The sequence below is a fragment of the Lissotriton vulgaris genome, chromosome 1_1, assembly GCF_964263255.1.
Source record: "Lissotriton vulgaris chromosome 1_1, aLisVul1.2, whole genome shotgun sequence".
NCBI classification, from domain to species: domain Eukaryota; kingdom Metazoa; phylum Chordata; class Amphibia; order Caudata; family Salamandridae; genus Lissotriton; species Lissotriton vulgaris.
Window position 1 is genome coordinate 1,194,940,223 of NC_141685.1, and position 288,358 is coordinate 1,195,228,580.

A 288,358-nucleotide genomic window follows, 5' to 3' on the forward strand; every position below is an offset into this window, starting at 1 on the left:
TGCTGAGTGGTGCTGTGGTGGTGGTGCTGAGTGATAATGTGGTGGTGCTGAGTGATAATGTGGTGGTGCTGAGTGATGCTGGGGTAGCGCTGAGTGATGATGTGGTGATACAGAAGGCAGAAAGGCACAAAAAACGAGTCTAACAGGGGGCAGAAAGGCACACACAACGAGTCTAACAGAGGGCAGAAAGGCACAAAAACCGAGTCTAACAGAGGGCAGAAAGGCACAAAAACCGAGTCTAACATGGGGCACAAAGGCACAAAAAACGAGTCTAACAGAGGGCATAAGAGCAGAAAAACATGGGAAACCCGAGTCTAACAGAGGGTAGAAAGGCACAAAAAAACGAGTCTAACAGAGGGCAGAAAGGCACAAACAAGCATTAGTGAAGCAAAGAGGTCTTGTCTTGCAGGCTGCTGCAGTAGATAAATGTAAAAAAAATTCATTGCAAGCCGATGCAACAAAAGTAAAGACCTAGCTGCTTATCCTTGCAATTAAATACATTTAAAAAATGAACCTTCACATAGAATTTTAACTGAACAGTAGGAGTGCTTATTAGCAGGAACGTGTACAAAGAACAGGTATAGAAACTTTTTAATTTTAATGCACATAGCAGGAGAGTACGATTCATATTACCACAACAAAGGTACTAATAGCTTTGTATTTCTGTAAAGTGAAGACGTATCATAAGCACACAAAAAAAATACAAGCAGCAATCTCGAGAGGTTGTGGGGCAGGGTGAAGGGTTAAGGGGTAGGAAGAGATGGCACAGGCTGGGCAGGCTGCGATCTGGGTGGGGGCTGTGGGGAAGGGGTGAAAGAAGAGACGGCACAGGGTGAGCAGGCTGCCTCAAGCAGGAAACAGGACGCTTTGATGTGGTGTGCGAGGCGGATGGGGGTGGGAGGCAGGGGAGCAAGCGATTGGGAGGGAACCTGCGACAGACTTCAGAACAGCCGCCTTTTCATCTCTAATTAACGCCAAGGAGCCAGAAGAACAGTGTAAGGCTGCGCTTAAGGACAGCTCGCCGTTCACAACGCAACCCAATATATTGCACACATTTAGCTAATCGCAAAGAAGCGAAGTTGCTTCCATTTGTTTGCAGATGGACAATCAATGTAGTCAACAGAAAGCCGTGTGCCGCACTGACCCATTTCAAAGTACGCCTGAGGAGGAGCACTTACGCATAGTCGATTGTACATTTAAACAAGAAATGGGAAATGAAAGGCAAGAAAGGGTGGGAGGGCGGGAAATGAATGGCAAGCAAGGGTGGGAGGGCGGGAAATTAAACAAGCTAAAAAAATAAAAGTACACTGGGAGGGGGGGAGGAGAAACGCGAGAGACGGCCTGGCGGCCGTCAAAGTGAAGCTACGGCCGGCCGGCCGTGGGCAGTGAATAAATTAGGGGAGGAGAAATGCCTGAGGCAGAGCGCACGCTGGGGGATGCCTGTGGGAGGGAGGCTGGTGGCTTTGATGTGCACGCGTTTTTTAGGTCAATGCGCTTGCGCATTGAGCTTGCTTTTCACGGGCACAGCATCAAATCGCCCGATGGTTAAGCTCTGGTTAAGCCCCAAAATCTCTCGCAAGCTCAATGCGCAAGCGCATTGACAGGCTCGACCTAAAAAAAATCAGAGTCCTCCAAGTGACACCTAGGACGGCAAGGGTCTAGCCTGTCCATAAAGCTGGGTGTAATGTAGGTGCATCAAAATAAATAAAAAATTTATCAATTTATGTCTGTGATTAGGGGATATTAATGTGTTTGCTGACAACAGAAATACCAAACATTGTCTGGAAGAGTGCGGCCTAAGTCTGCGGCCCAAACCTCTTGCAAGCGGCCGTCAGACAGGGGCTGTGTGGTGTTGGGTTCCCAAGGCCTACATACTCCGCAGAATCCCCATTACACTGAAAGAACTGTTGGCACGGAAACTGAAAAGTACAAAAGACAAGTTTATTAAGACCCCATGGGGTGGTGGTACATTCCTACAGCACCCTTCGGTAATGCAAGAAGTATCACACCGAACGTCGGTGCGAGTCCTTTTATACAGATTTACAGTAATAAAAAGGTAGGCGGTACATGGTTACAAAGTTTTCGGTACATATATGGTCATTTTTGGAACACAGCCAACTCATGGGAGGGGTTACAACACCACTGGTCAGTTTGGCGGAACATTCCTAAGGGGTGACTGGTCAGTCAGAACTGCGCATGTACAGGCTTGACCGTTAATAAAAATAGCCTGTTGCTGGGCAAACTCGAGTGGTCAGTAGCACGGACAAAGGACTAAAGGGCATGCTGACCACGAGGCAGCTCATTCTCTAAAATGGCCGCCGTAACATTCAAAATGGCGTTTTCAAATAAGGCCAAGTTAAGGGAAATAACGTGTAGCAAAGCTTAACGCTAACCCAGTCATTGTCAAATTACGACAAACGACCCTTTTAGCGTTTAGCTGAAGCTACCTCATAGTGAACATAGTCGGGATACTCATCTTCTATATCAATCGACATAATTTGAGCCACTTCTTTATGTAGCATCAATTCATTCTGGGTGAGAGCTCGTCTAGATGGAATACAAGCTTCTAGACACATAGAACATAATGCAGGGCCACATTGTATACATAAACACAAGAATAATATCCCAACTATGATACATAAGATTGTCAATAGCTTCCAGCCCCATGTACTAAGCATTGACCAGAACCACCCCGAAAAGGTCGATGTACCATTGTCCGGATGTATTTCAGCAGCAATTTTGTGTAATTTAGATATGGCATCATATACAGATGGTGAATTGTCTGGAACGTAAACACAACAGCTACTTCCGATAATTCTACATGCCCCCCCTCGATCGGCTAGAACTACATCTAGAACCATCCAGTTCTGGAGCGTGACAATTCTAGATATTTGAAGCTCTTCAGTTATATTCCCCAATGCAAAAGCAGTATCATTGGCTACAGCCTCAACAACACGGGTCAGTCGTCGTATTTTTCGACTGTTCAGAGTATCCCCCACAAAGGAAAACAAACCCAAATTAAAATCCACATATTGTTGCAGAGCAGTATCAGTCTGATCGATATCTTCAAGAACTACAGCACGTTTGACTCTAGCACAAAATCGTGATATAAAATATAGTCATTATGGTACATTGGTGGGGCAATGAATACAGGGGGCAATACAAAAGAGATATAACACGTACCTAACCATCCTAACGGGAGACGATGATAACCTTTATTGCCACAGATGAAGTATGTATTTCGGGATGCCACAAATGATATGCCATTCGGACTGTCAAATGTAAGTGTGGTGTTACATTCACTTTTTCCAACCGGGATTGTACCTTTATTTCGTATACAGAGATCAGCCTTAGTATCTATAACATTAATAACATGAGAGCTGGACATATTGATGTTTCGTTGATTACTGTAAATTCGGGGTGCAGACACGTTGTTGGGGCGGTACTCTTCCCATTCGAATCGAGTACCCTCGGCTTGTGGATAGCCGTCCCGATCATGATAACATATTTTGTTTAAACGGAAAAGCACCCCCCCTTTTGTTGGCCATCGCAGAGTGAATAGAAGAGTATACCAGGCATTGCAGGAACCATTGTGGGAAAACGGGAGTGGGATAAGCGGTGTGCCTCCTTTCTTCTGATGCCCAGGCAACATCCCACATACCCAACAGTTAGAAGTGTTCGTCATATTGTGAGTATGATGCAAGATTTGAATGAAGCTATTGTTCAAATAAGTCTGTCGGTGCCGTTCTTCATGATAGGGTAAGGTGAAATGAAAATGTTCAGATGGAGCCGGGGTAGTCGGCAACAAATGTTCTCGTACGGGCACCCCAAGTTCTCCTACCCAGGCTATCACTGCTATTACCACAACTGCCAATACAAACAATATAGCACCAAGGATTCTTTTGTCTGTGCTGCAGAAGACGCCATAGTTCAAAAAGAGTTCACAATGCCCCAAATATACAACTAAAACATAAAAATGTGAGTGTTGAGCTCCGAGGTAGCCGTTGTTTTCTTCTCCGGGGTCAAGACGGGTGTCGCTACTCTTGGCAGAACTGATCCCCCCCCCCCCCCCCCCTTGAGATTCCCGGCTTCCGTTTCACAAACCCCAGAGCGGTAACTCAACCAGTCTCGCACCAAAAAAAAAATCTTCTTTCTATCGTGGCCGCAGATTGTAACGCTGTTGTCCAGAAACGGTGTGGTCCGGGAAGGCTCCCTCAGATTCGGCCGACGTCACAGCTGGGCTTTTCTCCTCGTCCAAGATGTCTCTGTAATCAGACAGCACGGTGGGATTCACCAGATCCGGAGAGACGCGACGGCAGTGAGTTGAATGCACCCACCGCTTCCTGTTGGTCACTCGCACAGCCGTTCGAGTTGCAAGCAGGACTTGCTCGGGGCCACGCCACCTCGGTTCCAAGCTGTTCGCTCTCTCAAACGATTTTACCATAACAAAATCGCCAGGACGAAGATTGTGAGCCTCTCCAATAGAACTGTCGGGGAGCGCTTCTCGAACCTGTTGGTGAATAGAAAGTAAATCATTTGTTAATCGTGCCAAATAATCGTTCATCATTATACAAGGCACATCATGTAACAATCGCGGCTTAGGAATTCCCCATATATTCATTGGCCTTCCAAACACCACTTCATAAGGTGTGAGGCCAGTTCGAGAGTGGGGCACTGATCTAATAGAGAGTAATGCTAACGGTAAGGCATCCGGCCACTTCAAAGACGTGGATGCCACGATCTTAGCCAGCTTTAGTTTCAAAGTGGCATTGTACCGTTCGACAAGACCTGCGGATTGAGGATGAAACACAGCATGAAACTTTTGCTGAATCCCCAATCCCTTCAGCACATATTCCACAATTTTCCCAACAAAATGAGGACCATTATCGCTCCACAAAAACTTGCAAACTCCATATCGAGGGAAGTACTCTTTGAGCAAAACCTTAGCCGTTGTCAAAGCCGTATTATCTTTCGTGGGGAAGGCCTCAACCCATTTGCTAAAAGCACATACCACCACTAAGACATACTTAAGGTTATTGCAACGCTCAAGCTGGATATAATCCATCTGAAGTACCTCGAATGGTGCAGAAGGTGGAACGAACCCTCCTTTCGGAGTATGCGTCCCTTTTGCAGGATTGTGCTGTAAACATATCAAACAAGTCTGCACTACTCTCTTGGCAGTGTTGGCAATCTCAGGATGCTCCCAAACTCGTGTTAACAATCGAGTGATCGCAAGAGCTCCAAACATGTGCCAACCCATGTGTCATCTGGACCATCGCTTGCAAGTAAGCTGCAGGCAATTTCCACCGTTCCATATCCTTGCTCCTCCAACAACTCTCATCATCCAGCACCCCCTCTGCTGCCCATGTTACAAGTTCCGCTTCAGTCGCTGATTTCTGGATGTCTAATATCTCTGCTCTAGCATCATGCCATCGCTCGGCCTGCGACTTCACTACATACATGGAGGAGACGTTTCGTGACATAGCTGTTTGTCTTGCTATACTGTCTGCAAAAGCATTGCCTTGTCCCACTTCGTCAGTGACCTTTTTATGTGCACTGCATTTGATTATCGCCACTTTCTTTGGACAAAGTAACGCGTTTAGGAGATCACGCACTAATTCTCCGTGCATAATGTGTACTCCATGCGAAGTCAAAAACCCACGCTCTCTCCAGAGTAGGCCGAAGTCATGCGCTACTCCGAAGGCGTACCGGCTATCTGTGTAGATGTTCACACATAAGCCAGCACTCAGTTCGCAGGCTCTTGTCAAAGCTATCAGCTCCGCTGCTTGAGCTGATTTCTGGGGTATTCGTGCTGTTTCTACCACCGTCTTAAGTGTCGTGATCGCATATGCTGCAGAAGTTGTGCCATCTGGCAGCCTCAAACACGATCCATCAACCCACAGTTCCCCATCCACATCTGTAAGTGGCATATCCTGTAAGTCGACACAACCCTTTGTTTGTTCCTCGGTCAGGAAAACACAATCATAGTGCTTTTCCTCCTGGCCCTCTTCAACCGGATATGGCAATAAAGTGGCAGGGTTCAGGGTAGCGCATCTTTTCAGTGTGATATGTGGCGCCAGAAGTGTGAGCTCATATCCTGTTAAAAATGCGCTCGTGAGATACTGTGTTTTCGTTTGATTTAACAGGGCATCTACTGCATGGGGGAACTAGTACCAACAATTTGTGCGACAAAACTATTCCCTCACTCTGCCGTATAGCTACTGCTGTTGCTGCAACTGCTCGGAAACACCCAGGTAACCCTCGCGCTACAGGATCAAGGATGGCTGAGAAATACGCACATGGCCTCTGCTTATCCCCGTGTGCCTGCACTAACACTGATAACGCGCACCCATCTTTCTCGTGCACGTACAACGTGAAAATCTTTGTGTAATCTGGTGTACCTAACACGGGTGCAGAGCAAAGGGCCTGTCTCAATTGTTCAAAAGCATTTTGACATTCATCTGTCCATTCAAGGGGCATTGGTGTAGTTTTGGACAATAACGCTAACAAAGGTTTGATAATGTGCGAAAACCCCATGATCCACTGTCTACAAAAGGACGTTAGTCCTATGAAGGCGCGTACATCTCTCTGAGTACGGGGGATTGGTGTATCTAAAATTGCTTGAATTCGATCAGATGTTAATGCACGCCCCTCCTTAGACAAAAGATGACCGAGGTAGGTCACCTTGGGTCTACAGTATTGTAGCTTTTTCTTAGAGACTTTATGATGATTCTGAGCCAAAAAGGAAAGCAAAGCAAGTGTACTCTCCTCACATTGTGCATAGGTGTCTGCAGCCAACAGGAGATCATCAACATACTGTATAAGGGCTACTCCAGATTGCAATTCAAAAGAGTCAAGCTGTCTTTTTAAAGCCTGGCTATAGATGCTTGGACTCTCTGTGTAACCTTGGGGAACTCGACAAAATCTATACGATTTATTATTTAACGTGAAGCCAAATAGGTATCTGCTGTCAGGATGAATGGGAATGGAAAAGAACGCGTTCTTAAGGTCAATAACAGAAAAGGTCGTCGCAGTTGGGGGGACCAAGGTAAGCAATGTCGTGATATCAGACACCACCGGGTATTGGGGAATGACAATTTAGTTAATTTCTCTCAAATCAATAATAAATCGATAGACTTTGTCGTCAGTGTCTTTCTTAAGGATCGGAAGAATAGGGCTGTTACAGACATTGTAAGGAACTTCCTCCACTACTTTTGCAATAATCAAATCCTGAACGATGTGCGTCAGGGCAATTTCACCTTCCCTAGAAATCTTGTACTGCGGTACACGTGGCAAAAGTACTCCCTCCTTGACAGTAATTCGAATAGGCGGAATGAGCATCTGTCCCACATCCGTGTCCGGGGTCGCCCATAACGTGTGTGGGAGAGAGGCTAATGCTTCAATTTCCTTCATTGTACAAAATCTGTCTGAATCTGGGTAATTGTCGTTTAAAATAACCCGCACTCCTTCAGGAGCGCAGCGTATCGTTGCTCGAAAATATTTGAGCAAATCAATACCCATAATGTTATCTGGAGTATGGGGCGACAACAAAAATGGGCAAAAGCTAAAAAATGTGTCAATACAAAGTGCAAGAGGTTGTGAAAATGGGCCAGGAGAGGGTGTGCCATCAAACCCTATACATGTTATCGTTTCGCCAGACAGGGGAGCCCTTGGAACCAAGTTTTTAGACAAAGCACTACGAGTAGCTCCTGTGTCAACTAAAAACTGATCAGTAGAACCCAAAATGCCCGCTGATACATATGGACCTCTTTGATCTACTGGCACTTCAACTGATTCCACACCCCATCCTACGCAATCCTATGCATGCACATAATCTTGATGCTCCACATTCTCATTCTCCGATATCTGATACTGATTCCGTCTATCAAAGGTGTTTCGTTCATCCTGACCACGACCCCTCGCTTCAAACCTACCACGATCACTTCTGCCACCTCTCGCTCCCGAATAACTATTCCTCGACCTTCCACCTCCTCGATCACGCTGACTGCGTTGCTCACGAAGCACCGGACAGTCTTCAGCCCAATGCCCAAACTCTTTACAATATGCGCATTGGTCCTCAGCAATATCGGTACGATCGTACTACGCATTACCCCTTCCTCGCCTGCCTCTATCATTCCCTCTAGATTGCGCGCCGCAAACCTGTGCCAACATCACCTTCGTTTTCAATTCCTTCGCTTTCTTATCAACACTTTCTTTAGCCTCTATTTCCTGCCGCTCGTAATACTGAGCCATATTTAACAAAGACGCAGGGGTCGCTGTGGTCCAGGAACTTTCACTTGCTTTCAATCTTTTTGCAATCTCCGGTAGGAGATTAGCCACATACTTATCTACAAACAAATGCCTACCCGTATCATCTGTTAATGATTGACCACTGTAATCATGAAACGCTTCTTCAAAACGTGTGAAGAAGTCAGAAACCGATTCATCTTGCTTCTGTTTGCACGAAGCTAGCATAGTCCAATCGATCTTTTTAGGGGGAACAAGCGTTTTCAATTTGTTCAAAATAGCCGTTGGAAGTTCTAAAATTAGCTGACATGGTTTGCATGCAGGTTCCCTGTCTAAGTCAGCCTGGCCTATCTCCTTCCAGGTTGCCCCAAACATCGCTTGATCATCAAACTTACGAATCGCTCTCCACATATCAGGGGGGAGAATTAATCCAAAGAAGAGATCTATATCAACAAGAGTCATAACACAAGAGGAAATGGCCCCCTCCACCCCTTCATAAAAAGCTGCCCGATTCTTACGGGGATCAGGTAAAGCGTTTTTCAATTGCATAACATCTGCTCTGTTCCAAGGCGTATATACCCAATTACATATAAAATACCCCTTTGCATCCGCTGACATTTTATCCTCATCTGTACCTTGCCCTTTAGGAGGAACATACAAAGGTGCAGCTTCACGCATAGGCATAACATGCACTTTAGAACTCTTATCTGTTCCCAGGATAGAACACTGTTTAGACTGCTCCGTCGACTCCGACCCAGGCTGCTCTGATGTCTTTCGTGCTTCCCGCAATTTGGACGCCTCATCCCGTAGCTGGAGCAATCGTAAGAAAAAATCATCCGCATCTGCAAGAACAAATAAACCTTTACGCATATTCTCATGATGGACTGACATCTCTTTGGGTTCTAAATCCGTTGAATTCTTACGGAATCGGTCAATAACTTCATCTGCAAAAGTATTTAAAAAACACATCAATTCTCGTTCCGACCACTTATCCTTTTCAGCTGCCACCTCTGACATAGTTATTCTATTCAAATTCAATTTCCTGGCTAAACCACGCAATTCCGCTCCTCTCTCAGCTGTTAACCGTGTGCTTGTCTTATCCTGACCTTCATCACCGGAATCCTCAGACGGTGCCGTAGGTTGAACATACGGAGGCGGAGATCGATCTAATAACGAAAAATCATCAATTTCATTATTAAGGACAGGATAAAGCGGACGTCGAATAGGAAATTGACCGGTCGTCTGCAAATTACGTTCCCGTGCCTCCCTCTCCTTCTCCCGCGCTTCCTTTTCCTCCAGCTGTAAAGCTTTATCTCGAGCAGCCTTACGCTGCTCTTTGTCCGCCAAGGCAACCTCACGCTTCATACGTTCACGCACTGCTTTCTCCCACATTCGCACACAATCAAACATGTCCTGTCTAGACCTGCGCTGAAACAAACATTGCTCTACAAACTGAACCTTTCGCAAATCAAACGACCCATGCAGTGGCCATTGCAACTCGGGATCTGTTCTAGTATATTTATGCCATAATTTACTGTACAGTATAGGGGGAAGGCCAAATTTAACATACATATCACGATTAGGTGTTCCCTCTGGGGGAGCCGGCTGAGATTCAGTTAACCTATATGTGGTACCATTTCCAAGACAGCACATCCCTCGGAGTGTGCTCAAAACAGGCATGTTCAAAAAGTACCACGAAAGCGTGATACCGTAAAAATGGCACTTACAATACTTCACACAAATGTGCCGCTCAAAGTACGAACAAAGTTAGAGAAACATCTCTACATGCCTGCCTATGTGAAGTGCACTACACATATGTATTCAAATTCACAAAATCAAAATGTTAGCTAACTCAAATCATAATCACAATCATAGAACTTCAGTAAGCATCCGCAGACTACCTTACCGATCACAAATCTTACCCAAATCTCAAATATCCAGATTCCAACTGCCAAGGTCTTTGATCGAATCAGCCAAACGGGCACTGTACAGCAACACAGACGAGCAGGATCTCAGTCGGAGACCGGCGCCACCTGGAAGGTCAGATCAGAAGGAAGGGAAGAAAACACCGTGGGTGCCAAGACTCGGGTCACTCAGTGGCAGCGTACGCGTCCATGGCGAGTTTCCAATCCTTCGTCACGACCTCTCCTTCGGGCATCCGAGTCGCCGATGAGTCCCTTCGTGGTCGCCAATTTGTGGTATTGGGTTCCCAAGGCCTACATACTCCGCAGAATCCCCATTACACTGAAAGAACTGTTGGCACGGAAACTGAAAAGTACAAAAGACAAGTTTATTAAGACCCCATGGGGTGGTGGTACATTCCTACAGCACCCTTCGGTAATGCAAGAAGTATCACACCGAACGTCGGTGCGAGTCCTTCTTTTATACAGATTTACAGTAATAAAAAGGTAGGCGGTACATGGTTACAAAGTTTTCGGTACATATATGGTCATTTTTGGAACACAGCCAACTCATGGGAGGGGTTACAACACCACTGGTCAGTTTGGCGGAACATTCCTAAGGGGTGACTGGTCAGTCAGAACTGCGCATGTATAGGCTTGACCGTTACTAAAAATAGCCTGTTGCTGGGCAAACTCGAGTGGTCAATAGCACGGACAAAGGACTAAAGGGCACGCTGACCACGAGGCAGCTCATTCTCTAAAATGGCCGCCGTAACATTCAAAATGGCGTTTTCAAACAAGGCCAAGTTAAGGGAAATAACGTGTAGCAAAGCTTAACGCTAACCCAGTCATTGTCAAATTACGACAGCTGGAGCACTAAACACATCTAAAACAGCTTAGAGACCAGGTGGCCCACCCCCTGTGCCTCCTATGAGATGTGTGAGTGGGGAGGAATCCACTGGGGCGATAGCATAGGATAGGATGGGATGGAACCCGGGCACTCATTGCACTTTGTATGCGATGGAGAATAAACCTATCCCTTTGGGTAGTGTCAGTAAAGCATGTCATCTGCCCAGGAGATAGCGTGGGCGTCCCGAAATAAGTCTCCAGCAGTATGCAGTTCATAGCATATCAGTGTGTTTTGAACTATGACTTCCATGGGAGGAGGGGGCAATGATTGTTGGCAAGTGGCAGGCAAATAGAGTTGTCCAAACCCCAGCAGCCTCCGGAGTCTGTGCAAAGCCCAGCAGGTGGTGGAAAGTGGCGGGATATAAGTATGGTCCAAAGGTATCCCTACTGCCAGTATGGCATTGAGTGGCGTCTCGCCAGCATGGTTTCTCTCCACGCACTGGAGGAAGTCGGGCATCGCTGTTGTGACAGTAATACGTATACTGGTATTGCGCAACTAAGTAGTAAAGAAGCAGGTGCGGCCCCCTAAAACTCCCCTTTCATACGGGAGGACCAGCAGGCGTCAACCCACCCTGGGTCTGTGACCCACACAGACAAGAGGTAAAAGGAGGCCCTTCAGTTTGTCGAAGAAGGCATTTGGGAGGTGAATAGGTATATTTTGGAATAGGTAAAGAAATCGGGGCAAACCACTATTTTGATTATGGCGATAAACCAGCTTTGGAAAGTAGTAGTTTTATCCATCTCTCTATCTGTGACGTCAACCTAGCGATCGCTGGGCCGTAATTAAGTTGGAGGACTTGGTTCATATCCAGATGGATATGTATCCCGCAATATTTCAGTGTCCTCATGCCACAGCAGGGGGTACATGCAACAAAATTGTGCTGTTGCCAGGGTCAGACTTCTCCCAGTTAATGCACAATCAGGAACATTGCCCAAATCCCTGAATCTCTCAAATAATGGGGTCAACATTCGTGGCAGGGTGTCTTAAGAAAAACTAAAATGTCTGAGGTGGCATTCTAATAACAATGTTTTTACTTTTCAGGTTTGGGGGACCGGCTGTTGCAGACCTGCTCTTGGGTTGGGGAGTTTGTAGTTGGGGTTTTGTTTGCTTGTCTCAGGGGTTGCAATGTCTGTTGCTTTTGAGGGAGCGTGCAATGAAAGGTAATTGAGGATGGTCACAGGAGACACAAGCACTGTATAACTAAATGGCAGATCATTACATTGCCTTAATCTTTATGTCCTTGATACAGATACCTGAAGAGGCAAGGAATTAAAGTGGCTACGTTACAAAAGACTCACCTCACAGGGGAGGAGGGGGGGGGGAGTAGGGGTAGGGGTTGGCCACTTATTGTGTAGGTGACAGGGGCAATTATTTGCTACCTCATACTCTACCTATGCCAAGGGTGTGTAGGATACACTTCCTCCTCAGGGTCGGATTGATGCTCAAATATGTCCACCTCTTGATAGCATCAAGTCTGAAATGCTATAAGAGCAAAGAACACTGAAGTGATCAAGCGAGGGAAGGAAAGGATGGGGACTGCAGGGAGGGAGACCTAGACAAGACAAAAGAAAGACATGCCATAAGTATTCTATTGTAACCTTTCTAGTCTCTCTCTTATAAATAGTAATTTACATATATACACACAGACACACATATATATGTATAACTTTCTTCAGTTTTGTAGATGAAAGGTACCAAGAACGGACACGACCCAAGGTAAATGCAAAGAATATTTTACTCCGTGGTCATCACATAAATATATTACCTGTAAAGGAAAATAATGTTACATCAGTGCACACCATGAACACACACACATATGACTGATAGTAGAGACCTCATGGACCAACACGGTTGTATACTGTATTACTTCTATGCAATGGGTAGTGGGGGACGAGGGCCTGGGCCACTGATACAACATTCCAGACCAATTCGGAAAGTAACTGAAGTTCATGGATGAATACTCTTTAATGAATGTAATTTGTAACCCAGAAGTACCTTATTGGAAAATCGGTTAAAATTCAATAAAGTCGGTCTGGGGAGGAAAAATGGACACATACTTTGGAATAGCGAGGTGCTCTGCATTGGTTATCTGATGCCACTTATGTAACTTATATGCTGTAATGACAACAATATGTAAAGAACAGTTATTACTAACATAAGATTCCTGTTCACTGAATAACATTACTTTAAACAGCTCACAACATAGCAAATAAATGTGCTGGACCACTACCTACCCAGGAAGGCCTGAACTACGCTTCACAGGGACTGCTAGAGGTAATAATGCTCAGCTCTACCACAGTTCCCAGTTAATAAAGTGATATAGAGCAAAATAAACCAAGTTAATCAAAAGCCACAAAATAAGTATGTGTTATTGCTTCATAACACAACCTTCGTCTTTAGACACTGATTCAGCAATGATTCCCAGGACGATGAGTCCAGAAATAAAGATATCAAAGGTAAACACGATTTACCTTTTCCTGCATGAGTAAAAGGATACTCGCCAACGGGACAGGGATTACACACACAATAAGTATTTGACCACACAGCTGTGCATTGAGCCCCTACAACCTGCAACAGACAACAAACGTGTGTCTCTCCAACAGGGAGGGACTCGGTCACCAAGTATGTCCCAAGTACCAGTAGATAATCAGTTATAACTCTCCGGCTGGACGGAAAGCGAAATAGACCGAACACAGTCCACTAAAGTGAATACAACACCTCAGGATAGATCTGTTTGTCGTGGTTGAAAAGAATACGGATGGTGCAACCGGATCCTTACCAGTCCTTTTATGACAACGGAACAATAAAAGGCCTCCAAGCTCACGAACATCCAATTTCCTGAATAATCGGCAACGCGGAGGGAAACTGAAGCCTTCTTGTGCCTCCTACCCTTCTCCCATGACGTCAACGTAATCGGCTGTATGACGTTACAACGCATTCCATTGTAACGCATGCCTTTACCATGCTTAGCTTACAACGCGAATGCCATTCCCTTGCATAACCTTTACCACGAAAATGCCTTTACCACCCATAGCTTTACAACGGTTTTCGTTGTAAAACCATGCTCAGTTATGGCATATTCATGGTAAATGCTATCTTAGATCCCTGCCCCAATTCCTATAACTGTTCCCTTCCTCCCTCCCCCTCCTGCTCTCTGATTATTTATTTAAAATACCCCTCCCCTGTACCCCTGCGCAACCCCCCGACCCCAATCCTTCTAAGAAATTGTTGCATGACGTTACAACTGCCAGTCAGGCGTTCGGCTTTCTGCTCTCTAATCTCAGCAGTCCGACTGTAAAACGAAATTGAAATAGTCTCGAGGTTTCAAGTTTATTTTATTTGCATAGTTCGTTAAAACCACTGCAATACAAAAATATTTCATTTCAAGATAATTTTTATGTATAAAACCATACTTCTAAAAACATTAAAATTCTCCTAAAAGACTGTGCTATGATTGTGCAATTATTACAAATCTAGTGTCTAGTTTCTAGGCACATTATATTTGGCTGTGCACATCTTGTTTATTCTCCTGGCTATTCGATTTAAGTCTGTATATTCCTTTGTGTGTTAAAAGTTAATACATACAAAATGAGTTGTTAGTAGCTCAGGAATAGAGTTCATTAGTGCTAGACATCGAGCTCCTCCTGTTCCTGCAATTTTTCCATGTGACTGGGTTAGTTATTTGTCAATTACTCGGTTTCCGACATTTTCCTTTCGCATATCCTCAAGAATTTTACCAAGGAACAGTTCAGTTGAGGGTCGCTCGGTGCGAAACATGCCAAGACAGCCTGCCTCCTAGTTCGAACCTCTCGCTGGTTGAATTTAACTTTCAGCAGTTGTTTCCGTTCTTGTGAAAGTTCTTTGCAGCAGCATAGTAGGTGCAGCAGATCTTCCGATGCTGAACCACATAAGCGGCACCTAGGGTCCGCCTTCTCCTTTAGCCAGGGAAGGTGTCAGACAAGGCTGCTTCCTTGCACCAACCTTGTTCCCTGACCACCTGGGCAGGGAAGGGTGTGATTCGCCAGAAGAGGGGGACGTAGGGTGCCTGTCCTACAATTGTCATAAGACACGCTCCTGATATCGAAATCCCCCTGGGGACAGCAGCAGTTCTAAAATTATTTTACTGCATTTTGCGAGAGTGGGGACTTGAGCAAAATAGCACAAAAAACGAAATTCATGGTTTTTAGCCCAACACAGAAAAATAAACTGGGAAAATTGTAGATACATGTTGGTACTAGTCAAATTGAGCAATTGTCCAGTTTTGATTATCTGGGTACAAGGTTATTGTCTAACCTCGATTAGGACCTACATCTCCAAAAAACATATGTATCTCTATCATACCAAGCTAATATTGTGAAACTTCAAAAGACCACCTTAACGAAGAGGGTTGCTCCGGCCCTAGAGGATTCTAATGGAAAGATATTAGGAGCGATTATTTATGGTTCGGCAATCTGGGATGTGTGAATACCAAACTATTGGAAATAGCTGAACACAAGCTCTTTAGATCTTTATTGGGCTTCCAATGATTAGCCCACTGGTCCCAGTTTACCTTGATCTGGCACAAAAGAATTTAAGAGAAAAGGTAGAGTGTCTTGAGGTATTGGCATAATCTTTGGTCTTCCCCAGCCCTTGAATCCTATTGGGAAGGCCTAAGAGAGCTACTGCTGCCAGGAAAGGCAACTAAGATCCCATGGCTGAAATTTGTGAAAAAACTTTTGGGTAGACTTGGCTTGGAAAGGTTGTAGGTAAACTCCGATGATTTGATTTCAGTCTCCAAAGCCAGTCTAAAAAGCACTTACAGGGACGTCACAGCAGTCTAAAGGGCAACTGGAAATACACGTAGCCTAGCAGGGGAATTTTTGAATTATAAACCTCTCCCACACTACGAGTCTAGGTTAGATGTAATCGGGAGGATGAACGGAACGTAAACTGGATATACAATTCAGTTATGTCGCTGTTGACAAAGGTTTTTTGTAGCAAGTGGACAGATGTAGCAGTTAAAGATTATCTATGCACAGCATGTAGGGGAGCCCAGGAGATGCCAACTGACATACTATTATTTTGTACAGTTTATGCCACCCAAAGAAGCAAATGAATAATGCCTGTCTGTAGGTCTCTGGGACCTAGAAAGTACCTGGAGGCCTTCAGAATGCTTAGCACAGACACAAAGCGAGTTATAGTGTGTGCTATTACCAAACTTTTAATGTCTGTTTGGATGTGGTGCACTAAGTGCATACACGTTCAAGTGTTCCCTTCATATGTAAGAGGTGTGACATTTCGTTCTCCTTTTTTTCTAAATTCCAGTTGAAAACTCTCTTGTAGATTTTCTCCTAAAAACTTAATTTGACTTCTTTTATAGAACCTCATCAAGATCATTTGTTTTTCCCCAACATGGTAAGGTCATTTTCTTCTCACAATGTCTTCACATTTTGTGAAGTGTCCTTACAGTGAAAGGAAGAAGGCTGCCACTGATCCCCACTCTGTCTGTGTAGTGTCTTTCACCTACCTACACATACAGTGAAGACATGTATGTTCTGCCAGAAAATGCTCAAGAGAACCCTGAATGAAGGGAAAGGCATCTGCCTGAAGGGGTAGTTAGAGGATCTAAATGCGGAGTAGGCAACAAGGAGAGAAGACACCAAAGGCAAGTCAGAGAGGGTAAGACCTCTATTGAACCTATGCATTCACCAAGTAGAGATGGCTAAAAGGTGATAGGTATCATTGCTGTCATCCAGCACACCCCTGGAGGTCACATTAGCACCAGACACATTTCAGAGTGAGAAAAACGAATCAAAAGACTTCTATTTCAAATTTATGGAGGTGACATATAAATGACTTACTTTGAAATGTCTTCATTCAATGAAGATTTTTTTTGTTACTATTCTTTGTGAAAACACTGTTATTGGGGGCCAAATACATTAGTGGAAATATTCTACATTTATGACTTATCAGTGACGATTCTACGATGCAGAACAGTAGTAGAAGAGATGAATGAGAAATACATGCACAGAAAGAAGTAATTGTGTATGGAATTAGGAAACTTGAGAGCTTCCAAATTTTAAGTTAATCAGTGAGGTTATGTTTTTTTTGCTCTCGTCCACCATTCTTGAGAGTGGATCAATCTCCTTCTGCTCGGGTGGTGTAATATCTGTAATGATTAGATCTTGTAAAGTACTGGTACGAACAGACCTAGAAGCTGTTAATTTCGGCATTGCGCATATGAATCCAACGAGTGATAGTCCCTCTTTCAATCTACCCAAGTTTAGATTTGTAGGTGTGTCTTTCCACTTGAATTGCATGAGAGCCCAGGAATGTAGTTTGAATCTAGTTATGCTAGTCCCAGTACTTTACAGGCAGGAGGGAATCTAGGAATTGTGCACTCTTCACATCTCTATAGAAACAAGTAAGGAATGCTCTTCTGCCCCCCTCCCAATACAGGGAACATTGGGGCATACAGCATTAATCAAAGGAATCCAATAAGGCATGCACACAAGTGCATTTTTCCATCTTAAATATCTAAAGTTTCAAAATCCCTTAACCTTGCATAAACCTTATATTATATACACACTTGCCTAGTTACAATAAAGCTCCTGATTACAATTCATGCATTAAGCTGTGCAATAATTACGGTGCTCTGGCAGTATTCTCTGACGTATTTTGCCAGAACGTATAAGTATTGGGAATGTATGGAAAAGACAAAACATACAGATTTGGGCTTGATAAATACCATATCTGCATATTATGCCTCATTCCCATGGCATACACTGTTAATAGGAAGGATTTGCTGCACCTGGTACATACCAGATACTGTGGGAATAGTATTTTTCTGGTGCATAATGTCACCTCAGTTGTGCACAACTCTGGATCGGGGGGGGGGGGCATATTTCTGAAAATAGCCCAGCAATTAGAGTGCTAGCCTCTGTTTTTCGGTGCATTGTTATAACTAGGGACTCTTGGTTTATCAAATGCCTGTGGTTTAAGAATGTGGAATTCCTATCATTCGACACCTAGGACATATTTTTCAGACTAAGGACAACAAGCCCCTGCAGCACAAATTTGATTTCCAGTTTAGAGTACCATTGTATGGTTGTAGGAAAGACGACTGTCTGCTGCAAAGGCAAGATATGTACCAATACGATATACGGTTTCATAGCGCAAAGACTTTACAATAAGGGCAGGGATGCTGAGGAAGTACATTTAGCTGAAAGACAAGCTTGTGTTGCGGACAATGGTTTTAAATAAAAAAAGTATATTCATTAGTAAAATTCAACAGCATGTACCCATTTATAATGCTCCCAGAACGCACCTTAATTCTGTGAAAAATACACAGATGAAGTTGTAGACTGTTCACAAAATAAAATGTGTACACATTTGGAATTTGAAAAACAGTTGAAAGCTGCAGACAATTTTGCTAGCCTATTGTGCAACTTTATAAATATCTATCTATGGCATAACTTAATAGAAAGAGTTCTATACTTAACAGTCTTAAAAACAAATAAAAAATTGAGAAACAGTGTGAAACCATTAAGAGAAACCTTAGAGATTTTACTGGTTACATATCGTGTACAGGACATCTCATGAATGGAATGATTTTATTGAGACATCCAGTAACCCCTCTTTTTTCCTTGTGCCCAAAGTATACAAGAAACTCAATGGAAGTCTAACCCATTTGGTACGGACGGCCCCTGGGGGGAAGGGGGCCAGAAAGCCTACTAGAAACCGGGGATTTATTTTACTATGTAAATTAGGGGTGGGGGCTTCCCAATATGGGCATGCCGAGCCCCCCCCCTCCCCCCACAATTAGAGTCTTTCTGCACCCCACTGGGAGGGCAGAAAGCCCACTAGATGCTAGTTATTTTTAACGTTTAATGTAGGGGTGGAGGCTGCCCAAGATGGGCATGCCAATGCCCCCACAAAATTTCTGTCTTTCTGCCCCCCTGAGGGCAGTAGCCCTCAATCTGCCCCCCCCCCCCCCCCGGTGGCAGAAAGCCCACTAGAAACCAGGGATTTATTTTACTATGTAAATTAGGGGTGTGGGGCTGCCCAATATGGGCATGCTAAAGCCCCCCCGCACAATTCCAGTCTATCTGCGCCCCCCCCCCCCGAGGGCAGAAAGCACACTAAACGCCAGTTTTTTTTTAAAAAAGTACCCTAGACACTAGGGTAACTTTTGTTTATAGGCCCAGGGATGGCCAGAATGGGGATGCAAATGCCCCCACCCTACCCTCCCAAAGAAAACAAAAGACTTTCTGCCCCTCCAGGAGGAAGATGTGGGCAGTAGCCCCTGATCTGGCCCCGGGGTGGGGGAACCTAAAACCCACAAAGGATTTTTTCCCCCCAAAGTTCGGAATGGGAGCTTGCCAGAAGGGGCATGCCAATGCCCCCACCCTCAAACAAGATGCCACAGCCTATCTGCACCCCGAGGAGGAAGATGGGAGCAGTAGCCCCATATCTGACCCCTGGGGGGGGGGGGGGCAGAAATTCCACTAGGCACCAGAGATTGTGCTGGCTCATTTATACATAGGGGTGAGGGCTGAACAGAAGGGGCATCCTGATGCCCCCCCCCCCCAAAAGAATAGCCACAGTCTTTCTGCCCCCCTTGGGGGCATATCAGGGCAATAGCCCCCGATTTCCCCCCTGCCCAGGGCGGCAAAAAGCCCAGTAGGCACAGACTTATTTTCAGGATGTGCCTACCTGTGGATTTTGGGTCCTAGCGCAGCCGTTACCTAGGGAAATATAGCAAACCTGTATATTTTTGAAAACTAGACACCCAGGGGAATCCAGGATGGGGTGACATGTCTGGCTCTCACCAGGCTCTGTTACCCAGAATCCCTTGCAAACCTCAAACTTTGTAAACAAAACAAAAACATAAATGTTCCTCACATGTATGTGATAGAAAGTTCTGGAATCTGTGTGGATCCACAAGTTTCTTATCACCCAGTATTCCTCCAGGTCTCCAGATGAAAATGGTACCTCACTCGCGTGGGTGGGTCAAGTACCCTAGACAGGCAAGGGCCCAAAACGTATTGAGGAGACATCAAAATCACCTATCACAAAACAAACTGGTTTTGAAAGGGCGGTCACCTGGGTTTTTGGCCCTGGGCTTGGCGGCCATCTTGTGAAACCTACTAAATCCACACATTTCTGAAAACTAGACTCCCGGGGGAGTCCAGTGAGGTATGGCTTAAGCGGATTCTCCAATGTTTTCCTACCCAGAGTCCCCTGCAAACCTCACATTTAGCTGAAAAACAAAATCACATTTTTCTCAAAATTCGGTTTGGGACAGTTCCTGAATCTGCATGGATCCACAAATTTTATTTTTTCAACTAAATTTGAGGTTTGCGGGGATTCTGGGTAGGAAAACGTTGGGAGAGGTCTACGCCAACGGCAAATTGCATGCACCACAATGCTCAGGGGCGAACCTGCTAGGAGGTGAAGCAGTTAGATCCCACATTGGTTTCCTGTTTAAAAGGCTGCCTTGAGCCATTTGAGCTGACAAGCTCTTGGAGAGGCACCTGCACGCCTTGAGAGGTGCTGTGACCCAAGAATACTTTGGCAGCCTGCTCAGCAACCCCAAATATCTACTGACGACGGATAATAATCCAGAAACACATGTATAGAGATGGCCAGTACTTATCTACACCAACCTGGTGAAATACTCGAAAGACTTTTGCAAGTAAACACGTGTGGCAAACTGCATGCACCGTAATACTCAGGGGCGAACCTGCTGGGAGGTGAAGCAGTGTGATCCAACATTGGTTTCCTACCATTTTTTTCTGAAGACTTAGGGTAACACAGAATTGTAAAGCAACTGTTATAACCTATTGACTTTCAAAGAATGTCTGCCTTCCAAATGAAAGACAATGTATAAAACAGAAGTCACTTTGAAAAATGTCCCATAACTCATGCTAGTATGGGTACTCACATTTTCGGAAATGTGCAAATAGCTACTGTTTGTAAACTCTATATTTTGCTCCATTTTCAGAAATACATAGGTGTCTTGCATCCCGATTTTTCACTATAAATATTTTCCCAAATTAATTGCTATATGCCCGGTACATAATAAAAACCCCATTGGAAGACGATGCTCAGTTATTGGCTCTGAGTTAATCGGATTCTTGGTGAACCTACAAGTCCTTTATATCTCCACAACTAGAAAGGTCCAGGGGATGTAACGATATATTGATTTCAAACATCTGTCATAATTAGAAGTTACAGTGAAAACGTAGCCACAAATGGCTGTTTTTTTCAATCCTTTTTTAAATGTTCCTATTTTCAACTTTTAGTTTCTAAAAAGAAACCTTGAAAGATCTACACAAATGACCCCTTGATGAATTCAGAATTTTGTCTACTTCTAAAATGTATAGCTTTCCAGGATCCATTATTGCTTTCATACCCATTTCTACCATTAACTGGAAGAAGGTTGAAAGCGCAAAAAATAGCAAAATGGGTTAAATCATATGCTCTGGAGTGAAGATTAACATTTAGTCACTTTGGATACGACTTTCTTGTATACAACACAGTGAGTCTTGGCACTGGATTTCTTTTTCACAGGACAGATCTGCAAAGGATTTTCATAATCAAGTTGAACATTAGCTACATAATTGTTAATGAGAAACGCTAACAATTTATGGGCTGGCTCTGTGGTATTGTATTGCATCCACGGATACTAATATGACGGAATTTTGGGAGAGGACTTTGGTATGGTCCAGTGAAAAAGAAACTGCAGAAACCTGCAATTATGCTCTTGACGTGTATCAATAGGATCATATGGGATGGGGGAATTTAGGACCTCAGAGTACATAAAACGCACTTCATGAGAAGGCATATGTCTTTAAACTCACCTATGCATATACTTATGATACAATGGATGATTTGTTGTTATACTTGCAGGATAATGAAGTAAATATCAGAATGTTTTGTAAATCTACCTCCGGTAATATTATTTTATATACTCTGGATTGCCCCCATCCCCACAAGGCTCATGTCAACCATTCGAGAAGGGTTAATGTAGAGTGTGCCACAGCTGTTCTAATAAGCAACATTTTTAAATGAAGGCAAAGAAATGGGAGATTGACTTGAAGAAATTGTTTTTTTCCAACAGAAACTTGTGCTATTGGGATCAAAAGTGAGGATTCGTAATCATGATCTTTTTATTTCAAAGGACCGAATTAAGGGAGGCACCACGAAGTTTTGCTTTTTTACCAAATTCAATTCGGACAGAAAGAAAATGTATTACATGAACACTGGAATATATTGAAGCTGCACCCAGACTTGATGAGCCATGTGGAAATTGTTTCTGCTATGGAGAAACTTCTTTGCCTACAAATATTTTATTTTGAAGGTGGGAAAAATAGGACTTAAATCTGCCCTTGTCAGGAGTACATTTTCGACCTTTCCCAGCAGGAGCCAGCGAATACCTGTAAGCATGTGATTTTGTGAGTGTGCACAAACTCGCAGAGGATTCGAGTCCTGGAACTACAGCTTTGCGCAAACTTCCCAACCTGTGAATAGATTTGCTCACACTAAAATTTTCATGCGAGTGTTCTCACACTAAAGTTCTCTTTGGAATAACTCTTGTACAAGTGCAAAAGCACCTTTTGTACATGTAACGCAAACCTTTATGTGTAAGTAGACTTGTGAATCAGACTCATAACATTTAGACTCTGCCAAGATGTTGCAAAGTTCGTCTAGCCGTAAAATGTTAAACCAGACATTTATCTAGCTCTTTGATTATGCTCACAATTTATGGGATACAAGGCACATTGAGAAACCGTGATCTGACCAAGAATGCAAATGCTACTTACCAGTATGCATCTGTTCTTGGCATGTAGGGCTGCTGACATTCATATCTGTGCATAGATCGCCGCCTAGTGTTGGGTCCGGATGATTGCACATTGTTGTCCTGGAAGAGTCTTCGAAGTATCACGAGATAGGTGGCTCCTCCCCTGGACTACAGTGCGCATGGTCATCGCCTCCATCCCCAGATTGTTTTTAGCCATTGGCAGAGATGGAGTGAAGTATGTGAGTGATGACCATGCTATGAGCATATAAATATATGAATACTGCAGCTGCTACAGGCGCCGGGGAGGAGGGTGGGCGATATGAATGTCAGCAGCCCTACATGCCAAGAACAGATGCATACTGGTAAGTAGCATTTGCAGTTCGAGGCATGTGGGCTGCTGAATTCATATCTGTGCATAGAATACATAGCAGTCCCTCCATTAGCGGCGGCCGCCCGTGCCAGCTGCAGCAGTCTGAAAAAGTGTTTTGAGAACAGCCTGACCAACAGCTGCCTGCTGTTTGGAATGCACGTCTACACAGTAGTGTTTAGTGAAAGTATGTGTGGTAGACCATGTGGCTGCTCTACAGATATCTTCTAAGGGAATATTACCTAGGAAAGCCATAGAGGCCCCCAACTTCCTGGTGGAGTGGGCCCTTGGAGGGATAGTGAGAGTGCGCTTAGCTTTAGCGTAACAGATCTGAATGCATTTCACTATCCACCTAGCGATCCCAGCTTTGGAGATAGCGTTTCCCTTGTGGTGTGTGGCAAAAGCAACGAAAAGTTGCTTGGTTTTGCGAAAATCTTTCGTCCTGTCTACATAGTACATCAAGGCTCTCTTAACATCAAGGGTGTGGAGCATACGCTCCGCCAGCGTCTCTGGGTTTTGGAAAAACACCGGCAACTCAATTGTCTGGTTTATATGGAATTGAGATACAACCTTGGGTAAGAACTTAGGGTTCGTACGGAGCACAACCCTGTTAGCATGTACCTGGAAGAAAGGTTCCTGGATGGTGAGCGCCTGCAACTCGCTAACCCTCCGTAGCGATGTAATTGCTACTAAGAACGCAACCTTCCAAGTCAGAAACTGAAGCTCACAAGAGTGCAGTGGCTCGAAGGGAGGACCCATCAGCCTTGTAAGAACCACATTGAGGTTCCATTCTGGAGCTGGTGGGGTCCTTGGTGGAATGACTCTTTTGAGTCCTTCCAGAAAGGCCTTGATAGCAGGGACCTTGAAGAGTGACAGGTGTTGCCTATTCTGGAGGTATGCTGCCATAGCAGACAGGTGAATGCGGATGGAAGAGTACGCCAGATTGCATTGATACAGGTGGAACAGGTAACAAATGATGTTTTGAATGGAAGCATCTAGCGGGTCAATATCGTGGTTAACACAGTAGATGACAAACCTCTTCCATTTAGCCGCATAACAAGCTCTAGTAGTGGGCTTCCTTGCCTCCCGAATGATGTCCATGCAATCGGGGGGAAGATTGAGGTAGCCAAACTCTAGGACTTCAGGAGCCAGATCGCTAGGTTGAGCTGTTGTGGATCTGGGTGCTGAATGTCGCCATGGCTCTGCGTCAGAAGGCTGGGAGTGAGATGAAGCCTTTGATGCGGTACCACGGAGAGTTCCAGAAACGTGGTGTACCATGGTTGGCGAGCCCACGTTGGAGCAACCAGGATGAGCGTCATCGAGTGCTGCCTGAGCTTGCGTGCCACCAGCGGTATCAGAGGTGCTGGGGGAAAAGCGTACGCAAATCTGCCTGACCAGTTCATCCACATCGCATTGCCCTGTGATTGCGGGTGTGGGAACCTGGCGGCGAAGCTTTGGCATTTTGCGTTCTCCTTTGTGGCGAACAGGTCTATCTCTGGATGACCCCACTTTAGGAAGTACGGTTGGAGTACCGATGGATGGATCTCCCACTCGTGCGTTTGATGGCTGTGCCTGCTGAGCAGATCCGCCATCTGATTGTCCTTGCCCGGGAGATGCTCTGCCATGAGGAAGATGTTCCTCTGAATGGCCCACTTCCACATGCTCTGAGCCAGATGAGACAGCTGCGGAGAGTGTGTGCCTCCCTGCTTCTGAATGTAGTACATGGCCGTCATGTTGTCCGTCCGGATCAACACGACTTTGTTGCACAGATGTACTTTGAACGCCTTTAAGGCCATGAAGATTGCCATCAGTTCCAACACGTTGATGTGCATCTTCCTTTGCTGTAGTGTCCAGAGTCCCTGCACTGTGTACTGGAGTACATGCGCTCCCCATCCCTGGAGAGAGGCGTCCGTTGTCAGGATAATCTGTGGCACAGGCTCTTGGAATGGTCGGCCCTTGCAAAGGTTTTGTGGATTCCACCAATGCAGAGAGTTGTATGCCCGACCGCTCACCAACACTAGGTCTGTCAGTTGCCCATGAGCCAGAGTCCACTGACGTGCAAGGCACTCCTGAAGCGGACGCATATGTAGTCTCGCGTGCGGGACAATGGAGATGCAGGAGGCCATCATGCCTATCAACTGCATGAACACCCTCGCTGGAAGCGAGTGCTGAGGTCTGAATCGTTGGATCAGCGCCTGGATACTGGCGATTCTCACTGAATTTGGCTGCGCAGTGGCTGCCAGAGTGTTGATAGTCGCGCCCAGATACTGTCGCACGTGGGCGGGCTGGAGATGGGACTTTGGGTAGTTCAGAGAGAATCCCAGATCGTGCAGGAGATGAATGGTGCGTGACACATGGTCGACGCACTGTCGTTCTGTTTTTGCTTGAATGAGCCAGTCGTCCAGGTAGGGGTAGACGTGGACGTTCTGGCGACGGAGATGCGCCGCCACAGTCGCTAGGCACTTTGTAAATACCCTTGGCGCCGTGGTGACCCCGAACGGCAGAACCCTGAACTGGTAATGCTGGTCCTGAATCGTGAATCTGAGATACTTCCTGTGGGAAGGATGCAGGGGGATATGAAAATATGCATCTTTCAGATCCAGCGTAGCCAGGAAGTCCCCCTGCTGAAGTAGGGGTAGCACTTGCTGTAACGTGAGCATATGGAAGTGCTCCGAGAGAATGTACCAGTTTAGGGGCCTGAGGTCCAGGATGGGCCTGAGGGATCCGTCCTTTTTGGGGATCAGAAAATACAGGGAGTAAACCCCTGTTCCCCGCTCTTGCAATGGAACGAGCTCTATCGCCCCTTTTTGCAGCATGACTAGAACTTCTTGCTGCAACAAGGTCAAGTGCTCGCCGGACATAGGACGGCTCCTTGGGGGTATGTTTGGTGGAATGGATGTAAGTTCCAGACAGTAACCGTACTGGATAAGAGACTTGACCCACCTGTCCGTGGTGATGGATTTCCACGCTGGCAGGAACTGCTGGAGTCTTCCCCCGACCGGTGTTGTATGGTCGGGGGGCAGTGACAAGACGTCACTGCTTGTTGGCGGTGGTGGACCTGGAGCTGTTATTTCCACGTCCCCTGCCCTTGACGTTATTGCCTCTATAGCCACCTCTACCCTTGTTGTTGTACGAGGTTTGGGTGTTAGTCTTGTAATACTGTGTGGACTGCGATGCCTGACCCCTTGAGGTGCCTCTGGAATTGGAGCGGCGAAAGGAACCAACCCGAAACTGCTGACTTTGGAGGGCCCACATAGACTTGGCAGTTTCCCTGTCTTTTTTCATCTTTTCCAGGGTCGCATCCACCTCAGGGCCAAACAGGTGGTCAGGATTAACTGTTTGATTCAGTATTGTAGTTTGAATATCGGGTTTGAACCCTGAGATTCTAAGCCAGGCGTGCCGTCTAAGCAACACACTGGTATTGATCGCCCTGGAGGCTGTATCTGCCACATCCAGTGCACATTTTATGGATGCATTTGTAATGAGCTTTCCTTCCTGAATCAGCATTTCTCCTGCCTCCTTGTACTGGTCAGGCAAGTGTTGCAGTAGTGATTCCAAGGTGTCATAATGAGCCCTATCATAGCGTGCAAGTAGGGCCTGTGTGTTAGATATTCTCCAGATGTTAGCTGCCTGTGCAGCAATTCTTTTGCCTGAGGCCTCAAAGATCTTGGACTCTTTGTCTGGGGGAGGAGCGTCACCAGTGGTCTGCGAGTTCGCCCTCTTTCGAGCGTTGGAAACAACCAACGAGTCCAATGGCAAGTGTCCCTTGATGTATGTTGGATCCGAGGGCGCTGCCTTATATTTCCTGTCAATGCGAGGGTTGACGACACGCGCCCGGGTGGGCTCCTTGAAGACCTCCGTTGCGTGTTTAAGCACACCTTTAAGCATTGGCAGCGTTTTGACCGACTTCTCAGCCACTGAAAAAGTGTCAAATAAGAAGTCCACATCCACGGGGTCCGAGTGTAGCTCGACGTCGTGGTTAGCCGCAGCTCTTTCGATCAGAGCGTTGAAAGCCGCCGAGTCCTCCGTCGGTGACGTTTTGGCAGCAAAAAGTTGCGCGTCCTGGCCCGACTGCGGGTCCTCTGGGTCGCCTCCGGCCGACCAAGGTTCGTGCTCCTCCTCCGGATCCAAGTACGCCGGATAGTTGTACTCGGCGTCTTCCTCGTCCGCATCGCCTGGGCGGAATGCGTTGGCGAGTGTCCCAGGGCTTGTGGAGACACAGGTTCAACCAGAGCCAGAGATTCCGCAGAGTTCCTCTTATTTTTGAGAGGGATCCGAAAATGTTCCAACACCGGCTCCGTGGTGATTTTCCTCTTGAGGAGAGACAGATTCCCGGTGTTGGCGTCAATGATTACCTCACGACGTTCCTCTTCAGCAAGCGGCTGGAGCCGAAGCTTCGACACCACCAAGGCAGCCTTCGGCGTCAATACCTCCTTCGAGGGCCCGCCCTGCTTCGGCGCGAAGGCCTTCGGCGCCGACTTGGGTGGCAGGGTAAAACGGATAGGCGCCTGTGCCTTCGCAGACTTCGGCGCGAGCTGAGGCGCCACAGCGTCCCGATCGGGAACCATGCTGTCCTTCCGTATCCGCTGCAGGGATTCCGCCACCTTCTTCTTCAAGGTTGGAGAGGGCTTGACCGGCTCGAGCGATCTTCCCGCGTCGAGAGTCGGATCGACGGCAGGCACCTTCTTCGGGGCCGACGCCCCACGCGCCTTGTCCCCAATGGCCTTGTGCGCGTCGTCGCCCTGACGCTTCTTCGGAGCCGTCTTCGGGTCCCCGACCCCTTTCGGCGCCGACGCAGCCGCGTCGGTCGACTTCGCCTTCGGCGCCGACCCCGAGGGCCTCGGGTCGGCCATCTTGGCGTGGCTCTTCAAGTCGGCCATCTTGAATTTTTTGGAAGTTGACGCCTCCAGAACTTTCTGACCCAGCGCCCCTTTCACTTTCGGTTTCGCATCCGAGGGTGCGTGACCAGACGGCTTCACTTTCGTTTTCTTCAACGGGAGTGGCGTCTCATAAATGTCCGTGACCGGGCCCGGAGGCGGGGACGTAGGACTTATAAGTAGATCTTGGGTAAGGCCCGAAGGCGATCCCTCGACCTGGGCCGTATGAAGGTGATTGACCCCTTAGTCTCCGAGCTATCCCCGACAGTGGCAAAAGCCCGATCGTCGTCCCCTACCTCGTCGGCGACTTCGTCAAAGTCCTCATCACCCGCGTCGTAGGTCTCCCCTTCGGACGCGGGACTAGATTCCGAACCTTGTACGTCGTCTTCGCCTTCCACAGATTCTTGGAATATGTCGTCTGGCGGGGGCGCCGCTGTAGCCGAGAACTTAGCCTGGAGCCTATTGGCCCTACGAATCTTCAGAGTCTTCTTGCACCGGAATTTCGAACACGCCATGCAGCTGTCCTCGTCATGATCCGGTGACAAGCATGTATTGCACACGGGGTGCACGTCGAGGTGTGAATATTTGGAGTTACACACCGGGCATTTCTTAAACGGTGTCCGCTCCATAGCAGAAGTGTAGTGTAGGCCCGTCCGCGCCGAAAGCACGCGGAAGGGTAGCAAGAGTTCGGAGCTGAGAGTCAGACAAGAAACCCGAACGCAACTATACCGACGCTCAGCCTAAAGACCTTTTGGTCTCGAGTAGAAAGTCGAACAACTATCGGTTCCGACAGAGGGAACCGAAACACATCCGAACCCAATGGCGGAAAAAAACAATCTGGGGATGGAGGCGATGCCCATGCGCACTGTAGTCCAGGGGAGGAGCCACCTATCTCGTGATACTTCGAAGACTCTTCCAGGACAACAATGTGCAATCATCCGGACCCAACACTAGGCGGCGATCTATGCACAGATATGAATTCAGCAGCCCACATGCCTCGAACTTACACAATATGGTGAACTGGAGAAGGTGCAACTAAGCGGTTTTGATAACCCTCAATTAGCAACCTAGAAGCTCGGTTTCTTTACAGTAATACTTTGTGAAGTCAACCAATTATCAAAAAGCTAGCCTAACAGAATCCATTCCTAAACGGACCCTGTATATTCACATTCAAAGAGTCAACATGTATAGAAATCTAGTGAATTCAGAGTCTGGCATTATCAGAAATGAGGCATAAATGGAGGCTTTCAACAATCCAAACCCTGATATAATAGGAGTATTGGCATAATTAGATCGAGTTCAGAAATAAGGAGACAGCTGCCATATTCTGTCACCTCACTGCATGGCACCAAATGGGACAAGTGGATTTTTATACAGGTCAAATGGATAGCATGTAAGATTTCACACGGCTGCAGAGGTAATATGCAAGCCTTTTGGTGTCTGCAATGAAAGGTGATATAGACATCAATCGAAGGGAGAAAAAGTACACGTTTGACTTGGTATTGTGTTCTTCGTTTATACCTTAACCTAAAATGAGAAGGCACCTCCACATCTAAGAAGAGGTCATAATGTTTGGGCCTGATATAATATTTGGCGGCAGCCTCTCAGAAAGTTGACAAATCCTATCCTTTTCGTTGCAATGAGAGGAAGGACGTGAGCAACGGAGCCAGGCTACTGATTTTCCGTTGAAGATGGAGTATTCAACTGGACCTATACCAATACTACTTATTTATTTAGAGGTTGTGTACACTCATCATCGTCGCCTCTCTTCAGAATACTGAAAGTGTCTATTGAAACAGTCCGCTTTAGCCAGCACGTGACAGAGTCTGATATGAAAGGTGAGGGGCCTTGTCAAACGGTCTCGATTCACAACACATAATTACATAAGGATTTCAATTGTAAGCAAGACTGAAGACATCCGTGTTCAGAGGTTTCCTGAAAGCATTGACTTTGACCGTTTTCTACGCTGTTTGTCTTACACATGGGAAACAAATGTCATCATTAACTTAAAGCACAACTCAATATTTATTTTGGAGCTGTGCAGCACGCATCACTGTACTCAATTTGCATGCATGTTCCCTTGGTCTCTGGAGTCGTCTCTGTTTCAAAGTCAAGAAAAAGGCCACTGCTGAAGCCAAAAGCAAACAAAAACTCGTGGCAGCAGAGATGCTTGAAAACTCGTAGCATTTAATTTAACAACATTTTATCTTGCAAAAAATGAAAACAATGCTTAAAATGAAATTCTAAAAGTGAACACATGATAGGAACAACCATGGAATTTGTAAACCAGATCGTGGAATCTACGAATGGCTCTTAAATTCTCAACTTAGGAAAATAAACTGGATGAATGTAAATATAAACATTTTAATTATTACTTCACTTGACTGGCGTTTCAAACTGGATACCAGAACTGCTTTCTCCAAATTTAGCTCTTCCGAAACTCACTAAAAGGTTTTGTATATGTGATTCAAGGTGTAGCCAAGAGTTTCTTGTACAGACATCTACCTCTTATTCACAACAAAGCTTCCTTCGTCCATTAATGTTTAGACGTCTACGTGATAATGAAGATACTGTTGGTGTAGTTCTTGAATACACCTTTATTAAAAAAACAAAGTTTTCCTGCAGCATCTTTAAACGAACGTCTTGGTTCAAACTCCGAGGTCAAAGTCATCCCTCTGAAAAAACATAATAAAAGAATGGTCAGTGTAAAACAAAGGTATCATGAGAAAAAAGTCACAGTACCAGCTAAGGCAGCAGTGCCACAATAATCAATTGATACTAATAATAATTGGGGTTTTGGATTCTTACGAAAGAACTTAAAATGTTTAGGTTCGGCATGAACCAGAAACTACATTTTGCTGTTCAAGCTTCTACTCCATGATAGGCAACAGCCAGAGCCACCTGGAAGTGGATACTAAAACTGCGGTACTGCCCTACAGTTCTCCAGGGTGTCAGGAGCTGGCAAACAGTCTGTGCACAACTTACCATTGCCGAGCTAAAATACAGCACTTAGAAGTTGGGGAAGTCTGCAACAAGGCTGAATATTGAGGTCGGTCCAACCCATCCTGTACTTGAGAAGCGACCCATACCAGAAAGTACTTAGAGACAGGAGGACCACAAGGCTAACTAAAGAGACCAGTGTGTGGAGGGGTAGAACTGCTGTAGAATGGCTACAAGAATGGCCTACATGTGAAGTGGAATGGATGGACCTCAAGACAGAGGCACCGAGAGGAGAGCAGGTCCTGCGCTATCTCCTGCCTGAACCCCAAAGAGGAAAAGGACAACAGACTGCAAGCAACAGGTGAGCAGGTGGTACTGCCTGAAAGAAGGGCAGGGGAGTCAGGCAAGACCAAAGGAAGATTGGCAAAGACTGTGTAGTGTCTGCCGGACCACAGAGGCATAAAGTACAGCACAAGGCATTTCTGTCTTCGAGATGCCCAACCTTCTTATTAGGAGGGTCCGATCTTGGGCTGCTGTATATCCAGGACAAGCAGAAACCGGGCCTTTCATCTGGTCTAGCGCTTTCATGCTCCTTTTTAGCCCTCTCCTGTTTCTTTCCTGCCTTCGCCTCTCCATGATCAAAGGCCAAATCGGAGCTTTTTTGACAGAACCTATTCACTGAAATTGACCAGTTGGTGTTGGTAAACTGCCGTGGTTCCCTCCAATGAAAAGAACTTCAAGGAAGGGAGCCATGGTGGCAGTCTCCGCAGGGAGGTTAAAAAAGCCAGTGCATGGCTTGGAGTCTAATTTTAGAGGGTGCTGGATTATCTGGTAGAATAGCATGGGAGAAGCTTGCCCTCCAGTGTACCGAGGAGGTTAGCGTGCACTGCTGCCTATGTCTCTTGCTTGCCCTGCTGCTACCTGTGCTGCGCATAGTGGGTGTGAGGAAAGCTTGCTCTCCTACCCGTTGTGGCATTGGGTTAAGGAGTTTTATATAGCACTGAATTTTGCTCTCTGGCTACTTCAAAACTGAGCCGAAAATACAAATCCTGGCAGATAAAAATTGAAAAAGTTTAAAGGCTATATCCATCCAGGGTAGGAGCAAGGAAAGTTTCTGCCTCGGTCATTTGTCAGTTGCAGCCTATGGCAGGATTTCAGTTTGAGGGTTTTTTTTTATAACAGGTGGTTAGGTTTTGCCCGCGAGGCTGGATTCAGGAAATTCCACAGATTAGGACCGTATACCCCATGTGACTGACGAGTGTTTTAGCCAACGGAACTAGTGCTACTAGACATGGTTTAATGAACAAATTACTTCCCTTCGGTAATACTCTTTCAGGAAGAGACTATCGAACCACATATTCCTCACCTTTTGGATAATACCCAGGAGACCTACTCAATCTGAACATTTTGCAGTACTCCTGCATGCAGTCAGGTGGCACCAGAGACTCTACACTTACATCGTTCCCAGAGGATGCGACATGTGCAGGCCTATTTTGCACCATCCATGTGCACCGACCTCAATTGCTTTCCGACTCATTCGCGCCTGTGGATGTGGATCTAAATCCAATAAATCTTGACCAGTTTGCAGATTTCTAAGATGGAGCTTTATTCTACAAAGAGCCCGGTTCACTGAATGAGGAGGCAGGGGAGTCATTGAGGAATCTGCTGTTAGAATCTCTGCCAGAAAGCTTGTTACTGAAGGCAAGTAAATTGTTCTTCTAATAGAGACTTGTAACCGTAGATTGCATGCTTATCATTTGATTAGATACCTGTAACAAACTTGGCTGCTTGCAGATACCCCCCAAACTTTTTTTCCCATGTGAACAGCTAGATGGGGTGGACATTGATCACTTGATTGAGAGTGTACTGGGTCCTTAACCAGGCCCAGCACTAGTGGGCCTGGTTAGCAGTGGGTTTGCAGGTGGATGCATGGGTCTATAACTGGGTCTATAAGTGTGTATACGAGTGCCTGCATAGGTTTTCGACTGAGTGCGAGTACTCGCATAGATCTGTGAGTACTTTTGTGGGTGAGTTGGTCTGTCAGTGCCTGCATAGATTTCTAAGTGGGAGTGTGCTTCTGTCAGTGGGTAGCAGGGTACATGTGAGTATCAGTGATGGTTGTGTGGGTCTGTAAGTGGCAGTGTGAGTGCCTAAGTGGGTGGCTCTCCGAGTGCCTGTATGGTCTGTAAATAGATGTAAGAGTACCTACATGGGTCTGTGACTGGGCCTGTGAGTGCCTGTGTTGGTCTGTGAATGGGTCTGGTCTGTCAGTGCCTGCATGGGTCTGTGAGTGGCTGTGTGGGTATGTGAGTGGCTGTGAAACTGCCTGTGTGGATCTGCGATTGACAGTGTGGGTCTGTGAGTGGGTGTGAGTGCTTGTGTGGATCTGTGAGTGGGTGTGTGGGTCTGTCACTGGTTGTATGAATGCCTGAGTGGGTCAGTGAATTGGTATGGCTGCATGAGTCTGAGTGGGTGATCGAGTGTCTGTGTGGGTGTGAGAGTGTCTGTGTAGTTGATGATGTGAGTGCCTATGCAGATCTGAGTGGGTGTGTGGGTCTCTGTGAGTGGGTATGTAAGTAGGTATGTGAGTTCATATGTGGGTCGCTCATTAGGCCTGTGAATGCCTGCGTAGGTCTGTGAGTGAGTACGTGACTGCCTGGGTTGGTCTATAAATGGGTGTGAATACCTGTGTCCTGTGTGGGTGTCTGACTAGGTCTGAAAGTATTTTTTCCCTTTCCAAAGTGAGTCAATATTTACGGATCCATCGCAGATGAACACGGGGGCTGCGCTGAGCCTCACAGGGGATTTGTGAAGTGGGAAAAGACTCAATTTTGTACCCAACATAGGTCCCTCTCACCCTCCTAACACACCACTGGGGTCAGGATACCTGCACCCTAAACCCTTTAATAATTTTTCCGATAAGTTTTAAGACCCAGGGACCCTTTCCTGATACTCAAAATGGCAGGCACAACCTCCGGGTCAGGTTGTGGTCATGCAATCACAGCATCTCTGGTGACATGTGATTTTCCGGATCCTCTATGGGGGATCCGTGGAGGGCCTGCGTCCTTCGATATACAAATTATATACTTGAAACTATGCAGCAACTGAATGTATTTACACCAAATCACAACAAGCATTGCCATAGCCAATAGGTCTCGCATTTGGGACCTTAGAAGTGTTCAGCCAAGCAACAATTGGTGTTGTTGCACCAAGGATATTCTGCTGCATTGATGCATAAATACTTAAAGGGTCCAAACAGCGAGACCTATTGGCAATGCCAATGCTTGTTTGTTTTTTGTTGCTGTTTTGTTTAAGTTGCCAGATCTACAATAGCATGACATGGTTTTTGTTAACAGTTATTTGCATCAAATGCACTTGTTTTCATTGCTCGGAATGTTGTTTCCATTCTGGTAGTAGGAAGCAGACATTCCAGGGGGTGTGGGGGCTGCCTAGCTGTGGGAATGCGCCGAACTTTGCAAATGAGAAAAAGCCTGGTGCAGGCGCAATTTACAAGTGTGGAGTGAGTGAGACCAAGGCAGCATGACACACTCACACAGAGTTCATGCACTGCACCTGCATACTCAGGATGGTTTAAGGAAACTCGACCCACTCCCTCCCAGGCATCGAAGAAATATTTACCAAGAAACTCTGAGAAGAGCCTGCCTGCTGCACTGACGGCTGGTTGTGTGTGTGCCTGGTGAAAGAGTGTACTGACGGCTGGTGGTGTGTGTACCCGGTGGAAGTGTGCACTGACGGCTGGTGGTGTGTGTGTGTGCCCGGTGGAAGCATGCACTGACGGCAGGTGGTGTGTGTGCCCGGTGGAAGCGTGCACTGACGGCTGGTGGTGTGTGTGCCCGGTGAAAGCATGCACTGACAGCTGGTGGTGTGTGTGCCCCGTGAAAGCATGCACTGACAGCTGGTGGTGTGTGTGCCCCGTGAAAGCATGCACTGACAGCTGGTGGTGCGTGTGTGCCCGGTGGAAGCGTGCACGGACGGCTGGTGGTGTGTCTGCCTCGTGGAAGCGTGCACTGACGGCTGGTGGTGTGTGTGCCCGGTGGAAGCGTGCACTGACGGCTGGTGGTGTGTGTGCCCAGTGGAAGCGTGCACTGATGGATGGTGGTGTGTGTGCCTGGTGGAAGCGTGTACTGACGGATGGTGGTGTGTGTGCCTGGTGGAAGCGTGTACTGACGGATGGTGTTGTGTGTGCCTGGTGAAAGCGTGCACTGATGGCTGGTGGTGTGTGTGTGTGCCTGGTGGAAGTTTGCACTGACGGCTGGTTGTGTGTATGCCCGGTGGAAGCATGTACTGATGGCTGGTGGTGTGTGTGTGCCTGGTGGAAGCGCGCACCGACGGCTGGTAGTGTGCGACAGCTGGTAGTGTGTGTGCCTGGTAAAAGTGTGCACTGACGTCTGGTGGTGTGTGTGCCTGGTGGAAGCGTGCACAGACGGCTGGTGATGTGTATGCCTAGTGGAAGCGTGCACTGACGACTGATGGTGTGTGTGCCTGGTGGAAGCAGGAGCATTCACAGTGATAGAAGACACAAATGAAACTGACGAAGAGGAGGGGGAGTGCAAGCAGAGGAGCATGATGCACAGCTAGAAGACACAAATGAAGCTGTCCAGGGGGGAGGGGGAAAAGGGAGGGGGGTAGTGCAAGCAGAAGAGCCTGATTACAGCAATAAAAACACAGATGGCAGCTGTGCACGAGCTCGTGAACGCAAGCTGTAGGCCAGCAAAAGCCTCTGGTGGCACTTTTAAAATCCACTTACTAAATGTCTTGAAGAGACAGAGCATGCGCGGTCTCAGGTGAGACCTAAAAAGGGCTCTTTTCGGACCAACAGGTACTTCTCTGCCAAATTTATTGTAATTCTGTCCAGTAGAACGGGCTTTAGTTGTGTTCAAAGTCCTTATGGGAAATTGAATGGCAAACCTACATTTTTTGACCCCCCTTTTTTTCTGGCCCCCGCTTGGCAAATCACTTCGAACCTTTCTATGCAGAACTAGACAAAGCTAGCCACTTTCTTTGTAAAATGCCGTGAAGATTGGTCAAACGTCAAAGTTATATGCAAGGTTAAACGTCTAAGTTATATGCAAGTCAAAAAATGCTTTTCCAATGGAATATATATATATATTTTTTTTCTCTACAGGGGTTGCAAGTATGTATAGCTAGTACATAGTATCCATAGGAAGAGCATTTTTTGTTTTGCCAAGAACTTTGGGGCCGTTTGACGAATCCTCGAGAAAGTTTAAAAACTAGTAAGGCGCTCACTTCAGCCGCTCACTTGAAAGTTTTGGGGTGATCCTTCAAGCAGGTGGCTGATAAAAGGAGGGGGTGGGGGGTTAATTCACGGGGGCGCTTAGACTGTATATGACTAGTGGGGGGAAGGGAATATACCTGTAGTACAATTACAATCTGCCTACTGGGGCACAATATCAGCTGATATATTGAGAATGGAGCGCTAGAATGTAAGGAAAATGCTACTTAGCACAGTATGAATCTGTTCTTGGCATGTAGAGCTGTTGAATTTCATGGTATGCATAGATCGCCATTGTAGGAAGGTGGATACCGGACTATGGTTACCCCAGATTTTTTGCCTTGTGTTTAGCTGGTTTTCGACTTAGTTGGCCTGGTTCCCTGCTAATCAGGGCCCCAGGCTATCTGCTCTCTCTGTAAAATGGATTCCATGTACCCTAGGTGCATAACTAAATTGGCTTGGGTCACCTTATCAGCCCCTGTACAGAGCACTATAGGTGCCCAGGGCCTAGGTGCATCCAAGGCCTACCAGGGGCTGCAGCACATCTTTTGCCACCCCTGGCTGGCTATCCAAAATTGACACAACTGGCTGATCACTCAGCTGGGGCAAGTTGGTGTAATCACCTCTTGCTTAGATATAGTATGCCTATATCTAAACCTATCTGGACACATATATACCTATAAGTCACTCCTAGGGCAGGCCTTAACAATCCTGGAGGCAGAGTGCTTGGTTTTATGTGAGAAGGTGCTCTAGCATGAGCTGAGCCTGTCTGCAACTGTCGGGACCAATTCCCTAAGCTGTTCCGGGATAATGCCATACCATATACTATTATGTGCATTATAATCCATCGCGGTTATATGTTAACTTTGGTTTGGCTTTATCAAAACATGTCGTGCAAGGTGTCATACGATTTGGAATACTATCCCCTCGACAGTCCTGTCGACGGGGATAGCATTCCACCCCTCTAGAGGGAGAAGACATGTTACTTTGCTAAAACGCGGTTGATTTTAAAAGAGCCTCAGCATCACAAAATGGACGCTTCTGCCACAGACACAAGTCTGACCTCCTGCTGCTGACCGAAACTCAGCCGAGGTGGCCTGGACAAAGGCTTTCCTGTCACGGGAGGTGTCACACCACCCCAGACAGGAGATAGTGGATTGTAGCAGGGAGGTTTGAAAGCAACCAGACAGTGCCTGGGGAGCACAAGGCTTCCCTTTGCATAATCCGGTCAAACCGGTTCTGGGGCACACCAGCCCCAGTCCCAGCGCGACCCTGGATAAAGGGAAAGGGGTGTAACCACCCCCTTCCTGGGTCCCACCCATAGGAGGGACGTAGCAGGTAATCCAGCCCCCTAGATTGGTACAAGAATGGGAGCAGTGCCAACGCACTCAGATTATCCTGACTGAAACTTATGAAACGAAACTCTGGACCCTTCGACATCCTACTAGACGTAGAAGACTGAAGAATTTCCCTTTTGGTCAAGGAATGACCACCCTGTGCAAACAGGCACCATCCAGCACCTCGACGTTTGCTTTGGTGCAGTTCCCGCGGGAACTCGAGCGACAGAGTTCGACAAGACCAAGCGTGCCTGCCTTCCAACTGCCCGATCCACACTCCCTGCAAAGCTGAGACCCGTGGAGGCGACCGGAAGCGTGGGGCCCGCCATCTTGGAAAGACCACAAGACGCTGACCGTGCAGCCCACGAGTGACCCTTGAAGCTGTGCATTGGGGTTTGAGAAGCCCCCACCCTGAGCCTCTCTTGCAACGAAGCTCACCCCTCTACACTCATCGAGTGCTGCGAGGGGCCCTTCTGCATCTTTTGGCTCAACGCGTTGGCCCGGTCACATGCCCGTTGGCTTGTGGCCGCTGTGCCGACGAACCCTGAAATCTAACTTGTGAATCTGGTTGCTCCAGACTTGCACTCTCTCCTCTGAAAAGGAGCACCCGCTCTGACCCTCCTGGTCCGAGTATTAAGCTATCTTCGAGTCCGGCGTGGGTTGCGCTTGCCAAGGGTTGTTTGCTCCAATCCGGAAGCCGACACCGCCAACAGCGAGAGCCTTCGTGGGACAGCTCGTGATCCACTCCTGGACATCCTTGGTGCCCCAGAGTCCACGTGGCAGCAGAGAGAAGCTTCCCGTCAGCGACCTGAAAGCGCCCGACATTGCCTGGTTCCTTCTGGTTCCACCCTGGTCACTGCTGAGTGACCCAGACTCTGTCCCCACTGCTTTCAGATCATCTTTATCTTCGATCCACCCTTGGATCACACCGGACACTTCTCGTCTCGACGCCTGCAGCATCTTCAGCTCCAAGCACCATTAACCAGCGTGACAAAACCCGACAACTACTTCGCACCTGTGCACCCGCTTCCTGTGGGTGAGGTAACTCAGCAACGCTGGTGTTCCTACACTGGTACACACCTCTAGTGTATGTGTCTAAAGTTTCATCTTGCTAGGTTAAGCGGAAGTTTCCTTTAACTATAACTTTATAACTTTTACGCACCATTGACTTTACATTGGTGCATGCCTGTGCTTTAAGCTCTGCACCCGAATCCCGCGGGCTTTTCCTGACTTCAGCATTGCTTGTCCTGACTGCTCCCAGCGATTCCCTAGGCCCTAGGCCTAACCACTGTTCGATTGGTATCTCTTATACCACTTTTTTAATATATGGTTTGCGTGGCCCCCCGGCCTCATCCATAATTGTGCAAATTTCATATGTTTAACTGTGCTTTTGTTTAAACGCTTGTGCCTCTGCACTCTAAAGAGTACAGAGGATTATTCTAGTAATAAATACATATATTTTTATAATATATACTTGTGTGGTGTCCTTTCATTTGATATTACAGGATTGTGATTGGTAAAACAGCTTGCTTAACACGACCTCTAGAGTTAAGCCTTTAAGGCTGCTTAGTCCATGCTACCATTAGGATAGCTTGTCTATAAGGTTGACTTACAACCAGACACCATAAGGGATTGTTTGGACTGATACAAGGTGATTCCAGAATTGGAAACATCATATATCAGGCCAACTTCTCACAGCCATCTAGTGTTGGGTCTGGATGTTTGCACTTTGTTTTTTTTAGAAGAAGTCTTTCCAGTCACGAGGTAGATTTACTCCTCCTTTCGGTGATAGTGCCCATGGACATCGACTCCATCCTTAGATTGTTTTGCCGCAGAGGGTGATGATGGAGTTAGTAAGAGTAGTAAAAGATGTCCATGTATATTGTATCCAAGTAAGATAGTACTGCAACAGGTGTAGGTTTCCTGGAGAGGCGGGCGGGCTATTGAGATACTACAGCTCTACATGCCAAGAACAGATGCATACTGTGGTAAGTAGCATTTTCCGTTTGAGGCATGTGAGCTGTAGATCACATTCTATGCATAGACTATATAGCACTTATCTCTCAAAGCGGTGGCTAACCTGTAGCTGTTGCTGTGGTCTCAAATAGTGTATGTAAAACTGCTTGGCCCACACTAGCTTGTTGTCTTGCTAACACATCTACACAATAGTGTTTTGTGAATGCATGTGGTGTAGACCATGTAGCAGCTTTGCAAATGTCATCTATGGGTAGATTTTTTAAAGATGCCATAGATGATCCTAGTTTGAGAGTAGAATGCGTTTTAGGGAGAATTGTTAAAGTGTGTTCAGCTTTAATGTAGCATATTCGAATGCACTAAACTATCCACCTTGCAATATCTGATTTTGATATTTGCTTGCTTTTATGAAGTGGAGGAAAAGAAAAAAAAAGTTGATTGGTTTTGCTGAACGGTTTTGTTCTTTCTGTGTGGAATACAAATTCTCTTTTGACATGTAAGATGTGAAGAGCACGTTCTGCCACTGAATCTGGTTGAGAGAAGAACACAAGCAGCTCAACAGATTGGTTGATTTGAGAGGCAGAAATGACTTTAAGTAAGAATTTGGGGTTAGCCCTTAGAACCATTTTGTTCTTTTGCATTTTTTAAAATGTCTCTTCTATGGTTAGTACCTGAAGCTCACTCACTGTTCTCAAAGAGGTGATGGCTATGAGGAAGGCTACCTTCCAAGTGAGAAACTGCAGTTCACATTTGTGCAATGGCTCAAAAGGTGATGTGTACTCGAAGTTGGAACGCTGTAGATGTAATAGATAGCAAATTATGTTTTGGATTGAAGCTTCTAGCAGATTGATTTGATTGTTATTACAGTAAATGACAAACCGCTTTCACTAAAGAACCCTCCCAGCAGACCCGGCAGCAAGAAAACCCCCTGGTTCACCGACGAACTCAAGGAATCCAAGAAGAAGTGCTGCACCCTCGAGAAAGCCTGGCGGCTCGACCAGACCACAGACAACAGGACCGCCCTCAAGCACGCCACCCGCAAACACCATCAGCTGATCCGCGCCACTAAGAAGTCGGCACTCAAAGAACGACTGGACAACAACGCCCGCGACAGCAAGGAACTCTTCAGCATCGTCAAAGAGTTCTCCAACCCCAGCGCCGGAAACAACAACATCATTCCCTCGCAAGACCTCTGCAACTCACTCGCCTCGTTCTTCCACCGCAAGATCGCCGACATACACAACAGCTTCGACGCACAGACCACGCACCCTACCACCGAACCAACGCCCGCCACCACCACCGTCTGCAACTGGACCCCGATCAGCACCGAAGACACCACCCGCACGATGAACTCCATCCACTCCAGATCACCAACCGACCCCTGCCCACACCACGTCTTCAACAAAGCCGACGCCATCATCGCACCCCATCTCCGGGACATCATCAACTCCTCCTTCCACACCGCCACCTTCCCGGAGAGCTGGAAGCACGCTGAGCTGACCGCCCTCCTGAAGAAACCAACGGCGGACTCCACCGACCTCAAGAACTACCGTCCCATCTCGCTCCTTCCTTTCCCGGCCAAAGTCATCGAGAAGACCGTCAACAGACAGCCTGCCGCCTTCCTCGAGACGAACGGATCCCTCGACCCCTCGCAGTCCAGGTTTCGGGCCAACCACAGCACCGAGACCGCCCTTATCGCAGCCACTGACGACATCAGAACCCTGATCGACAACGGAGAAACAGCGGCCCTCATCCTCCTGGACCTCTCTGCGGCATTCAACACTGTCTGCCACCGCACCCTAGTGAAGCGCCTCAGCAACATCGGAATCCGAGAGAAAGCACTGGAGTGGATCATCTCGTTCCTCGCCGGAAGAACCCAGAGAGTCCGCCTCCACCCGTTCAGATCTGAGGCCACTGAAGTCATCTGCGGAGTACCAAAAGGATCCTCACTAAGTCCAACCCTCTTCAACGTCTACATGAGCCTCCTCGCAGCCATCGAACGACAACACAACCTCAACATCATCTCCTACGCCGACGACACCCAGCTGATCCTCTCCCTCACCAACGACCCCACCACCGCCAGAGCCAACCTACACGAAGGGATGAAAGACGTCACCGTCTGGATGAGGAACAGCCGCTTTAAACTGAACTCAGACAAGACGGAAGTCCTCATCCTGGGATCATCACCCTCCGCCTGGGACGACTCCTGGTGGCCCCTGGCCCTGGGCACCGCTCCCAAGCCAACGGACCACGCACGCAACCTGGGCTTCATCCTGGACTCCTCCCTGTCGATGACCAGACAAGTCAACGCCGTCTCATCTTCGTGCTTTAACACCCTGCGCATGCTCCGCAAGATCTTCAGATGGATCCCCACTGAAACGAGGAAGACCGTCACCCAGGCACTCGTCACCAGCCGACTGGACTACGGGAACACCCTCTATGCCGGAACCACAGCCAAACTTGAAAAAAAGACTCCAACGCATCCAGAACGCCTCCGCACGACTCATCCTGGACATCCCCCGACACAGCCACAGCACCGGACACCAGAGAGACCTGCACTGGCTCCCCGTCAGCAAGAGAATCACGTTCAGACTCCTCACCCACGCACACAAGGCTCTCCACGACCTGGGCCCCAAGTACCTCAACGACCGCATGACCGTCTACACGCCCACCCGCCAGCTACGATCGACCAGCCACCGTACCACGCATCCGCAGAGCCACCGCCGGAGGAAGATCCTTCTCCTACCTGGCAGCCAAGACTTGGAACTCCCTCCCCACCCACCTTCGGCGAACCCAAGACCATCTCTCCTTCAGGAAGCAGCTCAAGACCTAGCTGTTTGATCAGTAACATACCCCTCTCCCCCAGCGCCTTGAGACCCTCCCGGGTGAGTAGCACGCTTTACAAATGCCGTGATTGATGGATTGATTGACTTTGCTGCATAGCATTCTCTTGCGGTAGGGCGCCTAGCCTCTTTGATTATACTCGTGGTGGAAAATTAAGATGGCCAAACTCAAGGATTTCAAAGTGCCAGATCGCAGAGTTGAGATGATTGGGTTCTGGATGCCTTATGTCTCCATGGTTTTGAGTGAGAAGATTGGGCGTAAGATGCAGTTTTTGGTGAGGAACTACTGATCGTTCCAACAGGGTTGTGAACCTAGGTGATGGTCCCATGTAGGAGCAACTAGGATTAGCGTCAAGGACTGCTATCGGAGTTTCCGAACCACTAATTAAATGAGTGGGAGAGACGGAAAAGCATAAGCAAATATCCCTGACAAATTAATCCATAGTGCATTGCCTTTGGACAATGGGTGTGGATACCTGGATGCGAAGTTTGGGCCAGACAGGTAGAATTTGTGAGAGACTTCCCCCCGAAAGGGGTGAAGTGGTCGGGGGATAACGAAGTCACTGTTTGTTTGCAGGGTAAGGGCATGTGGAGTTACCTCTGCTTCTTCCGTTACCATTGTTTCCTCTAAAATCTCTTCTGAAATAACCTTGAAGAGGGGGATTGGTTGTTGCCTTTGTCAGAGGAGAAGGGATTTTTGGTGGACACATTTTTTGAACCACCCCTATAAAAGGAGAGGCGAAAGGAGTCCCTATTGGTAGGTGACTGCAAAGCCCCCATGGACTTTAAGACCTCAGTGTCCTTTTTCTTCTTTTCCAGCGTGGTATCAACAGCTGAGCAAAAGAGATGTTCTTTGTTAAATGGCTGGTTAATCATGGAGGTTCGCACCTCTGGCTTGAAGCTGGATATCCATAGCCAAGCATGCCTGTGTAAGAGTAAGCTGAACATCCGGTGATTATGGGCAAATCACTTAATCTCCCCGTGCCTAGCAAAAATGTATGTTTCCTCATGTAACGCAACTGGTGCTATGTAGAGCGCTCTGATACCCGGGGGGTAAGATGGCGGCCGTATAGCTGGTCGACTGCTGAGCTAGTGGGCAGTGGTGACAGGTTCGAGCTGATGACCCTGCAATAACCATTTCACCCGATGGAGAAACCGATTTAGCAGATTCTACCCACCCCTCCCCATATTCACCACTCTGACCCCTGCTCCAGGTGCTTCTGAGGCTGTATCGAAGCGATATCTCGAGGGCCCTTTCCTTAGCCGTAGCTTCACGCTCTCTCAACCTGCGGAAGCTCCTTGTCCAGCTGATCGAGGCAAGCAGCGGCGGAGGAGTATCGGAGATGGCTCCGAAAGTTATGTCAGCGGCGGCGTCTAGGGCGGCTGCAGCGGCGGCTGCCCGTAAGGCGCATGTAGAGGGTGCAGCGGAGGCAGCGGCGATTAGCCGGAGTCCCTCGCCACAATCGGGCAAACTTCTTCTCTCCCCGGACCCGGACCAGCCGACACGGATGCGCAGAAGGGGAAGAGGCGGAGCCTCGACAAAAGGTCGGCCGGCGGGTCCCTTCTGCAGAGGGCAAATGACTCGAAGGACTCTGCGAAGGACTTGGTGGGACCAGGGCTGGATAGCAACGCTGTAAATAATGGGAGCAGTTTCCAGTATGATGAGATGAGCCAAGCAGTTATGCAGGAGATCCCTCTACAAAGCGGTCCCAAGAGCGACAGTGGGGAAAAGAATAGAGCGTCGGACATTAATTTGTTCCTTATGCCCCTTCTCCCTCCTCCAGTGATTACCCTCTGTGAAACAACTGCAGGAACAAGCGGTTTGTCCACTATAGATGTACCTGTAGTACAACTGGGGTACACAGATGAAGGCAGTGGGAACAAGAGTGGGGGGGGGGGGGGGGGGGGGGGGGAGTGCTGGGGACTCTGTAGGCGCTGATTGGAGGTGCAGAATGTCAGATGCTCCCAGGCCCAAGAGTCTGGAAACCAGCCCTTAGCCGGTTCTATAGAGAATATATCATTCGAGATGGCAGGGGAAAAGGACAAAGAGGAGGAGGAAAAAAGAGCCTAGTGATTGCTTTTTTTCGCTATCTGAACGAGCAGAATGGTCCGACGACATAATAAGCACCTTGCAAGGGGGAAGTAGCCTAGAGTCAGATGGGGAGTCAGATGGGGAAGATAGTGAGGCGGAGCTCCCTCTAACAGCTGTAAAATCTGTACAGCAGAGAGGTATTCTGAATATGGGGGCTCAGAGCAAGGGAAGAAGTGAGCCGACCTGGGACCATTCATCAGTTACCCCTCTCACAGATCAAAGGAAGGCACCTGTGGTAGAGGAAGGTGCCCCCCGACGCTAGACATAATACATCAGGCCATACTGGATCACAGAGAAAAAACTAGGCAAGATAGTCAGAAAGCCCAAGCAGGGATGAGGAAGATGCAGGGCGTTGTGAGTAAGCGGTCAAAGGCATTTTCAAATTTGGGCGATAGAGTGTCAAACTTGGAGGAAAGGATTGTCGAGACAGAAGCAGATGCATCTAAGGCCGCATCTATGGTGGAGGCTCAGGGTGCGCAGATTAAAGACATTCAGTGGAAACTCGAAGAGTCCGAGAATAGAAAGAGACAAAACAATTTGAGTGCTGGGTGTGCAGGAGGGTCTCGAAGGGTCCGATGCCAGACGATATGTAATCGACCTTTTTAAAGTGGCTACCCAGAATTGTCAGAATGGAACTGGGCGGCAGAGATCCAAAGGGCGCATCGCATTCCGCTGAAACTCTGTGCACCAGCAAAAGTTGGGGATAGACCCCGGGCTCTACTCGTTTTCTTTGGAAATTTCTATTGCGACAAGCGATCTACGATAAAGCAAGGCCAGATGCCAAAAGATCAAGTGGTGGGGGCTCTTTCTTCGTTCGCCCCGACTTATGCCATGTAACAGTGGAGAGGCGTTCGAGGCTGAGACAGCTTTTTAAACCGTTTCAATATAAGATAATTCATGTGTATTTGGTCAACCCAGCGCAATTGAAAGTGATAAGTAATGGTACTATCCTTTACTTTGCGTCAGAGATTAAGGCCAAAGAATATCTGGACTCCTTGGACAAATAAAAAAGTTATACTGTCTTCTCAAGGAATAAGATATAGAGTATTTGGATTTCCTGGGCAACTAGAGCTGCTCTATGGTTTATGTTTTGGGCGGGATGAGGGGGGTGGGGGGGGGGGGGGGGAGTGAGGGGGAGGAGATATTGGGTGGACTGGGAGATAGGACACCGCAATTAGTAGTTATTTGTGAGGGTTTTCTCTTTTGAATTAGGTATGATAACGTCTTTTTGATGATTTAAGGGTTTTGATAGGGTTAGATATTCACGCCGAGGTAGCCACTGCCCACTTTCACAGCATACATCACATGCACAAACTAACGTTTGAGCGTCCCTGTAGGGGTGGAGGGGCGTAATAAGCTAGGAGGGTGTGGGGGGACAGGGGCGGTGGGAGGGTTGGAGGGTAGTTGGGGTGCACTCTTAAGGGGAGAAAAAAGTTTACCCGGTACTATGTTTTATATTTCTTGACCACTATGCTATATGTATCAGTATCATATTGCTTGGGAAGGAGACAGTTGTTAGGTAGCTTTGTACCAAGAAGAAATGGGGAGGCTTAAGATAGGTTCTATCAATGTAGGCGGTTTGAATGATTCGTCCAAGAGGCAAAGATTGGGGTATTTTCCAAGAGCAAATCAGTTAGATGTAATTTGTCTAAAGGAGACCCACATACCTTGGGCAAAAAAACATATATTAAATATCAAAGGTTTTGATTTGTTGGCATGCTCTTCCCAGACATCTACCATAAGAGGGGTGGCAATCCTGGGTAAACCATGTCTGGGATAAATTGGCCATTGCTTAGCAGATCCTTGGAGTCGATAGGTAATCGTTGAACTTAAGATGGGGCTTCCGCTGTGTGTAATCTATGTATCCAATCAGGACGACCCGGAGCGGTTTGACAATTTAGAAATAGAATTAGCGAATTGGGCATCTCCCCTTATATGCTGCGGGGATTTTAATATCTCTGCAGATCTCATGGATAGTGATGGGACGTATTTATAAAGGAAGTAAGCCCAGGGTTTATAAAGCTTTGTGTTCTCTGATTGGGTCGTATAGTTTAATAGATGTTTGGGGGAATAAAGAGCAACACGATCCAGGGTTTACATATTTCTCACACTTGCATAAGAAATATACTAAACTAGATTATTTTCTTATTTCATCTTCAGAACTGTCGAGGGTGGAGATTAAAAAACTTCCGAAACTTATATCGGATCATAATCCTTTGGTCTCAATATACGAAGTGGATAAAACCCGAAGGTCAGTTCAAGATGGACATTTGAGAGGAGACTTTTGGCTAATCCTAAATTTATAGAGCATCTAAAAAATGGGTTGGAGAATTTTTTGATGCAAATAGGTTCAGTGCCTCCCGCAATTGTGTTTGGGATGCTTTTAAGTTGGGACTAAGGGGGAGACGTATAGCTTCTCAGCCATGCAGAGCAAAGTAGACCGGAAAGAACATGAGGAATTGGCAGGGCAGCTTATGAAGGCAGAGGAGTTACATCTAAGGGATATTATAGGGGGAAAGACCGATCAAAGCCTTCAAAAAATGTTGTCTATTAAGGCTGACCTAAATAGATGGATAGCACAGAAAAATGCAGATGAATATCAGGTGCACAGGGGTGAAATGTATGAAACGGGGGAGCAGGCCGGGAAGCTTCTGGCATTGAAAATCAGGCAGGGATGCAGTAGGAACGTTATTTCAAAAATCCATGAAGGGGATCACGAGTTTGTAGAGCCAGCTGATATCCGTAGGGTGTTTAAAGACTTCTTTCAACATCTGTATAGCGAGGAGGATAGGGCAGCATCGGCAGGTTTGGAGCAGGGCGATATTGGCCATAAGCTATCAGATCAGGATAAATTAACCCTCGAGGGCGACATGACTAAGTGAAGTGGAAGAAGCTTTGCAAGATCTGGCGGCCGGGAAGGCTACAGGGCCTGATAACATTCAGATTGATGTATACAAGTGCCTGCAGGATGTGTTCCCTCCGCTTATGCTGGATTTATTTAATGTTGTAATGTGCTCTGGAGTTGTTCCGGATTCCTGGAAAAGCACCAATATTGTTGTCTTTCATAAGAAGGGCAAGGATAAGGAAGAACCAGGCTCTTCTCGCCCAATATCCCTCATAAATGGGAACCCAAAATGTATGCAAAGGTCTTGGCCAAGAGGCTGGGAGGGATCATTGGCGGTCTAGTCTCCCCATGGCAGCACAGGTTTGTACCAGGTCGTGACACCACGGATCACATCAGGCAGGCGATCACGCTAATGGATGCCCAGGCTGCTGAGGGGTGTCGGATCGCCATGATCCTTCTGGACGTGGAAAAGGCTTTCGATTGTGTCACTTGGAGCTATTTATGGGGGATATTGGAGAAGAGGGGCTTTGGCCCTAATGTTTTGAGGGCTATGAAAGCCATGTATGTTGAGCCAGTAGCAAAACTCCAACTAATGGGTGGTAGCTCTGAGGAAATCAACATATCTCGAGGGACCCGGCAGGGGGGCCCCTGCTCGCCAATTTTATTCGCTCTGTACATCGATCCTCTGATTAGAAAGATCTTAGTCTGTGAGAGTATTAATCCAGTGTTGTGCAATGGGGTTGAAACCAAATTATTGGCGTATGCAGATGATCTGGCCATAACAGCGCCAGACCCTGAGCAGGCTATGGCTTCCCTCATAAGGATTACTTCGGAATTTGGCCAATATTCAGGATACCAGCTCAATGAATCAAAAACCCATATAATTTGTTAAAATAATATTCCGAAGAGGGATGGTAGATATCTGGAGTCAGCAGTATATTTGGGGGTTAGGATCAAATCCAAGGTAGATTCAATTGTCAAGGAAAATTTCTTGCCAGTACTTATGTTAATTACGGCAGAGTTAAAAAGAATCGATTGTATACACCTGTCTATATTAGGCAGAGTTAATGTCATTAAGATGACCATGTTCCCTAAGATACTGTACCTTTTTTGTACTATCCCATTGGTGGTTGGGTAGGAAGTGCTTAAATCTATAGAGGCAGCCTTTGCGAATTTCATCTGTCAATTTGGGAAAATTAGACGGTCTATGAAGTATCTCTCGCTCCCATCCGATAAGGGGGGGGTTAGCGGCTCCTAATATTAGATTTTATATGTTGATATGTTTTATATGTCAACATATCAAGAGTCAGACGCGCGTAATATGTTAGACGGTATATCAAGTGTGTCTGACTCTTCTTTAGGGTTAAGATACCCCCCTTCCATGTTTGAGCTGCTGCTAGGCAAAGAAGCTACAGGTGTGTTGTTGCGTACAACGGACAAACGTTATTTTAATAAAAACCGATACAAGATATTGGAAAGCGCTTGGAGGGTCTGGAAATGTATCCAGAAGCATCAGGGAATCCCGAAAATTAACTATTATACCCCACTCTGGAACTCTAGTTTGTTTCCATATTTTAGTATGGATAGACTTTGGAGACTGTGGGAGGGACAAGGAATTAGAAGATTGGGACATCCGTTTGGTGGAAGTACAATGCTGAGTTTTAATGATTCAGAGAAAATATGGAATCTCAGCTTTGCAAGGTTTTAAATTCCTGCAGATACACCAAACGCTAATAAGAATCAGACCACCCATCACTCCAGGGGGTAAAAACAATGTGGTGGAGTATGTATTGGGTGGGGGTGTTAAAATTAACCCGATCTATAAAGCCCTAATTTCAACTCTCCAAGATGATGTGGATAAAATCGTAACAGCCTGGATGGTGAAAATAGGGGACCCAGATGTTGATCTAGACAAGGCTATCCAATTAGCTGGGAAATAGTTCCGCTCTACGAATTTGAGAGCCCAGCATTATAAGACGGTATTCAACCTATATTTTAGCCCGGCTAAGCTATTCAGCTGGGGCAAGAGGGAAGACGACAAATGTCCTAGATGCTCTGAGGGGCCAGCTGATCTTGCCCACATGTTTTAATATTGCCAAAAGCTATCAGAGATTCTTATTAATATCCAGCAATTTTGGGAGGGGCTGCTAGGTATTAAGATTATCCTATCCCCGTGGGGGGTTTGGCCACACTTTAAGCGAGCTCCGCCGGTCGGAACGAAATCCTACCAAAATCCTGCATGGGGAGTGCCCTCGCGAGCCCTAAAATACGTGTGGCAGTGGCAGGACGGGTCGAGCCTGCCGTGGTGTATTCCCAAGTCCCGGGGTGAAGCAGATCCGGAACCGGAGACAGCCAACTGCGGAGCCGAGCTGCTGTAAGGTGAGAGCGGAGCTCCCTGCCCGGCTGCCCAGTCAACTCGAGGCCGCGGCTCAAAGGGCCTAATTGCAATGACGGACCGCGGCAGGAACCAGACCCCGCGGCTTCTGGACCGGACCCCGCTGAAGTAACACTGAGGCTGCCAAGCAGGAAGGATTGTCGGCCCTGGGCACGGGAGGAGTGCGAGCTGCGTCGGGGGCCAGGGAACAGCATCGGGTGCATCCGTTTTGCGGGGATGGAAGACCGCGCCGAGGGGCAAGCAAACTATCCGACGCCCTCTCCTGTGGCTCCTCGCTAGCGCCCTATGGCTCAGGAGACACTCTAGGTGTAGTGAGGTAACACTACCACATAAATCCACAGTGAGCCACAAGAGCTGCCATTTTGTGGCGCCCTATCCTGCGCCCGACGCAGTGGAATTACCGACAGATAACTAGAACATACGGGGTGCCCGGACGGTGCTGTGGAGAGGCGCAACCATCGAGCGTGCCCTGGGGGGTGGCACCACGGGCTAATCACGCTCCAGAACTGGCGGAGACGTATACAATCTGCTAAATCCCGCTGGCCTTTAGCTGCTAAGGTACGGGAGCCATTTTGCTTTCTGAGAGTTGAGTGCGCCGCAAGTTGTCCCCCTTGGTGCATGGGTCACGCTCTGCAGACGCGCCTAGTACACATAGCAGTCCACACCCAGCAAACAGACTGCGTACGCCTAGGGGAGGTCTGTCTAGGACATCCTGCCATCGGGAGCCACATGAAACAGCGATACACGGGATATATCTCTCCGAGGCCCGCATCCCGCGGATTGAGGCTGCTGAGACAGTCGCCTACCCGTGGAACTGCTCACTACAGGGGTAGTTGTACGCCCTCCATCGTGCTGTGATACACTAGGCAGCCCCTTGGTCTGGAACCCAGTGGAGCGAACAGCATGGGGCGAAACGACGCCCAGCAACCGAAAATTAAATTTGAAAACAAGAACGCCATTAAGCCAGGCAACGCCGAGTCGGGGACACAGAAGGATGGCGCTGACAACCAGGAGACGGAGGACCAGAACCCGGACCTCCGTACACTCATGCTAGATATGCGCTCCAGCTTGCGCAATATAGATGCCAAACTTGACCGTCTGACGTCGCAATTGGACACGGTGAAGACGCAAGTATCAACACACGAGACCCGGTTAGACGCACTTGAGAATCGCCACGAATTTCAAGTCGAGACCAAGGAGCAACTGCTTCAAATGGATAGACTCCTCGGCATTATACGCGCCAAGAATGAGGATTTAGAAGCTAGGTCGAGAGGCAACAATCTACGCGTCACGGGAATACCAGAAACGACTGCTATTGACAAGATGGAGAAGTACATCACGGACCTCCTCCACGAGTTGTTTGACCCACACCTTTCCGATGTGTTTGTGGTTGAGAGAGCGCACAGGTCACTGGGCCCGAGACCTCCTGTGGGAACTGCTCCGAGGCCCATTATTGCCAAGATATAAAATTATCAAGATCGAGACATTATACTGCGTCTGGCAGGCGAAAAGGGCAAGATCACGCATAAAGGTAACAACTTGTCTTTTTATCCTGATTTCACTCCGGCGGTACAGGCGGCGCGGAGAGAATTCCTCCCTGCGAAGCGTATTCTGCTACAGGCACACATCCCGTACTCTCCACTGTACCCCGCAAAGCTGAAGGTTTTGGTAGACGGAAACCCGCACTTCTTCACGGATGCAAAGTCGGCCCTCAAATTCGCAAAACACTTGGGGGGAAAACAATCCAAGAAGAGACAGCTGGGAGCGGATGTGGACAGAGATGCTTTAAGCGACAATGACTGAATTGGTATCATATTATCTCTGTGTGACATGCTCTGTTTTTCTTTTCCCTTTTCACCCTGAGGACATTGCAAATGTGTTTGATATCTATTGACTGATCCGAAGTCAATGACACATGGTAAATTTGGTTATTGTTTTGTGTTGCCCTTACGCGGGGAATGCTGAGGTCTCCCCTATATTTCCGACCACCTTGCAAGATGCAAGGTAGTTAGCCGGCACTGCCACGCCTTCAAGGGAATGTTCCCATTTTTGATGTTCTTTGTGTTATGGGTTGCATTGTGAAATGTGGGGTGGGTTAGTCTACAACCTGAGTGGGGGGTTGGTGTGGGTGGTGGGTGGCGGGTGAGGGTTGTTTGGTTATGCATAGCCAGTCAATTCATGCTAAAGTGCAGGTTTGTTACATCTATGCCTCAAGTTGTGTCGGTCATTAGGACTGCAGGTGGAGGTTCTGTCGCACTGATCTATGGCTGCCTCTAATAAAATAAATTGCCTAACCTGGAATGTCCGCGGCCTCAGTGATCGTAGAAAGGCCCGGCTCGTACATGCATCTCTCACTCGGCACAATATAGATTTATGTATATTGCAGGAAACACATCTAAATAGTATGCCAGTGCGTAGGCTCGACCACGGCAGGTGGGGAAATGTGTACTCTGCGATTTACTCCAATTATGCTAGGGGGGTGGCGGTGCTGCTGCGCCATGAACTGGTGAAGGGGCTCCTTTGGGGCACGCCAGTTCTTATTGTGAATGTATATGGCCCAAATACTGACTCCCCCGAGTTCTTGCTTTCACTTTGGTCAAAAATAAAAATCATTGGCTGTGACACTGTAATATGGGGTGGAGACTTCAATACAATACTTGATGACCAGCTGGACAGACAAGGCACAGCCCGACCCCTGTACCCACTGGCCAGCGAGGCTCTGCTGGAAATGATGGCAGAAGGTGACCAAGTGGACATTTGGAGACATATACAAATGCCCTCACGCAACCCGGTGTGTCTAACAGATCATAACGCCTGGTCCAGGATTGATTTCTGGCTTTTGTCCAGAGATGTGGCGGCCTGCACAGTAGATGTTAGGCACCTGCCCCGCTCCCTGTCTGACCACGCCCTGTGATTGCTACAGCTGGCACTGCCCAAGATGCATAGCCGTGCATTCACCTGGAAACTACCGCCACATGAGGCCTTCAAAGCGGAGATTGGTAATGACATAGACGATTATTTTCAGAATAATGTTGGATCAGTTGATACAGAAAGCGGGCTGTGGGAGGCTTTCAAGGTGGTCATTCGGGGTCAGTGCATGGCCAGGCAGGCGGGGGTACTTAAAGCAATCAGGAGCTCACTGGCTTTCCTGGAGGCCGACATAAAGGCGCTGGAGTCACAATATTATGACAGTGGGAATCATGCCACATCAGGGCAGCTGAAAGCCAAACTACTGGACTATGCTGAGGAAGCACAGCGCAAAGTCAAATTCCTGGGGAAATACGCCGAGGCAAGGAGATATGGTGAGGAGGACAGACCAGGGCGCACGCAGGCAAACATGGTCAGGCCTTCTAGATCAGCAACTCACATACATGAGGTAAAAGATATGGCTGGGAATGGCACGATGAGATTTTACGAACGTTCTCTGACTTCTACACTACTTTGTATTCAGCCACCACATCCGACTGCTCGGAGGGGCTGGGTTCCTTTTTGGAATCCATTGAACTGGCTTGGTTTAATGACACATATCGGAAATACATGGACCTCCCGATCACTACGGAAGACATAGCACCTGTAATAAAAGGCATGCCCGCACACAAAGCGCCAGGTCCTGATGGGCTGACGACCGCTTTTTTTAAAACCTACGTTGAAGCGCTTGCTCCCAGGTTACTGGCGGTGTACGAAGAGGAATTGGAGGTGGGCAAACTGCCAGACTCAATGAGAGAGGCCTTGATTGTCACGTTACTCAAACCGGGCAAAGCTGAAAATGAGCTTGACTCTTATAGACCTCTTTCATTGATAAACGTCGATGCCAACATTTTTGCCAAATTATTAGCTGATCGCTTGCGGCCCTTGTTGCCCCTCATAGCCCATCCCTATCAATCAGGGTTTATCCCTGTCCGGGCCACGTCTCATAACTTGCGTACTATTTTCTCCACGCTCCACTACCTACACCCAAGTGTGCATGCAGCGGGGGTGTTCCTGGACGCCACGAAAGCGTTCGACACCCTGGAAAGGCCATATTTGTTCACGATCCTGGCTACCATGGGATTCAGCACACTATTTATTAGCAAGATTTGTCTGCTGTACACCGCCCCTTGTGCCAGGATTCAGATAGACGGGATGATATCTGATCCCTTCCCAATATCGCGGGGCACGAGGCAGGGTTGTCCCCTATCCCCACTGTTATTCGCTATAGCAATGGAGCCTCTAGCGGCTCGTGTAAGACAACATCACACAGCCCGTGGGATTGGCTTTACCTCCCGTAGCCTGTTGATCTCACTATATGCGGATGACGTGATGCTGTATCTGGTGGACCCTGAGGTAAATTTGGAGCTGACTTTGGTGGATTAGCGGGTGTCTGCATGAATTGGTCGAAGTTGGTTGAATATGTGTTGTAATCCTCACAAGTTCAGTGTCCTGTAGCCTATCCTCATCTTCATCCCCATCCCCTTCATCCTGTGGGTCTGGTGAAAGTGGTGGTGGTGTATTTGATGGTGTAGTGAGCAAGTTGGGATCAGTTGGAGAGGGAGGTGGAATATAGGGGGGAGAAGGGTTAGTACTCACTTTTTTAGGGGAATATGGTAGTCCTCTGATAGGTCAATCTTCAGTTGTTTTTTTTAAGAGTAGCATGAATATGTCCTGTTTCAGGGTGGATCACCAGTTTTTCTGTTACGGATCTGAAGGCGGGTCATTGGGCCGAGGCTCTTTAGAGGGAGTGTCTTTCTCTTTATGTGCTGGTTTCGGCGACAAAGGTTTCAGCTCAGAGCCTTTGGGCATGGAAAGTTTTGGCTCCAAACCTTTCGGTATCGAAGGTGGAATCTTGGTCAACGGTGGTATTGTGACCAACACATGCTTGGATTTGTGTTTCGGAGCTGAAGGAATTGGTTCGGTGCCAGAGTGGGGCCGGCCCGAGCCGGAAGGCTTCTCTTTGTGTTTCGGAGCCGGACGCGAGGGCGGAGCATCAGAAACTCTTTTGTAGGTGCCGACCTTGGCCCCTAGGGCAGAGGAGGGACCGGAGCCTTTGTTTTAGGTTCAGTGGGCAAAGGGGTATCTTTACTCACAGTACGCTGACCCAGAGTAACCTGTTCCTCTTCTTCCATGTCGGAGTCGACCTCGGACAAAGAGATCAGTTCTTCTTCTTCAGCTCCTTGAGCTTGATGTTCAGTGTCAGAATCTTCGCCGAAGATGTCGGTGAGGAGTCGCTGTGGTGTTGCATCTCATGGCGTCGAACCAGACGGTCAAGAAGTGTATTTTTTGATCGAAACGATCGACATGGTTTACAGTTGTTCTCGCTGTGTTCTGGGAACAAGCAGAGGTTGCACAGTCCATGCAAGTCAGTGCGAAACTTATCACAACACCTGGGACAGAACTTGAAGGGAGTCAGTTCCATTGACTGCTAACCCGGGCAGCGTGGGTAGGCCCTACGGCCTGCCACGAGTTTCCAAGGTGAGACGATGTGCGTCGAATGAGGAACTGCAATCAATAACAATACCGTCAAGGGTAGTGAATTGCACGTCGAAGAGAGAAGTCACCTACCTCGTGACTGGAAAGACTTCTTCGAACAAAAACAAAGTGCAAACATCAGGACCCAACACTAGATGGCGATCTATGCATAGCATGTGATCTACAGATCACATGCCTTTAACCCCTTCCATGCTGCCGTCGGCCATTGGCCGACGCCAGCACTACCTCCCCAGTGCTGCCGTCGGCCAATGGCCGACGCGGCCCTGCCCGTTTTGCGGAAGTGCCGCACTGCCGCGAAATCGCTGCAGCATGGAAGGGGTTAACATATATATTTTAAACAAATGGAAGTTGTGATGGTTACATAAATTAAAGGAAATTGAATGTTATTTGACATAAATAAATGATGCAATGTATGTACTTTCTAATAGCAGAAATTAGCAAGAAGCACATATTTGTCCTATGCCTAGCACGGCCAAATGATTTTAAGATTATATTGTGGAATTGCAGGATGTTTTGATTAATTAATTCATTTTCGTTGTATCGCTACAAACGATTTTATATTTTTACATTTCTCACATGCTCTTTTTAATCATGATGATTTATTTCAAGTATTTTTTCGTTGTGGAATATGACAACCTCGTTATTGTTTAAATAGCACTCCCAAAATGGCACTTGATATGGATCACGGTGGTTGGACTGGTCGAAAAGAGGTGTGAAGACTTTACCCAATAAATGAAATTACACACAGCCCAAGTTGCGTCGAGGCCTTGTTTGGAGTGGTGTGTGACAAAAAAAATAAAAAAGAACACATACAAATAAATACCGAATCAGTGAGAGGCCTGGCTTCCCACTGAACAGACTTTTTTTTTTTTTAAATACTTTGTAACGTTTTATACAGATCTATTGAACTCCACCAAAGAAAAGTTCATCCGATTTGGGTTTGGCATGACAAGATTTGTGCATATCCATCAAGAGATGGGGAATTAAAGGGAGAAAGATGGTTTAGGAGGAATAAACAGGGTAAATAAAGGGATGTGTTAAAAAAAAGTGAAATCTCCCATTTTAACTTTCAGAGAAATATTTGCTCCCAACTACAGAAAAAAATAACAGTGGCTGAATAGAATTGCCTTTGCTTGATTTCGTTTAATTGAGTTGAATAGTTTTGAAGAAACTAGGATAACAAAAATGTCTCAGATGGGCTCCATAGATTAAAAAAAGAATTGAGATATCTGGGTCATTGGTCCACAAACTTCCTCAACACCAGTTTTTCCCCATTGTCGATTTCAGGTTTATGGACCCAATGGTACTGAATGGCTGGCAACAAGAGAACATTTTCTTATGAATCCACCATTATTGTCCCAGGGGCACGGTCCTCAGACTTCAGATCCTTTAACTTATGGACCCACTTGAGTCCCACTAAGTGAATGGCCTGGGTACATTACACAAGCACACAAGAAAGAAACTAAAAGTATCTTGAGAAAAGAAAAACACTCCATAAGCTCTTGCATGCAAGATTGCACGTGTCCGTTGGGGATAAACAGTAAATAGGAGTGGTGGCATAGCATTTACAGTATGTGGGATTTGAGAATATATTTGTCTGTTTAGTGGCATCAGGAAATAAGCAGCCAAAGAGCAAAAAAACACTCAAGTGAAAAATGAGTTTGGCGATAGGAACACTATGCAGAAAAATATGTTAGAAATGTAAGTAGGGGTGCTTCTCCACCCACAAACTGTGCATATGTTTCCCTAAAGTTTGGAAAGGTTGAGAAATTTAAATTGCGAAGGGGAAAAAAAAAACTGTATTGGGGATAGAATTCTTTAGCAACATCTCATCTTGCAGTAATTTTTGCATGTAGGAACGTTTTACAAAATGTCACAACTTTCACAAAGTGTGAAGTTTATAAACTTAGTTGGCAACATTTTAACTTCTACAATTTTTAATTCTAAGGCAAAACTGGTAAAGACCACCATTAACTCGGAGTATAGTGTACCTGAATTATGAAGAACACTCATAGAATAGCCACCACCATTCACATTCTGACAATAATAAACAACATTAACTTTAACTTGGTTATGAGATATATTTATTTTAGGGATTCCAACATTTTGTTTATGGATAAAGGAAAATGTTACCTATCCAGTAAGCATCTGTTCTTGGCATGTAGAGCTGTAGATTCACATGCTTTGTATACTCCTGCCATCTAGTGTTGTGTCCGGATGTTTTCAAGTGGTTTTTCTTCGAAGAAGTCTTTCCAGTCATGAGGAAAGGGGACTCCTTCTTTCGGTGATAGTGCGCATGGGCATAAACTCCACTGTTGGATTTTTTCCCCCGCAGAGGGTATGAATGGAGTTAGTAGGTGTAGAATCCAGATGTCAATGCGTATGTAGGTAAAAGTAAGAAACTGCAGCAACTATAGGTACTCGGGGAGGTGGTTGGGGGCCTGTGAATCTACAGCTCTACATGCCAGGAACAGATGCTTACTGGGCGAGTAACATCCGTTCGAGGCATGTGAGCTGTAGATCATATACTCTGCATGGACTATATAGCAGTATACTTCCAAAGTGGTGGCTAACCTGTAGCTATTGCAGTTGTTTGAAAAACTGTTTTAAGTACTGTGTGGGCTACATTAGCTTGTTGCCTTGCTAACACATCTACACAATAGTGCTTGGTAAATGTGTGCGGTGTAGACCTCATTGCTGCCTTACAGATGTCAGCTAGGGGAATATTCCTCAAGAAGACCATAGTAGCCCATATTTTGCGAGTGAAATGTGCTCTAGTGGGTATTATCAAGGTTCTTTTTGATTTCACATAACATGTCTGGATACATTACACGGTCAATCTTGCAATGCTGGATTTAGATATGGGATTGCCTATGTGTGGTGGCGAAAAAAAGTGACAAAAAGCGGTTTTGTTTTGCAAAATTCTTTTGTGCTTTCCACATAATATAGTAGAGCTCTTCTGACATTCAGTGTGTGTAGAGCTCGTTCTGCTACAGAATCAGGTTGAGGAAAGAACACAGGTAACTCAACTGATTGACTGATATAAAACTAATCAAGGAAGAAATTTAGGATTGGTTCGAAGAACCACTCTGTCTTTGTGAAGCTGAAACAAAGGCTCTTGTATAGTTAATGCCTGATGTTCACCAACTCTCCTTCGTGAAGTAATTGCAATGAGAAAAGCAACCTTCCATGAGAGGAATTGTAATTGACACCTGTGCATTGGCTCAAAAGTTGGACCCATTAGCCTTGTAAGGTTAAGGACTATGTTCAAGTTCGATACTGGTGCAGAAGGGACTCTTGGTGGTATCACCCTTTTTAATCATTCCATAAAGGCTTTAATCACTGGTACTCTGAATAGAGATAAGTGTTGGTCTGTTTTGTAAGTATGCAGCTATTGCTGCTAGATGTAAGCGAATGGATGTAAAGGCTAGTCCAGATTGTTGTAAATGTAACAGATTATGTTTTTCTCAGAATAATCGAGAGTATAGATATTGTTATTGTTGCAATAGATAACAAACCGTTTCCATTTTGCTTCATAACATGCCCTAGTAGGTTTTCTAGCCTCTTAGGATATTCATACAGTCTGGTGGTAGTTGCAAATAACCAAATTCCATGACTTCAGGAGCCAAATCGCCAGGTAGAGTTCTTTGGGATTTGGATGTCTGATTTCCCCATGGCTCTGAGTAAGGAGACTGAAGTTGAGATGCTGCTTTTGGTGTGGAACTACTGAGAGCTCCAGCAGGGTGGTGAACCAAGGCTGACGTGCCCATGTGGGAGTTATGATAATCAGTTTGAGGGATGTTTTTTTGAGTTTCTGAACTACCAACGTAATGAGTGGGAGAGGCGGGAAAGCATAGGCAAATATCCCTGACCTGGAGGCGAAGCTTGGGCACTTTGCGTTTAGAGCTATGGCGAACAGGTTTATGTGAGGAAATCCATATCCCTGAAAATAAGGGAGGAGAATTTGGGGAGGAAGTTCCCACTCGTGGATTCGCTTTCTCTGTCTGTTAAGAAGATATGTAATCTTATAGTTTACTCTTGGAAGAAGTTCTGCCAGGAGATACATCTTGTGGTGTATAGCCCATTTCTAAATGGCTTGTGCTAGGCGTGACAGTTGGAGACAGTGAGTCCCCCCGTTTCTGTAATTAATACATAGCTGTCATGTTGTCTGTGCGGACTAGAACAGCTTTGCCTATGAGGTGAATTTGAAAAGCTCCGAGCGCTAAAAACACTGTAGGAGCCCTAGGTGATTTATTTTGAGACTTTGGCTTCTAGCGTGCAGGTTTCAACTCAGTGCCTGACTTTGGCCGACTCTATCCCGAAGGCTTAGCAATAGGTTTTGTGCGTCAGAAACATCTTCTCAGTGCCGACCGTGGCTCGAAGGTGGGGGTGGAACGAAATCTTTTGCTAGGTCTAAGTTGATTTTTGGGGCAAGGGGTTTTCAGTACTCATAGGACATTGAGCGTGCAGTAGGTTGTCTTCCATCTCGGAGTTAGATTCTGGAATAGATACAAGTTCTTCCTCTTTTTCTTCGGCCCCTTGTGCATCAAACTCCTCTTGCTTGGATCCTTCATTGAAGATGTACGGCGTGAATTAGATATTTTGAGCCCAACGATTGCTGAGCGTTTTCTTTGATCGAAACGATCTGCACGTGTTGCAGTCCTATTTGTTGCGCTCCGGAGATAGGCACAGGTTGCACACTTTGTGTGAGTCTGCGCGTGTATACTTTGCGTGGCACAGAGGAGAGAATTTGAATGGAGTCCGTTCCATCGACTGCGGGGTGGACCGATGCGGTTAGGTTCAATGGCCTTCCAGAGATGTTGCTCGACCGAACCAATACACGGAGCAGTGGGCTACGCATTCGAAACAATAACGACGCAGGTATAATGGATTGCACACAGAGGGCAACCCGAAGAACGGTTTCGAACCATTCTTCGGGTTCCTCAGCAATACACTTCCGAACCAGATGGCGGAAAAAAACAATCTAACAATGGAGTCGATGCCCAGAAAGGAGGAATCACCTTACTGAGTAACTGGAAAGACTTCTTCGAAGAAAAACAACTTGCAAACATCCTGACCCAACACTAGATGGCAGGAGTATAAAAAGCATGAGATCTTCAGCTCACAAGCCTCGAAAATTAGGTTTCCAGTGCAAGTCATCACAGGCGACGGCAACTAATATGCTGACATTCGATATTAACCAGAGATTAATGTCAACACGAAGGTTAAGGACTAGTTTTTACTGATGTATTTGTACCATACACAATGTTAAATATGTAAATTACATGTGTATTTATAGTGTTTTGCAACACACTAACATATCACATTTGAAGAATATTCTTCAGAAGCAATGACTTAATCAACTAAAAACAGTTTAAAGTGACAAATGAAGACCTATTGAATCCCTAGAGGCACCACCTAAAAAGTAAATACTGAATTCGGCATGAAACTCATTTGGTCTTTACCTCCTCGTTGTACTCCATTACATGCTTCTTAATTTTCGATGAATCTACCCATGTTACAAAGTCTTCCATGTTTCTAAGGATAACAGAGAAAGAGTTTAGCTACACAGTGCTTAATTGTTCAATTTGTTTAGAGCAAAGTATTTCTAATCACATAACAACTAGGCACTGAGAAAAAGTACATGGGCATTTGTTTGTGGTTAACAAGTACAATAAATTACATTTCAGCAGATCTGTTATTATCAATCATCCAATTATTTTTAAAAGAAGACAAAATTGTCATTTGTGTAGGGCACAACAGTCATTGGTCTGCCCTCACAGCACTGCTACCTTGTTCAAAGAATTGTATGCTATACTTTCCATTTTTGCTTAGAAATGCATGATGTCAATAGTCCTAATTGGAAGAGTTGGTGTCTGACATGATTGCTAGAGGTGCTCTCTAGATACTTGATTCACCTTTTATGTGAGGAGAGTTATAGAAAAGCGTGTTAGATTGAAGAGGCAATATATTTTTCATATATTGTGATAACCCAGCGACTGCAGGCAAGAGCTTGCATGGGTGGCATGTGTCCTAAATGGAAGTGTTGTGTGTAGCATGTAAGGGACAGACATTATGGTCTAATCGTTATACAGTAAACTCCGTGTTTGCTGAATTGGAGAGGTGATTTTACATGTGTTACCATGTCAGAGAGATTGCTTAACGTGAAAGAGTTGGGTGTAGTTTCAAGAATCAATAAGCTTGAAATTCAACCCAGAAAGCCTGCCTCAGAGTCAAGTATGCCTCGTTAGGGGTTCATTCAAAGTGAAACTGACTATTTCTTTTTTGTATTTCGCAATTAAAAGAGGAAGGACTACCGCAGCTAAAGATAATCTCTCTATGCATTTCAACTTATATTCTATTGAGTCCTTAACTTAGCAAATATTAAGTCAAAAGGGCATTGAGATCATCGAAGAAAATAAGGGATGAGAATAGAATTAACTGGTTTATATTTATAAAAAACATCAAAATAATATGTTTTTGTTTTGCAATAAATGCAACATCACTTTGCATGTTCAGATGGAAGATGTTTGACATTCAAATTGATACTAGAGGTGGGAAAATGTTTATTTCCCCTCCAAGGTTTTGTGTAGTTTACACACTTCACTAAGTTTGCCAAGTTTCATAAGCTGATCTGCTACAATTCCATTTTTGCTGAGAATTTTTTTCTGCAAAACAGAATTTTGCAGAATGTTTCCCTAATAAATTTGGCTTCACAGCTGCTGCGAAGGTGGGAATGGTTTGAAAAAGAAATCAGCAACCGTTATCAGAAATCAAGACCAGGATGAATAATCGCGGACAAAACTGAATGAATTGTGAAAAAAAGTGCATTTCATAAGTTGGATTAAAACTGGATCCCTGACATTCAATTTTACATTCAATCACAGTTTTCTAAATATTGAACATTCCTTGGAAGAAACAAAACGCTAGTGCTAATAAACTCTGTACTCATGGTCATAAATACCCTACTATTTCTTTGTTATAGAACATCTCTGCAACACATTGCCAGAAGCTAAATGGATACTTACCAGTAGCAGTAGTTTTGCAGCTTGAAGAGTTTTCTGGTTTCACATGCTGTGCACTATTCCCCCATTTAGTGTTTGGGTCCAGAATGGTCTTCCTTTTTTTTTTGGGTCGCTGTTGACCGCCATTTGGTCAGACGGCATCCTGGAGGTCGACGTGCGTGGTAGCCATCTTCAGATTTTTTTTCTGTTTTGTAGTCTTCAAGATGGTTGTTAAATCACTTGTTTAATTATTTGCTTTCCCCACCTATTCATTTTCATTGTAGGGGAGGCCGAGTGGGTCACATGTTTATCCAGAAAACTCTTCAAGCTGCAAAACTACTCCTATTTCTATTTATTTAACTTATAGAGCGCCCGAATCACCCCATTTGGGTATCTCTGCGGTAGGACCGCTATAATAACCCAAGGAGGGACAATCAGAACAGCTTTCTGAATGCCAGATAGTCCGTGCATTGACGCAGGTGCATGGGGAGTTAATTCCAGTAGAGTGGGGCCAGATGGTAGGAGGCTTTGGCACCTAGGCAGGTTTTTTTTAAAGCGCAGGACTTGGAGCAATGCTTTTGGCTCCAGAGCGAAGGGGTCTGAAAGGAACATAGCTAACAAATTTGTTGTTTAGGTAGCTGGGGCCTAGGTTGTTTAATGCTTTATTTGCAATACAACAGATCTTAAATGTGATCCTCTTCCGTACTGGCAACCAGTGTAGTTTTTAAAGAAGAGGGAGTGATGCGGTTCTGGGGGGAGGGAAGGGGGGGCGGGGCGTTGGTCACTAGGCGGGCCACGGTGTTCTGGACCACCTGGAGTTTTTTTATGGAGTTTTCATTTGGTGAGATCAGCAGAGCATTACATTAGTCCAGACTGCTTAGGACTAATGCCTGAATCAATGTTTTCCGTGTCGATAGTGGCAGAAAAGGGAATACTCTTCTGAGTAAGCTAAGGCTATGGAAACATGCTCCCGCAATGGAGGTGGTATGGTCTCCCAATGTGAGTTTGTGGTCTAACCGAACTCCTATGTTTTTTACCACCTGTTACTGGTAAGTAACCATTTTGTTTTGCAGCAAGAATCCTTTTCTTGATTCATATGCTGTGCATTAGATTATGAAGCGGTTTCTCCCGTGTTTGGGAGGCTGTGATGAAAAGAGGACTTTGCAAACAGGTTTTGAAGCACCCTTTGTCAAATTGAGCTTCCTTACTCATCTGAATGTCCACACAGTAATGCTTTGTAAACCTGTGTGCAGATGCCCTTGTTGCTGCTGCACAAATAGAGTCAAGGGGTACATTTGCCACGAAAGCCAAGGTTACTCCTTTCTTTCTTGTGGAGTGAGCTGTTGGCTGAATTGTTAGTTCTATTTTGGCATGATTAGATGGTATGTTGTACTATCCATCTTGCACTGGTTGCCTTTGTGACTGGTGATCCTGTGTTGGTATGTGAGTAGGCGACAAACAATTGTTTGGCTGTCCTGATTTGTTCATTTTTTGCAAATAAACAGTAACGCTCGCCTTACCTCCATGGCATGGAGGCTTCTTTCTCCTTTAGTTTTTGGGTATTCGAAGAAAACTGGTAGGATGATATTTTGATCTAAATGATATTTAGATACCACCTTTGGTAGGAAGTGTGGGTATGTCTTTAGGATTACTTTAGCCTTGTAATTCTTGTGTATTTGTAAATAAGGTTCCTGCATGGTTAGAGCTTGCAGTTTATCCTCTTGTGTATACTACTATTGCTGCCAGGTGTACTTTTATGCTTGAGTAGTTGATGTTACTATCTAGGAGGTAAGTCCGGTATGTAATTACTGTTTCTTGAGAGTCTTTTGAACCGATCTTATTGCAACTGGTGGTATATCGCTTCCATTTCGCTGTATAGCATTTTCTTATGTACTGGTTTCTTGCCTCTTTAAGAATTTCCATTGTTCGTAAAGGCAGGTGAAGTGGCCAAATTCTATGTATTAAGGTGCCAGGCTGCCGGATGCAGCGTTGCTGGCTCCGGGTGAAAGATAAGTTCTTGTTGCATTGTTAGCAGGTCTTTGTCTGCTTTGATCTTGAACCTCTCTGCTGTGGATAGTTCTAGGAGGGTTGAGTACCATGTTTGTCTTGGCCATTGAGGGGCAATGAGGATCCTGTCTGTTCCTGCATTTTTTGCTTTTTCTAACATTGTTTGCATCAGGGGTACTGTTGGAAAGGCATAAGCAAATGTCCGTGACCAGTTGAGTGAAAGTGCATTTCCTTCTGACTGGTGGTGTGGAAACCTCAAGGCAAAGTACTGGCATTTCTTGTAGCGCATAGTTGCAAACAGATCGATCACTGGTGTCCCCCAGATCTTTAAACTGTATTGTACTGTTGGTTGTTTCAACTCCCATTCGTGTGGGCAATTTTTCTGTCTGCTCAGCTGATCCGCTGTTATGATGTCTACTCCTGGTAGATGTACTGTTTGTAGATTGATGTTGTGGACTATTGCCCACTGCCAGATTTTCTGCGCTAGTTTGATGAGGAGAAAGGACTTTGTACCTCCTTGTTTGTTCAGATAGAACTTTTTTGTTGCATTGTCGGTTTGTATCAGGATAGGCTTCCTCTGAATGTGCCTTTGGAATGATTTCAATGCCAAGAAGACTGTTTTTATCTCTAAGAAGTAGATGTGTTTTATGGAATCCGGTTTGTTCCATTGTCACCGTACTTTCAGCTGGTTTCAGGGTGCTCCCCAACCATTGAGGGATGAGTCTGTGGTATTAGTCACAGATGGAGTCGAGTTCCTGAAAGTCTCCCCTGTGCTATGTTGTTGGATGCCCACCATTGTATCTCTGATTGCACTTTTTGTGTTACAACCACTAGATGTTCCCAATCTCCTGTGGCTTGGGACCAGCTGTTGGTTAGCCATTCTCGGATTGGGCACATGTGCAAGCGTGCATGGGGGATAAGTGGGATGCGCGATTCCATCATGCCCATTAGTTTCATGACCTTCCTGACTGACAGAGATTGACCCTTCTGGTAGAGTGTTGTCTCCTGATGGATAGCTTGTATCCTGCTTTGTGTGGGATATGCTTTTGCCTCTGTTGAGTATTGCTCTCAGGAATTTCTTTTCATTTTCTGGTTTTGTTGATCTTATTTTTTGGCTTATTGAAAACCCCAGTTTTTGTAGCATTTGGATCGCTGATTGAACATGTTTGTAGCATATTTGTTTTGAATGTGCTCTCATGAGCCAGTCGTCCAGATAAGGGTAGGCATGGATTTCCCTTTCTTCTGAGGTATGTTGCTACTGCGGCTAGGCATTTTGTGAATACTCGTGGAGCTGATTTCATTCCGAAAGGTAGGACCTTGAATTGGTAATGTGTTCCATTGTGCAGGAATCTCAAGTACTTTTTGTATCTTTTGTACATAGGGATATATAAGTAGGCATCGTTGAGATCTATTGTTTCCATATAGCCTCCTTTTTGGATTTGTGGTATTATTTCCTGAAGAGTACACATTTTGAAGCGTTGCATCAGACCTTAAGTCCATGATTGGCCTTAAGAGTGAAGTCTTGTTTGGGTATTAGGAAATACGGGGAGTTGTTCCCTTTGAACCATTCTTGTTTCAGTACCAATTCTATTGCTTGTTTTTGGTACAGACTTTGATTTCTGCCTCTATCAGTATGCGCTCTGATTTCAGGAATCTTCTTGTTTTGGGTGGGTTTTCTTGTCAGCTCTATGCAATACCCATATTTGACCAAATTGAACTTCCAATTGTCTGTCTGATATTTTCCCATTGTTTGAGGAATAAGGATATTCTTCCTCCCGTTGGTGTTGTGTGAATTTTGAACATGTTTTGAAACGGACTTCCAAGGGCCCGGGACTAGATTGACACCACTTGGCAGGGTAAGACTGACAGATGGCAGAGTACAGGTGCTGTTGTAGGGTTGTTGGAAGTCGTTGATGTCCCTGAGACTACAAAACAGGAGGCAAACAGACAAGCCCTTGGAGTCACTCTGGGTTCAAGTGGTGTAGGTCCAATCCTTCCCACCCAGGCAAAGAGGGCTGTAGGAAGGTCACCACAGCAGAAAGTTAGTTCTTCCAGAGCAGCAGTCCAGCAGTGGCAGTCCTTCAGCCGCACAGCAGTCCTTCTTCCTGCCAGAGTATCCACAGGTACAGAAGTGCACTGAGCTGGTGAGGTCTGAAGTTCAGTTATCATATCAAGTGGTGCCTTTGAAGTGGGGGTGAATGCAAAGAGCAGCTTGAAAGTGAACCTATGTCTTCCCTTTCAGCCCTGGCTCAAGACACCCTCTAGGGGGTAAATAGTCATTTGTGTGGAAGCTAGGCACAGCCCATTCAGGTGTAAGTGCCAGCTTCTCCCTCCCATCCTCCCATGATGACCCATCAGGATGTGAATGGCCCAACAGACACACCCAAGCTTCCTTTGTGGGTGGCTGTCTAGAGGGATTGGACAAGATCTAGCTTGCACCCTCCCTAGGTCTGTATTGGAGACTAGCAAAAGGCATACGGGCCTTAAAAGCAGACAAATTTCAACTTTCTGAAATTGAATTTTTATGTTGTAATAATACATCCACCTTTTCCTTTAAAGAGGTACATTATTCCAAGTCAATATGTATCAAACATGACTGTTCTACTCCATCTCAATCAGGAATTACACATATTAATGTAATAAGAATACTCAATGTTAATCTATGAGAGGGGTAGGCATGTTATTGTGACGATGTTGTACTGGCTTAAGGAATCTCAATAACACCCTTCCCCTCCTCAAGTTGCTAAAAGAGGATCCCTAGGAGAGCCATTGGTATATCCCATGACACATTGAACATATTGACCCCTACACTATGACCCGCACATGCACCTTGGTCACATGGAACATTCAGGGTATGTATATCTCTTTCAAGTGTTACAACAGGTTTCACATCGCTTACCTTCAGGAAGTCCATGTGGAGGATGTCCATCTACCAAAACGTTGGTGCAGTCATATTTTCTGCAGAACTTAATTTACATATGTCCAGGGAGTTACATTTATCAGAGCTGGGGTCCTCTACATGGCTTACGACTCGATCACAGACCCAGAGGGTAGATTTCTGCTCCTTATGGGGAGACTAGGCACTGGCATCTTACGAGGCGAATTGGCAACACGACTGGTCGATTACTCAGAGTCCAACGAGGGCTCAGACTCTTCACGGGCTGCAGAGTGGGGAGGCTATGAAAGTGGTTGCTTGTGGCCATTGTATTTGGACTGCAGATGGCATCTGCCGCTCCCTAGAGTCTGATCTATCCAACATAAAGGCAGACTATATCACAGTTGATCATCAAGTGGTAACTGGGCACCCCTCCCCTCACCCCACCCAGCTGGCGACCTTGACTGCCCTCAATGAAGAGGAGGCTCGAGAAACTCCGATGCTTTGACTGGTCTGCATATACAGCATGCATGCACACAGAAGACGATAAATCAGGCCGGCTACTCACAAGAATTCTCTCCGTTGTATCTAGCTCCCAACAATCCCAACTCTCTGTGATCACTCGGGTACACTGGTCTACTCATAACAGAAACTCTTTCCCATCTTCTTCCAGTTCTACAAACGCCTCTACACTGCCAGCCCCATTTACTAGCACACATTCTAGGACTTTCTGGGGGACGTACCCTTTCTTAGAATTGACCAGACCAATCGTACTGAACTAGATGATACTGTTACCCTCCAGGAGGTCCCTCAGCTCCACCCTAACTTGAGCGCTCTACTTCCAGACCTCGAAAAGTTCTTCAATATACTCAACTGGACCTACCTGTTCGAAGCCCTCCATCCATATGGATTTGGCCCCAAATTCCTACATTTATTAAGACTCCTATATAAAAACCTTGTTCCCAGGTTAAATCAGGGACCTACATATTGGGAACCTTCATGGTTGGAAGGAACATTCGATAGGGCTTCCCGCTATGACCGCTCCTCTTTGCGCTAGCAATGTTGTCCCTGGCGATCGACTTGTGCAGGGCGGGACAGATATGGGGATTTCACTCCCTGACGGCATTCATGTGTCTCATTATATGCAGTCGATGTTCTCCTCTATCTGAAGGATACCCTTTCAGGTTTAAATGATATAGCTCCCATACTTGACAATTTTGACACAGCCTCTAAACTCCTGGTGAACAGGGGAAAATCTTACTTTTTTCCCTCAGTGCAGGGATGCGTCCCCCCCCATCCCCCCCCCCCCCCCCCCCCTCCCCACCTTGGTGTAGAACCACTGCAATGGGAGGGCATCACAGTCATTTATCTGGGTATCCACATTTTTACAGGAGTGGAACCTGAGAAGGAGCATCTCTTCTCTTATAGGCCAGATCACGTTCCGGCTATCAATCCCCGGAAGGGGGTGGGGGTGGGTGGGTCGTGTCATCATCACTAAAACTGCTTCTTCTCCCCAAGCCTCTTTATTACTTTGTTAATCTCCTCCATCTTTCTTACTCACTCTGTATCTCAGACACTAGACACACTTCTAGGAGAATTGATATGGCCAGCATCTGGCACGGAGTGGCACTTACCTCTCTCTGACTTTGAACTGACATTGGGAGCCTGGGAGCCCCCAGCCTTCAAGCTTATTATCGGGCAAGCCAACTTCAGAGGTTGGCCAGATGATCTCGGGGGGGGGGGGGGGGGGGGGCTGCTCCGGGGGGAGACTCGAGTAGATTGAAGGAAATCGCACGCTGCTGCATCACACAGAAATAATGGGAGTGGTCCTCCCTAATTCGGGAAACAATTTGAACTCCCTGAAATTGCCACAATTAGCATTGCAATGCTTGGTCAAACTTCGGTAGATCACCAAAACCCCATCACGTTAGGCCATTGACACGCATCTTCGAGGCCTTTCCTTGGATGGTATCACTCTCAACCGACCACAGCCTACTCACTGGGAGGCAGCAGGCCTCAAAGCACTTGGTGATTTATTCCAAAAAAGGCTACTTTCTCTCCTTCAAACCCTACGAGACCAATTTACATTACACAATAAACAATTCCTAATTTATGGTCTGTTAACGCGCATTCTATGATGGGGCATAACTGAAACTGAAACCCTGGTACACCATTCGACAACCTCTTAATATTATGGTTACAGCCAAACACATCATCACCTGGCTCTACAAGTCACAAATACGCACACTTCCTCCTCGAATTCAAGGATTACGGTATACCTAGCAGAGAGAATTTGGGAAAGTTATACATGATAAAGAATGAGTGGGAGTACTGGCTCTCCCCCACAAGGTCTCTCATAATGTGCGATTTGAACTTATTACAATTTTTTTCTACACAAAGCATTCCTTCCCTCAACCAGACTCCCCAGAAAATTTCCGGGAGTTGCCCGGCTGTCCCTCTGACAAAACAGACCCACAAATCACGCTTTGGACTTGCCCTTCCCGCTCAACATACTGGACCCACACTTTCCAGGTGCACAGGAGTATGCCTCCAACAGACTTGGGAAGTGGGAGCCGTTCCCCCCTTCAAAATGTCATAGGAAATCCAATCCACTCTATTCATAGATCTCAGCCTCTTACTGGCAAAACAGACAATAAAACTTAATTGAAAATCCCCAACCCCCCGCAACACTTTTACGGTGGGCCCAAGCAGAGAGCAAGGCCTTGATTAGGGAGGAAAAAAGGGCTACAAGCTCATCCAATGGCAGACTCCTGGGATCGCCTGTGGGCTGACTGAGGTGAGGTCCGGGGGTGATACCCTTCATACATAACCCCCAACATACCCACTCAATGCAAGCCACCTGATTTTCTGTGCTCTAATCCCCAGCCTAAGCAGAAACCTAGGTGGTTTTCTCTTGCTTCAATTTTCTAGGCCAGAGATACCCTTTAGCACAATACCCCCCTCCTTCATGTGCACTTCCCGGCTCCCCCTCCCAGTTAGGTCATTGAGAGATACATTCTGGTTCCCCCGGCCCAGGCCTCCGATAGTTCACAAGTTCTTGTTATTTGTTCATTGGATTGAAAAACAAACAATAAGACACACCCATTTTCTCTACACACTTCAATCATTGCTCATATCCTTAGTACGCCCTGCACCCCCAGTTCTTCGCCCCCTGGTGTCTATCCAACCTTCTTCTGTTCCCTCTAGTGGTAACACAATTATAATCTGACACGATTCAAGTCCAAAAGGTTTCGTCACAGCCCCCACAAATGATTAACCCACAGTTATGTCCATGTTTAAATGAGTCATGTAAGGTCAGTAGATCATTAAGCAACGCTTGGCCTACTGTTAAAAGTATCAAAATATTTTTTTTAAACAAATTCAGCTTGTGCATTACAAAGGGTTCTGCAGGAAAGCATTTTGTGCTACGTGGATAGCAAATACAAATAACGATTGCGCCACATTATCAGGATTGCATTACACTATTACAAATGATTTCCCAGTGCAGGAAGCATCCTTTACCACACAGTCCTTTGCATGTATGCCTTTACCATGCCTGGTAAGTATAAACAAGGTAAGTTTGTACACATTACCTACTGGCGGTGGTCAGTAGGTAGTTTTAGGTAGGACCTAGTTTCCATATGAAAAGCGTTTGTTTCGCCAGTAACATTGGCATAGCCTGACAAATCTTTGTGAAAATTTTAAAAACTAGTTTGCGACTCGCTTCAGCTTCTGTCTTGAACGTTTCGGGGGTGGTCTGTAAAATGGGGGCTGCAAAAAAGTGTGTGGGGGTTCCCAAAAGCAGTTTTTTCCAACCAATTTCCCATAGGGATTTTTTACACTACTACATCCCCAACAGCTGGACGGATTCATACCAAATTTGGCAAAAAGGTACCTCTTGGTCCAGAAAGAGTCCTTTTTCTGATTTGGTGTAAATCAGTTCAGTAGTTTTTGAGATATTAAGTGAAAAACAAATGTGTATATCTAGGGATGTGGATTCTCTGCGAATCAGACAGTCCCCTTGCTGAAATCTGATTGGCTGCCAAAACTTCAACCAGAAGTGTTGGCAGCCATCTTAGTGCTCTGACTCAGACAAGTCCAAAATATAAATGTTAAAAATAAAAAACAAAACAAGGAAAAGGGCCAGGGTATGAATACCCTGACCCCCTAGGTCTGGCAGTGGGGCGCCATAGAGACCCCACTGAGGGCCAAAAACTTTTGTTTCTCATTTTCGCTGATCTATGCAAAAACTGAAGAAACAAGCACAAACTCCTGTGCTCGTTTTGTATATGCCTTTTCTCTTGGAATTCGGGACTCTTTGGAGATTTGCCAAAACAGTTTGAGTGCAGGATTACACCGATCACAATTAATGCGAGGGTGGTGGTAGCACCAGAAATAACCTAAGCGGGTTTTCAGAGGAGCTAAATAGGCCAAGGATAAAGGGGCTGTTATACCACCTACTTAATAGTATTTTGCTAAGGGCAGCTATTTAGTGGCAGAAGAGCAGTAAGGGAGAGGGATCTGCCATTGACCCAATGCCGGTTTGTGATCCACCACTGCAATGGTCTTGCAGTGCCCCCAGAGACCTGGACGGACTCCGACAGCTTTCCCTGCTGCTGCGCCCTATAGGAGAGACTAATTACGAAATCTTGAAAAAGATGGCAGTATATCACTAAATAGCCATCGAAACGCGTCGACGTAGGATAATACACCATCGAGAGAACCTATCTGACCTGGAAGTCTACAAGATATTGGGCCTAGGTTTAGATTCTAAACAAGCAGGTTCTCAGAGGTGTAACTTTGATGACTAAAAGCTGATGTCTTTTGTTTGTCTCTCCCCCAATGTGATTTTTTTACTCTGTCTATAATTGAATGGAATCTAGTGTAAAAAGTTTACAATTGTTTTTTTAAGTTCTTTTTATTGTATTAAATTGTGCCAATGAATTGTTTTTAAAACTGTACTTTAACCATGTGTAATAATCCCTTCCCTACTCCAATATTGTAGAATTAGCGGGAGACATAGATCAGTTAATTTTGTTTCTTATTATTCTTCTACTGATGTTAGTTCTATGTAGAATGTGGATAATAGACTGGAGTCAAGGGTGAAATGTAATAACCGACTTTTTCTGGCCCTTTTTAGAGGGAGGATGATGGAGAATGACTCCAGTCTATCACCCGTATAGTATAGGGATTAGGACTATAAGTGGGACCTATCCATGAGGCACAGTAGTGCATTTTCGTACCCTTTTCCTTAGATCAGGGCTTATGAACTTAAGCTAGGGGACAGATATATAAGTATTAGTGATGATCCATCCTTTTATACAAGTGTTAGTATATCTTCTGTGGAGTTATGCGTATTTTGGGCCTTGTAGGCCCTGAACGGGACAGACTCCATCTTGCCTTCTGCCCGGTAGCTGGAGAGGCTTTCTAGGTCAAGTGTAATGTTTTAGTTTCAAGGTGTTGTTCGCTTGGAGAGAACCGGTTCAGGCTGGCCCTTATCGAAAGACTGTATTTTTCTCCACTCCGAAGACACAACTTCAGGCCGGCCGGCTGGGAACGTGTCCTTGGTTCGGGGAGGTACAAGAATTTGGTGGGCGGCAGGTTACTGGCCGTAACTTTCCATGAAGGGACAGGCTTTGATATTAGCGAAAGTGTTAGGCAATGAGTCAGTTAGTTCGTAGGCGGCAGCTAGCCGTTAGCATCTATGCTATTAATTATTTCCGAGGCGGACAGTCGCCATTTTGAAGTCCGAGAAATATTCTAAGACCGAGACTCTCTGAGAAAGACTGAAGGAGAAATAGCGCGGAGCGCACAGAGCCAGAGAGAAAGAGAGACAGTAGCTAATAGCGAGCAAGGTTCCAGTGACTTGGAGGGAAGCAGAGGAGGTTGAGCCTAGCGGTGCAGACGTGTACTTGTGACGGCTGAGGTGTGACCCCGAGACGAGCCAAGACACAGAGACGAGAAGGGAACCTAGATGACTACCGAGCCCCGACTTCATATTAACCAGGTGACCTCCGCCCTTTCCCATATTGAGCGCGCATTCTAACCTTTTGCCTTTTTCTTTGCAGAATATATATATATTGCATAGTATTGTGTTTATGTTAACTGCTAATAAAATACCCCAGTTCTTAGTGAACTGACATGTGCCTTGTATTCTTGTTCAATCGAGGTAACCGCACTTTCTAGTCAGACATTGTTTGCATGAACGGATGTGATTCCCGATCAGGTAAGGAATGAATGAACAATGAGGGAAGGAGGGTACGTTTGATGCCAAGAGCAGAAGGTACATATATATATATATCAATTCGAAAAGTCGTACTGATTTCGATTATTGTAGTTTTATCCCGAGTAGACAAGCGAGAGATTTCCTTCTTAAGTATTCATAGGAAAGTGATCGTCGTTAGTATACGGCTTTAATGAGAGCACCGGGGGGATACGGTGTGTAGGTTCGCCGGATTGTGAACCGTGTGTAAGTGAGAGCACCGGGGGGATACGGTGTGTAGGTTCGCCAGATTGTGAACCGTGTGTAAATGAGAGCACTGGGGCTGCAGACCCATGTGTGTAGACACGCCAGATTGTGTGTCGAGTGAGCACTGATAATCATCAGTGTGTAGGAGTATATATTCAGACCTGCCCCAGGGTAGATTAGTCTGGGCCTAAGTGGCCGCGAGACTAGTTGGTATAAATAGGCTATCGTAGAAAACCTATGCATGTTGTATTGCTATTTCCCCATCCTTAGGTACGAAATGTACATACATATATATCCATATCCATTGTAAATACGTCCTGAGGTGGGAGGTGATTACGTTCCCCTAGGGGCTGATTCCATCTAAGCGGAAAATCCGGTCCTTACATCTGGCGTCACGAACTGTTTACGTAGCCTGTGTGCGCTGTATTGTTTTCATCTTGTTGGCTTGCGCTCGGCTCGTACGTGTTTTTCTTTGTTAATAATTGTGTATATAATTTGTGTGTGTCACAATGTTTTCGAAAAAATCAGGCTGTTTTCAAATTGCCTATTCAGATTCCCGGCTGGGAGTCTACGCCTTACGAGGCTTTGGCCCGTGAGTGGGCCGATTCTACAGGTTTGAGCGAGAATTGGACTTCTTGTTTGGAGCAGGCGGAGCCTGCTGATGTGGTTTCTTGCTTGCAAAAGGCTCCGGTGGTGAAGGGTGATGAGCTTCCTATTTTGGGTCGCAGAGGTTGGATTGTGCTACATGCTTACCGGATTCTTCATGAGAAGTTTGTTCAGTTGCGAAAGCACTGCAAGGATATGGAAGGACAGGTTGTTGAATTGCAGAATGCGCATACTTTGTTGCGGTGTCAAAATAAATTGCTTGCCGACAAACTTGAGACTTATCAGACTATAGCCGAAAGGGCTGCAGTTCGCATTGCGAGGTATAAATACAAGCACCGCCGTGGTCGTGTGTCTACACGGAAAGTGCGTCTGGTCGTGGCGAAAGCCGGGCTGGAGTGGAACCCTGACGAGTGGGATGGTAATATCTGGGATTCTAATACTTCTGACTCCTCGGCTGAGGAGGGTGACAAGCGCGAGTCTTCTCGCTCCGGACGTGACTGTAAATCTGCTTCTTGTGACAAGGATGTCGTATCTAGCGACCGTGCTTGTTCTTCCCGTTCCGATGATATGTCTTATCCTGACTGTTCTTCTAAATCTAAGGACGGGGCTTCTTCGGGAGCTCTGCCGGAGGTTTCTGCTCATCCTGTGTTTCGCCGCAAGTTACAACAAGCTCCTGGTAATCCGGGTGGTGTTACCCTGGATAGTATTGAAGATTTTACTCAACAGGAGGTTAGTGATATTTTACAACGATTTCGTCAACGGCCCGGTGAGACTTTGCTTACGTGGATGGTGCGCCTTTATGAACTGGGCGCTGCCGGTATCATGTTCGATGCTGTTGATTGTTTACGGTTTTGCTCTTTGAGTTCTGATTCTACCATTCAGGATCATTTTCGAAACTATAATGGTGCTGGTCAAATTACTTTGCTCCAGCTTGCGTCTGATGGCTGTAACCATAAATATCCTACTGAATCTGATTGGCCTGTCAATGACAAGCCGTGGTATACTTTGCGTGATGCGTCGCAACGTTTGAAGGAGGAAGTGATGAAGACCGCGATTTTTCTCAGTACTTCTGATCGGTTGTTGGACGGTCTTTTAACATCTTCTGTACGCAATCGCATTATCCGTTCTTCCCCTGTTGCTTACAAGCAGGTTATGATGACTTTATTGATTAATCAGACTGGCAATCCTTTGTCTGCGGTGCTTGAATCGGTTCGTCAGCTGGGTGAATTGGGTGAATGGTTTAAACCTGAGAGACAATCTCGTCCTGAGGGTCGTGCTGCTGGGGATTACAAGTTCTCTAGACGTGATATGTTTTTGGCTCTTCTGGCTGATGGTGTGAAGAGGGAGGATATTGACGGCGAGCCTAATAATCGCTTGTGGGACATATTCCGTAAGCGTGGTTTGGATCGAAAGGAGGGTGCCCGTCGTGTGCGGAAGAATGATTGTGGTCGTGGTTCTGATGACAGTGGTGAGGAGAGACGTTGTGTGGATTCTGATCGCCGTGGTGACCGGCGTTTTGATCGTGATGAGTCCCCTCGTCGGGACAGAGAGAGGGAGAGAGAGGGGAAAAAAGAAAGGGGGAGAGATGATCGTGTTTCCAACCGGTATAGAGAGGAGAGAGATTATTCCCCTGAACTGAGGAGAAGGGAGGATCGTCCCAGGCTTGCTGATCGTAATTCACAGTACGAGGTAAATGACAAAAATCCATTTTGTAATGGAGATGGATATGAACAGGAAATTTTGATACCCAAGAAACATGAGAGCATTTATCCCGATTTGTCCTGGCTAGCGGAACGCAGTAAAAATGACTAGGAAATAGGTCAAGCTCCAGTACGAAGGTGGGCTCACAGAGATAACAGACCCTATGTAGATATTGAGATTTTTTGGAAACATCGTAATATCCAAAGGGCCCGAGCATTAGTGGATACAGGAGCGGAGGCCACTTTAATTCATGGCAAAGCAAAGAAATTTAAAGGACAATTCTTCACAATTACTGGTTTAGGTGGAAAAGAGACCCCTGCAGTGCAAACTACACTTGAGATGAAAATTGGTAGGATTCCCCGTAAAGAATATTCTGTGTTAGTCGTACCACTTTTGGAGTATATAATTGGAATTGATATTTTGAAAGGAATGACTTTACATTTGGATGATGGTTGTTATCAATTTGGAACCAAGCATTACATTTCGTCCAGACCTGTACGGGTTGGCCGTTTACGAATGCCCCCCATTACAATTCCTCAAGCCACGAAAGTAGTTTCTCAGAAACAATATCGTATCCCAGGTGGCCACGAAGAGATCAGTGCCACAATTCAGGATTTGGTTGACGCAGGAGTTATAACTCCGGTTACTTCTGCTTGGAATAATCCCGTTTGGCCCGTGCGCAAAAGTGATAATTCTTGGCGCATGACTGTTGACTATCGAGAACTGAACAAACATACACCTCGTTTGGCTGTTGCTGTACCAGACATTGTTACTTTGATTCAGAGAATTCAGAAGCATCCAGGTACATGGTATGCGTCTATTGATATTGCTAATGCTTTCTTTTCGATTCCAATTGCCCCTGAGTGTCAGGAACAATTCAGTTTTACCTGGAATGGACGTCAAATGACGTTTAGGAGTCTTCCTCAAGGTTATGTACATAGTCCTACGATCTGTCACCGGCTGGTGGCGGAACATTTGTCCGAGGTGCCCGTACATCCACAAATACAGGTGTGTCATTATATTGATGACATTTTGATCCAAGGTGAGACACAAGATCAGGTCCAATCTCATTTAGATCAGATTCTTGACCGTTTACGAGCAAAAGGTTGGGAAATCAATCCTGATAAATTACAAGGTCCATCCCAAAATGTTAAATTTTTAGGCATTAATTGGCATGAAGGTCACAGAGAGGTGATCCCGCAGGTGAAGCGGAAAATTTTAGATTTTGCGGTTCCAAGGAATAGAAAAGAGGCTCAGAGTTTCATTGGTTTGTTTGGTTTTTGGCGTCAGCATATTCCCCATTTGAGTCAGATCTTGGCTCCCTTATATCGAGTTACTCGTAAGAAGAATGCGTTTGAATGGGGTGAACTACAACAGAATGCATTTAATTTGGCGAAAGAAGCCATTCAGTACGCCTTGGATTTGTGGCCTGTGGGCGAGGGTGATGTGGATCTGAATGTGTCTGTGGAAGGTCCGTATGCCAATTGGAGTCTATGGCAAAAGCAGGGCGGACAAAAAGTGCCATTAGGTTTTTGGACTAAAAAGTTACCTGAAGCTGGTGAGCGTTATACACCTTTTGAAAAACAGTTGCTTGCATGTTACTGGGCTCTGGTGGATACCGAGCAATTGACTCTAGGTCATGCTGTGATGTTGAGACCTGAAATTCCTATCATGCAGTGGGTTTTGAGTTCGCCGAAATCCCATCGAATTGGACACGCTCAAGAGGCGAGTGTGATTAAATGGAAATGGTACATTCAGGACAGGGCACGTGTGGGTCCGAAAGGTGTGGCAGTGTTGCATGAGCGAGTGGCGCAGGCGCCATCGAATGAAACTGGAAGTGATTGTTCTGTACCTGTAGTACAGGAATCTCCTGTCAAGTGGGGTAAGTCATTTGATGATCTGTCCGTGGAGGATAGAAAACACGTGTGGTTTACGGATGGTTCAGCGAGGTTCATTGGTGAGAAACGACATTGGAAAGCAGTGTCCTATAATCCGATTACACAGAAATTATTGAGTACAACTGGTGATGGAAAAAGTAGTCAATATGTTATGTTATGTTATGTTATGCTAATTGGGTTCTTCTATAGCGCAACGGCTACTCCAGTCGGAGTGTCCCGGCGCTTTGGCGAAGAAGTCCTTTAATGGAAAGGAAACATAACTGCAAAAAAGGAACAGCAAAATTAACTGGTAAAAAGCCAAGTTTTTAATGCCTTTCTAAAAGACATCAGACTAAGGGCCTGTCTAAGAACAATAGGAAGTTCATTCCAAGCACGCGGGGCCAGGTAGTGGAAAGAACGCCCCCCTTGTCTGGTTCGCTTGATGGATGGAACGACCATTTTAGACAAGGAGGCAGATCGCAAAGTTCTGCTCGGATTGTAAAGAGCAAGGCGCTTTCTAATATACCTAGGGCCTGAATCATGAAGGGCCTTGTAGGTTAGCGTCAGGATTTTAAAGAGAACCCTCTTGGCTATAGGGAGCCAGTGCAGTTCTTTCAACAAGTTAGAAGCGCTAGCTCGTCTAGGGAGTCCGTAAATAGCCCTGGCGGCTGAATTATATGCGGTTTACCAAGTTTTGAAACAGGAACTACCTGGCACATGTCATATTTTCACTGATTCCTGGTCCACTGCTAATGGACTGGCGGTATGGTTACCAACATGGCATTCTCATAATTGGGAATTGCATTCAAAAGAACTGTGGGGAAAAGAACTATGGCAAGAAATTTGGGAATTGCTCCCACAGAGTACTGTGACAATCTTTCACGTAGATGCTCACACCCCGATAGATTCCCTTGACAAATTCTTTCATAATATTGCAGATGAAAAGTCTAAAATTTCTGAGGCAGTGGTGGACATGCAAGATTCTGATTTGGCGGGATTGGCGAAATGGGCCCACCAGAAAGCGGGACATTTTGGAGAGAGAGCCACTAGCAGGTGGGCTACTGACCGAGGGATTCATATTCCTTTAAATTTGATTAAAGATGTCATTCTGCATTGTCCCATTTGCCAGCATTCTAGAAAGAGAGAAGTGCCTCACATTGTTCAGGGCCATTTACATCGAGGAAAATTGCCCGCTCAAATTTGGCAGATTGATTATATCGGCCCGCTCCCTATGAGCAGAAATTGTCAGTATATTTGTACCGCTGTTGACACCTATAGTGGCCTTCTGGTCGCTTTCCCTTGTAAACATGCTACCCAAATCAATACCATTAAAACATTGGAACTACTCATTTTATATTATGGTGCCCCATTTCAAATTCAATCTGATAACGCATCCCACTTCCGTGGAAGATTGGTGCAGGAATTCTGTGTGGAAAATAACATTGAATGGGTATTTCACATTCCATATTATCCACAGGCTTCGGGATTGATTGAGAGAATGAATGGTTTGCTGAAGGAACAATTACGAAAGTTAACGGATGAACATTATAAACACTGGAGGGACTTTTTAATTCAGGCATTATTGATTTTGAACAATCGTCCCTTGTTGCAAGCTGAATATCCTTTAATGCGTTTGTTTCCTCCAACTGTTGATGCAAGCCGAACACCCTTATTAATACTGTTATGTATTGGGAAATTACCCCCGGAGCTTTGGCTCCATGCAGAGCAACCCCAGGTTCTGCAGGCTTGGACCTGCATGCTATGAATGACATTGTCATAAAAGGTAGAGACCGAATCATTGTTGAAACTGGTATTGGTGTCTGTATACCAGCCGGTAGCTTTGGATTGATTGCCCCTAGATCGGGCCTTGCCTTAAAAGGTATTCAAGTTCTTGGAGGAGTGATTGACAGTGATTATCAGGCAGAGATTAAGGTCCTCCTGCTTAATAGCAGTGAGGTTGATTTATCATTCAAAAAGTCTGACCGCGTTGCTCAATTGTTGATTATGCCTGTCTTCAGTGGTGAGATTAAGAAAGGCTCTGCCCCGACTTTGCTAACGACACGTGTCCAAAAGGGCTTCGGCTCCTCCGATAATCCCGGAGCTAAGATATGGGTGCAATCGCCTAAACATCCCCCTGAACAGGCTGAAGTTATTGCGACCGGTCATGACAACACCATTTTGGTGATGAAGCCAGGGAAAGATAGCTGGGAAGCTGTCCCAGCTGACAAATGTTATTTACGAGAATGATTAAGGCCTGTGTTTGTATTCTTTCAGATCATTCTCTGGACTGCTGCTGCAGGATGTGCCGGCGTTGGACTCCTTTTGGTCTGCTACGCCGGGAGAGGAGAGAACCCACCGATTTCGGTTGATTGGAGAACCAGAATTCCTCGTTCCTTCGCTGCGTGGGACTCATCGTCCAACTTTTGGATTACTCTTGCGAAAAGAGTTACTAACTCTTGCCTCACTCCCATGAGGTCTGTGACTGACATTCTGGCGACCTGTTTGGTTGCCGTCCCTGCTTCTACTGAGACTTTGCGACATATTTTCAATATTTCCAGTGCCCGATCAAATATTATTCTGGGCAATTTTTTGACTCATGAATTTTGTCCTTCGTGTATGGTCTTGTCTGAATCGATTTCCCCAATCCATTCCCAAATTACAACGTATAATATTTCACAGAGTGATTTAGGTTTCATTCTAACATGTGATCCAAAGGCCATCACAGAATGTCTTAAATTAAAGCTGCAGGCTGCTACTTCTTTTTCAGCTCATCAACGATTGCTGTGTTTACAGAGACTTCCAAGTTCATGCACTTCTGTCAAGAACAATATGACATGTAAACGTTTATTAGTTGATCCTAGTTATTATCGTGCAATGTTATTACCTGCTGGATGGCTATTCTCTTGTGGGAATACCTCCTGGCCCTATATTCCCGCTAATATTTCTGGAGGTCCATGTGCTATCACTAGATTAAGCTTATTAATGTTTTCATCACACCCTGGTTCTCATTCCCGTGTAGTACGTGACTCTATGATGTTACATGAAGATTGTGATTCATCCGTACACCTCTATTCCAAATCAGAATATCTTAGTCTAGCTATTTCTATCATTGGTGTCCCGGCGTTAGCTGTTTATAACGCCAAAACAATTGGCAAGATGGCCTGCTGGATGGTTAAATCAATTAATCAAACGTCTACTGTATTATCTGACCTATTAGATGCCTAGGGTGAATGCCGAGCCATTTTGCAGAATCGCGCTGCAATTGATTATCTTTTGTTAAAACATGGACATGACTGTTCTGATTTTGAAGGCCTCTACTGTTTTAATTTGTCTGACCATTCTAAATCGATCCAAGCCCATATTGACAAACTCCACGATTTGACTGCAGAGGTTAGACAACATATTGATCAGGGCTGGTTTGACTGGCTCTTTAATTGGTTTCCTGACTTGCATTCTTTACGACAGATTTTAGGGGGTATTATAATTTCTGTTTGTGTTTTAGTGGCTATTTGCTGCTTTATTCAATGCATCCCTTCCCTACTCCAATATTGTAGAATTAGCGGGAGACATAGATCAGTTAATTTTGTTTCTTATTATTCTTCTACTGATGTTAGTTCTATGTAGAATGTGGATAATAGACTGGAGTCAAGGGTGAAATGTAATAACCGACTTTTTCTGGCCCTTTTTAGAGGGAGGATGATGGAGAATGACTCCAGTCTATCACCCGTATAGTATAGGGATTAGGACTATAAGTGGGACCTATCCATGAGGCACAGTAGTGCATTTTCGTACCCTTTTCCTTAGATCAGGGCTTATGAACTTAAGCTAGGGGACAGATATATAAGTATTAGTGATGATCCATCCTTTTATACAAGTGTTTGTATATCTTCTGTGGAGTTATGCATATTTTGGGCCTTGTAGGCCCTGAACGGGACAGACTCCATCTTGCCTTCTGCCCGGTAGCTGGAGAGGCTTTCTAGGTCAAGTGTAATGTTTTAGTTTCAAGGTGTTGTTCGCTTGGAGAGAACCGGTTCAGGCTGGCCCTTATCGAAAGACTGTATTTTTCTCCACTCCGAAGACACAACTTCAGGCCGGCCGGCTGGGAACGTGTCCTTGGTACGGGGAGGTACAAGAATTTGGTGGGCGGCAGGTTACTGGCCGTAACTTTCCATGAAGGGACAGGCTTTGATATTAGCGAAAGTGTTAGGCAATGAGTCAGTTAGTTCGTAGGCGGCAGCTAGCCGTTAGCATCTATGCTATTAATTATTTCCGAGGCGGACAGTCGCCATTTTGAAGTCCGAGAAATATTCTAAGACCGAGACTCTCTGAGAAAGACTGAAGGAGAAATAGCGCGGAGCGCACAGAGCCAGAGAGAAAGTGAGACGGTAGCTAATAGCGAGCAAGGTTCCAGTGACTTGGAGGGAAGCAGAGGAGGTTGAGCCTAGCGGTGCAGACGTGTACTTGTGACGGCTGAGGTGTGACCCCGAGACGAGCTAAGACAAGGAGACGAGAAGGGAACCTAGATGACTACCGAGCCCCGACTTCATATTAACCAGGTGACCTCCGCCCTTTCCCATATTGAGCGCGCATTCTAACCTTTTGCCTTTTTCTTTGCAGAATATATATATATTGCATAGTATTGTGTTTATGTTAACTGCTAATAAAATACCCCAGTTCTTAGTGAACTGACATGTGCCTTGTATTCTTGTTCAATCGAGGTAACCGCACTTTCTAGTCAGACATTGTTTGCATGAACGGATGTGATTCCCGATCAGGTAAGGAATGAATGAACAATGAGGGAAGGAGGGTACTTTTGATGCCAAGAGCAGAAGGTACATATATATATATATCAATTCGAAAAGTCGTACTGATTTCGATTATTGTAGTTTTATCCCGAGTAGACAAGCGAGAGATTTCCTTCTTAAGTATTCATAGGAAAGTGATCGTCGTTAGTATACGGCGTTAATGAGAGCACCGGGGGGATACGGTGTGTAGGTTCGCCGGATTGTGAACCGTGTGTAAATGAGAGCACTGGGGCTGCAGACCCATGTGTGTAGACACGCCAGATTGTGTGTCGAGTGAGCACTGATAATCATCAGTGTGTAGGAGTATATATTCAGACCTGCCCCAGGGTAGATTAGTCTGGGCCTAAGTGGCCGCGAGACTAGTTGGTATAAATAGGATATCGTAGAAAACCTATGCATGTTGTATTGTTATTTCCCCATCCTTAGGTACGAGATGTACATACATATATATCCATATCCATTGTAAATACGTCCTGAGGTGGGAGGTGATTACGTTCCGGCTGGGTTAGAGGGGCCCCTAGGGGCTGATTCCATCTAAGCGGAAAATCCGGTCGTTACACCATGTTATCCATGTGAATGTGCTTTGTGACCATGATTTACTAGCTTCATATGTTTTAATCAAATGTGTATCTGTGCATAAACACTTGCTCCCCATTTTTTTTTTAAATACAAAAAAAATTGTAATCTTTCAATAGAAGTGTGGATAGTTTTGGAACCCATACAGTTCACTGTTTATATAAGAACGTATGTGCATGAGTATGAGAATACTAGTACGCTAGCCAAGGGACAATCTCAGTTATGCTGCGCCCATTAGAACTTCAGGTCCCACTGAAGAGGCTGCATATGTCATCTGGCATGATCGACCAGCAGGAGGCCATGAGGCCCATCAGCCTCAGGGTCAGACTGACTGAAACCCAGGATCGAGGCCGAAAGATCTGAATCAGAGACTGAATATCCTGGACTGGCCGTTCGGGAGGATAGACCCGAAAGAGCGTTGTATCCAGAACTGCTCCGATGAAAAGGAGCTTCTGAGAGGGAATCAGGTGCGACTTCGGCACATTGATGGAGAACCCCAGCAAATGCAGGAGGTCAGCCGTAGTTTAGAGGTGGGAGACGACTGCCTGGGGCGATCCCGCCTTCAACAGCCAGTCGTCGAGATAGGGGAAGACTGGAACCCCTGATCTGCGCAGATGAGCTGCGACCACCACCGTCACTTTCGTGAACACCCGAGGGGCACTGGTAAGGCCAAAGGGGAGCACGTTAAACAAAGTGCTCGTGGCTTATCGTAAACCGCAGGTAACGCAGATGGGCCGGCAGGACAGAAATATGCAAATATGCATCCTGCAAGTCCAACGCTACCATCCAGTCTCCGGGTAGAGAGCAGACAAGACCTGAGCCAGAGTTAGCATCTTGAACTTCTCCTTCCGGAGGAAGCCATTGACGTTCCGGAGGTCTAAGATAGGACACAGGCCATTGTCCTTCTTGGGCACCAGAAAGTAGTGGGAATAACAACCACAACCTACTTCTGGCGCAGGAACACCCTCTATGGCCCCCTTGGCCAAGAGGGCCACAACTTCCTGTTGAAGAAGTGCCAAGTGATTCCCAGTCATGCGGTGGTACTGGGGTGGCATGGCTGGAGGGTTAGTCTTGAAGGGGAGGGAGTAGCCCCTTCGGACTATTTGTAAAACCCATCTGTCCGTAGTGATGGTGCGCCAGTGAGGGAGGTGATGGCGAATCCTGCCACCTACTGGCGTTTGATGGGCCTGAAAAACCGGACTAGGAACGTTTGGAGGCAGTGGTGGCCGGGGTGGAGGTGGACTGACCCACCCGCTGGCCCTCTGACCAGCTTCTGCGGGTCCCACATCCGCGGCGAGACTGTTGCTGCTGCGGCCTGTGGCTCTGAGGCGAACGTGTCGGGGTGCCCCTTCCATGGCCACTAAAGGAGCGAAAAGCAGAAGCCAGAGAAGGAGAGTAAACGAAAGTCCCAAGGACTTGGCCGTAGCCCGCGAGTCCTTAAAACGCTCCAACGCACTGTTGTGTGTCAATTTAGATTCCGTATATAGATTTCTCGATTTATGCCCTTATATAGGTACAATTCACATTGCCCTTATTTAGGCATAGAAATCCAGCCCTTATTTAGGTATTCTACAAGCTAATCAAATACAGGCATGACCACCTACATCCGTTCATCTACATCACAACGAGTTCTTGGAAAACTAGACTCTTAAGCCTCTAGGACATCCCCTTGCTTGGATATTGATTTCTCCAAGAACTCATTTAATATGCATGAACATCTATTCCTTAGGGGTTCATTCATGACGTTCTTATGCCTGCCTTTTACGTCAATACTGGCATGCCTAAACACCTTCAAGGTATAAATATACCTTCACTTGCCATGGCGAATCACGGTCCACAGTTCGGCTGCCTACTTGCACGACGTGGCTCACCACGGCAAGTTCGGAAGGAAGTCAAGTCCCCAACTGACGCACTGACCAGACGCTGCCATCCTCCTCACAGAGAATCTAGCTCCAGTGTTTCTGACTCCTTGCGGGGTGTTAGAGATCAAGACCCGGAAAGAGATTCCAACCTCACTCATTCTAAGGTATGGAGCAGACTAGAACCTAGAGGGACTTTTGGCAAATCTTGGCAACACCAATCTAAACTATAGCTAAACTAGACTATAGCTAAACAGCACCTACTAATTCCCTCGTACTACACTTAAGTTAGGTACACTGGGGTAGGATTATTTTAAAAGCACTAGATGAGTATTTTAGCCTGTGTTATTTATGTGTGTATTTTTAAGAATATATGTCATAGCTACAAGCCATGCTATTGCAGTATTATTTCATCTTACTAATGACGCTGTACATATTATACTTTGCATTCTGTCTTAGAATTGCAGAAGTTTATATCTCTTGCATGAGAAATGAGTGTTCAATAACCCCTTTTTTTTTTAAACACAGTCTACATATTTCTGTGTAAACTCTGTAGAAACGAAGCATGCACGATTGACTGAGTGAAACGGTTATCTATTGTTTCCACGATTCTCAGACTGTTCCGATTCTAAGGGAAACAAAGTTGTCATGTTTATGCGGTTGTCAGAAACTAATCCCTTCTTGTTCATTTGAGAAGTTTCTAGTGACCTCTGAGTTAGTTGGCACACACAAGTAATTAAGTTTAATGTACTCGATAGAGACATACTGACCTCAGTCCTATGGAAAATCTATAGTGTATATTATTTCAATGCGCAGAGAGGGATATAGGAACTACACTACAGCACTATCTGCCTTGTTGCCAAAAAGGCAAATGCCATCGAAGGGCATGTCCATCAGGGTATTCTGGACATACCCCGAGAAGCCAGTAGTCGTCAGCCAGGCGTGGCGGTGGAGCGCCACTGTTGTGGAAATCGCTCTGCTCAGCGAGTTGGAGGTGTCAAGGCCACATCGTATTGTGAACTTTGCCGCATCTCTCCCTTCAGCAATCGCTTTGGAGAGCACTGTCCGGCCTCCTCCGGACACAGAGGCAGCACCTGCGCCACTGTATCCCACACAGAGTGGGAATAACGGCCAAGAGGCATGCCGTGTTCACAGACCGCAGCCCTGAACTGGCAGAAGAGAAGATCTTTTTCCCAAACTGTTCCAGTCTCTTGGATTCCCTATCCGGAGGTGCAGTAGGGAAGGCGCTTTGGGACGTAGAGGCTTGGACAACCAAGCTCCCAGGGGTGGGGTGTTGGGAAAGAAAGAGGGGGTCACCCGGGGCCGGGCGATGGGCCACGATCCTATCCACATAGCCCTTGTGTTGGGCCTGGACCAGTTGCCCAAAAGAACATCTGAAAGTGCATCATTAAAGGGCAGCAGTGGCTCCGCAGAGGTAGCCGCCGGCTGAAGCAATTCTGTCAGGAGGTTAGTCCTGACAGCCACTGTAGGGAGTTTAAGGTGGAGAGCCTCGGATGCCCTGTGCAACACCACTGCATAACTTGCACCCTCCTCCGTAGCCACAGTAGGAGGATTTAGAATGCCAAGGTCAGGAGAGGTGTCAAGTCAGCTGGCATCCTCCAAATCGTCAACCCAGTCTAGGTCAAACTCACTGTGCTGGGAGAGAGTCCACAGACCCCTCCCAGTCCACCCCTTCCTCCGAAGGCTGTGAAACAGACCGAAAATACAGAGGCTGGTCGACATAGGGGTAGAAAGGCCCCATTGGCGTCGGAATCAGCATCGAGCGACGCTGCTCTGCCGGCGTGTCCACCTCATGGCTGAAACCGGGGAGGACATCGTCCAGGGGCACGGGCGACGGATCCAGGCCTGGATCCTTGGGGACCCTGCGGCGCTGAAGCCGACAGCGATGCCCGAGCCACCTTTAGTTCAGGGCGAGGACCCCCAGTCAGGTCTGTGTGGCTCGGAGGCACGCCGATGGTGCCCGACGGCCCAAAGATGCGGGCCATGGCTGCCAGAAAGTCCTGCAGCTGGGCCGGAGTCGCCGACAGACCCAGGAAGGGGGGTGGGCAGAGGACGACACCGTTGGCTCTGCCAGAGCTGCGGGGAAGGCACCACCTTCACCCTCAGCAGCGTCGGGCTTCAGGCAAGGGGAAATCTGAGCGATGGCGCTTCTTCAACTTCTTGTGATGCTTCCCCTTAACTGACCCCGAGTGCCAAGACTTTATCCCGAAGAACAATGGTGATTGCTCCACGACGGATCCCTCGACTTCCCACGGGACCGGGACCTTGAGCGGCACAGAGCCGACTGCTGGACTTCAAGCAACTTTTGGGACCGCTCCCGCAAAGTCTTCGGCGCCATGGCCCGGCAATCGGGGCACGACTTGGGGTTGTGGTCACGCTCCAGGCAGTAGAGACACATGCGGTGCGGGTCCGTCACCGACCTTATTCAATGACAATCCCTGCAGGACTTGAAACCAGGCATCCCTACGGCACCAGGAGTTGATCGACTCGAAAAGAAGAGATAAAAAGGCCTCGAAAAACTCAGTCTATAAGCAAAACTCAAAATACAGCAGCCATATGCAAGATGATATGCAGATGACATGCTACCTAAGGGTGCAAGCAAGTGTCTCAACATATCCTACACACCCTCATAGGTGATCAGCACGCTATACAAAGAGACAGAACACATAACATAAAGGTGCTTTAGAGCATCACCCCACTCTTTATGTGAGAACTAAACTTGGGGTGGGATCAATAGGTAAGATTTTAACCTCTTGCTGTAATGTACAACTTGAAAAGTACTAGAAGGTGGGTTCACCCATTCCAAAGGTTCAGATTTGTATGGAATTTTTTGAGGTGGTACAGAGTTAAGCAACTACGACAGAGCTCACACACACTCCCAGACCCAGACGACCATTCACTGACCCCCGGACCCCTCACAGACCCAATCACACACCCATACAGCCACTCACAGACCCATACCACCACACCCACTCAAATACCCAAACAGCTACTCACACACCCACTCAGACACCCTCAAACCTACTCTCACAGCCACTCATACAGCCATAGAGACACTCACACCCCTAACCTTCTGGTACAGTAACTGCTTGGCATAGTGTGTAGTGCCAGTAGAGGATCTTAAATACGGATGCAGTTTTTTTGTAAAAAATATTTTGCATAGCTACACTTCCTGCAAAATTCTCCATGAATAATAATGGTAAAGGTTGCAAGCTCACTTCCATAAAGATTTGCGCCAAGTCGCAGTTGTGCTCTCCATTCAGAAACGTAAGAACACAAACACTGCACCAAGAATGGTAAGAGAGAGCACTGTAACTAAGGCATAATCACCTTCATCCACTTACATACCAGGTGGAATATACTGCAAACTCCTATGAAGGCAGAATTACACAACACACCTTCAGCTCCGCTGAATGCAGGTCCCCTAACCCTCACTGTGCCACTCAACCCCAGAAATTATGCCATACTGAGAAACTCCTGTGTAAGCCCCAGGGTACCCTGATCCTGATTGTCACCTCTTTCCTCTGTTTTTTTATAGTGGAAGAAGGCAAGAGGAGAACTTAAGACATGTGGTTATATGTGAAGTGACACTAGAGAGCTGCAGGCTTGTCCGTGTGGCCAAGGTTCAGTCGCTGTACTAACGAATCGGGCGTAAATTCTTCTTTGAAAAACATGATAATGTTTTTAGAAAAGCATCTTACCTCGTGACTAAAAATGCTGAATCGGTAACAACTTCAGGTCCTACTCGGATATCTGCAGGTCTTGGTTAAGAAGCTTAGGCATAAAGTCAAACATAATCAATAAAGGAAACCGACAAAATAAATAAATCCGGTATTTCTAAAGCGCGAACTACTCATCCTTACGGGTCTCTAGGCGCTGGGGGCCGTCGTGGAAATTAAGAGAGCTATTGCCCAGAGTCACATGGTGCTGGGCTGATCTGCTGCCGGGGATCGAACCGTGAGCCCTGTGCTCCAAGTCAGCTGCCCTGGCCTGTTCCGTTCGTTACATCTGATGTCTTGATGCTTCTCTGTTACAGACTTTGAAAGTGTGATTTGGCAAAATAATAGCCTTATCAGTTTGATGAGACTCAATACAGGAAGGTATTGCAGAGTCCCAGGGCACACACTAGTGGCATTAAACCCTCTCATCGAGGAAAAAAATGCTGAATGCTGTAGGGCATTTATCCTATTTGTGAAGGGGAGGATCACTATTATTTACTCAAACAACTTGGATTTCACTTAAACACAAAAAATGCTTAACTCTAGAATTTCATAAAGAGCACAACGAAATACATACTTCATCCCTTTTTATTGAAAACAAAAGGATCTTTGGACAATCCCCCCCCCCCCAAATACTTTACGTAAGGCAGCCATTTTGAACACTATATTTAAACGAACCATTGCTTAATTTGAAAACTGCAATTCTGCATTTAGACATGTAGACATTGGAAACAGACTAGCGTGTTGTATTCAGAAAGGCTGGATGGAACACAATATATTTTAATAAAAACAAACCAGACCAATCCACATGTTGTTTCATTAGCAATTTTCGTCTAAATGGAATTACCAGAGTAAGATGGAGAGGTAGGCTTAGGGCAACAATGACCCATTTGGGTTCAGTTTTTCGTTTTATTTATTAAATATTACCTGTAAATAACATCTCCATGAAATATACATTAGAGAAAAGTTATACATCAGTATCTGCCAGAAGTATGTATTCATGTACACTGGTGCGGAGTGAAGACACTTCCAACGTTTTAAAAAGGATACGTCCCTGTTCAATAAAGGTGATCGCGCTTTTCAGGTTCTGTGCCATTCGGAGTTTTACCACTATTGTAGGAAGGCGTCTTCTGTACCAAAATAAAAGCACAGGGAAATAATTAACAGACATCACGCCAAACCTAAGCAAACAGCTTTTTAATCGACCGGTTTAAAACTATTCATTAAGCGCACTGGGCCATTTCTCTAGACACTCATCCCAGGACCTTAATGTGGCAGCAACCCGGTTTTTCGGTTTCGCCTGGCGAACAGATGCGCAGCAGCGTTTCCCGCAGGCGAAATCTTATGTTAACAGTATGTGTGTGTTGTCCTGCCTCTCTGTTCCATTGGCTAGCTCCATAAATGGAGGCTAGCCATTGGAACAGAGATGCGTCCCTCATTCTCCAAGCAAATTCGTGGGCGTTCCGGCGATTTTTACTCATCCCGCCCATTTTCGTGCGTCATGCGGCGGTGGCCGGTTGTTTTTTGGTTTTTTTCGTATCGGCATGTTGGTTTCGTTTCCAACGTACGCCATTTCACTTTCCAAGAGTTGCTAGCAGGTAAGCGGCATATTTTACTCCCGTTCCCGCCCCCCTCCCGCTGTCCGTGTGCCCGTCCCCCCTCCCGCTGTCCGCGTGCCCGCCCTCCCTCCCGCTGTCCGTGTGCCCGTCCCCTCTCCGACTGTCCATGTGCCCATCCCCCTCCCACTGTCCGTGAGCCCGTCCCCCCTCCCGCTGAGAATGGATAACCTCACGGTCTCAAGAGTACGATTCTTACAATGTGACCCAGTCACCCAGAAACTCTTCTGAGGACATCCCCAACCAGTTTGTGCAGCCGGGCTGGCAGATCGCGCTCTGGGCAGTGGCGTACTCCATCATCGTCGTGTTTTCCGTGGTGGGCAACATCATTGTCATGTGGATCATTTTGGCCCACAATAGGATGAGGACAGTGACCAACTACTTCCTGCTGAACCTGGCCTTCACCGAGGCCTCCATGGCCGCCTTCAACACTGTCATCAACTTCACCTATGGCATCCACAACGATTGGTACTACGGCCTCTTCTGCTGCAAGTTCCACAACTTTTTCCCCATTTCGGCTGTCTTTGCCAGCATCTATTCCATGACCGCCATAGCCCTGGACAGGTGAGTGAGCAGCTGTTTTTTTGCACTTCACATTGCAGACTGAACTTCAGGTCTTGGTTCTTTCTATTGTGGTCAGATACAGGAATTTTGGTCCTGAGATATTGCGAGGCTTGCCTCAGATCACACGTTTGGTAAAGCGTGGATGCCGAGATTTTAAGCTCATGTCTCCTGGTTCTATAGTCTACACATTAACCCCTATATTTTGAGCAGGACCAATGGAATTGTTTAACGGGGAAAGAACAGTGTGCGGTGGGCTGCCTGAATTAAGTGGCACGAAATGAACAGTATTACTTTGCCATTTAGTCATGTTAGCACTCGTCCATACTGTCTGGACAAAAGTTTTACCTCATTCAGCCACTGAATTGTGAACAGTGCCCGTCCCCCTCCCGCTGTCCGTGAGCCCGTCCCCCCTCCCGCTGTCCGTGTGCCCGCCCCCCCTCCCGCTGCCCGTGTGCCCGTCCCCCCTCCCGCTGCCCGTGAGCCCGTCGCCCCTCCCGCTGGCCGTGAGCCCGTCCCCCCTTCCAGTTTCGAAATATATATGTTTGTGTCTTTCCTCTAACGACATCTCACAACTTCCACCCCATGTGCCAGTGCGCCTTATTTAAGTTATGGGATGTAAATGGCTTGGTTACAGAGGTGGGCCTGGTTCTTGTGATATAAAACCAAATGTAAATCAGAAAAGAGCCCCTTTGGTCGCTCCCATGAGCTGCACTTGCTTTCCTTTGCTGCTCCGAGTGCACTTGGTCGGTCCCTCCACCAGCAGGGAGTGCACTGGAGTCACTGCACGTGCAGCTCTCCCTCGTGTTTGAGGATGCCGAGTCAATGTAAAGTCATCAATTACGTTGCCAGGGAATAAATGCAAGATATTGAAACAACATTAAGCAGCCGGGAAGTGTGAGTCACGAGGCCTCAGTTTGCCTCATAAGTTTTCACCAAAATTTGTCGTCTCATTAGAAGCACTGGCGTTAAAGGTGTCTCTATAACGGCTCCGGGTGCAGGGGGTGCTGTGCCCATGTGTGGGTGAACTGGAAATACAAAGGTAGCATCATGGCATCACGAGTGAAGGTACCTGACCTGATAAGTGATGCTCGGTCCTGTGCCGGAGGTCACTCACCTCTAGCACTATACTGTCTGACGTTTACCAGATGTTGCGATGTGCGTAGGGATCTGTAGCCGCATACTGCAGTCACAAGTCAACGACTCACTATTCCCAGAGCCAAAGTGCGATTGTATAAAAGGTCCAAACTGGCTCAAGGTGTCACACCACTAGTGAGACCACTTGGTCACTGTTACTTTATCAAGTCAGTTAGGCTAGTGCCGGTTCCTGAATACCAATGCTCATAGAAGGTATTCTGGGAGTTGTTTTCGTTTGAGTGGCAGGCCGGATACCAATGGTTTGTTCAGAATAGCCAAGCACTGGAAACATGGCTGTGCTTGCTTCCCTGCCCCCTGGCTGTGCTTGCTTCCCTGCCCCCTGGCTGTGCTTGCTTCCCTGCCCCCTGGCTGTGCTTGCTTCCCTGCCCGTGCTTGCTTCCCTGCCCCCTGGCTGTGCTTGCTCCCCCGCCCCCTGGTTCCCCTTCCCCTGGCTGTGCTTGCTCCCCTGCCACCTGGCTGTGCTTGCTTCCCTGCCACCTGGTTGTGCTTGCTTCCCTGCCACCTGGCTGTGCTTGCTTCCCTGCCACCTGGCTGTGCTTGCTTCCCTGCCTCCTCGCTGTGCTTGCTTCCCTGCCCCCCTCGCTGTGCTTGCTTCCCTGCCCCCCTCGCTGTGCTTGCTTCCCTGCCCCCCTCGCTGTGCTTGCTTCCCTGCCCCCCTCGCTGTGCTTGCTTCCCTGCCCCCTCGCTGTGTTTGCTTCCCTGCCCCCTCGCTGTGCTTGCTTCCCTGCCCCCTCGCTGTGCTAGCTCTCATGAGTGTGTGTGTGGCTTTGGGTGGGTGTGTGTGGCTCTGGGTGGGTGTGTGTGGCTCTGGGTGGGTGTGTGTGGCTCTGGGTGGGTGTGTGTGGCTCTGGGTGTGTGGGTGTGTGTGGCTCTGGGTGTGTGTGTGTGTGTGGCTCTGGGTGGGTGTGTGGCTCTGGGTGGGTGTGTGGCTCTGGGTGGGTGTGTGTGGCTCTGGGTGTGTGTGTGTGGCTCTGGGCGTGTGTGTGTGTGGCTCTGGGTCTGTGTGTGGCTCTGGGTGTGTGTGTGGCTCTGGGTGTGTGTGTGGCTCTGGGTGTGTGTGTGTGTGGCTCTGGGTGTGTGTGTGTGTGGCTCTGGGTGTGTGTGTGTGTGGCTCTGGGTGTGTGTGTGTGTGTGGCTCTGGGTGTGTGTGTGTGTGGCTCTGGGTGGGTGTGGGGCTCTGTGTGCGGCTCTGTGTGTGTGTGTGGCTCTGTGTGTTTTTGTGTTGCATTTACCAGATATTAAACTATTGGTATTGTAAATGACAATGCCATTTATTTATCTGTTTTCAAAACCAACACATAAATACAAATTTTGTCATTTACAATGCCAATAGCTCAAACTTTTCAAAAGGTGAAACCATTACATTGTAAATGCTGGTTAGTGATTGCCTGAAACAGTGATTGTGATTGGCGGAATTCTAATAGGAGGGAGTTCATTATTTTGGCTACTTCACATCCTGCAACTTTTCCACCCCTTGTACTATTGTGAAAATTTGGGAACTTCCATTTTGGCACTCATTACTACGGCTGAGTTTTGGTATTAAACATGTTAGCAGTTGTTCTTAACCTGTGGTCCAAGGGCTCCGTGAGGCCTACTCAAGGCATCTACGACTGATACAAAATTAAATAATATTAAAATTAATACATTAAAATAATAAAGTCTGTACAAATAACGAAGCACCAAATAAAATAAAAACTTTCGATATTGGATAGTGCATTAAACTAAATATTTCAACAATAAGGCATTTGTTTGCAGTACACTTATTTTTGAATATGGTTTTGAAGTTCACATCCTAAAAATTGCTTAGGCCGGGATCCCCAGCTTCCAATAACGACTCAGTGTGGTACCAGGATTCCAGTAATGATTATGTGAGGGTCCATGGAAGTGAAAATGTTAATAGTCTCGGAGTTTAAGCATTATTGGTTATGTCAAAGTTTATTGGGCTAATGCACAACATTAAAACAAATTATGTTGCATACTACGAGCAGTTTAAGGCTTACATGCCACTGGGATATACTCATTTTCGAAAATCTCAAATCGCTCACTCTACCACATTTAGGACTCTGAAGTCGATCAAGGGGACAGCTGTGAGTGTGTGTAGAAAAGGATACCGCAGTCTGTTGTGAACAGGGCATTTCTTTCTAAACGATGTATCATAAATACATCAAACACATACATCTAGAATAAATAGCAAATAAAAATGGCTAAAGAGGAGTTCTTTCATCTGAAGAATGATTTTACGCATCTTTAATTTCCTGAATTTATGGCTCAAGTTTCAGTTGTCAATGTTCTTGATTTCAGCTACACAGGTCTACAGAAAAGGTGGCCATCTGGTAATGCGGGATTATCCAAATAGTATCAGGTCTGGTTCCCGAAATGATACAGTGGATAACAGTAGAAGAGGCATCGCTCTATAGAAAGGAGAAGCGAGTCCTTGAAAGCAGGGCAATGGGAAAAAATAGCTCAAATACAAACATGTGCCACAACTCGACATATAGACACAAGGATAACAACAAGCAACAGCATAGAGAGGTAAAGGCTTCACAACGAAAACTCCAATGCACAAACAATAACCCCTGAACCAGGCCTCACTCCAAACTCACACATATATTCAATAACGTTAGCCAACAAGCGTTGTGTTCTGTTACTTTGCAGTCGATGTTGGCCGAAGTTTATTTGCATACCTTGTATGAAATACTCCTTACAATACATTGCCCAGGTGATACTCGCTATGACTGGCCATAAATCAACATCACAGGCTGTTATAAATCATGGTCATAAATCATTCTGCTCATCTTACTAACTCATATATCATCAGCCTGACAGTTCGTGATTATTCCCTTTTTGGAAGTCATAAATCATTTCGCCATCCTCATAAATCACGTGACATGTCATGCTCACATGGCTGACTGGTCATAAATCATACATGCCGTTTTTATGGGGTCAAAGTTCTCTGTTGGTTTTCACGCCGCTTGCGTGGGGGTGACAGCTTCTCCCTGGAGTTAGGTCCCACCTCGTTACCTTGTTTGCCATTTTGTGCCCTACCATTCGGTGGGTCTGGGCTGCGAGTGCGGTCTCAGTTTGCTCCCCCTTTTGGCCTACTCACCCTGCCGTAAGGCATCCCCAGGTTAGTGGCCTTCCTTCTGCACAATGCCCCGCCGGTGTGCCTCCATACCAACAAATGTACCCCTCCTTACCCTCCTCTTTCTCTGTTCAGCACTGCAACAATGCTGTGATTAGGTGTGGGTAGGTCTTGAAATCCCTCAGCGCATAGCCCGGAGTTCCAAAACGCAACCTGTGCTGGGGGAATGGTGAGCTTATAACCCCGGCTATTGTTAGTTTAGGCCAGAGGCGGTGTCCCCCCGCTAGGACGCTCATGGGTGGTGCTCATGTTCTTGACTGGGAAAAGGGTGTGCGGGGAAGGCCTCCCTTTGTCTTTGGGCGTGCTGTGGCAGCCCAAACGGTTTTTGTGTGTGTGGAATAATTTTTTTTTTTTTATTTCAGCTTCTACATTTGGTGGAGAATGCAGTTTCCAGACCACTGACGATTTCACGTACTGGCTGCTAGACTCTGGCTTCCATCTGAGCGTGGGGACCTTAGGTTTGATAACTTTTATGTTAATCTTTCTCTCTCCTCTGCCTCCCTTGGATGCTGGGGGACTGTCTGCCCATAAGTTGACTTCGCCTTGTCTCTGGCTCCTGATTTTCTCTCTCTCTCAGCACATTTGTATGACCCTCAGTTTACAGCTCTCCATTGCGCTTCACTCTCCCTCTCCATCTGTCTTTCCTCTTCTCATGCCTGGGTTTGTTTGCCTGTGCCCTTGCGACGTATATATCTTATGTTTCCACAGCTTGTGGGAAATACCAATGGCTATAATTGCGGCAGTACTTATCCCTTTTTTTCTGTGCCCTCTTCGTGGCTCTCATAATTTATTTCTTAGTCTGTCATCATTCGGCTGAAGACTGTACTCCTGTCTAACGTCAGCACTCGCTAACGAGTGCCGACAGGCTTTCTCCTCTTTTTCCGTGCGTGCCTCTTGATCTCGGACATTGCTGCCGATCTCTACCAGAAATCTTTACATATGCAATTTTGCTCTACCATTTAGTTCCTGGTCCGGATACCCTCCCCACCTGGCCGGTGACACCGTCTTTCTGCAAGTTCTCTGCACGCAGTGACTCCCTGGTGTCAGGCAGCATCTAGCTGACAGCGTACCAAGGAGGGCGGCCTACTGCATCCCCGTCTTGCTAGCAGAGAGTCCTCGGCCAATGGGGGTGAAGGACCTTCACAGCTACTTCCCATTGACTGGAACAGAGGTCGGTACGCTTTGCCAGACGTAAGTCTTGAGTGGGGGTTTTAAATACTCCAGGTTGGGTTGTAGCAGGTAGCCCCTCGTTTAGAGCGGTGGCAGTTTTGCTACCCAGGTTCAGGTGGTGGCGGTAATTGCACCCCTGTCATTGCACATCCTACTTGTGCTATAACAATATCGTGGAGGCTGTGGCCAGTACGGATGCACCTCTTGTGGTTGCAACAGTTTCTCAGAGCGCCAGTTCTTAGGGTCCATGAACTCAGGTCTGAGTCCAGCTAACTCACCTCAGCGCCACTGGACCCTGGTACCCAGTGGGACGCTGCCTCCTACTGGACGCCAGAGGTGGTCTCCAGCTGTGCCTAGGGAGTTTCCTCGGCACAGAGAGGAGGGAGGATCAGTTGTCCTGTTGTCTGTTATTGTTGGGTTCCTTGAATTTTTCTATTGTTGTATTGTTATATGCCTCTCATATATTGTGGCAAAGTATAGTTAGGGTTGTAGAGTATTGTTACTATCTGTCAGAGATAATTTCTTCTTTGGGTATTGTGACGCTACATGATTGACATTTGACGCAGCTGTCTGACAATATAACAAGCTCCCTTCCAATATTTACTGCCACCATATCAAACGTCCTTTTATATCACCGTCCATTTATTATGGACTGACTTCTTAAGATTTGTCTGTATTGCACAATACCTCCCCCTTTGCATCCTGTTCTTGATGTCCGTTGACATAACAATAATATTGTTCCTATTTCCCGTTACTCTTCTGGGATTAGTGTAATAACACTGCACATAGTTACAGTACACAGACTCTCTAACAGCGATGCACGCAGGGTTGCCAGAATCTGTTTTATGTGTTTGTCTGCACTGGACGTAGAGTTCACCATCCTGCACTGTTTACTTGATTGCCTGAGTGCCTTCAATTCTGCCTAGCCGCCCCTTCCGCCCGATTATGGGATAACAGAAGATTGCAAGGAGACGGAATTACTAATCTTTCTTCTAAAATACTTTCCTGTCACCTTTCCTTCTGTTTATGGGATGCCAGTAATAAGCACCCAGAAATCTCTCTCATTCCCACTTATGAATGCTTGGGTGAACTTGAATTAATTGACCTGCCTGTTTGCCCGACAAATGGCTCCCTCTGCTATCACAACAGCTGGAGAGTGGCTGAGAAGCATATGATAGCGTTTGTTTACCCACTGTGTTCTTTGTTCATAGTATAGCGCGAGACCCCACCCATCTGTCTGGTGTGTCTGAACTGTCCCTGTACTACAAACCAGGTTAGTGTTTGTGCTTCACACACTCTACACTCATCTCTCTCAACGGGAAACACACTCTGCAAAAATAATTTAGACAGCAGTTAGCCGGCCCCCCCTAAAGACTCTCTGGCATACAATGTTGCCCTAAGCAAAGAGCTTCACTCCATACCGTTTATACATAAATGGCATGACCTTACAGCTTGGAGACCGGACTTGCAGTTCCCGCGCCAGGGAACGTACGACATCAAAAAGTTGTCATATGTGAGACAAATGTTGAAATTAAAAGGCAAAAAGTTAAGACCAACTGAATGGGAATCATTTTTTCAATGGGATTTGGTTCTGTGTGACAAATGCGCAACTAATGATGTAAAATCGAAAGTCCACAGATAATTTTTAGAGGTCAAGAATAGGGTGCTAAATGAGAAAAGTAAGCAGAAAATAAATGAGGATTTTAGAAAAATGCAAATGGATATTGTAGGAGTATACCCATGCATACCTGTAGAGAAAGAAAATAAGGGAAAAAAGGGAGATAAGGGGGACGTGACGCAGTACTAGAAGACCTGCTAATGGGGCGGATAAGATCCACTACAGGCTCACACCCCGCTCCCACAGAAAAACCCTCTGAGTTAACTCAGCAGCAGAAGACAGACGCTGTAGCCTTAGCACGCAAACCTATCAATGAAGAAGCTACCAAAATAGGCTTGGACGCCGTCCAAGACATTGCCGTGCTGCAGCTAATGAGGATAGAGGCAGTCCACGCAGCCAGAAAATATAGTGATAAGAAAAGACAGCTGCAAGCCCAATGTACACAAAGAGACATAACGCAACCGAGACTAATAGATCGCAAATGGCTACAACAATTCGATGACACATCAGTAGATGACACTATGTCATTAACACAGTGGCAGTGCTTGGTTTGGGAAGTTTGTACATACGTATTGCAAACAGTCCATGACATCGAATTGCTAAAACAGGCAGTAGCAGGCTCTCAACAGCCTTCACCACAGGCTAGGCAAACCAAATAATGCTATTTCATCTCCACACAGCTCACCCTCAATACAAAAGAGGATACTGAAACCAGACACAGCCAAATGCCAGGATTTACTTCATCAGATGGTGGGAGGAACACTAACTGTAGATGCCCTCAAACAACAGAACAGACTGTACCTAGAAAAAGTCCTGTCCCTAGCACGCACACAGTTAATGGACAAAGGCGCCCAAGCCCACAATGCTTAGGTCCAAAGAGCAAAGATCACAGGCCCAGATACTACAGGTGTAGTTCCACCACTACCTGCACAGTATGAATGGGAGATAGCGAGGTTCAGTTTCACAACTCAGACTTGCAAACATACGAAGAGGAAGACATGAAAGATAGACTACAATATGCGGTAGACAAACTGCATCAGTGAAAGCAGCTGGTGCACACATTTGCAGTGTTGGAAGTAGTTCAGACCCTCACCCCTCACGCAGGAACCCCAGCACTATCCCCAGCTTCCCCATCAACAAATACCACCTCCACCAGGTAGTAAGGATAACGGATTAGCATATGTCCATGTCCCTTGGTCCAGAAAAGACATAATCTGCTTTACAAAGGACTTTCCCAAGCTCAGAGAAGAGCCAAGGAAATGGTACGCTGAGCTAGAGAGGATGGCAGTTTTGGAAGGACTACTATGGAGAGATTTTGACACCTTATTCAATATAATAGTCCCAAAGGATCTGTGGAAAGACTGTAAAAGGAACGTGGAGTGGCCAAAGGAGGAGCCAAAGAGGGGCAAGGGAGGAGCACCAGGAGATGAAGTAGATGAGAAGTACAAAGAAGTAGTGAAATACTTAAAAGCCAAAATACCAGAAGACAAGGTACATTGAAACAAGATCACACATACTAAATAAGAAAAGGATGAGTGTGAACTCTTATTTCGACCACCTTCTGCAAGTCTATCAGCAGAACAGTGGGCATGGGAGAAGCCATGCCAGCCTTTGTCACCACTTTTGTCCAAGGCCTGAGACCGTCTATTAAAACATACCTCCAAACCACTTTTGTTTGTTGGCAGCAAGAGCCCATAGAAAAGATGCTGGCAGCAGCAAGGTACTGCTCTGATTATCAGTCCAATCTACAGACAATGGAACCAGAGAAAATAAAAAAGGAAAAGGTCAGACTAATGGTAGCGCAAGAAAGGTTCTACACAAGCCAGCAAGGAAGAGGAAGGGGACAAGGAAGGGGGAAGGGTACAGGAAGACCAGACAATAACAGGTCAGCTTCCCTACCGTCACCAGGGACAGCATTCTTCTACTGTAAGGACCCGGGTCACTGGAAAGCAGACTGTCTCATATTAAAAAAGAAAAATGCGAAAGGCAGGCCCACACACAATACGGGACAGGACCAACAACAATACCAGTATAATACCCAGCGCACAGAGTATAGAAATAATGAACAGCAGGTACATGTCCAACGACATGTCTCCAACACAGCAGGACTAGGCAGGGAGGGACAGGTGGGGACAGCAGGACAATAGCTTCCCACCACCACAGCCTGATTACAGCAATAAAAAACACAGATGGCAGCTGTGCACATGCACAAGCCCGTGAACGCAAGCTGTAGGCCAGCAAAAGCCTCTAGTTGCACTTTTAAAAGCCATTTACTAACGGTCTCGAAGAGACAGCACATGCGCTGTCTCAGGCGAGACCTAAAAATGGTTACAAGCTAAATACATAACTGTGCATATGATGAGACTGATAGCTGTGAATCAATGATGAGTTACCTGCAAAAAGATGAGGCTGAAACATTTTCACACAGCTGGAGGCCCTGTTTCGTATTTATGAGTCCCATGGCATATCTAATGATAAAGAAAGAAAAAAAAATGTAACACCCATTTTAGAAAAGTTGCTTTTTAGCCTTCAACCAACAAGTTTAAAATACATCCTAATTGTCAAATGTACTTCAAATCATTAAAACGGTACACCACTAAAAAGCTCAGCTTTGACGGCGATGAGAAGTGAAAGAACAGCTTCCTATTGCAGTTGGTGCAAAGTACATCTCTGCATCAGACTCCACAACCAGTATTGCAAAGAGAATGGTGAGCCAGGACAAAGAAAAAGGCAAGCTACTCACTCATTACTACAAATTCCCCCACAACACCGGAACACAATACCTTAATGATAGAGTCTCCTTCCACGTACCCAAGAGAGACCTCTGCTCCGCCGACCTGGCCGAAACTGTGCGCATCCACAGAGCCAGAGCAGGTGGAAGAGCGAACTCCTACATTGTGGCAAAGACCTGGAACGAGCTCCCGCTAAACATCACACTTTCCCCCACTCTGCACACCTACAGGAAGAGCCTTAAGACCTGGCTCTTCGGCTGATTTGGAGCTGCAGCCCCCCATCCCCACGCGCCTTGAGACCCTCACGGGTGCATAGCGCATATCATAAATCCCCGATTGATAGACATCATTAAAAAAATCTTATCTCCAGTTCCCTAGATTGGATTTCTTTCGGTTTGGTGTCATTTTAAAGAGAAAAATATTTTCTAGTTTTATAAATTGGTATTGGATTTTATTGTGCGTTGTGCCTTAATTATTCACTGAATTGTAGTTTTAATTTTTTTTACATACCTGTCTGCCTTGCTGCTCGCAGCTAAGCTACCAAGAGTTGAGCATGGGAATAATTTATGGGGACCTATTCTGAGCCCTAGACTGTGTTAGTGGCCTCATTACCAGTGTTAGATGCACATTTGCCTCAACTAATGACCTACTTTCCAACATATGATGTTCAGCAGTGTGGATGAGGACTCATGTTTAAAAGTACATCTTTCAGTGAACTGAATTAAGATTGTAAAAATCCTCTAAACGGTCTTAGAACAAATCCTTTGAGTTCTGAAGGTTGGGAATTTGAACTAAACTGATTCTTTATCCATTGTTTTGATTTTTCCAAAATTGTTCCAAGTCCGATTGCTAGTTATGTTAATGAATTTCTAAAGCGCACAAATACCCGTAGGTGTCTTAACGGAATAGTTACCAGAAAAGAAGAAAAAGAAGACTAGATGTTAAAAGGCCATGTTTTTAGCAGCTTCCTGCAAGTCAGCAAGGTGACTCAAAACTAGGGATATCATAGAGCTAGACCTAGATAAACTGACTAAACTCAAGATGGCTGAGCTTAGTGTACAGTGTAGGCTTAGGGGGCTGCCTGCATCCAACACAATTAGAAAGGCAGGGTTGATTAAGTCACTGAGGGCCTGGGCTGGGGCTGCTGAAGAGTTTCAAGGGGGTGGGGGTGAACCCTCAAATGTCAACCAGGTGGAGGGTGAGGATGATACCCCCCTACACTGTTTCCAGTGTTTCACTGTGTAATTCTGGTGGGAGGCGGCAGGGTCCCCTATGCAGGAACCACAGCTGTCCCTTGCAGAGAGGCAGCTTGAGGCCCAGCTAGCTTCCATTATCTTAGAGAAGGAGAAACCGGAATTAGCTAAGAAGTCGGAGATGGAGTAGGCAAAAATAAATGGTGGCAGTGTAAATGATGAAGAAATTGAGATGTCCAGGGGCAGTGGGTTGACCACAAGCTTGCCAAGGGTATAGTACCCAGGTACACAGAGGGGGATGACATTGATAAGTGGAACCCTTCACTTGGAGAACTTGCTGTGCAACGTATTGCTTTGCAGCTAAGCTCCTCGGACTGTTCACCTGCCGCCTCGCTGCTGCCACAGGGGTCATCCCGCCTCCCGCCGCACGCCTCCCTGGTCATCTGGAGTGCTGCCATAGTGTGGAGGGCGGGTCAGGGGAACCACAAGCACCAGCAGGCACAGCGCCTGCCGAGCACCACCTTCAAGCGCCAGGAGGCGCATATAATTGGCGTACTACCTGCAGAGCGGGGGAACCCTTCACTTGGAGAACTTGCCGTGCCACGTATTGCTTTGCAGCTAAGCTGCTCGGACTGTTCACCTGCCGCCTTGCTGCTGCCACAGGGGTCATCCCGCCTCCCGCTGCACGCCTCCCTGGTCATCTGGAGTGCTGCCGTAGTGTGGAGGGCGGGTCAGGGGAACCACAAGCACCAGCAGGCACAGCGCCTACCGAGCACCACCTTCAAGCGCCAGGAGGCGCATGTAATTGGCATACTACCTGCAGAGCGGGGGAACCCTTCACTTGGAGAACTTGCCGTGCCACGTATTGCTTTGCAGCTAAGCTGCTCGGACTGTTCACCTGCCGCCTCGCTGCTGCCACAGGGGTCATCCCGCCTCCCGCCGCACGCCTCCCTGGTCATCTGGAGTGCTGCCGTAGTGTGGAGGGCGGGTCAGGGGAACCACAAGCACCAGCAGGCACAGCGCCTGCCGAGCACCACCTTCAAGCGCCAGGAGGCGCATATAATTGGCGTACTACCTCCCTCGCGGGACGCCGGGCTAAGCCCGGGCAAAGGGCAGCCGTCTGTGGCCGTCCGGGGACGGAGGAGGACGGGACGGGCCACCCCTCTTTCGCCTTCATAAACCCCCAGGCTGCTGACAAGGTAGGACATAGATATCATGACTACATCAGGTGACAAATCGTTGTCTGTAGGGGGCAGTAAAGGTACTTTAGAGAACTACTTTACAAGGGCTGCCACAGAGTTGGACAAGGAATTTGTGATGGCAGAGAGCAGGACAGAACGACGTCGCTCTATTGAAGCCATGAAAAACAGACCCTTGATGGATTTGATGGGTGTATCCGTATTGTCGGACACTGCTTCTGTCCCCTCTAGTGAGGACCCACTGTCCTTGGACAATTTTCCTGTACTTCTTAGAGGCACTTCGCCACAACATGCTGATGGAAATACTGTCGCTTTACCCACTGAGGCGACCTCAAGTTTTCAGAGTACAGGTTCTGATGTGATTATTGTGCCTTCTTTTCCAGCCAGGAAGTTACTTAAAAATAACGGCAAGCTGCCCCATATTTCGAAAGCTCAAGGTCCGCCCCCAGCCAAACGGAGAAGGGGGGTTGCCCAGAGGAGTAAGCTCAGTCACTCTGAGTTTGGTAAATCATTAAAACCTATCGTATTGGCTGTGCCGAAGGTTAAGGCCCCAGAAATCTCAGTTGTAGTGCCATCGGCTTCTGAGGTTGTAGTCACAGCGGAAATAATGCCTGCTACCAACCCATTATGTGAAACGAGGCCAGCCCCTTCCCCCTTGGAGAAAGTCTTATTGCCGGACTCCTCCTGCGCTCCTATTGAGCATTTACTTAGGTCCTTTATGCAACCAATATTAGATATTTTGAAGAGGGTGGAACAAGGGCTGGGGAACCTTGAGTCATTATTCGTCGATAATGTTGGGGCAGGGCCTTCCTTGTCTACTGAAAGGCCAGCTCTCCCACCGATGGTCACAGTCCAGGCTCAAATTGCTCCTGTTCCTTCTCCGGCCTCGGTTAAGGGTCCTATTAAGGGCAATCCTATTGTTAACAAACCCCCTGTCAATCCCCAATCGGGAGTAGTAACATCCCAGCAATCTGCTCAACAGGCCCCATTGGTGTCAGCAGCCAATTCAGCAGCATTGGTTGCTAGAGAATCCCAGAAGGGTGGGGAAAATCCAACTACCCCAAATAAGCGAGTGGGAAGTGGAAGGTTGAGTCGTCCCACTAATGATAAACGGCGGGGCCTTAAAGTTGAATTGCCGCCCGACGCTGTGCCTTTTGTGGTCGTGCTCACAGGAGTCCCAACCTTAGAGACAGGTAAAAGGGAGGGGTAATCCCAGTTAAGAAACAAAACACTGCATTGGCTTGGACTTAATAGACTGCTCCCTTATTATGTTAATGGAGAGATTGTTCATGTCAGGCGTCTCTCTTGGTTGGGTAGTAGGGAGAAAAATCTGAAGGGAGATCTTATTGTAATCAACTTTAGAGACCCAGAGGCAGTCAGACTTATATTGAACAGGTTCACGGGGAATCTGAGTAGCTCCATAGTCCCATATGACCTAACATTTTTTTTAACCCCGATCCCTTGTGACCCCTCCATCCCATTCGGGTGGATTAGCTGACATACAACCTGACAGGTATTTGCAACCCATTAATAGTTATACGGGGCAACCTCTTAGACCCCTGCCCACGAGGAATGATCTTGGGTGGAGTACGGTGCCTGCTAGAGGTTATAGCTTGCCTCTAGGGAGACTGGACCACCTACATGGGAACAGGAGAATGGATCATTTGATTCCTTTTACTCCGTTGGAAACATCTAACAGATTTAATATCTTCTCCTGTTTCGATGGGTGTGATTGACAGTCGGTTTACTCCGCCGATAGTCCACCGGGTACAGTGACTTTAACACCTAACTCTTTATTACATCCAGCATATGAGAGTCCTTTGCCTGTACAAACTATAGAGCTTAAAACTGTACTCCCTTCTGCTGACCTTTGTTCTTTCACTGTGGGATCCGAAAAGGGGTTATCTGGTTTAAATGTTGTTAAACCTACCCTAGGTGAATCATTATTACCTGTTCTGCCTGTAAGCCGCCTACCCTCTTGCACTTATGTTAGCCCAACTCTTTGTCCGCCCTGTCCAGTCTTATCTAGTCTTGCAGTAGTAGGGAAGGGGGCAACTGATCCGTGCTTACCGATGTTACGCATATGCTCATGGAATATTGCCGGCCTTGAATCAAAGCTTGATTTACCTGACTGGGGGTCCTTAATAGACCATTCTGATATCTGGTCTTTCCAGGAAACCTGGGCTACACGGCCTATTTTCCGTGCGGGGTATCTGAATTTTTTTAGACCAGCTGTGAAGGGTGCAAGGGGTAGACCAGTGGGTGGTCTAGCAATATGGGTACGCCAACATGTGGGAGTATCAGTGGAGGAGCTCCCACTGGATAACCCCGATATGTTGGCCATACAGGTAAAATCGTCTACGGGATTGTCTTTGGTGATTGTAAATATTTATATGCGGGGTATCCAAGGGGGAAAATGTTCTCCTGTTGCCTTGGTGTTGGAGGGTTTCTTAAGCTCTCTTCCGGTGAATACCAATAGGGTGGTGCTGGGGGACTTCAACACCTGTTTTGAACCTGTGGGGTCGGACGATGGCACGCTCACAGAAGATGAGGATTCTTTATGGGGCATTCCGGGGTTGGAGTTACAACCTATTAAGAAATGGTACCAATCAGCCATATTTTTAAAGGGTCTATGCTTGAATCAGGGAATGCGTGCAGTTAATGGGCGTTTGAAGTCTGATAGGATGGGGGCAGTGACCTTCGACAACGGCAGATCTGGTTCCCGTATTGATTACATCCTGGTGAATGTGGAAATGTGGCCCAGTCTGCTGGATATGGTGGTAGCAAACAGACCTGAGAGTGACCACAATCCCCTGGTCTTATCGTTCAAAGAAGGTTTCTTTCTAGAGCCCTTGGTGGTAGAGGCGTCCCCGCCGCAGGTCTTATCTAATAATGAAAGAAGGGTCAGCTGGCCTAAAATTGCCCTGGATGAGGAGGTTCTGTCAAAGATTAGATCCATGTTGAGGGATACAATGACTCAAATTAGTGGGTCTAGCCAAGAGTCGGCCTTTCTACATAAAATTACTACACTACACAGGGATCTATTTCTAAAACTGAAAACTCTTTTTATTAAACCTACTGGCCCTAGAAGAAATAAGCTGAAGCCCCTAACCTGGTTTAATAGTGCTTGCAGGGAGTCACAAAAGGCGCTGCATGCGGCTTTAAAGTCAAGATATAAGAGCCTAATCCGTAGTTGCAGGGCCACCTACAAAACTGTGCAGGCCACTGCTAAGAAGAACTGGGACGAGACTCGTTGGAAGGAACTGTTGGAGGCCTGCCAGACTAATAACATGATTAATTTCTGGCGGCAGCTTAAATGGGGCAATCGCCCACAGGATAGATACCCTTCAAACTTTGTTGAGCTAGGGGAATGGGTTGAATACTACGGGAACCAATTCAAAGCGAATATCACTAGTTCAGAAATTTTGCTGCCCATTACTTTTAACGAACCCTTGGTTTTTTCGCCAGCAGAAGTGAGGGCAGTGTTAAGGGTTATCCCGGGGGGTAAAGCACCAGGTCCTGACTGCATTCCAGCTGATATGTTTAAGAAGGATCAGGACCTCTGGGTCCCATATATTGTTCTTTTAGCCAATGCTTTGGCAAGGGGTGCGAAAGTTCCTGACTCATGGTCAGGGGCGGAGATCCTCCCCATCCACAAGAAGGGTGACCGCTCAGTAACGGCTAATTATCGTCCTATTAGCCTGATTGATGCTATACAAAAGATTGTGGCTCGCCTTCTTTTGGGTAGGATTCAGACTTGGATCTCTGATCACGATGTTCTAAGTCCTCTTCATGCGGGTTTTCGGCAACATATGGGGACTTTAGAGCAAGTTTTTAGATTCATGCTACTCTATTGGAAAGTGGTCTATCTTGGTGGAGGTTTGTTGTTTGCGGCATTTGTGGATCTTAGGTCTGCGTTTGACCTAGTGCCCAGGACCAAGCTTTGGGAAGTCCTGCTGGACTTGGGCATGCCCAAAGAGTTGGTGGCGCTATTGATTAATCTGCACTTAAATACTTATGCCAAAGTAAGATGGGGTGGTCCAGGAGAGGTTACTGGCAGTTTTAAAGTTGCCAAGGGGGTTAGACAAGGGTGTGTGTTGGCCCCCACCCTTTTTTCCTTGTTTATCAATGGGGTGACTAAATACTTTTCTAATTATCCAACGGACGCGCCCTCTCTTGCTGGAAGGAAAATTCCCCTTCTTATGTTTGCGGACGACACTCTAATTATATCAAAAACGAGGCAGGGTCTTCAGTCCGCACTGGCCCGTTTTGAGTGTTTTTGCAGTGACCATGAGTTAGAAGTGAATGTCAATAAGACCAAATTTATGGTCCTGCGAGGTCCTAAGACTGTGAAGGCCAAGGTGTCAATGAGTGGAGCAATTTTGGAACAAACGGAGGTTTTTACATACCTAGGTGTTACACTAACTGAGAACTTGAGCTGGAAACCCCAGTTGGACCTTATGACTCTGAAACATGCACAACTTGGGGGTGCCCTACTGAAGGAGCTCGCAAAATCTCTCACTAAACCCTTGGCACCGTTGGTAAAAATATATGGCTCCAAGATAATTCCTGCAATTATTTATGGCGCAGAATTGTGGGGGTATAGTGATCTAACCACTCTGAGGGTGGCTCAGAATAGGTTCCTTAGAATGGCAACTGGTCTCCCACAATCTACACCTTCCTTACCCTTGCAGCTTGATTTAGGTGTTAAATCCATCGAGGATGCAGTAAGGTATAGACAATTGGCGTTCTGGCGTCGTCTGTGGACTACACCTGAATTAACCCTGTTTGCTGAGGCCATTACTGAGGTGAGGGGGCTTGAAGGGTCCCATCGGGTTCCCTGGTTCTCGCATCTCAGGATGCTTTTAAAAAATTTGAGCCTGGAGGCATTGTGAGTTGATCCTGCACGCGCGACCTTTCCATCAAAAAAGGCACTTAAAGATATTTATTGGCACTGGATCGCTGAGAGGAGATCCGCTATGGTTGTTGGTCCTACCATGACACTTGAATTTCTGGTTATAAAGGATGTCCCTAAATATGAAGCCTACTGGGACGTAATTACAAAGCCAAACGATCGCAAACTGTATCACCAATTACGAGTAGGCTCGTTACCCGTGAGAGAGCTTACGCACTCCTGGTCAACTGGTGGTAGCGACAAGTGTCCCTTCTGTGTAACAGCAGTAGAAAATATTGAACATCTTTTTTTCTGTTGCCCTAAGTACTTGTTACCCAGGAAAGTTTGGCTTTTGCCAGTCTGTCGCCTATTAGGTACCAGATCGGCAGTGGCAGCGACTAGGATTCTTAAAACAGATACTTCAACCCCTATTGCCATTGGTGTAGCAAAATTTGTGAGCTGGGCATGGTCAATTCGTTCTCGCAACCTTGGCAAATGAAGTTCCCACAGTACATGTTTTTATATCTTTTAGCTCAAATGTAGTATTGTTTATGTAGTAAGGGGTCTTTTTGTTTTTGTACATCATTGTCTAAAAATGTAATACTTTTCTTAACCTGTTTTTAAAAATTTATATATTTATTATCTTATATGTAAGAGTATGAACTGCTTTTTAACATGTATTTGTCTTTTATGATGCAAATCGAATAAAGACCTCTTGAAAGATAAGTGGCTAGCAGCCTTTGAGATGGCCCTTAGGATGAGTAGGGTCCACTCTAAGTTACAGCCGGGATGAAAGGTCCAGGAGTCCGAGGTCTATATCTTACGTCCTAGAAGGTTCAATCAGCGAGGGAACCCTGCTCAAAGCTCTGGAACATAGAAGCTTCAAAAAAGGAGTGGAGGTTAGATGTGAGCATACGTTCCTTTACTTTTTGAGTAACTGGTGTCTTAGTATAGCACGGGTTAAATGCTTTTTATCTTTTGTATGTTAATGGCAAACTCAGTTGTTACATGTTACGTTCATTCATATTCTTTAAGAATTTATTCTGGTTATAGATTTTCATAACTTTATTGAACAGAGAAAAGAGGACAGCCGACACGTGTTTCACCCTGTGTGGCGAGTTGCGCCAGAGCTTTCTCAAGGCTAAGCAGGTATGTATAAAAATCAGGCAACGAGTGCGACGGCCCTGCCGGCAGACATCAGCTCTCGCCCCAGCTGGGTGGGTGCATACAAGGATTCAGGCAGCCTTGTATGCACCTACCCAGCTAGGGCGAGAGCTGAAGTCCGCCGGCAGGGCAGTCCCACTCGTTGCCCGATTTTTATGCATATTTACTATACTGTGATTTTGAATGTTGGAACAACCAGAAAAATTGGTAACATACCTGCTTAGCCTTGAGAAAGCCCTGGCGCAACTTGCCACACAGGGTGAAACACGTTTCGGCTGTCCTCTTTTCTCTGTTCAATAAAGTTATGAAAATCTATAACGAGAATGGATTCTTTAAGAAGATGAATAAACTTAACATGTAATAACTGAGTTTGCCATTAACATACAAAAGATAAAAAGGATTTAACCCGTGCTATACTAAGACACCAGTTACTCTAAAAACAAAGGAACGTATGCTCACATCTAACCTCAGGGTCCACTCTAAGTATTGGGCTGCACTCCTATTGGAATAGGATCCGGACCCGATGAACGGATGATGCAGCATCCTACCAGCAGATAAGGGCATGCTTAGTCAAGGGATTTGGTCTGACTCCAGAGCAGTACAGGGTGAAGTTCGGAGACACACAGAAAGTGAGTGTAAAGTCTTGGGTGACTTCATGGACTGCTCAGTTAAGGCACTAGAAGGCTGGGTTGTTGGAGAACAAAATTGACCCATGAGGGCATAATATGTTGTTAAAAGAACAGATTTTGACTCATTGTACTGATGGGAAGTTATGCCACTACCTAGTGGGCTCTATGTTGACAGGCCACGGAGAGCTGGGGGAAGCAGCTGATGAGTTGGTTAGAACCAGAGTCACTTATCAGCATTAGGGGGTGGCCAGAAGAAAGGATGACAGGTTCCTCCCCAGGGGAAAGAAGGTCAACATCAGGAGTCCTCCAAAGACCCACAAAAACCTGAACAAGGAGGGGGAGCTCCCCAAGCCAGCCCAGATTCAAAGGGAGGTGTAATCAGGGATGGAAAGGTAGGTATTTGATGCCTCAAAGGTGGGTAAGTGTTTGGACTGTAATCAGCCAGGGCAAAAGAAGGGAGATGAGGTCGGCGCACAAGGAAGCCCCCCACTACTGGGCCATCTCCAGGGATTGCAAGTGTAAGTGTGGGGGTGGAATGTGCCCCAGAGAGGGGTAGGGAAGTAGCCGAGGCAACCTTAGTATCCCTGGGTGGGGTGAATATTGCAACACTGGCTGCCTTACCTCCAAACATGGATAAGTATAGGTAGAGACCTCAAGCGAAAGGGATGGAGGTTAAGGCTCCAAGAGACACATGGGCTAGTTTGATTATGGTCCTAGATACCCTGATGCCTCAAGAGAGATTGCTACCTGGTGAGTTTCATCAGGTCACCTATATAAACAGAAGTACTAAACTCCATCCTATGGCTATGGTGGTTTTGGAATTAGGAAGTGAGACGGGCCCTATGAAAGTAGCTGTGTCTCGTCTACTCCCAGTCCTGTGTTTACTAGGCAATGAGCTCAACGCATCTGACTGGCCAGAGGTGAAGAGAGGGCTCAATAGGGGAATATTGGAGCTGCTAGAATAGGTATGTGTTGAGACCAGGTTACAGACAATCTGGGAGGGGAAGGTGGGGTGCTTGGACTCTGAAACAAGGGGCAAAGCATCCCAGGACAAGGGTACATAGTCTGGTGAGCCAGCCCAGGGAACTCTAGAGGTCCAGGAGGAATCTGACTCTGATGGAGAGGATCTGGCCTCTGAGGAAAGGACTCCATCCTTGGCAGTGCAGGCAGATGTGGCAGAACTGACTGGAGCAGGTGGACCCTCAAGAGAGTTCAGTAGGGAACAGAAAGACTGTCCCATCCTGGAGAGCTTGAGGCAGATGGCCTATAAGCAAGAGGAGGGGGATGACAGTGGAAATCACAGAATCTACTAGGAAAATGGACTGCTTAACACTAAGGCCAGAAGTCTCAAGGAAGGGGCCACCAGGAGTTTGGTGGTGCCCCAAAAGTACAGAGTGCATGTTGGGTCAGGATATTCACTTGGCAGAAAATTTGGGACAGATTAAGACTTGGAACCAGTTGGTGAACCATTTCTACTGCCCCCTATGTCTGAGAAGATAAAGGAGTTTTGCAGCTTCTGTGTTAACTGCCAGGCCAGTGGCAAGTCAAAGGCTCCCTTGATACACCTGCCAGTGGTTGGGACTCCCTTTGAAAGGGTGGAGATGGACATGGTTGGTCCCCTGGACCCACCTACTGCATCAGGGAATAGATATGTCTTGGTGGCAGTGGACCATGCCACAAGGTACCCTGAGGAAATACCGCTCAGGACAATAGCTGCTCCTGCACTTGCTCGTGCACTGCTTGGTGTGCTCATGAGAGTGGGTTTTACAAAAGAGGTTGTTTCAGATAGGGGCACAAACTCCCTGTCCAGCTATCCGAGAACAGTGTGGGATGAATGTGGTATTAACTACAAGTTCACCACCCCATATCACCCCCAGACTAATGGTTTGATTGAGAGGTTCAATACGACCCTGAAGAGCTTGATCAATGGTTCGTCTGGCGCTCTTGATTGGTTTGAAGTAGAGGTTCCTAACCTCTCTTAGGAGTTTAAGTTGGTCTGAGGAGGCATTTGCTCTCCAGGATTGTTCAACTGCCCTAAGGTTGCGACGTTCCGTGTTTAAATTTTTATTATACCAAGGTTTGCATATTTTTGTTGAAGCATTTTTGTGTTGGATTGGAGCAATGTCGTCCATGATGTTGGAGATGGTTGAATAGTAGGAGTCAGTGAGTAGCTGCACCTCAGTTAAGTCAGCTTGGGAGGAGAGGGCAGATGTACAATGGGTAGCTATCTCTTTTTTTTTTAACTTTTTTTTTTATTAAACAAGCCGTAGGAAAAACATTGGTACATTAATTTCTTCATAATTAGACAAAAATTTACAATACACAAGAGAAAACCCTAGACAATAGAATACCACCGCGAAAATACAAAAACTGCAATAGCGTACGACTGACCATATCGGTATTAAAATGCTAGTAGAAAAGAAACAACTGATATTATACATCGAAATTTCTACCATAATTTATATAAACCTACCGATTTAATGCAATGAGAATATACAAAGATATTATTATCATTCTTAAAATATTAGTACAAAAATGTACTAAATTAGCTAATATATAAACAACTGATAAAAAGCAGCATCAAGATTACTATACGGTTCATAAAGTGCTAGCGCAATAAGGTGTGAGAACCGGCGATTTAAAGCAGCAAAAATATTATTGTAATTCGTGCTAGTGTGGTTGCATGCAAAATTGGCTTATATAAAGTGACTAGTGCAATAAAGTGCAGAAACCGCCGATGTATAGCAGCACAAATATTAATACATTTCTTAAAGTGCAAATGCAATATCGTGCAAAATTTGGCTAATATATATGATAAAGTGCACAAACTGCTGATATAACACAGCAAATATGTACTTGCAGTTCTTAAAATTCAAATGCAATAACATCTAAAAATTGACTAAAATAGAACAATCACCTTCCTTTTATCAATTCAAGCTTCTCAAAATGTTTCCAATTCCTTTCAAATCTTGCAATCGCACCCACTCTACCTGCGTAAGCTCTCTCAAAATTATATGTTCTTCTCATTTTATTAACCCATTTTACTTGACATGGAATCACCGTAGATTTCCAATTTTGTAGAATCAGGGACCGTGCTACGACAGTAGAGATAAAAATAAACACTTCTTCTGATTTATTGAACCTGTTCCTTTCTTTACAGATACCAAAAAGGGCCACCTCCGCCTCTGGTAGTAGAATTGTCCCAGTTGCCATCTCCAAGTCTGCGAAAATCCCCTTCCAGAAGGATTCGAACTTTGGGCATGAGAAGAAAATATGATACCAACCACCCTGACCCCTGGTTTTGCATCTAAAACATTTATTCTCACATTCAGGGAATATTCTCTGCAAGGCCTCCGGGGTATAGTACGCCAGCCAGCGAGAAAAAAAGGACATTCGCTTATAGTTAGCTGCTCTGAGTGCTTTGTTTCCTAAATGACATATTACTTCCCAGTCTTTATCTGATAATACACACTGTAATGTGAGACTTATTTTTTTCCAAATGACTAACTATTATAGGAGATGATCCAGAAGGGAGTAACTTTTTATACCAAAATCCAATACCCTTATGTTTCTCCCCATATAGAGCTGTTAACAAGACATTGGGTGTTGTATCTAAACCTCCTACTTCTTTTCTTATAAAATAAATCAATTGCAGGTATTCAAAAAACATGAGCCGCCTAGGATGCGTTCTATCTATAACCATTTGCCAGCTAATTAGCGTATTTTGAATAAGTAGGTGCCTTATTTCGCAAAATCCGGCAGATTCCCATTCCATCAGGTGATTCGAAGATATCTTGAGACCCATTTTAGCACATTCTGACAATTTCAAATAAATGGATCCATCTGAACCGTGTTTTTTAAATAAAAGCCGTAATCTTGACGAGTACCCTATCAGTGTCTTGTATCTTGTTTTCTTAGGAAGCTTTGCAGTTTTTAAAAAGAAAATAATTTGAGAGCCTGATTCCTCAAGCATTCTGTCCAAAAAAAAGTTGTCTCTTGTTTGTCTGGCCTTTAGTAATCCTGCCATTATATCGAAAAAAGCTGCTTCGTAATATGTATTTAAATGGGGAAGAGCGAGCCCACCTTGGTTTACAGGAAGTTTTATCACCGCGAGTTTGACTCTGTTGGCCTTTCTATTCCAAATAAATCTTCTTATCATGGATTCGAGTTCGTTAAAAAAGGCCATATTGATTTTAATTGGAATATTGCTTAAAAAAAAATAAAAGCAGAGGCAGTACGTTCATCTTTATCAATGCCACTCTGCCAATCAATGACAAGGGCAATAGGTCCCATTGTTCAAAAAGGCTCTTGATTTTATTCTTCGTTTTTATATAATTCAGTCGAAAAAGTTCTTGATACTCTCTGGTCACATAAATCCCTAGATATCTTATTGTGTCCCTTTTTTCTGCTTGAGGCTGAAGATCTAACGGAAGAAAGTCTAAATTTGAATTTAAAATGAGAACTTCAGTTTTTTTCTCGTTGATCATATAACCCCCGATCTTCTCATATTCCTGGAGCTCTTTCATAAGATGTAAAATATTTTCTTTATCAGGAGCCAAATACAGGATAATGTAATCGGCAAACAATTTTAACTTCGACATTCCACCAATTGGGGGAAATATTGCATCGTTATTCCTTATTTTTATTACCAGAGGTTCGATAAAAAAGGTGAAAAGCAGGGGAGATAAAGGGCAACCTTGCCTAGTGCCCCGGTTTATTTTAATCTTCCCTGCTTGCCTAGCATTGATTATCACCTGGGCTGATGCCCCTTCATAAATATTCTGTAACATACTAATAATTGGGGCAGGGAATCCAAGGAAAAAAATAATGCTGAGCAGTTGACTAAATCAAATGCTTTTTCTGCATCAATCATAAAAATGCTTGCAGAAATTGAATTAACATTAAAATAATCTAACGCCTGTATTAAATATTCTGTGTTAGCTGCCATATATCGACCGGCTATAAAACCCGTTTGGTCATGATGTATTACCTCCTGGGCTGCAAACACAAATCTTTGAGCCCAAATTTTCATGAGAACCTTATAGTCAGAGTTCAATAGACTAATTGGTCTATAGGAATTTACATCCTCCAGATTCTTACCTTTCTTAACAAAACTAATAATTGTGGACTCTTAAACTCGGAGGGAACCTTACCGCCTACTCTAATGTAATTAAATACATTTTTCAAGGGATCTTCTAATTCCTTCAAGAAAACCTTATAAAACTCGATCGGGAACCCATCCATCCCTGAAGCTTTTGCTCCCGCTGTAGCTTTTATACTATTTTGAATTTCCAGCGAACTTATTTCGCAGCCTATTTGATTATATCTGGAATTGGAGATTTTGGGAATATCCAAATTATCAAAATATTCCCTGATCAATATTCCCTCCACTTGAATATCTGTAGAGTAAATTCTCTCGTAATGATCAAGGAATATTTTCGCAATTCCCTCACTTCGAGTATCTATTCCACCTAAAGGGTTTTGAATTTTCAAAATGATGAAAGACTCTTGTTTTTTTCTAATCGAATTAGCCAGAAGCTTCCCCATGAGTTGACTATCTTCATACAGCTTTTGCTGAAAGGCTTTTGAACTATTTATCTCTTCCAGAGACAAGAAGTCCCTAAGCAATACTTTGGCTTGTTCCCAATTATTAGGCTTTTGATTCAGTTTCAATGCGTACTCCTTCTCAGCAGCACACTGAAGGGCAGATATTTTTCTCTTTCGGACGTTTGCCTTATTGCTGGAAAATGCTATAATCTGCCCCCGGGCTGCTGCTTTAAATGCACCCCATACTGCAAAAGGCTCTGCTGAGTCCTTTTTTACTAAAAAAAATTCTTTTATCCAATCTTTGAAGCCCTCTACCCATATCATATTCTGTAAAAGGGTGCGATCCATCTGCCACCTAGAGCGCTCCCCTTCCATACCCTCTAGTATCAGTTCAACCTCAATCCTCCCATGATCTGAAAAGGGATTACAACCTATCAATGCGTTGGAAATTTGAAGTGATCTAGAGGATAAAAAGAAGTCTATTCTAGAGGCTGTATGAAACCTATTAGAATAACATGTGTAGGACTCTATATTGGGATTCAGGTAGCTATCACAGAGTTTATTGATCTGAGGTCCCTTTTCCATATCTTTGATTTAGTTGGTTGAACCTTCCTCAACAGTACCTCCTTGTTGATATAAAAAAGGATGCAGTGGTGGTCTGAGCAGTCACATGGGGTAATGGAGACCAGGGTGATGGTCTGCCCTTTCGAGATGATGAGGTTTAGGGTTTCTCCTTTATTATGAGTTGGTTGGTCAAAGTGCTGAGTCAGATCATGATCATTTAGAAAAGCTTTAAGGCTTGATACCGCGAGGTGTTTGGGGTTTGCCCAGTGAAGATTAAGTTAACAAGGAAGATTTGAGACACAGCTGAGTCAACATTGCTGGAAATGATTAATTGCTCAATGAAGGGGAGTTTGTCTCCCGGGGGTGGTAGAAGGTGTGAAGTTTGCAAACCAGCAGGTTCTTACTTGAGATGTTGAGACAAAAATATTCACAAGAGGAAGGGGCATAGGACTCAGCGTGTGAAATCGAAAGTGTTTTCCTGTGAATACAAGCATCTCGGGGTACAGCAGCTGCGGCGATGCCGCGGGGTCCGAGTAGTATCTGTTGTTGCTCATGGCGACGGGCGAGGGGATCGGGCCTCTTTATCGGGGATCGCAGAGGAAGGGCTTCAATTTAGCACGGTGTGAGCGGGGCCAGTCCCTGCGGCTGGGCTGAGCTCAGGGCACCGAGGTCCAGGCTGCGAGAGGTCCCTCCTTTCCTCTGCCCTTCTCTTTCCAAAACAAGCAGTGAACCTGTCGTGCCCCCTCCTAATGGTCGCAAAATACAGCATCGGGACAACGGAGGGTCTGTTGTGTCTGGCGGTCGGGCAGAAATGGCGGCCTCAAGCTTCCGAAAATTTTCGGATTGGGGGCGTGTTCGGTGTTCTCAGAATGGGCGTGGCCTAAAAGTGGAAAGAAGAACACCGAACACACCTCCAAATCCAAAAAGGACGGAGCCTATTCGGAGGGACAGCTCTCTCTTCCAATGGCTGGCCTCCGTTTAGGAAGCCAGCCAATGGGAGAGAGGCAAAAACAGAGGCGGGACAAATCGTCCATACTAAGAATCATTAAATCTCGGTACTTCCGGTTCTGCCTATTACCTCGACCTAAATAGGAGTGGTAATCAATGCCTGTGATCTCTGGTTACCGGATGTTGAAGGGTCTACATTTTCTAATCTTGAATTTCCTGTGTTTGTTGGTGGTCTTTTTTTGTACTGCGAATCAACCGAAGGATGTATCTTCAGAAGATCTGTCAGGTGTAGACTTTTGTTGCCGGTGCCGGGCATATATGTCAGCCCAGGGATAGACCTCCCCATGTCTGTAATCCGTCGTATCCCTTTAAAATTTCCTTATTTTCCGATCATTAATTTCTTTAGTGTAACTTTCCAATTGTTGATTTATATCCTTTAACACTTCGTCCCATTCTTCCTTACTTAAATTTTTACTTAATTCTTCTATTGTAATGTGGTTTCCTTGTTCAATTCTTCAATTAATTTGGCCAATTCTTCGATGATCAGTAATATCAGATCTAGGGCACATTTATTCAATATTGCAAACCACTTTTCAGTGAAACGTGCATTGTTTTTATAGAGGGTTGATTTAAGGGATATCTTTAGTCCACGAGGAATTCCCAGCGATTTATATTTAATAAGCCTTCTGGCGTGTAAACGTTGGTTCACAATACGTTTAGACATGTACATGAGTTGTTTAATGTTTGCTTGAGTTCATCCAGTGCTTGTACCTATGCTTTCAGTATCCTCAATTAGTGAATAAATACGACTCGTTTCAGCACATTGATCGGTGGTGTGTTATTTCCTCAAATCGCATGGCTGTTGCGTGGGTGCGCAATCCACAGATGTTCAGAAAAAATTAATTATAATCCAATTGGAATGTGGTTAGTGGCACTCCCTTTTCATCTTGGTGTTGTAAACTTAGGAAGTTAAGTGGGTGCCGTGATGGTAAACCCTCCTTGGCACGAGGGTGATACACTATATGAAACACACGTAATTTCCCTTAGGAGTAACGTCTCCAGTTTGGCACTCCTTTTGGTCATTGGCCTTTACTTTGTGGACATACCAACATTTAAACTCACGTATGTGTTCACTCACTGTCGAACAAAAGCACCGGTCGGGCACATTATTACACATCACACAGACGATTCTTAAAGTATGAGCAGTGTTGATTGTGTTTAGACAAGGACTAGTGCACTATATATATATATATATATATATTCTCACAAAGACGATCCTTCCATGCACGAGAGCGCTCAACAGTGTGTGCTCGGCCCAAGGGCTGGATCATAGCCCAATTATTAATTTTGAACACAAGGAGGGCGGCACAACTGGATACTTATTTAGAAGCTTTTATTACACAAACACTCCACCGACGCGTTTCAGCCTCACGGCTTTTCTCACGGTCAGCAAGTCCCTTTTTGCTTTTCACTTTTATACTGCCCCATTTTAGCCATAAGGTGGCATTATGGGATACGTAGTTTATGAAGCAAAATATTTCAAAACAACACATTAATAACAGAAAAAGGACTGGTGTGCTCCGATTATGCAAGTATAGTACTTAGCGTCCTTAGTTGGTTTCACTTAGGGCTTTTTTATGTGAGTTCATAGTCTCTGTACTTAAGTACTGGGTATAGTACCCTATTATAGTCAATAAAGTTTAAGCTGAGTTCAAATTCACTCGAGATGTATGTGGAGATCCTCTCCAAAGTTCATGCCTCTGGGGTGTTTTGTTCGGAATTGGACTATGAAACGTGATTCCATCTGTCGTAGAAGACGGACAGTGTCTCCTCCTCTGTCTCGTTTGGTCAACATCTTCAATCCATAGAAATTCATGGCTCGCCAATCCCCACTTTGACAGATGTTAAGATGTTTCGCTGTGGCATATAACATGTTCGAGTTCTTTACAGCCCGGTTGTGCTCCAGTATTCTTTTCTTTAACATGCACGTAGTGGACCCTATATATTTCATTCCACATTTGCATTCTATCACATACACTACGTTTTTGGATGTGCATGTGATGTACTGTTTGATCGGCATGTATTTTCCATCTGATTCCATTACATTCTTCATTTTTTTGCCTATCTTACATGCTTTGCATGTAGTACATGGTTTGAAGCCCACATTTTGTTCCGTCCACCATTTGGGTTGTTGATTGATCTGAAAGTGGCTTTTGACTAATAGGTCTTGAAGAGATGTGTTTTTTTTGTATGTGATGGAAGGATATTTGCCGGCCAATGGCCCGATATCTGGATCGCTAGTTATTAAATGCCAATCTTTTTTCATTTTTTTTGCAATTAATCCACTTTCTTTGTTGTACGTGGTTATGAATCTTGGGGGATCCTTGTCTTGTGGGGGTTTCTTCTTTTCGATTAGAGTCTCTGCTCTGCTGATTTTGTCAACCTTCTTTTTACAGTCTTTCAACACATAGTCCTTATATCCTCTTGATTGGAATCTTGCTTTGCTTTCAAGTATCATCTTTTCAGCATCTTCCGGTTTTGAACAGTTTCTCTTTAATCGTACGTATTCTCCATATGGAATGCTTTTGAGTAGCGATTTCGGGTGAAAACTGGTGCCATGGAGTACACTGTAGGTAGCAGTCTTTTTTCGGAACAGTGTGGTTTCCAATTTGCCCTCTGAGATATAGACCTTAGTGTCTAAAAAGTCTATCTCTTTCTTGTTGGTTGAACATGTGAATTGGAGTCCAATTTCATTCTGATTGAGTGTGTTAAAGAATTTCTGAAATTGATCATTAGTCCCATTCCAAATATATATAACCTACTGGCGGTCACCAGTAGGTAGTGATAGTTAGGATTTTTTTCAATGTTAAATCTCAAAATTCTATTTGGAATTACTTTGGCGCCGGTTGACGAATCTGCCTGAAAATTTCCTCAAAATGGCCTCTTCGAGCTCCGGGCCTTCTCTGAAAGTTTGGGGGGGGGGGATTCGTCAAGCGGGGGCCGAGATAAAAAGGGGGTCCCAAAACGCGTTTTCCCCATGTTAATTTTCATAGGGCGGTCGACCTCACTTTTAGCCCGAACAGCTGAATGGATTTCCACCAAACTTGGCAAAATTGTAGGGACTGGTAGCCCGATGTGCCTTTGCTATGTCTCAAGATATGTGCTCCAGTGGATTTTGAGTAATTTAGGTTCAAAAAAATATACATATCTATAGGCGCGCCCCGGCACGCGCACCGGGCTCGCCACGCGACTTGCGCACAGAAAGCTGATTGGCTCACGGGTGTCTGTAAACATTCAAAACAGTCCGGAGCTGCCACCATCTTGTGTCTCGGTAGGATAGAGACACAAGTGGTGACATAAAAAAAAGGGAGAAATGACTATAAGGGGGCAGGGTAGACCCCCTCCTGACCCCCTAGGTTTGATGTGGGGGCTAAAATAGGGTCCCGCGGGTCATTTAAAAAAAAAAATAAATCGATTTGCGCGGGGACAGCGCCCGGTACGCGCACCGGGAAGCGCACCGTGGAGTGAAGCATGAGGAAAATCCAGGGCCTTATTTATGAAGGCCTTGCGACAGTTTTGCGCCGCCTGTGCGTCACTTTTTGTAACGCACCAGCGGTGTAAAAAATGCGCCTCGTTGCGCTATATTTAAAAAGTGATGCATCTAGGAAGATGGGTCACTTTTTAAAACCCTGCGCCACATTATACCTGCGTCAGGTATAATGTATGCAGAGGGGGCGTTCCCCCGCAAAAAGCCTCGTAATAGTGACGCAGTGAAATCTATGAGACGAACGTAGGCGCTTCTGGGGTGCATACGTGGCGCGAACGTAGGCGCTTCCTGGGCGCATACGCGGCGTGAACGTAGGCGCTTCCGGGGGCGCTTACATTGCGCGCCGAAGTGACGTCTTTATAGTTTTACGGAAATGCAAAATCATTTTCATTTCCTTATAAAAAAAACTGCTTTTATTTGTATGGTACGAAATGTTTTGCGTTAATATTAACTTTTCATTCATATTTTTTTCACGAACGAAAGTAGCGCTCTGGGTGCGCTTTCCAGAGATCTTACCGGAGCGCGCACCCAGAGCGCCCCAGGAAAAAATGATGAAACAAAAAAAAAAAATTTTAAATTAATACTTACACAAAACAGCAAATTGTAAAAAAAAAACCATAGGTTAGAAACTCGATATAGAAAGGAATTAGCATTTAAAAAACCTATGACATTCACTGAAAAAACCATAGGTTTCACACCAGTTATAGTTAGGAATTAGCATTTAAAAAACCTATTAAATTCACTGAAAAAACCATAGGTTTCACACCAGTTATAGTTAGCTGGAAATTTTACTGACATAAAACCATTGAAATTCCCACGTTATAGTTAGTTGGGCTCACTATAGCTTGCGCGCCTGCAATGCACTGCTGATGACGTCACATATTACATCACTCATGACATGGTCAGTGACATCACTCATGACATCACTGATGACACCATCCTTGTGACAGAGTGAGAGACCTCCTTTCAGTGTAATGTAAGCCTTGAAACACATATTCAAAAATAGTATTTAACATTTTCAAAAAAATTGAGATACCCATACCAGTTACAACAAACAATTCAGTAATTCCACCATCTATATACACATCCACTCATTCACCAACAGTTCTATATAGTCACTCATACATATACTCACTCATTATATGTAGTGATACACCTATACATCCTGTTACACTTCGACAGTCATCCAAAAGTTACACACACATATTCACACATGCAAAAAAACTATTGAACATCCATTTATTTGCATATACAGCAATACACACACTACCACTTTACTTCTAAGAAAACTTACACATACTTACTCTCTTAAACAATCACTTATAGAAACACATACTTATTTAAACAGGAACTCTTACAATCTCTCACTCTCACATATAATCACTTATATAAATCAATACTCACATAAACTAGATTAAAACATATGTCGTTACTGAAAAAGACAAAAGTAAGACAGTCGTTTACTCACTAACATACACATATACACACTCATCCATCCATACAGTTTTGTACATATGCTGTCTTCAATACACATACAAACAGTGAGTCAGTCACCAACCCATACAGCCACTTATACACAAAGTGAAACACTGATACATACATTGCAATATTTAAAATGTACTTGCTAATATATGTATTCACTAAGATACACTTAATAAGGCAGTTAACCAGTATATTCTTATATTAACAAACATCCATTTACACACTTATTTAACCATCTATTCTTCCATCGTCCTTTACAAATACATATATAAAACATATATGTTTTTCAGAAAAACACACATTCACTGGATGGTGTCATCAGTGATGTCATGAGTGATGTCACTGACCAGGTCATGAGTGATGTAATATGTGACGTCATCAGCAGTGCATTGGAGGCGCGCAAGTTATAGTGAGTCCAACTAACTATAACGTGAGAATTTCAATGGTTTAAGTCAGTAACATTTCCAGCTAACTATAACTGGTGTGAAACCTATGGTTTTTTCAGTGAATATATATATATATATATATATATATATATATATATATATATTAAAATATATATAAATTACTAAATATGATAAAATGGCATGCATTAGGTTGTGCAAGACAGATAATGTTGGACATGTATGTGTTAAGTAGTGCTTAAAGAAGTTACATCTTATATGCTTTCAGAAATCAAGTCTCCTGAAGAAGGGCTCCAGCCCGAAATACATTGGTCGGAAATCAATTGAAATTGTATTGTTAAACGACATAACATGGATTAAATAGTATTAACATGACAAAGAAATAAGAGAGAATTTTTATTGAAAATATATGAAATTATAAAAAGGAGTGCCAAACTGGATTCGTTACTCCTAAGGGAAAAATAGTTGCCAAACATCACTCAGAGATAGTGGCTTATGCAGCTGCACTCGCGCTCATGGACGAGTGACAAGGCACCTGCAACCACGACTATGTGCCACATTGTACGTGTCCCCCCGTATCATTGCACGTTCTACATCTGGTCACATGTTCTAAGACGACAGTGGACGTGGCTGCATTGGCGTCGACTCATGTCAGAGGCGCAACAACCAACGCTGCTTGACATCGACGTGTGTTGGTGATGGACTACCCCGAGGTGAACATGGACGTTTTCCTATGTTCCTTATTCAGGCATGCTGCTGGATTTGTCTGCATATCGTGGAACTACTCTTGGCCGTACTGACACATACTTTTTTTCATACAGTTTCCACATTTTCATTTGTCTCCAAATGTGCTGTGTCTTCATTTCTATGCCAATGTGTGGGTCACAGACTCTCTGGCTGACTGCCATAGTTGAACTGTTCCCCATCCGGACTGTGGGTTTGTACTTCTGTGTTCTCATGTGCCTGTTTCGTACTGACGCTTCTGGACGTTTATCTGCCACAGGCGAGTACATTTGTGTCCTCTGTTCGAATGTGCAACTGTTTGTGTTTGGACACCATTGTGTTGGATGTTGGTGTACTCTGCTTCCTATGTGTGTGTGCTGCATTCTGTGTGAGATGTCCCTTCATGTGAGCTTTTGTTCACCCTTCTCCCTTTCAAGCAGTGTGGTTTTCACTTCTTTGTTTGTTCAGTGGTGTGATATTGAAGGGTTGTGTGACTTGTGCTCCTTGTTGGTGTGTTTCATTTTGGCCATGGTTTGTCTGTAGTTGTGCTGTACTTAATTGTGCATGTGTGCCATTGTGCCCATCTGCCCCCGCCCCCCCCCCCACACCCCTTCCTCTTCCTGGTGCTGTTGTGTCTGTAATTTTTTTGCTCCACACATAAATACATGTAAAGAACTAATTAGAATAGTACCTTGATTCTTTTAGATTGCAAAATGTCTCTATTGTTTTTTTTTAATTTTTTTCCTTATAAACAGTTTTTTTTATTATTCAAGGACACATAGAAGTCAGAAGTGCAACATAGTCTATCAACACACTTTCTAGAAGATTCTACAACCTGGGCAGGTTAAAAGTTAATATTTTTTTTAAAAACCTAACAATATTTTTTTGCAACATTTTCTCGAACATTTAACGGCACGTGCAGGTTAAGAGTTCACGATTGTTTTAAGTTCGAACAGTGCCTTCCAAATGCAAGTAGCAGGTGTGGTTGAGTTGGGCAAATTTTATCCTAGGATATGTACTCCACGTTTAAACTCCTTTTTCTTAACCAATCACAAAGATGCTTTTCCACAAACCGAATGTGCACCCTACTTTTAAAAAAACAAAGCTTTTCATCTCCCCAGTTATCGTTTTGTATGGGAAAAAAAGTAGTCCCCCATCTTTAAACAGATCGCTTATTCTACAAACAGACTGCATGAGCTAGACATTTATCCATACCTCCCAGCCATACCTTCAAAATGCTAGTGTGGATCGTAGGACATAGCTATGTTTTCTGGTGCAAAATGTATCCAGAGACGCATTTACTTAGACCTAGGTTTACAAAATGTAGATATTAAATGGTTTGGACGGAGAGGGTTGAAGTGGCACCAATTGTTGCCTTAGGTTAAAACCTGTTTGCATCTCCAACACTCTGACCTCATGATTGCACTGTGGTGGAAACGACCTAGGCACATTGACTGGGGTAGGTTTGCAAATGCCAATTAAGAACACCTTAAGACAATTTATGTTGCTTTTGCCTCAAACTGTCTTTGTATATTCCAATATATGGCAAAGACAGAAGTGGAAATTGTCAAACCAATTCTGTCCTCAGATGGAAAAATCGAGGAAGAATGTCAATAAAGCTGTATCTGCATCCCGCAGAGACCATAGAATGGGGTTGATCTACAACAACATACGTTGTGATATGGCTGATATCTACAGAAGTGATGGAGTACACTTCACAGATCAGGGAAATTGAGTTTTTCTGAATAACCTGAAGCTGTGCATCCGCACTTATATGTAGCTCCAACTAATAAACACAAGGGCTCTTTTTAGACCCGCCTTATATTCCCAATATTGGTTTGCAGAGTGACAGCTGCGATCCGGCTAGCACAGGAAGACCTGCAGGCAGTCGAGCAGGCTCGCAAGGGAGAGCTGCAGCCCGTCGGCTCGGCTCGCGCAGTGGGAGCTACCGGCTGTCGGCTCGCAAATGCACACCAGCCTGATGGCTCACAGAGGGAGAGCTCGGGTCCAACTCACAAAAAGGGACACCAACGAGCCAACAGCCCTGCTAGCAGAGACACACCTATCACCTAACGGACTGACTCACAAATGTACAGCTAGGGACACAACGGCTTGCCGACGGACTGGTACTGTTTTATGCTTTAGGTTAGTACAGTAGTGTTTGTGTACTGTAGGGGCTTTGTGCTGGACGTTGGTTTTAGGGTTCAAGGTAATGCAGTGGTGTTTGGGTACTGTAAGAATCATGCTGGAGGTAGTGTTTTAGAATTTACAACAATGCATTATTGTTTTGGTAGTGTGAGGAGTCATGCTGGAAGTACTGTTTTGGGGTTTAAGGTAGTGCAGTGGTGTTTGGGTAGTGTAGGGGGTCATGCTGAGAGTAGTGTTTTAGGGTTTACAGTAGTGCAAGGTGTTTGTGTAGTGTAAAGGGGCATGCTGGGAGTAGTGGTTTAGGGTAGTGCAGTGGTGTTTGAATAGTGTACAGGGTCATCCTCTGAGTAGTGTTTTAGTGTTTAGGGTACTGCAGTAGTGTTTGGGTAGTGTAGGGGATCGTGCTGAAAGTAGGGTTTCAGGGTTTAGGTCAGTGCAGTAGTGTGTGTGTAGTGTACGGGGTGGTGCTGGTTAGAGTGTTTTAAAGTTTAGGGTAGTGCAGTGGTGTTTCGGTACTGCATGGGTCGTGCTAGGGATAGTGTTTTAGGATTTAGAGCACTGCAATTGTGTTTGCGTAGTGTAGGGGGTCCTGCTAGGGGTAGTGTTTTAGGGTTTACGACAATGCAGTGGTGTTTGGGTAGTGTAGGGGGTTGTGCTGGTGGTAGTATTTTTAGGTTTAGGGTAGTGCTGTGGTGTTTGTGTAGTGTAGGGGGTCCTGTTGAGGATAGTGTTTTACAGTTTACGACAATGCAGTGGTGTTTGGGTAGTCTTTGGGTACTGGAAGGGATCGTACCGACAGACTGACTCACAGAGCTCCGAGTCGACGGACGGGCTTCTAAAGGCATACCCGCGACCTGGTGATATGAGGAGAGTCATCGTGAAAGGCAGATCTCACATAGACACAGATGCCAGTGTTGCCTCGCACAGGTAAAACAGCACAACTGCAATGGCTTCTGCAAGGAGAGATGCGAGCTGATGGAATAAATCTCAAAATGGCTGACAACACTTTCTGGTTTCAACCGTTAACAGCCAATACGCCGCAAGCTGGGGCTTGTAACCCCTCAGCCAATCGCATGTCCGAATTCTCAAATATCGATATCTGTAAAATTTGATATTTCTCAAAAACTACTGAACAGATTTAAAACATTTAAACAAAAGCATGATTTCTGGACCATCCCTTTTCTCCCTGCCAAATTTGGCATAATTCTGTTCAGCAGTTTCAACTGTAGTCTTCTGTAAAGTTTCGTATGGAAATTGCACGGAGAAAACACGTTTTAGGGCCCTTTTTTTTCTTCAGCACCTCCTACACCATTCACCCCCAAACTTTCAATATAGGAGCTTATTGAAAAAAAGAGAAACTTTTTGGATAATTTCATAAAGATTCGTTAAATGACGCCAAAGTTACAAGCACATAAAAGACTCCAGGAGGGGGGGCCGCGCAACCCCCCTCCTAACAGGAGTGAAACCCCTGGGCTGCGCGGACCCCGGCAACACCGGCTATTATTTTTTAAGAAATACCCCCGGAACCTACCCTACCCAAGGGCCTCATTAAAATAAAATCCGAGAACCCGTGACCCCAGCGCGAAATTTTTGCTGATTTTATATTTATTTTTTAAATTATTTTTTGGGCCTGGTGGTCCTTCAGGGACCCCCTGAGTAGACCTAGTGGGTCAGGGTTTTTCTACCCTGCCCCCTTTTCTTCTTTTATACCTTTGTTTCTCTGTTTTCGGGTGACTTGCTTCTACCGAGCCACAAGATGGCTGCCAACACTTCCTGGTTTGGAGTGCTAGCAGCCAATCACAGTGAAGCTTGCGCACTGGACTTAGGCTCCGCCCAGATAACAAAACTTTTATTTTTCTAATTTCTCAGCAACTACTGAACGGATTTACACCATTTTTAAAAAGGTCGCTTTCTGAACTAAGCTCTACCTTTCTGCCAAATTTGGGGTAATTCCATTCAGCAGTTTGGGCTGTAGCTCGTCGCAAAATTTCCTACGGAAATGAACATGGAGAAAACGAGTTTTGGGACCCCCTTTTTTCTCAGCCCCCGCTTGACGAATCACCCCCAAACTTTCAGGATAGGAGCTGACCTGGATAGACTTTTTTGGGAGAATTTCAGAGATTCATATATATATTTTTTATATCAAGCAATTGTGAGTTACTGGCCACTTAATGATATTCACTGTACGCTTCAAACCTGACTGACAACAAGAACTTCTCTATCATTTTGGTTTCCTTAAAACACAATGCATATATTGATCCAGATAAATTACATTGGCAAAATAAGATTAATGTCCCTTGTGAGTGTGGTATGCAAAATCTACATCATTACTTACAATTTCTCTAGAAGGCGTGCAGTGCTCTGCACCCGAAATGTGTCCTTCTCCTCCAGGTCTCTGATCTTTTGGGCCAATTCTCGGACATTCCGGCTAAGCTTGTTGTACCTGGAAACAAGAGCATCATAAGGATCAGTGGAGCTTATGTTTTAAAAGAGGAGTGTCAAGTAGAATTTGAACCAACAAATTAGATAAGTCTGTCAGGTAAGACATTAATCCCTTGGGAACGGAGGATGTGCTGAACACGTCCTCAGCACCAGCGCTCATGTGCTGAGGATGTCTAGTATGTCCTTGCACCCCACCCACCTGCCGCTACCCCAGTGGACCCCGTACTACATACTCACACCAGGGATGGCAGAGGAAGGGCTTACGGGGCCAACCATGACCGCTCCCCTGACTATCTGATAACATCAGTGTGCGCACACATCATACAAAAAAGCTGGGAACGCGCTGGAAGCTATTTGCTTCTAGCAAGTCCAGGAAAACAAGCTAGGTTTTCCCTCCTGGGATTTTCAGGAGCGCAGAGACACTGAGGGAAAGGGGAGAGTTTTTCCTTTTACCTGGTGTCACTCTGCAGTTCATTCCTGCTGCAGGAATGTGCAGCAGAAATGCATCCACTAGACACCAGGGACACCAGGGATTTTCCTTTTTATTGCGGGGAGCGGCCGCTTGAGCAAGGGTCGCTCCCCATTATGGGAGAAATATCTTGGCCATTTTCTGGTCCCCCTTTCCCCCTGAAGGCAGATTGGCCATACTTTTAAGCCTAGCCACCCCCAAGGGAAGTAAGAAAATCATCACAGATTATTTTATTTACATGTTAGGGAACGCTCTGGAAGCTATTTGCTTCTAGCAAGTCCAGGAAAACAAGCTAGGTTTTCCCTCCTGGGATTATCGGGAGCGCAGAGACACTGAGGGAAAGGAGAGAGTTTTTCCTTTTACTTGGTGTCACGCCAAGGACGTCTCCTGTTAGTAGGCGAGTAGGGGTCTTTGGGTACACAAGAAAAAACTACTCAGGCGATCTATTTAATAAAACCCAACCTTCCAACGACCAACACTTGACTCACAGACCTCATGTACTGTCATAAGCAATTACTGCGTTCTGGGAACTAATGCAGCTGAAAACCAGGCCTGCAACATCAGTGATCCTTTCACTTTATTGATCCTCTGCAGAAATTCGACCCCTGCCACCATACCAGGACACTCCTTGTCTACCGAGGGAACCACGGGGGACCCACAAAATGCTACTCACTAGACAAAGACATGGTAGAAAGCCTGCCACTTTGTCGCCAATGCTTAAAACAAACACAGTTAAAATTTACACATGTCCATTTTCAAAACAAAGTATGTTCCATAAATGTGATTGCTATGGCCCACTGTCTTGTTCTGTGCAACTGTGTAACTTTGTTCACTCTGCAGGTCTCCTGCAGTTTGGAATGATGTTGATTCTTCATCTGTTGCCAACTGCTACTAAATAAATATTAAATAAAACCCAACCGAAAACGTTGTTGGGGTTGTGTCGTACGGCTTGTACTTTTTCAAGTAAAACGGTGCGTTTGCTGGACAACATACAGGTTGGACTGGTGTGAGATTGATTGTGAACATCCATCAGGATATGCTGGCCTATAGCCCTGCTAGCTCACAGTGCACCATCAGTACCCCTAACCATATACAGTAACAAATGGATGTGCAATCTCAGAACATGACAATTCTGATCCTCCACGGAAATACTGGAAACAGATCTAGAACCCTTTCGTTTCAGCCACTTATGCATACCCAAAGAGATACATAAGAAATACACAGTGAAGAGTTTCATTACTCATTAAAGCATTGTGATTCTTGAGTAAAACAGTGCACTGCAATGGCTAATAGAAAGGAAACAGAATAATGTGATTAGCACTACGGGAATGTGAAGAATATGAACAATTCAATAATTTTGCAGACTAAAGAAAACTATATGCTTGCATACAGGTACAGTAATACAGTGTACTCCTACCTAGCACATTCTACCTTATGTCTAAGGTGAGTGGATTTCCCAAATTCCTGTCAGGTGGTCTAACTCCCCATTACCTGTGGGTAAGTGTCACAAAGCTGCCAGTCTTGTTGTAGAGTTGGACAGCATCCCTCACATGAGGTGACAGGACTCAGCTAAGCTGGAATTCCAGCATGGACTGTCTTCGCAGAGCCAGCGAAATGCTTCTCTCCATAAGCAAAGGCTTGATGTCATATATATATGTAACAACCAGATGTGGAATTCCTACAGCCCCACGCCCAGGACATATTGTTTGGGTTCAAGGGCAACAAGTTTCCATGTGTATTCTGTCCTTTGTCCTTGGACAAGTAGGACCAATCTACTACAGCATAAACCCTTTGGCTGCCAGTTTACAGTACCACATTATGGATCAGGGAAGGGCATTAGCTGCAGTTAATGTAATATTTGTGCCCATATGGTAATGCTGTCCAAACCTGCATTTCTGGTCATTAATGTAAAGCTATTATTATTAGGGTGAGCACTAAGTAAATGTTGTAAGCTTGAACTGCACTACTGACAGTGGTTCCAGGATAAAAATGTGTAAACACGTTTTCAAAGTTTAGCAATATGAAGAATTTACATAAGTAGGCAAAGAAGCACTACTACTAGACAATATTTGTGAACTGCATTTTATCATGAGCAAATATGTATGTGTAGATTTGCTCGTGCAACATTAAGAGTGTTTGTAAGTTCATTTTCCCTCCAACAACTTGTTTTCCAACACTGTAAGAAGTTTGACATCTGCCATTGTCATGAGTAAGTTTCCAACCTTTCTCAGAATGGGAAAAGATTAGGGAAGAGTAGGTAAAAACCCTTTAAACCTGCAAGTTAGTAGGTATGCACAGACTCAAAAGGGGATTCCAGCTTACCCTAACCGTCAGCTCCAGTATGTATATACAGATTCGTTTTTTGGGGGTGGGGTGTATTTAGGGCTCAGTGGCAGAAGGAGTGGGTGGTAAACTCAGCCACGGATATATGTTTACCATGCAAGCCTTTACCACGAAAAATTGTGGTAAAGGAATGCGTGGTAAAGCTAGTTGCGGTTAAGACGCAGTGGTAGTAGAGACTGCGTTGTTCAGGTACGCGTTGTAAAGGCACTAGTTGTTCCGACATACAACCGTTCTGTTATAGGGTCTATGGAGTGGTATTGTAAGCTAGCAGAGTTTCAGGAATGTTATCCTATGTGCAAGCAAAAGAATGGGTGTCAAATGTCGTCGTGTTTAAGGGGAGAGAAGGCAACTTCAGAACGTGAGCATGTAAAGATGACATGTCTTAACAGGGCCAAATACCTCCATGGGGAGTAGAGTGGAGCGGCATATGAGTGGAGGGGCACAGAATGGAGTAGAGTGGTGACAAAAGAGTGGAACAACTCAGAGTGAAACAAGCAAAGTAGAGGGTTGTATAGTGGAGTGGCATACAGTGGTGTGGAGTAAAGAGGAGTGCAGTGGCATGGCACAGAGTGGCTTGAAGCAGAGAGGAGTAGAGTGGTGCAGAGTGTCATAGAGTAGAGTGCTGTAAAGTCTTTCAGAGGAAAGTGGAATGCTACAGAGCAGTGTTGAGTGAAGTGTCACAGAATGGAGTAGTGTCGCAGTGGTGTTGAGTGGAGTGACAGAGTGGAATAGAGTGTTGCATATGAAAGGAGCAGCATTAGAGTAGAGGGGCAATAGAGTAAGTAGAGGGGCAAAAGACTAAGTAGAGGGGCAAAAGACTAAGTAGAGGGGCAAAAGACTAAGTAGAGGGACAAAAGACTAAGTAGAGTGTAATGGAGTGAAGTGTCAGGGTGACAAGTCAGAATGGAGTATAGCAGAGTGGAGTGTCGCAGAATGTCCCAGAGTGGAGTGCTGTAGAGTGGCCTAAGAGTGGGACAGAATAAGATCAGAGGGGAGGGAAGCGGAGTGGCGCACAGTGGAATAGTGTGTCATGGAGTAGAATGGAGCGGCATAAGAGTAGAGTAGAGTGGAATGCCAGAGTGGTGCTGCCTTAAGTGGAGTAGAACAGAGTGTTGTGGAATGGCGTGGAGTGGCATAGAGTGTCATGGAACAGAGTGGAGTGTTGTAGAGTGCAGGGCTCTACAGTGTTGTAGAGCACAGTGGAGTGCAATAGAGTGCAGTAGAGTACAGTGTTGTAGAGTAGTTGAGTAGTTGCAGAGTGGAGTCAGGGTGCTGCAAAGTGGAGTCAGGGTGCTGAAGAGTTTGATGAGAGTGTTGAAGAGTGGATGATAGTGGTGCAGAGTGGAGTGATGTAGCTAGGAGCCAAATTCCACAGCCACCTTCATTGCAAACAAGCATTGGAAATGCAATAGATCTCATATTTGCTTGAGTTAGAGCTTTTGGTGGTGTAAGTGACAATGTCTTTTATGCATGTGTTATGGATTTTATGTATGTGGTGTGTAGTGGATTTATGTGGGTTGGGTTAGAATTCTTAATTGTGGATTTGTGAAGAGGGGAATTGTGTGTTGTGGAGTGGAATTATGTGGCATGGTGTGCAGTGGAAATATATGGATAGTAATTATGTGGTATTGAGTGCGCTGAAATTATGAGGAGTGGGATTGTGTGTTATGAAGTGTAATTATGTGGAATTATATTTTGTGTTGTGGACCGATATGAATTGGGGTTTAATTATGTGGTGTGCTGTAGCATTTTGTGGCATGATGTGGATTGAATGTATGCAGTGCGTTGTGCAAAGGTGTTGTGGGGTTGAATTATGTCGTTTAGTGTCGAAGTTCGTGGTGTGGATTGGAAATGCCCACCACTGCAGATAAACTCAGTTAGCCCACTTTCGCGGCTGGCTGTTTTGCCTTGGATAGAATTTCCTGGTAACAAGTGCACATGCACCTCTGAAGTACAGCATGTCAGTACCAAGGCTACTAGGCCAATATTTAATTATTTTTTTTTACTTCTATAGCATAGGCATAAAAAAAAACAAAAAAAATGCCCAATTGGCAATGCCCATCCTTCGGGTTTTGTCAATGTTTGCTAAAAAAACAACGCTGAAACGAAAGCCATGGAGGGAAATCTCCTCGGTCACAAACCCATAGACGTTCACAGAAACAGATGAGTCTGAAGACACACACACACACCAGACAGGCACCGAGCACACACACGTCAGACAGGCACCGAGCACACACACGTCAGACAGGCACAGAGCACACACTCCGCAGACAGGCACAGAGCACACACTCCGCAGACAGGCACAGAGCACACACTCCGCAGACAGGCACAGAGCACACCCTCCGCAGACAGGCACAGAGCACACCCTCCGCAGACAGGCACAGAGCACACCCTCCGCAGACAGGGACAGAGCACACACTCCGCAGAAAGGCGAATGCACACATGGTGCTTGAAAATCGTTTAAGTCATTGCTATTTTAACAGTGAAATCCTATTCCACAAGTAACTTTCAAAAATAGAGTTAACTTATTTTGCACTATGTTTCCTCTTTATGTAATACAATAAGTATTTAGCTTCAAAAACCTATGTTTTGCATTTCAGACGTGGAGAAGGTATATTATTTACACTTATAAATATGTAAACAACAAAAATGGTATGACGGAAATTTGCTCCACAGTACAAATTCCTTAAAACACAAGCAACAGAAATCATACCAATGCCGTATCCTGTTTTTGTAGGAGAGCAAAGTTTCTTTAAAATGATCCCAGAGATAAAACATATGCCTTTCTAGTTCTTCTTCCAAGGCTGATCACGGCCAAAAACCTTATATTCGCGACGTGAGGCACAAAGTAATGGAATTGTAAAATTCTTCTGCGTCATGTTTGCTGAGCGCTGGTACAAAGCCGGAGACTTATTTGTGTGTGGCTGCACTAGCTGCAGCAGGTGGTCGCTCTCTGCCCTCAAGCGGTTTATACCCATGTCACAGAGATAGAAGTTAATGTTCTGTTGGCGGGGTCTGCTTTCTGTCTCTTTAAAACATCCATGATGTCCGTTCACGAAGCCCTGACTAGGATTGGCTGCAGAGCTTCATATAAATACAAAACAAGCATTGGATGAGCAGGACACAAAGAACTGCAAATGCATGTGTGCGTTAGTTCGAAAGCGAAAAGTCAACAAGGTATCGTAAATAAAATGAAGAGTAAGAGCAGAAGTAACAGGGGCAGATCTGAAGGGAGGTTACAAAAGTCTAAAAGGAGAGACTACTATGTGTATTCCCCAATCAAAAGTTGGCTTGTACAAAGAACATTAAGAGGAATCAATGAAAAAGATGGATGGTTCTTGTAGCCCATATTCTAGATGCAACATGTCACGAAGAGACAGTGCAGGCGAGACCTAAAATGGGTCTGTTTTTGGGTGGAAAAATGTAATGTGCCCATGTTGCGTTTCAGGTCCTCTCCTACAGCGAGTACGGGGCACACTCACACAAATGCTGTGCCATTTTTATTGGAAGACTTGTGGAACAGCTAGGTGGTTGGCAAATTGTGGCATCCTGCAGATTCCATAATGTTTCGCTCAAAAAAAAAAAAAAAGTGAGGAAAACGTGTGTCTTTATCGAAAGTTTCAGGTTTGCAAGGCATTGTGGGTTAGAAAATGCTGTTGGAGCCAGGCAAGGCACACAACCCGGGCCTACCCTCCGATGTCTAGTTTTCAGAAATGTGCGAGTTTGGTAGGTTCTTTAGCTCACTTTGCCACCCCAGTTCAGACACAGCTGTATGCAAATCAGTCTTGACCCTGTGCCTCATGGGAACAGTCCAGCCTGAACTGCCAAGCCAGGTCTCCCCTCTACCGGAATCAAGCATCCTGGGACTGGTTTCAGGGTATCACCCCTCATCAACCAGGCTAGCTTTGAATCCAGTGGCAAAGAGAGCAAGGGACCCGCGCCTGAGCATACCCAGTGAGCTAAAGAATGATGAAGGATTCAACCCAGATCTGTGACTGGGGGTGAGTGTCTGAAAAGTTTCAGCGTTCCGTCCATCATCTCAATGTGTTTGCTTTGTTCGCCCCAAGTTGGCAGAGTATGCCCAGACATAGGTCCCTTGCTCGTTTTGCCACTGGATTTTAGCTAGCATGGCTGATGAAGGGTTTTACCCAGAAACTGGTCCCAGGATGCTTGTTTATAGTTCAGGGAAGACCTGGCTTGGCAGTCCGGGCTGGACTGTTCCCATGAGGCACAGGGTCAAGACTAATTTGCATGTAGCTGGGTCTGAACTGAGGTGGCAAAGTGAGCTAAAGAATGATGATGGATTCAACCCAGATCTGTGACTGAGGGTGAGTGTCTGAAAAGTTTCAGCGCTCCGTCCATCATCTCCCTGTGTTTGCTTTATATCTTCACTGCAAGTCATTTCCGTTCATCATAAATGTATGTTAGTGAACAGACTGACACTCCACAATAATGCACTATCATCAATGGGGGTTTAGCCTCTGCAACTAGAAGTTCCTGCTAACAAACATGGCTTGGGGTTCATTCGCCAGCAAAGCTTTCTTTTTAGGGCTCGGGCCTAGCGTACACTGCGCATGCAGTGTCGCGCAGTGAGAGTCCTTTTCCCGGCGTTTTGAAAATGGACCTGGAAATTCCACGCAGATCGTGCATGTTATTTCCAAGGTCCATTTTCATTGGCCTTCGCGTGCGTGCTGTTTTTTAACAGAACACGCAATAGACCATGATCGGTCGCATAGCTTCGCCCATGGCCTACTGGTGTCTGTTACGCGCACCATAGACCATTTATCTTCAATTATCACGGCCGTCAGGGCCACGGTAATGGAAGACATATGCTCGCAGTGGCGCGCGCACACCACACGCTGGCTTTTTTTTTTTCCGTACAATTGGATCGCTTTCGCGATCCATTGAAGTGCAGCTTGTTTCTCTTGGCATCGTGTGACTCACAATCAATTTAGGCTAATCTAACATTTAAGTATTGCCTTTTTCCAAAGGAAGAATTATCTGTACAGTAAATATGCAACTGAAGGACTCCACACTAGAGAAAGAGAGAGGGTTGTTACTGTCAAATGCATTTTTCAGTGTCAGATATACCCTAAATTGGCACACAAACGTGTTACGTGTTTAGAGCTTTCGGATACTTTAAGGCAAACATATAACTTCGACAGTGCAGAGGAAAGGAGAACATTGTGTTACAATATTTATATGTATGTAACAATATTCGCACTATCGTGTTACATTTTTTCCAAAACACACAGAACCATACTTCGAAACGGTCTTGGAAATGGTGACCTACCACACTAGATGCTTCCGCTTGCAAATGTCTAATGATGCAGTGGACTGGACTGTAAGAAAAATGAATAGCAGGAAACTCATAGAGTATCAATGCTAATACCCTTTTAAGAAGCAACACGTTGCACAAGTTTCGCCTGTTCAACCTCCTTGAATGAACGACGATAGCAAGGAGCACACATGGAAGTACTGCCAACACTCGGCGTGAAAACTCCTGCACCGAAGAAATTAAAAATCGATAATACCAACTACAAGGAAGACCTACCTGCTGCAAAAGGCTCCAAAAAAAAAATTATCCAGCGCCTTTAGCAGAAACAACAGCCACCCAATATAGCCACACCAACCACACCAGGAGGTATGGCGGCCATATTAGGTGTGGGTAAGATCATCAGTGGACATGGGGAAATTACCCGCCCCTCCTCCATTTCACATTGTTGTCCTCCCCAGTGTTCCCCAATAATCTTGTTCCTTCGGCAAGCCACCCATCACGTCAACATGCCCGCTCTTTTCTGTTCACTTTCATTACCTCCTGTCCCTCATCAGTACGATACACTACAAACTATTCGGGTAAGAGTTCGTAAAAATCATAATTGTTACTAGGTCATACTAATAAAAAAGTGCTGCTCTTATAAAATAAATTAGCTTTCAGTATTCCAGAGTAGATTTAATTGCTAATTAACTCAACAATGTCCCGTTGCAAGATGGGCACAGCATTTGTGCTCAAAAAGCAGGTCCAACAGTATGGCGTGAATTCAGTTTCACGCCTGCTATTGGGCACGCTCCTAGCCTCCAAGAGTGAGAGCGACAGCAGAGTGAGAGTGACAGCAGAGTGAGAGAGACAGCTGTGCTACTGAAAATTCTGGACCCTGCTATAATGTGGTACCAAAGCCCAACACTCGTGTCAGAAAATATCATCGTATCATGACGAATTTTGTATCGGCAGACCGGTAATGATTGAGACATTATACCTGTGCATTTGCGTCACGATTGAGTGAAGAAAACACCCTTAAATCATACTTTCTGTCTTGAACCCTCGGGTTCCATTTTGTGAGCGGCATCCATCTTGTGGTTGCTCTTACATAGTCAATTGACCAAGGCCGAATTCGATCTGAAAGGACACGTCCACCTTTCCTGACTCCTCTGTGACCTGGGCGAGCTGACTCCACTGCCTCCAGCCAAACCTGTTCGGGCAGTCCCCAACCCAATGGCCGAGCGAGATTAGCATCAAGGCACAACATGTCATAAACCATTTCCTGCATACAAACCACGCTTCATCATACACACACCTGCCCCTGTCTTTTCTTTATGGCTAGTTTTACAAGGAGGAGGTCCCCGATTTTATTGGGGTTTCATCGATATCTGATGGAAGTTCTGGGCCTGGCTGGGTAATCTATCACGAACTGGACATACAAAAATGTGGGCTTGCCATCATGACTTTGCTTTTTCTTTGTTGTGAAAATATGTATATGGTTGTACCGTAAAACAAAGAATTCTTGCCTGAAGCTGATATTTTTGTACAAAAGGAGAAGGCTGGTTCTGTAAAAACGAACAGTCTCCTGAGAATATACACACCGTGCTGTTGTATTCTAGGACGCTTGATACTTGGTTGCAGCCAATAAACTCGATCCTTGACCTCACCTAGAAGACTCTGTGTTTCTGTGGTCCAAAACAGGAAGAACTCAAGAGGTCTCTGGGTGTTCCCCTTGGCACCGCCGTGTCCCTAAAAACCCGGTACCTCAGTTGGCGCCCAACTCGGGGCGGTATCAAGCGGTGTCGGTCCAAGCCAGATGTTCGTGAGGAGCTTCGTGTGAAAATTCCAGAGGACGGCCAGCCACTTCAGCGACCCCTGTATGTCGACGTGGTTCCGAAGGTCTTTGCTGCGAGGTTCCCCGCGTCCCGACGGCTACGAAGGACTGCTGTCCTGACTATCGCCCTGTTTTGGACCCATTGATGCTTGGTAGAGCGAAACGATAGACGAGTCTTCTAGTGACGTCATCGATCTTCAATACTTCAGTTAAGTATAAGTGGAGCGTCTCCCAGTCCTTAGTTTGATTTTTAGTTTTGGTATCCTTGAAATACGCTTTGATTTGGAACTTGCAAGCGCCAAAGCCGAGGGACTCGTGTATTCACAAGACTATCGTATTCGATAATCCTTTGAAGTTTGAAGCTAGACTAGTGAGCGAAGATGCCTGGTTTTAGCAGACTTGGAAACTTGTTTTGTCTTGGTTGTAGTAGGGACTCCCGATTAGAGGATTCGTGTCCGGTTCCTCCGATTGGAACTCCAACATATGAGCTCTATGTGAAGCACGGCGTAGGCCCTATTGCACATAATGAAGTATGGATCAGATACACCAGAAATGATGGTGTCTTAAAATGGCCACAATATGGTAGCTTTGATACAGAGATTTTAGATAATCTAGAGGTGAAACTTTTCAAGAAGAAAGCCCGGTCGGCGATGTTTGACTTCTTTCGCTTATGGCGCAAAAAAGCCAAACAGAAAGAAATGAAATTAGCAAAGAAAAATAAAAGAGGTATGTCAATGGTACAAGCTGCCGTTGCATTTAGGGATAATGAGGAAGAGCAAGAGAACGAACAAATGCTTAGAAGTAGGAAGTTAGCGGTAGACAAATGCTATCCAGTTCTGCCACGTACAGGACGAGAATCAAAAGACGAGCATGATAAGGATCCTTTAATGTCCCACTTACTGAGTTCACCACCCCCCTATGCACAAAATGCTACTGCAACCCCGCAACGCTTTGTTATACTGCGCCCCGCCGCACAAGCACCAGTTCTTCCACAAGCACCAGCTCCTCTTCAGCTGGTTTCTACTCCTCCGGCGCAGCTCTCTCAAGGGCCGCCGCCTTTTCTACATACTTCATCTACCTTTTCTACGACTTCGCCTATTGCTCCAACTGCTTATCCTAATACTCTCTCTGCTACTGCCTCGACTTCTACTTTACATCAGCCTGTCTTTTCTGGCGTTTCTGCCTTTCCACCAGCTTCTCCTTCTGTTCGACAGAGAGTGGCAAATACTGTCACTGGTCTTTTCTCACCTTTCTTTGGGTCGCCTAATATGACCCCTAGGACAGAACGTAGACAGTTGCGAAGTCGACTGCCTGATTATCAGGAAAGAGAAGTGCTGAATGAGTTAGCGCGTAAATGGGTTACTGATACTGTAAAATAGGATGTTCGGTCCGTTATGGAAGTCTTCCGTCAGTGGGAAGCATCCACACAGAGATATGTATTTGAACAGATGTGTGTATATCTCCGCGAAGATTTGAAGGGAAATGATCCAGAGTACGATATGCAAGAATTATTCCTTGTGCGATTCAAGTTCGCAGAAGGCATGATTGTGGGTGCCGATGTTGAACAAGCAATTGAAATGTTGTTGTCGTATAGGAGTAAAGGAAGCAATTCTAGATCACTGTCCGAGCATGACATGCCAGGTAGGAAAAAGGCGCACCAGAATCCCATGAGAGAGGTTCCTCCAGTTTGGAGGGAAGGTGATGCAAATGCGAATCCAGCCATTCCGCCACATTTCCAGCGTGTATGGGTACATGTTCCCTGGAAAAGATCAGAGGTTTTAGCGCTCAAGCAGACATTGCCTGATCCCCGCAAAAATCCTGCAGGGTATTATAAGGAGTTATCACAGACATCCAGCTCCTGTATCATGAATTTAGCAGATGTAGACATGTAGTTTGGAAATGTTGTTCCACAGCCTTTATGGGGGAAGATTCGTCATGCAGATCATGATCAAGAGTTAGGTGATACATGGGTTAATATTGCTGCTGCTGATGCTAGACAAGTTGGTGGCTCTAAGCCCGAGCCTTTTGTAGCAGAACTTCCTGGTAGAATTATAACTTATATGAAGACTTTAATGCCCGAATTGCGTGTGAATTGGGACAAGTTGTCTGCATGCATGCAGAAGAAAGATGAGAATGTGTCTGACTTTTTCACGCGGTTTGAAGAGACTTTCGTCGATCATAGTGGTCAGGATATGGCTACCGAGGGTGGCCAAAGATTGTTTGTAGACAAGTTTGTACATAATTTGCTTCCTGAACTGTGTAAGTAGTTGAAGGATTCAGGGAGTGCATGGGCTGTTTCCACGTCAGCGCAGATTTTAGCCACAGCCCAGTACTACGAAAATAGACGCAAAGATGAGCTAGAGAAAGCAGACAAAAAGACTAAAGAATTGAAAACTAAAGTCCTTCTCCAGCAAGCTTATCCACCTCGTACTGCTAGTCAACACGATTATCAGCAACCACAGCAGTGTTCGAGGGACTCGCAAAGAAACGAGTCTTCTCAACGGCGTTTACCGTATGGTCCGAATCAGTGTGCTTATTGCAAGGAAGAGGGTCATTTCAAGAATAGTTGTCCGGCTCTGTTACGGCGTTTGAATGGTGTTTCTGGTGCAAGAGGTAGAGGTGTTCAGCAGGCCCCCAGAGGTAGGGGTCGTGGAAACTTCCCCCAGAATGCTCCTTCTTTTCCGCCTCAGAATTCTATGAATAGCTTTGACCAACAGAATAATGCGTCTTCCAGGACAGCTCAGTACTAAGCTGATGACTACTATGCAGAAAACGAGAATGAGGGTAATGATTGCTAGGACAGCCATGGACAAAGAGAGGGAGTAGTTTCAGTTCCAGTAGATCAGAATGGACCTTATTTTGAGGTGATTACATCAGGTGTGTCAGAGCCTTTTCGGCTGGATACTGGTGCTACAAAGAGTTCTATTATGCACTCAAAACTTCCTGGCGCACCTTTGTCTGGCGAAATGAATGTTTCAGTAGGTTTTTCTGGCGCCCCGGTTAGGAACCCGATTTCTAGTCCTATGTCCCTTTCTGTTGGACCATGTGAATTAGAAGCACCCCTCATTCTTACGACAGGTTGTGGTGAAAACTTGTTGGGATTGGATCTGTTAAAGAGACTATATGCAACTTTGTACTGTTCTCCTTCGGGAGTACAACTTACCTTAGGTAAGAAAGTGGTTTCTCCAATGTATTTGTCAAGGGAAAATATTCCAACAGAATTGTCTTTTCTTCCGGATATACTTTGGGCTACTGGTTCTAATGATGTGGGTCTTTTGGAAATAGCGCCATATGTTATAACATTGAAAGCCAATGTTAGGTTGCTACGTATTCCCCAATACAAGATCTCTAGCGAAGGTGAAAAGGTGTTGTTAGCGATCATTTATGATCTGATTGAGAAAGATGTCATTGAAGAGACAACGGGCAACATTTGTAACAGCCCTGTTTTGCCGGTTCTAAAGCGTACTGACCCTTCCCAACCACCCGTCTATAGATTTGTGATTGATCTTAGAGAAGTAAACAAGATTGTTGTGCCACAGTTTCCAGTTGTTCCTGATATTACTGCCCTATTGACTATGGTTCCAGCATCAGTCACTTGGTTCTCGGTGATTGACTTGAAGAACGCTTTCTTCAGCATCCCGATTGCCGAGGAGAGCAGAGATATTTTTGGCTTCAATTTAGGAGGCCGAAGCTTCCGCTTCAAACGCGCTCCTCAGGGCTACTGTGAAAGTCCATCTATATTCAGGCAGGCTCTGAAATCACAGCTTGACACGATTGTTCTACCTGATGGTGCGACTCTTATTCAGTACGTCGATGATTTACTGGTAGCTGCAGATACTGAGGAGATTTGCAAGCAAGCCACATTGTTGTTGTTGCGTCATTTATGTGATATGAAGCACAAAGTCTCTCTTTCGAAATTGCAATTTGATCGAAAAGAAGTGACCTATTTAGGTCACATCTTATCGAAGGAGGGAAGGAAGCTGACCCCAGAGAGAATACAGGCAATAGCAAAATTGAGTGTCCCAAGGACACAGAGAGAAGTGCGTGCTTTCTTGGGCATTACATCATATTGCAGACAATGGATACCGAATTTCTCCTTGTTGGCCAAACCTTTGGTGGCGTTAACTTGCAAGGATACACCAAAACCCATTCCGTGGTCTGAAGATTGCCAGAAAAGCTTTCACGAATTGCGTGAAGCATGGTGTTCGGCTCCTGTGTTGGGTACTCCCGACTACAGTAAGCCTTTTACATTGTATGTCCACGAGAAGGAAGGTTGTGCATTATCAGTCCTGACACAGTATTTTGGGGGCAAACAGCGTCCATGCGCATACTTTTCAGCGACTTTAGATCCCGTAGCTAAGGCATTGCCAAGTTGCTTGAGGGCCACTGCGGCAGCAGCTGTCTGTATTCGACAGTCTGCTGGGTTAGTGATGAATAATACACAAATAGTTATGGTCCCACATGCAGTAGACATTTTGTTAAACAGAACGAAGACACAGCACTTAACTAGTGCTCGACTGTCAAGTTATGAGCTGACACTATTAGCAAGCCATGTCCACATAAAGAGGTGTGACACACTAAACCCCGCCACGTTACTGCCCATTCCAGTAGAGACAGATGAGGTTGAACAACATGATTGCTGCTTTAGGACAGAAGAAGAGACAAAAGGGAGAGTAGACTTGCAGGACACTCCTCTTTCTGAATGTAATGATACCTTATGGGTTGATGGTTCATGTTTCAAGTTGCCAAATGGTGATACGACTGCAGCGTACGCTGTGACGACTTTGCATACGATTGTTGAAGCTGCACGTATCCCACACAATTCTGCGCAAGCAGCAGAGTTGATTGCACTTACAAGAGCGTGTGTGTTGGCAAAAGGAAAAGGAGTGAATGTGTGCACAGACAGCCAATACGCCTTTGGCGTGGTTCACAGTTTTGGACGATTGTGGCATGAACGTGGGTTCCTGACTTCGCATGGTACGAAGATACAACATGGTTAGCTAGTAAATGAGCTTCTCGAGTCACTACAAGTTGCGATTGTGAAATGCAGTGCACACAAAAAGATTCAAGATGATGTTGGTCGTGGTAATGCGTTTGCAGATGAAGTTGCGAAAGACACTGTAAGGAATGTAATGAGTCGAATGTATGTTGCATGTCCTGCGAGATGGATTGGTGATATTGGTATGTGTGAAGACACGATTGAGAGTGTGAAGTCTATCCAATCCGAAGCCACAGAGAAAGAGGTGAATGAATGGAGAGAAAGTAAGGGTAGATTGGATGCGAAGGGTTGTTGGGTCGAACTGTCAGAGCATCAGAGATGGCTGCTACCCGATGCGTATGTGCTTGCAGTGGTGACAATGGCTCATGGAATGGCTCACATCAGTGTGAAAGGGATCTGTAAGTTGTTGGCTCCAGTATGGCAGAATAGTGGAATCCCTAAATGTGCAGAGAATGTGGTCAAGAACTGTATGGTGTGTCTGAAGTACAATCCTGGTAGGGGAACCCCAACTCCAGCTGGTCATTTTGCGCCTCCAACGTATCTGTTCAAGGTTTTGCAGCTAGATTTCATCCACATGGAGAGGTGCAACAATCTGAAATACGTACTCGTTGTTGTTTGTGCCTTTTCCAGGTGGGTGGAGGCGTATCCCCTTAAGGACAATACTGCCTTGTCCACAGCCAAAGCCCTTGTCAAAGAATTCTTCCCTAGGTTTGGAATGCCTAGAATGGTCTGGAGTGATAAGGGGAGTGAATTCGTGGGACGAGTAATGAAGAGAGTGTGTGAAGGGCTAGGCATACATCAGAAGTTCCACGCTGCAAATCACCCCAATCAGCTGGATTAGTAGAGTGCTATAACGGCACTCTAAAATTGAAACTGGCCAAGATTCAAGCAAGCACAGGTCTTAAATGGCCTGACGCCCTGCCTTTGGCACTCCTATCGACAAGAATGACTGTACATTCTAGACTGGGGCTTAGTCCTCATGAGATTGTGTTCGGCCGCCCGGCCAACATATGGGGAGTGCCAAGGCCCACAAGGTTCAGTGAGATAGAGCATCCTGTACTGCTTGACTATTTGCACGAATTGACAACTAAATTGCGTGTTTTACACCAACAGGTCCACAGTTCTTCCCCGCCAGCATCTGATGATCCAGGCCACAAAATTGAACCTGGCACCTGGGTCCTGGTGCGAAACTTCCAGCGAACCAAGAACGAGCAGCCTCGCTGGTCCGGACCATTCCAAGTTTTGCTGGCCACCAGCTCTGCAGTACGTGTCCACGGCAAGAAGAACTGGGTGCACGGTGCCCATTGTAAACGGGTCCCACTGCCCCTTCCATATGACCGGTGGGTCCAGGAGGGAATTGCTGACTCTGAGACCGAGACTGTGCCTCACTTCTTACCCTTCAGTGATGCACGTTTGAAAGGAACTACTTCAGAAAAGGAGAGCGATAACATTCTGCGAGGATCTGTGCCACCGTCAATGCAATTGGACACTACTGAACCTGAACTCCTGTTTTTAGACCACACAGCACCTGGTCGAAACCGTTATAACTTGAGGCCAAGACCTATGACTATGGACAAATAAACAAGTTTTTTCTTTTTGATTGTGCAGCTCTCTCATCCAGGAAACTTGCTCGTTTTTGATTTTCGAACCGCCATCCGGTTCTGCTGCTAGGGTCGCGGTTGCCACAGTCTTTGGAGTGCAGCTGGAGATGGTTAGGTCGACAGTTCTGGTTGATCTAAGGGAGTTACCCTGGACTGAACAGAAGCACTCCTTAGCAGAATCAATCTCCCACCGCGGGCAGCAAATTAGAGGATGGAGTTTACCAAGATGGAGAGACCTGCCAGATCTACGAACTTTGAAAAGAAAATATGCACTGTGATGGCAAGAATACAATTTTTAATAGTCTTCATTTTAATGTTTTGCAGTATAATGATGTTTTTGGTGGGCTATGCTTTATTCACCTTTCGAGTTTCATTTGCGTACACTACACAGCCCACACCTCCTCCTACTGTTTCCCCGCACTCTTTTCACCCTCTGCCTGAACAAGAGTCTGCCAGAAGATTAGAATTCATAAATAACTCATTCGTCCAGCTCCTACACCAGCACCAGTCTGTAATGAACACAACAAATTGTTGGGTATGTGGACTTATGCCACACACAACAGATAAGGGTATCCCATACTTTGTCCTGCCATTTAGCTACTATGGTTCTCTGTGGGCATTTCAAACCATGTTCCTGTTTGCCATAGAACCGTATCCCTCGCGTCCCACAGGAAGAAACTCGAGCAACAAGGCGCTAGTGGCAGGAATCAGAAATATGAGCAGGGATATCGACACATATCGTACGATCCCCAAAGATGAGTTTAAGGTGTACAGTAGATGGAATATAACTAGGGCTCCTGGTTTTCCGTTTAAACGGATTTTTACATATAAATACAGACGGAAAACTTTTTTCCCTTTGTCTGTATTTATATGTAAAAACGGCAAAATACTAGTAAAACCGTGAATGGATGAGGCTGCCTTCTGGCATGTGCTAATCAGCGAGGAAGCACACCTCGTGCACGTTAAGGATATTTCCTTCTTTATTATATTTTAGTCTCGATTTGCAAACAGATCTATAAATAGAGCTCCTTCTGCAGGGGAATCGCATCACTGAGTTGGCTTGAAAGCGTTTTGAAAACCTTAAGGATAAAGAAATAAAGATTAGACTTTTGAGGGCATCTGAGCTGCGGATCTGCAGAGCAGAAGCCGCCGTCGCTGCTTGCAGTCCGAGTTAAATTGTTTAAGGGAGTAGGTGGGGGAGCCTTGTTAAAGCATACTAATGCACCTCCATTGACTTGTTTCCAGTTTTCAGCAACATCATTCCTTTCACGATGTCTTTTGCCTATAATTCTGAGCTTCTGGGCATTTTAGCAAACTGTGCTTTTCCAATGCGATAAGCCGAGGAGTTAAAAAGTTCTAGGGGCCAGCTTGCACTTCGCACTTTGTTTTGGAACTCCACGGGATGCTACAGCACCTCCCCTCCCTCGCACAGGCAGTGGACAGCCCATTGTCATTCTGAATTCAGATGATGATTATCACATTTAGAATGACAATGGGCCGTCTGCCTTTAACATGACATATGCACTGCAAGGGAGTGGCTGAGGCGAGTGACTCACATAGCGACAGTAGATTGTAGCAGAAGAGCTTTCCCCAGTCAGCCAGTTTCGGCGTCCAGCAATTAACAAGCTTTGGCAAAGCCAATAGGCCTTGCTTTAAAGGGCAGTGCTATTGGAATTTCTCATGTGTTTGGAGAGAGCTTGAGAGAGAGCAGTGAAAATAACAGGGTGGGAGAGTAAAGAAACACATGTGCACTTAGACTGCTGGTTACTAAAAAAAAAGTCTGTGAGGTATACAGTGGAAGGATACAACTCACCCAATCAGAACACAGTCAACCCTTAATGCTAGCAGGCAGACAGAAGAATAGGGATAAATACGAAATCAAGACAGCGCAACATGAGATAGACCACACAAGCTTCCAATTACAAGCAAAGGTTTGACCCAAGTCCCAATCCAAGTACATGTTATTCACTTAATACAATAGATCTGCCTGCTCACACTCACAGCTGTCCTGACCCAAGACCTTAAAAGGGGAGCAATAATAGGGTGGACAACATGGTGGGTATAGTAGGGGGAGCAGAGAGTGTGGTTAAGAGCGTGCATAGTGTGGGAGAGCAGGGAGAGAATCGGTACGAAAGGGGAAGCAGGTAGACGGGGTGTAAGAAAAGGGGGACAGAGTGAGACTGCGGGTCAGATCGTATGTAAAGAAAGAAAGGGGGAGTCGGAAGACAGTGGCGGATACTGAAAGGTGAAACAAAGAGACTGTGATGAAAGTGGCCACAGAAAACGAATCAGGGAGAGAGCAGGAAAACAAGGAGAGACCAGGGGGAGCTAGTAAGAGAGAAAGCCTACTCCGTGGTGTAGCCTCTAAGCTAAGAGTCTTTTGCTTGCCAAGAACAGAGGGTTTTTAACCATGGCAGAGTAAAGAGCACACAACACTTTCTCATTATAGGTTGCACTTTTATCCCTGAAATGAGGAACTGGGACAGATCTGTATTATTTCCATACAAGTATTGATGTGTGGACACAGGACTGTGCACTTCACGGGTCATATCTCACCTTTACTTCGACAGTGAAACGTATGGCTTGAGGTGAAAGTAAAGAGCAGATGTGTGGCAATGAATTGACTAATAACAAAATGTGAATCTTCATAATTATGTGGAAGACGGGAATGGAGAAAGGAATGTGCTTTCAGTGGTACAAATGTGTACTACTAGGTAGGCTGTGGTGTCACAGGAATGTGTCCATGGTCACAAGGCCACCACTGCGAGGTTTATAGAACAGAGGGTGTGATAGCAAAGTCAAGAGAACCCCTTTTTGAACCTGATCTTGAATGGCACTGAGTGAGCGGCTGTTGGGAGTAACCTCCCAATCATTTGATTGCTTCCCCGAGGGAATTCTGAAAAGAGTGTGGGCAAATCCATCCATCTATCCATCCACCCACCTATCCACTAAGGATGGGCTTCATGGTGCTCATCATCAAGGTTGACTTGCAGAATAAAGTCAACAGTGTGAGAACAACCAGTTGCTGGGTTTGCAAGATGAACCTTCCGGTCGTTGCCAGGGTTTCAATATATTTAAAAGAGAACAGGGGCCCTGAATGAACTATGGCTATGAAAGCACCGGTAAGGAAAAAAAATATATACTATGAAAAATGCAGACGTTTTTACTGTGAGAATTGCAGCTAATGTATGTAGCATGTCACTCGAAAGATGGATCAATTAATACTGTGATACTAACAAATGCAATGCATTTCTTGTATATTATAGAAATAGCGCAGCACTAAGTTTACTCAATACCTTCAACTTCAAGTGAAGAAAGGCATTTTATTTTCGCTGTGTTTTCAGTTTAAACAAATGTGGAAAAATACTAGCTGTAGCATCGTCTTTTGCTTGTGGAAAAAATAAATGTGGATAAATACAGAAAAAATGGCCAAAAAATAAATATGGATAAATACAGACGGAAATGGCAAAAAAATAAATACCATAAAACCGGGAGACCTAAATATAACTAAGTATGGAATTTCCTTGAGCGAGAGCCAGCGAGCAAAGAAATCCTCCCCAATCTGGATAGTACCCCATCAAGGTCACCTATGTCTGCAGGGAAATGGCAAAAACCCTAGAGCTCAGTTAGAGAAGAGTGTCTGTACTGAGACTTACGTTTTCCCGTCTCAGACCTCCCCTTCATTCCTAGCAGCTAAGGGTACCTACTTTGTCTGCCATGATAGAGCATATACATGGTTGCCCCCTGACTTTTCGGGCACATGTTTTATCTTGTTCCTGTTGCCACACACCTACACGGCCGAGGCAGATTACCATCGGACAAGGACAGTTAGGGGTGTTGTGAGTAAAGACGACACCGCGGAACAGGAGTTTGGAGATTTCGCAAAAGGTTTTCTGCCGTTTAGGGGGCCTATGGTGAACAGCAGGAACATTCGCCAATTGCCGAGGGTAGTTGAATCTGCTGTGATCGAAACGGCTGGTGCCCTTAGTAACTTGACTGCGGAGCTCCAGTCGGACCGCCTTATGACTCTTCAGAACAGGGTTGCCCTAGATGTCATACTTGCAGACCGTGGTGGGGTATGTAAAGTGATCCAATCCAGTTGCTGCATTTTTATCCCAGATAATGCTCCGACAGTATACCATGCCATCTCCAAACTGCACAAGATCTCTTAATCCATTCATGTGGACAAAGGAGACTGGTACTTGCTGGGGTGGTTCTGGGAACTGATATCTGCCTGGGGATGGAAAACTCTGATATTCATTGGAATGATCTTAGCCATTCTGTTCATGTTTTGCCTGTGTGTACAGTGCGCTCCTGCAATATGTGGCCTCTGTGCTACATCATGTGTAAGGAAGCCTGTGTCAAGGGACGAACTAAGTAACAGGATGATGCTACAGCAGCATCTCCATGACTTCATGAATACAGATTTGGACTCAGATTAGCATGAGTTATTGCCTATATAAGGGCAAAAGGAGGGTCTGTGGTACTGAAAATTCTGGACCCTGCTATAATGTGGTACCAAAGCCCAACACTTGTGTCAGAAAATATCATCGTATCATGACGAATTTGGTATCGGCAGACCGGTAATGATTGAGACATTATACCTGTGCATTTGTGTCACGATTGAGTGACGAAAACACCCTTAAATCATACTTTCTGTCTTGAACCTCGGGTTCCATTTTGTGAGCGGCATCCATCTTGTGGTTGCCCTTACATAGTCAATTGACCAAGGCCGAATTCGATCTGAAAGGACACGTCCACCTTTCCTGACTCCTCTGTGACCTGGGCGAGCTGACTCCACTGCCTCCAGCCAAACCTGTTCGGGCAGTCCCCAACCCAAAGGCCGAGCGAGATTAGCATCAAGGCACAACATGTCATAAACCATTTCCCGCATACAAACCACGCTTCATCATACACACACCTGTCCCTGTCTTTTCTTTATGGCTAGTTTTACAAGGAGGAGGTGCCCGATTTTATTGGGGTTTCATCGATATCTGATGGAAGTTCTGGGCCTGGCTGGGTAATCTATCACGAACTGGACATACGAAAATGTGGGCTTGCCATCATGACTTTGCTTTTTCTTTGTTGTGAAAATATGTATATGGTTGTACTGTAAAACAAAGAATTATTGCCTGAAGCTGATATTTTTGTATAAAAGGAGAAGGCTGGTTCTGTAAAAACGAACAGTCTCCTGAGAATATACACACCGTGCTGTTGTACTTCTAGGATGCTTGTTACTTGGTTGCAGCCAATAAACTCGATCCTTGACATCACCTAGAAGACTCTGTGTTTCTGTGGTCCAAAACAGGAAGAACTCAAGAGGTCTCTGGGTGTTCCCCCTGGCACCGCCGGGTCCCTAAAAACCCGGTACCTCACAGCAGAGTGAGAGAGACAGCAGAGTGAAAGTGACAGCAGAGTGAGAGAGACGGCAGAGTGAGAGAGACGGCAGAGTGACAGCAGAGTGAGAGTGACAGCAGAGTGAGAGTGACAGCAGAGTGAGAGTGACAGCATAGTGAGAGTGACGGCATGAGTGAGAGAGACGGCATGAGTGACAGAGACGGCATGAGTGACAGAGACGGCATGAGTGACAGAGACGGCATGAGTGACAGAGACGGCATGAGTGACAGAGACGGCATGAGTGACAGAGACAGCATGAGTGACAGAGACAGCATGAGTGACAGAGACAGCATGAGAGACAGTGACTATATTGGACAACAATTGGTTCATCGGGGAACACAAAATTACTTTTACTGTCTCATAGACTATGTAGACATTTGAAACACAAAGCAGAATCCAGAAACCATCTAAGTATTTATGTACTATTTTATAGATTTTAGTCATTCATAAATACTAGTTTCATACGTAAATTGCAAACGAGGCTGTACAAAACAGTGAATAGTGCAAAAAGTGATTTAAAGTGCTCAGTGCTTACGGCGCAACAAGTGAAAGAGGGGGTTGTACAATTATTATATACAAAGGGGGAAAAAAATGTGGTCTATGCGTATTATACAATTATCAAAAAATACACCGTATTAGTCAATATTTAGTACATGCAGAGTGAAAGTGACAGCAGAGTGAAAGTGACATTGTGTGTGTGTGTAGGGTGAACAGTGTGTGAGTGTGCAGGGTGAGCAGTGTGTGAGTGTGCAGGGTGAGCAGTGTGTGAGTGTGCAGGGTGAGCAGTGTGTGAGTGTGCAGGGTGAGCAGTGTGTGAGTGTGCAGGGTGAACATTGTGTGAGTGTGTAGGGTGAGCAGTGTGTGAGTGTGTAGGGGCAGTGTGTGAGTGTGCAGGGTACGAAAACTCGAACTAAGTCCACCACACACACACATAAGACCACACACATAAGACCACACATACAAGACCGCACACATAAGACCGCACATATAAGACCGCACACATAAGACCACACACACCACCAGCGCACAATTTCTACAGGCACACACACCACCAGCCATTAGTGCACACATCAATTGTCAACACATCCACAATTAACTATTGTAGCAATCTCAGTATGGTGCACTTTACTTTTAAACATATTCATCTAAAGTGCAGCATGCCACCATTGCTACAATTCCAATCCAACCCACATAATTCCACTACACACCATATGCATACACTCCATAACACATGGCTAAAAGACATTGCCATTAGCTCTAACTCAAATAAATCCGAGACCTATTGCATTTCCAATGCTTGTTTAATGTATTATTAATCATTTTAAGTGATACATTAATGTGCTGTGTCAAAAATATTCTTAGATATTACAGGACAGGGGAGACTATGAAATAATTAAAAAGACTTTGAAGCATGGAAAATTAGCATTTAGGAATTCATTGAACGTTTTCTAAATAATGAGGATGTGGTGTGTTTATTTTCTGACATTATGTTTCTTCTAGTACCCTAATTATTCCAGTGAAAAAAAGAGAAGTGAGAAGAACAATTCCAACTCGAGGAGAGACCATTAACTAGTATTGAAAATGGTAGAGGCTCCTGTGTGAGACAAGAAAAAAAAACACTGACAAAAGTAGAAGGGAGATAGAGTTTATGGCACTGGGAGAGGGGCACATGGTAATGAGGAGCCAGGTGACAATTCCTGCATAGAGGGAGGGTGCAGTGAGAGAGCAGCCAAATAAATGGAACGTCAGAGAAGGAAAGTAGGAACTACTGATAGGGAATAAATGGAGCATAAACGTATGGTGAGGATACTGCAGACCAAAAATCCTTAGGGGGAGAAGGGAAGCTGAGGGAGTTTGGTGTGGGTGGAGGGAGGAGGCTTAGTACTAAGGAGGAACAAAGAACAAAGCTGTGACTCTTCATAGGCTCCCGAGAGAATGAGACTGAGTGCACATGGTGGGTGAGCACTCGAGCTCTTAAACCTAACAAACAGTAAACTATTTTTGGAGGGTAAGGGATGTTTTCAGGGCAGGTGGACACAGCGAAGTCTAAGGGGAGGCACTTGGTTTGCTTAATCACACCTGAAGGAGAATGTAATGCAGTAACAAACGCTTCAGGGTGTCTCAAGCACACAATGAAAGGGTCCTGTGGTATCTAGATCATTTGCTGTGTAACCTACTAAAATCCTTCAAGATCACCATCTCCTTGTGACTTCTCTGACCCCCCTTCTCCGGTTATTACACTGGCGACTGAGGAACAGAGCGGAATTTGACCTCAACACGCTAAGGTCATCGATCCAGTTATAACGTGATGCGTCAGTGGTGTGAGTAATTTATTGTGAGCCCCTGCCGAGTCAGATACTATCTGTGGGTGGTCGTACTGGATGTGTGACACCTCTCAGGATTGTGGAAAGCTGGCTGTAGACTGTGGAAACCGGAGTATTCGCCCAAAAGTCTGGTGCTCTTCCATGGATGTTTGAGGGCTGCAGAGCAGTGGATAAATACTGAAATGACATTCGCAATGCGAGACTGGATGTGTCCTTTGTATCAATAACGAGTATTTTGTAGAACTGTCACCGGGGTTGTAACTGAGAGAACAACCTGTGTGATATATTGACACTGTATAGTTGACATATGACATTGTATGGTCACTGGCAAATCGTCTGATAAACACCACTCTCCTTTTCCCTGCTACGCATTTTATGCTCGTAACATCAGGTACCCTCTGCACCATTCTCAGAGTGCTGTTTTGAAGCCCAGTGATAATACGAAGTGGTAGATGGAGAGAGTATTCGGAGGAGAAAAGTGTGTGGAACCTGGGGATTTCACTACCGCTTGTCGCGGGTGCCTGATATGCCCGATTTTTTTTTTGGGGGGGGGGGGGGGGGGGGGGAATAATAACGCCACTTAACGTTAAAAAGTGGCTGGTGAACCTGGCAAGATTCTGTTTAGCTCACTTGTGCTTATTAGCAGGTGTGTGGTGAAAGCGTTTGCCGGTCACGCTGACTGGCACAGCATTTAAAAATTTGCAAACATTCGTGACAAGAATTTTCAATTCTATTAAGGACTAGGAGGCGAGGATTATGCTTAGTCTCATTTCTTTACTGACACATAGCAGCCAATCACATTACAGTAAAGAAAAAACAGAAACAGGGCAACCATAGAGTACCCCACAGTATATAAACAGTCTCAGAGGTAACCACTTCCTCTTTCTTTGTCCAAAATCCAGTATGAAGAACCGATTAACATCGGAAAAACCAAGGAGAACATCATCCAATAGGGCCAAAATCCGAACGAGGCGGTGGAGGAACTTCCAGAAGCCACAGAAACAGAAGCAGGCCAACGAGGAGTAGAAACTCGCAGCATAACGTCCACAAGGGCGGAGACGGAGGAGCCTCACTTGGGGTCAGAGCCTGAAAAGAGACACAAAGCCGTAATACACATCCTGTGTAATCATGAGCAAATAAGGGTGGGTAGAGAAAAAATCATTGCATTCATCACATATCAGTAGGCAATAACTATGAAGCAGTGCATAGTAACAATACAATCTATATATGCATAGAAAACGGGTGGGATAATCCTCGCCTCCTAGTCCTTAATAGAATTGAAAATTCTTGTCACGAATGTTTGCAAATTTTTAATTCTATGTCAGGACAGGAGGCTCCGATTATGCTTGTTCAAAGCTGAGCCACCACTACAGAAGCAACACTATCGATGGGTTTAAAATAAAAAGTCTTAAACACAGAAGCAGATGACCAATCTGCAGCCTTCATGATATCAAACAGAGTAACACCCATGGAATAGGCTTTAGACGCCATCGCTCCCCTTGCAGAGTGTGCGCCAAACACAGAAACATCAATTCCAGCTTCAGACATAAGCCCCCGCACCCAGCGCGCCAAGGTAGCTGGAGAAACAGGGCGAAAAGGCTTTTGCAATGCAATAAAGAGCGGACCTTGCATGTCTGAGCGCAAAGAAGCGGTACTCACCTCATAATCTTTCAGGCACTGAACCACACAAAGATTGGGGTGAGAAGGAAAAGAAGGATAAGAAATAGAAGGCGTATTAGATTTGGTACGTCTGGAGAGACGAAAGGAAACTCCTTCAGGAGTAAAACTGCGACCCGCCAGGTCCAAAGCGTGTACGTCCGACACGCGCTTACAGGAGACCAAACATAACAACATGGTTAACTTTGCAGATAGTTGCTTGCGAGATAAGGAGGCATTGGGAGGCCAAGCCTCCAAAAATCTGAGAACAACCGAAACATCCCACAAGGTAACATACTTAGGAGTGGGAGGTTTTGCGAAACGCACACCTTTAAGCAACCGGGAAATAAAAGGGTGTTCACCCGCTGGTTTCCCATCTATGTGGGCATGACCCGCCGAAATCGCCGACCGAAAACCGTTGATAGTCGAATAAGCCATACCAGAGGTGGCTAAGGAGGCCAAAAAATTAACGATCATGCTGATATCTGCTGAAACGGGATCAACTTGGAGTTGTGAACACCAATCACACCAACGCTTCCAAGACCCCTTATACCGTTTGTGAGTATTGGGAGCCCATGCTTCACTAAGGAGTTTGGAAGCGTCGCTTGAAAGGCCTGGGAGCGACCAGCGATCCCCGAGATCCTCCACGCGAGAAGCGGGAGGGAGCCTGAGAGGATCAGGGGATGAGGATCCCCGAGAGGGTCCAACAGGAGATTCCACAAAGGGGGAAGGAGAAATGGTGGAGCCGAACACATTTCTAGAAGGACCGGAAACCACGCTTGAGCCCTCCAGAGAGGGGCAATCAGAATCAGATCCGTCTGAAATCGTTTGGAGTAGGCCAATACCCTGGGAATCATCAGAAATGGAGGGAAGGCATAACAGAGGGTCGATGGCCACTGCTGGAGAAAGGCATCCGTGGCCAGAGCCTGAGGGTCCGGCCTCCAACTGTAAAAATGCGGAAGTTGCGCATTGAGGCGTGAGGCAAAGAGATCTAGTTGGCAAGGACCCCACCGCCGATGGAGAGCACGGAAGACCCGAGGATGCAGCCTCCAATCGCTGTAATCCCGGAGATGTCTGGAGTGCCAGTCCGCTATCTGATTGTGGCATCCCGGAAGGTACTCCGCAATAACAGTGATCTTCCTCTGCAGACAGAAGTGCCAAAAATCTTTGGCAATCTCCGCCAGGATTCTGGACCTGGTCCCGCCTAGTTTGTTGACATAGCGGACTGCTGATACATTGTCCATCCGGAGAAGGACACAACAACTGGTTTGCAGAGGGGAAAAACATTTGATCGCAAAGGAACCCGCTAGAAGTTCCAGACAGTTGATATGCAGTGTCAATTCCTGAGGGGACCAACGACCCCCCGTCGAGACCGAGCCGCAACGGGCTCCCCAGCCCCACCGACTGGCATCGGACTCTATCACTAGATCCGGAGACACACCGAAGAGGGCTCGGCCGTTCCAGGCCTCCATGTGGTCCAACCACCACTGCATCTCCCACCGGACCTCCTCCGTAAGAGGAATCTGATCTGAATATCCGAGGCCTTTCCGGAGATGAAGAATTTTCAGGCGCTGCATTGCCTTGTAATGCAGGGGACCCGGAAAAATCGCCTGGATGGAAGATGCCAGCAGACCGACTACACGTGCCAACGACCTCAACGACACAGTCGGTCTGGAAATAACAGAAGTCAACTCTCTCTTGATATAACGCATCTTTTGGTTGGGCAAGAGAAGCTGACAAGTTACCGAGTCGATCTGAAAACCCAGGAAATCTATCCGCTGGGAAGGAACCAAAACCGATTTCTGAACATTGATCAGAAACCCCAGAGATTGTAAAAGAGTGATGGACAATTCCAGATGTTGAATAAGTTTGAGCGGACACTCCGCCAGAAGGAGAATATCGTCCAGGTAAATAATCAACCGGACACCCAGAGACCGAAGATGTTCCACAACTGGTCGCAACAGTTTCGTGAAGCACCATGGCGCCGACGAAAGACCGAACGGGAGAACCTGATACTCGTACCAGACTCCCTGCCAGAGAAACTGGAGAAAACGGCGATGTGGTTTGTAAATCGGAACCGAGAGATATGCATCTTTGAGGTCCAGCCGGACCATCCAATCCTTCTCTCGAAGGAGATCTCTCAAGAGATGGATTCCCTCCATCTTGAAATGTCGGTATACGACTCCCCCGTTGAACTCTTTCAGGTTGAGAACAAGGCGGGCACCGCCCCCCTTTTTCCCGACCAGAAAGACAGAGCTGGCAAACCCCTTTGGATGACGGGTGGTCGGAATCACCGCCCCTTTCTTGAGAAGAGAGTCTATCTCCTCTGAAAGACAAACCTGATCCTGAAGAGAAAAATGCAGACAAGGAGGGGGACAAGTCTGATGCATTGGGTGATAGAATTCTATTCTGAACCCTTGAACAGTTTGTAGCACCCAAGCATCGGCGGAGAGCATGCGCCAATTCTGCAGAAAAAACTGAATGCGACCCCCCAACATCACATCGCATGCAGGAATCAGTCTCACCTGTAGAGTGGGAATCCTGGTATTGTCCCTGATGACCACCGGAACGTCCTTTGCCGTACTGGCCTTTTCCTTTTCTGGAAGGATAAAAGTTGGCTCTCGAAGAATAGCCTGCGTCGTAGGAGCCTCTGTGTTGAGAGGAATTGCCTCTCTGGGACTGACTGGCAGAACCACGGCCGAACGAGCGTCCCCTACCTCGTCCGGCCTTTCCAAAAACCGGACGCATGGCTCGCCGCAAGGAGGCCTGCGCCTTGTCGATGCCACTGAAGGTTGACACAAAGCGCGTGAGCTCCTTAAGAAAAGGCTGGCCAAACAGGAGGCCGTCCGCCTCAGGGCCCGACTCAGAAGAGGCCAGTTCAGATAGTCTAGGGTCAAGCTTTAATAAGATGGACCTGCGACGTTCCGCAGATATCGCACAATTTGCATTACCCAGCTGGCAAATCGCCCGTTGCGCCCATTCAATCATTTCCTTAGGGTTCACAAGGGCAGAAGCTTCCTGGGCCCTGTAACCGAGGTCCAAAATTTTAGTGAGAGGCCCAAGGACGTCCAACATCTTATCCTGACATGACCGCCAAGATCTATCCAGGCCCTTCTTTGGGTCCTTGGCATACTTTTTCAAATAGGTGACCATCCTGGGGTCAACTTCAGGGGTCTCAGATAAATGGGCAGACAAATCTGGCCTCGGGCATTCCGAGCGCAGCCTGGCACGAACCGAAGCCTCAAAAGGCTGACGGATATGTGCCTCAATGTAGGCAGCTACAGCCGGAGAAGGCCCCCATGAAGAAGAGTTGGGGTGAACAATGTCGGCGGGCTCGAAATTGAGCACCGGAGGACGCTCAGGAGCGTCCACAAAATGCTCCTTACAGACCCGTTTTTTAGGTGGAGGAGAAACATGGTCTGAAGATGCGGAGGACAACACATTGTCTGAATCAGCCTCATGAAGACCGGCAGTTGAGGGAGGCGCAGCCGCCAAAGTTTTTGCCAGACGCTGAAAGTCAGCCTTATGAGGGTTAACCGGCGACTTCGCCGTCTTCTTGGAAGCAGGCAGCCAGCCCTGCTGTTGAGCATAGAGACTCAGGTGACGTTTCAAAGGGTTAATAGCACGTACTAGTGCTTTGTTAACGGACTGTTGAACACCCTTATCTAATTGTTCAACTAAGTCCTGTTCCAAGGAGCCTTCCTCCTCATCAGCATAGTAGTAGTCGTCTTCCACGTCATCAAAATATTCAGCCATTCTACACCAAGGTAGAGGTAAAAGCCCACAAGACGACTAGAAATATGGAGTGTTGGAAACACCAGTCAAGGGGGAGTGTAGAACCCCAAAGCAGGCTTAATTACGCAGGAAAAAACCTGCCTCGGAAGCAATAGAAAGTGGAGGGAGCCAAAGCCTGCACTAAACAACACTCTAGGCAGAGCCTATGCCAATAATAACACTACCAAAGTCCTAAAAGACCTCAGCGTCGGACGGGGTTAATTGCACTGACAGGCCGTGGGCAAAACGTCAACAAACGCCGTCGTTAAACCAGCTGAAGAGAAAACAGCCGGAAATGGGACAGCGCGCATGCGCGACTGTCGCCTGCCAGTGAAAACCGTCGAAGAGCGCTCGCGCTCACAAAACAAACGGAACCCCTGCTCCCGCTCCACAAGCAGCGCGCGAGCAGCTAGGAAGCGCTCGGCGACTAAACGGAGGTGAGACACACGCTCCGGTAAACAATAAAGTGCACGCTGAAAGCGGCGAAAAGACGCGACTAAACAACAACGGAGCCAAGCCCCAGACGCGCGATACACAGCGCAATGTCAAAGCACAAAGCGGCAATAATCCACAAGGCACAATAAGTAATGAAATATCAAGTAAGTAAGAAAATGCACTTAACTGGCTGCGGAGCAGCAAAGAAAGAGGAAGTGGTTACCTCTGAGACTGTTTATATACTGTGGGGTACTCTATGGTTGCCCTGTTTCTGTTTTTTCTTTACTGTAATGTGATTGGCTGCTATGTGTCAGTAAAGAAATGAGACTAAGCATAATCGGAGCCTCCTGTCCTGACATAGAATTTATTTTCATCATTTGGTGAGGCGTTCCTCACTCTATTGACAGCTGGGAGTGTTAGTTGCACTGTCTGGCACCGCTGCGCATCGGACTGGTTCGGAGGGTTAATTGTTTTATTCCAGCGGGGAAGGATTTGCAAGTCACGTTCTGGGACAGCGAATTCATCTGGAATTAGAGAGCAGATTTAAACATGGGAGTGTTGAACTTGTCTCTTAGGGACACGCATTTTCAATCTGTATTTTCTTTTGGCGCACTCGTTCTACGCCGAGTGTAAATGCAAATTACAGTGCTCAGGTACTTCCAACCCTTCATGTCAGCCAACGTGTCTGTCTGTGAACAAGACAAAGTTTCCAGGTTGTAGCATGTGAAAGAGCAGGCTATCATTTTCAAAAGGCACTATATGAACTAACGACGCCATCTAGTGGTAAGTTTTTGGTTCTCTCTCTGTTTCATTGCTAAAGCATATTTAAAATTTCATTATCAAAACTTCTGACTCAGTTTTTACTGGTTGGTGGGGGAATTTGTAACATGGTGGGTGGTGTTTAGAACTCAGAGACCACATAGGAAGGGAGTTTTTATAATAATTTTTTCTGATACAAGTGTTCTAGCCAATATACATAAAATGCAGAATGTTACACCGCCACCATTCTTTTTGGTCACACCAGGGGAGCCTACTCTGAAGTGGATCAAATGGAAAAAGGTTTTTCAAAACTATGCAGTGGTATGTGGTCCTAATCTAGGCTTGGAAAGGAAAGTAGCAATGTTATTACACTACCTGGGGACTGAGGGTCAAGAAATTCTAGAACATCTCCCTGACCTGAACGCTAACGATGCCAGAGGTCTAAACGAATATGAAATAAGCTTAAAAAAACTAGACATACATTTCTTGCCTAAAATCAGCACCATCATGGAACGGTACCAATTTGGGAAAAGAGGACAGAAAGAGGGCGAGACAGTAGAAGAATATGTGTCTGAGTCAAGGAAACTGGCAGCAACTTGCAAATTTGGGGGGGTCATACGAAGAAAGAATAAGAGATCAGTTTCTATTATCGTGTAAGATGGAAAGAATACGCGAAGAACTTTGGCTGAAAGATGACCCACCTCTGGGTGAGGTGTTAGTTGTTGCTAAGCAAGTGGAGCACATGATGAAGTGTGTCAGTGAGATTAAACAGGATTGCGAAGGGAAGACAAAGATAAATGAAATAACAAGTGAGAGTGAAAGTGTAAGAGTGGTGAAAGGTGCTAAAAGTGATCAGAAGGAAAACAAGGGTGGTTGGAATACAAAACGCAAGTGTTACAGGTGTGGTAAAGTAGGCCATTGGGCAAATAGCATGGAGTGCCCTGCCCTTAAGGCAACCTGCAATAAGTGTGGTAGGAGAGGACATTTGAGTGAAGTGTACTAGTGGTGAAAGGTGCTAAAAGTGATCAGAAGGAAAACAAGGGTGGTTGGAATACAAAACGCAAGTGTTACAGGTGTGGTAAAGTAGGCCATTGGGCAAATAAGGCAACCTGCAATAAGGGTGGTAGGAGAGGACATTTTAGAACCTGCTACAGGAGCAATATTAACTATTAACTACAAAAGAAGCAGTAGAGATGACAATACGAGTCTGTGATGAAATTGTGTTACAAGTTGAGGGTGGGGCTGCGAGTAGAAAAAAACACAGTTGATGGACAGAATGTAGAACAATGTCATACATTCACCCCAGTACAAGGATCTGGGCCTAAATCCATCGTTTTTTTGCACTCCACATCACCCTGGGTTAGACACTGCTATATGCAAATCAGCTCTGACCCTGTGCCTCATGGGAACAGTCCAGTCCGAACTACCAAGCCATGTCTTTCCCAGACCGGAATCAAGCATCCAAGGACCGGTTTCTGGCTATCAGCCTTCATCAGCCTGGATAGCTTGACTCCAGTGGTGTGGAGAGCCTGGGACTCCCGTGCGAGTAACCCGAAAGACTACATAGCTGTTGAAGAAACAGAGATTGAAGCCATGTTTGACTCTTGCTCCAAATTGACTATTATCTCTGCAGAGGAATTTGAGAAGGTGTCAAGAGGCAAGTTGAAACGCCAAAGAATGGATGTCAGGACAGGGGGGCTATGGCGGTCAACCCATCCTCATGAAAGGTTTCTTTTGGGACACGGTTGGCTCTAAAGATAGAGTTTTCTTTGATGTAGGGATGCACACCTCTTATTCATCTATTAGTATTCCTCATTTTTATGTCCCGCTTACATCTGATTGCGTGAAGATCGGTATAGGCATGCCCAACTGCCATAAGTTAAGCAAAAAACTATATGTGAGAAGGGACTAGATAGCCCCAAACAACCTCTCGCACAGCTTCATGCCGTCGCTGACGTGCATGTTTTTTACGATCATTTTTATCCATTCTTTTCATTTTTCTTTCTTTTAACCATATTTTAAATTCTTCTTTTCACCATCTTTTATCATTTTACTCCAAGGACCCCAACCAGTATATCAATCCATTTTTCAAATTTCTGCGATTCAAATTGAGCCAAACCAGGCCTCTTTCAAAGAATAGGAATGATGCAGAAGTTCATCACAAGCGGTCTTTATTTTGCGTAAAAGACCCAATGCATTTCGGGCTACTGAGGCCCTTCTTCGGGGGTCGCTTCAATTAAAATTAATACAAACAGTTAATACCAGTAATCTTAAGTAAATGTGTCATTGCAACATGATATATACATACATTCCTTATTTAGTGTGTACATATTAACGAACTCATTTCAATAAATGCATAACTTAATCCTGTGTTTCACCTAATATTGTACCCCAATCCCTCCTTTCCAAAACTTCATGAGCACACACCCTCATTCCCAGTCAATCAACAACTCCTCCCTGGTGATCTCCATGTATCTCGCACCATCCTCGTGCTAAAACCCTCCAGTCTGCGCTACTGGCACCCCATTTAAACATCATCCCTACTCTAAGCTTGCTTGTCCATAAACCCACTTTACGTGCTTCAAAAGCGCAAATACTGCTGCTCTAGACTCACAATGCTATGATAGCAACTCTACCTTCAATTCTCACGAATCCCCCAGTGCTTAAATAGACCCAATAACTTTTGATACAAGAGGTGGGCAAAGCATGTGTAGGAATTGAAGACGAGTTCAAAGAGGTGTTCTCTGAATGGTTGGGTTGTCTTAGAAACTATGCGCACAAAATCAGAATCAAAGAGAACAGTAAACTGGTGTCAACCAAGGTCAGGAGTCTGCCGATTTCCATGCAGGAAAAAGTGAGAGAGGAATTGGAGAAACTGTGTTGCTTGAGAGTGATCGAACCGGTGGAAGCCACAGAGTGGTTGGCACCCATAGTAGCAGCCAAGAAGGGAGATGGAGCAGTGCGTTTGTGCATAGACCTTAGGGCGCTTAACAGAGAGGTGATTGTAGACAAGTTTCCCATCCCCAACATCTCTCAAATGATGAGCAGACTTGCTGGTGCCAAGGTATTTTCCACACTGGACCTAACATCAACCTATTATCAAGTTAGGCTCCATCCAGAGTCACAAGACCTCACAGTGTTTGTCACACCTATGGGGGCCTACAAGTTCAAACGTATGCCTTTTGAACTTGTCTCAGCCGCAGCCGTCTTACAAAGGATAATGAGCAACCTCCTTAAAGGGATTCCGGGGATTCGATGCTACCAGGATGATGTTCTGGTCTTTGGAGATGACAACATACAGCATGAACGTAGACTCAGACAAGTCCTAGGCAGATTCTTAGAGCAAAGCCTTACGGTGAAGAGGGAGAAATGCAAGATTGAGTGCTCAGAAATAGAATTTCTGGGACATAAGGTAACTAAGGAAGGGATACTTCCCAAGACAGAGTTGCAAAACACCATCCTTAACTTAACCCCTCCCAGAAGCAAAGAGGAGATCAAATCCTTAATGGGCATGTTTGAATTTTACAGTAAGTTTGTTAAGAATTTTGCTAAACTTACATATCAGATTCGTAATCTCCTTAGGAAGGGGGTAATGTTTGACTGGAGTGAGGCATGCCAAAGGGAGTTCGATGACACTTAGAAAGCACTGGCCGAGGCACCTAATCTCAAAGCTTTTGTTCCCGGGAGGAGGACCTTTTTAACTACGGACGCTAGCTCCAAAGGGCTGGGTGCGGTGCTGACCCAAGAAGGTGAGAGGGGGGGGGGGGGGGAGAAACCATAGCATTCGCCTCTCGTTCCTTACGCCAAGCAGAGTACAACTACTCGGTTATCGAGAAAGAGATCGAGAAAGAGGCTCTTGCGGTACATTGGGCCACTAACAAATTCAGAGATTTTGTATGGGGTATTAGGTTTGATGTAAGGACTGACCATAAACCCCTTGCCGAAGTCTTTACCAAGAAAGGGTTGGATGCCATCTCGAGCAGGATCAGGAGGTGGGTAGTAAACCTACCAGAATATACCTTTGGGGTAGAGTATGTACCGGACGTGAGGAATATAGCCACTGACTGTCTCTCTCTGCTTGTTGAGGAAACTCCAGAAGGGTTCAAGGAGGGAAAAAAGGCAAGGTGAGGAAGACTACGAGATGGAGGGTGAAAAAGTGTGTGTCATCACTCAAGGGGTGGTGGATGAAGAACGATGAAAGGAGGAGTGGAGCGCAGATGCGCTTCTCCAAAGAGTATGTGAGAAGACCAACGGGGGCTGGTCTGATCTATACAAGAGGGAAGAGTCTCTCAGGCCGTACTGGAAGGTCAGAGATGAGCTTTTTGTCATGGACAATTGTCTCTTTGGTGGTACAAAATTAGTTCCTCCAGGGAATTTGAGAGAGGCTCTGGTTAACTTGGCTCACGAGGGCCACCTGGCATCACCAAAACTAAGCAGAGGTTGCGCCTGGACTACTGGTGGCCAAATATGGATTTGGAGATTGAGAGGAAAATAAGAGAGTGTGTACCATGCTCCGCCAGTGATAAGGTACTTAAACAACATACACCTCCCATGCACTGCAGGTCACTGGCAGAAGGTCCGTGGGCTGATGTGGCTTTAGATATAATAGGACCCTTAACAGGAGAAAACCGCACTCCTGTGGAATTTGACTAAAAAACTCCCTTTTCCGCCTGGTGTCCCATCATGCACCCTATCCACCCTAACATCGACCAGGCACGCCGATTCTCCTACTTCAAGTGCAAATCCTGTTATACCCCCCTCTTGCCTGCTCTTTTTCCTATAATACTAGCACATGCAAAGAATAATGATCAGCTACCATGTATCCTACGGGTTTCCGTCCCGTTCGATATTTTCCTTTAGACCAGAACGGAGTCAGTCAGATGGTTGACTCGAAAACCCCCCCTCCCTAACTCTGTCACCAAACGAGCAGCTCTCGCCCGTCAATGATCTCCCAGTTTGCGAGGACAGCCATGGGTTGGGTTAACAACCAAGGGAAAACCTAATCAAGCACACGAGACAGCCATGAAGAAGAATAGTTTACTACAGCCCATTCTCCTTCTTCCCAGCTGCACACACATACCATTGTGAGACATCACCGCCCTTGTATAAGAAGTAAAGAACGCACAATGCCTCGTCCTCTTTACCTTTCCGACAGAAATGACCCTGTAACAATGCCTCGATTCTCTGTCCTCAGATACTAACAACTCTAACTTGTCACCACAATCACCCCGATGCAATATGTTTGTCTATGTGTAAATGCTATTCAGGTTATTCTTTAAACGAGAACAAGCATGCTATGTCTTCCGTATGATTACATCATGAATGATGTAATCAAGTCTAAGGGAACTCCTTCTTTTTGATTGTACTCGTACTGTATATAAGTGCTGTTATGTTCCAAGTAAAGCAGACTACTCCTGAACCCGCTTGGCGAAGGAGCTCTCCCTTAACTCGAGTTCTGGAATAAAACCCTTTCAACTCGAAGACCACCGACTCTGCTCCTCATTTTATACATTACCATTTTCTTGGGTAATTATAGAAATTCCGAATGGCGTAAATAATTAGTTTTTTATTTACCACATTAATTGGCGCCTGAACAGGCACGCTCCCTCTTCCTACGCGCCGGCGATTTAAGTCGGGTCCTTGTCCCTTCCATACTGTCGACGGACTTCAAGTGCATGACAGCGGGGTGTTCCCGCGAACTCCCTCGAGACGAGGAGGAGGCAGACTACGACTGATCATCCACGCGAGGCGGTGAAGAAGATAGCGGGGCGTCCCAACCCAGAGCCCGACCAGTGGGAGCGCCGAGTCCGAGGTCTTTGGAGCCCCGAATTCCTGCGCAAGCGTCAAGAGTCCGATGACCAGGTCTTCAAGTTTTGCTTCTTGGTGAGTACCACTGGTATGGTATAAAGACGGGTTCCATTTTTGGAAAACGGTAAAGACGAGTCTCATTCGTGAGACCCGGCAAGGTTGCCCTATACTCTAGCGTATAAAGTGTTTATTTGTTTTTGTATATTCCAAGTCTTTTAAAACCGTAATTTGTTGAGTTTAAGAATGCCTCTGTTTTCCAAATTACGTACAATTTGCACCAAGAAAAATCTATTAGAGAAACCAGTTAAAATCCCGCCTAGAGATCCGCCTGGACACTTCATGTATAACAAACATGGATTGAGTGCCATATTATTTTTAGACCTTTGGGTAGACTATACCGAGAAATTAGAAATGGCGTATAGGTGGCCTGCCACAGGTACATGGGATATAGAATGCATTATGAGAGTGGAGGAAGAGTTATGGAAAAGAAAGGCGGGGCCCTCACAGACAGAAGCCATTGAGTTATGGCGTAAGGAAGCGCATAGGAGGGCCCAGAAAGAACTAGGGAAAGTCGAGAAAAGTAAGAGAATGTCGGAGCAGGCTAAAGAAAAGCAATTACAGGAAGAAGGTGAGAAAGTCCTAGCTGAACAGGTAGAGAGAGAGAGAGGCGCCCTTGTTACTGGCATTTATCCCGTTTTGTCGGAAGGAAATGTAGAAGAACACGCCAAGTCCCCAGTGAAAGTAATTCCCACTGCTCCCGACAATTTCCTCCCTGCCTATCTGTCCGAACCACCCCCCGCTTATGTAAACATGCCTAGAACACGCCCGTCCATACGTACTCCTGAACTAGTAGCCGGTGGTTCTACCTCTGATTTAGGAGTGTCCGGGAACGGGGCTGAGGATAAAGACGATGTCCCGCCTCTTGAGTGTCCTTACGACCCCGAACCCGGTAGTGGCCCAATGACCACGATATCAGAGAGATTAAGACAAGCCCTGGGTCAACTCCAAAAGGTCCCTGATATAACGAAGCATTTGGATAGAGTTTACGAATTCATACGGACAGGTGAAGGTCCGTATACTCTGGTCCAGGTCATGAAAAACAGAAAAGTTCCCACCAGAGGACTGCTCCTGCAGTTCATCATAAATTGCCTGATCCGGGAACTAGACCCGGGTAATGGAAGCGTAGACTCTGAGTCAATAGACCTTAGTGATCAGATACACAGAGGAGCACACTATCTGGGACATCAGATCGACAAAATAACTAAAAGACTGGTTAAGAAAATTGTCACTATTCACTCTGAGAAAGTCACACAGGAGGACGACTCAGAGGAAGATGAGGGTCTGACACTAGATAGAATGAACTTCCTGGGTGTAGCGCGACATTGTCCTGGCCCCAAGTGGCGAACCCCGCAAATGTCGAAAAAAATTTAAAGATTAGATCCTTCTTCGGAAGATCTTTTTCAGTCCACGGAAAGAGCCCTAGATGAATGGATGGACAATGAGCCTCCCCTTACCAAACAAGAAAAAGAATTGGCCCGGTCTGCCACCCATTGGATATTACAGCACCGGGTATATGGCCCAGACATAGTAGCGCAAATGTTTCTGGCTCTTCCCCGAGCAGAACAACGGCTAGCAGGTATTTATATGGTCCAACACCTGGCTACCTTGTACGAGAATAACTCCCACCGACCAGACAAGCTATACAAATTGTTACAGGAAATAGTAACAGATAGATGGAGGTCCCGGGGACCGGAATTGATCAACACCATTCTGGACCTGCGCCTCCGTTTCCTCCAACTTACCTTAGCCTCATCAGATCATGAACCTTACAGTATAGGCCAATATCCTTTACGAGAAGTCCACCCCATACCCCAGCCAGATGGTACACTGCAACGAATACATGTGTATACTCCCCTAACCAAGTTAGAGATATTGGAAATGAAAAAGATGGTGCCCTCCCACGAAAAAGATCCCGGAGGATTTCATAGGGAGTTGAAAGATATCCTCCAAACGGGTAGTTTTACATATCCAGATATAATAATACTCCTCAAGGTAATTCTACCTACCGGCATATTTGACAAATTGAAGGAAAAGGACTGGGAGGTGGGTGGTAAAAAGATTACGTGGGCTGCCCTAGAACAAGAAGAGACAGACAAAAAACCAGGTGAAGGTCTAGGTGAATGCGTAAAAGAGCTGCCCAGTCTCCTCATACAGGTCTTGCCTCTGTTATCGACAACGAAAAAGGAAGATTGGTATGCCATTTCTGCCTGTAAACAAAAGCCAGACGAGGACACAGGTGATTACTACACCAGATTAGAGAAATGTTTCTCTATAAATAGTGGACTCGCACATAGTAGCGAGGCATATCCTCATCTTTTTGTGTCCAAATTGGTGGACAACGCCTTACCCCCCATCAGAAATAGAGTGTTGAAAATTGAGAGTACCTGGCAAGCAAATAGTCCTTCAAAAATGTTGCAGATGTTACAGTACCACCACAACAGAATAAGGGAAGAACAGGAACAGGAAAAGAAAAGAGTAAAAGACACAAAAATGAAGGTACTGGTTGCACAGACGGCACCAGTAAATACGGGCCCCAAAGGTAATGTGGGGGCCAATAAAGGTACTTGCAACTACTGCAAGCAGCAGGGTCATTTTGTGAGGGAATGTCCAGTTCTGAAACATAACATAGTGACAGGAAAGACGAAAGAACGCCCTCACACTCCTAGACCAGGTAACACTCAGCACCCTCAAACCATTACGCCGCCACAGGTTCAGACGCCTGTAGAAAAAGGGTTAGGGCTGATGACCCTCTTTCGAAGTTGCCCGGCGTTAACCGCCTCTATACCCACTCAAGTTACCAAACAAAGAGGCAGGCGCTGGAGACTGAAGGCAGGAAACAGAAGTTTTATTCCGACGGAGCAGAACACATCAAATCAGACAACAGGGTATCTTCTCGAGGTGCTCTAACCGCATCTCTGAGGCCTGGCCTCTTATACACAAGTTTATTGCTTTATTGCGTTGAACACATCTCTGTCATTACTTTGATGTAAGGAAAGACATCCTCGGAATCCCCGCTTCAGGCCCGTTCCCACACACATTTACAGTTGAAGTCCCCACCCTGGAGACTGAAGGCAGGAAACAGAAGTTTTATTCCGACGGAGCAGAACACATCAAATCAGACAACAGGGTATCTTCTCGAGGTGCTCTAACCGCATCTCTGAGGCCTGGCCTCTTATACACAAGTTTATTGCTTTATTGCGTTGAACACATCTCTGTCATTACTTTGATGTAAGGAAAGACATCCTCGGAATCCCCGCTTCAGGCCCGTTCCCACACACATTTACAGTTGAAGTCCCCACCCCGGTCACAACAGGTGATGATTATCGCGCAGCTGGACATTCCGCCGATTCACGGAATGTGTGAGGTCGATCGGATCTCATGGGGTGGGGGCTTTGATCAACTCATGGATCCTTTGATGGGGGAAGCTTCCTACTGTACGGGGGGGGGGGCAATGACAGTATCCGCAAGGCCAGGTGGCGGCCTGGGAACGAGGAAGACAAACGGGCACAGAGGAAAGGGGGTTTTTATCAAAGGACCCGGGATCATGAAAGGAATGGAGGGAGGTGTTGAGCTGGGAACAGGATGGGGTTCCGAGGCAGAGCTGTGCTGAAGAGGGGTTTATGACCCAAGGCATGTGAGAGCGGGGGCTGTCAGCGTGCGGGGGATGCTTGCGAGGTCAGGAGAGAGAGAGACGCGCTGGCTATCGGCGATGGGCAGACAGGCCATGGTATCTAAATGGCTGCCGCTTACGCGCACGAATGGGCTCGAAAAGGGGGCAATATGGCGCCGATAATGTTGACGCTGCAGCCTAGGTTTAACACGCCCGCTACTGCTGCCACAAAGATGTGCCAGTACGCACAGTCAGATTACCCAGAGTTTGAACCATGTGCATGAGACAGCCTTGAGAGAGAGAGTGACTTGCCACTTATCCCAGTTCCAGTGGATCAGAAAGGTCCATATGTACAAGCTCACTTACTGGGACAAGACAGAAAATTCCTCATAGACACGGGGGCGAGTAGGACTACCATAAATCATAAGGAAGTCCCAGAGGTTCCTCTCTCTGGCTCACGTAATACATCTCTGGGCTTTTCAGGAAAACCAATCATAAACAAAGTATCTGAACAAGTCTCTTTAGGAGTAGGCCCTCTGACACGTACTACTGATTTGGTCCTTACAGAAACGTGCCCAGAGAATTTACTAGGAATCAAGACACTCAAAGAACTAGGAGCAGTAATATGCTGTTCACCGGAAGGAGTAAAATTGTTCCTACGAGATTTCAAAGGACATTTCACAGTCAAAGAATTCGACCCCAGACTAGATGACATCCCACAACATTTGTGGGCAAAAAGCTCGCCTGATGTCGGATACATGGACATCACCCCACATCAAGTCACGCTCAAGGAGGGTGTAGTCCTACCTCGTATACGACAATATGAGATTCCACCCGAGGCTGAACAAGCCTTACTAAAAATAATCCAAGAACTCATAGAACATGGAGTGGTGATAGAGACGGATTCAAATGTTTGCAATTCTCCAGTTCTTCCAGTCCTCAAAAGGACTGACCCTCAGGCACCCCCGGTCTACCGACTGGTGGTAGATCTCCGAGAACTGAACAAATGTGTGATCCCACAATATCCAGGGTCCCAGATATTTCCTCACTATTGACTGCCATAGATCCCGAAGCTGCATTTTTCACAGTCATCGACTTGAAGAATGCGTTTTTCAGCATTCCTATACACCCAGACAGTCAATATCTTTTTGGATTCAGTTTAAAGGGACGAAGTTTCAGGTTCACTAGAGCTCCCCAAGGCTATACAGAAAGTCCAAGCATCTACAGCCAAGCACTAAAAAGACAACTTGACAGTATCAATATGCCTACCAGCACAGCATTGATACAGTATGTAGATGACATCCTCATCACAGCAAGGACAGAACCGGACTGTGAAAAAGCATCTCTCACAGTTCTACATTTCCTGACAGACAAAGGTCACAAGGTGTCTCCCTCAAAATTACAGTTCTGCGCACAGCAAGTGGCTTACTTAGGACATTTGCTGTCCAAAGAGGGTAGGCAACTGACACAAGAACGAATCCAACTGATTTCGACAATTTCTCAGCCAAAGTCACAGAAAGAAGTCTGTGCATTCATTGGTCTCACTTCATATTGTAGACAATGGATCCCTCAGTATGCCCACACAGTCAAGCCACTCATAAAGTTAACCACAGTGGAAGCAGCCACTCATACAACTCTCCTTTGGACATCAGAACACTCCCAAGCATTTGAAGCCCTGAAACTAGCTCTGTGTCAAGCACCAGTTTTGGCCACCCCGAACTACAGCAAGCATTTTACCCTGTTCGTAACAGAACGTGACGGAACAGCACTATCCGTCCTCACTCAAGACCAAGCAGGAAGAAATAGACCCTGTGCTTATTTTTCTAGCACATTGGACCCCGTAGCACAAGCTTTGCCTGCATGCCTGAAATCTGTTGCGGCTACAGCCCTGGCCATAAGACAAAGTGACTCAATAGTGTTAGGACATCCCCTGATAGTACAAGTACCACATGCTGTGGAAGTCCTTCTGAACAGAACACAGACACAACACCTGACTGTAGCAAGACTGACAGGATACGAACTAACGCTCTTTCAGCCACACATAGAGATCAGACGATGCAACGTATTGAATCCCGCTACCCTTTTGCCCTCAAGCTCAGATGACACGACACAACATGACTGTGTGGAGATGATCGATGTAGTGACAAAACCAAGACAGGACCTAACAGATGTTGCACTCCCAGATCCTGATGTAACACTTTATGTGGATGGGTCGTGCATGAGGACAAGTGCTGGAGAGTTAGTGGCAGCCTATGCAGTAACAACGGACTGTAAAGTTATAGAGACCCAAAGAATTGACATCCTGTCAGCCCAAGCAGCAGAGTTCATTGCTCTGACACAGGCCTGCATATGGGCAAAACAATTGAAAGTGAACATCTATACCGATTCCCAATACGCATTCGGTGTAGTTCACAATTTTGGAGTGTTATGGCGAGAAAGAGGTTTCCTTACCTCACATGGGGCCAAAATACAGCATGGTCCCCTGATTCAAGCCCTACTAGATGCCATACACCTACCTACAGCCATAGCTATTCTGAAGTGCAAAGCACATACCAAAGCCACAGACACCATATCTAAAGGAAATGACTTAGCAGACCAGACTGCTAAACTGACAGCTCAGAATCCAGTGAATACATCAGACTCTCAGTTACTCACACAGACTGCCACTATGATAGTGAGGGACCCCTTGAAAGATGTGCTAGACATACAAACACATGCCACCACAGATGAAATAAAGAAATGGACTGAACAAGGAGGGGTCCAGACTGATCAGGGTTGGATGACCAAAGACCGAACAGTATGGTTTCTCCCTGATTCCATGGTGCAAGTCATAATTGACACGGTCCATAGCCCTGCTCACCTAGGCGAGAAAGGTATGCTGGATAGTTTACGGAATATCTGGTTTAACAAACATCTAAGAGCTGCAGCCAAACAAAAAGTAAAAACTTGCATGATATGTTGCCAATTTAATCCTGGTAAAGGAGTACCAGTAGAACAGGGTGGATTCCAGCCTCCTGATCATCCTTTCGAAGTCCTCCAAATGGATTATATCTAGATGGACAGATGCAGAGGGTACAAATATGTACTAGTGGTAGTGTGTACACTGACACGATGGACTGAAGCATACCCCGTCCCAGACTATGGTGCCCAGACAACCGCTAAACAACTAGTGAGAGAATTCTTCCCCAGGTATGGGTTACCGAGGGTCGTCTATTCAGACAATGGACAGCCCTTCTCCTCCAAACTAATGGAGGCTGTTTCTCTACTATTGGGATATTCCTGAAAATTTCATTGTGTCCGACACCCTCAAGCAGCCGGCCTAGTCGAGCGGCACAACCAGACTTTGAAAACAAAACTAGCCAAAGTATGTGCAGAAAAAGGGATAGACTGGGTCACTGCCCTCCCGGTCGCTCTCTTTTACATGCGGATGGTGGCACATTCCCGGACGGGACTGTCCCCTTTCGAAATAACATTCGGGAGACCTCCTAACATCTGGGGTGTCCCTTCTCCTAGAAAACTGACTGACATTAATTCTAATATGTTGACAGATTACCTGGCTTCCTTGATGTCTGCACTCCAATCTTGTCGTTCACAGGTTACAGCAGCATTTCCAGACCACACCACGCCTGGAGAACATACCATCAGGCCCGGCGACTGGATCCTAGCGCGGAACTTCGATCGTACCAGCCCCCTGGAGAAGAGGTGGACAGCTCCCAGACTAGTCCTCCTGACCACAAGGACGGCCGTCAAAGTAGAAGGACGCAAAGGGTGGCTCCACGCTAGCCACTGTCGGAAATTTTTTGGACCTACAGACACTGTGCCCTGTTCAACAGCCATAAACGCCCCGGATATACTTTCACCACTTCCAGAACTCACTCCTCAACAGGAATACCGATCGCAGCTGCGATCTCACCAAAAACAGACTAAAGACATTACACCTGATCGTAACGCACCGGTGGCTAATTAAGCCCAGGAACAAGCTCTTGGTGAAGCGGCTGCTGGGAGACGTTTTGATCTCGTGTCTAGAGACATTTTGATATTAAATCCATAAACATTATGAGGAGAAATGACGCGGTGCGCCAGTGGAAAAAGACTAATTATATAAATTCACTGCATAGCAGGTTCTCGATCTTTCTATTTACAATGTTACTTATTTGCTGTGTAGCAGCCTGTCTGGGATGGATCTTATGTACAGTTTTCCCTCCGCATTCTTCCACACTTGTAAAGAATACCACTATGCATTCCCATGTTGATCTTCCCCCACACCTCGAGGACAGAAGAAAGGAATTTATAAATAATACATTCATTTCCACCCTCCATAAACACCAACTCATAGTCAACAAGACAAACTGTTGGGTTTGTGGCTTGATGCCACATTCCGTACATAAGGGAATGCCCTTTTTCTCCCTCCCGTTTGGTTATTCAGGGTCCGCCTATGCTTTAGCCATGATATTCTCTGCCTCAGTCAGAAACATTCCCCCAACCAAATTGAAAAACGAGAGTAATTGGAACGAAGTAAAGACTAAAATAGTAAGGGCTGTTTCCAAAATGGTGGATCTCACTGTGACCTGGGGGAGGGCTGAAGACCACGAAAACACTAGTTACTCTCAGTTCCATGACATTACTTCCTTCAGGGAAATGTTTTCCGTCGATCAAAGACGGACAGATCAAGGAGGTTGGGTAGTACCGCAAAACGGCTGGTTTTGCATAAGGGGGAAAGGAAAAGGGGAAGTAATGGGGAACAGCGAGTGTGATAGGACATACACACTGCCCGCTCCCGATTTTCCGGCCATAGTAACTGCCCCAAACACCTATTTCATTTGTGGACCCCATGCGCGCACTTGGTTGCCTCAAGGCTGGTCTGGAAAATGCTACATCGCATTCCTTTTACCACCGACTTACACAGCCCCTGCCAATTACCACCTAATTGACCCTCTGACCCAAGTTAGAGGACAACGAAGGGGGGTCATAGATGCGGAAGATACTGCAGGACAAGAAGCTGGAGACTTCTTTAAAGGTTTTCTCCCTTTCTGGGGACCTATGGCAAATAGTCGCCACATCCGGCAACTAACTCGTGTAGTTCAGGCCGCCATAGATGAAACAGTTGGCGCCTCAAATAACATTACAGCTGAAGTAGCTGCAGATAGACTCATGACACTGCAGCACCGTATAGTTTTGGATGTCCTGTTAGCCGACCGTGGTGGTGTGTGTAAGGTAATAGGGTCCAGTTGTTGTGTATTTATTCCAGACAACGCCCCATCAGTTTATTCTGCTACATCCCGCCCCCATGTACTATCCGATAAATTGGATATGGACACTGGCACATGGTCCCTGACCGGCTGGTTGTGGGACCTCCTGTCCACCTGGGGGTGGAAGGCACTAACAGTCCTGGGCCTCGTTTTGGCCACTATCTTCACCTGTTGCCTCCGTGTCCAGTGTGGCCCCGCCCTTTGTGGACTGTGTGCCACTTCCTGTACTCCTCGTCCACGAAACAGAGGAAAGAGAAATGAAATGATCATGTTACAGGAACAAGTATACGACCTGATGAATATAGAAATTGATTAAGAATTTCTGTAATAGGGTTTCTATGGGACAAGGAGGGAATGTGGAATTTGACTAAAAAACTCCCTTTTCCGCCTGGTGTCCCATCATGCACCCTATCCACCCTAACATCGACCAGGCAAGCCGATTCTCCTACTTCAAGTGCAAATCCTGTTATACCCCCCTCTTGCCTGCTCTTTTTCCTATAATACTCGCACATGCAAAGAATAATGATCAGCTACCATGTATCCTACGGGTTTCCGTCCCGTTCGATATTTTCCTTTAGACCAGAACGGAGTCAGTCAGATGGTTGACTCGAAAACCCCCCTCCCTAACTCTGTCACCAAACGAGCAGCTCTCGCCCGTCAATGATCTCCCAGTTTGCGAGGACAGCCATGGGTTGGGTTAACAACCAAGGGAAAACCTAATCAAGCACACGAGACAGCCATGAAGAAGAATAGTTTACTACAGCCCATTCTCCTTCTTCCCAGCTGCACACACATACCATTGTGAGACATCACCGCCCTTGTGTAAGAAGTAAAGAACGCACAATGCCTCGTCCTCTTTACCTTTCCGACAGAAATGACCCTGTAACAATGCCTCGATTCTCTGTCCTCAGATACTAACAACTCTGTAACTTGTCACCACAATCACCCCGATGCAATATGTTTGTCTATGTGTAAATGCTATTCAGGTTATTCTTTAAACGAGAACAAGCATGCTATGTCTTCCGTATGATTACATCATGAATGATTGAATCAAGTCTAAGGGAACGCCTTCTTTTTGATTGTACTCGTACTGTATATAAGTGCTGTTATGTTCCAAGTAAAGCAGACTACTCCTGAACCCACTTGGTGAAGGAGCTCTCCCTTAACTCGAGTTCTGGAATAAAACCCTTTCAACTCGAAGACCACGGACTGTGCTCCTCATTTTATGCATTACCATTTTCTTGGGTAATTATAGAAATTCCGAACGGCGTAAATAATTAGTTTTTATTTACCACACTCCATACATACTGGTACTCATGAATTCATACTCCAAGTGGCCCGAGGTAAAGTTTGTGTCAGAAATCACAACTAAGTCAGTCATTGAGTTTCTGCTGGAGGTGTTCCTTCGGGAGGGCTTACCCAGCAGCATTCTTACGGATAATGGGGTACAGCTCTGTTCCAAGGAAATGAAGGAATTCCTAGAGTGCAATGGGATCAAACACAAGTTGTGTGCTCTCTACCATCCTGAAGGTAACTGGATGGTTGAAAGATTTAACAAGACCATCGAAGAAAGCATCCAGTTAACTAAGAACAGTGGGTTGAGCTGGAAAGATGAGGTTGTCAAACGCCTAGAGGCTTACAGGCCAACTCCTCATCAAACCACAGGCATGACGTAGTTCGAGCTTTTGAGAGCTAGAAAACCTAACTCTAGATTGGTACCATGGTGGATGAAATGGTACAAGGGGTGGACCACTCTAGCTAAAGAGACACTGTGGAGAGACAGAGAGAGGGAGGCCATGGCAGATAGGAAGAGGAGGTTTGACAGGACTCGCGCAGTGAAAGAGATTCGATTCAAAGTAGGTGACCTAGTAAAGATCAGAGTTCCGACAGGGAGACAGTGCTGGTCAGAGTTCACAGAACCCACAAGAATTGTCAAGCTGTTCAGGAATGCTGTCAAGACTCAGGATGGGCGAATCTGGAATCAGGGCAGAGTGGTAAGATGTACTGTTCCCACAGCACTTGAGGACACCTGGGACACGTGTAAAGGTGCGCAGTCGGGCAAGCCAGGTTCTGATATGTCTAGTGGGTCAACAGTCGCTGAGAGGTCCAACACTCACCGTAAGTTGAGCAGCAGAGTTGTCGGTCGTCCTAAATATTTGGAACAGTATGTCGATAAGTAATCTAGACATCAGAAAAGGTTTTGGAGTCCCTATCTTAAAAGTAGCAGATTGGAATTGCTAAAGTGATGTTTATAGACGTGGTCTAGCTATAGTAGGATAATTCTCTCTATCACAGTATAATTTAAAATAAAAATTGAAAAACACATAAGGCAGAGTGAACAACTGACCCAAACAGTTTTTTAAAAATTAAATTAGAACCACCAATGAATATACCAGGCAAAAAGTTTTTGTCATATTAAAATTGATCATGAAATTTATTCTTACCTCCCAAATGGGTTACAATCTAAAACATAGTCAACAACAAGTTAATTAAAAACCACTAAACGTGGTGAAGCAATGGGTATTTCAAACAGTAAAAGGTAAAACAGTCGACGCAGCGTTTCGGTGCTTTTTCACTCTTGACACCTTCTTCAGGACATTTAGAACATTTGACTCCATATCTATAAAATTAAATAAGAGTATTTTAGTGTTTGATGTTTATTATATTAGTTCATCACACTCGCCTTGTTTTTTCTCTAAACCACTTGATGTCTAGACATGTTTAGACATGCTAGACCACCTACTATTAAATTACCATCTCTAGAAGAGCTTATTTTAAAGATCACAGATGAGGTTCTCATTACATCTGAGAAATATTCCTCAAGTCTTTATTCATTCACTATCTACATAAGTGCAACTCTTTTGAAATTTAGATGCAACTTATAACGCATACCTGTATTTTAAACTTGATGTGTTTCAAATACTTTCCAATATACTACGAGCGTCTCAGGTATTTCATGTTTCCTTGAGCTATATAAATAATAAACACAAGAAAGCTCAATGTAGTAATTTATCTGCATTAGATCTAAGCCCTTAAGTTTATGAGCCCGTTCAATTTACCTCAAATAACAGAACTAAGGTCTTCTGTACGCACGGAGGAGCCACCGTTGATAAGGAGGAGTAGCTTCTTTGGATCTTTAGACCTGGGTATATAAAGATCATATCTGTCTAAGCTGTCTTTACATATACAATGTTTTTCTGGAAAAAAAGTAATGTTTGTAACCATGGTGCCCAGAACATGGTATACTAACCTGTTTTAATTTCAGGCGAGTCTATTAATGAATGGAGTTCATGATAGTTATGTGAATTCTTGATATTTATCCAATTCTTCTATTTATGGCAACACGCATTGTTTATTTTGGAATGCGCAGAAATTATTTTAAAAAATAATATTTTTTTATTTAAGAATAATTTTTTTAAACAGATAAAAGGGACCAGCATGGGGGCCACCTGTGCCCAGAGTCTAGCTTGCTTAAACGTAGCAGCTTTCGAGGAAAAGCACATTTTTAATAATATAGCTCCATTTAGTGAAAATATCACATGTTGGTCGAGATATATCGACGATATTTTCTTTATCTGGACTGGTACCCTGGAGTTGCTTAATGAATTTATTCTTTGGCTAAATCTAGGCGACAAAAACCTGATATTTACCTCCAATTTTAACAAGGAAACAATAGAATTTCTGGATATTAGAATTAGAGTAGACAGCCTTAGGTGTTGATCTTTATACCAAACATACTGACCGAAATACCTTGTTACATTACAAGAGTAATCACCCCAACAGCCAAAAGAACAATATACCATTTGGACAATACTTGCGTATTAGACGTAATTGTACAAATATGCAAGATTATAACAAACATGCAGATGCCCTATCAGCCAAACTCAGAAATAGAGGATACCCTAAAAATTTAATTAAACGTGCGTACAAACGTGCAAAATATTACAACAGAGAGGCACTTTTTGAGAAAAACAATGATACAAGAAATAATGATAAGACAAAAGACAGACTAATTTTTGTAACCAACTTCAGTGCAGCAAGTAACAAAATCAAAAACATCATAAATCGAAATTGGTCTTTACTCAATGATAGGCCAGGAGAAAATATTCCTAAACCTATGTTCAGCTTTCGTAGAAATAGAACAATCAAAAATTGCCTGGTCCATACTTTAAAAGAAAAGACCCGTAACAACCAAAGCACCATCAATAACACACCCCTCCCAGTTGGGAATTTTACTTGTAACATGTGTCTTAACTGCACATCATTGATCAAAGGCAACTCAGTATCATATAATGGAGTTGAACACAAGATAAAAAACTTTGTGAATTGTAAAACTAAGAATCTGATCTATATGATTAAATGCCCCTGCAACAAAGCCTACATTGGAGAAACAGCTAGGGAAATAATAACAGAACATAAATCTGCCATTAGAACGCAAAAGAAATCCGCTCCATTAGTGGAACATTGGTTAACAAACAACCATAAAATAGAAGATCTCAAATGGTGTGTGATTGAGGTGATTTCCCACAGCACTAGAGGTGGCAATGTAGATAACAAGAGAAAGAAAAGAGAACAATTTTATATGTCTCTATTTAATACCTTCCGCACTGGGTAAACAATAGAGAAGAATGGGAGAGATTAATTTTATAAAATAACAAAGAGTAGAGGGGAATGACCAATCTTATGTAACCTACTGTAAAACTCTTAACCTTTTAAGCCCCCGTGTCTAGATCCAGGGCAATAACCCTACTTCAACCATGTAACATTGAATATTCAGTCCTTTTGTATAGGATACATATAGACATCTACATAACGAGCACTATATGTGTTTCCAGAAATATCATATAATACCGTGGATATGCCTAAGGTTATTGTTGTTTGCAAACTCCCCCGACTTTTTCTGTATACACGTAATGCAGTCCCCTTGTAGGGATACAGTAAAATCAGAGAAAGCATTTAAGGATCAGTAACTAAATATCATAGAATATAAAGAAAGACAAACAACACTATGTAATGTGAAAGTATATGTAAATTGATGTTATAGCCATATGTTTATTGTTTACTTGTTATTTTGTATTTTCCATGCCGTATTCATTCAATGTATCATTTGTGAATAACTTGGGCATACAGCTCAAATTATAAGACTGTTATAAATTTCTAGTAACGTTCGGATTGGTAGGATCAGTAGTGTTTATTGACATAATAAGTACTAATTTGTGTTTTTAAGTTAATTTGAGTGATGTATATCACATTTTCCCACAGCAACTCATTCCAATCTACCCGTTCCAATATGGCTGCCACGAAAAAAAAAATCCGGCACAATCGGACAGAGTGGGCTTATACAAAGGAATCTTTTAAATATGAGCTAAAATCTATTTGTAAAACATATAATAATATATATTATATATATTAGGCTGCCTATTGTCGCAAATTATAAAGAGCAACATTGCTGAGGTCTATTTTGCCGACGTTGCACTTCCGGGTTAACGTGCCCGTTTTTTCGATACAAAATTAAAATGTGTGATATTTAATGTACCTACATCAATTAATGATATATAAATAAATACGATATAAATATCCAACTTAGGAGCTTTAGTTATTTGACTGCGTAATAATCAGCAATCCACTACTTCCGGGTTATCTCGGGAAGCGTCAGCATATAAACGCCGGTCGCTAACATTTAGATCACTCTTCGAATTTCCATGAAGACGATAAGCACGGAGGAGCAGGGAGGCCGTATTTTTATCACAAGGTGAGCTTTGGTCCCAGGGTCTGAGGGTAGATAGCAGATAGAACTATTTGAAACAAACCCTCTTAATGCCCATCCTACTTGTGTTGTGTGCTTTGCCCATAATCTATTGACAATCTATACCAATACACAAGGAGATTTAGATATTAACGATCAATATAATCTCTGTGACCCCTTGGAATTTTTTTACATAATCCCTGCGATCCCTTGAAATCTTTGCATTCCCATATGGAAATATACGTTTGGGTTTTAAGGTCAAGTTTCTATAACTAAAACACACTGTATATAGATAGACTTACTGAAAATTTTATTGAAACTGAGCTTATTGTTTGAGTCATTTGATAAGCCCCTTTCGCAATTTTTGTCGTATTTCTATAGATTTCTGTCTCCACCCATAAATAGAAGAATTGGATAAATATCAAGAATTCACATAACTATCATGAACTCCATTCATTAATAGACTCGCCTGAAATTAAAACAGGTTAGTATACCATGTTCTGGGCACCATGGTTACAAACATTACTTTTTTTTCCAGAAAAACATTGTATATGTAAAGACAGCTTAGACAGATATGATCTTTATATACCCAGGTCTAAAGATCCAAAGAAGCTACTCCTCCTTATCAACGGTGGCTCCTCCGTGCGTACAGAAGACCTTAGTTCTGTTATTTGAGGTAAATTGAACGGGCTCATAAACTTAAGGGCTTAGATCTAATGCAGATAAATTACTACATTGAGCTTTCTTGTGTTTATTATTTATATAGCTCAAGGAAACATGAAATACCTGAGACGCTCTTAGTATATTGGAAAGTATTTGAAACACATCAAGTTTAAAATACAGGTATGCGTTATAAGTTGCATCTAAATTTCAAAAGAGTTGCACTTATGTAGATAGTGAATGAATAAAGACTTGAGGAATATTTCTCAGATGTAATGAGAACCTCATCTGTGATCTTTAAAATAAGCTCTTCTAGAGATGGTGATTTAATAGTAGGTGGTCTAGCATGTCTAAACATGTCTAGACATCAAGTGGTTTAGAGAAAAAAACAAGGCGAGTGTGATGAACTAATATAATAAACATCAAACACTAAAATACTCTTATTTAATTTTATAGATACGGAGTCAAATGTTCTAAATGTCTTGAAGAAGGTGTCAAGAGTGAAAAAGCACCGAAACGCTGCGTCGACTGTTTTAACTTTGACTGTTTGAAATACCCATTGCTTCTCCACGTTTAGTGGTTTTTAATTAACTTGTTGTTGACTAGGTTTTAGATTGTAACCCATTTGGGAGGTAAGAATAAATTTCATGATCAATTTTAATATGACAAAAACTTTTTGCCTGGAAAAAACGAAGGGGGGGGGGGGGGGGGGGGGGGGGGGAAACATGGCGGCCGGCTAGGTAGCGGGTCGCGGATGTCCGGAGCAGTGGTGGTGCCGGTGTAAAGGTTGCAGTCAGTTTTGTTTAATTCCAGAAGGCGTACTTACTTGGGTGCATGCGAGGACTGTTGCAGCTTCAAAACGAGTTACCGGGCGATCCTGGAGGCCGTTTGTCGGCCGGTTGCTGGAGACTCGCAGCGGATGGCGGAGAACTCAGCTTCGCAGGCTGCCGAGAGAGAGGGGGCGGAGTCGCATCATTCACCGGCCGGGAGTTGGGAGAGAGCGGCTCAAGGAGTTAGTAGGGGACGCCGAGTACTGGCAAAAATTGGAATGCCAACAAGTCGAGGTAGAGGACGATGAGTGGAAGTATTAACCACCACCCCCCCGCTTTCTTGTTGGGGAGCAAAGCGGGCGAGGAAGCTGAGCAGCAAGTCAAGGAGGTCGGTTCGAATACTGAAACTGAACAAGTAAGCAAAGGGCTGGAAGCAAGGGGTAAAACAAGATATCAACTGAGGAGTAATAGACTGGAGGGACAGGACGGTCTGGTGGATCTAAGTAAAATAGATAAAACTGAAGGGAATTCGAATTCCAACCCGTTAAAGTCGCAGAAAGGCACTAAAAAGGGTGTGGTAAAAGAAGAGGTTACCTCTAAGTCCACTTCTTATAAAACTAAGGATTCCCCATCGAAGAAAGAAAGAAAAAAGAGACAAAAAAAAAAAGCTGGTCTTAAGCCTTTAATAACCCCTTCGCTTAATTCATATTTTAAGCCAGTCCCAAAAGTTTTGGTTTTGAAGCCTGATTCTATTTCTCAAACTCAATCTAGGGTTAGCGAGTTGGCTGAGCTGGCTGATCACTCACTGAACTCTATAGAAGAGGAACAGGAACAGGAGCAGGAACAGGACTGGTCAACTCTCTCAACACCGAACCCCTTCCAGGTGCTTGTAACAGACATGGAGTTAGATAAAGGGGCAATTATTAGCTTGGATGCGGAGGCATCCATTGAGCAGGGATTTCAATCCCCTTTACAAGACACGCTAGCTGAAAGTTTAGCTGTGGTCCCAGCTGAACTGGAAGATGATCGGGGGGAGGACATTTCCACAAGGCAAGATGATACTATGACTAGTGGAAAAATGCTGATTTCCGCAGAAGAATCTGGATTAGGACAGCAAGACAGATCAGCAATGACAGATGTGTCTGTTATTGAGTTATTAAGGAAATTGGAACAAGATATTCATCTAGGATTCGAAGCCTCCAAAAGGAATCAGGAGCGCATAAGTGCCACATGTACATTATTGGAAGATAAGATCGACAAATTAAGCATACGTACAGGAGAGATGGAATCAGAGATGAAAGTTGTACAAGGAAGAGTTGTGGAAAATCGCAAAGAGATAGAGAAGTTATATTCCAGGGACAGAGAACTGGATGAAAGACTGGAAAAGTTGGAAACTATGCAAAGGCGCAATAATTTAAAAATTCTTAAAGATCCAGAAGGAAAGGAGGGTGCGGATATAAAGAGTTTTGTAGTACAGCTACTGAAGAAGGAATTACCATTAGTCGAAACTGAGGAAATGTTGATGCGAGATATTCAGCGAGTACATCGCGATCCCTTTAGGTTGAACCCAGACCGCGCTAAGCCAAGAAAAATTTTGATTAATTTTGGGACATACTCGCTGAAAGAAAAAATTTTGTCACTTGCTCTTAAGAAAAAGTCTATAATGATAGACGGAACGGTAGTGGATATTAGGTCAGATTTGTCTCCAGCCACAGCAAACAGGCAATGGGAATTAGGAAAACGACTGATACCTTTAAGAGAAATAGGAGCCACGGCCCAGCTAAAATGTCCTGCTTTTTTAAAAGTAATGTGGCAAAATAAGATGTATACATTTCGCACAGTTGAAGATGTAGACGCCTTTCTGGATGTTACTCAGGATGGATAAGAGTAGAATACTGACTATGTATAAAATAGCAGCAAGAGACATCACCACTGCGACATCCACTGGCCTAGGCCATGGGAGTTATGCTTGGGTTTTCCGGGGAGGGAAAAGGGTGGGGGGTAGGTAAAGTAGGTTGTGTGGGGAGGGGAGGGGTAGGGGTGCTGGAGGGGTTGGGAGGGGGAGGGTCAAGGGAGAAAATAAGAAAAAATATTCCTCAAGAGCTGCCTTACTGTCAAATAAGTAGAAGGGAAATATGGGCAGCGCATTATGAGCAGGATTACTAATAAGGAGCTAAGGTTTCTTACATGGAATGTGAATGGTCTCCGGGTTAAAATCGGGGAGATTATTAATTTTGAAATATCTAGAGGATTCACCAGCCCAGGTGATTATCCTACAAGAGACGCATCTAACAGAAAAGGAAAGTAAGGAGATATTTAGTACTCAAAAATGGATTGCAAATGCTATTTTTACATCGCAAGATTTGGTTACAAAAGGGGTGGCTATTTTGATTAGGAAAGGAGAAGATGTAGTAGTTGAAAAGAATTTAGTAGATAGTAGAGGAAGATGGGTGATTAGTAAGTTAAGACTGGCGGGTGAAGCGCTTGTTATAGTTGGTTATTATGGCCCGAATGTGGATGATCCAACAGTTTTAGAAAAAATTGAAGTGGAGCTGTTGGAATTCTCAGGTAAAATTATTATGGCTGGAGACTTTAATACAGTATTAGATCGCAAGTTGGATAGAACTGGTAATGATAGGGCAATAGTAAATAGCAAAATGACAGCAAAGGTAAGGTCAGTTATGGCGCAGCAAGGGCTTTGTGATATCTGGAGATTTAAAGCGGCACAGCAGTCAGGATTTACTTTTTATAATAAAAAATACAAGCATAGTTCACGGATAGATTTTTTTTTGGTGGACACTAGGTTGAAAGAGCGGGTTACAAGTGTAGAACATATTGGGGCACATCTATCAGATCACTCTGCAGTGAGTCTAAACTTAAGTTTAGATTTAGAAGAAGTGAGTTCTGTCTGGAGATTAGACCGAACAATTTTAGCAGATTAAGAATTTCTAGAAGCTCTTAAAGAAGAGATACAAGTTTTTTTAGAAGCGAATGTGGGTTCAGCTAAGGAGGATACAGTATGGGAAACTTGCAAAGCGTTTATGAGAGGGAGAATGGGAGCTCAGGGTGCTAAGAAGCGAAGACTGTATCATAGCTTAGTTACCAATTTAGAAAAAGAGATTCGAAATTGTGAATCCAGTCGAACCGCCCAGGGTGGTAATATTTCAGAAGAGTCAGTTAAGAATAAGCTTTTAGATTTAAAGATTCAACTTACGGCAGTACTTGCTCAAAGAGTTAAAGAAAGATGGGAAGCTAGTCAGTTGGCACACTTTTCATATGGAGAGGGATGTGGCAAGTTATTAGCCTGGAAAGCCAAGAAAGACGTTATACGTAATCAAATTAAAGAGATTAAGAAATCGGGCACAGGTCAAGTTATAACAGAAAGGAAACAAATTGTAGAAGCGTTTCATGATTATTTTGTGAATGTATATACAGAGGATCTTTGTCCAAATAAAGTTGAGATTGAGAGTTGGCTACCCTTCGTGAATCCACTTGCAGTGGATGATATGTTGGAGTTAAATAAAGAAATCACTCAAGAAGAGGTGATGAAAATGATTAAGGAGAGTAAAAGGGGGAAAGCCCCTGGGCCAGATGGTATACAAAGCTTTAGGAAACACAATTGTTCCCACATTATGTCATTTGTATAATAAAATCTTTAGAGGGGAGGTAACAATTCCAAGTTCATGAAAGGGGAAAGATGGCGGCCGGCTGCTGAGACCGGTCGGGAGTTCCGTGCCTGAGCTCCATATGCGGTTCTGCCTGGCGAGGATGCTCGTGAGACCCAAGGAATAGGATTTATTTTATTTTTGATCGGTCTAGTCATGATGGACTGAATCGCGGATCCTGGATATTGTTTGCTAGCTTTCTAAGGGTCAGTGTCAGCGATTTAGTTTCTTCTCGCCTCTCCATCGGCGAGTAAAAGAAGTGTCCCCGTTTTCCCTACCTGCCGTGTGTATCTCCGTGTGATCCTTCTGGACGGATGCTGACTTCGCTTGGCGCCACCGCCCGAGATTCCCCTCCAGCCCCCGCTGGTGGGACAGAGGGCGCCTGCACCGGCACCGGCAAACGGCTCCTTTCCATCGATAGCTCGGGGCTCGATTCACAGACCTTCGCGAGCGCAGTTACTGGAAAGTGGGAGGTTGCCCTGCGTGCAAGGCAGACCTGCAAAAAGGCAGTGAGCCGATTTTCGTTCGGTGCCGGAGGTAAGGCGGGGGGGATAGAAGTTCTGAGAAAGTGGGCATTTTTCTCAACACATATTCAGGCTCTGAGAAAAGTTCTTGCTCTATATTTGACTCTGCAATTGACAAGCCAGTTTTGGGAAAATCATACAAATTTACCAGTCCAGACTATTTACCCCAGCTGATTCTCCCGTTAGGACCTAATGAGAGCAGTATATTGTTTCAACATTCTCAACATTCTCAATTACAGTTACAATATATTACTTTAGGGAGTTTGGCCAGAGTAAAAGTGGAGGGCCAGGAAGAAAGCACAGTTTGCGCCACCACACCCCCACTAATCCCAGAACCATTAAATCAGACAAGAGTTTTTCCTAACTGCAGTGATTTAGGTGCAGATAAAATTGATACCGTAGTGGACAATCTTGAATTGGACGCTAAAACTGAGCCTCATCTGGATTTGTTCCGGCAGGAAAAATCTTCCTACTGCCTAAGGAATAGGCTTTTTCTTAAAAAATCAGCTCCTCCTGCTATTAAACAAACCGTAATCCCGCGAATCACAAAGAGAGTTTCGCGTAAAACCCCTAAATCAAATAAAGGGATACCAGCAAATAAGAAAGGAGCCTTGGAAGGTAGGCAGGAACTAGTTGATAAGAGGAAGAAAAAATCTGTAATAAAAATTACACCCTCTTTGAGGACTTACTTTAAAGTACAGGACAGACTCCAAGACAGAGTACACTCTATACCCGCAATGGAAGAGTCCGCCTCACCAGTGTTACCATTGTTAACCCAGCCACTAATGGGGGATTTAAGCGACCCGGACAACTTCTTGACTGAACTCTCAATGAGGGAGATAGAGAACCAAGATCTCGAGGATTCACAGACGATAGCTCAATCTCAGGTCCAGACCTCCACTCAATCTCTGAGTCAGACAATAAACACACCTCAAGGCCTCTTTGGAATTGATCCTACCCCTAGTTGTTCTACTATGCCTCCCGTTCCAGAGCTAGAGATCGTTACAGAGTCTGTACCCCCTGACACTTCTACCTCGGATATATTTAACACTAACTCCAACTCTGACAAATCTGATAATCCCGCTAAAAATCATTGTGAGTCTAGCAGTAATATGGAGATACTTATGGAAAAAATGTTTGCGGAGATGACATCTAGATTTAGGATATCAGAAGATAACCAAATCAAACTTCACGATAGGTTTGAATCTTTGGACTCAAAGTTATTGGCGTTAAATGAGAGAGTCTCTACAGTAGAAGCTGTAGCTGTGGGCCTGACAAGGAGGGTGGAAGCATCAGAAAAAAATATAAGAGATTTAAAAGCAAAGGACAAAAGTATGGAGGAAAAACTGGAAGCCTTGGAGAACCAGTCTAGGAGATCAAACCTGAGATTTCTTAATGTGCCAGAAGGGCGAGAAGGGTCAGACATAAAGAAATTAATTATTTCGCTACTAGAGGAATATTTTCCGTGGTGTAAATGCTCAGACCTGGAAAATGACATTCAACGGGTTCACCGTGACCCTTTTGGGAAATCCAAAGAAAGAAAGAACCCAAGGAAGATTCTGGTGAATTTTAAATCATATAATATCAAAGAGAGGATCTTGAGTGAAGCTTTAAAAACAGGAACACTTAACAGGGATGACTGGTCCTTTAGGATCCGATCTGACATTGCGAAGGTGACACAAGACAGGCAATGGGAATTGGGTCAAAAAATGCCAGAGTTAAAATCATTTGGGGCTACAGTCCAAATGAAGTTCCCGGCTTCACTCAGGATTATGTGGAGGAACAAGATGTATAATATTAAAGATCCTCTAGAAGTTGACAACCTGTTAGTACAGATGCGGGATCAGATTCAAATTCAATCTCAAACTCACTCCTAGATTAAATGCCAAACACATTTGATATGGCGACTACACTTATAATGACCCTATGAAAACTAGAATTAAGACTTACTTATAACACTTATAACACCAGCATCCTTATCCATTCTTTTTCTTTTACAGGCACGGAGCTCATAGAGGGCCATAATTAAGGCCCAAAGGAAAGGGAGGCTTTCCCTGGGAGGGTTTGTGTCTCCCCGTCCCTCCTTTTTTCTTTTCTATAATTTTTGTAAATTCTCACATACACAAGTGGCTTTTAGCCATCTTAAGAGGGGAAGAAGGGGAGGGTGGGGCGCACATGAGGGTTGGGAGCAAAATAGGGAAAAAAACAAAAAAATGTCCTCATTCCAAATTAAAGGAGAAAATCAGGAACCAGATGATTAGTAAAGAGCGCCACACACTTTACCGAGGGAGATGGAAAAAAATCTGAAGAATATAAAAATAATCACCTGGAATGTTAACGGGTTAAGGGTCAAGAGCAGAAGAAGGAAAATCTTTGAATATTTAAAAATTGCCGATAGTGAAATATTAATCTTACAAGAAACTCATTTAATGAAATCAGAATGGGAGGAGATCATTAAAACACTTTAGTGGGTTGAGGATTATGTTTGTACGGACCAACATTGCGCCACAAAAGGGGTTGTTATTCTTATAAAAAAATCCCTGAAGGCAAAAATACTATCCACCGAGACTGATCCTAAAGGGAGATGGGCCCTAGCCAAGATTACCTTCCTCAATAATACCTTTATTTTAGCCGGGTAACATAGACGATCCCACCCCATTACAATCATTATACTCCCATTTAATATCGGTAAACTTTCCTGTGATCCTAGGTGGAGATTTTAATATAATTTTAAATCCAAATACAGATCGGATACCAAAAGGGAAATTGAACACCTTGCCCAAAATGAGAGAATGGCTGGTAATATATAAAAGAGATCTAAATCTTCTTGATGTATGGGACGAAAAGGGCTCCAAACAGGATAGATTTACGTTTAACAATAAAAAATTGAGAATACAATCAAGAATTGATTATTTCCTAATAGATCAGGCACTAGTAGAAAACACTCATAAAATGACCCGCCTTCCCGCTCATCTCTCAGATCACTCGGCTGTCCAAATGACATTAAAAATAAATGATGTTACAACTATACCGAGATGGACTCTAGACCGTACGGTCCTCCAGGATCCCACAATAATCGACCAACTTTCACTAGAGACAGAACAGTATTTTCAAGACAATAATGGGAGTGCTTCACCGCAATTGATCTGGGATGCATACAAGGCAGTAATTAGGGGCAAGATTTGTAGCTTGACTATACATAAATCAAGAGAGGCAAAAAAAGAGATCCAGAAAATGGAAGAGAACATAAAAATACTGGACCGCCAGATCTTAATAGACACTTCCTCCCCGAGATGTCAAGAACTAATGAGGGAAAGGCTTAATTGGAAGGAGAAATTATCGACATTATTAGAAGGAAAAATTAGGGAAAGATGGGAATGTAGTAAACTTGCCCATTATGAGTATGGAGAAGGCTGTGGAAAGATGCTCGCGTGGAAGCTCAAAACAGACCAAGTTAGAAATAAAATAAACTATATACATCCGACAGACAGCTCTCAAAATGGGTTTGAAGAGAAAGTTATAAAAGAAGAGTTCTCGGCTTTTTTTTACTAAACTCTACTCGGAGGATTGCAACCCAAAAATAGAAGAAATAACCAACTTCCTACTAACACAAAATATTCCAGTTTTAACCCCAGAGGAAAAAATAACTTTAAATAGTGAAATAAAATCAGAAGAAGCCTGATGCCCTCCCAAACGAACTCTATCTAAAGTTAAAAGATACGCTGGTTCCCCATTTAACACTACTAGTCAACAAGATTTTTATAAACAACGTTAAAATTCCGGAGTCATGGAATGACGCCACCATCTCCATCATACTGAAACCAGGTAAAAATCCAAAGCAATGCGAATCCTACCGCCCAATATCCATTCTAAATTGCGACTACAAGATTTTTACTCAAATCCTAGCAAAAAGACTAGGGAAAATAGCGGGAACATTAATAAACTTTAATCAAAAAGGCTTCATGGCAGGAAGGCATTTACAGGACCTTACGCATGAGCTGATTGCAGTAATTGATATCGCTACCGTAGAAAAGATCCCAATATCAATAATTACGATTGACGCTGCTAAAGCATTTGATAGAGTAAATTGGTCTTATCTAAGCGAAGTATTAAAGAAATTTAATCTGGGGGAAAACATCGTAAAAGCTGTAGAAAATATTTACAATTCGCCCAGAGCCAAGATATTAATTAACGGCCACATAACAAATAATATTCTGATAGGTAGAGGTACACGCCAGGGCTGCCCCCTCTCCCCCCTACTTTTTAATTTCTATATTGAGCCGATCGCAGAACAACTTAGGAATCTCCCTTCTATCTCCCCATTTACCTACCAAGGGTGGCACAAGAAAGTCGCGTTATATGCGGACGATCTCATGATCTTTACCTCAGACCTAGAAGAGGCTCTTAAAACAACAGAAGAGACCTTGATAAGCTTTGGGAGGATATCTGGTTATCAGATAAATCAAACAAAAACTGAAACCGTAAGTTGGAATGAAAACTTTGTATCCCCCTTTACTAAAGATAAAATAAGATATCTGGGTATTGATCTGGTAAAGGAGATTGATAAAATTACCCAAATAAATTTACATAGGGTAGAGGTTGAAGTAAAAAAGTTACTGAAAGTCTGGAAAGCTCTGCCCTTAACATTCCTGGGGAAATCAAACATCATAAAAATGGCAATTCTACCAAAATTTACCTTCATTTTCAACGCTATCCCTCTCGAGTTCAATAGAGATAAGATAAAAAAGATTCAGGGAGACTTATCCAGTTTCATATGGTCATCTAAAAAACCAAGAATTGCATGGCGTAAATTAAGAAGATCTAAAGAGCAGGGAGGAAAAGCAAGCCCAGATTTATTAGAATACTGCAGGGCCTTCCAATTCAAAAGTAGTAGGGTGCTGTTGGGTCCATATGTAAATTACCCACTATTCTTACGTGTTTTAACAAGCAATACCAGCCATTTTCTATACAAATTTGGGCATCCAAAGTTCTTTAAAAAAATTAAACTAAAGGTCCTGAAATCTGCCGCTAGAGTATGGTACTGTATCAGATCTACATTGGATATCCCCTTCTATAGTGATAAGGCCCCGATCTGGGATTCTCAGACCACACCAGACTGCCTTAAGGATAGCTTAGCAACATCGCTAAGATCAGCAGAAATAAAGGACTGGGGTCAACTTCTGTTTCAAAACAAACTGCTTGATTGGGATATTTTGTCTCATCGTACGAACTATACTCTTTCGAAATTCAAATACTACCAATTACTGAGTTGGAGTAAGTCTCTTAAAGAAATTAGAAAAGGTAATACCACCCTGGAGATAAAGATGCAGACGGATAAACCATTTCGGAAAGAAACTTCATTCTGGTACTGGGCCTTAATCTCGGCTGGGGAGGAAGATTTTCGAATTCCAGAAGGTATCTGGGGAAAAGATCTGCCGACGCTGGATATAAGTAACATATGGCAAGTATCTATGAGCATTTGCTGGTCAATTGTAACTTCTGCTGCTCTTAAAAGAAACCATTTGCTCACTGTACACAGAGCCTACTGGACACCGAAAAAATTATCCAAATTTAACGGGGCCACAGTGAAGAACTGCCCAAAGTGCGATTTACAGCTGGCTGATGATCTACACATGTTTTGGCGTTGTCCTAGCCTGGATGCCTTTTGGAAGGAAGTGGGTACTACCTTAGAGGGGGTATTTGGAAGACAACTCTCTGCAAGTATGGACCTAGTTATTTTTGGGATCTCAAGAACAAATGTAGAAAGACCTCTTACTAAAACTCAAGAGAATTTACTTTTCATTTTGATTCTTTTGGCAAGGATGGAGATTTGTGTAAAATGGATAACTCCGGTTCCCCCTACTCATAATGAATGGTTGGCTTCAATCTTGAAAGTGTTTAATTTAGATAAAAATAAGAAGTATGCCTCTAAAAAATATAGATTCTGGGACTTGTGGGAAGAATACCATAAGAGGTGAATTAATGAGTGTGGTTTATATAATTTGTGTATGCAATATGAAGCTAACATTCCTGGTTTCCCTAACACCTCCTCTGTCCACTGTCCAATGATTACGCTATCGCAACAATGATGAGAATGGCATGTAAGAGTAGCAAAAATGGCTAGCTCAACCTACTACGTATAACCAAGCCTTCTCCCTATAAGTATGTGGACGTAAGGGGTTTCCTTTTTTTTAAGGGCGCCACGAAGTTGAGAAAGGTCCCTGAAAACTCCTGACTTAACTGTTGCGTAATGACAAAGAAAAAAAAAAAAAAAAAAAAAAAAACAATTCCAAGTTCATGGAACGAGGCAACTATTATTTTAATACTTAAATCAGGGAAATCTCCAAAGAGTTTGGATGCTTATAGGCCTATTTCACTTTTAAATTGTGATTACAAATTTTTCTCTAAAATCCTAGCGGACAGACTCGGTAAAAATATTCACAAACTGATCCATGAAGATCAAAGGGGTTTTATCAAGATGAGATACCTAAAAGAACTTACTTACTCATTGATAGGAATGATAGATTTAGCTTCCAATTATGAATACCCCTTGGCAGTGATCGCGTTAGACGCTGCCAAGGCCTTTGATCGAGTCAACTTTGCATACTTAAAATCACTCCTGTATTATCTCAATCTAGGAGACAAATTTACGCAATCTATTTTTGCTTTATATTGTGCACCAACATCGCGAGTATTGGTTAATGGGACTCTCACACTCCCTATAAAAGTAATGCGGGGCACCCGACAAGGATGCCCTTTATCACCCTTGCTTTTTAATTTATATATAGAGCCTCTTGCTTGTAAAATTAGAGCTTCAGAAGAGATACCCCCTTTTGTTGTGATGGACTGGTCAAAGAAACTTGGATTATATGCAGATGATATTATTGTTTATTCTTCAAATTTGGTTGGCTCGTTGGAAAATCTAGTCAAGATAACAAAGGATTTTGGTAAGATCTCTGGTTACCAGTTAAACCAAGACAAGACTGAAATAATGACCTGGAATCTTAACACAAGAGGGGTAAAAATCACAGCAGAAATGAGATATCTTGGGGTGAGGATTACACAAAAAAATGAAGACTTGGCAAAAACTAACTTTGATAGGGTAAAAAAAGAAGTTGCTGATACCCTAAAAGGATGGATGAATTTACCTCTTTCAATATATGGACGATGCAATCTTGTAAAAATGGTGATTGTACCTAAAATTACTTTCCTGTTCGAGACTATTCCGTTGGGTTTTAAAAAGGAATGGCTGGTTAAGTTACAGAGCACGATAACATCATTTATTTGGGCGTCAAAGGCCTCTCGAATCTCATGGAAGAAAATAAGGAGGAGAGTAAATAAAGGAGGGTTGGCGGCCCCAGATATACAAATATATGCATGGGCCTTTTGCTTAAAAAATTGTAGGATGTTGTTGGGTACCCTACTTAGTTCTCAGATTGGCGAACTGTTTGGAATATTGCTGAAAAGGTCAGGATATCATGATTTTGGTTTTTTGTATAAGTTTGCAGACCCTAAATTCTTTAAAAAGGTGAGACTTAAGACTTTGAGAGACTTGGCGGAGATATGGCATAAAATTAGAAAACTATCTAAACTGCCCTATTTTAGCTATATGGCCCCAATATGGGAGTCTCCTGGTGCTCCATCCTGGACAAAAGACGCGCTAGCACTACATCTGAAAAAGGAACCTGCTTTGCAAAGGTGGAAAGATTTGTTCCAAGATGGCAAACTTATTTCATGGGGTTTTTGCCAGCAAATGTGGGGTCCAGTTTTTTCAAAATATAAATATCTACAGATCCAAAGCTGGGCAAATCACTTGGAAACAGAGATCAGAACTGGAAATGACTTTGAGCTAAAGTTGGAGTCAGGGATCTTTAAGAAGGAAGTAGCTTTCTGGTATTGGCAAATACTAGAAATGGAAGATGGACCATTTGTTCTGCCAGAGACCCTATGGATGGATAGCTTGCCAAGGATCGCGACAGAAAACCAATGGCAAGTAACTATGTGCATGCTATATAGTATTGTTAAACCTGCAAACCTAAGGCGAAACCTCTTATTTACCATTCACAGGGCATATTGGTCTCCGTATAGACTTTCTAAATTTAAAGATGGAGGAATTGTTGGATGTCCAAAATGTAAAGCTCCTAATGTGGATGATTTGCATATGTTTGTGTCCTGCCCAAAAATCAAGCAATTCTGGATTGATGTAAGTAATTCTCTCTCCAAATCTCTGAACCAACGCATCGAGGTAAGCCCTAAATTAATTAAATAGGGGAGATTTGATTTAGAAAACAGATTTTTGAATAATAATGTTAGACTTATTTTTTATGCTATGTTGCTAGCACGTCGAGAGATATGTAAACTATGGGTCTCACCAATTAGTCCTAGTTTAATGGATTGGATCTTAGCTATGAGGTACATGGCTAAACTTGATATGTTAGACCATTCTAAGAGAAATAGAGGATTTTGGATACCCTTCCTGTTATGCTTTGGTTGAATTATTCTTATGTTAAAGTCCGATGATTAAGCCCGTGCCTGTCTCGCTGGTATATGGTTTTTTTTTCTCAGGACGATAAATAGAGATGGTGGAGGACACACATGTTGGGTCAGGTGGTCAAGAGGGATAGTTCAGAGGAAGGCCAGACTCAAGAATATGTGCTGTCTATGCCCCATTACTCTAAACCAGCTAATGAGATAAAACAGCCCAGTGGTGGACAAAGATAGAAGTTATGGGTGGCAAGGTGGCAAATGGGGATAAAAAAAAAAAAAAAAAAAAAAACCTTTTGCCTGGTATTGGTGGTTCCAATTTAATTTTTAAAAAATTGTTTGGGTCAGTTCACTCTGCCTTATGTGTTTTTCAATTTTTATTTTAAATTGTACTGTGATAGAGAGAATTACCCTACTATAGCTAGACCACGTCTATAAACATCCCTTTAGCAATTCCAATCTGCTACTTTTAAGACAGGGACTCCAAAACCTTTTCTGATGTTACGATCCCCCTCCCTGCTATAAACTACAGGGGAACCTCCTATTTGTTATTTCTGATAAGTAATCTAGAGCCTTCTTGTTCTATGTATCACTAATCCTATTTTGTTTGTATTGCAGAGGGGGATGTGTGGTATCTTCTGTTCGGGGTATTATTGTCCCTTTGCCGCACCCCTCCCCTTCAGGTCGCAATGTTCTCACCCTACATGAGATGCCGTGGAATGTTGCCGCACCTAAGGTTCTAAGTCGAGCTCCCTGCGAGGAGACAACAGGAACCGGCGGTGCGGGCTGTGGCTGAGGTCATTTGCTGCGTAACCTAATAAAAGTCCTTCAAGATCACAATCTCATTGTGAATTCTCTGATCCCCCTTCTCTGGTTATTACAGGTCCCTCTGCCCCCAGTTGGGTAGTAAAAGGCGGTAATGCTTGCGACTGAGGTCTTGCTGAACCTGCTGCACTCTTTATTGCTATGCACCTGAACTGATTAAGTATTCTGATACTTCAGCTTCTGGTACAGAGTTAAGCTCCGGTTTCACTGCAGGAATATGTATTAGATGTGCCCACACAGAAGCTGCATGCTGCTCTCACCAGGATACTTCTGCCGCTGGATGGGCAGGATTTTCCCCCTACACACCCTTCGCCAGGGTGGATGAAGCTCCTAAAATGAGAGTTGATAGAGGGCTAGCATAATGAATCAATCTATGACGGGTTGCAATTAGTATGCATCTACAGAAAGCGTTGCATGTGTTATTGAGATGTTCCATAGCCTATGCAACAAAATGAACAGTTACAAGAAAGGAAATTAAGGGTGCAGTGGAACAGTCTCCAAAAGCAAGCACTGCTGATGGCAGAAGAGGGGGAGGGGAGGGGAGGGGAGAGGAGGAGAACACACAAGGAGTCAAAGGCCTCTGAAGGAAACACCAAATGTCCCCCAAATAACTGTGGTGAAGCGGGGTGCACATTCATAATTGGTGTTTGAGGTGGGCCTACACAAAATCCCTTTAACTGAAACATTTAGGATGGGTTCCAGGGATGTACGGAGATGCTACTGTTGCATTTCCCTTGATATCCCGTGGGAAGGTGCCCACATCCCCGTATGGCTTTATGTAAGCCAACATATTATATTAGGAGCAAAAATATATGGTAATACCATTTAGGGTAAATAGTACAGATGGTCCAATGCTTTCGGACATAACGTTAGATGGTATGGAAACACTGGGCCAGGTTATACTGGATATGGACCCACTCTCGGTTCCTAACTATCCCTTCCAGCCCCACAGGGGAGCAGACAACACTCTCCCCAGCCATGCCACAGATGGCGTTCAAGTCCCATTAGCCATTTACCGTCAGTTTAATAAAAGGTGGTAGCACCGCGTAGAATAATTTGGAGAACTTATTGAAATGCCTCGGCGCAGGAAGGAACAGTAGACTTACAAGATTCCGCCATTTTTCAAGACTCGCCACACTAATGGTGACAGTGTCCAACACAAACAACGCAATTCTTTGAGTCAAAATTATTTAAAAACTCTAGTTGATGTGCACGGTTTGAAGAATATTGGGTTGAAGTAAATTGCAGGCCCATAACTAACTGTTCAGTATGTCTGTAACAATGACTAGAGAATTAGTCCAAACGCAGGTCTTGCTTCCTCTCATGCAAGACTCCACGCCACATTCAATCACATTAGCTATTCAGTATCCTCGATTCGCTGCCATTCAAAGATGGCTGCCACGTTTGAATCTTTCTAGTCCACTGTTTATCTCTATTGTACAATTCTCGCCAGCACCTGTCATGGCGGCGCACAACCAACTCGTGTGCAAGCGCTTCTATAAATGTGATTCAATTGGACAACAAAACGTATAGTCCCATAAATAACCAGAAAATGATCAACTCTTTAAACGTAAACCTATATAAATACAAGTACCCGCCCCAACACAGTCTGCTCCGCTTCCTCTCGGTTAACCCTGATCCAATCGCGCTGCGCTTAGCCTCACTTGGTGTAATCTTCCCTTCGCTCCAGGTGAAACCTTCTCATCACCTTCACCTCGTGCAAGTTCTGGTCTACATCCCAGCTGATGAAGTCAACCTTCTTCAGGAGCTTCTGCTCGTGGAATTTCAGTTTACGCACCATAATTACGAGCAAGTGGCCGAGGCAACAGCTAAATAAGGGCGGAGCGAGCGACTGAAAAGAAGCAGCAGCCTCAGCCCCGTGCAATGTAAACGCAGGAAGATTGTTCCTTAAAGAAACAGAACCCTTATGAGGTGTGTTTTATTTTAAATAGCGCGAACTCGACCCAGCGCTTTTCGTGAGCACCAATTGAGTTACAGACGGAAACATTCATTTTGTTAGGCACCGGGACAAAAGTGATTTGCCCAGAATCAGAGAATATTGAGGTCCCAGCTGAGACTCGAACCCGGGTCCCCAGCTTCGAGCAGGAAATAAAATTCGCTGCATAGTTTTTTGGCATGGCTACTTTCATTAAGAAAGCTCCATAAAGAGGGAAATAAAACATTGTTGCAGACATTGTGTGCTCCTTAAAAACACAGGCAAACTCTTCTGTTTAGTTTGGTGGCATTCAACAAGCACCACAATTGACGAAATAAAACATTGCATTGAATTACATTAAAGCAGTCTCCCTACAACAATTTCTGGTAATTTAAGTAGAGCGTCGTTTACCTCCAGACAGTCTCCTCAGCGACTCCTTTCGGAATTAGCAAATCAGTTCACCGCAAGAATAACTATTCTATTTATTCTACTTAAAATCATTTATAGAGCTCTACAACCTGCCCATATAGCCCAACGCACACATTCCTATACTACGAATGTTCAATGTTCTCAGAATTCTCTTGGGGCAATGAATTACATCACAGACTGATGGGGTTAAAATGTCGCTGTTATTTCAGCAACAATCAATGTAATTACAATAATGTAATCAAGGTTTACACAACTTGAATGTAACCCCACCTGCCAGACCTACTTGATCAGCCATGAAATATAACCTATATTGATCCCACATGAATTTTCCCCTATATCGACCCCCCATGACTTTTCCCCCCAAATTGATCACCCATGCTTTTTTCCCCATATTGATCCCCGATGAATTTTCCCCCACATTGAACCTCGTCCCCAACCCCTTAGTTTGTTCCTCTTCCTGCCTCATTCCTCCGTCCTCTGTTTTCCCTCTGTCCTAAGCTATTCTGCCTGCCCCAACCCTTCCCACCTGCCTCAATCCTGTCCAAATCTGCCTGCACAAGAAATTAAGCCTCAAAGAACACCCAGGATTCCAACCCAGAACATAGGAAACATAAAACCTAAAATGAAGGGAGGATGGAAGGGGCACCAAAAAATGTCTCGCTGCCGCCTACCTGACACAGGGACCCCTAACTGACAGGCAATTAGAATGCAGAGTTTGAAACCGCCGCGTTCTACAGCAGGCACCTCGCCTGCATGCGCTTGCTCTGGGCAACTCCATGTGCCCGAAGAAGCCCAGGGGTAGATATTCTTTGATTGCCACCCCCAAGCCCCCAATCAGGCAATGAATTACATCACAGACCGATGGGGTTAAAAGGTCACTTTTATCTCAGCAACAATGAATTCAATTACAATAATGCAGTCAAGGTTTACACAAATTGAATGTACCCCGACGCTCCACCCCTACTTGATCCCCCATAAAATATCTCCATATTCACCCCACATGAATTTTCCCCATATCGATCCCCCATGACTTTTTCCCCCATATTTATCCCTCATGAATTTTTCCCCATATTGATCCCCCATGAAGTTTTCGCCACATTGAATCTTGTCCCCAACCCCTTAGTTTGTCCCCTTCCTACCTCCTGCCTCATTCCTCTGTTTTCCCTCTGTCCTAAGCTATTCTGCCTACTCCAACCCTTCCTGCCTGCCTCAATCCCGTCCAAATCTGCCACCAGCAAAAAACCCTGAACAGTCGTTTTTCCTATCCCCACCTAAGGATTTTAATTGTGTCAAGATCCCCTATGAGTAAAAGGAAGTCCGCATCTCAAACCAATTCAATAACTATAGCTGATTGAAACTGAAAACGCCAGGACACAAAATCTTGTTGACCTCAAATTGTCTCCAATACAAGAAAAAAAAAATGAGACTTCATAAGAAATGACGTTGGAATATAAATTGATCCCCAAGACACAAGAAAAGAGACTGTCTCTAATACAGTCCTTAACCCCACGATGCGACCCCAATATAACAGAGAACTTTTCTTTAACGTTCACCAAATCCTATTCATATGGTATAGCGAAAAGGGGGAGTATTTCCCCTACCAAACAATCTGAATTTCTTCAAAGCTAAAACCTAGGTTAGGTCCATAATGATTTCTTTCCGCCTGTATGGCCGCCCACTTAATAAAGGAGTGTCTGACGATCCGGACGTTCGGCATGGATGCCGGTTGGGTCAAGAGGGCACCTAAAAAGAAGAAGATTTTAGGAAGGCCAAAAAAGATCTATAACTTATTTAAATCTCTAACAAACTTTAACAGCAATTGGACTACCAACGGCCCAAGTATTTTGGCTGTTGCAGTGAAACCCCCCCCCCCCTCTAACAGCTTCTGAAGCCCCACAAATTCTGAATGAATAGGTACTGAATTCAAAAGGTATAGACCTAAGATACTTAAAGCTTTCTTAAAACTGAGAAGATTTGTAAAGCTGTTACCGTAGAACCGTCCTGATGCTGGAACACAAATTCATGTAAATATGCGTTTGCTTGTCTAAATTCTAACCTAGCTGACAATGGGCAAAGCAGGCCTCTTAGCTTCCACAATACCGCTGCAGCACCTTTACCTTTTTGATCTGTGTTTGAGGGTTACAATAAAATACATAGAAACCGTTTTTTATTTGAAACATTGGTGCCTGTTAGCCCATGTGAATTTACTTACCTCATACATTTGAATAAACCTTAAAGATCCAAGAAATGACCATACCATCCAAAGCTTGAAGAACAAAGACTTAAAATAGGAATAGAAAATATGAGGTAGAATTTGTCTGGAGGTGCCCAGTAATGCAAGAGATATAGGCTTACTCAGTGCAGTAGCGCGCTACGTTATCGTTGAACTAACCTTATAAAAATGTGCCTCCCCATTACCTTAAAATGTGGTTCGTAACCCCAAAACACCTTTACCATAAACAGAAATAACTGCCAGCGTCCCAAAATAATTGTAGGTGCTGAAATACCTGACCGAGATTACACATTAAACACTGTAAAAATATAATTAGTACGATTTATACAACCTAGTTCTTCATTTTTTTCGACAAGAAGCACCTAGATGTACAAATACAGCCCAAGCCCTTCTGCAAGCTAAAATTGTACTGCAAGCAAGAGCGTTTTCGACTAAGTGCAGTATCTTCAGACTACTAGCTCACATACCTCATGTGGAATCTGAGTTATTTCTGGATCCGTTCCGGATGTTAAACCGAGGAATCTTTTTCACTGAGAATGAGGTAACGCATCTGCTATAATATTACCCAAACCAGGGATATGCTTAACTCTAAACGTTATATGAAACATCAAGCAACTAATCATGAATCTCTGCAACAGTTTAGTAGACGTCTATCTTTGATTTTTTGACCATGGATCAGGTCAACCACAATTTTGCTGTCAACCATGAAAAAGAAAAGTTTTTTCTCTAAACACGTGCACCAAGCGGACAAAGAAACAATCGTAAAAAATCCAAAAAATGCTATACTACGCTGTTCTGAAATCCACTTCATTGGCCATGTTTCAGTGCACCACTTGCCATTCCAGAAGAGCCCCAAGCCATCTGCCCCTGAGACATCAGAAAAATTCTGAATTGGCCACAAAGATTGTCATCAAAAGACCAAATGGAGGCCTCCCTTGGAGACTTTAAGAAAAAACATAATCCTTACTTCAAAGTCAGTTCTCATAAAAATAGACACTCTAAATCTGTGATGAGGTAAGGAAAAAATCTGACATAGTAAAACCTAACCTGCGATAAAAATACCTGCCCGCTTCCACCGCTTTGCAAGCAAAATTCCAGTGTCCCAGTAATCACCAAAACTCGAACAAGGTAAGTTTTCGAAATAGCGTAGCAGGTTCAAAGGAATCCAAAATCTCTTACACTTTGCTAATTGGCAAACTGGCTACCATTGTTACTGTATCAATTTCCATGCCTAGAAAAATTAGACATGCTGCAGGGCTCTCTGTTTCCTCTTCAGCCAGAGGCATGACTAATTCCTGAGTTAACTACTGAAGAAACTGAAGTGCTCTCCTACACTGCTCAGTTTTTTTAAATCGTTTTTTAAATTATCCAGAACAATGTGACACTTGAACATGACCTGATCGGAATGAGTTAACCAATTGAAAAAATTCAGCCCAAAAACTCAAGAAGTTGACAAGAAACTGCACAACCCTTAGGTAAAAACATTATTGACAAAAGAATATTCTAAAAAATGTAAGCCAAACAATTCAAAATTCTGCTGGTGTACCGGGAGTAATGTAAATGCAGATGTAATAGCACATCTAGCCAAACTCCGCTTCTTAGCTGGCTTTCCTCACCAGTTCAAGAGGCACATCTACTGAAGCAAGCTGTACCATAGCATCTTCTTAGCAATGCAATCATTCACCGAAAAAACCTTGTGGCCATGACAAATGTTGTATCATTCGAAAATTTGCCTTGTTCCTTTTTGCAACCACTCCTAAGGGAGAAAGGATGAGGTTGGGAAGAGGTCAAGCAGAAAAAGGAACAGTCACTTTGCCCTCAGCAATTTCTGAATGCAATTTCTTAGCAATAGCGTTTGGAAATAGATGAGCAGATTTCAAATTTGAGCAAACCTGCAGCAGTAGGACCTTGGTAACCCAGACAGAAGCCTTTGTTGAAAAACCCACTCCAATCCAAAGCTTTGTCCCGCAGAAAATAAAATCCAAAGGCAATAACATAGTTTGGGAATACCACTTGGGTAACTGCCTATGAAGTGAGGCTGGAATGGAGTAGCCAGCCCTCTGCCCTGGCTGACCGTATACCCGTGGGCCTGTCCGCTGAAACATTGTAAAACTGCATGATTACCAGCGCATTTTGAAGCCTCGTGTATATTTCCAGGGATTTCTTTGGCAGGAACCTCGATTAAAAAACCAGCACGCTCCCGTAATGAATGATTGAGGTTTGGCCCAAGTATCTACCCCTCCCGAGGTGAGTCTATTAAGAAAAGAGAGGGGGTGAGTAATAGCAAAAAAGCTAGCTGTATGCAGAGTAGGAGGAGGCCTCTGTGGATATATCCACTGAAACCATAAGTCGTGGTCAACTTCCCCCTCAGGGTATAACAGGAACAAGGACTAGCCTGGCTCCTAATTCCCCATAAATTTGCTGTAATGAAGCAAAAAACCTCTAAATTGGACTGAGCCTTTCTGATTGTATCCAAGTATTTAAAAATAGTTACTGATCGATCTGAAAATTACTCACTATAAACACTTGCGGAAATCTATATTGGTGGGTACCCTAGGAGCTAATTCCCAAACATCTTCCCTGGAACCCTCTTTATATTAGATTTCCCTGTGAAATAACTTAAAGACATCAACAAACTCACCTTCCAACATTTTATTTTAATGCCTGTTTAAATGAGAGCCGAGGGACATAGATATGCCCGTGTAGGGAAGCCTTTTTAAAACCTTCTACCTTTTCTTTAGATGCTGAAACCTCATTCTAAGTAAGTTTGTCTGACCCCGGTAATTTGCCCTTGTCTTTACCAGCACTAGGAGGTAATGTGTGTTGTGAATCTGAAGGTGAGTCACAATGACAGAAAAGCTTAGCATCTGAATTCTTACCTTCTACTAAAATCTCGTCTGTGTTTCCCCCCATCCCTTTTGCTTGGGAGACTGGTATCAACGCCTTCACCCCCAGCCCCAATTTAACTCTCTTCCAAATCAGAAAAGCCATTATCCCCATTATCATAAACCCCTTGAAAAGCCCCACTTGAGGATGGTTGAGCTCCATCACCAACGTCACCATTAACTTGACTCCAGTTCAACGCTGTTGTGAACTGCGCAGTTTTGTGGTTGGACAAAGGAAAACCCGCTCCAAGATTTTCCTTTGCTGATGAGGAAACGAAAACAGGATGCTTGATACCTGTGCAAAGCTGTATCACTGAACCTGATGCCCTTTTGCAGACTTGTCTTATCGTTGGCCTGTAAGACGCTAGAACTCACAGACATGGGGGACTCAAAATTAGCTCAGATGAAGTAGTGTTTCCCTTACCTACAATGCTAATCCAAACCTATTGGTCCTGCCCTATGGGCTCACTATCATCCCTGACTGAAAAATTATTGACACTACCAACCACAATGCCTGAAAGGAGAATAACTGTACTACGCTTAGACTGTAACACCTGCCCCTAGTAGATTACAAACCAGACTGAATATTGACACCAACCCTGAACGCATCCCCAGTGGACAAAAACTACACAGCTTAAATATGATTGGCAACTCACATCAGAAATTGCCTGCAAAATAGACCTCTCACCAAACACAGAAAGCACAGTTTTTTTTAAAAGAAACTTGTTCCAAATATAAATATAACGTTTAGTAATTGAACTAAACAAGCAGAGCCCTGAGTAACATCAAAATAGCCCTATGTAAGTCACCACTAGGTGGCGCCAACACCTCACTTTCACCAAAAGCCCAACATCTGTGCCAACACAATCCCCTTTAACCCCTTCGATGCTGATGACGAGCTCAGCTCGTCATCAGCCACAGGTGACGTGTGCGGATGACGAGCTGAGCTCGTCATGTATCGCGGTTAATCGAAAACAGCCTCACAGCGCAAAAATCACTGCAGCAGCGATGCGGTTAAGGGCGTCTGCTTCCTTGATACCCCTGCCTCTGATTGGGCGTGTGTGAGCCCAGCCCTTCCCTCTCCCCAAACTTGAGGAAGCAGGCTGCTGACCAGAGGTGAGAGAAGCGCCTCCCTTCAAAACCTTACCACTGCCATTTCTCCATCTTAACAGAAAAAATCTCATGGGAGCTGCCAGATATAAAACAAGACAATTAACGACAGAAAACCCCATCCAAGTAAGCCCTTCTTATATAGTTAAACCAGACCCTGCTCGACCCAGGACCCCAGGAGCCAGCAAAACCACCATCCCTACCTGGCAAAAGACACTCGAGGCTTGCCTTTCATTTAAATTACCATAGATCCCAGTGCAGAGTAAATAAAACCCACAAAATGGAACCAAAAATGCCTCGCTGCCGCCTACCTGACACAGGGACCCCCAACTGACAGGCAATTAGAACGTGGCATTTGAAACCGCTGCGTTCTAAAGCAGGTGCCTCGCCTGCAGGCGCTCGCTCTGGGCACTCCATGTGCCCAAAGCAGCCCGGGGGTGGACATTCTTTGAGTCCTCCCCCAAGCCCCCTATCATGTGTGTAAATACTGCAGTCTGTATCTGTTTTCGTATTGCTGGTACCATTGAAAACATTGAAGAAGTTAGATATTGTTTATTCTTTAGCTTTGGGTTGTATAAACCATGTTACCTGACCTAGGTCTTGTTTTTGTGTGCTATTTTTATATAGCACAAACTTGACTCCAAGGTATGAGAGTTGTTTTCCTTCACGGAATAATCACAAGCCACTACTCCTGTCATAGCAAAAAAGGGCATTTTATTAAGACAGGTACATTTCTTATCTCTTTCAAATGAAACAACTTTGTGAACAACTTGACATCATAAATATCTTAAGTTATCTCATAGTAGCGACACCATCGACCCAAACGCTGCCTCCCGCAACCTCAGACAGTGGATCGCAACTGCACCAACACTCTCGCTCCGCTCAAGAAGCCCTCCAACAGCCACACCAGTAAGAAAGCCACCTGGTTCACCGAAGAGCTCCAAACCTTTAAACGCGCATGCCGGAAACTGGAGATGAAATGGCTCCATGAACGCACACCAGACAACCACGCAGCCCACAAGGACGCCACCCGCAGACATCACCACCTCATCAGGTTAGCCAAGAGATCCTCCTTCATAGACTGCCTCGATAACAACGCACACGACAGCAAAGAGCTCTTCAGCATCATGAAGGAACTCTCCAACCCCAGCGCCAACGCAAATGACATCCTGCCCTCACAAGAACTGTGCGACTCACTGGCCACCTTCTTCCACTGCAAGATCGCTGACATCCACGACAGCTTCAGCACCACGACGGTCCCGTCTTCGCTAGACTCCACTCCCCCTGAGAACACCAACCACCTGACCTCCTGGGCCAATGTCAACGACGATGAGACGCGCAAGACCATGAACTCCATCCACTCAGGATTGCCTTCAGACCCGTGCTCACACCACATGTTCAACAAAGCAGACACAGCCATCGCACCCCAACTACGAAGGGTCATCAACGTCTCCTTCGAAACAACGACATTCCCGGAAAACTGGAAACACGCCAACATCAACGCCTTCCTCAAAAAACCCAAAGCGGACCCCCAAGGACCTCAAGAACTTCTGGCCTATCTTCCTGCTCCCGTTCCCGGTGAAGGTCATCGAGAAAATTGTCAACACTCAACTGGCCAGCCACCTCGAAGACAACAACATCTTAGACCCTTCACAGTCCAGATTCAGACAAAGCCACAGCACTGAGACAGCCCTCATCGCCGCCACAGACGACACCAGGCACCAACTAGACAACGGCGAAACATCAGCCCTCATCCTCCTTGACCTGTCCGCCGCCTTCGACACGGTCTGCCACCGCACTCTAAAGACACGGAATCCAAGAGAAGGCCCTCGACTGGACCACGTCCTTCCTCTCCGGCAGAACCCAGAGCGTCCGTCTCCCCCTTCCCCAGGGCTCATCCCTCAGCCCGACGCTATTCAGGCTTTCTATTTTACTTGAGTGGGTCCTTATTCCTTCTTTCTATATTTTTTGTCCGTTTTTAGCATTGAAATTATCTGAGCCGGTAGCAGACGTATGTTAAATGACTCTGACCCCGTGGAGTTGATCCTCTTGGACGCTACATCCGACCCGGTGGTCTCTACTATTGTGAACCAACACTCGCTCTGCCTACTTCTCAGTTGGGTAAGTGTCCTGTTTAATGATAGTACCTATCTACTGGCCTTACCTTCAGCCGCTTTAGACCGTGGCTTCGGGTATATGGGGACCTCCATCTTCGCTCCGGAGATCCGGGCTATTTGTTTTCTACAAAACGCCCGGTAGTTTTACTGTTGGCATTTTCAGATCTCTTATACCGCAGGGGACGAATGTTCATACTCTACCTAAGGGTCTGGGCGTGAGGTTGGCATGTAGCACACTAGATCACCCAATGATAAATGCCACAACGTCTGTGTGGAGCGGAGAACAAATATAATACGCACAGCACGATACATAGCTTTTATGAGGGTTATCTAGAGAACCTTTTGTAACGTAGTTACAAGTGTCCTAGTCCATTTTTGATAAACACTTTTTATAAGACAATCAGGAAATGTTTAATAAGCAAGGGTGCCGCCAATGCTTTATACTTTCTTTTTTCCCACATGTGCTCCTTTCCAGTATGATGAAAACGTAATGTAACTATGCTAACGTGCTCTGTAAGTAAGATGTAATGCTCAGACTGTCAAGTAATTTCTATGTATACTATCTCATCATATGATATACCTGGTATGATGTACGATGTACTGACTATAAGAAAATGTTAACAAATACTTTTTTTTTAAAAAGTATCACAGTATATATATATATTTTAATAAATCACAATTTAAAAGACGTTTTTGATGAAGAAAAGGCTACTTCTCGACCACATGACTGTCAAATTGACCTAGTACCTGGTGCCCACATACAGTGCAGCAGGATATACGCTACGACAGAAAAAGAGAATGCGTACTTGCTGGACTATCTAGATGAAAAGCTTAGAATCAGTTTTATTCGGCGTTCTGGATCACCAGCATCTTTGTCTCTCTTCTTCATACCCAAACGAGAAGGGGGTCTTAGATGTTGTATAGATTACAGGGCGCTTAATAACGTCAAAATTAAGAACCGGTATCCTCTTTCATCAATATCTTCCCTCCTTGACCAGTTAAAGAATGCTAAAATCTTCACCAAATTAGATCTGCGAGGACCCTACCACCTGGTAAGAGTCAGAGAGGGGGATGAATGGAAGACAGCCTTTTGCACTAAATTTGGCCTTTACGAGTATTTAGTAATGCAATTCGGACTCTATAATACCCCTTCCGCCATTCAGTTTTTTATTAACAAAGTATTAAAAGATATGTTAGACCTCTTTGGTTTAACTTATATTGATGATATCTTGATTTACTCTTCGTCCATACAAGAATATGAACTTCATGTTAGGTCGGTTCTTGAACGTTTTCAAGACAAACACTTATATTGCAAGCTTGAGAAATGTTAATTCCATACCTTTCAGGTGTGCTACCTTGAGTTTGTTGTATCCCCCCTAAGCATTGGTATGGATCCACAGAAAGTTGAAGCCTTAACACGGTGGCAAGCACAGAAAACAGTCAGAGCTATCCAGAGTTTTCTTGGCTTTGCCAATTTTCACAGATGATTTATCAAAGATTTTTCTGCTTTGGTCTCCCCCATTACCAAGTTTCTAAATGAAGCAGTGGAGTTTTGGTGTACCCCTGAAGCCGAAGAGGTCTTTCGCAGATTGAAGAAAGCATTCACACAAGCCCCTGTTCTAAGACATCCAGATCCATCTAGACCATTTGTGGTTGAGGGTGATGCTTCACAAATGGCAGTAGGGGGGTCCTTTCTCAACCAGATCCAAAGACAGGATGCCTTCATCCCGTGGCTTTTTATTACATAAATTAAGACCAGCAGAACTGAATTATGCCATCGAAGAGAAGGAATTGTTAGCTATAAAGAAAGCTTTTGAGGAGTGGCGGCAGTATCTTTTAGGAGCTGATCATAGAATCATGGTTCTCACTGATGACCGTAATTTGCAGTTTCTCAAATCTGAGAAAGCCCTATCCATGCGACAATTATGGTTGACACAATTCTTTAGCAAGTACGATTTTGTTCTCCACTTTCAGGCAGGAAAAAAATAACAGATGTCTTATCTTATTTAGGTTATGAGTTTGAGAAACCACAAACTGAATCCCTTCTTATAGTATCTAGGGATCTCATAATTGGAGTTCTTTGTTCAGAAGCTGACTTTATGGAAAGGGTCGGGAATACACAAGACAACAATAGTCAATCTAGAAAGGTTGACTGCAGACTGTAAGGAAAAAGCTGACCTCCAACGACGTGCGGAGCCCAAATACAGTCAAGGGGATGAAGTGTGGTTATCCACAAAGAATCTTGCCCTGTACGGGTTCTGTAAATTTAAACCACTGTACATTGGTCCTTACAAAATATGTAAGGTAATAAATCCTGTTGTCATGAGATTAGAACTCCCGGCAGTGTTGAGAATACATTCAGTATTTTTTGTCTCTCTTCTAAAACCCTTGGCACCAGGCACACGTTTCCCTACCTCTCCAGCACGTATAATGGTGGACCAAGTACCAGAATATGAAGTGGAGGCTAATATCGATTCAAGAAGAGTGAGATGTAAACTCCAATATCTTATTAATTGGAAAGGTTATGGTGTAGAAGAACACACCTGGGAACCTACTAGTCATGTGCACGCCCCGCGTTTACTACATCCGTTTCATTGACGACACCCTGACAAACCCAAGCCAGTTGGGGAATTGTAGGGGGTTGTACTGTCAGGTATGCAGAGCGCGAGCGGCCACCGGACTACAACAACGGCGGATTCGAGCATCTGCACATGCACAGGAGTCGGCCGAAGTGCATTTAATCCAGCCACTACCAGGCAAGAACACTTTGCGTCTAGCTTCAGGACTAAGAATCTGCTTCTGGGACCAATCACCTAAACTTCCAGGTTTAGCGTCTCCCCCATCGGGTTTCTCCATCGCACCATCCTCAGCATCAGATTTCCTCGTTCCTGACATGGCACTTCTCCTGATTGGTATCTCCTTATCGCGGTAGGTGTTTTTACCCCTTGTGAAGATCACTGCTGTTATTTTCACCGCGGCTGGCTACAGGCCCCTGTGCCTATTATAGTAAAGGAAATAGAGACGATACAAAAGGAAAGCTGAACACTGACAATTGTGACTTTGTGTTTGCTTGCAGGCCTTCACTATGTAATTTTTTTAAATGGAAGATACTTATCTGATTTGAGCTCGGAGTAGATGGAGGTTTGGTTTTTTTTACTCCTCATTCATTGCTGATTCCTGAAGATTTCCTAAGGAAATTAATTATTTACCTGCAGTCAAGGGGATTTCAGTTATGATCATTGCAGATTACAGAGACATATATGGAGTAGTTCACATAAAACGCTTGGCGGGTTCCATTACTACATTTTCTTAATATCAGACATACAAACAAATGAAAACTGTTTATAAAATATATGTTTACATTTATTTCCTTTATCCAGGTGTTTCTATGCTCTAGACTCACCCCAGCTACTAAAAAACACAGAAGAAGGGAATAGATCAGGTATATTTATACTAGATTAGAGATTAGAAATATTCAAGGGTGTAAACTGAGTTTATACTTACCTATTCTCCCTGTTTTTCCCACAGTGACACTATCTCAGATTGGGGTGCTGCGTGGGACCATTGTGTGCTTTTCCTTGTTTTCTTCTCTTCTTCCCTGGGCTATTGTTTGTACTGTGACCAAGTTGGGTACAATAGATGACCAGGTGAAGTTGAGGACTTGTCATCGTTTGCATAACGTTCCTACGGAAATGTAAGTAACCTGACACATAATTTGCATGAGTTTGGCCATCTTGTTTTCTCTGTTCATGGTGCTGGGCCTGTTTTTGAATCCCATCTCAGTCTTTTCTATCATCCGGACTCCTAATTAAGCTACCCCTCATTTTTACCCTTTGCATTAGTGTGTGTATATGTGTCTGTGTATTTTATGTTTTTTCATTTTTTTCGTGAGCTTTTTTCCTTCCTTCCTTCCTTCCTTCCTTCCTTCCTCCTTCCTTCCTTCCTTCCTTCCTTCCTTCCTTCCTTCCTTCCTTCCTTCCTTCCTTCCTTCCTTCCTTCCTTCCTTCCTTCCTTCCTTCCTTCCTTCCTTCCTTCCTTCCTTCCTTCCTTCCTTCCTCCGTTTTACTTCTGCCCCACCCAACACCATGTCAGAGCAGGGTGAACAGGGGAGCGGCGGTGCCAGATCCCACCCGAACTGGGAGCAGCAGCAGCCGCCTATCCTGAAAATGCTGCACCACCAAAGGGTGCAGCACCGGGCATTCTTTTATTAGGTCAGGTGGTGGCAGTACTTTTTTTGCGCTGCACCACCTCCTCTCCATTCTGGTAGCAGGCAGCAGGGTTGGCAGTGAGAGACCCCTGCAGATGCTTCCGCTGTTATGGGTTGTAGAAGTGTGTGTGCATGCCAGCCAAGTCCAGGGTACCGCCCAGCAGCTGACGCACCACTGTGCGGATATCCTCAATGGGAGCAGAACCTGCCTGACCTGCTAGGCATTGAGATTACGGGGCTCAGTGAGTATTCATTATCTTGTTGTGTTTGTGTTCTACAATGCTAAAAAGTTTTGCCCGAATAGCATGCTGCTCACACTCAAAGGTAAGTTACATTTAGTTTAGGTTAAGAATATTATGTGATCGGAGGCGTGGCCAACAGCATGGCAGAGTGAGTCGGAAACCTCCGTAGCTCCGGCGAGCCAACATGATCCGGCGAAGATATCCTGGTCCAGTGAACTGTTTTTTTTCAATGGTGGCACTCTGAAGGTGCAGTGGCGCCTTGGGAAGGTGGCAAGGCAGCAGCTGCGGCTTGAAAAGGCCATTACAGGGTGAAAATGTGCAGCGATCTTTACCGCCGCGGATGGGGACCCAAGATGGCTGCCCGCTGAGGCTCGGATCAGAGCTGAGGCCGACGACGAGTCAGAGAGTGAGTGAAGGCAGCAGCATGAGCTACAGACACAGACCCTGTTGTAGGCCGTCCGGGACTAGGAGCGACCACATAGGTGATGCCGGAGACCTAAGGCGGGCCGCGCTGAGGTGATGGGTGCAAGCGGCGCTGAGGGGCAGGGGCGGAGGCCGGGGAAGAGTGGGCCTCTCTGGCGGTAGAAGACGCATTGCTCCTGACCCGGGCAGATGAAGCCCTGCGGCACCCTCTCCCGCTCGGGGGGGGGGGGGATGATCAGTGCGGCGGGCCGAACTTAATATACTGCCGGAGGAGAACGGGAGCAGGCAATAAAGCTGGGGATTGTGCCTGGAATCCATTGGCACATGAGTAGAGATCGGGACGGCGCCGCCTGGGGCTGGTACAGTGGACAGAGGCCTAAAGACAGACGTGTACCATACAGAGGGCCCTGGGTAGTCCCTGCCAGCTTGAAGTGGCCGCATCATTGACTATTGGGCCGGCAGACAGTACACCTCAACGGAGGCAGCAGTGGGGGAACGACCATTGGGGCAGCTCTGGAGGTGAGCCCTGTGGATCGGACGCTGGGCCTGGATACTGAGGTGAGGGGACTGGGCTGAGAAGGGGGACAAGCCTGGCGGGCGGCGCGCTGGAGGGTGGAACCCAACGTCCGGACCCCTCCTTCCCCCACCCATACACGCTCCTTGGTGACGGTTTTGGATTGATGAGGGCCTGCTGACCTGGCACCAGGCAGGGAACAGACGGCTGGACCCGGACTCTGATACTGGGAACTCCCATCCCCCCCCACCCCTCCAACGGGGACTGCTAGAAGTCATATGGAACTACCCAGGACATCTGCATTATTTTGGAGTGCTGTGGTCCCCCTATACTCCTAGAAGTACGCAATTCACGGGAGTGCACGGACCGGGGGCCTAGTGCAGACCCAGCCTGACAGGGGAGTGGACTGGAGGTCGAGGCCTCGAGGTAGAGATCGGAACGGAGGGGTCATCATCACTACTACTTCCTTGGCCATTGGGAATCGCAAGATAGGCAAGAAGGAGGCCAAAGCCCCTCGCCAGGGGACTCTGGATCGTTATGCAACAGTCCCCCCCACCCCAGCGCAGAGCCTGACCTCCCTGGACCACGTTCGGACATGGCTCTACTGATGGAAGCTATACAAGCGTCAATAGATGATATCCGGGCATCCCGGGCGGCACTGGAGGTCAAAATAGGGGAGGTAGGCTCAGAGGTCACACTGTTATGGCAGGACTTCCGTAATCTGACAGAGCAGATGACTACGGTGGAAACGAGACTGGGGGAGGCTGAAGATACCATTCATACACTGAAGAAGGACGTGGCGGAGTTACAGGCCTCACACAAGCAGCTCCAATGGAAAGTGGACGACGCAGAAAACAGGGCCCGCCGCAGAAAACAGGGCCCGCCGCAATAACCTTCGCTTCGTGGGATTTAGAGAAGGAATTGAAGGGGAGTTCCTGCATTCGTGGTTGGTGAAGACCTTTCCAAACGCGAAATTCTCAAACTGTTTTGTGATAGAAAAAGCATACCGGGCACTGATGGCGAGGCCTCTGGTGGGGGCGAGACCAAGGCCGGTCATAGCTCGCTTCCTGAACTTTGCAGATCGAGATATGATATTGCGGGAAGCCAGAAAACTCAGGGAGATCCGGCTGGAGAACACGCAGATCATGATCTTCCCAGACTACAGCCAGGAGGTGCAGAAGCTGTGGGACTTGCATATTCAGTATATGTTGCTCTTCCCAGCGAAACTGAAGGTGATATATAAAGACAAGACGTACTTTTTTCTCCATCCGGAAGACGCATGGCAGTGGCTGGAGGAGCGCCCCCCCCCTATGAAGAACGGAGGTGGAGCCCCGTAGGACGGTGACGGAGGAATCTTAACGCCGGGACCCAGTGGGGGCTGCTGAAGAAGCAGAGGACGAGACGAGTGAGAGAGAATTGAAGGGTGAAGACGACACCATACCCGGCACATTCCTCGGATAGTCGGCGGGGGCGGAACTCGGTGTCCCCAGCGCTGGAGGACCAGGCGGGCTCTCGGTTTCGCTGCCTTGTGAGGAGCAATCGGTCGGAAGGGGAAGATGACACCGGTCCCAGTTCTTCGGGGGGAGAGGATTTGGAGTATCAATCCATGCACCCGTTGGTGGCGGCAATTAAGCAGATGGAGGAGGGCCCGGCCAAAGAGGCGGGAGACTCTCAAGAAGAAACTCAGGACTCGCACTCATGAACTTGGGACACACTGGACTGATGTGATGCAGGCTCATAACCGAGGAGCACGCAGGTTATTCCACCCCTTCTATTTTTAGCTTCTTTGTTCATTGAAAAGTTTCTATTTTTGGGACTGTAATTATTGGGACTGGTGGGTTTTTGTTTTTCATATTTTAAGAAAGCAGTATAGGGGTTGTGATATAGGGGGTACTCTTGGCGTGGGCGATAGACCTTCTCTTCTCGGGCACCCTACACGCAGCCTCCTGCGACAATGGGATTGGCGGGAGGGGGGTGTGGAGGGGGGAGTTGGGGGAATGTACAGTTGTTCGGTTGGGGATTCAAGTAGAAGATGGGAAGGGGGCTTGAATGTTCTGCAGGGGGTGGGAGGTGGGAGAGGGAGGGAAAGTTACAACATGTCAAGTTGATCAAACGTACTTGTGACCTAGATGCTCTATTGCCCCTGATTTTATGCATATCGCATCACAACACAGGGCAGGATACAGGATAATACAGTGGAGACAACGCGGGGTCAGCGAGGGGTTAGAATACTACCATGGAATGTTAATGGACTCGGTAGTAAGATAAAGAGAGGGTTAGTCCATTCTTACTTGAAAAGGGTGGGCCCTGTTATAATCTTACTACGGAAAACGCACCTGAAGGGCACCAAGTGTGGTTCTTAGCTAGAGGACAGTATAAAGTCCTTGCACATGCTGGCTTTACCTCGGGTTCTAGGGGGATAGCCATCCTGATTAAAAAGAATCCACCATATTAGATAGCACATACCTGGATAGACCCCCAGGGGACATACATGGGGGTGAGGGGACATTGGGGAAGGCAGGAATATACCATCATCTCTGCTTATGCACCACCGAAATAACAATCATCTACACTCAAGGGAGTAACAGACATCCTTCTCAACACGTCAGACACCCTGCAGGTGCTAGGGGGCGACTTTAACGATGTGATGGCCCCAGCGAAAGATAGGACAGGAGATAGGACTAGGGACCAGACCCCTACCTTGCTTTTCAAGACGATGGATACCCTAAGACTGATAGATATATGGAGATGGCTTCATCCTGAGGTCGCTGCCTACTCGTTCTTCTCTGGTGCACACACTGTATACTCTAGGCTAGACTACAACTTCATGGCTAGACATGTCTTCACTGTAAATGACACGGCAGAGTACCTGGCGAGAGGTATATCGAATCATTCACCTCTGTTGGCTGTGGTGGGGGGAGGAGGGACGGGAGATCCAGGGCCTGGAGGTTAACAGCCTGTGACCTACAGAATGTGACAGTACTAAAAGGCCTCAGGGCAGATGTGAAAGTCTATATCGCTGCGAATGAGGGCTATGTCTCCTCGAGAGTGGTTCTCTGGGAAGCCCTTAAGGAGGTCCTGTGAGACAGGGCACAGAAAAGGCGGGCGGGGGAAAAGAAGAAACTGCAGGAGGAGGTTAGGTCCTTGGAAGCTCAGATATTGGCACTGGAAAAGGAGCATCATCAAACTAGGACAGTGGGGACCCTTAGACGCCTGTTGGATCTTCAGCGCCAGTGTAGGGACATTTTCACAGGAGAGGCCAAAACGCAGGCGCTGGCGATGCTGCATCATTTATATGATGTGGGGGACAAGTCAGGAAAGTTGTTGGCTTGGCTCAGTAGAAGGGAGAGCGAAGCCAGATAGGTGGAGCAGGTTAGAGATGCCCTGGGGAACTTGGTAAGGACGCATGAGCAGATAGAGGAGACCTTTGCCGAATATTACTAGTTATTCTACGAAGCTAGAGATTTAGGGACGCAGGAGGATGCATTGCACTATATGGAACGCATTGAACTCCTGGCCCTGACGGATGAGGATCAAAGAGACCTAGAGGGCGACATTACATTAGATGAACTTAAAGCAGCCCTAGCCATGCTCCGGGCGGGGAAGTCCCCCGTCCCCAATGGTTTCCCTGCAGAATTCTTTAAAAAGGACAGCGGACTTGCGGACCCACCATCTGCTGTGGCTTTTTGAGGAGGCTGCCCAGGAGGGAGAGATACCATTAGATCTCCATTTGGCCACGATAATTCCGATATACAAAGAGGGTAAGCCGGCAGAAGACTGTGCGTCGTATCGCTCAATTTTCCCTCTTAAATGTAGAGGTGAAGCTTCTTGCGACGATACTATTTCTTCGGCTGAGGCGGGTAATTCCGGGACTGGTTCATTTGGACCAAATGGGTTTCCTCCCGACAGGACAACGGGATTAAATCTACGCCGGACTCACAACTGGCTGCAAGAGGTGAGCGCGAGGCACGACCCTCATCTGTTTTTGTCCCTAGACGCAGAAAAAGCATTTGATGCAGTCCACTGGCCATTTCTTGAAGGGGCGCTGCTGCGTTTTGGCTTTGAGCCTAAGTTTCTAAAGTGGGTAAAGCTGCTTTATACCGACCCCAGAGCAAAAGTTAAAGTCAATGGGATACTCTCCAGGGACTTCCCGGTCAGACGGGGGACTAGACAGGGGTGCCCGCTGTCTCCTCTGCTGTTTGCTCTAACTAAAGAGGTTCTGCAAAATGGAGACATTAGGGGATTCCGAATAGGTCATACGGATGCAATGGAGGAAAAAATATTGTTATATACGGACGATGTCCTCCTGTATATAACACACCCTGCCACTACGATAGGGACATTGTTTTCAGAATTGGATCAATAGGGGGCCCGTGCAGGCTACTGGATAAACTGGCAGAAGTCAATCCTATATGATCCCAAGGGGCGGGAAGAGTGGACAGACCTACCGGGGAGGCTGCAGACGACAAGCAAGGGGTTTGTTTACCTCGGGATATTCGTGACAGGTGGAGGATGCTCCCTCTTAAGATCTTAGGCCGAGCGGCTATGTTTAAAATGATGACGCTCCTGAGGTATCTGTACGCATTTCAAAATGAATACTTCCCTATTCCGCGGCGGGTCTTCCGGGACATAAATGCGGAACTAAGGGCGTTTCTGTGGCTGGGTAAGCAGCTCCGGGTGGTGCTGACAACCTTACAAAGGCATCAATACAATGGCGGAATCTCGCTGCCTAACATTGAGGCCTACTATTGGGCGGAGCATCTGGCGCCAATTAATGATTGGATACACGCCCCAGCCGAGCATCCTACCTATGCATTGGAGGGGCATGGCCTGGCAAAGCGCACATACATTCACTATTTATACGGTGGCACAGGGAAAGCTGGGTTGCTTTCTGCCACCCAGGTTACCCTGGAGATCTGGGAACGAGCGAGGAGGGATATAGGCTGGGACCAAAAACCGACGAGGCAAACACCGCAATGGCAATGTGCTTGGTTGAAGGAACTGCGTAAATTTCGGGTGTTCCAGAGATGGGACGCCATAGGTATATCAACAATAGGTGATGTGATGAAAAACGGGGAATTGAAGTTCTTCCAAGAACTAAAGGTAGAATATGGCCTACATCACACGCAATATTTCAAATATGCGAAATTGCGACACGCCTGGCGAGCGGAGGGGACTCTGACAGGTACGCTCCCAGAAGATGCACCGCTGGAAGGCCACCGTCTGCAGGAGCAAAATCCAAATGTTATGTTATGTTATGTTATACCGGGGTTTTATATAGCGTGCGGCTACTCGAAAGAGTGTCCCGACGCTTTGAATTGCACACTAATCTCATAACACAACAGGGAAAGTAAATAAAAGACAGAGAAAAGGAAACCTAATAGGGCCCGAAACTAAGAGGTAAAAAGCCAGGTTTTGAGCCCCTTCCTAAAAGCCAACAAGTTAGGAGTGCTGCGCAGGGGCACAGGCAGTTTATTCCACAACTGAGGCGCTAGTAATTTAAAAGAGCGGCCTCCGATGCGAGCTCTCTTCACACGAGGAACCGCAGCAAGAAACAAGGCTTCTGACCTGAGCGACCTGGCAGGAAGGTAAAAGGTCAGCCTTTCCTGAAGGTATTTTGCTCCGGAGGCGTGCAAGGCTTTGTGTGCCAGAGTAAGAGTCTTAAAAATTATCCACTTCCGGACAGGAAGCCAGTGCAGAGCCTCCAGGAGGCCCGAGGCTCTGGCACGGCGAGATAGTCCAAAGATGGCACGTGCTGCCGAGTTCTGGACAACCTGTAACCGTTGGAGCAGGTATTCTGGCAGGCCAAGATAGAGGACGTTGGAGTAGTCAATTCTCGAGCCTATAATCGCATGCACCGTGATCTTCCTGTGTTCCTCCGATAACAGGGGAAGAAACTTGCGTAGCATCCGGAGCAGGCCAAAGCAGGTGCCAGTGAGACCGATTACCTGTGAGCGTAGTGTGAGGCCATTGTCGATCTTAATCCCAAGGTTTTTTGCCACCTGGGACGAACTTGCTGGTGGAAACATGTTCTCAGGCCACCACACTTTCCAGTCCGGGTCCGAACTGCACCCAAAAAAGAGGACCTTGGATTTATCCGAGTTGCACTTGAGGCTGTTATGTTGGAACCACTGAAACACAGCCTCAAGGCAACCCTGGATCCTACCTCCATCGAAGTCTGCACCCCTCTCACAGGTGAAGAGGAGCTGGGTGTCATCGGCGTAGGAAACGATCTGGGCCCCGAAAGACTCCGCCAGTGCCGCCAGAGGGGTCATGAAGATGTTAAATAGAGTTGGGCTCAGAACAGAGCCCTGAGGAACTCCGACACCCAATGGCGACATCTCGGCGGAGCAAGCAGAAGCCCAGACCGTTTGTCGACGGCCTGCCAGAAATGATCGAAACCACTGGAGCACCGTCCCCCGGAGACCAATCTCTGAGAGTCTTGCAAGAAGACCCTCATGGGGGACGGTGTCAAAGGCCGCCGACAGATCTAACATCACCAGCATCGCTCTCCCGCCCGAATCCAGCACCTCCTTTATCGCCTCCGAGACTTCCAGGAGAGCTGTTTCGGTGCTAAGATTGGCGCGGAAACCCGACTGGGTGGGGTGCAGTAGGTCGTGGGACTCCAAGTAATCGGCAAGCACCTTATGCACATGCTTTTCAATGACCTTCGCAAAAGCCGGCAGGAGCGAGATAGGTCTATAATTCGCCAACACCTCCACATCCAGACCAGGCTTTTTAAGCAGGGGAATAATCATTGCCTGCTTCCAGGACTGGGGAACCACACCCTGTGCAAGAGAACAGTTCAACAGGGGGTTCACGAGTGGATTAATGACAGCTGCCATTTTAGCCAGAAATTTTGCGGGGCAGGCATCCTGAGGGGAACCTGATTTAAGCCCAGCCATCAGGTCAAATGAAGCGGTCAGCGAGAGAGGAGGAAAAGCTGCCAGGGCCACACCTGCCGGGTAACAGCGGCATTCTCCGCCCGACCGGGCATCTCAGGCTCCAGCACAGGGAAGGAGTCCTGGATCCGTTGGATCTTAGAGGTGAAAAAGTCCGCAATCGCCCTGACCCAAGGCGCAGGAGGGGGGGTCTGAGTTGGTGCCGCGCGTGAAGTTGTAAACTCCCGCACAATGGCGAAAAGCTCCTTACAGGAATTGGAGGCAGCTTCAATTTTTCTCGCGAAATAAGCCTTCTTCTCCGAGAGGATGTTCCGATGATAAGCTTTCGCCAAAGACCTGTAGGCGAGTTTCGCCGTCGCGTCGTATTTCACGCGCCATGCTCTTTCCGCTACCTTGCATTGCCGACGTGAAGCCGCCAATGCTTCCGTAAACCAAGGCGCAGATGCACCTTTTTCGGGTTTGCGGAGGGGTCTCAGAGGAGCAAGATCATTAAGTCTCTCTGAGAGCCAGGCCTGCAATCGCTCCACATCCTCCTCTAAGTTCCCCGTTAAAGCACAGGGGTGGTCCGCGCAAGACTGTGCCAGCAGTTCCGGAGTAACCCGGTGAAGTGCCCTGAATCCCACGGAAGTCTGCCGGGGGGCACCGGAAGGCTTCCTAACTTCCGAGAAATAAAATTTCACCAGCCTGTGATCAGACCAAAGCACCTGGATAGGAGGCAGCATCTCTATAGGGGTCGTAGAGAAGGTCAAATCTAGGGTATGTCCCTTCTCATGGGTCGGTCCAATATGATAGGGAACCAGGCCCAGAGGGGCTGTGACATCCAGCATTTTAATCGCATCGGCATCCGTTTCCACGTCCATGTGGACGTTAAAGTCCCCGGCAACAATACAATGCTCTGACGTGAGTAACAGGGCAGAGGTCACCGACTGGAACTCTTCAAAAAAAGAGCCCGTGGGCCCTGGCGGCCGATAAACTAGAAGACCCTTCATCGATTGGTGTGGTGAAAGGACAATGGCAAAGGCAAGGGATTCGCAATCCTTAATCGCGTCCGAGGGGATGATGGTACAGGTGCCCAAATAGGGCAGTCTCACTGACATATAGAACTGTGATGAATAACATACCGGATGGGCTGGTGACCCTTAAGAGGAAATGGGAGCAGGATGTGGGAGAGATGGACATGGTGGACTGGGATGTAGTCCTGATGCACCCAAGAGAGGTAGCCATTAAGTCCCGCCTACGGCTTATCCAATACAATATCCTACATAGGAACTATTTTGACAGAGTGCGCCTCTATAAGATGGGAAGGGCTGGAGACCTGAACTGCCTCTGCTGCGGACGGGACGGTGGAGATTTATTTCACGTCATTTGGTCCTGCACGGAAATTCAGACCTATTGGGTTGAGATCTTGAGGGAACTGGGGGAGGTGCTGGAGACCACTCTGCCTTAGACCCCAAATTGGTCCTGTTGGGTATGACTAATGAGGTAGATCTGTCCCTTCCACTGTTGATTTTTCTGGCCCTGGCTCTGGTGGTTGCCAAGAGAGATGTGGCGAGGAAATGGGGGGTGTCCACCATCCCACAGTTAGAGGAATGGAGGTGAGGTATGGACCTATATATGGCAGCCGAACGGATCACGTATAAGGCGAGGGGCTGTCCTAAAAAGTTTGGTAGAGTCTGGGGTAAATGGCGTAGACATCATGGTTTGGATGGAAGACTCTGAACTTGAGGGGGAGTGCAGATTTTTTACTTGGGGCTGGAGGGAGTGTGATAAATGTCAATGTGATGCAATGGGGGGTTTCTTGGAAGAACTCTGCTGGAGCTAGTTGTGGTGGCAGGGAGTGACGTGTTTTTAATAATGATCCATGGAGGGTGGGGGCGGAAGGGTGGGGTATGATGATCAATGATGACATGCTTGTTATGTTTATGTACAATAAAAAGCAAATAAAAAAAAGAATATTATGTGATCCAGTTTGAGCTAAGCAGGTGCTCTGCGCTAACTAATAGTACTCATCAGCACTCTCTTTGGCTGATTATTTAAGAAGCCATTGCAGACTCCTCTGTGCTCCTGTTACTATAGTTAATTAGTGATATCAGTGAGTGAGCATTCACTGTGACTTTCTTAAAGTACATCATACAGTTCCAAGCAATTTCACAGTGATGTGTAGTACTAGTATGCATCTATGCATTGCATAAAAGGCTGGGTTGGTCCATCAAGAGGGTTGAAAAGCGAAAATAGTATCAACGATCATTTATTGCAATAGATTGGTTTCAAATGTAATTTTTGTTAGGGAAATTTGGAATGGAAATTTTAGGATTAGGAGGGGAAGCGCAGAGGCGGGTCTGGGAAGAGCTGGGGAGGAAGCGCAGATCACTAGCGCCACTGCTATGGGCTCCACTCAGCCCAGTAAGTTCTATTATTCATGATTATTATTTCCCTAACTTTTTCCTCTGCCCACTATTATACTACTTTTCATTTTGCCTTGTTTATTTCTTTTATACTTTCCCCTTATTTAAATTCCTGTTATCCCTGCATTATCTTTTTTTTCCCTTATTTCATGTTTTACTTTTTTGGTAGCTAACTTTTTCCGTTTTTTACTAGTCTGTAGTGTTCTTCTGCTTTGTTGGCACTCTTTCCCTTTCCCCTATCTTGTGATACTGTAAGACTAGAACATATTTTTGGTACTCCACTGTCTACTGTGAAGATTGCAGGACCAAGTAAGCTAGTATTATTAATAATATTCACCATGTATATTTGTTGAGAAGGTCTGTTTTTCTTGCTCATGCTGCAACAGTTAACATGAGAGTGGCCATGGTGAGGGACCAACCCCCTAACCCCCCTAATGTTGTGTTGTGTAATTCATTTATACAGTATATCAGCAGTTTCCATGAAAGTGCAGCATAACTGGAAAGTATAAGGTCCCATTGCATTTGCCAATCCAACACAATATGTCTTTCATTGACCATTACTATCCCACACTTCAGTTGCTTTGAGTTAACATCATTATAGGCTAATACTCCGCTCCTCCATTGAAAAAATGTTTTAGTTGGATTGACTACCTGGCTTTTCTAACATTGTCAACCAACAAAATGCCCAGAGTGATATTTTACATAGAAGATACTGCAGTGCTAACCGAGTGATAGTGCTGCATTGCAGTCGCCTTATTCTGATTAAAAAATTAAGTCGAGTCATATCTGGCATCTAATAAATATATACTATATTCTAGCCACACATACCACCAGTGCTGGCAGCTCAAGGGCCGCTGCAGGAGGAGAAGGAGATTTGGTAGAAGGAGATGAAGCGGCGGCAGGGATGGGAGGGTGGTAAGTCACATTGCTTGCTTTTTGACAATTACTAATACAATCACTAGCTACAAGGGCATCATCATGACTTGTGATGTGGGGAAGCCTTTCCAGCGTGCAGTAATAATCGAGGGACGGGCTTTGCTCCGCCGAACTCAGCCGCAGCACCAGCAGCAGAGGGCCGGGCTTTGCTCCGCCTGCTCCCTGGCCGGGCTTGGCACCGCCGGGTCCCTCCCACCCCGTGACCACCAGCCGTGACGCCTCTGAGCAGCGCCAGGAGGCACATAAAGGCACCGTCGGTGCGGAGTCCTGGGGGAAGCCTTTCCAGCGTGCAGTAATCATCGAGGGCCGGGCTTTGCTCCGCTGAACTCAGCTGCAGCACCAGCAGCAGAGGGCCGGGATTTGCTCCGCCTGCACCCCGGCCGGGCTTGGCTCCGCCGGGTCCCTCCCACCTCTTGACCACCAGCAGTGACGCCTCTGAGCAGCGCCAGGAGGCGCATAAAGGCACCGTCGGTCCCTTGTCCCGCGGGACGCGCGCGGGCGCGTGGCAGGAGAAGCCCGGGACAAGAGCGGGGCTGTCTGTGGCCATCCGTGGCAGACCGAGGCTGGGCTGGGCCACGGACCTTGGTTCTTTTGCCCCTGGATATGTTAAAAAGGGGTTTCAAAGACAACCAGTAACCAAAGACCCTTTTATGTTGCCCGGCGGTATCGCCTCTATGACCCACCAATGTTAATCAATGAAGAAGCAGGCGCTGGAGACTGGAAGGCAGGAAACGAGGATTTTATTCTCTCCGGAGGAGAACACATCAATTCAGACAGCAAGTATCGTCACGAGGTGCTCTAACCACATCTCTGAGGCCTGGCCTCTTATACTAGGGTTTATGACCTTTATTGCACATAACACATTCTCGCAACACTTTGATATTTGAAAGAATATCCTCGGAATCTCCCCTTCAGACCCGTTCCCACATACATTTACAGTTGGATTCCCCACCCCGGTCACAACAGGTGATGGTTGTCGCACAGCAGGGCATTCCGCCGATTCACGGAATGCATGGGGTTGATCGGATCTCATAGGGTGGGGGCTTTGATCGGCTCGAGGGTCTTTTGATGGGGAGGGGAAGCTTCCTACTGTACGGGGTAATAAACAGTATCCGCAGGGCCAGGTGGCGGCCTGGGAACAAGGAAGACAAACGGGGACACAGGAAAAGGGGGTTTGCATCAAAAGGATCTGAGGCCATGAAAGGAATGAGGGGAGGTGTCGCGCTGGGAACAGGATGGGATTCTGCGGTGAAGCTGCGCTGAAGAGGGGTTTATGACCCAAGGCATGAGAGAGCGGGGGTTGTCAGCGTGCGGGGGGATGCTTGCGAGGTTAAGAGAGAGAGAGACGCGCTGGCTATCAGCGAGGGGCAGGGAGGCCATGGTGCTCAAAATGGCTGCCGCTTACGCGCACGAATGGGCTCGAAAAAGGGGCAAGATGGCGCCGATAATGTTCACCAAGCTGTATTAATTTTCCACAGTCCTCCCTTTAACATTTCCAAGACATCTTGCTGGCCTATTTCCTATCTATACCTATTGTCAGCGTGCGGGGGGATGCTTGCGAGGTTAAGAGAGAGAGAGACGCGCTGGCTATCAGCGAGGGGCAGGGAGGCCATGGTGCTCAAAATGGCTGCGGCTTACGCGCACGAATGGGCTCGAAAAGGGGCAAGATGGCGCCGATAATGTTCACCAAGCTGTATTAATTTTCCACAGTCCTCCCTTTAACATTTCCAAGACATCTTGCTGGCATATTTCCTATCTATACCTATTGCAGCGGTCATAAGTAAGGGAGAGGGGACTTAGGCAAAGGAACTGTACATATACATCATATTATAAACATCACATTGAAAAATCTCATCATCTAGTAAGCGGGTTCATCGTTAAGTTGGTTGTAGGAAAAGTCATCGTAATGTAATATCAGACTAGAATTACGTAGTGAGGGCGTTGGGTACAGATCATAGATACTTATAGTCATTCGAAATAGGAGCTGGTAAGTTATCATATAAGTAAGTCCTTTTTGTATTCGGCGGGAGCATAGTTAGTCCAATGGTGATTGGGAGAGAAAGGAGATACAGTAAAAATATCAGAGTTCTCGGTGTCTTTGTCGTCTTCTGTTGGCACTGTTGAGCACCTGGATTACAATTTGTTCTATCAACAGAAATGTTCATGTGGATTGAGTCGTTGGGGGTCTGCGGGTAGGGGTACATTTTGTTTGGTTTCGTCAGACCTCATAGGAGAAATGCGTTACGGTTTTGGAGCAGGTGCATTTTCTTCCGTAACGCAGAGCATAGGATTGCGATGAAAAGTGCAATTGTCCCTAAGTTGTGGGATCTGTTTGTTTCTTGAGTCTCTGTGGTGGGTATTTCCTGTTGCTTCCATCATCATCGAGGCGTTCAGCAGCGGGTAGAACCACATACTTCGTTCATCTTCTCTTTAGGGGCGACCCTTGGTGGAGTTCTAGGTCACCGTTCTGAGATTAACATAGTTCGTGGTCTACTCAGTCGGAGTTCCCTCCCTTTTGACGCAGGGAATACCCCTTTCTGGGTAGCTCAGTAGGATTTTGGAGGAACTTGGAAGTTCAGGTGGAAAGGTGTGGGTGTGAACAGTCCTTATGGTAGGTCGGAGGAGGAGGGGATGGAGCAGGGCCAAGTCGGGAACAGATCAGGGGGACGGAGAATTTGAGACAGGCGGGTCCATAACCAAGTTCAGAGAGCGGGGACCTTTTGGCACACGTCGATCATAGAGCAGGGGCTTCAGGTCAGCCCTTTCCTTAGTTTTGTCTGAAGCAGTGCCTCATCCTGCGACTCCTTACTGCTGTGGTCTCGCCTCGGCCTCCGTCGCTGATGTTCCACAATCCGCAGTCAGGCCGCGTGCTCCCACATCCGGTCTCTTTCTCCTCCGACAGTGATACCCTTAAATGAGTTTTGAAAAGACAGTCTTTAGAGATTTTGCAGAAGAAGGTAATTACATAAATCTATTTCTCTCCCAACACCAAGCAACTGGGGTAAGCACTCGCTACATTTGAGATTTTGCAGCCAACGTATAAACAATTGATGATGGGTTTGCTGGATTCCTTACAACTTCCTTTTGTGGCTAATTCTTTGGCGCTTTGTTGGTTATTACATTCATTTGTAATAGGTACGAGGTCTGGTACCCATTCATTGCATTCGTCTATTATAGTAGATGTCAGTTCTTCTGGTAGAGACCCATTTCCCTAGTACGAGTCTTGCAAGGCTAGGCTGGTCTTCAGGGCTTTGTATTTTACGAAAAAGTGCAACGTGCTATTCACCATAGTCTGATAGGCATCCTTCTGAGGGATGAACATAGGCTAAACAACTCTTCATTACATCAAAACATCCTATTTTCAACAAGGCTTACTGCAACAAGTTCTTTCGATTTTCGATCTAATTTTAACTTTGCACACATCTTTCTAACTTTCTATATAAATTCTCGCAACCTGGTTACTACAAAAACTCGGGGGGGCTTGCGATAATTATTAAACTTATCCTTGGGGTGGGTGGGATCTTATGGAAAACAATTAGGAACACAGCGAATTGGAGCAAGGGGCGTTTTTCAGGTCCTCGTTCAGGGCAGCTGATACCAAACTGGGGGCAGTTTGGGAAGACGGGGGTGTCTCGATCATTTCTTACTGCTTGGGGTATGGAGACAATTTGGAATGGGGATGGTCGCATTACCACAGACATATTTTATCATAGAAGCCACTGACAAATAGTTCCCTGACTGTGGGTCAAATTTAGGGAACCTTAGTCGTCTTACCTGTCCCTTTCCTTTTGGCCAATTTAAATTTCATCCATATTTAGCAGAAAAGGAGAGGTAGTAACGTGGTACCGATACAATTTCATTTAGGACGAATTTGTGCAAATACTTGTGGTATTTGGGGCCAATCAGGAGGTGCACCAGGTTCGCCAATTAGGTGCCAGTCGCTAGGAAGAGGGAAAGTGTGGAGGGGTGGAAGAGAGAGAGAGAGAGAGAGAGAGAGAGAGAGAGAGAGAGAGAGAGAGAGAGAGAGAGAGAGAGAGAGAGAGAGAGAGAGAGAGAGAGAGAGAGAGAGAGAGAGAGAGAGAGAGAGAGAGAGAGAGAGAGAGAGAGAGAGAGAGAGAGAGAGAGAGAGAGAGAGAGAGAGAGAGAGAGAGAGAGAGAGAGAGAGAGAGAGAGAGAGAGAGAGAGAGAGAGAGAGAGACAGACAATAGGCCAAACAGTACACGTGTAACATGGAGAATGACCGTGTATTGTTTGGGCTACTCAGTGCGTCACCCAACGTTAGACGTTTCGGGTCTGTGTTAGGATGTAGAAAGCATGCAGTTTTGGGACGGAAGAGCATTAGGTCAGGTACAGAAAGGTCGTGCATTGGGTAGGGCGTCTTTTTGTGTCGTCTTGCAGCGTTAATCCGTTTTCATGCATCGGGCGTGACGTGGCTCCAGATCCTTTACGGTACCCTAATCAGGACCCCAATGTAACCTGCAGAGGGAAAAAGGAGGAAAAAGGGGGAGGTGGGGGAACAACATTCGAACACATCAAGTGTACGGGCACGAAAGTCCTTTACTTACCGCATACTCGTACTTATCTCTTCGGGATATAATCCCTAGGGTCTTGGTCTCTGAAGTCAAGGGGGCGGGCAATGTGATAGGTGGTTCATGGGGGGGGGGGGGTTCGAGGATGGCATTAAGGATCGTGTGTAGGGAAACGCTAAAAAAAGGAATCAGAGGTGCCTAGCGTGAGGTACCCGGTTTTGTAGATGTATCCGGCCATCGGGATCCTTAAATCATTCCCAAAGCTGTGATGTTCTAAGGCATATCAGTTCTTCGTTCAACCCTGTACCTTAGTACCTTCGACCACCATATCTTTATAACATTTTATCAATCACACCGCTTTACTTTACCCATTCTCAGAAGTCGAGGTCCTTCTTCATACGTTAGTTCCTGAGCTTAGTCGCATATTTTGGAGGCAACGTATCATACCTTTGATTCGATCATCAATCCAGGGCCGAACAACCATTTCTTCAGATAACCTTAAAAAAGGAGCAGAACGGTTGTGCACAGAAAAACCCTCCCACCGATACCCATATTTACAAAAGTATGTGATGCCTATTCATAGTTTTGAAGACCTTTATTTGCATAATCATTCAGTACGTAAAATGTGAGAGTCCAATCATATTTTGGCCGGACATGTCGACGATGGAAGCACATACAGTAGGGGGTTATTTTGTAGCACAAGAACATGTTAAAAAAAGGCCTAATTAATTATTTGCAAGTAACTAAAAACATTTCATTGCGTGATGGGGAATCAGGGGCATTTCAGTTCATAAATGGAAACACAGTCAAGCTCATCGTAATCACATTTCCTAGATGTATACCGTGGGTGTGCATCATAAGCGACGTTATGTACCAGTTACAATAAATATCAAAATAAATCGTTCATTGAAATCAACATTTTTACGGAACCCCTTTCAAATGTTCGCCAAGTGAACCCTCCTCCCTTTCTCATCGAGTGCGCAATGGTTCGCATATATATCTTAGTACATCAAGTTTCATTAGCTAAGGAACACCACGAGGCATCCGTTAGTTCCTATTGATACCGGCGCCATTTTGGGCGAGGCCGGTTTAGTCCGGAAGTAGCATCAGGGGAAAAAAATGTCCCCGACGATTGGCGGTTGGACCAGGGTCCCTTTCGGCAGTTCAAAAAACTGTGCTAACAGAGGGGCTGGTGGTGTGGACCGTCAATCAAGAGAGGGAGGGGGTAGAGTCTTTCTTACCGGGTCATGTTGATGTTCAGCCGGAACTTACTCGAGTTCGTTAGCCCAAAATGTTCCTGGGTGGTTCAGACGGAAGCTGATGCAGACACGAGAGCACCGCCATCTTGTTGCTGTGCCGTGGTTATTTCGTTAGTGATCAATGCAGCTGTTCCCCACCGGAAGCCTGAAGGGGCTGAGGGCTCTTGGGATTTTGGTAGAATCTTCAAAGTCGAGGGGATGTTTGTCGATGGTGGGGGCTTGCGCCCAGGTGGGCAAGTGCCCGAGTTGCAATTTCGGACAAAGTTACTCCAGCGGCCTAGACCCGCCTTCCGAGGGCCCAGACGCCATTTTGAGACCCTGCGGCAGCCGCCCTTCGTCGTATCTATCAGGAGTGGAAGAAACTTCTTATGGTGATGAAAAACAGAACATCATGTTGTTGGAGCAGGACATTTTGGTTCGGGGCGCCAGGGTGCAGCAGTGGAGCCTTCATCTGGGGAGGTGAGGGAGGCTCGCCCGTGCCGTCCCCCTCTCCCGGCGCATCCCACGCCGTCCCTTTGAATCAGGGGTGCACATGATGACCACCCTACACCCCTGATTCCGACTCTTGGGGGACCATCGTACGTCCGGTGTTATTCAAGTATACCAGTCGGGCATTGTATGTCCTGTGTTGCGCAAATATACCAGTCGGGCATTGTATGTCCTGTGTTGCGGAAATATACCAGTCGGGCATTATATGTCCTGTGTTGCGGAAATATACCAGTCGGGCATTATATGTCCTGTGCAGCGTAGGTATATGGCCGTCGCCCGGCTGGAGGACATCGGCGCCGGACCAGGGCAGGGAAGCCTCCTACCTGTGGAGGCGGGAGAGGCTCGTCCGCGTCGCCTCTCCCTCCCTGCCTACCCTGCATCCGCTCGATGGAGGAATTCGTGATGGCCGGACCAGGAGATACGAGGGAGGGGGTCATTTGCATCCGCCCCCTCCCTACTCGTGGCCCGGGGGACGCCATCCCTGGAAGGGTAGTATGGGAAGACCATTTCATTGCCTGCTTTGTGGAGCCTCCAGTACCTTCTCGCCGGCGATCTCCTTTGGTCCATGGTTGCTGGCAGGCCCCGCCCCACACGTGTTATGTGTTTCGGGTGGGCGGGACCATCGAACTGTTACGTTTCGAGGACTTCCGGAGTGAGCATAATATGTTTTATATTTCTCCTATTAGTACAGTTTGTTTTAGAGAGTGTTCTACTAGTTATTCTATTGACCGTTGGCTGTGTGTTTTCTTTACCGTAATTAAATCCTAAGTTATATAATAGACGCTTGGCTTCCTTGAGTCCTTTCTCTAACGGGGGTTGTTTACACTGGCCTGTAATTGTGTTTGTTTTTCAGAGTGGGGGAGCAACAGAGAGCAATCAGTCCCAGAACTCTAACATGTCGTTAAAATTGGTCTGACGAAATCTGTGCCATCGAGCATAATCAAACGGGGTGGTTCTGTCTGTCCTGTCTGCACTAGTCTGATTGGTTTTTATCTCGCGCCTTTTCCCTTTTTGTCGGCCTGTTCTTTCTGTCGACCCTCCGTTCTTACCTATGCTCTGCAGAGTCGGGCATTGGGCTTTCCAGTGCCCGAGACATTTACAGAAAGCACATTGGTTTTGTCTTAAATCTGTTCGTCCTGTGCATAGTGTCGGGGGATTACCTTCGGGTCGTTGTGTTCCGGGGTTGACTTGTCGGCACATCCCTTTACACCGTTCTCTTTTCATGTCTACTCCTCGGAACTGTGCCATCGCTGGCCCTTCCCTTTGCCTACTAGACGTTTGGAGGGTTGTCCGTCGTGTCCCTTCACCTTTTCTGAATTCGTCGCCTTCCCTTCGTCGTGTGGCTTCTTTGCGCCACATACCGAGACTATCGAGCATAATAGGTGTTGTTTCATTCCTACGAAGGGCTATTTCTACCGTTTCTATTTTGTCAAGATCAAAGGATCCTCTCAGTGGCCACTGACTTTCTCGATCCTTTTTCGTATATTTATGCCACAGCTCACTATAGGCTATAGCGATCAATCCATGCTTCATGAACATGTCCTTATTAGGGGTGCCTTCCAGTGGAGCCGGATGGTTCATCTCTAATAAGCGGTCCGGGCTAAACAGGCTACTAACCAGTGGGGAGAAGACAGGCATGACGGATCACAATGGGATAATAGTCAGCACTACCTATCTTATCGCTGCGTGCAAAGACTAGACAGAATATTTCTATTCTACGTTGTTTGCACGTAGTGAATACCTCATGAACCAATCTTGAGCAATCAATGTTAGGTCAAAAATAAAAAATCAATATGGTCAATGGGGAGAATAAGTAGGCTCGCAAAGGTTCGCGTCACCTACCCTTTCACTATCTGCAAAGAGGGGACCTATTCTTCCCTGTTTGCAGACAGAGAATCTCCAGAAAACAATCTATAACAGTTAATCAATGGGGGGGGGGGCAATTGTTCAATGGGGGAGAAAGATAGGTCCGACGGGTGCGTACCTATCCTTCGCTGTTTATAAAGGGAGAGCCTGTTGTTTCTCCGTTTGCAGACAGTGAATCTCCAAATAAATTAACAAAAAGTAATACTAGTATTTTCTCATCAATTATCAATCACTTTCAATTATCAATCACTTTCGCAATTCGTCGTGTTTACACGACCTTACCCGGACCGCATGGACAGTTTCTTGTCTTCCGAATCCAGCGCCCGATCGTCCTCTTCTCTTCGTACTTCTCGCGGCACTCCTGATGGTTCCCAGTCAGGACCGTAGATCACTCGAGAGAGGTCTGTTCGGAACCAGTGAAGTTCGGATGATCGGCTGTCAGACGAGGGTCTATCGGACAGGGTACCTTCCGATCGTTGCAGTCGTTCACTCTGTCGTCAGGACCTCTCCCACTGGATCCACGAGTCGCTGATGGGCCCCACGTTTGGGACGCCAATTGTTAAAAAGGGGTTTCAAAGACAACCAGTAACCAAAGACCCTTTTATGTTGCCCGGCGGTATCGCCTCTATGACCCACCAATGTTAATCAATGAAGAAGCAGGCGCTGGAGACTGGAAGGCAGGAAACGAGGATTTTATTCTCTCCGGAGGAGAACACATCAATTCAGACAGCAAGTATCGTCACGAGGTGCTCTAACCACATCTCTGAGGCCTGGCCTCTTATACTGGGTTTATGACCTTTATTGCACATAACACATTCTCGCAACACTTTGATATTTGAAAGAATATCCTCGGAATCTCCCCTTCAGACCCGTTCCCACATACATTTACAGTTGGATTCCCCACCCCGGTCACAACAGGTGATGGTTGTCGCACAGCAGGGCATTCCGCCGATTCACGGAATGCATGGGGTTGATCGGATCTCATAGGGTGGGGGCTTTGATCGGCTCGAGGGTCTTTTGATGGGGAGGGGAAGCTTCCTACTGTACGGGGTAATAAACAGTATCCGCAGGGCCAGGTGGCGGCCTGGGAACAAGGAAGACAAACGGGGACACAGGAAAAGGGGGTTTGCATCAAAAGGATCTGAGGCCATGAAAGGAATGAGGGGAGGTGTCGCGCTGGGAACAGGATGGGATTCTGCGGTGAAGCTGCGCTGAAGAGGGGTTTATGACCCAAGGCATGAGAGAGCGGGGGTTGTCAGCGTGCGGGGGGATGCTTGCGAGGTTAAGAGAGAGAGAGACGCGCTGGCTATCAGCGAGGGGCAGGGAGGCCATGGTGCTCAAAATGGCTGCCGCTTACGCGCACGAATGGGCTCGAAAAGGGGCAAGATGGCGCCGATAATGTTCACCAAGCTGTATTAATTTTCCACAGATACTTCAAAACTGTGAGACTTATTATTATTATTTGTACTGTGGTCCCTGTCTGGTGTATTTGAAGTAATGGGAATCGTTTGGTAATCCTTGCATGTCGCAATAGTACCCGTGTCACTAAAATTAAAGTGCTTGGATCTATAATCTAGGCACACTATAATGTCTAAACTTAGATCATCTAAAACACTGGTTGTGACTAGCACAATGGACAATTACTTGGTAAAGGTGGTTAGTAAAATTAAAAAAGAAAGGCGTCTTTCTTTAAACCGGTAAGCCCTCCGGTCTCACCAACAAGCTTACATGCCCCCTTAGTCTCTCCTGCTCTGGATCGTAGTTGTAATGAGGACTCGATTGTAATTAGTGCCAACAACATACTTCCAGAAAAGAGGCAGGAAGAGAGGGATAAATCCTTGGAAAGTACATCACTTTCCTCCCCGATACCTTCGCCGAGGCCTTCACCTGCACCTTCACCTGCACCCTCGCCTGTACGAAGAGTATTGAGAGCCTGTAGGAAGGTACCAGCTAAGCGGGGGGAACAGGAAATCATAAAAGGCTGGGACTCAACCAACCAGTCTAGGGAATGTAGCTGAGACCGCAAATAATGCTGAGATGATTAACCTGCTTCCTGCCCATATTGACCTGTTGGCAAGCATAATTGAATCAAAATTTGTACTTATGATTAAACCTCTTGTGGAAAAATTAGACCAGGTAACACAAGAGGTATCTAGACTGGGTGGCCTTTTGAACTCTCACCTAACCTTGACCAAAACACAGAAGTCTCTCAAGGTTGGCAATAATGCAAATAATGCTAATAAGGATGCAGGCAGCTCCGGCAATGGGGGGAATAGGGCCACAATAAATATACAAACTGTACCAGCCACTCAACCCCCATTGGTACCATCCTCTCAACCACCCCCAGTACCAGTAACTCAACTACTCCCTACAACTTCTAGTAACCAGACATCTTTAGGTGGGGGGAATAATGAATGGAGGAGTGTGGCTAAGAGAAGAGCTCCAGTTAATCTTCCCCCTGAGTGTGTACCATATACTGTTGTATTAACTAATGTTCCTGAGGTGGACTCTTATCTCACTGACTCTAGGCTAGAAACACATGAGGCCTTGAAAAATAAATCGCTATCGTGGTTAAGCAGGAACTGCGGTTTTCCACTCGCCTTCTCCAATGAAATAATCTCCACTCGAAGAGTCAGCTGGATAGGAAATTCTAGGAAGAATACTAGGGGGGACTGCATTATTGTTAATTTTAAGCACCCGCAGCATGTGGCTACAGTTTTACTTAGAGCAGCTTCCTTACCTGTCGCGGATAACATTGTATGTGCACGGCCCCTTGGTTTCTTTTATAATCATCTTAGTAACCCTGCGCCTTCACAGTTTGATCAGTCTAAGTTTCCAGTTGCTCTATCTAGGCGGGGTTTCGTCTGTCCCCCGCAAAATGCATATCAACCACCAAATAGACTTGACCCATACTGTTACCGGCTGGCTAGGCCGTGCAATCAATTTGATCAAGTTTTTCCACTGGCAAATCGCTATACCCCTCTATCTTCATTGGAGGAAAATGATTGACAGTCAAATGAACCCAGGACTAAAGCCCAGCCCCCACCTCCTATCTTCAGAATTGCAACCTGGAACATTGCTGGTATCAAGGCTAAAGCAGGGAATGTCACATGGATTAACACATTAAAAACTTTTGACATTATTGCTCTTCAAGAGACATGGGACCAGACAAACAGTTTCTCATTGGATGGTTATAGACACTTTTGCATCCCAGCAATTAGTAGTGCCGCAGGCAGAGCCAAGGGAGGCTTACTAAGCTTATTTAAACTTGACATAAAGGGCGCACTATCTCAATGTATTTCAGGCTGTGAGAACTGTTTAATTGTGGAACTATCCATCCCTGATAAGAGTAAGATTTTATTTATCAACTTTTATAATTCAAGTGCAAATGAGTGCACCAGTTATAATTTGGATGTATTGGAATTTTTTTGTCAGTCTATAGCGTAAATGTGAATACTTTTGAAATAATATTCCTTGGGGATTTTAATATACACCCCTGCAACCTACTGTGTGCCAGTTTAGAAGAAGAAGGCCCCCATTACTCTTTACCTATGCACCTTGAACATTCTAAACGGGGGGAGGGCCTTGAAAACTTCCTGGCCAGATGGAACCTATACGAGTCGGGATGCGGGGAAGGTGGGTGTAGGTCTCCTACATTTAAGGGAATAGATGATGGTACTATCATTGATTATATTTTCATGTCTTCCTTTTTGTTGTGTAAAGTTTTCTATATAAAACTGAGGTCTCGGTCTTCAGTGATCATAATCCGGTGTTCATGGAAATAATGTCTACGGACATATTTTCCATGAAAACTGCGTCACATAAGGGTGGCCTAAATGTGACTGTTAAAGATCATGGACGCAGGCTAAAATGGTCAAATATAGTCCCTGAAACTTTCTTAGTAGAGGTATTGGATAAAGTTGAGGACGAGGTGGCCGTATGTCTAGCAAACCAGGCGCAAAATCAAGACGTGGTTTTTGCTTTCGACAATATCTGTAGAGAAATTAACCAAAGTTTACTTATAGGCTCAAGACAGAAGATGCATTATGGCAAGAGATGGTTTAATAAAACATGCTCTAGGGCACATGGGGATCTACTTAGGGCCTTGAAGGCCACACCAAAAGACCGAGCTCAAATAGTTAGCTTAAGATCTGCGTACAAGAAAGCTATCTTAGACAGGAAAAAAGAGCTAAAAGATGAAGCCTGGGCTCAATTACTTGCCCCGGATACCCTAAAAAATAGCGGACTGTTTTGAAAAATTGTAAACCAACCGTTATTCTCGGGTGAGGAGAATTCCCCACTTGAGGCTAACATTCCAGATGAGGGATGGATATACCACTTTGGCAAAATATACTCTGACCCTAGCAACGAAATACAAATGGGGGACATCCCTCTTAGCATCGAGGGTTCTACTGTAACCTTCGAGGTCTCAGAAGTGGAAAGAGCAATAGACCTGAACCTAAAAAACAAGGCTCCTGGCCCTGACGGGGTCCCTGCAGATGTCTTTAAATGCGCACCGAAATTCTGGTCAAAGATTTTGTGTAATGTTTTTAATGTTTTAAACCAGGATAACATACCGGCCTTGTGGAAAAAATCGATCATCATCCCTGTCTTCAAGAAGGGAAACAGGCAGGACCCCTCTTGTTACAGACCCATTTCATTAATTGACTCCTCGGTCAAAATTCTGGGACGGGTCATCTTGTTTAAATTGAATGAATGGGTGAACGATAGAGGGGTCCTGTCCAATGTGCAATATGGGTTTAGACCAAAGAGGAGTACTTTAGACCAATGTTTTAACTTACTTCTGCTATTGGATAAATACACCAAGGCCAAGGAGGGGTCCATTTACTTGGGTTTCATGGACCTCTCATCAGCTTTTGACCTTGTAAATCGGTCAAAGCTGTGGAATATTTTACTTAATATTGGTCTTGATGGGGCCTTAGTTAACCTTCTGGCGGACTTACATTCTGGCTTATTAGCCTCCGTCAGGGTCACCTCGGAGGGCCGTTGCACCAGCCATTTTAACTCAGAAAGGGGGGTCAGGCAAGGGTGCATCCTGGCTCCCCTTCTTTTTACGATATACATAAACGCTTTGGAACCTGCACTAAAGGAGGCCACCCTTGACATCCCGCATATAGGAGAACTTGGTATTCCAGTTCTCCTCTACGCGGATGACGCTGTCCTTCTTTCGCAGACCGGGGTTGGATTACAACGCCTCCTGGATGTTTTTGACAACTTTATGGTTTCCTTGGATCTTAAAATAAATGCTAAGAAGTCCCAGATTATGATTATGGGAAGGTGTTCTAGGAAGAAGTACTCTAAAACATTCACTTGCGGAAAAGAAGAACTCTGTAGAGTATCCCCTATCTGGGGATAACTTTTGATGAGAGAGGGAACTGGGGACCGCAGCTAAAAAACAGAAACATTTCCCTCGCAAGAACTACCTCTGCTCTCCAGGGTTTTTCGAAAAAATTGGGGGCAAGGCCTATAGTAGCTTTAATGAAAATCTACAAAGCAAAATGCCTCGCAGTGGCCACTTATGGTAGTTCAATTTGGGGATATCGTTCCCCGGATTGTTTGCAGATTACTGAAAACAAATTTTTGAGATCTGTCCTCTCAGTGCCACAGTCTACTCCCTCATATACTATCCATACCGAACTTGGGGAAGGCTTTATTTCAGATATGATAAAAATGGCCCCTTTAATATCTTGGATGAAGACTTACGTTGTACCTTATTTTATTTTGGAAATTTCTCCCTCGGGGAATTAAGGCTGATCGAGAGAGGCCTTACTTAGTGCCTTCTTACTCGGTCCTGGCAGCATGTGCTGACTCTGCCCTTCCTCACCCGGAACTAGTAGTAAGAAGGCACTAAGTAAGGCCTCTCTCGATCAGCCTTAATTCCCCGAGGGAGAAATTTCCAAAATAAAATAAGGTACAACGTAACCTTAAAAGTCACGAAGAAACAGGTCAAATTTCCTCTTTTCTTCTCACAGTTCTCACTTTTTCACTTAACCCCATTGGTCCTGAAGAAAGCCTATAGATCCTCTGACTACCAAAGGCTGAAACATGTCGACCTCTTTTTAAATTTTCACTGTAATGCACTAGAATCCCTTAACAATTCACAAAGTGCATCCGTAATTTTTTACCCTGAGTCCGAACCCAGACTCAATAAAGAACACTTGTCTGGTTTTCCGACATTTTAGCCTCCACACCACTACCCCCTCACTTCCACGATCACTACTGCCTTAAACCTTAAGGCAAAACCTCCTGGTGGAGGGTGCACAAGACAAACAAATGACTCAATGATTACGCACGCACGTGCAGAAAAGCGGGGATACAGTATATACCGCAAACGAGAAACCATCACTACCAACATACACGTGTATGAGAGTCATTTAATTTGGGAGAAAAACCAGGTCCTCGACTTGTGAGCCCAAGGTTTAAGCAGGACCAGTGATCCTTTCCCCCTTCTGATTATAAAGCTTTCGACGGAGACTGAAAGGATTTTCACTCTGCCTCCCCCCACCCCCATGATAATACAAACCAGGAAATCCCCCTGAATCATATTATTTTGAAAGATTGTCTACACCTAGACAACAATAATAAGATTCAGTGGCTGACATACATTAAAAACAGTTTTGTCAAGCTAGGGAGACCAGAGCTTTTTTTCTCACCAGAGTCAATAACATCAAAGGACATTGCACTAATTAAGGGTGCAATGGGACAAATGTTAAGTCTGGAGAGAGAAGAACTGGAATTAAAAAAACCTACTGTGAGGACCAACCTTATCATATCCAGCCAACAAGGACCTGAAATCTATCTTAATATAGTGAATCAACCATATCATAGGTTTCTTTTAACCCGATTCCGTTTTAATATGATTCATTTGAACCTTGGATATTTCCCTAATTGGAGTACCCCTGAAAATGCAACCCCGTGTTCCTGTGACAACTTCTCTACCCAGAACACAATGCATTTCCTGATGTTCTGTGGTCTTTATACGGAATTAAGGTTAACATTTTTGGTCCCTATTTTAAAGGAGGCTGGGTTTTGCAGGTTAAGCCAGCTCTTTTGTATCTGCAATTATTACAGACCCCTAGGATTATCTTCCACGTCGCTAGTTTCTTAGTGGATGCAGTCAGGATCAGGAACAAGAATATGATTGATAACCCGTAAATGTATGGAAATGAATTGAGATGAAATCTGGGATAACTATTTGCACTATGAAATAGCAGTTTAGGGTAACTATATTGAAAGATCCTTTTTAAATTTTTACATTATGATCTCATTTTATGAAATTTTATGAATTTTTAAGGAGATTTTTAAAAGTTTTGATACTTTTTATTGTGTATAATTAACTTTGTATAATTATTCTGTCTTTAGTGTGTATAACTAATGTAATTGTATTTCATGTAAGTTTTGTATAGTACTGTTGTCTTTTTATGATATTTAAGTATTCTGACTGACTGACTGACTGACTTGTGATAATGAACCAGCTCCAGCGATGGTTGAGTTATTGCCTTTTCTATCTGCAACCCAGCAAAAACTCACATAATGAACGCTAAACAAATTAATTGATGGAAATGGGAAAGAACGGAAGGTTAAAGGAAAGGGTGGGTGAAATGAAATATGAGTGAATGGATGCATGGGTGGGTGAAAGGAAGCATGGGTGAGTATTGGGTAAATGGATGGATGGCTGGAAGGATAGTTAAAAAAAATGGTGGATACTGGTTGGATTGATAATGGATTGGCAATTTTGGTGAAAGACTGGATGAAAGTAAAGCTTAAATCAATGTGGCTATTCGTGAATATAGAAGAATGGAAAGATAACTGAATAATCATCAATCAAACAGCATACTGCAGACAGGATAGTAATATCCACATTTTATATGTGACATGTGTGACATAATATCTTCTTTATTTTTCATCTGCCTCTCTGGACTCATGGTAGAAAGTGAAAGGCATTTGGAGAAGAGCAGGGCCATTTCAATTAAAGATAGATAATTGTCAACTACAGCTGCCGTTGACAGTAGCAAAGTACCCGATGCGTTGGCTAGCATGCCTCCATTAATTTAGTAAAACAAATTGCACTCCATACTGCATAATTCTTTACTCATTAATTAGAGTTTTTTCACTCAAAGTGTCTGTTTGTTTACTAGAAAAGCATTTAAAAGAAAAAAGTATAAAATCACAGTATTTTTTAATCTGGTGTTATTCCGTCTTAATTCTTTTCTGTCAGGCAGTCAGTGCTTTTTAGGTGAGGCATGTGTATGTAAAAAATAAAATTGGCCCTGTGACTCCTAATCATACTCACATCAAATTCCAATGGCTCTAGGGGACTAGTAATGTACTGCTACTGTGCCACCCACTACTTCATTTTAAAGAAGCGTTTGTACAGAGCTGTGACAGTTTAGCTGGTATTCCTAATTGGGTTAATAAATGAGGAGGTTAGCGTATCTTTCGTGATTCTATTTTTTCCTTTATTTCTTTTGTTTAGGTAAACTATCGCAGTTTCTCCCTCTGTAAATATAGTATGTCCATTCCCGTTTTACAATCCTCTTTTCCTTTTCCAGGTTCTTCAATTAGCTATTGGAACGTTCCGATTCCCATCCGATGGTCCCTCAGGAGAAAACAGGACCCATGTAAATGTAAATGTAAATGTATAGGCATTTATATAGCGCACTACTTACCCGTAGGGTCCCAAGGCGCTTCGACCGCTGCGAAACCCTTCCTGGCTTCCCTGAGAGATGGTCCCTTAATGGGTATCTCCAGGGTGAGACCAGGCATCCCCGGCGGTCTGGTGGGGCCGTTAGTGAAGATAAGGCAAGCTAATGCCCAGAGTTGCCGAGTGTGATCACTGATCAGAGGGGGCACCGAGGCGAGAGAATTATCGAGTCCGCTGACCCTGGTCCAGAAACCTGCCGCGCCGGGAATCGAACCCTGGTCCCGGGCCGTCCTCTGCTCTCGGGTCTGCCGCCTCTAACCAGTGAGCCACACTACTTCACTTCATGTAAGTGTTTGCTTTTAACTTTTCAATAATTTGCCTTATTTATTTTAGGTAGTGCAGTAGGGGGTGTGTGAGGATTTGTTTACTCTATGTATCACCGACCGTCACCAGTGCAACCTTTTATTAAGGGTCTCTTTCGTGACTTCCTCCCTCCTTCAACACAAGCCTTCTCCCCAACCCCCACTCTAAGTCTGCTCGTTCCTCTGAACAGTTCTCAGCCAATTACGGACCTGGCCACGCACCTGAGAGAGCCACGCTCCTCCGGTAACCTGGCGGGGCATTGTGTCTCCTTCTCTCCTGCGCTGGTCTCTCTCCGTCTCTGGCTTGCGCATCCCGCAGAGCAACACCGCCTTCTCTTCTCGTCTCCCGTCTTCTGCTTTCCTTGAGTCTTCCTTGTGACTCAATGGTTGAGTCCGGCCTCCTTCTTTTTCCGAGGTCCTTCTTAAAGGGCCAGCACCGCTTCTAGGTTCTTCCTGCAGCATCAGAGTCCCGGTCACGTGGGCATCCGGCTCTGTTTGAGCTGCCTCGATCCTGCTGATGTCAGGATCAGCTGTGATTGTAGGCTGTGAAAAAGGGGAGAAGGGGGGCACAGTGTCAGCTTCCTCCTCTCCTTCCTTTTCTGTGAATAGAGGGAAGCATGAAAGAAAATCGACTCATCCACTGTAAGGGGGCATGATCGGTGTATAGAGTAAAAGATGAGCCTTTAAATAGTAGCATAGTTTGTCTATGGCCCATTTAAAAGCAAGACATTCCTTTTTAATGACGGAATATCTTTGTTCTCAAGGATGTAGTTTCCGGGTAATGAATAACACTGGACGTTCAACTCCCTCTTTGGTTGTTTGGGAGAGAACAACACCTAGTCCTTTACTGAGGCATCAATTTGCAGTTTAAAAGGTTCCTTAGAGTTGGGGAGATCAGAATGGGGCTGGATGTTATGGCTGTTTTAAGTTGTTGAAATGCCCTCTGAGCAACATAAGGGGGGTCTAGTAGGTCTTTCTTTCTCACTTCTTTTTTCAATAGATCTGTTAGAGGTGCCGCTATCTCAGAATATTGGGCTATCAAGCGTCGGTAGTACCAGAGTAAGCCCAAGAAGGCCCTGATATCTCTTTTTCTGGTCGGAAAAGGAGTGCCTAGGATTGCTTTAACCTTCTCCTGTTGTGGTGCGATTATACCGTTCCCTAGAAGATACCCCAGGTATCTGTCCTTACTGAAAGCGATCCTGGATTTCTTTGCGTTTACGTGCAGTCCTGAGTTTTGTAGGGCTTGGAATACCTTTTGGCAGTATATTAGGTGTTGTTCCCAATTGGGGCTGAAGATTACAATATCATCTATGTAGGCTGATGAATAGGACTGATGGTCATGGAGAACCCTATTCATGAACCTTTGGAAGGTAGCATGAGCCCCAAGTAAACACAAAGGAAGGACCCTGTAGGGGTACTGAAGGTGTTTTTTTCTTGGTCTTCTGCTTTCAACGGGACCTGCCAATACCTTTTGTAACATCTAAGGTGGTAATATACTGGGCCTCACCAAGTTTTTCGATAAACTCATTGATCCAAGGAAGGGGATAAGAGTCAAATTTTGAACTAGCATTGACTGCTCTTAAGTCCATGCAGAAACGGATCGAGCCATCTAGTTTTGGTACTATTAAAATAGTAGAAGACCAGCTACTCTATGAAGGCTTTATAACTCCCATTCGTAACATATTTTCTATTTCCTTATCAACAGCAGTTCTTCTGGCTGCTGGGATACGGTAAGGGTGCTGCTTCACTATCTTTCTTGTGGGGGTGATAATGGCATGTTCAACAAGATTAGGTAGGTCCAGAAAGATGGACGCAAAAGAACATGTACCCATTGAAGAGAGGCTTTTTGGTCTTCATTCAAAGCCTCATTAATAACAAGATTTTCAAGGTAAGAAAGGGTTGTTAGAAAAGTATTGCCCTTGGGAGTAGGACCTATCCATTGTTTAAAGAGATTGATGTGATAGGTTTGTGTACTATGTGGGGACATCTGTATCCTATATGTTGTGAGACCGCTCTTTTTTACGACTTTGTAGGATCCCTTCCATTCGGGTTGTTTTTTTGTTAAAGTGGATTGTTGTAAGATCCGAACCCAGTCATGGACTTCCAGGTTCCTCCATTTCTTCCCTCCATTATAGATGTCTGTTATCTTTTTTGGGCCCTTTCAAGATTAGCATATATAAACCCCCTCAGCTTACTTAGGCGGGGTTTAAATCCCTGGGTGTAAGCTAATGGGGTTAGGGTGTCTTCAGGTTTTTCTTGTTCCCATGCTTCCCTTGTCATTTCTAGTAGGGTTCGTGGCTGACCTTCCATATATAAGATTTCAGGGGGAAGCCCCGAGACTAATTTGTTTTTGACTCCGGATAACAAAGAGTGCAAGGGGTAAAAGGAGATCCCATTCTTTGTCTTCGGTGGAAAGCATCTTTTTGAGGGTTAACTTAAGCGTAGCGTATCTCTCACACAAACTGTCCATTTGTGGATGGTAAACTGATGTTTTGATATGAGTGATATTAAGGGTTTTACAAATTTCCTTGATTGGTCAGGATTTCTCGTGGAAACCCGACTCTAGAAAAAAGGTCCATTAATTTATCACAAATATTAGTTGTAGTGGGGGCTCTTAGAGCAAAGGCCTCTGGGTACCTCGTTGCATAGTCCACTATTACTAGGGAATACATATTCCCTTTTTTTGATAGAGGGAGAAGACCTATAGGATCCATGCCTACTCTCTCAAAGGGCTTCCCTATTATCGGGAGGGGTTGTAAAGAGATAGGGGAAGGCCTATAAGGGTTTCTCTTTTGGCAGATCTCACATTCTTGGCAATACTTAACTATATGTTTATAGATGCCAGGCCACTAAAAATATCGTAAAACGGTTTGTGTGGTTTTCTCTGCTCCAGAATGTCCAGCAAGGAGATGGGCATAAAAGAGTTCTTGTTCACGGAATGATTGTGGTACGACCAATTGAGGCATTTCACCTTGTTTCCCTATACGGTACAACAGATCATGTTGTGTGAGGAAATGGGGGTAAGACACGTTGTGAGAGACAGAGGGGTCTTTTACTTGTTGCCAGGTTGCTTTTAGTGTAGGATCTTGAGTCTGGGCAAAATTAAAACTCATATAAGACACCCGGGGGGCTTGAGAGAGGAAAGCAGAGCTGAACTCTAGTGAAGCCGAAGGAAAACTGGGTTTTCTGTTCCTAAGAAAACCTTCTCAGAGAGGCTGTCCATTACCCCTACTTTTGCTTGCATCTCTATTCCCTCTAATGTTTTTACCGGTATGTAAACACAGCGAATGGGTACCTGTATACCGGAAGAAATTTGGGAAGAATGTATCATGCTTTTGTGTACTACCGACTGGCAACACCCGGAATCTACCAAAGCAGTAACCCTCTCCCCATTGACAATTAGACTTACATAGAAGTAGGAACCCAGTTCTTCTGTATATAAAAGGGATCGTGATATATAACTTATGTCCATGGGTTCTTCAATTTGTTTCTTGCGCAACAGTCTGGCTATGTGGTCCCATTGGCAAAAATCGAAACATTGGGGACCTTTTTCCGGTAGAAACTCTGTTTTGACGGTCCGGTTTCTGGTTGGCTCTATTGCTGCCTTGGGATTCCGTTTTTCACCTTTTCCCGGTGCTGAAATTGATTGCGAGTGTTTTTCCGATTCCATGGAAAGGGGGTTTTGGTTGGGCCCTAGCGAAGGTTGTGGCCATTTCTACGGCCTGCTGGACTATGAGGTGAGGTTGTCTCAGCCATTGGTGGGTAGAATAGGGGAGGGCTTCTAAATATTGTTCTAAATAGATTAAGTTCATTATGTCCTCCTTGCTGTTTTCTTGTGGACAAAGCCACTTGTCAGCAGCTGCCTTCAATTTTAAAAATAGTGTCTTTGGGTTGTCCCCTGGGGCACCTTTTTCTTTTCTAAACCTCACCTTATACGCCTCTTGGCCCGTACCTCAATGGACCAATATTATTTCCTTGATCTCAATAAACGTGGCTGTACGTGTAGGGTTAGTGACCTGATATACCGCCTGCGCTACACCAGTCAACAGGGGGGGTGAGAAAAATGGCCATTTTACCTCCGGCCAACCAACACCTTGGCTACTCGTTCAAAATTTAATAGAAAAGCATCAGGATCTTCCCCTGGTATGTATTTCTGCAGAGCGACACCTGGAAGTCCTGTTTGGCTGCTAGGGGTGGTGTGTAGTCTTGGCTCTACCTGACCTTGTTTCTTTACCACCCTCTGAAAACATTCCAACTGTTGTGTCATTAAGGATTTAAATAGATCCCAGTCAGCTTGGGCAGAAGTCATTTGTCGTTCCACTGCCCACTCCAATTTTTCTTGACCTTTATAGCATGTTGTAAAAGGTTTTCCATTTTGTCTGTCAAATGGACAACAGTTCCCGGGATTCGGCACCAAATGTGACACTTTAGCTGGTATTCCTAATTGGGTTAATAAATGAGGTTCTATTTTTCCCTTTATTTCTTTTGTTTGGGTAAATTATCGCAGTTTCTCTCTCTGTAAATATAGTATGTCTGTTCCCATTCCTCTTAGTCTCTTTTCCTTTTCCAGATTCTTCAGTTCACTTCTAGAATGTTCCGGTTCCCCTCCGATGGTACCTCAGGAGAAAACAGGACCCAGGTAAGTGTTTGCTTTTAACTTCTAAATAATTTGCCTTATTTATTTTAGGTAGTGCAGTAGGGAGGTGTGAGGATTTGTTTACTCTATGTATCACCGAACCTTCACCAGTGCAACCTTTTATTAAGGGTCTCTTTTCTGACTTCTTCCCCCTTCACCTCAAGCCTTCTCCCAACCCCTACTCTAAGTCTGCTCGTTCCCACGAACAGTTCTCAGCCAATTATGGACCCGGCCACGAACCTGAGAGAGCCACACTCCTCCAGGAACATGGCGGGGCACCATGTCTCCTTTTCTCTAGCACTGGTCTCTCTCCGTCTCTGGCTTGTGTGTCCCGCAGAGCAACACTGCCTTCTCTTCTCGTCTCACAACTTCTTCTTTCCTTGCGTCTTCCTTCTGACTCGATGGTTGAGTCTCGCCTCCTTCTTCTTCCGGGGTCCTTCTTAAAGGACCAGCGCCGCTTCTTGGTTCTTCCTGCAGCAGAAGAGTCCCGGTCACGTGGGCAGCCGGCTCTGTTTGAGCTGCTTCGATCCTGCTGACGTCAGGATCAGCTGTGATTGTAGGCTATGAAAAAGGGGAGAAGAAGGGGGCCAAAGTGTCAGCTTCCTCCTCTCCTTCCTTTTCTGTTTCGCTATGTGGGGGCACATTGTGACAAGGGCATTGTTTACATTTTGACTTTTTTCTTTTTGTTTTCCTCTACTAAGCTACTCTTGCTGGTCCACCAACAGCACTCACCAGGCAGGAGATAGTGGCCTGGCTGCAGCAGAAGATGGTGGAAACCATCCAGTCTGAATACCGCCAGCCATCACATCGCTGGCGTCGCCACCAGCTGCCTTGGACCGGGGCTGCACTGCTGCCACCCCCTCCCGATCGAACAGGGAATTTCAGCATCACCTCCTGCAGTGGCTTGACTGTATTGAAAGACGGCTAGGGAGCTTAGAGCAGAACCTTGACCAGCTCTGGACCAGTATGGACAATGCCCTCTTCTGCGCCCTTTAAAAAAAACAATGGGGAGTGGGACTTGTTGTGGATGGAGAGGATTTTCTTGGACCTTTTCTTGGAAATTGGTTTGGAATGGGTCAATTTGTTTGGGGAGAGGGGTGAGCCCTTTGTGGGTGGAAAGTGTGGTGTTTTATTATAAAAAATGAAAAGGGAATATTATTTTACCACACTTTATGCCTGAATTAGTTTCTTTGTGTTTTACTTTTAATTTGCCCTGCATCCTTTTTATTCAGTATGTTTTTTAAATCTGTTTATTAAAGTGCTTCCTGGTTAGTTATAGTTAGTTAACTTATATACCTTTGTCTTACTACCCTCTGTAACTATCTTGACCATTAGAAAGGATGATGCCATGACCTATATTACCTACAAAAACCTAGATAAATGATCACTTATCTGCAGTAGAAGTTAGTTGCTTACTTAGTAACTTCACTAGTTTACTTCACCCCATAGTTCTCTTACCTGAATATAGCTGAAGCAATAACAGGGAAGGGATCACAACTTCACAAGCAAGGTTCCGCTCCCATCCAGGTAAGCTCTAACTGTAGGATTAATCAGAAGGATTATCCATCACAGGCAACTAAATTGAAATAAAAACACAGAGCGAGTGGGTTATATATTATATCGTAGCTTTACAAATATTGGGACCATACTACTACATAACACAACAAAGAATACCTGATAGCGCCGAGACGCCCACGGGTATTCACCGCGCTCTACAAATGTCAATAAATAAATAAATAAATAAATAAATAGTGATAATGCAACAAGAAATAGCAATAGTAACTTTTTCTGAGCAATGGGGAGCTATTATTTAATTAAAACTAAAATTACGAAATCCTCTGGTCATGAAAAGTGGACTCAAAGTCCGGAGTGGACAATATTAAGCATTTACACCACAAAAGACCTGTATGATGATACTGACAAATGATGCTCTTCTATTTCTAAAATATTGATCACTTTTAAGCATGGGTGGGTAAATGGGACCAGTGTGGGCTATTGCTTAGGTAATAGAAGATCCTGCAGTGAGTTGGTGTCACTTTCACCACAATCACCCCACCTAGTGTGTGATTCATTTATGGTTTAAATTAAGCCACACCTCAATAAATCATACAACCCGGGGGAAGATAGTTAGGGGTTTTATGAATGGATGGGAAAGGGGATTTGGGGAAAGATGTGACAAAGCCAAACACTGCACAAAGTCAATACTCATCTAGGCAATGAGCAGCACATCATCATCATCAATCTGTTATGGAAGGAGTATTTATGACACAGTACCGTTAAATGCACTGCAAACAGTCCTTCTGCCCAAGAGACTCAAGTAATCTGATATCTAAATGGTCTGTCATTTAGGTTTGAGAAAATCAAGATATGTAGGAGTGAACCCACCCAGTTCTAAAAATATGACAGGTAAAAGAAAAATGATACTGTAATTCTGAATTGGGTGGTGCTTCGACATTCTCCTCTGGAATATTTGTGACTCTTGGGTTCCTGTCTGGACTGGTCATTGTAGGTAAGCAGGAGTGTTAAGCTCTACATTCACCTTTTATTCATGCAGGAGATTAGAAGGCTTATGGATTGTAAAACAGAAACTGTATTGTGTAATCAAGGAGAAGGAAAGAAGGAAGGGAAGCTTCCATGAAAGTGTACCAAGAAGACTCTGGGCAAAAACAAGAGGGCTCAGAGTTTTACTTTTGCCACCAGTGCAACAGACACACTCAGCAGCATTTCCCAAATCAACACGCCTCTCTCCAATCCACATAGCTGAGTACTAGGCATCAGAGTCATGGCTTCCATTTGAAGTCGATAACTTCCTTCTTCTAGCTGTTGATGGGGTGGTCCCACCCTGAGTCCATCCATCCTTCTCCTGATTCCAAATAACTTTGTCCCAGTGCCGAACCAAGCAAGATAGATGTGTAGTACGCTGCTATTAAAGAACAAGTACAGAAACAGAATTGCAGTATTTTGTATTTGTTTGTTGACTAAAGTTGCTGCTCTGGTCTCTGAAGAACCAGAAAAAAGGAATGGACCCTACAAGTAAATCTCGCTAAGTGTAAAAGGCCAATTGCCTTCAAGAAACATGATCATCCGTCATGCCCAAACACTGCAAATCATTGAAATCAAGTTTACAAATTAGTTCAACACCCTCCCTCACTATGTGCCTCCCCATGAATCATCAATCATCACTCACAATCACTCAATAATATATCACTCAGTAGTGCAATACTTAACTGTTCGAATCCAAGCACGGTTGTAGGTGCACAATTGTATCTCCTCTTCGATGCAAGCAACATATTAGAATTCAGCAGTCTTGTAAATCAAATGATTTTTTGAGGCAGCCGTTCTAGGTGATGAAAAAAAGAAGGATAGTAGTGGAGAATACAGGTAAATTTTCACTTAGCAAGTAAGTTTGTAAAGGCCAATCATCTTCAGGAAAAAATGATCTCCCATCAGGTATCAAACATTTAATTCCATCAAAATCAAGCGTACTATTAATTGATCACCATTCCTCACTGCCTGTCACCCGATAAATCATCAATCATCACTCAAAATAATTTTGCAACAGTTGTGGTTAACTCTTCCAATCAAGGCATGGGTAGGTTAAGTAGTAAGTACACAATTGTATTGATATTGGCACTGCTGTAAATCAATGATCTTCTGAGGCAGCCCTGCTAAGTGATGCAAAAAAGAATAGGCATGCAAAAGAGGCAGGCATTGTCTCCAATGTCATGAAGGAATTATGAAGACTTCTTAACTGCACACTGACCCAACTGCAATCGGGCAATATATATGACTAATAAATGGTGGGGCAGCATAAATCTGACACAAACATAATGCTCCACCAGCTACTGTTTTTGTTGCAAAGAAAGAAGTTCATTGAGAAATAAATAAAATGTTCTATGAGGGTACTCGAATTCTTTGTATTGGAAGTGGTTTACCCACAAGTTTGTAAGCTAGCACATTTTACTCTGAGCCATCCTCCTTCTCCTCCTGTGTTGTTTCAGGAATGGTGTAATTATATGGTGTGAAAGTTGGTTCATTGTAATCATGCTCAATCTTGCAATGTTTTGAAGTGAGAGACTAGGCCTTCTCACTGTAACAACATTGCCGGCTACACTGACCACACACTCAGCAGACACACTGGCTACAGGATAAGCCAGCTAGTTTATTGCCAGCCTGCTGAGCTCTGGCCATTGGAAAATCTTCCCATACAAATATGTCAATTGGTTTTGATCCACATAGACCTCTTTTGGATCCTCCAGATTGTCCTGGAACATCCTCTGAGAGGTCATTGGTGCTGCCACTTGCTCAACCTCTTCTGTCATAGCGTCTGCACTGGACTTAGCGCTGCCATTTGATACCAATCCAATGCAAAGTTTATGTCAGATCCTTCTGTTGCTGTTGTTGCCAGTGTTTTGGTTGCTGATAGTGGCTGCTATGAGACAAGACTGCCTTCACTGGAAGTTGAAGACTGCACCCCAGAACTGAGGAGTGGTCCTCTAAGTTCCAGCCGTTCTTCTTCAGGTCCCCGGTTTGCTTAAAAATCCACCTCTTGTATTTTGAACCATCCTCTTCAGAAAAGGAATGAAAGTGGGCAGAATTTGTTAGTACCATGGATCAAGAAGTGTGGTACCAATGTACTCTTTGGACAAGATGATGCCATGTTGCAGCCTTGTATTACAAGCTAAGGGAAAGATTAAGCTCTCAACCAAGGCATGCGCTTCTATGTTTTTGTTCACACCTGCGATTATGAACCTTTGAGACACCTTCTTTATCTGGTCCTGTAGCGGATACAACAGTGGGAAAGCTGTGCTCATCGTACTGTTCTGCTTGCTATCTTCCCAATTGAAAACCTCAAAAAGGAGTAGCATTTGTGTCAGGCATTTGACTACGCCCCATTTGTTTTCATCCATGATCATAGCTTTCCCAATTGCATCCCCTCCTCTTTGAATGACATAGTCAATTATCTGTTTGTACTGCTCAAATAAACTTGCAACATGATAGGTTGAGTTCCAACGTGTTGGCACCTCCTGTATCAGGCTTTAACTGGTACTGTATTAGTACACTGAATAATCTGCAACTGCTTCCGGGCTTTACAAGAATGGCTAAAATGAGTGCAGATTCTTCTGCATGTGGTCAGTATGTTGATGACTATGTCTTCTTTTTTGAGAAAGTCTTGCGCAACCAGGTTGATGCAATGCGCCAAACAAAGGGCCCTGAATTAGTCACCATCTGCCATGGCCTTGACTACATTACTACCATTAAACATCAAAAGGGAATGGATCACTTGTGTTGTAAAAAACAGGGTCTCACATAGACGATGTTGGAGACTCTCAACCAATATACTTCGTAGGTGGTATATCTTGATTCTCTGCCTCTCTGGATTGAATAATCATATGGCCCGTCACTTGAGTGTCCCATTCTCAAAGTGACCTACTTTCCACCACCAGGAGGGAGACTGGCGGGATAGCGACAGTCGATGAGTGGTTAAAAAATATCTATTTTCCTGTAAAGGAAGATTCATTGGGCAAGAAAATGAGAAGATTACCATGAAATGGCAGTGTTGAAGTTGGTGAATTATTCATCCACAACAACTCGTGAGTGGTTGACATGTTCTGGCCAAAGGTGCCCAAGCAGGGCATGGGTTCTTCATCAGGACCAGAGTAGAGAGGGTCCAAATTTTAGAGACTCTCTTGGTGTAATGAAGGGAATGATTTCACTAATCACCTTTTGTTATTTAGGCACAAACTGTTGGTCCATAACTAAAAAAAGGGAGAAAAAGAAAGAAAACAGAGGGCAGATATTTGCAATTCTTCATATTATTGCTTGTATGTGTCTGTCTGCCAGAAACAGCCCATCATGATATTTAAGACTGCGCTGTTTAGTTCACCATATGCACTGTCTAAACATAATTCACGTGTTATGAAGTACACTCTCCTGTCTGAAAAGGCCGTGACTTACATACTATGAACCTAAGGAATAAGGGGAAACATTCTTTGTGCATATTATGGTGGAGAAGTGTGGCTCACTGGTTAAAGGAGGCAGACCTGGAAGCAGAGGTCAGCCTGGGACCAGGGTTCAATTCCCAGCTCGGCAGGGTCTTAAGTCATAAAAAATGTCCATGGACTCGACAATTCTCGCTCCGGTGCCTACTCGATTCACGGGTTCACACTCTGCGACTCTGGGCAATAGCTTGCTTAATCTCCACAACGGCCCCTCGCGGCGGGATGCCTGGCTTTCACCTTGCGGATACCCTGCCGGGGTTATCTCACAGGGGAATACCAGGACAGGTTCCCTAAGCAAGCGCTTAGAAACCAGTGGTGATTTGCGCTATATAAATTCCTGTACATTTACATTTATTACCAGATGATTACTTCAGTTATAATCTATTGGTGGATGTGTTTGTTTTAGGATTCAATCGGAAGATGGCTTTTGTAAAAAAACAAGTTAGGTTCTGCACTATATTTTTTCTAGTATAGGTGAAAGCAAGCAGTCCTTTGTAGGTTTATGGAAACATGGACATTTTTAGGTACCAAAGCCCCAAATGCCATGGATGATAGGTTGATTAGAAGGGTTATTTAGCAAACTATGCATTTAATTCTAGGGACTAGAAGGCCAGTTTATGTAAAATATGTATATAGAGATTACAAGGAATAGCTATGTCTGCCTGCAGCACGAAAAAAGGAATTCTTACAAAGTTTGCAGAAAATGGGGTGGGGGGGATATTGTCACACTTGAAAATGGAAAGAGAAGTATAAGGTTGTGTTTAAAGCATGGGCGATAATTTTTATAAAGACAGTCTCTGGTACCCTTGCAATGTTTGGGCCGGGGGGGGGGGGGAGGCGGGTGAAAGCTAATGGACGTTTGTTATTCAAAATTCCCTAGGGGTTTGATAGTTGAATGTTCAATGTTTGCATTTCCTACAGAGTCATACTAGTATTCTGAAAGGGAATGGAAGATTCTATGCTGTAAGAGCTCATGTTTCTTCAGAAGAATCAGCTTTCTATTACAGAAGACAAACCAAAAGAAAACAAGTTACCTTAAATGGGAGGCAATTAGTCCTCCATAGGCATTGGGAGGAGAAAGGCGTTTCTGTGGAGATTCATCTAAAAATATCTTTGTTACAAAATGGTGTAATATTTGTTTGAGAGAGAAAGTGATAGCAATGTATTCCAAAGGCAAAATACCGTACGTTCCGTTACCTCTATGTGACACGTCTTCACTGGCACTGTTGTTTTCCTCCCTGCCTCAAGATAAAGTGAGACTGAGGAGGGGAGGCTTGAAATACTATTCTGTTAACCTTAATTGAGGTTATATTAGGTCTAATCATGGGGGGCATGGGCAAGTGGTCCAACTTTGCTGCGCCAGCCCACAATAACATCCTGTATATTCCTGCCTGTTATATGCTATCAACCTGATCATAGCCCTAGACGGACCCCAGACACAGCGAGAATGCCCAGGCAGTGTCAGATCGACTAACCTATGGTGGTGAGAGAGCCTGGACCGAGGTGACTGTTGGGTCGGTGCTGCGAGGCTCCCGGTGCCTGGTGTGTGGCACTGTGGTGGGGGAAGAGACTGATCTTCAACAAGGCCGACTCCGTCATCGCACCCCAACTCCGGGACATCATCAACTGCTCCTTCAACACCGCCACCTTCCCGGAGAGCTGGAAGCATGCCGAACTCTGCGCCCTCCTGAAGAAACCATCTGCAGACCCCACCGACCTCAAGAACTACCGCCCCATCTCGCTCCTCCCGTTTCCTGCCAAAGTCATCAACAGACAGCTTGCCGCCTTCCTCGAGACGAACGGATCCCTCGACCACTCACAGTCCGGCTTCCGAGCCAACCACAGCACCGAGACCGCCCTCATCGCTGCCACTGACGACATCCGAACCCTGCTCGACAACAGGGAAACAGCGGCCCTCATCCTCCTGGACCTCTCCGCAGCGTTCGACCCTGTCTGCCATCGCACCCTAGTACAACATCTCAGCAACGTCGGTATCCAGGAGAAGGCACTGGAGTGGATCATCTCGTTCCTCGCCGGAAGAACCCAGAGAGTCCGCCTCCCCCCATTCAGATCTGAGGCAACCGAAGTCATCTGCGGCGTACCACAAGGATCATCAATCAACCCCACCCTCTTCAACGTCTACATGGGCCCCTCACAGCCATCGCACGCCAACACAACCTCAACATCATCTCCTACGCCGACGACACCCAGCTGATCCTCTCCCTCACCAACGACCCAGCCACCGCCAGAACCAACCTTCACGAAGGGATGAAAGAAGTAGCCGAGTGAATGAAGAACAGCCGCCTGAAACTGAACTCAGACAAGACGGAAGTCCTCATCCTTGGATCATCACCCTCTGCCTGGGACGACTCCTGGTGGCCCCCGGCCCTAGATTAGATTAGATTAGATGTAGATTTATAGAGCGCGAATTGCTGCCCGGAGGCATCCAAGCGCTTAAACAATAACCTGAATCTACCAGAGAGCTGTAAGGAGGTTAGCTGAAGATTGGCACACCCAAACCAATGGACCATGCACGTAACCTGGGCTTCATCCTGGACTCCTCCCTCTCGATGACCAGACAAGTCAACGCCGTCTCATCATCGTGTTTCAAAATCCTAGGTATGCTCCGAAAGATCTTCCGCTGGATCCCCACCGAAACCAGGAAGACGGTCACCCAAGCACTCGTCACCAGCCGTCTGGACTACGGAAACACCCTCTACACTGGAACCACAGCCAAACTGCAGAAAAGACTCCAACGCATCCAGAACGCCTCAGCACAACTCATCCTGGACATCCCCTGACACAGCCACATCTCCGGACACCTGACAGACCTGCACTGGCTCCCCGTCAGCAAGAGAATCACGTTCCGTCTTCTCACCCACAAGGCCCTCCACGACCTGGGCCCCAGGTACCTCAACAACCGCCTGACCTTCTACACTCCCACCCGCCAACTACGATCGACCAGCCACGCCCTCGCTGCGGTTCCACGCATTCGAAGAGCCACCATGGGAGGAAGATCCTTCTCCTACCTGGCAGCCAAGACTTGGAACTCCCTCCCCATCCACCTCCGTCGTACCCAAGACCACCTCTCCTTCAGGAAGCAACTCAAGACCTGGCTGTTCGAGCAGTAGCGGATCCCCCTACCCCAAGCGCCTTGAGACCCTCCGGGTGAGTAGCGTGCTATACAAATTTTTTGATTGATTGATTGCCAGCCAGGTGATCCTGGAGTTGGCGAGCTGGAATCACTGGAGGACGGCTGTCGTGGTTGGGGACTATCACAGTGAGAGGCTGTATCCGCATGGGTGCAGGAGCAGGTGGCCACTCACACCACTCCTGAGGCAGTGGCTACGGCTTTGATGGTGACCTTAGGAGCAGGCTGTGTGAGATGGGCCCACTCGTCAGAGGGAGAGATCATGCAGCTGCTCCTTGGCTCACCCCATGGTGAGATTGCCCATTGGCGACCAGCTTGGTGGTGGGCAGGCCTGCTCTCTTCGCTGTCTCCCAGCTGAATGTGACGCAGCCCTGGGCCTTGAGAGGACCATCTGCCCACTGGCCTGGACCAAACTGGAGCAGCAGTGATAAAGGATGTAAGGTACTCATTAGGGTTAGGGGGCCTCTATCCTGAATGTGGAGGCGGCCAGACCAGGTTCCGATGCGGCTTGTCGCTGAAGGGTGCTGTCCCTGGCCAGCTCCAGGGGAGGCCTGCTCCTGAGGCATCGTATGACTGGCAGCATTCCTACTGTTGGGAGGAGCTGAACAGCTGTCAGCAGACTTGTGTTGGCAGCACCGAGGAGCTATGTTAGGGGGCATGTTTATGGCACAATGACCAAAGATAAACCAACTGTCAATACGGCCAGGCAATGTTCAATGGAGCATTTTACGGGGGTGTGACCATCGGCATGGACTTGGAGAGGGGCTCTGATATACAGCCAGATAATGCTATTTTACTGGCCACAATCACTCAATCCAGAGATACACTGAAGGCAACAATTGGCGCAGTGGGCTTTGAGGTGACACTGCTGCCACTGGATTCAAGCAAGCCGGGCTGAAGACGGCTGGAATGCCAGAAACCAGTCCTCGGAAGCTTGTTTCCGGTCCAGGGAAGACATGGCTTGGCAGTTCGGGCTGGACTGTTCCCATGAGGCACAAGGTCAGACTGATTTGCATATAGCCATGTCTGAACTAGGGTGGCAGAGTGGGCTAAAGAACGGTGATGGATTAAACCCAGATCTTTTGACTGGGTGTGAGTGTTTGATTGATTCAGATGCTCCGTCCATCACCACCCACTTTTGTACCGCTTTTGGCCGCCATAAGTGTGGCAGGGTATGCTCAGACGTGAGTCCCTTGCTCACTTTGCCACTGGATTCAAGCAAGCCGGGCTGAAGATGGCTGGAAAGAAAGAAACCGGTCCTCGGAAGCTTGTTTCCGGTCCAGGGAAGACATGGCTTGGCAGTTCGGGCTGGACTGTTCCCATGAGGCACAGGGTCAGACTGATTTGCATATAGCCATGCCTGAACTAGGGTGGCAGAGTGGGCTAAAGAACAGTGATGGATTAAACCCAGATCTTTTGACTGGGTGTGAGTGTTTGATTGATTCAGATGCTCCGTCCATCACCACCCCCTTTTGTACCGCTTTTGGCCGCCATAAGTGTGGCAGGGTATGCTCAGGCGTGAGTCCCTTGCTCACTTTGCCACTGGATTCAAGCAAGCCTGGCTGAAGAATGCTGGAATGCCAGAAACCGGTCCTCGGAAGCTTGTTTCTGGTCCAGGGAAGACATGGCTTGGCAGTTCGGGCTGGACTGTTCCCATGAGGCACAGGGTCAGACTGATTTGCATATAGCCATGTCTGAACTAGGGTGGCAGAGTGGGCTAAAGAACGGTGATGGATTAAACCCAGATCTTTTGACTGGGTGTGAGTGTTTGATTGATTCAGATGCTCCGTCCATCACCACCCCCTTTGTGTACCCCTCCTGAATACAGAAGATAATTCCTGGCCAAAATCCTCGCAAACAGGATGATATCACATATACCAGAACTTGTCCATCCAGATCAGGTGGGTTTCATGCCCCCTCGAGCCAACCACCCTATCATCAGGAATGCCCACAATGTAATAGCAGCAGTTGACCGATTAGGCAGGCTGGCTGCCTTTTTAGGTTTTGCCTATTATCATTCGCTTGCGAATGTAATAGGCGAAAATTCAAGTGCTCGATTCGACTCGTGAAACCACTGCGGTTTTTCCACAGTGCATGTGAGTCACGTGACCACAAAAGCGGGTCACGTGACCACACAAGCACGCGCATCTCCCAAGAGGAAAACAAACTTCACGTCCCTAATCATTTAGGGTTCAATCCTCTTTTCTTGTCCGTATGCAAGTAATACATTTCACTTCCGCGCTAAAGTTATCGGGAACCCTCAAAAGATGAGTGAAAAAGAAGTGCTAGAACGTTAATTTAGTGATTGGGACATACCGAAAGACACGCTTACTTGTGACGGCCATTTTAAAAATCAACTTTTCAGTAATTATTAAAGAAATTGCTTTCACATAAAATTCAAATGTATTATATTTTATATTCTAGCGATGGCACGCACGTAGGGAGCCGCCTCACCAGCGCACAGGACAGTTATTCCTAGCGCTTAGGTCCAAGCATCTGCCCACACGCGCTGCCCGCTTTACAAGTTACTGTTGGCGCCCTCAACCACAACACGGACAGACCCTCACAGATACCTACCACCCACCCTACATTAAGATAAGGCGTTCTGCTACTACCGCACGGTACACAGAGACCGATCCCACGCCATACATCACAACAATGGCAGACACTACTGCCCCGGAACTCTGCAGCTAAAGAATGCGCCCCACAGTGCATACCGCAGAGCCTGCCTCAAGGCAATGCCACGCCTTGTAGAAGACAAGCCGCACACCTGCTTCAGCCCCTTCTTTTGCATTCAACGTAATGACGGCTGCTCGATCCTACACCTAGAGACAGCGCTACAAAGTGCCTTCCGGGCACCCAGCACCCATCCAACTGCAGTCATGCCTGCCACATCGCTGTAACAAGGTTAACCCATGTTCTTCATGCCACATGGCCGGCATCAAGCGTGCCAAACCCCTCCACCACACCCTACACAAAGATGCCCCCCACGCATTGCCAACTACAAACCCTGCATCAGGATAGTGCCGCTCACTCCCAACAAACTACACCAAGAGACAGAGGGCCACCCCCCCCGCACAGCGAGACGGTTGCAACCCCTGCTACTACACGCAGGCACTCAAAACAACGCCTGCACCAGGGAAGAGTCCCTGCACGGAGGCAGGAAATGCTGCCAACTTGGTAGCCAAATAGACCTTCATTTTAGTGCCACTCAATGCCACGGACCCAGGTCATTGGTGCCCCGTTGCTGTGGCAAGAGACACACAGGGGTGCCTGCAGCTTCTGTTGCTCTCCAGAAACCTCTACTTTTTTAAAGTTAGATGGCAAGCCATGCCCACACCTTTCACACAGTGCCAGACACTCCCGGCGCACCCCCCTGCAATAGGTGATCTCATGGAGTCAGTAACTTCTACCGCTCCGTCTGCAACAGGGGACACCGAGTCCAGGGGGTGTCACTCGACACCGTGCACGCTGTCTTAGTCACTCGTGCGGTGCGACTCACTCTTGGGGAGGGGGAGGGGGCGCAGTAACTTCCTTTTGTGAGACGATGCACTGACCATATCAATGCCTCCCACACACCTTTCACACAGTGCCTGCCACACCCCCTGCTTCTGAAGGCAGCCCTTCCGACTAACCGGTATCCACGCAATCACACTGCCTTGTCATTGTTAGCCTTAAAACACACCTAAGCAAATGCAGGCGGAGACAAATAAAGGTGAACCCTGCTGCCGGGCGGGAGAGAGGGAGTAGAGCAGGGGCAGCGGCGACGGGGGCCACTGCACTCGGATAATTGTTTTATTACCCTCAATAGCAGTCAAAGGGACAGTTTTCCTCGTTTGCCCCAGGGCCATGGCATCATTGCTAGCTGCGGGACAAGGTGAGAGACCGTGCCTTTCAGAAGCCACGCCCACTCCAACAGCAACCAATCCACTGGAGGGGCGCCGGTTCCGGCCCGACACCTGACAGTAATTACATCCCAGGTGCTGTAACACCGGCGCAACTAAACCCCACGGGAACCAGCTCAACTATGCCGGGCGTGTGCCACCCACAGACCAACCATGCCTCAGGGCAGGCACCCACAGCCGGGAGCAGCGCCAGATTATTCATTCGTGACACAAAACTGAGCAGGGGAATGAATGAACTCTCGCTTGTACCGGGCCGCGGACTGAACAGTACCGAGGCCTCCTCGCTTTCTGTGCGGAGGGCGACTGGGGTAAGGGTCGCACCGGTCTCATGTTACCCATGATGCACTTTAAGCGGGCCCATAGTTCCAACCCCGACACAGAAGAAGCGCACACCCGGGTGAAATCACGAGTTAGGGAAAAGCAAGTCCACGGGGGGTGACCGAATTAAGAGTCAGAAAAAAAATTGAGAAGTGAAACACAGCCAGGCCGAAGGTTGGCCCCCAACACACTTATGACACACACGTGCAAAACCTAACGAACAGATTTTTTAAACTTGGAAGTATATTTTTATTTAAAACAAAATACAATTTTAGTGTGAACAAAAACAGAGGCCAAACTGATTTAAAAGCATACTAAGGGAAAACAGCTAACGTGCCGCAGGCAGGTAAATACACGCCTAAATGTTTGCAAGCAGTTCACAAACTTTAAACTACAGTTCTACCTTGAAGCAGCCCTTCGGCGGCCAGCTGCGAGGGCTCCACGGGGCGAGGAGGCACGCAAGGCACAGGCACAGAATCCAACTGCTCATGTCGACCGGGAAGGGGGTGGTCGCAGGAAACCTTTAATTCACAGGAAACCCGGCTACTTAAAAAACAAGCACTGGCGTTGCCAATAGGTTTCGCATTTGGAAAGTTGGAGCTATTGGTTTTGTAAATGACATTTCATATTTATATATTGTTATTGACAATGCCAATAACGATATATAAATATAAAATGTCATTTACTAAACCAATAGCTCCAACTTTCCAAATGCGAAACCTATTGGCAACGCCAGTGCTTGTTACTGTTGGACATAGACAAGGCATTTTACTCATTCAGCTGGACATATCTTTTCTCACTTCTGAAACGGCTTAATCGTGGTCCGCGCTTCCTGACATATATTCGGCTACTCTATACAGATCTGACTACATCCATACGGGTGGCCAGCAGTGTCTCGCCTCCCCTTCCCAGTTAGGCACCGCAGTAAACAGGGGTGTACCCTATCTCCCCTATTATTCGCACTGGCTGTTGAACATCTGGCTGTCTGGGTCCATAAAGATGCTCTGGTTCGAGGCTTTGAATGGACAACAGAAATTTAAGATCGTTTTGCGCTTTATGTGGACAATATTCTATTCTTTCTTACAGACCTGCATACATCGGGCTCCAGAATCCTGGAGGTAATGCGTGTCTTCAGTGAAAATTCAGGCCTCCATATGAACATTCATGAATTGACTATTTGGCCATTGCGGGAGACGCTCAAGAACAGTGGATGGGCTGCGGACCTGCCTAAGGCTTCAGAGGGGCAGCAATATCAGGGGGTCTTCTTGTCAGGCGATCAGAGGATAACGTGGGACCGCAACCTGGGCATTGTGAATGGAAAGTTATGGACAGACATAAGATCCTAGATAGGATTGCCTTTATCCCTATACAGGAGGTCTGCCATATTCAAGAGGATTTGCCTCCAGAGATGACATTTTTTTGGTCAAACTTATTTTTATTAAGGATTTTAGCAAAGTACATCATATTATATTACCATTGCGTTCTTCACATAAGTAATTTTAAAAACTGGTTACAAAAATTGACAATGTGAAGAGTCATGCAGATCGCTAGGGTCAGACCCTGGCCCAAACATAGTAGAATGGACATTTAAAGGGTACAGCTTCTAACATAATAAGGCTTAGGACATGCCCCTGCTCATCGCATAGTGCATCAAGTAGTTCTAGAAAGTTCCCATCGACCTTTGTGGCAGCTCTATCTGGAGTCCTTCTGAATTGAGGGAATTGTATAGAAAGTACTACAGTGGAGTAAGTACGGCTCCCAACCGTGGAGCAAAAAACAGAAGGTAAGTAACCAACCCTTTTCCACCCCCACCCCCCTCCCATAACATGGTGGCGGCATATAAAAAAACAAATTAAAAAAAGAACAAAGGAAAACACATATGCTGCAAATTGCCTGGTAGGTTGTACTTCATAGCTGGAAGAGGTGAAGCGCCCTAATAGAGGAAGGACAAACAGCGGATGGTGACCACACGAGAGAAATGTGACCAGAGGACCCCATTTAAATTCAACATTTTTAAAGTCATTCCTGAAGATATCCGACATTCGCTCCAAACTAAGGAGCTTCCATAATCTAGAGTGCCAGAGGGAAATTGCCGGGGCTTCTCTCCTTTTCCATGCCGCTGCTAACGTAATCTTCGCAGCCCCTATACAGAGCCACATGATCTTTTTGTCCGCCCGGGTCTGGTGTTCTAAGGAAGATCCCCAAAGTCCCATCAGGACCTCTGCCATGTTAGTTGGGATAGGATATCCTAGCATATCTTTGATATGGGTGAGGATTTCTTCCCAGAAAGGCCTTATGTGTGGACAATCCCACCAGATATGCTGGAAGTCTCCCAGAAATCAACATCCCCTCCAGCACCTATCGGAAGACCCAGGAAATATTTGTCAAAGTTTGGAGGGATGAAGGTACCAGTCCATCATGGTCTTAAGGTGTGCCTCCCTGAGATCGATGGAGTGGTTGAACTTTGTGATGTCAGACCATAGATGGGACCACTCTTCATCAAGTTTCAAGTTTATTTATTTTTATTTGCTTTGGTACTCAACTGAGGACCATAAATATTTTAAGCATAAAATTCAGTTTTTACACCGTTTAAGATTTCTCATGTTAATACAAAGTTAAAAATGGTTTTAAAAATTTGTGAAATTTATGACAAACAAATTCATTTGGAGGAAATTTGCATAAAATGATCAGTTCCTTTGCTGAGTAAATTCTACGTTTGACGTATATAGATTGAAAAAACTTTTTCATTGCCATTACCACTTTTGGATTTGAGTGAAAAAACAACACTGGGTGTGGGCTTCCCACAGTAAGGCCAAGCCTCATCAATACAATTAAACAATCAGAAAGCCAATACTGCAATAACCACTTTATATTAATTTACCTGCGCGCAAAGAATTGAACTAAGTGCGGGTCAGTGACGAAGTCCTTGAATTAAATCTTTTTTATTTTATGTTTAGTTTAGCAAAATGAATATGTTGGTTCAAAGTTTTCCAAAAATTCAACGTTTTTCGAACACAAACAATACAGAAAGCATACTATTCATAAAAATGACATTTTCATAAAACATACAGTGGTTATACAAAAATTGCAAAACAGTTCAAATAGAATCACAGCCTAACATACCAAGTTGATCAACATTTCCAATCATCACTCATTCTCTCACACACACACAACACACTACCCACTATATGTACAACTATAATGTCACAAATTGATTTTTAAATGCATATGGAACACAGATAATGAAAGCACCATAGACAAAGATTATGAAAAATTAGCCTATTATTATCGTTTTTTCCAAGCAGATGAAAAGATTTTATGGTCTTATGGTGACGTAGAATGGTTTACGCGTTTCGAACCCCTACAAACTTATAGGGTTCTCATCAGGACCTCATGGCTGAAAGAGAAAGAAATGAGGGCTTAATCAGATGGGGGACTTTATATACTGGGTTGGAAACTAGCAGCCTACGCACTCTTACGCTTCCTACCTTGTTTGGAGGCTCATGATTGGCTGGAAGACCGGGCGTTGGACAACTAAAAAGACAAATCAATTGAAATTCAGCCTCTACGCTGTCAAAGATAAACTCTCCTGACACTCATACAAGACAACCAGGGTCGTACTTACATGCGCAACAGCCGCGGGCACACAATTGGTCTGTTGAAGGAAAGAGTTGAAACGTAATGAGGATCCGTAGTGCAAATGAACGTTAGTGTAAGAAAAGGCCAAAATTATTGGTGCTTACTTGGGGATTGTGTTCGAAGTCGGGTATTGTTTGCACACTGGAATGGGTTTAGTTCGATTGCGGGCCTGTACGTAAATAAAAAAAGAGAATGCGGGTCAGCCGCATTTCTCTATGGCTTAGTGGCGAACTAATAGCACTCCTGTTCGTTCATCTAACGGTTGGTAAAGTGTGCACATACCCTATTATTGGGCCGCTGTTGCTCCTCGAAGTTGGAATACCTCGGGTCAGTCTACGAGTAACCACGCAGGAGCCGCGCGTTGAGTGATCTCCTGTACACACGCTGTCCTGCCTCTGGGTAATGTAGTTTGGTGTGACGGTGAAAGCTGAACCGTATACTCAGACGTATCAGCGGCGCTTGACGGCCGCCATCTTAGAAGAATTGCTTGCGCCGGGGGTCGCATCACTGGGTTATGATTCAAAAATCTGACGTACGAGGTGGCAGGAATAAATTAAAATTCCGAGCGAACTTAGATGAGCAATTGTGTTCATCTAGATCTAATCATGTGCAATAGTGGGTGGTGCCGGGCTGGTCATGGAGGTCATAGGGTTGGATGTAAAAAGTGTGCCGGACCCTTTAGATTCTCTGATGGGACATCGGGACCAGAATCTGCACAATTAGGTCAATTGGGCCACTAAGGGATTAATTGAGTTTGTGCAATTCGGACATTTCGTTAAGGCCTTTAGAAACTGTGTCAAACTTCAAAATTAGCATTGCCTCTTTGCGCAATAGTTTACTGTCCAAATCACCACCTCTTTGGTCTTTATCCACCTTTGCGATGACTGTCCATTTCAAATCGATTTCTTTGTGGTCCATTTCCAACCAGTGGTTGACCAATGGAGCGGTCATTGTCTTCAATCTGATGCGGGACTTGTGTTGCGATATTCGTGACCTCACTTCTTGATTGGTTTTCCCAATATATCAGAGAATCCAAAGGGTCCGGCACACTTTTTACATCCAACCCTATGACCTCCATGACCAGCCCGGCACCACCCACTATTGCACATGATTATATCTAGATGAACACAATTGCTCATCTAAGTTCGCTCGGAATTTTAATGTATTCCTGCCACCTCGTAAGTCAGATTTTTGAATCATAACCCAGTGATGCGACCCCCGGTGCAAGCAATTCTTCTAAGATGGCGGCCGCCAAGCGCCGCTGATACGTCTGAGGATACGGTTCAGCTTTCACGTCACACCAAACTACATTACCCAGAGGCAGGACAGCGTGTGTACAGGAGATCACTCAACGCGCGGCTCCTGCGTGGTTACTCGTAGACTGACCCCGAGGTATTCCGACTTCGAGGAGCAACAGCGGCCCAATAATAAGGTATGTGCACACTTTACCAACCGTTAGATGAACGAACAGGAGTGCTATTAGTTCGCCACTAAGCCATAAAGAAATGCGGCTGACCCGCATTCTCTTTTTTTATTTACGTACAGGCCCGCAATCGAACTAAACCCATTCCAGTGTGCAAACAATACCCGACTTCGAACACAATCCCCAAGTAAGCACCAATAATTTTGGCCTTTTCTTACACTAACGTTCATTTGCACTATGGATCCTCATTACGTTTCAACTCTTTCCTTCAACAGACCAATTGTGTGCCCGCGGCTGTTGCGCATGTAAGTACGACCCTGGTTGTCTTGTATGAGTGTCAGGAGAGTTTATCTTTGACAGCGTAGAGGCTGAATTTCAATTGATTTGTCTTTTTAGTTGTCCAACGCCCGGTCTTCCAGCCAATCATGAGCCTCCACACAAGGTAGGAAGCGTAAGAGTGCGTAGGCTGCTAGTTTCCAACCCAGTATATAAAGTCCACCCATCTGATTAAGCCCTCATTTCTTTCTCTTTCAGCCATGAGGTCCTGATGAGAACCCTATAAGTTTGTAGGGGTTCGAAACGCGTAGACCATTCTACGTCACCATAAGTCCATAAAATCTTTTCATCTGCTTGGAAAAACGATAATAATAGTCTAATTTTTCATAATCTTTGTCTATGGTGCTTTCATTATCTGTGTTCCATATGCATTTAAAAATCAATTTGTGACATTATAGTTGTACATATAGTCGGTAGTGTGTTGTGTGTGTGTGAGAGAATGAGTGATGATTGGAAATGTTGATCAACTTGGTATGTTAGGCTGTGATTCTATTTGAACTGTTTTGCAATTTTTGTATAACCACTGTATGTTTTATGAAAATGTCATTTTTATGAATAGGATGTTTTCTGTATTGTTTGTGTTCGAAAAACGTTGAATTTTTGGAAAACTTTGAACGAACATATTCATTTTGCTAAACTAAACATAAAATAAAAAAGATTTAATTCAAGGACTTCGTCACTGCCCCGCACGTAGTTCAATTCTTTGCGCGCAGGTAAATTAGTATAAAGTGGTTATTGCAGTATTGGCTTTCTGATTGTTTAATTGTATTGATGAGGCTTGGCCTTACTGTGGGAAGCCCACACCCAGTGTTGTTTTTTCACTGATTTTGCAGGCGGTTGCCTGTGTGGTTACCCTAGTTGGTGACTCCCCCCCCCTTTTTTCTCAAATTGTTCTTCCTAGTGCTGTGCTTTTGGAATATTTGGTCCTGCGACGGGTTAGTGTTGGGACCAGCAAGATTTTTAGTTTGTATGGAGTGTTAGATTAGTTTGCGACAATTTGTTGTGTTGAATATTTGTGGTATGTCTGATACGGAAACCTTCACATACAGCGAAGAACACATAAAAAAATCTTCTAGCAGCTCCGCCACTTTTCGCTTCCGCCACCCTTAGTGTGTCTGCTCAAAATCAGAACGAAACGGACAACCTACTAAGACTCAAGAAAAAACAGATACGAACTGATCTATACGGACATTTCTTGTTACAGCATCTTCGAGCAGGTACGATTCCAGCAGGTCTGCAAATTAAAAATGTCCCAGTAATATTCACGGAGGATCCCATTTATAAGAAAGGATACAGCTACATTGAAACAAAGTGTAGCCGAGATTTAATGGTCCTGACAGTTGAGACGGCACAAAGACTTTCGAAAGTCCAACTAGAAGAAATATTAAAATTAGAGAAGGCAATTTCTCCAAACCAACTTATTCCAGACGCAAAAACCTTGTTAGAAAAAGTCGAAAAGGAAATAGGAGAATTCAAAGACTACACGATTAACCAAAAGAGCTCCCAATTTGAGAAAGATAAACGCAATTTCAACCTAGACAAAGTTTATCCGTACTTGCAAACAGACTTCTACTCAAGACCAGAGGCCCGAAGACACCTACAAGAATACCAAGGCAGATCTTCCAAAAACTTCACTACATTTTCAGAAACATCTTCATCAGGAAGTAGTAGTGAGAGTGAAACCCCGGAATTAGGGAGGTTCAATAGTAGAAGAGGATCACATCAGAACCAGCAGACGCCTTTTTTAGGAAGAGGCCAGAGAAGACCCAGAGGCAGGGTGCGCTTCAACCAACAACCATGGGAGATGTCTACCAGGAGACAGAACTACAAGAATTAAAATTATCTTCTATTATCAATCTGCCAAACAAAATCCTAACACAAGACAAAACTAGGATCCTGGAAAAAGGCTTTTCCTTTGTTCCTTCGTAATTTACTGATTTTGTCAAACTAAAAATGGAAACTCTGGAATTCTGTAGAAAAGTCCGGTTAAAAGCCTTCTTTTTGGAAAATATTTTTGATATATCCAATGAGAACACAGGATTGAAAAACAAATCGACATTTGTTCCCCCTAATAACAAGGTTCCAAAGGAAATTATCACGTTCGAAAGGACATTACTCTCATCCATCTCAGAAATGGAACAAAAAAAGAAATGGACCAGATTCAATATTCCCAAAAATGAATCTTTAGTACTGATGGACCTAAAAAAGGATACGTCAGTCATCTATAAACAGGCAGACAAAGGAGGAGCAATAGTCCTGTGGGATAGGACATTGTATGTCGCTGAAGTAAAACGCCAATTGGATGACAATCGTTGTTACAAAAAAATCAATTATGATCCGACCGGTGAATTGAAAAATGTTTTGCATGCAATTGTGGATGAAGGTTATGCCCAAGGATTCCTAGGTAAAAAAGAGACAGAGTATCTCAAAATAAAAAATCCTAGAATCCCCCTTTTTTATGTACTGCCAAAAGTGCATAAAAATGAAAAGCAACCACCTGGCAGACCAATCTTGTCTGGCTGTGAGTCTTTGATGGAGCCAGCTTCGAAATTCGTTGACCATTTTCTCAAACCTTTCATGCTTGAGGTTAAATCCTTTCTTAAGGACACCACTGAGTTCATAAATAAAATCAGTCAGAATGAATTCGAAGCGAACATACATTTTTTAGTGACGATGGACGTGGTGTCTTTATACACCCAAATACCCCAAGAGGAAGGCCTACATGTCTTAAAACAATTTTTGGACTCTTGGACAAGACCCCATAAAGTTCCTACCGACTTTATTTCGAAATTAGCGAGCTTTGCACTAAAGAAAAACGACTTCAAATTTGATGAAGATTTCTATTTCCAAATAAGTGAAGTGGCGATGGGATGCCCTTTCGCACCGGAGTTGGACGTATTATTCATGGCAATCTATGAGGAAACTTTCGTCTATAAAACAATCCATTCTTCCAATATATCAGCTATTGGAATAGATATATAGACGACGTCTTCCTTGTTTGGACTGGACACGAACAAGAACTGAAAGAGTTCCACCTATGGCTTAATAACCGATCCCAGGAAATTCAATTCAGCCTGACTTACTCAAAAGAAAAAATACCCTTTTTGGATGTAGAAGTATATCCGGAAAATGGAGGATTAGTTACCACCTTATATAAAAAAAAGACCGATCGAAACAAAGCACTCCATTACAGAAGCAATCACACGAAGAGTCTTAAGGATAATTTACCCTACGGACAATACTTGCGCGTCCGCCGCAATTGCCACTCGAAAGATGAATTCATGGAGAATGCAGCCAAACTTACAGATAATCTTATGGAAAGAGGGTACCACAAAAAACTCCTTAAGAGATCAGTCAAGCATGCCTGGTGGACGCCGCGTGAAAGCCTACTGGAGCGGAAACACAAAAAAGAAACAGACAGACTAGTCTTTGCTTCTACATACTGCCCGAACTCAAACTTACTCAAAAAGGCGGTAACAAAAAATTGGCATCTTATTAAAAACTTACATTCCACATTCAATGCCAGACCATTATTCGCCTTTAAGAAAAATAAATCGATTGCCAACCACCTTGTCAGAGCAGCCCTCCCACAAAAGGAAGTCATTTCTATGAGAAGTTATGTGGACCTCCCCCCAGTAGCAGGTCACAAAAAATGCGGAACATGCGTCTGTTGTGCATCGACGGAAGAAGGATCAGTTTTCCAATACAACAACATTTTTTGGAAACATACGGCATTCACAAATTGTAAGTCACAAAATGTGATATACGGAATCAAGTGTCCGTGTAACTTACTATATATTGGGAAAAACAATCAAGAAATGAGGTCATGAATATTGCAACACAAGTCCCGCATCAGATTGAAGACAATGACCACTCCATTGGTCAACCACTGGTTGGAAATGGACCACAAAGAAATCGATTTGAAATGGACAGTCATCGCAAAGGTGGATAAAGACCAAAGAGGTGGTGATTTGGACAGTAAACTATTGCGCAAAGAGGCAATGCTAATTTTGAAGTTTGACACAGTTTCTAAAGGCCTTAACAAAATGTCCGAATTGCACAAACTCAATTAATCCCTTAGTAGCCCAATTGACCTAATTGTGCAGATTCTGGTCCCGATGTCCCATCAGAGAATCCAAAGGGTCCGGCACACTTTTTACATCCAACCCTATGACCTCCATGACCAGTCCGGCACCACCCACTATTGCACATGATTAGATCTAGATGAACACAATTGCTCATCTAAGTTTGCTCGGAATTTTAATGTATTCCTGCCACCTCGTAAGTCAGATTTTTGAATCATAACCCAGTGATGCGACCCCCGGCGCAAGCAATTCTTCTAAGATGGTGGCCGCCAAGCGCCGCTGATACGTCTGAGTATACGGTTCAGCTTTCACCGTCACACCAAACTACATTACCCAGAGGCAGGACAGCGTGTGTACAGGAGATCACTCAACGTGCGGCTCCTGCGTGGTTACTCGTAGACTGACCCCGAGGTATTCCGACTTCGAGGAGCAACAGCGGCCCAATAATAAGGTATGTGCACACTTTCCCAACCGTTAGATGAACAAGCAGGAGTGCTATTAGTTTGCCACTAAGCCATAGAGAAAGGCGGCTGACCCGCATTCTCTTTTTTTATTTACGTACAGGCCCGCAATCGAACTAAACCCATTCCAGTGTGCAAACAATACCCGACTTCGAACACAATCCCCAAGTAAGCACCAATAATTTTGGCCTTTTCTTACACTAACGTTCATTTGCACTACGGATCCTCATTACGTTAAAACTCTTTCCTTCAACAGACCAATTGTGTGCCAGCGGCTGTTGCGCATGTAAGTACGACCCTGATTGTCTTGTATGAGTGTCAGGAGAGTTTATCTTTGACAGCGTAGAGGCTGAATTTCAATTGATTTGTCTTTTTAGTTGTTCAACGCCCGGTCTTCCAGCCAATCATGAGCTTCCACACAAGGTAGGAAGCGTAAGAGTGCGTAGGCTGCTAGTTTCCAACCCAGTATATAAAGTCCCCCCATCTGATTAAGCCCTCATTTCTTTCTCTTTCAGCCATGAGGTCCTGATGAGAACCCTATAGGTTTGTAGGGGTTCGAAACGCGTAGACCATTCTACGTCACCATAAGACCATAAAATCTTTTCATCTGCTTGGAAAAAACGATAATAATAGGCTAATTTTTCATAATCTTTGTCTATGGTGCTTTCATTATCTGTGTTCCATATGCATTTAAAAATCAATTTGTGACATTATAGTTGTACATATAGTCGGTAGTGTGTTGTGTGTGTGTGAGAGAATGAGTGATGATTGGAAATGTTGATCAACATGGTATGTTAGGCTGTGATTCAATTTGAACTGTTTTGCAATTTTTGTATAACCACTGTATGTTTTATGAAAATGTCATTTTTATGAATAGTATGTTTTCTGTATTGTTTGTGTTCGAAAAACGTTGAATTTTTGGAAAACTTTGAACCAACATATTCATTTTGCTAAACTAAACATAAAATAAAAAAGATTTAATTCAAGGACTTCGTCACTGCCCCGCACTTAGTTCAATTCTTTGCGCACAGGTAAATTAGTATAAAGTGGTTATTGCAGTATTGGCTTTCTGATTGTTTAATTGTAATTTAATTACTTTTGGATTTGGGCATACAAACATTAAATGCTCTAAATCCTGCTCTCCGCCATTAGACAAGTTACATATCGAGCTTTCCTTTAAATGCCATTTAGATGTTACAGCTTTGACCGGTAATATGCCGAACCGGAGCAGAACAATCGCTCTCCTGACACCATGATTTAGGTTAAAAGCAATATACTGATGAGGTTTCTTAAATGTTATTGATTCTATGAAATTCTTATAAACAGTTAGTTTAGAGCAATGCAAAGAGTCAAGTTCGAAACTAAATCTTGGAGTGTAATGTTTTAAAAAGAGCTTCAACTGGGCTGGTGTCCAAGCTAGCAGCAATTTGATGTTAGTCTCTGCTAGCTTAAAAGCTATTGACATGTTCTTAAAAAATACGTGTGTAGACGAGTCAGTCAGTCAGTCAAAATACACTTTATTCGATTTTTGTTAAAATCATAAAAGGCAAGAAAAATACATACATTTAAAAACATTTTAAAAATACCCAGAATACATTTGTTTTACACAGTGTCCGTAAAAAGAGTCACTTGATTAATCACCATAATATATAAAAAGGGGTTAAAATTGATATACTGGTTTTTAGTTTAAAACAGTACAGTTCTAGGGATTCTTTTGTTTCTTCCTCTGTATGCGGCTGTTAGAAAACTTGCAACACAAAAAGTGACGTGTGCATCCGGTAATCTTTGAAGATAGAACAAGGCTGGTCTCACTTGTATGAAGCCAAGAGTTTTCAGGAGGGGAATTAGATATTTTCTCCTCTCCGTATTATAAAATGCACAAAAAAACAGAAAGTGGAGAGTGTCTTGATTGGAAAACTGGTCACACTCACAGGGTGGTGCATGCTCCGGTTTACCCCACGTAGGGAAGGTGCCTAGTGAATAGTGGATCAGATTCATTCTAAATCTGGTTAGTAAAAATCTGTGCAAGGGTTTAGAAACAAATTGCAGGTATGGTTCCATCGAGGGGGAAGAGGACAAAACCAAGTGTGCTCTTACTAGTGGTTTGTTAACTTCAGACTCCTCTCTCTCTAAACGTGTCCTCCCCTGGAATTCCTTCTTAATCCATGCAATGTCCGTTTTCCTAATTATTGACGGTGTTGAATATAGGTCAGGTCTCCCGAGGGCAGTGAATGATGACTTTATGTATTTCAACCAGGATATTTTCATTGCCCCCTCCCTTGCAATCACATCTTTAAGAATTGTGTGGTTTAGAGACAATTCAGTATTTAACCAGGTGTTGGCCCAAAAAAGTAAAGGGGCCAATTTCAATCCATCTATAATATAGGGTAGGCCAACTTCTTCATGTATGGAGTAGGTAGGTGTAGAATTTGGAACCAATAAGATTCTTCTAATAAGCTTGTTTTCTACCCTCTGCATACTGTCCAGGTTGGCATAACCCCACAAAGCTGCACCATATGAAGCTATGGAAATGCATTTACTTTTATAGACTTTTAACACAGCCTCCATTGGTTTAGCCCCTAGTCTTTTAGTGAAATCCATCAGGGCTGCTGTGGACCGGGCTAAAGAAATATTCTTGGCCTTAATTTGCGGAACCCAGGAGCCTTTCTCATCAAACAGGACCCCTAAGTATGGAAAGACAGGGACCCTGGAGAGAACCTCGCCTTTACAGGTGTAGACGAGTCTCGATCAAAGGTCTCTGTTTTGAGCAGGGATCGGAGAGTGCCTTCCTCCGCATGTAGGAGATTGTACGCCCACCTGATAATATTAGCGATTCCTCGAGAATAAGAGCTGGTTAGTGAAAACTCAAGGCGGAGAGCTTGTACTGGAACAGCCTGAGACACCTTCATTAATCGCCGTAGTATTTTCCCTTCTTTTAGGTCTAGGAAGCTCCATTGATTTATAGGAATATATTCCAGGGCATATGATAGTACTGGTGGTATTTTGACGCTTTACACCTTAAGCAGGGAAGAGAAGTGCCTGTGTCCCGAGGCTGCATATAACCTTGAAAGAGCTCCCGCATGTACATCGGATTTCCTGGTCAAATTCACAATCTGTGGCTGATTTTGTAGAGTATTAGAAAAAATTCTGCCTAAATAGGTATATTCCTTTACCCCTTCCACCTTTTCTACCCCAAGGGTCCAGCAATACTTTGGGCTCTTTTTCTCCCCGAAAACAAGACTATTTTTGTTTTAGTGATGTTAGGGATTAAGTAGTTTTCCTCCGTGTATTTATGCAGTGCCTGGAGATTGTTTTGTAGACCAAATGGAGTTAGATCTTATATGATAATATCGTCTGCATATAACAGTGTATGTATATTATGGGAGGCTACCTTTGGTGGAAAATTACGTACTTGCTGGAAACATTGAGGCATGTCCCTAAGATAAAGTGAAAACAATAGGGGGGCGAGAAGGCATCCTCGTTTGAGGCCATTAGGGGTCGGGATAGGGCTAGTTAAGCCCTTTTTCCTCCCCATTTGAACCTGGCACCCGGTGTCTGTGTGCAGAGAGATTAATATTCGTAATAGCTGATCAGGGATACCCATTTTGCAAATTTTTTTCCAAAGTATTCCTCTGTCCACTCTATCAAACGCGGTCGAAAAATCGATAAAAGCTGCGTAGACAATCTGTGATTTAATTGACACATATTTGTCTAGGATTGTTTGCAGCACCGCGATATTGTCCGTGACTGAATGCTTTGGCCTAAAGCCTGCCTGGTATAGAGGAATCAGTCCAGATGAAAAGGTCCAGTTTTTAAGTCGGTCCAGGACCTCTGCCGTAAAGATCTTTCCTGTGGCATCCAGAAGAGCTATTTGTCTATAGTTACCAGGTTGGAGTCTAGATCCCTTTTTGTGTATAGGTATAATGATGCTCCCCTTCCAAGACTTCGGGATTTCCCCAGTACTAAGGATGTAGTTAAAAGGGGGGAAAGCATCCTACTCTATCCTTCTGGGTCGGACTGGAGGACCTTGATTGGAATTTGGCCAGGGCCAGTAGCTCCTGTTGATCTCGCCTTTCTTATGTGCATCTCAATAGAAACAGGGGTAGATGTTCTGCTATTTAAAGATTTAATTTCTGGATTACTAGAGATCGTGTAGGGCATTTCTGAGGTGGTATTTGATTTGTATAGATTAGTGAGATAGATTTCCCATTCTTTTGGGGGAACCGGGATAGCTTGTAGTGCTTTTTTTGTTTTTTTGTTGAGATTATGGACCAATAGGCACGTTGGTTGTACTGCTTTGCTGCTATCTGCAGATCCACCCAGTTTTTATCTTGGGCTATTCTCTTGTGTTTTTGTTTTTCCCTCCTGCCTTGGTTCTTTAATTTGTTAATTTCAACCTATCTAGACGATGATCCTTGCAGGAACTGTGCTCTTATCAGTTTATTTAGAAGCTTTGTACTGGTTAATTAGCTTTGGATTTTTGTTTTGGGACTTTGTAGATCTCGGTTGCTTCAACTTTTCCTGCAATTTTTGCGTTAGTTTATTAATGATCATTTCAAAATGTATTATTGGGTTTTTAGAATGCATTGTTTGAAGAAGCTGGTTAGTGTCTATTAAGGTAGTTATCTTATTAAGTGTCATTGAGTTCCAATGAATCCGCCTTTGCTTATAGTTTACTGTAACTGTACTGTACTTGTACATAATGTGGGTGGTTGGACATAGATATATTTTCCATTCTGTACGTAACAGCAGAATGGTATGATCGCTTCCATGGACGAAATTAATTTGGAGTTGTGAAGCGGACCCAAACAAGTCAAAGCTACATATCATATAATCCAGGAGTGAGGAGCTGTTATTTCCCTGTCTCGTGTTTGAGGCGGGAATGTCGCCTTCCACGTTCCCATTTAGTATGATTCCATTTAACATTGGGAGTGATGCTAGTAACATTTTTCCTCTTTTATCCGCCTTGTTCCCTATAGGAAATAATGGTATGGAAATTTCCAGCGCCTCTTCTTTATACCAGTTGGCCCATTTTATTATTTCCTCGTTGGATAGTTTTCCATTAAGGTCACCCATAATAAGAAATGATGGATAATCTTGACTTTCGATTATTTGTTCGATGTCATCCAGAATTTCTATTGACAGACCATCCATTTTTGTTCCAGGAGGAATGTATACATTAAAGATTAATAGGTTTTTAAAGAAATCTGAAGGGTTTATCCTGCACTTGATCTTGATACATTGATAGTGACATGATTTCGTTGGGACTATTTCTTGGGCCCAATTATTGTCTTCGCTTAGTAGAATCGCTATCCCACCCTTCGCGTGACCTCGCTCGACCCGCAGAGCAGGGATATCATATGTTATATATCTTTCCTGATAAAAGTTTTGTGTAGTCCATGTTTCTTGCAGGGCCACAATAGCGGGTGAGATTTTTACTAATTCTGCCATTTTTTCTTTAGTTTTTCCCGCTATATTCCAGGAGGATATCACTAAACCTGTGCTAAACAGGAGATTTGGTGTCCTTAATTTGTTTATTACTATTCAGGGTCTCAGCGATCCAATCCCATGACTGATCCCTTATTGTTGCTTCTTCGTTAAGGGTGCTTTTACTCCAAATTTCCCTTTCACCATTCTTTATGGCTTTATGGAGATAAGTATATTTTCTGCAGAGCGGTCTAAGGAATAGGTCTTTTTGTTTAAAGGTTGGTGCCTTTTTTGAGATCCTTCAGGTGGATGCATCATATTACGGACTTAATTTTTTAGTACTGGGATCAAGTCATAACCACATTTGTGGAGAGTCTCACTCTCCTTTAAGATAATTCCTGGTAAGGCTGGAGACCAGAATTCTACGATTGCAGTTTTTGTTTTAGCTTTGTCTGGAAACATTACTAGGTTAATTTCATTTCGCGCTAAGGATTGTAGCGGCTGAATCTGTTGTAAGAGATTAGTGATTCGACCACGGTTGAGTGGAGCTTCATCAGTAGGAAATAGCTCTGTGATTTGTAGATAGTTGGATCTTATCTCCTCTAATTGTGATCCTTTTTTCTGCGATTCTGAAAGTCCTTTAGAGGTCCCTCTTAATTTTGAACTTACCGGACCATATAAAAATTTGGTAGCCTTTGGATTTAGTGTAGACTGTTGATAGAGATTTTTGTTTCCGGTTTTCTCCGGTGACTTCTGGTGCTTTATCCTCGGTGTAGGGGACAATTCTGGCCTTCCTTCATGATCTGATAAAGCGCTTGGTAGAGGAGTCGTGTTCTGAAATTTGATTTTGTTAGCCTTCTTCCTTTTAAATCTTCTTATTGCCTTTCTTCTTTTTATCGTTCTTTATCGTTGTTTCTTTTTTGTGTTTTCAAAGTTCTGTGTATCCTCACTAGTTAAACCGGTATTGACGTTTATTTCAGGGTCAGTTGCAAGGCTGGTCATTAAGATTTGGTTTTGTTTTTTGTAAAAATTGGATAGTAAGCCACAGGGTGTTGGTGTGGTTTGGAATTAATTTCCTCTTTAAAAAGGTTTCTGAGGGAATATGTGATGGTGTCTCCCTGCTTACTCACAATTTCCCCAGATGATTTCTTTCCGGTTTGTGTTGCAATTTCTTTTTTCAGGGGAAGTGGTACGTTGTTGATTTTGATTGTTAAGTTATATCCAGTTTCCCCTTGACATTTGCCACAAGTTCCTGTTATTTTTGTTGACCTGATTTGCTATTTCTTCTTTTTTTCCTCAACTAGAAATTTTAAAATTCCTATTTGTACGTCAAGCGTTTGGTCAGAGTTCTCCAATATGTTGCCTAAATGGTTAAGAACTGTGTCCAGAATCTTTTGCAAGGTAATCAGTGATTTGGATACTGGAGTTTGGTTGTTGATTGAACCAGTAGTTTTGAAGATAAAGAGATCTGGTGAATTTTTGAGGAGACCCTCTATATCCGATGATTTTTGTGGAGTACTGTTTTGTATGTTATTGGTCCCCATTTGTGATCCCATTTGAAATACTGTGTCCTTGATGTTAATATCTGGGCAAATGGTATTGCGCTCGGGGGACTGTTGTATCTTAGATAAATCCGATGTTTTTAGTCCAGTTGCCATTAAATCTGAAAGTGAGTCCTCCTGATCAATTAGGATACTTTTTTGCTCTGCCTCAGGAATTGTATGGGTTTGATCTTGAGTTAGATATACTGCACCTTTTCCATCCTCAGTAGCGCCTACTATTTCCATGTTTATCTGATCTTTTACTGTTTGCTACTGTTCATCTGAGATTAGTTTTGTAAAGTACTTTCTGATCCCAGGGGTTACTGTTGTCTTTCCATTTCTTACCGCCTTGTTGGTGCTCTTTCTAATTGCCTCATCCGTTCCCATTCTTTTCATAAAGATGGTTCTAGATCTGAGTTTCTTAAAAGCCATTACGCTGTAATAGATCTATTGGAGTTGGCACGTTGTTGCTTAGGGTCCTAACAGGGCGGAATCTTTCTATATTATCCCCTTCAGCTCCCTGCTTTTGACCCGCGAAAGAGGAGCAACTCCGGCTTGTTTCAAGTTGATGCAGTCGGGAAGTTAGGCTTCGGGGGCCTGTGCCCGATACGCCACTCCTGCAACACCAGCACTGGCGCCCAATTCCGGTTCCCTAAGTCCGTTTCGTGTGTGTTTATACAATTTTAGAAAACAGTTCAAGACTCCTCGCAGCTCCTACTGAGACCAGGGAAGCTCACATAAGAGAGACAATGCTGGCGCATACAAGGGGGCCTGAGGCTTCAGTGCCACTTACGGCAACTATCACGACCTGCGTTCTCTCCCCGCAGGAATATACCGCCTCGCCTCGCCCGACACCTGGGCGATTCGGTGGCAGATTCGAAAACTGCACGCCGACCCCCGTCTGGGGCCGAGTCTGGAGGGGATGGGGGGAAGCGTTTTCGGCTCCAGTCACCAGAGAAATAAATGTTTAATCGCAGAGGCTCTAGAGGACTCCAGAGGACTCCAGCACCAGCCCCCTCACACTACGGCAGGAAGAGGTGCTGACTCACGCTAAGAAATCGCGCGTGAGGGGCAAAATATGAGCAAGGAATGAGGCAGGGATGAGGCTCTGTTGTCAGCGGTTTAATGTTTGCTGCACTGCCGATGAAAGTTGGGACGGATCCGCAGGCTCGGGGTACCGGCCCGGGGTACCGGCCCGGGGTACCAACCCGGGGTACCGGGGATCGGCAGCCGGCAGCCTCCGTCACTACACCCGGTCCCTGCTCCCAATGCCGTTCGCAGACGTCACCCCAAACGACTCGCCGGGGCCGTAACCCTGTTTGCCTGTTGTCCTGGCGGCTGCTCTCTGAACACCGGCTTCTCTGGCGGTGGCGCCTGGGGGGGGGGGGGGTGGGGGCGGTGGCGTTGTTCTCACAGCGCTCTGTTCAGCGCTCACGCCCAACCGCAACCGCAGCGTCCTCTCCTCTGCTCTGCTCGCAAGGCGTCTGGCTTAACGCAAAACGTGGACCACTCATCGTCTGTGATACCCCGTTGTAGAATACCCTCCGACATTGACATGTTGGAGACTACTTTATTATCTACAGAACCACCACTATGCAGTTTGGCTATCCAGGTTCCGCCAAATCAATACTGTACAAGGACAGTATTACGCCAGAGGCGGGAGTGTGTATAGTATGTCCTGTGTACATATTTGGTGGTAAGGGATTTTTTAGGGTTTAGGGTGGGTATCAGTTAATGGGTGTCAAGGAAATGTTTAGTGTGTTTTGAATTGCCTATATCTTTTGCGCTGGCTGCCAAATCTTCATGAAATATTCAATAAAAGTGTGCAGTTGATTCTAGTTGTACATGGAAAAGTTTGGCTGACAAAAAGGGGGGAGGATCTCAAAAAAGTGTGTTTCCTAACTTAATTCCCTAGAGTCTTTAGACACCCCTGCATGCTTATCCTTTGGACCGAATTTCACCAAATTTGGCAGAAATTAAGATTTTGTTCCAGAGATCCATCTTTTTGTTATTTGATGTGAATACGTTCAGTAGTTTTGGAGATATTATAGGAAAACCACATTTCTATATCTGGTTGTATGTGGTATTTTGTACTACCTTAGTATACATGTTTAACAGTCATATACCTTTGAAAAATCTCACAATTACTGGATGAAATCAGTGTTGTCTTTTGGGATTTCATCAGCGAGGCCATGAGTGCTGTCGCTGAATATGTCTTTGAGTTATGTAATAAGTGAGATTATGAGCAGTGCATTGCGGGGGCATAAGTTATAGTTAGCTCAGGTAACTAGAGTTGCTGGATTTCACTCACTTTGAATTGATGAAATCTGAGCCCAACTATAACTCACTGTAAGCTTTGTATTTTTCAGTGAATTTCTAAGTTTTTTAAAATTCTATTTCCTATAGTATAACATCCCTGTACGTTTTGTATATTTCAGTGAATTTCTAAGTTTTTAAAAATGTTAATTAAGATGCCCATTGCAATGCACAGTGGATGGGGGTGTTAAACGTAGGGCCTGGCCTGACATTGTGCTGCCCTTAACTTTGCTGGCTGCTCTTCCCTTCCCTCCTCCTTGCCATCCATTATCTAAGTCCATGAACCTGCTCCCTCATGACAGCCAAATTTGGTCGTTGTTCTGTAACTGCCCTTCCAGCATTCCCTAAACAGTTAGCTTGCTGCCCCACCCACCTCCTTCCTACTTTTGTAGTCCATGCATCATCCCCTTCTCCCTTGCCCTGCACGGCCCCATGTGCTGCCACTACCCTCCATTTAGCTTGATGTCCCCGCCCACTCCTCCTGCCCTCCATTGTCCAATTCTATGTCCCATCATTGCCCTGTGCTTAGCTTGCTGGTCCCACTCTTTTGCCCCTGCCCTCTGGTGTCTGTGTGCATGACCCTATGATGGCCATGGACCTGCCACTCTCCTGCATATTCTGATTCATGAGGCCCCTTGCACTGCTAGAACGCCACTTTTTGTGACGTTCCGTGGCGCAGAAGCCTGCTCCATATTTACGAGGCAGCACTAAGCCTCTTTTTTTGGCTTAATGCTGCCCCTTAAATATGGTTACCTTCAACACAGTTTTCTGCATTAATGGGGCATGCATGGGTTTTGCTGAGGGTGTTCCCAGCAACATCCATGGCTTTTGACATTTCCCTAGAGTTTTGAGAAATCGTAAATCTGAGGCAGTGCCAAAACCCTACACCTCCTCAGGGGTTGCGTAAGGGAGGCACAATGAGGAGAAACATTTTTATTTCTCCTCATTTTCCTTTTTCTATGTGTGCTGCATTCTGCAGAACACATAGAAAGAGGAAAAAGCCTCTTCTGATTGTTTAGATCAGGAACGTTTCCCTTCCTGTCCAATAATAATCATCTCCACAATGCAGGCACCCTTGCAGCATGGTGCAAAGGGGCCTGCGTTGGTGCACGGCTGCCCATTATGGTCCGGCGCAGGGAAAAAGGACAGGAATGTGCTGTATCTGACAGATACTGCACATTCTTGCCCTTTTCTTTTACTTTAGGGCAGCAAAGAAGGAAGACCTGCGGCGCTGCCCTTCCGTAAAACCTCATTAATGAGGCCCTGAGTATTCTGTTGAGCTTCCATTGCCCATTCTGCCTGCTCTCCATGATTAGCATGCTCCTCCTGCCCCCTTGCCCTCAGTTCTCCATGTTCTCGATGTGCAGACCCCAATCCCCTCTCTCCTGACTTGTCTGGTACATTGTCATGTCCCTGTCCCCTCCCCCTGCTCTTCATGGTCTGTTATGCTGCATATGCCCCTCCTGTCTGCCCAGTATGGTCAGCTTGCTGCCCTTGCCTCTTTCCCCTGTGCTCTCTGTTGTCCCCTCCCTATTGCTTTCCGTGGTCCATTGTGCTGCATTGCCATCCCACTTGCCCTGTGTGGTGTATTGCACCCCTGCAACCCCCTGACACCTGCCCTGTAATGTCAGTTTGGTGACCCTGCCCATCTCCATCCTGCCTTCTCTTATCCGAGTCTTTGTCCCTACTCCATTCCTCCTGCCCTTTGTGATCCAATGTACCCTACTTGCCAACATTTTAAACTTGGTAAGAGGGAGATTTTGAAGAACAAAAAACTAGGGAATTGATTTTCCCCATTGATTTACATTGAAAAAGAGGAGATTTTAAGCAGGAGACAGATAAAATAAAGCCCTTTTTGGCTTTAAATCATCAGGAGTCTCCTGCCTTGATCAGGTCCCGTGGCATGTTTGATTGTCCTGCCACTGCTTCTTCTTTGGCCCTCGATGGTCTTTAATATTACCCCAGCCTCTCTTGCCTATACTGCATGGTTGGCTTGTTTCCCCTGCCTCCCTTTCCCCGGCCCTCTATGGTCCATTGTGCTGCCACTGCCTCTCCTGCCTGCATAGCATGGTCAACTTGTTGCATCTGCCCCCTCCCCTATGAGAGGGGCTTATTCCAATAGAAATTATGGTTAGTGCTCTAAACAACTAAAATGAGAACATATTTTCTGTGTTCTCAAATAGGGATGAAGCACTTTTAAATGATTTGCTAAGTATATTTTTTTAAATCTAGTTGAGCACTTGATTATATGCTTTTCTTAATGGAAAGGATGTGGCATTACGGCGATAGCTGTAGACTATGCAAATGGGGACGCAGGTTTGAGTTTTGGAGTCAGCTCAATGTCCTGTGATTCTGGGCAAATCACTTAGGGGCTAATTTATGAGCCCCTTGTGACACTTTTGCACCGCCCTTGCGTCACTTTTCGCGATGCAGCGACGGCGTAAACAATGCGCCACTTTGTACCATATTTACGCTGTGTCAGGTATGATGAATGCAGAGTGGGCGTTCCCACGCAACGAAGCCTCATAGGAGGTGTGCAGTGAAATCTATCAGATTTTACAATGCCACTTATACTTTATGCGTGCCACATAGCAGGCGCAAGGTTGACGCAGTGCTATCTGTATAGGCCTGTCTCATGAATTGCTTGAGCTGCGTCATGATTGTGATGCATCTCCAGCCTTGCCTGACTTTTGCACCAACAGATACGTCAGGGTTCCTGACGCATCTGTCACTCCTTGCGACATGGAGTGCCCTACAGTAAATCCATAGTGTTGCAAGGAGGGTGCATTGAAAAGACTCACATCACTGTTTCATCGTAGCGATGCAACACTTTTCATAAATGAGGCCCTTATTCTATCCAAGCCTAAAGCCAAAATGAATGTGTCCTTGTGTAATGTAATTGATGCACATGTAAAGCACTCCATTACCTTCGGGTCACGTCTGGACTATATAAAACTGTTTTCCATACTTCTGTCATTGTGTTATACTTTGGCTACATTTGAATGCTATTTGTGTTATCTTTGGGCTCTTCTTTGTCTAAAGGCCATCTTGGGCGACTTATTTGTAATAAACCTCCTGAATTTCCTCCTTCACTGCAGTATCCTCAGTATCAAATGCTTTCAGTTTTCGACTTCGATTCCAACAAGATGGTGTTCAGAGGTGCCACACTTTTTACATAAATTCAGACTATTAGCACACTAGTTGCCCATTAGAACACTGTAGTAAACTGCTGTTCACCAGGGAGTTAATTGGCCGCTACTGCTGGTGTGGAAAAGGCATGTTTCAGTTTGCATGTCAGAATGTTATAATGAAATAGAAAAGGAAGATAATTGAGAACTCACTTAACATGCGTCTTAAATTTCTCTTTCTACAGCACTAACCTTAATTTCTTTGACAAACTGAACCTCTCACTTATTTCCTTCCTAAATTAAATGTTTCAAGTTTTACCAGTTTTATTCAATCAACATGACTTCCGGTGTGCCATAAACTTGTCTCAAGGTACACTGTTAGGGCTCTATTTCTTCTTTAGAACACTCTGGGTGCCAGCAGTAGAACACAAGGGAATCAATTGACAGTCTGCTCTTATTTGAATTATGTGATTTACTGAGAATGTCAGACTTCATTTTCATATAGCTGTGAAAAATAGTGTGAATTTACAGAAAATATGCTCTCATTTTAGCTTCTGGAGCACCTTCCATAACCTTTATGGGAAAATCATGAGAAAACAGTTTTCTCTCAAACATAATTCATGAGATCCCAGCAAAAAGCTTTTTCACAGGGTAAAATCACCTTAGCACACACCAAGATTTCTAAAATTAGTATGGTACCATCAACATATGATTTATATTGTAACTAAAATCTGTTATCACCCTTATTACATTCTCCTTTTTGTGACCCTCAAAACCTGCCATTTACTTAGATGCCTTTGAATGAGGTGCTATCATGTATATCTGTCCCAAGATGGCTGCTACCACTTCCTGGTTGAAGTATTGGTAGCCAATCAGATCCCACAATGAGATTTGTGTTTAAGATCCGCCCAGATAAACATATTTGGTTTTCCTTTAATATCGCCAAAACTACTGAACAGATTTACATCAAATAGGAAAAAAGTGTGATTTCCAGATTAGGTGTAAATCCGTCCAGCGGACTGGTTGCAGGTGTGTCTAAAGACTATATAAATAAATATATATATATATATATATATATCGTAGCTCCTTTCCTTTCGTATTTTCCAAAGAAAACCAGCACTCGCGGGAGGAGGATCAACGTTTTTATTTACGACCCTCTGAGCACCAGACGCGTTTCGGCTCTTGCCTTTGTCATTGGTACACTGACGCGCCATTTTTTTCAATTTGAATACCCTTCACGTGATACATTGTCATCGAGATCGAAATAGGGCTTCTTTCCCAAACATGTACGCCATATTGAAACGGTTATTTACAACAGTATTAAACGTTTGTTGCATTCATTACGCCCTGGATGGGCTTATGCATATTTACAAACAACTTTACTTCCAATTGTATTTCTACCATATTTTACATAATTCTGTGTTGTTATTTTGCCCTGGATGGGCTTATGCAGCGTAAATAACTCATGTTTTCATATTTTCTATCTCTAGACTTATTTTTACCAAACACACCGTGCAAATATTAACCCCTCAACCAAAATGAAATTAAACAAAGTAAAATAAAATAAAATAACATATCACAATTTCAACTAATCTTAAAATCTTCTATTAATTTCATATTTTCAGAAATCTTCCGGGTCAACACTTACTCTTTAACATTCAAAGGGGGTTCTCCTAGCCTAGGTGTACTGTCATCTCTTCGTGGCTATTGAGACCTCCGGGGTTCTTAGTGCCCATGTCTATGATGTGCCTGGATTCTAACCTCCTTAGTTTTTGTAATCTATCTCCCCCTCTAGGATTGATAGGTACTTGGTCTAATGCAAAATATTCCAGTTGCTCACTATTACTCTTATGGTGTTGTTTATAGTGTCTCGCCACTGGATATGAAGGATCACAATTTGTGATTGCTCTGAGGTGTTCCAGGATGCGCATCTTCGTGGGGTTTACTGTACTCCCTATATAGCGTAGTCCACACGGACACACTAGACAATAGACTGTAAATGGAGTTGTGCAAGTTAAAAAAGATTTGATTTTTCGCAGCTTCCCTCTCACCTGGTAGGATGTCACTTTCTTGCTGTGTTTACATGCTTTGCAGCATCCACAAGGGTAGAAACCAGGTATAGGTTTACCGAATGGTTGCTCTATAGGACGTGTGAGGTAACTATTTGTTAAAGTGTTCCTTAATGCTCTTGCTCTCCTATAGGTTATCATTGGCTGTTTCGGGATGTCTATGCCTATTATTGGATCAGTTGTTAACAGATTCCAACTCGTTCTCAGTGCTGTTCTTAGCATCCCAGCCCCTTCTGAATAGGTGGTGATTAGTCTAAATTTGCTCTCCATTTCGGTATCCTTCGTTTTAATTTTCACTGTTTCTTCTCGTGGGATGTTGCCCACTTTTATTAGGGCTTCTTCAAGACACTTCTCACCATAACCTCGCAATCTAAATCTATCTACACTTTTCCTAGCGTTCTTATTATAATCTTCCTCTGATGTACAATTGCGTTTTATACGCAATAGTTCTCCATAAGGAATGCTGTAGATTAGCTTAGGCGGATGGCTGCTCATGGAATGTAATATTGAATTCCCAGCTGTGGGTTTTCTAAATAGCTGTGTGTGCATCTTCCCTTGTTTTATTCTTATTTCCAGGTCTAGAAAATTTACTTTGCTGCTACTTATTTCGCTTGTGAAACGTAGATTATATATGTTGGTATTAAGTTTCTCAATATATTCTTCTGCCTTGCTTTTGGACCCTCGCCAAACAATCATCAGATCATCTATATATCTGTACCACACTAATATGTGTTGACTCCACTCTTCATATTTGGAATTCCATGCCTCATTTTCCTCCCACCATCCCACAAAATTGTTTGCGAATCTGGGGGAATAACTCGTGCCCATGGCTACCCCCACCAACTGTTTATAATATTGGTCTTGGTATAGAAAGATGTTGTTATTTAGGCTGAAGAATAAAAATTCCAAAAGCATAACATTATGTTCTGCAAAGTTAGCCTCTCTCGTTGACAAAATGTTTTCTACTGCCTCCATGCCATGCTTGTGTCCTATGCTAGTATAAAGGCTAGCAATATCCATTGTTATAAGTAGATCTCCTTCTCTCAACGTAAGCTGCTCTAACTTGCTTAGTAAGTCTTTGGTGTCTCTTATATAACTTTTCAACGTCTTAACATGATCAATCAGAAAATAATCAATATAAATAGATAAATGTTCGAAAAGGCTCACTTGGGCACTTATATATATATAAAAAAATCTACTGGAGGTTGCCAGTGGGTAGTTATATTTAGAACCAAAGTTTCCATAGGAAATATAGGTCTTCAGGCTCTCCCCGCAGTCCCCAACAAAGTGGCATGGCCCTAGGTGATGGGGTCCTCAGAGCCAAAATGGCCTGGGACGGGGGGCAGCATAGCCCCCCCTTCCTTTAAATAACAGCATAGTAATTTTTTTTTAAAAAAGTAGAATGCCTCAGTGGATGGCGTGAACGGGCCTAAATCTGCCCGGGAGTGGGGGCATGTGCCGCTCTCTAATTTTTAAAACATTTTTTTTTAAGGGAGCAGGCCCTGGGGGATGGGGTCCCAGGGGTGCAAAATGGTTTAAGGAAGGGGAGGGAGCCACGCAGCCCCCCTCCTAAAAAAATAAACTAAAGCCGGTCCCCTTTCTCCAGGACTCTGCAAACTTGCTTTCTGGTGCACTGCTGGTTGGAGGATGAAGTCCCCTTCTCTGCTGAGGGTCCTTAGGGGCCCACAAGACCTGCTGTTACCTCCAGTAAGCCCCACACAGTGGGATTGCTGAGAGGTGGTTCGAGGCCATGCCCCCTTTTGCCATCACTCTGCTAACACTCCTCTCAGAGCACTGCTGGTGGGTGGATGAGGTCCCCTTGCTACTGAGGGCCTCGGGACTAAAGTGGACTTCTTCACCCAACGAGTAATGCACCAGGAGGCATGATGTTTGCAGAGTAGTGGAGAAAGGGAGCGCTGCCTCTGATGACCTCTTAGCAATCTTCCTGAGTAGTTCTTACTGGAGGTAACATGAGGGATAGTTGGCCCTCAAGAACCAAGGGGACTTCATCTCCCAACTAGTAGTGCACCAGGGGGTGCGTTTGCAGAGTGGTGGAGAAAGGGGGCATAGCCAACAAAAACCTCTTAGCATACCCACTGTGTGGGACTTTATGGAGGTAACAAGAAGGGTAGTTGATCCTTAAGGACCCTCAATAGCCAATGGGACTTCATCCTCCTACTAGCAGTGCACCAGAAGGTGCGTTTGGAGAGTGGAGGAGAAAGGGAGCATGGCCTCCTATCAGGTTTCAGCAATCCTGCTGTGTAGGACTTACTAGGTAATAGGAGGGTTAGATGGCCCCCAAGAACATCCCTGGCAACCAATTACCCATCTGTTATTTCCAATAAGTCTCACACAGAGGGATTGTTGCATGGTCTTTAGAAGTCACGCCCCCTTTCTCCATAAATCTGTAAACACGGCTCGTGGTGCACGACTGGTTAGGCGATAAAGTCCACTTTACTCCTGAGGGACCTTGGTGGCCAAGAAGACCTCCTGGTACCTCCTGTAAGGCCTATACATCAGGATTCCTGAGTGCTGATCGGAGGCCCAGCCCCCTTTCTCTACCACTCTGCAAACATGACTACTAATCAAGGAAAATAGATATTCACTGAAAAAAACAAAGATTACAGGGATGTTATAGTTAGGAATTAGCATTTATAAAACCTTAGAAATTCACTGAAAAAACCAAAGGTTACAGGAACGTTATAGTTATAAATATAATTTTTATAAACGTAGAAATTCACTGAAAAATACAAGGGTACAGAAAAGATATAGTTAGGCTCAGGTTTCACTTGTACAAAGCCTGAGGAATTCGCAATTATAGTTAGCTGTGCTAACTATAACTCGCGCCCCCGTAATGCACTGCTTATGACCTCACATATTACATCTCTTAAGACATTGTCAGTGACATCACTGATGGCATCTCAAATGACATCAATGATGACATGATCTACAGAATATCTGATGCACCCACTCATACCCCAATATAACCTTTCATACACCCACTTCAACTTCCACACTACCATTCTCAAAAACATTGATATACCATCCCAGTACCTACGAACCCAGTCACAGATTCATAGGTCTACACACACATCCACTCAGTTACCCATACAGCCACACATACACCAACTCACTCACTAATACAGCCACTGATATATCCACTCATATTCCCATACAGCCACTCACACACTGTCAGTCGCCCGTAGAGCTACTCACATACCTAGTCACTCCCCCATAGGGTGAATCACACTGCCACTTACTCAATTATAGTTATATACACACCCCTTGCTTATTCATGGATATACCAACACATACTCGCTCACTTATACAGTCACTGACACAAGCACACACTAACCCATACAGCTACTCTCACAATCAATCAGTTACATATACAGACATTCATATACTCCAACACTCACATATACTGCCTCTCACACATCCAGTTACTCACCCATACACCTCTGACACATCCATTCACTCACACACAGCCATATATTAACACTCAGTCACCCATACAGCCCCTCAGAGATGTACTCATTAACCCATACAACCACTGACTCACCCAGGCACTCATTCATGCAGGCAGTCACACTCCCTCTCACCCACCCACACAGATACGCATACACTCATACAGGTACTCAGACAACCAATCACTGATACAGCCACTTACGTACCCACTCACCAACCTATATAGCCACTTAGACACCAGCTGACACACTGATACAGACATTCACACAACCTAGTCACTCACCCATACATTCACTGAGACACCTAATCACTCACCTATACAGTCAGTCACACACCTACTGAATCATCCAGAGAGGCACTCATACTCCCTCTGATTCTTTAATAAACCATGCTATATATATATTTAACAATCATAAACTTTTGAAAAACACCCACAGCCACTGGGTGATGCCATCAGTGATGTCATGAGTGATGTTACTGACCATGTCATGAGTGATGTAATATGTGAGGTCATAAGCAGTGCATTGTGAGGGCATGAGTTATAGTTAGCTCAGCTAACTACAACTGCTGAATGTCTCTGGTTTTGCATAAGTGAAACCTGAGCCTAACTATAACGTCTCTGTAACCTTTATTTTTTTCAGTGAATATTTTCTTCATCCATTATCTGAAAACCATAGGTTTCTGGGATGATATAGTTAGTTGGACATTTCTCTGGTACAAAACCATACAAATCCCCCTGTTATAGTTAGTTCAGCTAACTGATGACATCCCAAATGACATCACTGATGAAATCTCTGATTACATCATCCAGTGACGGTATTTTTCTTTAAAGTTTAAATATGTATTATATACATCCCAAGGTGTATTGAAGAATGAGTGGGTGTATAAGTGTCTGGATGGAGGATTTAGTAGGTGCGTAACTGACTGTTTAAGTGAGTGATTACATGTGTCTTACTGAATGCATTGGTTAGTGACTAAACTGTCTGAATGTCTGTATCAGTCTGTGTGTTGTGGTATAAGCTGCTGCATGGGTTGGTCAGTAGCTACATGAGTGTCTATATGGGTTATTGATTTGTTGCCTGAGTATTTGTATGGGTGCCTGGGTGTGTGGGTGGATGGAAGGTGTTCAAGTCTGTGCATAGATGTTTGAGTGGTTGATTCACTGTATGAATGAGTTCAAGAGTGCATGTGGAAACAGCTGTATGGGTGGGTGAATGTGTGTATGGATGTGTTCGGGAGTGAATGGATGTCTCAATGGTACAACTCCAATTAACTACATATGTAAAAGGCAGTGTGTGTGAAAGTTGAAGTATATAAATGACTATATGTAAGAGTCAGTGATTGTGAGAGTGGCTTTCTGGATACATGCGTACTTATATCAGTGATTGTAGAAAAGAGTAAGTATGCGTTTGTTTCTGTTTGAATAAGTGATGTGGTGTGTGTATAACTGTATAGGTCAGTAAATTGAAGTGTGATTGATTCTTTGCATGAGTGACTAGGTGTGTGAGTAACTCTGGATAAGTGGTGGTGTGTGAGTGTCTGTATAGGTGTATTAGGGCTTATGATAGTGTTGTATTGATCAGTGACCACATGTATGAGTGATTGTGTGGATGAAAGAGTGGATGTGTGTGTAGACCTAGGAATCAGTGAGTACGTATGTAGTAACTGGTATTGGTGTGTCGATGGTTTTGAAAATAGTAGTCTGTATTTTACAGAGGGTGTATCAAAGGTTATATTAGAGTGTGAGGAGGTGGATCAGATTTTCACGTGGAAGATGTCATCAGTGATGTCATTTGGGATGTCATCAGTCATGTCAACAGTGATGTCACTGACCATGTCATGAATGATGTAATATGTTATCAGCAGTGCATTGCAGGGGCGCGAGTTATAGTTAGCTGAACTAACTATAACAGGGTAATTTCTATGGTTTTGTACAAGAGAAATGTCCAACAAACTATAACGTCCCTGAAACCTTTGTTTTTTTCAGTGAATTTCTAAGGTTTTTTAAATTCTAATTTCTAACTATAACGTGCTAGAAACCTATGTTTTTTTAGTCAGCAAATTTCAAAGATTTTTTAAATGCTAATTTCGAATCATAATGTTTATTAAACCTATGGTTTTTTCATTAATTTTGAAAAAATGTTTAGTGATATTTCGCAACTTTAATATCCTAACAATAGCTTTTGTAATTTTTTTTGTTCGTTATTAAAATAATAGGTCTTCTGTTTTATTAAATATTAATATATATACATTTATTTTTTGGGTGAAAAAAGTGAAGTCGCGCACCCATCCTGTACCTATCTCAGTGGATGTGCAGATTCAAACCGCCTTATTGGTAAAGTCGTGAAGGATGAGCGTTTCAGCCAGCCCACTCCGCTTACGCTTAGAGGGAGGGAACTGCACATGTCCCAGGTCTTCCCTGTAGTGATCTGCTGATCACAGGTGTGGTTGTCAGCATGCCACAGCCACTCCCTCACGGCTGGTTTACACCCACACCACACCCATGCAGCACAGGCATCGCAGGACATGTAACCCCGCCAATATCAAGGGCATGGCGCACGAGCTCGACGCCATTTTCACTCTCTATCTGGGTGTATCCGTGTACCTATTATGTTGGTGGCAGCTGAGACACTTCGGCTGACACAGGCTTCCTGCAATGTGGCGATGACTTGAGGTGCACAGAGTTGGTGGTAGTCGAAGCACTTTGCCGGACACTGGCCTCCTGCCATGTGGCGATGACTTGAGGTGCACAGAGTTGGTGGCAGCTGAGGCATTTTGGCCAACACAGGCCTCCTGCCACGTGGCGATGACTTTAGCTGCACTGAGTTAGTGCCACCAGAGCTGAGCGGGTGTGCAGTCTGCGATGATGCGTAGTCCTCAATACACCATCCTGGCAATCAAGACCCGATTTGAATTGTTAGCTCGGCTGGACCGTGTGTACGCCAAAGGCAGCTGGCTGTAAAGACATGACTCCTTGGCGCGGTGCAGCAGGATACGCTGGGGGCCTGTGCTGTGGAATCCAGCTTCGGCTGAGGAGGATGCTCCTGCACGTGAGACAGGCCGGTTGCGGCAGGTGAGCATTGAGGTCTGGGTGCACAGGGTCGGGCAGTCATCACTGGGCGGCGGACTGGACTGGTGACCAGGGCTGGGATGCTTGCAAAAGATGTAGGAATCATGCATACTGCCTGAGAAGTTTGCGACAACATTAGTGTACAGGCCTGGGTGGTCTAGTTTTGCCTGCACATTGTTGGAATGCATGTGCTTTTTGTTGCGGTGATTGTGTGCAGTGTCTGCAGGGGGTACAAGTGGTACATGTGTACAGTCAATCGCCCCCAACACATGCAGGAAGCCTGCTATGGAGTGGTTACCTTGCTTGGTCTCCAGCTGTTCCTGCTCAGTGTGGGTGAAGTAAAAATGCAGGTGTATCAAGCTGAAAAGAACCGTGATGCTTACAGGTGTGATAAATCCTGGATAATGAGACCGTAACAGAAGTTCGTGTGGTTGTAACATTCCTTTTCTTTCCTATGAAGGCTACGACTACACGAAATTCTGTTACGGTCATTTTGTGCAGGATTGATCATACCTGTAAGCATTCCGGTTTGTCCAAGTGCAAAACATTGTACCATATTACGTTTGTGACCATACTAACTCTTGACCATTGTCTACATTTATCCAACAGGTTTCTGAATACAGAGTTTTGGGATTTCCACAAGTTGATGTTCCCCATTGGCAATGTCACTGATGTTTTTGTGTTGTTAATTTATGTTTTTCTAATTAAGTACTGTTTTTCTACTACTGTTGACTACTAGACTTCATGACCTGGAGCACCCCCATTTCAGTGACTACAATCTTGGATCTGGAGCACAGAGGTGTCAAGCAACGGCTGGGGTTGGGGTTGGTTGTGCAGGAGTACTACGAATTGGGACGAGCAGGTGGTGCGGATACAGGAGCCCTGCGTTGCTTTTGTGGACATGCATCCAAGACGTGTGAGGATGTTTAATAGGACTGGCTGTGAGACTCCACCGACACTCTCGCAGTTGTTAGTTGGAAGGTACCAGAGACCAACAGGTGCAGCACATCCAGCAGCTTTGTTTGCGGAAGGATGTTCATTGTCTGCTGTATTAGTACCGTCAGCCTGTGGGAAGTGTGCACCAACTTGAGAATGGGGCGATAATTCTTTCGCCACTTTTGCTGCGCTAAAGTGCTGATAACTCGGCGATAAGTCCCTACTGTTGGGTTATGGGGTGACTCTTAAATGAGCGCTTGTGTTTATTAGGACTTTGTTGTAGCTACATGCGAATCACAAGAAAAAAGATGAAAAAAAAGAAAAGTGGGCAGGGTAAAAACACCCTGACCCCCTACGGCTGCTCAGGGGATCCCACAAAAATCCCCAGGGCCAAAAAATGATTACTATTGTTTTATTAAAAAGCGCTGGGTACAAGAATGCTGGCGCCAATAAAATAAAAAAAAATGATGGGGAGTATTCTCAATGACTTATCGCTGAGTTATCGGCACTTTAGGGCAGCGAAAGAATAATCATCCCATTCCCAACCTAGTGAAAACTGCCGATATAGCCAGTTTTCCAACAATAGCTTCCACAACAAACATCGCCACGAATGAGAGCGACAACTAACGCTAATGATATGCAGAGTAGGCGTTCTCATGCAGAAAAAAGCCAAAAACACCACTTCCTGATATTTTCAACGACCAGCAAAATCGGCGATGCGATTGAAAAACAGGCGATAAGCTGTGTTAGCAGTAAGAATGTAACATCTGCCTTTCATTGCTGTAAAGCGGGACAACTACCTACTGTATAAAAGGTAGTCCAGCCCCCCAGCCACATCTAAAGACCAACACATGTCATAGAGCTACTGATCATGCAGCTCCGACACCCAAGAAGGCCTCAACACCCACCACCACCACCCCCAGGACCTCCCCCCGGACCACCCCCCCTACTACCACCAAGGCAGCGCAGAAAAGGACAGCAGATTGAAGGACTGGGTTCTTTAAGACCCAGCGGTGCCAGGGCACAACACCTGAAACCTTCGTGGGTAACCTG

General features: G+C 45.2%; 1 protein-coding gene across 2 annotated transcripts; it reads right to left on the bottom strand.

Moving 5' to 3' along the window:
• Window positions 1–30,254: 30,254 nt before the first annotated feature.
• On the bottom strand, window positions 30,255–195,799 carry IMP3 (IMP U3 small nucleolar ribonucleoprotein 3). Of its 2 annotated transcripts, XM_086964453.1 has the most exons (7): window positions 195,550–195,799; window positions 127,527–127,634; window positions 100,411–100,485; window positions 89,803–89,882; window positions 88,735–88,786; window positions 60,699–60,771; window positions 30,255–30,762 (listed from the first exon to the last, which is right to left on the bottom strand). In XM_086964453.1, exons 1-7 carry the CDS (start codon window positions 195,684–195,686, stop codon window positions 30,736–30,738), a joined length of 552 nt encoding a protein of 183 aa, XP_086820579.1. In that variant the 5' UTR covers window positions 195,687–195,799; the 3' UTR covers window positions 30,255–30,735. The 2 variants fall into 2 exon arrangements, with proteins under 2 accessions (XP_086820579.1, XP_086820581.1); XM_086964455.1 differs by lacking the exons at window positions 88,735–88,786; window positions 89,803–89,882 and having other exon boundaries at window positions 195,550–195,770.
• Window positions 195,800–288,358: the final 92,559 nt, after the last annotated feature.

Bases quoted from the DNA above. Each gene is read 5' to 3' on its own strand.
- IMP3 (XM_086964453.1), bottom strand. From the start codon at position 195,686: ATGGTGCGTAAACTGAAATTCCACGAGCAGAAGCTCCTGAAGAAGGTT. The intron at 88,787-89,802 runs GTATCCTTTTTA...CAAGACCTGCAG, and splicing joins CACCTTTATTGAACAGGGAC to ATATCCGAGTAGGACCTGAA. The intron at 30,763-60,698 runs GTAAAGACCAAA...ATGTTTTTTCAG, and splicing joins TAATGGAGTACAACGAGGAG to AGGGATGACTTTGACCTCGG.